Consider the following 271326-nt stretch of genomic DNA (forward strand, 5'->3'; position numbering starts at 1 on the left):
CTCGGGGTGAGAAGAGCTGGCACCTTCCCTGGGTGATGCCTCCTCCCCTGCCCAGCAGTCACGGGGTGCGTGTGACCCTGGCTGGATTTTGCATTGTTTGAACCCTGCACTGGCACTACAGAAAGCTAAATCTATGCCTTCCCTCATCCGAGAATCAGTTTCAACAGTGAAAATGCCCTGTTCAATGTGATTGGGTGGAATGGTTTTGGCACAAAGATTTTGGGGATCATCTGGAGCACTTTTGCTTTCCTTTTTAAAGTAATGCCTGCACCTATCCCATGGGTCTGAACTGTCACACGCTCTCCATGGAGCCACAAAGTGTGCTGCCTAGTTAAAACAGAGCTTTCCACAAGCTGCACTTGCCCTTCTGATCTGGTTGAGACTGCACCAAAGGGCAGGTTGTTTAAATACAGTTTCACCGGTTATTGAGTGGGTTGTCAGAATGGGATATGAAATCTCGAAGTCTTCCCATTATTCCAGGTCACACTTCCCTACAGGAGCTCCATGTTGACTCAAGGACACTTCCAGGCAGCAGAATATCAAAGGAGCAGCGATGGACAGGCCAGTTCATCCTACACATTTTAAATGGCTTAAAAAGACCCAGAAGCCTTTTTTGCAAAGAGAGGCTGTGGCAGGGACTGAAATCAGTGCTCAGCATGTGGCTTAGACAGAGTGGTCATTAGTGACTGCTGTCATTGTCACACTGGTGGAGACTGTTAATTCAGCACAGGAGTCATTAAAAACAAGCCTCGGTAGAGAGAGGGGGGTTTGTAAATGCTAGATGACTTGGCAAAAAATGAAGAAGACCCACAGCATCCTCCATTGCTCTGCTTGCAAATTCAGAACAAAAACTCCCAGGAATTTGCTGTGGACGGGATTAGGCACAAATTGTTTTCTTATGCTAAAAACCTTTCAAACCTAACCTGTCCCTTCCTCACCCCATAACCAAGCTAAGCTCGGTTATCCACCACGTCCCCCTCTTCCTAGAGGATGTCACTCACCACTTCCAAAGCTTTCACTGTGACATTGCTCCTGGGTGGCGAAGGGGATATCACCATCCCACCAGCTCATAGGAACACTTGGCTCCATCACACTAAGTAGCACTGCTCCCACATATCCAAGGAGGAAAGGCTCAGCCTGCACCCCCTCCTGCTCCAGCCTGAGCCCTGGAGCTTTAACTGCCTCTGAGCTTGCAATTAAAGAGCAGCATTTGCTATGCTGAATGGGTGTCCCTCTGTTAGAGTTCCTCCTACCAGGTACTTTTAATTTATTTGTATTTCCAGCAGTGATAATTGAGTTATCAATTTCAGGCTCTTTTGGGCCAGAAGCAAGGAGATCAGAGGCCTATTTTATACACCTAATTATAGATTGTTTCCCATAGCTATAAAACCACAGAGAGACAGATCCAGGAAATGTGACGTGAGGAGCTCTGGGTCCTCTTCATCTCCACTGGCTTCTCCCTATTGCTCCCTTTCACTCCAGGCTGAACATGCTCCAGACAAAACAGCTGTCAACAGCAAGGGATACCTATTTCTCACAGGGTAAAATCCTTCCCTACCCCAGCAGAGAGCTGCTTTAAAATCAAATTCAACTTACACTTAAACGATCTGTTTAAGCCTTTAGCACTTCATAGAGTCAGGCTGAGATTTATTCCGTTTCTGCGCAGTTTGGCTATAATCTGGCTCAAAATGGTGACCCCGGGTCCTGCTGAGGAGTGAAAACTTGATTTTCTATCCCACTTCTTCTTTTTTGGGGGGGTTACATTTTGTATGTCCCTGTTAGCTCCCCACTCCCCATGTCTGGCTGCAGTGCTGCAGAGCCACCCTCCATCTCACATGGGTCCGAGCTGCCTTCAGCATCCACAAACCAGTGCGAGCTGCCTGGAGCACTGCAGTGCAGAGCAAGTGCTGAAGTCCAGCAGATCCTATTTTTCTATTTGTGGAAAGAGACGGGAATCGTCTGTGTGTCAGTATTATGTTCCTGTCAGTGACACGAAGAGGCCATCCGAGACGTATGATCTAACAAATGTACAGTAATGCACACATCACATTTGCTCTTTGAGTAAATAGATATTGTCTACAAAGTATATTACAGTTGTGCTTTCATGTTTAATTTAATGTAAGTGAACTGCCTTAATTTCCCTAAATTGTAGTAATAAACATAATGCTAACAGTGATATTGCTAATAATTTATTTCGCAAGTGATTAATCAACAATGAACTATTTTAATTACCTGTTCTGAAATGCCAAACTCTAAATTAATTATGTGTCATTATATAAATTCATGTGTGTATATATATATACACTTATACATTAATTCCAAGGCTAATTGAAATGAGTAAATCACTGGATTTGGTGAATCCATACAGCTGAGGGGGGATCTGCTTTACTCCTGCTCTTCTACCTTTTTGCATTTCATCCTCAGTACAAAGAGAATCACAGTGCAGTGCTTTGGGCAAGTCATTTGTGCTCCTGAATGAAAAGGAGAAGTCACAATCTCCCTGGTCCCACACTGGAAACAGAAGTGCTGCTGCATGGCCAGTGGGTTGGGACGGGGACTGCATCTAGAGATGCTGCAAGGCACATAGCTGACAGCATTGGGGTGTTCAGCAGTGGCAGCATCCCCAGGAGCCCCAAGACAAGGCTGGACAGAAAGGGAAGACCATTCTCTTTGCATGAAGACTCAAGTCTAGAGCTCACAGCCAAAAGGTCCCCAGCCATCCACCACTTGCCCCACCATCAGCAGTGGTCCCAGTGGGTCAGTGCTCCCTGTGGCATGTGAAGCAGAGAGGGGAAAGGAATAGTAGGGGATGGAAGCTCTAATTTAGGGATGGGGAATGAGACAGTTCTAATGGGCTGTAGCACCAGCTTGAAGAACAGAATGATTAATGAGAGCAATGGCATGAAGGAACCAGAAACAAAGTAATGAGACCTTTATTTGATACATAATGCCACTGGGAGCTTCTATAAAGAGAATACCAGGAGTACGGCTAAGTTTCACTGGTTTGGGAATGTGTCAGGAAGGGGGGAAATTATTGCTGACTTTGCAGTCAAATGCCTGAGCTGTACACAACTGGGGCTGCAGCGTTGTTCAAAGTAAGCCTGGGACATGTTAATTTGGTCATATATTTTCAGATGGTAGAAAGACTTTTGATATAGTATGCTGCGTGGATCTATGCAATGTTGTGGGTTCAAAATGCAGTGTCCAGAGCCTGATTCAGTCACCTGATGGTTGAATTCCAGCTGGGAGAAGAAGCCTTTATATACATAACAAGAAGTTCCAGCCAAAAATTACTTGTGGTTTCAACTGAAGGAGAAGAAGTTGCTGATAGTTTAGGTATGGATGTCAGAAACACAGCAGTTAACAGCAGAGATGAATGAGAGATTGGGAGGTGATAACTTAGATAAATTGGCATCTCATCCATATTAAGGAGACAGCTCATCCTCAGTTGCTGCTGGATGACATGAACAGTGGAGCATACAGGGATACTAAAATACATTGGTCTTAAAGTTAAATCCCCAAAAACCATCAGAAATAAGTCTCAGAAGCCAAAGTGAGACTTGACGCACCCTGCAAAAATACGCAGCCTGTCAGAGCACACCACTCTCTCCATATAACTTACACCAATTGTGGGACAATTACAGAGAAAATGATACTGTGATCTGTAAAGCAGTTCCTGGAGTGGTTTTATTCACTAACTCAATGCTATGCATAACCGTTGCCAGCAACATCTCCAGAGGTGTGTGCATAATAGAGAGACATCAAGTCAATGAGTCAAAACATCAGAAAATAAAATTCAGATGAACATCACATTCAAAAATTGTATCATCTGTCATTTAACACTGTCTGAAGACCTGCCTATTGAAATAATACATCGAAACCAAAAGTTACCCCAGGCAGCAATGCGGTATTGTGCTGTGTTTAGGATCTACCACGAATTGGGGGTTTCTGCAGCTGGAGCTGGCTGCCGAAGAAGGCAAGCTGTGGTTACAAGCCCTATGGGGATCGTCAAACTGAAGCCCTCAAGAGACTTGTAGAGGGGAAACACAGAGCACCAAGAGGGTGTTTTCCCCTCACGTACCCACTTTAAAACCTGCCAAAGTCAGTAGGAACCCCGCCAATGTCACCCATTCCCTTTGCTGCGTGGATATGTGTAATAACTTCTCTTTTAAGACCCAAATTAGCCTTTAAAAAAGGCGTTATATCCAGCTGCAAAATTAATTTACCCTCTCTGACACCACACTTCACTGGATTAGAACCTTCATTCCTCCAGTTCCAAAACACCCATCGAGGTAAGATGCTTCCCTTTTTGAAAATGCAGGCCTGGAAGACCTTGAAATCCCCTAACTAAATTCTTATCATGCCGTCTTCCTAAAGCACCATGTACAGCATCATCTCTGCGCTACAGCTTGAAAGGCACAATTCCCTGCAGACTCACACATCTGAGGCCAGGAATATCTGCTTCCAGGTGTGTTAGCAGGGATATCACAGCAAGGGCCATAAGGTAAGTGTACATATACACATATAGATATGCATATATAATGTATATGTACATATATATGCATTTCTTAACAAGATATATTGGATGGTAATCTCACCATGCGTGCAGGCAGGTGCTGGTGGGAAGAGCAAGCACCGCATAATGCATCTAAGTTGCTCCATGATGTGAGAATGAGCAATGAACATCTCTGCTGGAAGCAAAATCAGGAACTTGGGTAAGCTTTGCCACTTCGACAACAAATCACGGGGTGTGCTTGAGGGTTCATTTTTCACTGGGAAACACCGGTGAGACGAGTACTTTGCTGCTTATCTCTTTATTGCTTATCACTGCTTCTTTGCCCTTCATTTCTTGGAAAAGGCATGGTGTTTAAATGGGTTGAAGGGTGGACACTGCGAAAGAACTTAATCCCAAAGGCATCATAAAGGGCTCATTTTGCTCACCCAGAAAATCTCTGTCTTCCTGGATCGCTCGCCTGCCTCTCTCTGCTATCCATCTAGGTTGCCTGGCCTGTATCTGCAGGCATGCTTGCCATCCTTTGAAGAGGTAGTCTCCTCTAAAAAATCAATAGTTAACATTGTCTTTAAATAGTCTGACATTTACCTTTACTGCAGTTTTCATTTCTTCCTGGGATTGCTCAGACATTTGTATTACCCACGTATTTCTCTGCCTGTAGCCACTGACCAGGAGCTTTGCACGGATGGCAATCCTGGTGTGGTGTCAGCTCACAGCCACAAATAAGCAAGATAATTGAGAGGCCTGGAGCTCACTAATAGAAGCATCTTTAATTGATGGAAGACATCGAGTGAGAATAATTACAAGCAAAAGGGTAGCATAAATCCCTGAAGAAAATATATCCTGAATGCACTTTTCCCAACAAGCAAATCTGAACGCTGGCCCAAAGGTCAAACATAAAAGACTGCGAACTTCAACCTCCCGAGCCATCCACCTTTCCTTTCCCCTCTTGTCAAGAGCTTGTCTGTGGGTTCATTGAGAAAGCTGCTTGTTCAGAGTAGGGCTGTTTGCAATCTGGGGAAGTTAAGCAAATTAGCAGAATTATTAGGTAAGAGGCAATTCTCCACAGCCTGCAAAGCAACCGCTTGTTAAATGAGCTCACACAAGAGAATTGCACTGATCGAATGACGGTTGCAGTGTTTGCAGAGAGAAGGCTGTGCAGGCGTTTTCTTTGCAATAACACTGCTCAGCTCCAGATGAAAAAGGGGAGTTAGTGCAGCTTCCCTGGCAGGCTGGGACAGGCTCCTTGCACTGGAAGATGCCTTTGCCTTTTACACACGTTCCTGCTACGTGGCTCCTTCTGCAATAATAATAAAGACGTGAATAAAGAAGAAAACCCCAGCAACTTCAGACTGGCTCCTTCTGAAGACAGGGAAGGCTGCAGGAAAGCTGAAGCCACGAAGACCCTGGAAGCATGTGGCTTGCTGCACCCGCTCCCTGCTCCAGGAGTTTTCCAGCTTCCCTGTCCCGAGGTGATTTTGGGAATGGGTCTTTCAACAGCTGAAACAGAGACTGGATTAATCCAAGAAGCCACATGGTTTCTGATCACTCAGTCTCATTTGTATATACTCCTTGGCTATTGATTTGATATTTTTATACCTTATGTAGTGCACTTAGTACAGAAAAAAAATGGATTAACCAAGTAAATGTGCTTTATTAGCGGGTCTCTGATGGAAAATAATGTCAGTTTTCCATTTAAAAGATGCATCAGATTAATCCATCTATGAATCAATTTGTCTGTGCTTGAGAACCTACTAACGCCCCACATAAAAATTCCTAGTGTCAAGCTGTATGCTGGATATAACAATCAAAGCTTTAAAATGAAGAAGAGGTATTACTGGGAAGTCTTCAGCCATTCCAACGCAGCTGAGAATGAAACGCTCATCCCCAAAGTGAAGTGAGGGTGTTACACCAGGCTTAACTCCAGCTTCACTTGCAGCAGGTGAAGCAGTCTTAGTAAAGTCATGGAATTGCATCTATTAACATCAGCGCAAGCAGCAAACGTCTGGGCTTTCCCAGCCTATTCAGAAATGCAAAAAGCACCCACAACTGCCAGCAGAAAGGATCTGGAGACCAACAGTGTATAAAACAAGGGCCAAGACACATGTCAGCTCCTTCCTAACTGCACCACATAGTCTGACAGCCTGTTACAAGCGCAAAGACCTGATAGTATTGTGGCTGGATCCTGCTGGCAGATAGATGGGGAGGCTTTGGTGAGAACCATCCTCCCTCCAGCCCTGCACAGAACAAGCCCTGTGGGCATCAAGGGGGGCATTTCCCCAGGGGAACCTGCAAAGTAAGGCTGGGCATGTTAACCATATAAACCCTCTGCAACTGACGGCATGGACCAGCGCCATGATGCAGAAGCTGAGGATCCAGATTCCACTTTTCCCCTAGGTTTAAGAGGTACAGGGTCTCCAGTTTGTCTCTGCCCAGCTGTTATTCAGCTCCTTGCAGCACACCTTCCATGCTCAACCCCAGCTCTGTTGTACAACCCCACCTTGCAGCCCTGGGCCTACTTGGAACATCACAGTGTTTATTTTTGGTGTCGTATAATGAAAGACAACTACCTATAGCCATCTAAGATGCCTGAGTGTGCATTAATATCACAGGCATGGGATAAATAAGAGCAGATGACCATTAAAACAGGGAGTGTGTCCAAACCAGGCAGAACAATCGCGTAAGAAAATAAATGGGACATTGACAAGCTGTTTTCTGTTGTAATTCTGTTTGCTGAGTACCCCAACGTGAAGGATTTTATTCTTTGGAAGAAAAAGGATGACTTATCCACACTGCAGGCTGGGGTGTTACTACAGCTCAGCACTGCCGCAGAAACTGAGGTAATGCATGAACCCGCCAAGCTGCTACGACCACGTCAAACACAAAGTAAAGGACGTTTGCTTAAACCTCAGCCAAAGACGCAAACATGGGCACGTTTTATCTCATGGTTGCAAATAGCTCAGTGCAGGCAGTCACCGTTGCACAGCTCACCAGGGTTGGGTGTCAAAGGAGCGTAGGAGCCGAGGCAGCCTTCTTCTGTTGTTGCTTGGATCTACAGAAGATACCATCATCCAGCCCTTTATTCCTCTGGAAAACATGTGCAGCACATCTTGCTGTTTACATGAATCCAAACTAATGTCCTATGGCTATCACATCCATGATTATGGCACTCATTTTTAATTAAAGGGTTGTGTCAACAGTATTGACATTTTCATTGCCCTGGGAGGAAGTAGAGGAATTTTCCTGCAGGTGAAGTCCCCTCCTTGGAGTTCTCTATCTCTCCAGCTGCACACCCTGTTTGTAAGGGCTGTTCAGCTTATTAGGGAAAAGCAAGAGTATTAAGCCCATTCTCTCTGCAAGTAAACTACTACAGCGATTTACGCAACACCAAACTCAAGGAATGCAGAAATCCAAATTCCCTTTTTCCTGTGGCAAGATTTGCAATCTTATTCTGAGTGCAGTATTTATCATTAACAGAAGCCCTGGCAGGATCTGGGAAACACTGGTGTCCCTGTGATGAAGAGGATGCATTCAATAGCCTGCTGGGAAGTGGAGTAAGACACGAATGGCTCAAGCCCGTCACTGCACTCAGTGATAAACACCCTGCAGGAGCTATCATTTACCTGGAAAGAAAGGGGAAGGCAGATCATTACATTTATTGGTCATAGTTTTTCAAGAGTCAATAAAGACCCACTAGAATGGCATGGTTAGTAGCAGGAATATATATATTTTTCACCTCTCTCAAAAATGTCTTTAGCTCAACAGCTACACAGAACACCAGCAGAAGGTCTGTCTTCTGCCCAATATGTCAGGATGAATCTTCCTCCTAGATGCTGGTCCTGGTGTAGATGGTGCTCACACTGTACAGTTTTTAATGTCTTTAACCATCTTTAGCTTTATATCCTGATAGCCCCTTCAGGCTATATGTCAATGCCATCTGGGAGGAAAAGAAGAGACTTCTGCTCAAGTGCCGCTGTAACGCTGATCTCTTAACTAAAATTGTGCTTCCTTCACTCGACAAACTGTCAGCACAGAACAATTACTGCCTGTTGGTTTTGCTTGTCCTTTCTTTTCTCTTCCATCAGAAGACCAAAAAAAAAGAAAAGAAAAACAGATGAAGGAAAAGGATTCACATCATAAAACTCCGTGGACAGAATCCAGCTGATCTGATTGCACCATGCAGAGACGTGCTTGCAGATGTACCAAAGGTGGGTCCCTTCTTTATCACCTTTCTCCTCCTACACTTGATTGTTGAGTGCTTTCAGGTCTGTAGGACAGATAATGTGCTTGGTTTTATGCCTTAAGTCCTGTATAAATACGGATATTAGAGTATTAGCGTATTTAGGCTGATGTATTTAACAGCTCTAGATTATGAATTGCTCCTCACAATAACGTTTGCATTTGCTGACAAAGGTCTTTATTACAGAAGAAGGTCAAGCAAAAAAGGATTATTCCTGCTAATTATTCACCGTTATTTAATATTTGCACAAAAGGTTTCCAGGACTGAGTCCTCAGGATTGCCTTGTTTGAGAAGCTAATAGGGTTTCCAGGAAACCAGCAATGTCTGGTGGGCCATCAGGGCAGCCTCTTAGTGGATATGGAGGACAATTAGATTTGATGTAGTTAAGGGTGGTTGGCTAAAGGCTTATAATGACTTTGTCAGGACCTGATCCTGGGGTTTTCAAAGTCAGTGGAAAAACTTCCACCCGGAGCTGTGCTTTATGGGAACTTGTCTGAAGCAGATCCGATTTTCAGACCATGAGCCTCATGGTCTGTGCCTTAGTTTGTCCTTATATATTAGCAGTCCTTTAGAAAGTTCCCCTGAAGCTTAGCTACTGCCTTCTGCTTGGGCATCGTATTTCCTTGACTAGACCATAATTGTACTGTTAAAGAAATTCCTTGCTAAGTGAAATGAATTTCTCATTCCATAAAGACAGAATTAGGCAATAAAAATACTGGCAGAGATCTTCAAGCATGGGCACCCGAAGGTGGGATCCACATTTAAGCATCTAAATATATGGTCCAACTTTGGAGATTCCTGTGTATTATCATAGAATCATCTCTACCTTCAAGAGAACTGGAAGCTTTCCTGCTATTCAAGGCTCAGGTCACTTTGGGGGTACCTAAATATGGATCACACTTCTTCAAGGAGAAAACATTTTCATTCACATTCCATGGTTTTGTTCACGTTGCAGCTCCTCCAGCTTCCCCATTTGACATTTTTTAGTAACTTAATTATCCTTACAAAGGAAGAATTTTAATAATGGTGTTGTTTACACTGGATGCAGCCCTGGGGAACAAGAGAGAATAACCCAGATTGCGGGAGCAGGAGGGAAGAGGGTGGTATTTTGGAAACCCAGGCCACAGCCTGCTGGAAGCATCTGTTTCTACTCAACCTTCTCCTCTAGAGTCCTGCTATCATTCAGAGCCCAGACCGCCAGCAATTAGGGACTTGTGCTGAGGATTCCCTTTCCCTTGCGCTTTCATTCCCATTCTTCTTTGTTTATGAACCTTGGAACTGATGGCAACAGCGTTAAGGTGAAGTTTGCTCAGTGGCTGCTGCTCCCAGTCATTCCTGCCGCAGCGGATACTTCACTTGAGGTTTCCAGGACGGAAATCAGAAGGTGAGATTGTGTAGCGCGTGGAAATCGGCACTGCTAATTGCAAAGCAAATCACTGGCTGAGAAAGACAATATGTCACGATGTGACTTGGAGCTTCAGAGGTGGTGGCCACCTGGCTATTTTGCTGAGGACAGAGCTGTGCTGTGTGGCATCCTTACTACCCATGCTGCAAATTTGCTCCATGCTGACACAGGGATTTGTTGGAGCTGCTCATTTTCCTCTGTTTGCAGGCACAAATGTCAGCTAATGCATGTTGCAAAGGCTTGTGTCTCTTGCTAGGCCAGGCCAAAGCCCTTTGTTGGATGTTTGTTTCATTTGTGAAAAATAAAGAAATTGAAATAATAGTAATTTCCAAGAAAACAGCTGGTGGCATGAAGGAAAACATCCTTCTCCAAGAGTTCATCCATTGCTTCCCACTTTTGCATCAAGTAAAAAAGGAAAAAAAAAGCAGGAAATATTTCTGGTCAGTTCTGATATAGCCCATTCTCGTTGCTGCTGTGTTTATACTTCAATACTGATCAACCACAGAAAGAGAAGAAAAGAGAACAACTTAGTACCTGCATCTTCCCTGCAGCAACCTGGAGATTTATCAGCCATCACTGTTGTACTGATCTGGGCTCTAGCAAAAGAGGGTCTCAGCACGGAAGATGGTCTCATTGCACGGCAGCAAGAGAGGCACTAGTGACGCTTACTGAAGTTTTGCCATCTTAGCAGTCTTTTCAGTATGAGAAGTGATCACTGCATCCCAAAAGAGAGAGCTCTCAGCTCCACAAGTACTGTTCAATCTGCACTTGTTCTCAGGCAGAAGTACCATGTACATGCCTGATCTAATTGAAAAATGTGGGGAGAAAAAAAACCATGTCGACTTCAGCAGGATTTTGGCAAGGGTGTTTAGGCACTGTTAAAGTGCAGAAAAATGAGCTAGCAGAATTGGGTAAGCACTGTTTTCCTTTTAGCTGAGGAAAGGTGCTCCTGCAGTAACACTGCTCCTCATGTCTTTGCCTTTTAAATACTCAGTAATACAAATATTAGATGCATGTTAAGCCTCAGATCCATCAAACACCTCCTTATCTTAAAGTACATGAATACTTCTGGCCCTAGTAAGCACATTGAAATGGTAGCTAAAGGACCAGAAATAAGGAATCAAGCAAACCAAATTTCTAGTGTGTGAAAAGAGACAAATCTCTGCACTTTCTCATGTCAGGGACTGACTTGGGCCAGGTGTCGTTAACAAGTAAGCCCATGAATAATTTTGCATCCGACTTTTGCATCCAATCGATCATTATACCGGCAATACTCATAGCTTGTGATAGTACTATAGATTTACAGTGGTTAGGAAAAGAAGGTGCCCAGCTTACTTTCCCACCAATCATTATTACATGGGAAAGTGAGCGATTTTCTTTAAATCCATTAGCATAACATCAGTGCTTATAAGGACCAGACTGGAGTAGACGCTTTACGAGTCTTTCAGGTTAACAAAGTCAAACTGAGGACCCTTTTTTAGGAGCACAGCTTTTACCTCCCAAACAAAAAAACCACTGTTGGCTAGTACAGGCTGTGGATATTTGCAATTTGGGGCAATAAAGCTGGTATTCCCAACTCATTCCCAGCTCTGGTGGCCTTGTAACAACCCATTTCTTCACTACAGCTTATTGAAAGAGCAGCTCGGCACGTGGTACAAAACACAAGGAGGGAGCTTCAGATCAAAACGTTTATTCTTCGTTGCAGCAGATGAAACACAGGGCTCCTGGGTGGGCATAAGCCAATACATATGAAAACGCACAGCATTTGCAGTTGAAATACACAGTCCTGAGTTACAGCTGAGATCAATAGAGGAGGACGATAGAGGTTATCAATCCTGAGTGGTCTCTGATAGGTAGAATTGACTGGCAACTACATAATGACTCAGGCTCAGCCCACCAGTTTAGAGCCCAGGTGATAGATCTGCAGATGCCAGTCATCATAATTTCCTTATCGGCAGCGTTCACATGGCCATTTGTCTTCTGCTACCTGAGTTGCCTTGGTCCGGTTCAAGTGTTTGATCCTCCAAGGTGCGTCTGAGAGATCAATGCACAGCTACAGCTGGTTGAAGGGGACCAAATCCATTGAACAGTTGATTTGGTTCCATTTTACCAGCTTTAGCAAAGCATTTGGCCTCATGGGCTGTGGCCAGCAAAGAGGGGAATTCCTTGGGGTCCTTTCTCTCCCGGCTGCCTGGACCTCTTCAGAACTTGCTGCCTGATGTTGCACTGGTTCAAATGGCTTCACTTTCAGGCAGTCAGGATTAATTTAAGCTTCTTAGAGGCTATGGCTGAAGAGCGGGTCTGAATTAAAGAGGCAAGTTTAATAACAGTGGAATAGTCTGCAGCAGTAACCACCAGCCTGGAGCATTTTTAAGCCTGATATTTGGCTCCATCTGTTCTGAGAGCCACATTGCTATTACAGTGTGACATAAGTAAAAGCTATTGTTTTAATCCAGATACTTTAATTGTCACCTCCTGCTTTCTTCTTTTTGGGGTTTTATGATCTGCTGTACTTCTCCATGCCCTTTGTCTTGGTATCTGAAGTGCCACCCAGCACGCAGCAAGCAGGCAAAGCAGAGGTGTCTTTTGCTACGACCAGCCCAGCCTGCAGCCGAGTAACTCAGGGCTGCAGAGCATTTTTCCCCTTGGGATTCCTCTTGGCAAACGGGAGGGAAAAGGCTGGAATACCTGAAATCCTTTCTAGAGGTTAGCAAACTCTGCCTTCCTGCCCTACAGCCTCCCTTGTTTTCTTCTCTGGCATTAAAATCGGTCGTTTCAGCAGTTTTAAGATCTGCTTGGGGCAAGCAATGGTTCTATTTGCCATAGCCAGAAGCCAACAGGAAAGAGGTAGAAAGGTAAAGAAAGAGAGGGGAGGGAAATGAAATGAATCCCCCCACTTTTCTTTCTTGCAATCTCATCAGCAGGCAATTTGCCCCCAGACACCGAAAGCTCCTGCCCCACTCCGCAATGGTTGGTGTTGCAGCGCTGGGGAGCTGGTTTCTCCCTGCAGCACCAACACCCCACTGCCAGAAGTAACTCAGTAAATCAGATTTACAAAATCACAGCCACTCCGACCATTGCTGCGGTGGGAGCCAATAAAGTCGGGCCTTTCCCTTTCAACCTAGAGCCATGCTCAGATACTGCACATTGCCATGTGCGTAACCTATTTAAAGAATTTACATGTGTCATAAGGCAAAGGTGACCTTTCCCCCCTTTTTCCTTGTAGCCCACCATGCTGGAAGATGATATTAGCAAAAAGCACCTGAGCTTGCAATCACTGCTCACAGAAATACTGCAAGTGGGCCAGCATTACTGCTCCCCAAGAAACACAGGCTTTGCATCGAAACACTAAGTACTGCAGATCACTCAACTGCCCGAACATGTTACTCTAAGCTGCCTATAAATAAATGGAGAGAGAGACAGAGGGGGAGAGAACAGCTTTTTAAAAAGAGCTCTACAATTAATTTAATCAAGTTATCTTTGGGTACCTTTACAAGAGAGAATCAAGCAAAGGAACTAAATGGAAATAAACCAGTGAAGACCTGGAAGCATTAAATTCATCCTTTGGCAAGTTACTGGAGGAAAAGGAAAGTAGTTATTTAGCAGTGATTGGGTGGAGGTGGAGATGGAAGTGCCATCGGTGACTGAGGCTGCACTGAACCTGGAAGCTAAACCCTGACAGGCACATGGATTTTGGGTTAGAGTGCACCAAGCTGCTTAAGCATCACCCCTGCGCACTTAAAACACATTCCGCTCCCAAGTATGCTTGCTCTGTCCCTGTCCTATTGATGTGGGGAGAGAGATTAGAAAGCAGCACCGTGGGAGAGCAGTGTGGGAGTTATACTGAGCATCTTCTGCCGAGGACGAGTGCTGTTCCTGCTCCTCTTTACTTCGGGGAGTGCCCAGGAACACATCTGAAATCAGTGCGAGTCGGCGTGGATGTTCTGTGCTATTTTCTTTAAATCCTGCAGTGAGCTATGGGTGAGGTTTTCCTTTTTAGAAAATTAGGTTTTCTCTTCTGGATGCCATTAATCAAAACTAATGATGTCTCGCTGGGGGTGAGGCCTCCTCAGCAGCTGAGAAAGAGCAGACCACGTTATGGGCTGGAGAGCGTTACAACCTACTTGTAGCCTCCCGGCAGGGAGATCAGAGCTCTCCACCAGCTGGGAAACACCAGTCTGGGCTCTGAGGCTGTACAAGCCACCCGAGCAAGATGAATTACAGAGGCTTTGCTCAGATGTGTTCAAAGGTCTGAGCTGTGATGAAGCTCCTGATCTAATCCCACGAGGCAGTGCTCATGCTCTGAATGCCTGTGGATCCCCAACACTGTGAAATGTGGGGGTACAGGGTTCAGTGCTGCCAGGTTCAGCAGGCAGGATCTGCCCTCCCCTAGCAGCCAGGCAGGGGTTGGTGTCACTCTCTCTTCCTGCCTATGCTGATGTTGTAGGAGCAACCTGCGACAGCACCGTGTCCTGGATTCAAAAACTCAACCATTGACACCACCAAGCATAGTTCTGCTTTCCAAAGGGAAGCCACATCTAGACATTTCCTCATGAAACTGGGTCTGACATTGGAAAGGTCCTTTCTGGACCCAGTGTCAGGATCAGGTGCTGGTGCCACCCTTTGCAGGACCCTGCTTGTACCCCTGCCTGCCTTTTGCACAGGCACATCCCCGAGTTGAGCGAAGTCCATGCACGCTGCAGGACGGCACTGAGAAGCCATGGGCACATTGAGCAAGCGATGTGCTAGAGGCAAATCAAAACCAGAACAACAAATCAAACCTGTGCATCACTTTTCCCTCTCTGTTGGCCATTGCCTAGTGCCTCCGGTTTGCTTTTGTCCCGAGGGTCAGCTACACTGTTAACAATAACAGGCATGAGAATGGGCAAAAGCCCCACATCACCAAACCACTACCATGGCAAGTAGAATCAGTAGTAGGCAATGTAAGAAGATTTGCTCTATTGAAGATGTTTCCACTTTAGCCTCAATATTCTAATAAAGATGTATTATGGACAGTCCAGAAAAGCCAAAGAATTTATCAGCATTTGTCGATATTCCTAATGAAGCAGAAGATTCAACATGCAATAGAATTAGCCTACAATGAACCCTTGCATAGGGCCCATCCTTCTGAGTCCAGAATCTCCTGCCTATTCCAGTCTGATACCCTTTTGAGAAATGAGCACCCCTTGAAGCCATTATCATTATAAGCTAAAAGGCCAAATGAGGCAAAGTACCGTTGCTCTTCATCTGAATAAACAAATCATTTTTAGATCAAATGCATTAACAATTTATCATTCTAAAATCCAATCAAAAGGAAAAAACAACAATACAGAAAATTGATTTCCTACAGCTTTATCTTAATGAAGTGTACATTCCCTTCGTAATTAGCTTTGGAAGGTTTTTTCCCTTTTCCTCAAGCTAATGTGTTATTTGATTTCCATCCAAACATGACTAAATCGGAGGAAATTTCCCCCAAATGAAGTGGCTTCTGATAATACAGGAAGATGTCTACTCACTCACATTGCTATTTTTTCTACCAAACAGCCATTCTTGTACTGCAGATGATTCAACTTTATTGCATGGTGCCTTTGCGTGGATGCTTAAATCAATGCCACAGTCGTTGTATTCTGCACAATGTGCCATTTGCAAACCAGAAAATACAACCTCGCCCCTTTTATGCTTTTCCTCACAGACATCAAATATTAATTTAACTTATATTATTGCAGGGGAAAAGTGGACTGTGTTTTATTAACATCTCTAAAATTACAGATATTCAACCCCAAAAAGTAGACTCCAGACAAGGCTCGAGAGCCTTCCGCTTGGATTTTATTTGACTTAATTAAAAAGCACTCAGTTCCTTTGTGCACTAAAGTAGTTGCTGACATTGCAGTAGCCACTCAGTCTTTCAAACCAGAACTATTACCTGAACTTAATAAAGTGTCTATTTAATTTATACACCCCCATGAACTCACCTGTCTCCCACAGACACAATGCGGTGCTTGCTAACGACCAGCAAAGGCAGCAAGTTAACAGCAAACTCCCCAGCACCTCGAGCGAACTTTGCTGCCCCATAACATAATTTCCATCACCTTTTATCTGCCTTCGCTGACATTAATACTGTTATCCATGATCCAGTGATCCACTGCGCACTGCTGGAAACACTTTTTGCCAGGCCACCTCTCTGTTCCTCCCCTAAATCTCTCTTTAAAGTCTTTTCTTCTTTAAATGATGCTGAACAGAGGACTATTGCTTTCATCCTGCTTCACTGAGTATTTGCTGAAATGCAATGGCTAATTTGATAGTCTGGTTTTATTTGGATGTATTGCCGAGGTACACAGCAATATCTATGACAGAGAATAAAGCCCCAAACCCTACAATTATCACCTTATTCCTTGGTTATACAGAACGCCAAAAGTCACATTATCAGAATCTTGCCTTTTAATATGAGAATCTCTGCCTTCATCCAAATTTTGGTCCTATGTAAAAGAACGGTCCTATTTCAAGCACAGACCTATCTATTCTAGCAGAGCAGAGCACTGATACCTGGAGGGAGCTGCAAATCCTCTGGCTCCATGCGGGATCTAGACGGACCCTCCATCTGCCTGAAACACAAGGCTCTGAGCAGGTCTTTGGGAGCAGCACCTCCTGAAACTGGTGGTGAAAGTTGCAGGATTGGGTATTTTGGGGTTTTAACTCACACTCTCCAAAGAGAACAAAGCCGTTCTCTAATGCAGTTTGTGCATTTTATGGACCGAACAATTAAAGAGGTTTTAAAACATGTGCTGACTGCATGATTCCATACAGGGCCTTGTACTCAGCGTTTTCAAACAGCAACTGATACGAGATACCACTTAATAGTACAAAACACCAGCAGTCCCGTTAAAATCAATAGAAAATTAGATGCTATGAAAATGCAATATGTGTCCAATTAGTTATAATTGGAGCAAATGGTGGTGCAGATAAACTCCTGGAAAAAGACGTATTTGGCCAGAGCACTACCTGCCTGCTTTCGGCACGGCACAGTAGCGGCAGTGGCTGGCTCGGCTGTGCCCTATAGCATGAAGAATGATCTATCTAATACACTTACGTTAACTGTTATCTAATTACAGAGTTGCTCAGAGCCTGCAGGACTGCCTTGGTGCACCACTGTGCATGGTGAAAAATGATCCTCTGTCACACGGAAACCTCCCTGTTGGACTTGACAAATTATGCCAACAAACCTGCTTAAGAACTAAAAAATCCTTGGACACGGTGACAGGCAGAGAAAGAAGCTGGTTTGGGACAGATATTTATTTAGGTATCTGGCACAGTTCAAGCACTGTGGCTCAGTCCTGCGGACACTCACTTTTCCCCTTCCTTGTCTGTTGTTATACCAATTTAAAACTCCTTCCCACCAATTATTTTTCAGGCTTCTTTCAACTCCTAAAAACTCAGCTGCATGGCAAAATGGGAACTAGGTTATGCAATTCTAACGCTTTATTTTTAACATCTTTGGTGCAACATATTGGCCTCCTCTTTGTTTCATCTTATGACTAAAGAAAAAGAGCCATATCGCAGCGGCACAAAAGGTACAGCCCCAACCAGGCGACACTCCAACCCCTTCCTGCCCTGGCAATGGATGGAAGCGCATCCCTTGTGGTACAGCAAATATTATTGATTTGGAGGGCATTTTTTCATATCAGCTCTATGAAATATCAGTTATTTTACCAAAACTATTGACTCAGAGCTAAGAAGCAATAACTTTCTCTGGGGTTTATATTCTAGTCCTGTTTTAAGTTAGTAATTCAGATTATTAAAGTCTTATAGCTACAATAAAAAACCCAACCGATTCCTGTTTACCCAGACCCGAAACCTTTTTGCATCATTGGACACTGTTAAGAGAACCGTCTCTCAAAAAGGGGCAAAGAAAAAGAAGTGGCAGCTTTTATTTGTTACGCTGACTCAGACGAACAGTGGAACAAGGAATATTAAGACCCAATCCATAACTTTTGTGGCCGCTCAAAGGACGTACTCCTCCTCGACACTGATAAAAGTTTAATATGTAGTTGCCCAGGTTTTTAATAAACTTGTCAACAAAAGAGCAAGGCAAATTGATGGGGACCTTCCCAGGAATAAATTCAACTTCAAATAGGCCAAATGAGTGTGGAGGACAGGGAGGGGACGGCGCACAGGCGACTTTTGCTGGGCTTTGCAAAAACAGCGCAATAGATTTTAGCGGGTGCATCTTATCGTCTCAAAGACAAGGCTTTAGGACAAAGCTGGCTTCATTTAAAGAGACAAAGAGGTGCAGCTCCCCATGCATCACAGCTTGACACCGGTGAGGAAGGGAAGGGGCAAAGCTTGAATAAATACCCCGCTGGTCCTGCCTGCCTCTGCATCCCGGTCCCCATCCCACAGCAGACCTGCTCAGGGTCAAGCTGCAGGGTTGCTCCCTGCTTTTGATCCCCAATCCACTGCTGCACCTATTTCAGGACATTCCCTCCAAGTATCTCCTGCACAGCCATCCCCTCTGCTCAGCCAAACCATCCCTGCTCCATGCTCCATCTTTACCCTTCACATACTCAAGGCTGAGCTTAATTCAAGCAAAACACAGTCCTTTTCCACCTCTGTTACAGGAGCTGGGTCACACTCCTGCAGTCTACACATACCCTTCGCATATAGGGACCAGCTATATTGCATCCACATGGATATTAACTACACACACTGTCCACCTTCTGCAAGGTTAGACGTGAAATCACTGCAGGAGATTCATTATTTTCTAATAGCCTCAGCCAAGTTGGTACCTTAAATTATTACGACTTGAGGGGCTTTTGTTAATTTGTTTACCCAAAGTAAACACAAATATTAAATCAGAGCTTCCAACAATCTCACTGCCAGCAAATTAACCCACAGATCCCCAGAAGGGAGCACTCCATCTCAGCAGCTCTTCCCAACACTTTGCTTCCTGCATCATCAGCTCCATCCTGACACCTTCCTTCACTCGCACCTAACAGCTTCAACAAGTGGTGCCTCCAACCCCAGGTCACTTTTCAGACTGGAAGCGGTGCCCCAGCCATCATGGTGAACTTTATTCTTGATTGCCCTTACGTCACCGGATTCCTGCTCCCATGGCTTTATCCGACCCCCCAAATGCCAGGGTTGACTTGCCTATGTAAGGGCTTTGCAGGGATGGCTGCCGTCCTTTACAGCTGCTGGGTGACTTCTGTGGTCGGTGGTCACGAGTCCCACACTTCTTGGCTGCCCAGATGCCACCTAATCCGGTCCCACCAGAAGGGCAGCTGAGAATGAGCACTATTTATAGCAGTTGTTACCCCCGTCCCCCTGGGCTCATCAGTCTGCCCAGGGCTTTTTTAGATAGCGGCACAGGTCCCAGCACAGGCCATATCTGGGCATGGGGAGGCATTTACATGCACAGCCCTGGGCTTCGTGGAAAAAAAAGAAGGGGAAAAGAAAAGGAAAACTCTGCATCTGTTGGAGATGTCAGTTGCTGAGCTTTCCCCGAGCACCAGCACTTGGCTTGCCTCCTGAGCACCACCAGTTCCAACTGCTGAAACCTTTGACTGTTAAATTCTGATTTATTCAAGATAGATCTGTGCCTGGAAGCCTTCCCCTTGTACATATCCACCAGCGGCCTCTGCTCCCCCAGACAGACCACTTGGCAAAAATAAACCTAAACCAGGGATACATGCTGATGCAAGTTAAATAATGCAAGGAAAAACACCTTCAGAGCACCACAGGGCACAGCAGTGGTGAGGAGGAGGCAGCCCATAGGACACTGCTCCTCCTGCATACACAGGTACCCACCGAGGTGCTCACGGGTATGGTGCTGGCATGGCACAACCTCACCTAGGAACACAGCACTGTGCAGTATTGCACCCAGGCTGCAGCCGCATGGTGCTGGAGCATCTCATGGACCCCATTGCTCAGCTCACTCCTGCTTGGATACCCCCAGATAGACATGGCCCTGCAGGGTCCTGGTTGAGCTCTAGCCTCAGCACCTCACACCCTGCCTGCACTCAGAGATGTCGGGGTGTCCAGACAAGTCTTTGCATTTCAACATGAGCACAGAGGCGGCACAGCCCAACCAGGCTGTGCCATCTCCCCAGAACACATGCCAGGCATCGCTGTGCAAGCCAACACCAAAGCAGGAAAGCCCTTACAAACCCAGAACAAGCTTGCCCTTCAAGCATCAACCCACTTTAGCCTCCTCCAGCTTTAGTCTTGCAACAGCTCCAAGAACTCCACAGCAAGCATCTACTCTGCTCTGGGGGAAACTGAGGCAGGGGAAGCTACACCATCCATCTGCAAGCCCAGCAAGCTGGCCGTGGAGCCCATGCTACGGCTCCCATCCTTGGAGCACTGGGCTGCTCTCATTGCAACCCCGTGCACCTCACAGCATCACTGCCCACTCAGCCAAGGTCAAGAGCAACTTCAGCATCAAGCAGCAAACATTTAACCTGGCATCTTCTCTGGGAGGCAATTGCAAGCGCGGTGCTTAAATCAGCCCTGGGCTTTCAGGGGAGGGATCCGAGCTGAGGAGCGAGGATATTTCTCTTGCAAGGAACACACCACCCCCTCGCCCACAGTCACTGCTAAGTGCAAGATGTGGTGAAAGTCTTTAAAAATAGATATATTCCCAAGCAATGCATGCCGCTCGCATCTGGCAGGGCAAGCCTAGCATGGAAGCTCTTTCTTACTGACTAAAAAGGATCATTAGCAGCGAGAGGCTCGTGCAACCTTGACTCTCTCCTTCTCTCTTCAGGGCCTTCTCTTGTTCTTGGCCTAAACCAGTCCTGGGAAACACAAGGGAAGCCCTGCCCAGCTAGGCTGGTGTCAAAGGCAGGGAAAGATACTGCAGTGCAGTGCTGATCTCTTCTGCAATCGGACGTGCAGACTAGCCCGAATGCTGAGTCAGCACAATTTCTTTTTTGATTGGTTGATCTGAGCAACATATTTTCAATGTATGCTAAAGGGGCAGCAATTAATACATTTCCCCCTTTTCCCCACCTCTCCAAACCAGTCCGAATCGAATGCACAAATGCCACCCCCAAAAACCACTCTCTGGTCCTAAATATTCCGAGGTTCTTTCATTTTTAATTTAGGGCATAAAAAAAAGAAAAAAAGAAAAGAAAAGAAATTTGCAATCTAAGCGATGCTCACTTTGATCGACTTGTGCTGCTGCAGCTAAAATATCTGTCCTGCAGGTCAATCTAATCATGCTTAATAGCAGTTTATTCTTCAACACAACATTTTTCACGTTGGGTCGACAGTTTTAAATGAGATTGCTGATGCACCCCTTTACTAATGCTTTTACCAGGGCCAGCACATCCCTTGAAATACTTGTGCAATAAAATGCTTTATTGCTCTTGATGAATGCACTATTAAACTTGAATTGCAAACATACACTCGCCCCCCCTTTTTTTGTGTGTTTTTTTTCCAAAAGAGGGTGCTGGAATTTATGGGACCACCTGTCTTCTAATATTAAGTAATAGTAACAACAGTAATAACAGATCATCAATACAACAAACACGGAAAACTAAGACAAAAGAAACCCGCTGGGGAAAACCGCATGGATGGCACAAATTTGTCCCTGTGCTCTCGTGTGCACGTGCAAAATATCCATCTTCTACCTGCCGGTGGTTCCGCTTACATGCGGAGAATCCATCTCGAGAACGGCTGGGTTTTGTGAGGCATAGAATAGAAAAATTTAACTAATTTGGTCCACTGGATTTATGGCTTTTACAATTCTCAAAGCTCCTGTTCCCGCGCCCAGCACTGCACAGCCCTCGGTTTGCAGGATGGATGGGAGCACCTGAGCATCCCGGTGCTCCCCGCAACAGCACTCAAGGCTGGGAGATGCTCACCAGTTTATAAAGAGCGAAAAGAGAAGTGGCATCACTTTAGCTATCAAATAGAGTGTACCGAGTGCAATGCAAAGGCACAGCTTTAACCTAAAGAGGCGAAAAAGGGAAGAGGAGCTGCCACAACGCTGAAGAACAGCGCAAACCAGTTTCTGAAGGCCTCTAGACATCATCTGCTTCCATTACTGCCAACAGCAAGGGGCTGCTGTGGCTCGGGGTGGGGGGGGCTCACATAGACACCCCATTTCCTTATTAACATCATCTAAGCCTGGGTTGCTGGGACACGTGCCACAGCAAAGCCTCCCCGCCACCTCCGCTCCCATGCTGCGAGACAGCGCTCAGAATTAGAGCTTTGAAAATATTTACATAAAAAGATAAATCTGAGCACTTAGTGACTTCCTAAAGTTAGCAATTCCATGTGATTAACAAGCGTATTAATTCAGAGAAGGGGGGGGGGGGGGGGTGGGGGAAGGAGATAAAAATTGCATCAGGAATGCAGGTATCTACCGTAAATCAGACCATGAGCACCTTCGCGAGAGCAACGCGCAGTGGCAAGAGAGTTTTAGTAAAACCTGTGCTAAGGAAAGAAAGAAAGGGAAGAAAAGAGAGAAAGAGAAATAAAGAAAAGAAAAAGAGAAAGAAAAAAGGGGGGAAAAAAGGGGAAAAAAGAAAAAATGAAATAAAAAAGAAGAAAGAATGAAACAGAAGGAACAAAGATGAAGACAAGGAAAGAAGATAGGAAAGGAAAGCAGGAAGGAGAAGAAAAAGGAGAAGAGGTAGGGCAAAGGGTCAGCAAGGAAAGGAGTGAAATTTCATATATAAATTATATATAACGTATAATTTTATGCTGTATCCAGAATGGTGAGATTTGTCCTCATTTTTCATCACAGATTCAAGCTAACATCGGCAATTTACAAAGGAGCAAAACTGCAACCCCGCTTGGGCCCCAGAGCTTCCCTCCTCAGGTTCAGCTCATTTCCCAGCATCCACCAGCTCCATATCTGAATCTGATAACCCACCAAAGTGGGGCTGGACACCCCAGGGCCTATCTTGTGGGGACCTGGCTGTTGAGGACCCTCCCCATGTAGGGTGACTGAGCTCAGGGGAATCTGCACCCCCGCAATGAGGTCCCAGGAGACCCCGCCATCGCCAGCCAGCAAAGCCCAGACTTCCCGAGGCCCAGCATAACCAGAGCATCACGAAATGCAAACAGGATGCTGTGCAAACCAGCCACTCTCCAGTGCAAACCAAAGCCACCTGGCAAACGAAATGCTCCTCCTCTGCTAGGAAGGACTCAGCACTTCCCACACCTCCATCAGCCACGGTATTTACATTAAACAAATAAACCTCTTAATAAATCCCTCCAAATCTCATACACAGGAAATCTTCCTGATACCCAGCTTGCCTTTTCAAACCCATATCCACAAACACCTGCTTACAGTTAAATCCCCTTTGGCATACCTGTAGCAAGCGATGACGGCGCTGAATAGAGCCGGATAAAGACTCCATAAAATCCAACCTTCGAGTCTCGCCCTCTCCCCACGCCTAGGAGAGGATGCTGTGATGGGCAAGGCTTGGTTAACCTTGGTGCAGGATGCAGGGGCATCACACCTATCAAACGATGCCTTAGGAGCCCGCTAGCCAAGTGAAGAGGGCTGTTGCAATTGCTGGGAAATCACCCAAAATCAAAACGCTGCTCTCAGCTGCCCCATGGAGACGGGAATGTGAGTTTGGGCAGCTGGGGGGCGGCTATCTGAGGAGTTTGGCTTTGCCTGGTGTTACAGGCATCGCAGAAGAGTGAGGATGTTTGGGGCTGGAAACTTTAAACCCTCGGATGCGACTCCCACCTGCGTGTTAAAACCCGGTTCCTTTCATCTTGCCTCATTATTGTAGGACCCTGAAAAAACACCCAACTATTTTACATTGCAAAAGGTTAACAAGGAAAAGCAAAAGCCAGTGAAGGCTTCCAGAGCTAAAGGAGCTAATTTTCTTATTTTCCTTTGGGAAATAAGACCCTTATATCCAAGAGCACTCCTCTGGCTTCAGCTGTGATCTGCAGACTCGCCACACCGATAGGGAAGATCTCCTTCTCTCCGGTTTCAAGCACAAAAAGTTTTCACGTGGGGAAGACTGGAGAAGCGGAATTTGCACGTTAATTTAAAGCTCTAACACTGCACACCCGAGTCACAACTGTTGGATCCTTTTTCTCTCTCTTCTCCCTCCACCTTCATCTCCTTTTGTTTCTCCTATATTTCACGATCAGCCAGCTCTGTTTGCTACCTATTGCCTTGGGTTTGAGGTGGGGGGAAAGGGTTGTTGGGGAAGCAGGAAAAAGAAGCGATTGGCCTGCATCCCTGTTAAAACCCAGGAGCGGCCAGCCAGCTTTCCTCTGGCATCGCCTTTCAAAGCCCATGCCGCAGTCAGCATATTGAATATTTAATGTCCTGATGAGCATTTCCACCTGCTGACACAGGCAAAGTGACAGAACAATACACGCGCTGGAACAAGACCATCAATTGACTCCCCAGTCGGGCTGCCAGGTCAGGCAGTTAAATAAGAAATAATAATATCAAATAATGTGTCTGTCTTTCTCCCCCGCTTTGCCCAGGGTCACACATCGCTCCTCTGAGAAGGGTTCCCACCTGAAATACATACTTCTTTACATTCCATAGCTTGCCAGGTTCATATGGGCATATAAAGAAGTATGTCTCTCAAGCAGGTAGTTTCAATATGCGCATTTATATGGTCACAGGAGGAAAAATAACGCTGATTTACAATCTACATCCCGAGAGCGAGTTACGGCTCAGTTTAAACCAGCAGACTTTCCTCCTGCCCAGCCCATGTGCAGACATACACACACACACATCCCCCCAGCTCCTGCTCCTCACTGGTAATTCCAGGCTTTGCCCTCGGCAGGTGATGGATTTTGGTCCCTGGGAAGAGGAACTGGATAATTCACCAGTCACAAAGCAGCAGCGCTCCGGTGGCTGCCCTGGCAGGGGCTCTTTGTCACATAAACGGCACAGAGTCAAAGCCAACCTCCCACTCCACCTCAAAAGTAGGTGTTTCATTCAAAATGGTAAACTTTCAGCAATTTAAAGGACCAAAATGTGGTTTAGTGGAAAAGATTTGCTTTATATGTATATAGAGATAACTGCAGACAAAGCCATGTGGGGGAAAGTTATATATCTAGTATTTCCCGATTGCTTCCAGTTGCAATTTGGAAACAAAAAGCCAATTTGTTTTCAGAAAGCTCAAAATCAAATGGCCAGCTACTGATTTACAGACCAACACCGGGAAGGACTGCTCCATTTGCCAGAGTAAGAAAACTCATCAGCCCCAGACAAGCAATTGCTTTCATCAGTAAGTAGAGATTAAAGCATAGGAAGAAGAAAGCATCTTACCTAGCGAATCCAATGATTTTTCCTCTGCTGGTCACTGTGAGTGAGACATTACCTCGCAGATAAGCAAACCCAAAAAGACAGCACATGCCTTTTGGGGAGTTCAGGGTATTGGAAAACAAGAAATATTAAGATGCTTCTAATAACTCCTCCGGTAGCTCCATGCTAAAGGGTTTTGGGGATACACCTGCAGACGCGCGACGGGAAAGGCAGCCAAAGCAAGGTGCTGGGAGCTCGGATCAAAGTCTCTTTGAGTTATTCCCACAGCCCTGTGGGGCTGCTCGTGCACCCATGGGGCTGGATCCTGCACGCAGCCATGAGCTCTCCCCCTGTCCCTCGCCTCCCCGCAGCAGCGCTGAGCTTTAAAGCTCCTGGAACAATGTGGGCCGAGTGGCAGGGCTGCAAACGCCGCCCGGGCTGAATGGGAGACTATTATAGGCAGGATTTAGGCAGGGAGCGACGGCAGAGGTCACGCCGGGCGCTGCCTGCTCGCTGCCTGCTCGCTGCCTGCTCGCTCAGCACGGCGGGCAGGGCGAGCTCACCTGCGCCTGCTGCCCCTCGCCACGATCGATGCCAATTTACAGGCAAATGCAGAATGGCTGCCTTGGTGTTAATGAATTTTACCGTTTCTCCCAGGCTTCTAATGAACCCTTTAAACAGGGTTTAAGTAAACTTAGCAAGTGGCAAACTAAGCACTTTGGAATACCTAATTGCATCGATGCTTTTCCACTGCTGTATAAAATATCACTGCCAGACAGGGAGTAAATATTTCCCTGATACCCACTGACTTCTAGCACCACCAAAAAGCAAAGGCCATGTGGAGCCGGGGTGTAAATCTACTGTGCTCAGCCCCCAAAATGGCTTTACACCACCCATACGACACCGGTGCATGATTTGGCCCTGGCTTGGTGCAGCTCTCCCCATTCCCTGAGTTTGTTGGCCTTTTTAACCATCATTATTTGCCTCATTCCAAGGCAAATTTCTACCTTTGGATTAACGGGAAGAGAGATGGAGCTGTGGCACCATTGTAATGCATGACTGCAGTGAAATTAAAGCAAAAGGAGAGCTGAGGAGTGTGAGGGAAAGTCTGAGTGCTTAAGATTCAAAACTAAAACCCAAACCCAACAAAACTGACTGCTGGTGGGGGGTTTTGTGCAGCCAATGCACTCCATGGTACTGAATTTCCTTCAGACTGACAACAGTAGGAGAGCTACTGGACTTCTTCAACCATTAAACATCTGCAACTCATACCCAGCTTGCTTTCATCTAATACATTTGACATAGGTTGTCATGATCAGTCCCCAACTTCTGCAACGAGCAGGACAGTAACTGCCGGCCACTAAAAGAGCACTATATAAGAGCTAAAGAAAAATGACCTTTTAAAACTGAAGACAATGCCACAAACCCGGCAGGAAAGTTCATCCTGGACATTTCAATTTGCCTTGAGGCTCCGTGTGGAAGCTGGTGCTTTCCAGGGTTTGGAAGGAGCAGATATATGGCGTAATGGTGCTTTTAATGGTGACGCCAGAGGCACCCTGTGGCTCTCATCCTGCAGCTAGCACCAGGAGCAAGTGGTGGCGGGTGAACGTCATCCAACGTCCTCGACCCACCTGGGTTCGCTCTGCTCCTATGCTTGCTCCCAGCAGAAAAACCTGGGAAGTAAAACTCTCTGGGGAGAAAAATGGATGGAGACATGGATAGTGCCAAGGCCAAGGGGCAGAGAAAAGGGAAGAGCCTGAGGTATTGCCTGGACGTGAAGGGGGAGGAGGATGGTGGGAGGAATGGAAAGCAAGGTGCTGTATATACCTGCTTTGCTTGAGGTGCTGCTCAGGTCCTGGTGGCAAAGTCGTGCACAAAACTTTGGGGACTTTGGAGAGAGCCTGTATTTAGGGCTGGGTGCTGGGGAAGGGAGAAGCAAGCGGGACCAAGGCAGAGGCATGTGCTTGCCCCAGCGCAGCCCAAGGCCAAAGGGCTGGGCTGGGCACAGGGCTCAGTCCTTGGGAGACAGTGACACAACCGTCAAGAGAAACCCAGCAATTAAACTGGCAGCACAAATCACAGATCTCTGCCTATACAATTACACACCACTGCTGAGTGTACGCTCTCCCCGGCACAGACATAAACCCATACCCATATTCTAAACACAGCCTGGAGATGCTCGTACTTGGATGATATGTTACACCTGCTAATAGACAGCACTTACATATTACTATGTATAAAATATCCATATGCATGCTATAGAACACACTTAAATCTGTGTGCATGTATGTATCACAGTATCCATCTCACAATACCGATGCCTGTATATTTATGTGACAAGGTATCACCACTATCATATAAAATATAATGACCACAGTCAACTCTGAGCTGCAGAAGCTGTAACAGTCAATTGATGTTACACTTCATGTAACCTGAATTCCAAACCCTTGCAGGGAAAACCTAACTTCTCCTCCTCCTATTCCCTTTCAGCTCATCCACAAAACCACGCACCTGTAATTAATGTCCATTTCTCAGCATTTTAACAGTTAATCCCAGCAGCATTGAGATCATTGCAAGTTTAGGCTAAGTTTAACCACATTTCACCCTTTTGCTCTGCCTGGTATTAGCTCATAGCACTAGTTTGTTGCAAATAAATAAATAAAGCCCCAATCCCCCCAGGTGTCATTAGCCAGCCTGTGTCTGAATTAGGCATTTAAAGGCCAGTTTAACCTTGCAGAACGGCTGCATGTCAAAGTTCTAACATTTCAGTTCAGATTATTCTAGTGCACTGCTTGCTCTGCAGTTTGTTCAGGTTTGGTTTTGTTGGGGTTTTTTTATATGCAGAGTATGCCACAGCAGAACAAAAAAGAAAGGGAAGGCAGGGGGGGGAAGGTCTCTTAACCCATCCCCACATGAAACACACACCCAGCACATCCCTGCACACACACACACAGGCAGCACACACACACACACACACATTTGCTGGATGCAAAAGCCCAGATTTAAGTCCCCGGGTAAGTTTGATGGGCGCTTAGTCCTGCATTGGCCAGGAAAAGTGTTCAAAAACAAGCTGAGCTGGGAGCGGTTAAAGGCAAGGCAAGGGAGCAGGAGGAGGAAAAAAAAAGACATACCAGTTAGGAGCTTCTGTTGCAGCAGAGGACTCACCAGAGCACTAGCTGAAAGCTGAATCAGCTTTCGAGAGTTAGGGATGCATAGAGGAGGGTCATGGAATCACAAGGTAATAATGCGCTTCATGCTGCAGCCGTCAGCCTTCTCCTTATAGCCAATCTCTAATGCAGGAAGGGAGAAAGAGAGCAGGCCCGGGGATGGGATTAGTCCTCACTTGGAGAAGAGAAAAAAGACCGAAATAATAAAGCCAAGAGTCCCCAGGCAAAGGCTCCCTCCCCATCCCCAGCCCCATCCCCAGCCCTCCACAACTCCGGCCCCGCGGTGCGGCGGAGGCAGCGCGGCGCGGCGGGGGCGAGCGGCGGGGCGGGGGGAGCGCGGCTCCGCGGGGCTCCGCGGGGCTCCGCGCAGCGCGGCACGGGTTAAGGAGAAACAACCTTGCCCGCCCGGATTGCAGCACACCTTGATGCGAAAAGGGCTGCGCCTGCAGAAGTGCCTGCGCGCACACACCCCCCCCCCCCCCCCATCCCCATCCTCCTCCTCCCCATCATCATCATCCTCCTCACACCCACCCCGCATCCAGCCCCCGGGTTGGGGGTCAGGATGCCAAAGGGGAGGTGCACACCCCGGGGTGTGGGGGGGAGAAGGTTGGTAGAGGGGAAGGGGGGGGCAGCGCCGGTCAGAAAGCGAGTCCACCTTTCCAGTGCTTATATACCCAGCGAAGCATCCGAAACACGCACTCCCGGGCGAGTGGCCCCTTCTCCTGCTCTTCCCTCCCTGACCATATTTAGTCAACCACGGCAAAAAATAGCCCGTCAGCTGGAGCCTGCGGAGCAGTATTTGGAGTTCAATCACTCCTCGCAGCCCATTGACTACTGGTCCTGCAGGGTCCTGACTCTGCCTTTTTTTTCCCCTCCAGCTATTTTTAGCTAGGCCAAATACAGCAGGAGCTCATCTTACTACTCTCCGCCAGCCCGAGGGTTCGTGGGGCCCTGGCTATGTTTGGTAAGCACCGGTGTTGGGAGACATGGAGCGAAGACCTTGTCAGTGCCGGAAGACCTTTGGGTCGCACCCGTATTCATTTGTTTCCTCTCCTTTACCTTCTTCCATTTGTAATTCTTCTTCTGTGGGAGAAAGGTGTCCAGGTGAGAAGGTGAGGAAGAAGCTTGAGGGATTCTGATTTTCACCTTACATAGGGAAGAGCCAGGATTCAAAGACCTCACTCTAGGGCCAAGTTCCTCACCGTAAGGTCTGGGGTACCTCGTTGTCCAGCCATGTCTCCAACACTGCTGAAGGCTGGGAAGGTGTTGGACTCTCCGCCCTACATGAGAGCACTGGGGAGCCCCATCGCCAGCTAAAGAACGTGCCTTGTTATGGTGGGTTAACGCAGGTCACCAACAGAGTGTGGTCTCCTGGGCCTTGGGGTCATGGGAGCTTTCCAGCCTCCAAGGCTTCACCCAGCAGTACACTGAGGAGGGCCAGTTCTGGCAGCACAGGCACTGCCCTTGGCTTGCACCCAGAAAAGCAGGTGGATGTGCCTAGAAACTTGAGTTAGGCCCAGCTTCAAAGCAAAGATGTCCAGGAGAGCAGAACCCTGAGGAGGTCACCTTGAGAGAGCACATAAATGGTGACAGAAGCGGCATTGGATGCATTCAGTGCTTATTTGCAGCAGCCCTCCATCCTGAAACCCCTCCTGGATCCAATGCCCCCTCCTGCCCTAACCACACCAGGTCTCTAATACCATGCCACCTCATCCAGAAGGTCCACGTCACCCCCTTGCATCCCAAGAGCACCTCATGTTGATGGACCACTGCCATGGGCAAGCTTTGAGGGATCGGGGCTGGAGGGACCAGTACCTGCCAACGCTTGCTTGGATGGTGGATGTGGGGTCAGGGTAGGAACCCCAATGAAGTGCCCAACACCCTCTGTTCCCGTCAGCAGTCAATGAATGTGGAGCGACACATAATAGAGACACCCAGCCACAGGGTCTGTGCACTGCCGCACAGAGACCCGGCAATGCTGATCCCGACGGATACCTCCACTTAGGACATCACGTGGGACTGTCAGGCAACACTCGCCTGAGGGTGTTGTACTTGTTGGGAGCTGACAGCAAGTCATCCAAGGATGGGAAATGCCTGCAGGAACCACCCCACAGTGCCACGAGGTGGGAAGGGCTCCCAGGAGGTCCCAGCAGTGCTTCCCCTTGCCCTGATGTCTGAACTCCCCAGCGCCGAGGGCACTGCCAGAAATAGCCACAGTGGCTGACGTGTCTGCTCCCTGTCCTGGGCTGCCTCGGCCCTTGCTCTGTCTGAGCCGGGAGCTCTCCTGAGCCCACACTGGGAACATGGATTTCCCTCTGCCCGCCCAGTCCCAAAGACAGGCTGTTCCACACCAGCGCTGTTCAGACAGCCCAGGACAGGGTGTGTGGCAGCAAACCCAAGAAGTCTGATGTCTCTGGGGTGCCAGAACCATCACTGCAGTGGCCATAACATAGAGCAGTGCTCAGGACACTCTGTATGACCCCAGGATACAAACTTGGAACCAGCAGTAAGGAGACACCATGCTTCTCCCCATTCCTCTGCCCCAACATGGTCCTCCTGACCACCCATGTCCCCTTTACACCTTCAGGTCATTTTGCCACAGAACAGCCAAGAATTTCCTGCAGTGGCACAAATCACATCCTTTGGGGTTTAATTCCTTCTCTTTCCCATCACTGCAGGGATGTCCAAGCCTCTCCCTTCAGGCATCATCCTGGAATTTCAGTGCTTTCCCAAACCATGCCCTTTCCCAACTGAAGCCACAAAAGCCCTTCTGCACGCTGGCTCACCCCAGGGCTACCCAATACATCCAGCGGGGCCTTTACCCAAAATACCAGCCAGCACAGGGGTAGTTCGCTGCCTGTTACCCTCTTGGGTGCATCTTGGGGGGTTTTGAGAACCCAAGTGCCAAAAGCGACAAGTTCTTACACTATTTTCAGCCCCATCCGAAATCACAGAGTCCGCTTGAGGAGCAGCTCCTCGTGCTCCAGCAGAACCCACCACCAGCAGCAGGGGAGCTGTTAAGAGCCGCTGCTATCGCAGGCACAATCGTGCCCTTCTTTGGATTGAGTGAGTTGTTATCACATCCCTGACAGGTTCCCTGGGGTTGAGAATCCATCCCGACACCAAGATATGTTGGGAACAGGAGCGAACTATAAACAGAGATGAACCAAAAGCAAATCTCAGAGATGTGAATGAAGAGATTGTTTAGAACACAAACCTGCTCTTTGCACACAGATTTCTTCCCTTCACTAATTGCTTTACACCACACTCACCCTTGGGCTCGCAGGGACTGAAATATCCATGTTCCTCTCCCAAATGCATTGCATCTTTTTATCAGGACTTGGTTTGGAGCCTGCACCATGCACTAATAACACTGGGAGTTTGGCATGCAGAATGCCAGGAGGGATGGGTCTGAATGTGCAGCCACTGCAGCCTGATAGACTTTGCGTATATATATATATGTGTATATATATTTATCTACACACATGCATATATGCACATATACCTATCTGCATATGCATATGTAATAATAATGCATGTGTGCGTGCACATCATCATTCTGCATTAAAGCTCCTTTAACCAAAGAAGCCTGAGGAAGATGCACGGCAGGCTGTAAAACTGAACCAGTTCGAAATGTTATGTGAGACATTGCAACACTCCAAACAAAACGCAAGATGTTACTTTAAAAGAAGCAGGCCTGGGCTTTTGAATTTATGTAACCTAAACTGATTTTGTCTGTTTGAAATTGTTGTTGCGTGTGGGGAATCTCAAAGAGGAGAGGAGCAAAGCTGCAGACGTTTCCTTTGGAGTCCAAGATTACAAGCCCCTTTACTTCTCCTTGCAGCTCCAAAGCTGTTAATGGTTTGCTTCATTTTATTAACAGCAGACAGGGAAAAAAAAGAGAGATTCCTCCTCGGAGCATGTGTGAGGTGACAAGTTGGATAATAACAGCTCCTTTGGAAGCTTTTATAGTACATTAGGCAAACATAGTGGATGTTTATAGACTTTTAAAAATGCTGATTATATAAAAATGCATTTTTAGCCTTCTAAAATACCAAGCTACTGTAATATAAATATTTCTAATAATATTAAAAAAACCCCTAAAAATGCAGATTATTGACCTAATTGTAGCGTTTTTTTGGTATTGATTTCTGGCTTGCTTTGGGCCAAAATCTGGTCTCAAACCAAAAGATTGGACAGTACCCTGTGACAAGAGCCAGGTCAACCAGGTTTTCTCCTCCTGCAGAAGATGCTTTGTTTCCCTGGGATGAAGCCAAACTGACCGAACCCTGCACCCCATTTACCCTCCCACCATCCTCAACCACCTCCAGCTCCAGGAGCTCCTGGAAAAGCCAAGCACCTCCCAGCATCCGGCTGCCCAGCCACCTTCCCACCTCGCTGGTGGTGAGGAAGCTCATGGTCACCCAGGGGCTGGTTTTTGTCTGTTCTCCATAAGAATTTGTATGAATAATTAATATTTTATTGGCACAGCAGCTTGACTGTGGCTCTCTCCTGTTTCTCACTGATAAGGATGCTGGGGATGCGCCTTCTCTCTTTTTGGTCTCTTTTTCTTACTTTGCCTCCGAATTCCATCAGTACATGGAATTAGCTTTTGCCAACAGCGGTTGTCTCAACACAGATAAATTCTTTCCATAAACGAAGGGCTTGACAAATTGGCACATCCCTACCAAAAAAAAAAAAAACAATACCCCAAACAACGAGTGAAATGATGAGTTGTTCTTTGGTTTATAAAAGCAAATGTTGGCTTTGTCTTTTACTAATGACTGGGAAAGACCAACTCTGAGCTTTGGAGCTGCCTGCGAAGTCCTCTAAGTCAGTGTGAGATCTGGCTTTTACATCACACGACTGTAACGCCTGTTTGACCCCAAAGAAGGGTGTTTATTTCATCTTCCTGCAGTTAATTTTCTTCCCTTTGGTAATTGAAGCTCAGTTTTTAAATAAACCACAATTTTTTCTGTGTGCAAGGTCCCATCTGTCCATTAACTGAGCCCATTCCACCTCACTTGGGAAAATCTCAGCCCCACCAGTGAAGACAGACCAAGGGAAGGAGCTGCCAGCAACTCTCCCCCCAGATGAATACAGCAATCGCAGCACCATTTTGCAACGTATTTGTGCTTCAAAACACATCTCCTAACCCAGATGCCAGCTCCAGCCTTATCCACCGTACATGGATATAACATGTCTGTGTGATATACAATTCATTCAGTATGATGCTAAAGGTGCTTTATCCCCGCTCGCCCCAACTTTTGTCCTTTTATTTGGCATTTCTGGCAACAGAAAGAAAGGAAATGAAATAGTTTTCAAAACTAATGTCAAACAAAAACAGTGTTCATTATAGCACAGTAGTAACATCCTTTCCTCTCAAGATCCTAATGTGGGAGACCACCTTATGATGCTCTCCCCTTTTTAATTGGGAAACTGAGGTAGAGATGGGATTGCTTTGCTGGGGAGCCAGGGTATGGCCGGTGGGTGCTGGGGCTGCTTCTCTGCATCCTTCCCGTGAGCTCAGCCACCTCTGGGGCTTATCAGCATCCCACTGTTGGTGGATGAAACAATGACATTAGTGATAACTTAGTCAATACCCACCGTCCAACTTGAGTTCATTCACATGTTGTGGGCTTTTTTTTTTGGTTCAGCAGCATGGAAGGGTTAGGTTTTTCTTTAACATTCCTGAAGTTGTGAAATACAGCTGTCAGATGCTATTGGAATGATGGAATACAGCTGTTTCACTGGCTGGCTGGGAGATTTCCAGTATCTTTGTATGCACATATACACAAAACCAGCATGTTGCTTCTGTAGTTTGCGTGCATAATATAGAGCTCTTTGTTTTGGAAGATACTCCTCTGAAAACACTCCCCACCGCACCTCCGAACACAAATGGTTTTCACTTCTTAGATGGGTTTTTTCCCTGCATTGTTGGAGCAAAAGTAACAATGGGCAAAAAGGCAGCAGAACAAAAGGTTTTCATAGCGGTCTATCTGTTTAAGTATTTATGAAGCACCAATCTCTCAGGTACCTGGCTCTTACTGTGGTTTTAAAAGATTATTATGCTATCATACTATAAAGCAAAGAACAAAGGCCCACTCATAAATTTAGACAAACCCCCCGTATTTTCCCATCTGTGTGATCTCTCTGAAACCTGGGATCTTCTTTTGTGTCAGGGACATTTATGTCTTCTCCGATGTCCTTCCAACAATAAGCGTTCCAGCAGCAGAGATCACGTTATATACTGTGGTTTTGTTTGTGGCAGAACAAAATTAAATGAGTACATAAATTACTCTGCTCTGGAATAAAGAAACAAGCAAAAGAGCATTTCTTTTTTAAGTGGCTTTTTTTTTTCCTTCCCTGATAGGATGAGTTAGATTTCCTGAAACCATGTGCAAATTAAAAAGTTCACAGTTCAGGCTTATTGTGAAAGCTAAATCTCAGCCTCATTTTGAGAGGCGGCATATTTAGGAAGACACATTTGGATTTATATAAGAACTTGTAATTGGTTTCCCACATCTTCCTCGAGTGAGCACGCCTCCCGCTCCCTCCCAGATTAACACTGGTGGTGCTTAACAGCAAAAAGGACACTCGTGGCTTGGTGCACGCTACAGAAATACCCCCTGATGCTAATGGAGCACTGCAGAGTTCCTCTCTGAAGACCTACTGCCTCTACTCACTCATACCTGAAGTACAGCTGTGCCCTTTGCACCCCCCAACGCAGCCTGTGCCACCCCCAGCGAGTTTTTGAGGAGCAAGAAGAGCATCCTTGAAGGGATGAGGGCTGTGGCAGGGACACCAGTGGAGATGGTCTGAGTCTCCTTGAGCACCTCCACACCACCCCATTGAGCACAGACCTGCTTTTAGGTTTCTTATCAGGCTCCTCCACTGCAAATCTCAGGCCAGGAGTGCCTGGAGTCACCACTGATGGCTGGCCAGAGCCACGGCTGTACCAGACTGGTTTGGGAGCAGAGGAACTGGGAGGATGGGAGATAAACTTGATCAGGAACTAACACAAGAGAGGCACAAGCTGGTGGGAAAACCAAAGAGCTGGAAGGGCTCCATGCTTTTTTGCTCAGACACATCTTTTCTGTGCGTACAGGGTAAGGTAACAAGATGCATGATTTATTTAGCACAGAGAAAGCAGCTGCTCAGAGGAAGTATGGGAGTTTTCAGGCAATCACGCTCAGTTCCAGAGGAGTCCCATTTACAAACGCTTACTGCTTCATTTTACCCCATCCCTGCCTCTTCCTTCCCTGCGCTTACCTCCCCCATCAGGCTTTGCCGTGCGGATACCTTCAGCTCTCAGTCTTTACTTCTGCCTTCACCTCAGTTCCATGCAGTTTCTGGTACTGCCTGGGTTTGAGGGTCACCCCACCACCTTTATCTAATATAAGAGGCTGTTTCTGAGTTTCTGACATTGTCTGAGCCAAGGAAATCCTGCTGCGCTCTGTCAAGGGTATTAAAAACAAGGAACCCACTGCAGCCAGGGGCATGAATGAGACTCCACTGCCTGACCAGGAGCAGGTGAGACATCCTCAGAGAGACCTGTACCACCAGCTTTGTGCCCGATGCTCTGCTGAGCCAAGCCCTTGCTCAGAACAACCTCTCTACAAGTTCACCTTTCATACAGGGTCTGTGCTCCCCCCTCCAAAACCATTACGCCGGCCTTGTGATGCTGGATGGGGTCAACCTCCTCCATGAGGTTAAAATTGCCTCTTTTTTTGTTCAGAGCTGGGAATGAAACTACATCACTTCTACACAGAGTGTGGATGGTGCAGAGATCACCAGCTCACCAGGCTTTGAGGCTCAGGAGCTGCCCTGGGAAGCATGGCACGTACCCTCAGCCCTTCTACAGAATACCTAAGCGGTCTGGAATTAACTGTTCTCCTGCAAGTAACTCACTAATAGACGTGATTAGCAATTAAGAAAAACATTATTATCTGTCACATGGGATTGGGGAAATATTCATTGCAAGCCTGTGCGTGACAGCAGTAAGAAATGTGTCCAGGAAGGCTAAGAAAATATCAGTAAGACAATGTCAAGGAGGTTATCATAGGGAAAGACGTAATGATGGGAGAGGAAGCCAACAAGGTGATCCATGAAAGATGGTAATGAGCAGCAGTGCCAGCCAGCAGTGTGCACAGTGTTGCACTTACAAGACAAGACAATTTATCACCAAATATAGGTAAAAGTTCTCCTGGAAGATCCAAGAATTCTTTGCTAAATCAGGAAAAAAAAAAACATCAGCAAAAAATCACAGGTGAAGCGGTGAGCAAAAATCATGGAGCAAAACAAGGTGCTCTGTACTCATCGTGATGGGCAGCTCAAAACTGCTGGTCTTCTTCATCTCTGCCTTGTGCAAAGACCTCCACACTGGTCTAAAATGTCTGAGGAGCTTTTAATGCAGTCCCTGCCTCTGCCAGACCTTCAACGGCAATTAGGCACCAACCCATGCAGACAGATAGGTGCTTGGTAACATTTCCAAAAGCACAAGCAGTGAATTAGATGCTTACTTATAGCAAAGCACTTCTGAAATTCAACTGAACTTCCTCCCACACTTAAAAGGCCCAAATATGCTTGGAAATCTGCTCCTTCCAGGCACACTGCTATGCCTCCAGCTAAGCACAAGGCACCCGAACTGGTGTGACCAGATAGTTCTAGAGGGGCCATGTAGTCAGATGACATCTGTACCGCACTTAGACCCTGGTCAGATATCTCCAACTAGAGCTTTCCCAGACTAGTAGTAGGACACAATAGCTTGATGGGAGCAATTTCATGCTTGCTACGTTTCAGACTTACAGCCATAGCTTTAGCTCCTTCTCCCTAAAAAATATGGAGCCAATATAAGGGAAAATAGATGTTATTTCTTCCTCAAGCTGCAAACGTTAGGTTAGTTTTTCATTCTCAGGCTGCATCAGGATGCAATATAGGCAAGAGTAACTTATTACCTCTTGGGATTGTTGGAATAATTGGAGCAAAGCCTGCTCTTTAGGAAGGACACAAGTAGCTTTTAGCTGTGGTCTGGCAGAAAAGGATCATTTCACCTAAAATTGTAAAGAAATTCCCTTCTGGAAATGAATGCAAAGCTTTAATGAAAATCTCCTTAAACCAACTGGTGTTGGAGCCAAACCTAAATAGGCTCGTTTTTGTTAGGACATACCCTTCATGAGTTGTGAGCTTACAGTGGCACTGGCAGGTTTTTGCCCATTCCTTTTGGTCATGTTTCTCTATTTATTTAACATTAGCAAATTCATTCAAGTGTAAGTTAAGAACCAGTGGATTATAATAAATATTTGTTGAAGTTTAACAAATCTGTAGGACCCGTATGTGTATTAATCCTCATTGTAAGTGCTGTCAGTTGCCACTTAACCTACAGTAGCTGTCTTCCAAATTTATTAGATTAAATACATATTTGAGATGACTAATTTACAGCATTAACAGAATACATTTATGTCACATCCCATATTCCCTGCCTTTGCAGGCTCCTTACAGGGAATGTCTCGGGAACCAGGCAACACACCCCAAAGCTGCAGTGAAATGAACACTGTGAAAAGTTCATTGACCACCTTGTAAATCAGGAGTCCCCAGAGGAGCAAACCCAAACCCTGTGGAGGAGCCAAAGCAAGAATACATGCCACAGTCACCTTCTTCATGGGGCCATCACAAGCCCATGTCTTCGCCTCAGCCGCACGTTTTGCTGCAGGCTGTTAGAAGTCAACGACCTTCTATCTGCTGTTCCTCCAATGAATGGGCTGAATTTACCTGTCAGGTTCAAAACTTACTGAAATGCCCACAGATCATGAATGCTTAATCTACCTTTCCTCACAAATCCACCTCGAGAAGCCTGAGGGTCCAGATCCAAAACCTGCTGCAGTCAATAAAAGGCTCAATTTGATGCCATTAACACTGACACAGCTTTTCTAACAAGTCCAACCACTAACAGCACATGTGGGCTTTGCACACATCTGACTTGGGGCTGCAATTTTCCAAGCAATCATTTCTCCTTGATTTTTGAGCTTGAATCAAGCGTGCACCACAGCTCGTGTGCAATGAGGTGTGTGCCCATTCGAAGGTAGAGCTGAGGTGTGTTGTTCTGCAGTAATGGCATGGTAACTCCATTAGAAATAATAGTAATTAGGTTGTGACTCACCTTAACACTACCACATTACATCCTAATAACTGCTCAGTTAATTCGTTTTTGTTGCCTGTGTCTTGGAATGGAGTTTTGGAGTGTGCTAGTAATGCACTGGAAATCAAGAGTGTGCATGGGCTCATGGGGTGGCCCAGTTGTGTATTGGTGCTCCTGCATCTATCAAAAAGATAATGAAATCAGAAGGAATTTGTGCGAGGAATAGGAAATGCTACCTTACCATGGGTCCATCAGTAACGTCACCCTTGTTGAGAGGCAGCGGGAAATCCAAACAGGGCTTCTGCTGCAAAGAGAAATTCAAGTAAGCTTGGAAAACTCAAGGAGGTGTCTTTGGACACGGGGAAAGTAGAGCAGCAAATGAATCATTGCCTGTTTTGTAGGGGAAGGTGTCTGGGGGATACACACTGGCACCTAGAGACACTGCCTGGGTCTACCCAAGCTGGAGCCCCAACCTGCCTGCTTCATTAGCCCTTGGGCTATAGAGGGATGATGACCAAGCTCTTTGCTGCTGAAGCCTTCCCTCCTGCTCCTTTGTTTACAAGGGCAGGGCTCCTTTTGTCTGTTGTCTTTGTGGCTCGTTAGGACCATTATTTGGGGACAGGGTTTTCAAGGTGCAAATTACCTTGTAAAGGTGCGAATTACCTTCCTCCAGGGAGGACCTGCCCTCGGAGCAGAGTCTCCACCTTTCTGCTCTGCAGCCATCCAGCCTGATCACCATAGGTATTTTCAGAAGGTCATTCCGAAGCAGTAATTTCATCCAGCTATTTTATCTTCTGCCTTTTAGCAAATATTGTTATTTCCCCCCTCACCCCCCGCTGTTTCAGATGGTGACAGGTTTTCATGTCAACATCAAATTACCCCATATTTCTAGCCCAGTTCCTGAGCCAGGACCTCTGCTGACACACGGAGTCACGCCGGTTGTCGTTCTCAGCAGAGGGACCAAGACCGTGCAAGCCTGGATGAATAAATGTCTTTCTTTCCTTCAGAGGTGGTCCCTCGAGGCCAGTTTTTCAAGCAGAGGGATTTTCCACTCTGCAGGACACACAGTGCCATTCATAGAAAAAATATGTTAATGGAAGGGAGCTTCATGCCAGCATCTCTCTGCGTGTGTATCAGCCTCAGCAGCAATGACTGTGCAGCTCCAGCAACAGGCTGCTTCAGCCAGCCAGGCTTGGAAGCTGCACAAGGAGAAATGCCTGTGCTTCTGTAAACCCTAGCAAAATAAAGAGCACTTTTCTTTCTCTTGTGATATATTTCTTTTGTTTTCACCTTTCTTTAACTGCAGGCATCAAATTTACAAGAGCAGAATGTAATTTTCCTCTTAAACAAAAAAGATATCTGGATTTTAAATAATTCTTCCAGCTATTTTAAGGGAGGTCAAACCTGAGGCCCCAAACCCCTTGACAGTGTCCCTCTGATATATTCCATTAGCCAACAAAGGGTTTGATGTAAGCTGACATACATCTTTTAAAAGAGCAACCTGGCTTGCGACAGCTGATTATCTCATTTTGTTGAAGGACTTCTATCACGTTACCTTCAGTTTGAGGCTGAGGTCTCCAGCAGGAGTTGGAGATAGCAGCAGGTTGGTGAGGAGCTCTGCTCCAGGCTGGGTTGGAGCATAGGGTCTGTGTCAACCCTGGTAGCCACATCTCACAAGGCAACCAATAGCGATGCTCTTGAAACCTCTGCAGAAACAGTGAGCCAGTCACCCAGCCAGAGCTCATTTAACCCAACACAGCTTTATCCACTTCTTATTCTTATATTGGTGAGAACAGCACCTGGAGGCAGTCACAGGCAGCTCAGGAAAGACTGGGTTTGTTTTTCCTTCAAGGTCAAAGAGAGATGGGCAGGTGAGACACAGTTTCCTTGCGCCATAGCTCCATCCAGGCAGCATGAGAGGTGAACCACGCATGATGGAGTGGTACAAGCACTGCAGGTGGTGATGAGCTTCTGATGGCGAGCTCAGCTCATGCTTGCCAACCTCGCCTAACCCTGGCACTCATCTCTCTTCCCAGTGCTGGTGTGTTGGTGTTGCTTTCCCCATGAGGGAGAGCGCCCTGGTCCATCAGGCAAGGAGAACTGGAGGACAGTGCTGTTCAACAGGTACCAGTGATAGGTCTTTACTCAGAGCAGAGCCTTGTACCACCCAGAAGTGATTTTCATGCCACTAATGAGACATGTACTTTGGTCCTGCAACCTTTTCCAGTCCTGTGAGCACTATTAACAAATAATTTTGTCCAATGTGTTCTAAAGGTATTAGTTACATTTACTGTTCTGCCAAAGAGCTGTTTCTTTCCGGTTTGGCAGGGAGCATCTCATTCAGGGGAGAAGATAATTGTCTGGCTCAATAGCTGATCTATTTTCTACCCAATGATGGTTTCCCCTTTTGAAAACTGATGATCGATCAGTTATATTCAGGATCACCAGGTGTAATATGTTTACCACATAGCATATTTTTTCCAGAGTGGAAGGAATGCATTAGGCTTCGTATCGTATCAGGGGATATTTCTGATGTAAAACTGTGCTGTATTAATGAGACTACCCATCAAAATGGATGGGTCAGATTAAAATAGGACAAATTGCAGGCTCCTGCTTAGAAGTCACACGGGAACCTCCAGCCTACATTATCTGTAAAATTCAAACCAAGCCCATTTTTGGCTCAGATATATTTACATTCTTATTGGAAAATATATTAAACTGTATTTAATGATATTCATGTAAAAGGTTGTCTCATGTTTCTACTTGATGCCACCCAGGTCAACTGAACCTAGAGCTCAGGACTTTCGGATACTATTATCATTCTAATACTGATATTATCTCTGCAAGATAGGTCTGGGCATGGAAGCAAAACCTTTCCTCTTTTCCAAAAGAATCACAGTGATTTAGGAATCATTTCACCTCTTTTTGTTGCGTTTCAAGTTTTACATTATGTTTTAATAAGTCTGTCATACTGTACAGACAAAAGGATGTTCAGCTGCTGCTGTAATTAGAGAAAATCACTGCAACAGATAACATCAACTCAGCAGATTTCAATGGTCTTGCTTTCCTTGCTCCAGACTCCGCTGCTCCTTGCATACTGAACTTCATCTCCCCTAACTTCAGCTTCTAAAGACAGGCACTAAGTCAGACCTATAGAGTCTCACTGTAGGATAACTTGTCCCATGTTAGCTCGGCCACCTGTGTTAAGCCTATTAATTTCTTCTGTACCAGCTCTGGGAGCAAACTGGGCAGGAGGCCGGCAATGTGTCTCCAAGCAATGGAAGAAATATCACTTTGCTATATCCCAAGAAAATCCCATGAGAGAAATATGCTTTTGGTGCTCCCATTAGCATCTCTGGCTGGTATCCAGAATTTCTCCTGGAGTTTCGAGCTGCATTCAGCTTCTTTGAGCAGACCCACCCTTGTCTTCAACCAGCATCACCTGGCCAGAGCATCCCCTGCAGACTGTGGAGGAAATCTTTCCAGTGCTACATTTCATAGGTTTAAATAGACAGCAGAGCTCCCCATTAAGATTTTATTTCTTCCTCTCCTCCTTTAGATGAGTTAAGTGTGGAAAAAATCACCTGTAGTTAAACTTAGTCCATTGGAAACTAGGAGTATTATATTGTCCTTTGTGCAAGAAGGGAATTAAAGAAATGCTTTTGGCCTTGATTTTTTCATTTGAACTTCTCTGCTTGAGCTGCACTTTTCTATTACCTCTGCGACTCTGCCTTCTTTATGTTATTAAAAGAAAAGTAATTTATGATTGCCAGTCTTGCAGTCTCTAATTATTTCTGGCTGTGCATCACAATTATTAACTTGAGAATCCATCCTTTTTCTAACAGGATGAAAGACACTTAACCTTTTTGGAGTGAGTTACTCGTAGGTAGCCATGTATCCATCACTGCAAGCCACTGTGTCCAGTCAATAATGACACTTTTCTGTTCTGCTGTGTTGTTTATACTTGGTTCAAGCCATGTGTTGCATTTACAAGGAAGATGAAACAGTCACAGGTTACTTGAGGATTGGGTTTAGTACCTGGGTGTTCTAAAGTATCTTGCACTGTTCTTAGTCTCATTCAAGATGAGGCAGTAAAGTAGCATTCAGCATGAACTAGAATATCATGGAATATCATCATATCACTGCTGTTCTCCTTTTATTTTTTTCTCTGGATTGCATTGGTTCTCCATTTACTTCTGGTGGGTAATGAAGGCATCTGTTCTCATCCCAACAGCTATTTGCAACTTGCTTTCTGAGAAACGGAATAGCACTATATCAGCAATTTTGATCAACTGAGAAAACCCTGCCCTGTGTTTATGAGGGCAGGACAGTTGTATGCAGGAAATTTCCATGAAAAGTCCGAAGGAATGGACAATGAATGGGAAAATTAGGTTTCTGAGATGAGTTCCGGTACCCCAGAGAGGTTTCGGAGGTGGATCTTGGGTGCGAACATCACAAGCGGAAATGCCCTGGCCAGGTATAGCGTTCATGAAAATTAAATCCAAAAAAGGCTGGGGAAGCCCCCACCTTTCACAGCAGAAACCCCAAAGGCACTGGGGAAACCCATTTTGTGTCAGTGAATGTGCTTTCCCCAGCCCCCATGGCCCTTACGCTGGCTCACATTGGAGTAAAAGCCTAGGCAGTGCTTTGCTGAATTCCAGATTTCATCTGTATCAATCATTTCCCCATGTACCAGCACTAAAATATGTTACCTGGCTCAAATACAGCAATCAAAGTGTTGCATGCCAAACAACACATCTCCATCAGTGAAGCCAGGCTGGCCTCCTTTTTGGGTCCAACCTCTCACTTTACTGTAACAAGACCATTTGTCTACAAAGCGCATCCTCTTTTGTATCATCTTGCAGATAGCCTTCATGGTAGGTGTAACTACATGCAAAGGAAGGAGTGGGGGGAAAACCTTTAAGTATTTTGCATTTATAGTTCTATGTAGCTTTATTGCATAGTCAGTAAAAATCCCTGCTGATTATGTCATTGCTGAGGCAATCAGGTGCCAAAAATACTGGTTTTTATTTCTTCTGAGCAATAATCATTTTCTGCCTGAACAGTAGACCTGGTTATTGTTTCTTTCCCTTATGTTTTCATTAATTAGAAGGAGGTGGAGAGGTAACAAACGACTCCCTGGATGCTGAAGTGTACATTTTTCACTGTCAGGTTATAAGAGGCAATGGGCAAAGACAATATATCCTGTCAGATGTGAGAGTACTTATTGTCAGCGTGGTTTGTAAAAATAGAAAGTGAGGTAGCGTTTCTGGATGGAGTTGAAGCTATCTATGGATGGAGTTTAATCTGACTAATTATAACTAAAGGCTTTGGCAAACAGCATCATATAGCTGCAAGAATACTGGATGGTGCTTTTTTTTTTCTTATCAAGTCCGTGTGAATGTTAATGTGTGTCAGTGTAAAATCGACTTCTATTAAATCTTCTAAATTGCCATGCACTTCTTCACCCGCAATGCCTCACTTCTTCATAACAGCGCCGCGGAGTTACTGGTAAAAGTATTAAAACTCTTTGAAACAGTCATATATCTTCTGGTTTACAGGAAGTGCTTCAAGGGAGGGGAAAAGAAGGAATAATTTCCGAGGAGCACTTGTCTCTTGCAGCAGAGCAGAGTGGAGAAGGGGGTTTCATCTGCAGCTGAATGGTTGGCCAGGCTCCATTTTATCGAGCAGCTCCCTAAATCCCACTGTGATGAAGGCAGCCCTTCTGGAGGAAGTGCTCTTTCCTACTCGAGAGGCACTAAGGAATAAACCCTGCAACCTGCATGGGAATTTTAGGGAACTCAAGGAGCTTCTTCTGACTCTGTCTTGCCAAGACGCAGCTCCTCACGTCAATACTGAGGGGTGCAGGAGACCAAGTCAACTGAGACCCCCTGATTAACTAGGGATTCATGGAGAGCCTTTGCTCCTGACAACAGATGGAGATGAGCACAGCCCTTTTTCACCCTGAGCGTTGTTCCAGCCCTGGCTGCATTGCCCTCCCCGTGACCACCGCACTGCCTCCCCAGGGTCCTCTCTAAGAGCTGCCAAGCTACTGCAGAATATGAAAACAGGCAAGAAAAAACCAAGATGAAGTTTTTCTGGCATGCAGATGATGAGTTGAGCTTTGCTTTTTTTCTGCACTGGCGAATCTTATCTTAATTGCATCAGGCTGTTTGAGATTCCCATATGCAGAGTGCTCTGTAGCCATAACCATTCCCACCTTCCTTAACCCAAGTACTTCGTTACAGCCACTACTCACCCTTTGCTTTGGCAAGGTCTAAGCAACCCGTAAAGCCCAGGACAGGCTCTTCTGCGTGCTGTCTCATGCGTTTCTCAGAGCATTGGGAGAAGAACCCTCTCCATCACCACCCCTGGGTCCAACACCCTGCAGTGCAGCCTGCTTTCACAGAGGACTTCTATTCATGTACAGGCAGAGTAGTGCAGACATCTAGAAATCTAACGAGCTGAGCATTAGCAATGCAAAGAGGGAAGCAAGAGAGGAAATTGGCTGTGTGAGGCAGATGTGGGGTGTACTGCTTGATGCATACCTGGTAAGGGGCATTTTCAAAGGCGGTGAATGGAATGGGATAGAACAGAATGGGATAGGATAGAACAGAATAGAACTCATTGTATGTAGTGATTGTGTATCCATCTGCGCTTTGCAAGCTAACAGCTTTACAGGTATGTCTCGCAGATACCCATCTTTAAGAAGTCGTATTTTCTGTTCTAAGAACAGCAGCCATGAAATCCACTCTGGATGTCCCAGGAAGAGGGTGATGTTTAGGAAACTGAAAAAAAACCCTATTTTATTCTGATGATTCACTTTGCCTGTGTGAGATGGATCTGAGACCTTTTCTTAGTTTCCTTATTAACAGATAGTTACTGACTTAGAAGCAATGTTAATATGCGGTTAGAGATTAACCCAGCCAAAATCTGTCCCAGCTCTCTTGGCAGTATCAGTCCATAAATGCTATGGTAATATTTCCAGTGTAAAGCTGTGGGTATTTCACAATTTCACATCCCAGAACAACTGTGATGACTGCTGAGAGCATTTGCTTGATGGCATTGCTGCTGCTTGGATGGCTCTTGCAGATATGTGTATCTCAGGAAAAAAAGGAAAAGAGAGAAAAGAGAGGATGTAGTAAAATGAAAATTAAAATTTATCTGAGCCGAATGAAGATTTTATCTTCCCTTCTGCCTAATCCTAAATGCGAAAGGTCAGTAATGACAGCGCGCTATGAAAAGGAAAAGGTTGTGGGGCTGGTATAAAGGAGGCTACCAGTAAATTGCAGCAGTTTTACATAAGATTGCAGCTCCAGCGTGGGGAAATAGATGATGCCAACCCAAGGGGCAGAGTCCTCACCCCTGATGGCAGGGGAATCCTGGGCTCTGGTCTTTGGAGTTGCCTTGGCACCATATGTGACGGGTTTTGAAATGAAAGATGAGGACTGAGCAAACCATGTGGCCATCAGGTTGTTCTTTGCCCAAGGACATCCCTCCTCAAACCCACACATGCCTCTGGCAGCTGCCAATCACTGCGAAGAAGCTATTTTATAGCAACAGAAATAGGAAGTCTCTCGGTGCAGTTTTGATTTCTCCTGCCTGGCTCTCGGCGGCTGTTAAACACGATGGACACTGAAGGCCTGTTCCCAGAGCACGCTCAGCATTACAGCTCCCAAAGCCAGCCCTGCCTGCAGTAATAAAAGGTGATTGTTTACAAAACTGAACATCCTCTTCCTTTGGGTCACTCTTTTAATTGACTTCATTAATAAAGCAAAGGCCCTGTTTAAACATAGCTTCATCTTCCTGGCAGAATATAAGCAGATGTCCTAAAGAAAACAACATGCACTGTTTTTAACTCAAAACTTTAATATTAAATTGCATTAACTAATAACATAAAATCCAACCATCTGGCTTTTTGGTGGGAGGACTCTAATTCCATTAGGACTTTAATAAATGTACTGCACTGTAGAGACATTTTACTTTGATAGCCTGGGCAAAAATGAGTAGCGTTTACAAGATTAGTATATGCAGCAGCCTCAGGATCTCTGCCTTGGAATGGCTTTAGATGTAGCCAAGGGGACATTGCTGAAGGACAGAGATGATGTAAAAAGTACCAGCAGCAGGGGATGTATCTGGGGCTTTCACATGCCCTTGGGTGCAATGCCCTGGCACGTGGATGTGCTGCTGCCCGGGGAAGGGGAGATGAGATAGCTGGTGGTTCTTGCACTAGTGGGCAGTTCAGGCTTTCATTGGGGCAGCAGAAATGATGCAGGAAAGGAGTGGGTTACTCCACACCCTGACATATTTGCCTCTTTGGTGTGACCATTGCTATCTCCAGCACAAATAGTGGCTTTCTTGTGCTTTGTTCTACCTCCTGCCAGCCTTGTGTGTCTGCCCTCCCAGTACGCAGGATCATAGAATGATTTGGGTTGGAAGGGACCTTAAAGCTCATCCAGTTCCAACCCCTGCCATGGGCAGGGACACCTGTCTGTAGAAGAGGTTGCTTTAAGCCCCGTCCAACCTGACCTTGAACACTGCCAGAGATGGGGCGGCCGCAGCTTCTCTGGGCACCCTGTGCCAGCGCCTCAGCACCCTCACAGGGAAGAACTTCTGCCTAACATTTAATCTAAATCTCTGTCAGTTTAAAGCCATTCCCCCTGGTCCTATCCCTACATTCACTTGTAAAAAGTCTCCCTCCAGCTTTCTTGTTGGTCCCTTTAGGCACTGGAAGCTGCTTCAAGGTCTCCTTGGAGCCTTCTCATCTCCAAAACATCCCCAGAACCCTCCTGCCATGAGCGGATCCCACTTCTTGTTTGAGGCAGCCCATGCCAGCTGTGAACCTGTCTGTCTATGCAAGCCCTTATGCTGCTTCTTCCCTTTTAGGAAAAGAAGCACAACATAAACATCTTGCTATTGACAGTGATGTCCATGCAAACGGCACAATGATTGCACAAGAGGTGGAACTTGCAACATACCCAGCCACCAGTAAGCTCAATTTCTGAACTGGTTAATCGCTGGTAGCATTAATTACTGGCAGGAAAAAGGATGCAGAGTCCTATTTTGCTTTTAGGATGTTGCTAAGGTGAATTAATCTGCATATGCTGTGAGACTAAGGGCAGTTCTGTGTCCTTCAATAGGGTTGATCAGCAAACCCTGACTAATGCAACCGGCTGATTTCTGGCACACCAAGCTGCCCGGGATGAGCAACAAATGGAAATCAGTGACAGCATTATCTTTCACTGGGAATTAACATGGGACACACAATTGTAGGTCCCTCTTTATGTCAGTTTTGTTTTCCCCGGCTCTATTTTCTTGCGGCACACTCCTAGCAAAGGGCATCCCTGCATCTTATTCTTAATATTTTAAATAGAATTTATTAATGACATGCCTGTTTGGGTTATTTTGGACAATATGTTTTCCAAATAGGTCTTCATGCCAAGTGACCCTTGTGATCACTTTGCCTCAGTAATTACTGGAGCTTCTTTAAAAGGCATCCTCTGCCCAGAAATGTCTGTGAGTGAAAGCACATTTCTGTGGAGGTATCTTTGGAACACAAAAGTCGATTTGCAAGGAGCTGCAGTGTCAGATGAAGCTTTTAAAAACTTGGACGTCTTCCAGATTTTAATTTACATGATCATTAATACTGACTTACTCCAAATATATCAATCAGTTTAAAAAACACCATGTCTCATTCCCAGTTCAGGAAAGAATCCTTAACCAGGTGAATGCTTAAGCACTTCACTTAGCTTTAAGTCTTTTTGAATGGCCCAGTGTTAAACACATTTTCCACTGAGAGAGGGTTGGAATTAAGCTTTCAAAATTCAACATCCAGACCTGGCTTGAGAGCAGATTCCCTGAGAAACCTTTGCATGGGGCACAGGTGATGCTCTGCACCTCACAACCCCCAAAATCTGAGCCTGAGCCACCCCGGAGCCAACACATGGATTTCCAACAGCCTGTTTGAGTTTGTGTTTTGACACACTGCTACAACAGAGTGGATTTAGATCCTTTCATTAATGCTCCTTATTATCAGCTGAAATAATATTTCCCTCTGCTGCCAGCGCTTGCACAGCACGGTATTACCGTCAGCTGGGAAACCCCTGCAATCCTTTTAACCTGGCAAAGGATGAACCTGGTTTATTTCAGACGTGGAAAGCTATAATAAAGCCATCCAGAAAATGACAGGTTACAGGGCTCTGTGATTTGGAAACCGTTTCTATTAAGTTGCCTTCTTGTCTCGTGGAGGGATGCTGATACTTACACTGGGACCCAGCCGAGCCCTCGAGCACACTGCTGCGAGAGCAGCTAATGCCCGTCTCTCATGATCCTTGTACTTCTGGCTGTTAATGTCATTTCTCTGTAACACATTGTAAAATAAACACCCTTTGGGTTTTCTACCTAAATCCACAATACAAAAGGGGAGTTGACTTGAACTGCCCGGCTGAATCATTAGAAAATGAATGCTTTGGAGGGGAAAAAAAGAGAAAAGTATTACATTAGTGATCCCCCAGCTTGTCTTTGTGTCTTTTCTCTTTCAGAAATCTCTCATGTTGCTGCTGTCTGCATTTTTCCTCACAGTATTGATACTTGAAATACAGCATAAATAACCTCCCTTTCTATTCTTAAGCCTTCGATCCTGGATCACTCCAAGCCTCTTGCCGATAAGACCATTTTCAGCGTCCGCTGGCCTGGAAGTAGCCAGCAATGGTCAATGAGCACAGGAAAAGGTCTGAATATTTGCCCTGTCACCATTCAGGATGTGCTGTCATCCCATCAGGCATTTCATCGGGCTTCATCCAGGTGGACAATGGGAATTTTTCTCTCCAGAGATGAGCAGTCATGGGATGTGCATTTTGGAGCTCTGATGTAAATCAGTGCATCCCAGAACTGCCCACGTATACAGCTAGTTTTACATTAATTGATCTTTCTTCTGCTCATACACATAAAGGTTTCCCAAAAGGGGAAAAGGGAGTTATGTGGTCCAAGCCCATCCCCATTTTACTGCTGCCTACCCTTTCTGGCGTTTATCTGGAGCTCCCACCGATGCTGTTAGCCCTTCCAATGAGGTGACTGCAGAATGATTGCTTTTCAAGGTCAACAATTTCAGTTTTACCACTCTTTCTCCAAAAGGACAAGAGAACAGCAGGTAGGGCAGGTAGGGAGAGATGCATAGATTAAGCAACATGATCGGTTGTTAATTAAAGTCCTCTAGGAGGAGGAAGAAATGACTTAACCCTTCCCATCATCACTGGCCAAAGCCACTTATTAGGGGCAGAGTGAATTGTACCTTTCCTTTCCTCTTGTTCTTGTGTGTCAAAGCCTCTTACTCCCTTGCAGTCCCCATCAAAGCATCTCATGTGTTCTGCTCCTCAGTTTTCATTAGAAGCTCTCAGATAGACACTTAATCCTTACTCAATATTTCCTGACCAGTTTGGTGTGCAACTGGGTCTCCTCTTCCCTTTGGCAAGGGAACAGCAGCATCACAGATTATGTATATATATACACAGGGTGCATATATATATATATGTGTGTATATACATATATATGTATATATTTATAAATAAAATAAGTACAACTGGAGGAGCAAAAAGACACGGGCCCATTCAGAGTCCTTCCAGCAACTCCCTGAACCAGCTATTATATTTCTGCCCTATGTTTTATCTCCCCACTGCTCCCAACCTGACACTGGAGACTGCTGAGGACTCCTCAGCTCCTTCAGCTCAGGAAGAAGAAATCCAGAGAGCTATAGCTGGCAGAAAACATTGCAGCTCTCTTGGGTAAAGTATTGCAGACTTACAGCAGGTGCCGTGACCTTCTTGCAGACTGAATTTACTCCCTTCTCTCTGGATGGACCGGTCACAGCTTCATTTCTGCATGGCTTTCAGGTTTTCCCTCTGTTTGCTGTGCTGCTTTCTTTGGATTGTTCTTTAACTGGAGAAACAAGGCAGATCTCTTGTCTGGGTGGTGTAGCGGCCCGGACAACCAAGAGGAATAGTCCATAACCAAAGAGAGAGGAAAGAGGAGGCTCAGGGTCTTGTTGGAACTAGGACAAGTGAGTTATGGAGCAGGGAAGGACAGGGAGAAGGATGAGCTGCTTTTCTCCCACTCAGAGGCAATGAGGGAGGTGCTGTAGCTGTTAGGAGGAGGTAGGTTTCCCTTCTTGCTTTTATTTTGCCTTTAATCCCCAACACCTGGGTTCCTTTCATGACACGTGCCTGTTCCTTTGCATAGGGGCAGCTTTTGTGTGATGAACTCATAGAATCAAGCAGTAGAACAGGATGCATTTTATTCTCTCTGTAAACCCCACAGGAAACTCATAGCATGGGCTGCGAACAGTGGTGCTGAGAAACCATTTCAAACCGCTGTGATTTATCTGCCTGAGAAGACCACTGTGCTTTGGTTCAACTAGCATCGGGGCAGTAAATTAATCTTGCGATGCTCCTGTCCAAACTTACATCGATTCAGATTTTGTTGAAAATCGTCCATTAGCCAAGAATTACTACCAGTGTTAGTGGCAATGCTGTAGTGTCATTAATTGGAATTAATGGATGGGTAGTTTTGATAAGAGATTTGAATGAAGGCAATATTCCTTTCAAAAGCCACTTTATTAGAAATTGGCTTGCCAGCTGTAAAAGGCAATGCCACAACAAGCCTTTCCCCAATGCTTTATCCATGGCTTGATGTGGTTTTAATTAAGGAAAAGCAAAGCACTTGGAAGTGTTTTTGTTCAAAATAAAAGCAGCCATAGGATGGATAGCTATTTATTTACTGCGAAATGGGGAGCTCGGACCCAGAAAGGCTGGGAAGGGTCGCAGCATCCCTGTCCCTGTTTATTTATCGGACCTTGAATAGTCTCTGTCTTCTGGGTATTTGCAAGTGCTGCAGGTAATTTTTGGTGCCTTATAAACTGTTATATTCCCACACCTCTCAGGTGTGGAACAGGTAATAACCCTGGAGGGTTAATACTGGAGCTGTTGGAATAGTCCCACTCCTGGCCGAACTGGTTTAGAGTGACCCATTTTCTGCCCTTTCCAAAGAGGAATAAACCAGAAGAAGAGACAAACTGATGATGCTCCTCTGAAGTCAGAGGGGCTCTCCTGATCCGTGATGTGTGAAGATCTTCTGTCCTGCCCTTCTCATCTCATGGGGATGCAAGCGCTGTTTTATATGCCTCTTCCATGACATTTGGAGTGTTTTACCAAGGCAGGATAAGACTGGTGTTCTCTCTTTATGCTTGAGGAGGCAGAGGTAGAGGAGGTTAAAGGTCTTCCTCAAGACCACAGAACAGGAGCTCACCAAGCTTATTGCAATAAAAATCACCCTCCCACCAAGAGAATAGGTGAAGGCTCCCTATAGCATTTACTTTAGCTCTTAACCAAAGCCAGATATTGGTTTTTTAACTGTTTCAATGCTACCGCAGCTACTTGCTGTCTGCCCTTGGCTCTCTTTTCATCTGGGGCTTATTGATCTGCTCACATCTCCCATGAAAAAACCTCCATTGGTGCAGCATCAGCATCCTGCACCTGACACTGGCAGTAGGAACGCACGTGTGCTTTGTATGACCCATGTGAAAGGATGCTTTTTCTGTGTTTGTTTTAAATGTTGGGGGGCTGTGTGTGTTTGAAATGGCAAAGACTGAAGTGAGTGCATCAGGGTCTCACAAAAGTCACAGTAGCAGGGTTAAGGCAGAGGCAAGGACAGCCTGTATTAAGCCGTGTGTAAATCGCACTTTAAAGCGGTTGAAGAAGGAGTTTGCTCATCATTTAGGCAGATGGCTCATACGAAGAGAGTGCTCACACCTCGGGTCCCTGACCTGTGGAGCTCACCTGGAGCAGCGGTCCCCAGGCTCCTGCCTGCAAGGGACGAGGAATGGCTGCTGCACATCAGCGTGCTGTCAGAAACCCTTTGCTGTCAGAAACCCATCGCAGTCATGGTCAAGGACACTCCATACAGCCGAGCCTACTTGGAAATGATCTCATTCCCTTTCTCTTCCTACATCCCTCTAATTTTCCTCTCCAAACAACCAATTTTTTTCCCTAAACCCATACACAAATGTACATTCTAGGAAACAGCAAGGAGCAAACCACAGCACACCCCTTCAGCTTGCGGAAACCTCAGCTCCTGTTGTTAGAAACGGGGGCTGGGGCCAGTTTCTGCAAGCACATTGTGGGCTTCCCGTGCAGAAGGGGCATGAAGGACACATTGACTGTCCTTGGATGATGTGGTGGATGCAGGGGATGCAGGGCTCAGGTACCCACAGGCAGGGCTGTCCCTGCCTGCTCCTCCCCTGTGCCACTGAACGTGACCCTTTGCTGGTCAGGTTTCAGAAAGCCAAGGGGAAGCACAACAGGAATGAAATGGGGTTGTATGATCAGAATCCTAATTAAGGAGAAAATATTGGAAATATGCCATATTAGAAACGCTATTACGATTAATAGTGACAATACCACTCTTGGGAAATAGGCAAATTTACACAGTAGCTATACATAAAATTTACTTTAGCATGTTCCCCTCTCTGCCTTGTTTGCACACTGTAATAACAAATTGCTTGTATACTGTATGATGGTATTCTTTTTATATTTAAATATTTGAGCCAGCTATTCATTTTGCGAGGAGAGAAAGGCATGAGGAGGTCTTGGAGCTACAGAGCAAAGTAAATGATGTGCTGTGATATATTTAGCAAAAGATATTGTGAAAACCGTTAAAAAACCCCAAGTATATGTGGACAGGAAGGTAAATGCAGTAAGGAAGAGCTTAGTTTGGGATTTCCCTGGCAAGAAATAAGAGATCATGCGTGTAAGATGTGCATCTGTCAGTCATGGTGCCACGTTCGCAAAGTGATTTTATCCTTCAATTATTCAGTTTCCTTATTAAGGGGGAAGGGTGTCAGTGAAGTCTTTAGATAGTATTTGCACAGGTAGCAATGAAAAGTACTTTTTGGTGGCAAAAAATGACAAAATTATTTGCTGTTGTTGGTTCTTTGTGCCGTTTAACTGGATCATTGCCCTATCAGACAAAGCAGCCAACACATTTTATATATGGTTACATTTATACATGGACATGTATGTTTCTATACCCATGCGGTATATGCTATGCGCATATTCCTCTCTCTCACTTTCTTTTCTCTCTCCTTATATACCCATATGTACATGCAGAGAGGAAGGTGGTGTGGACAATGATGCTCAGTCATCATTAGTACGGGATAGCTGTGGAGCTCTCTGCTTCCATGTGTAATTAAAAGCTGTTCCGTGCTTTGAGCTGTCAGAGCCAGGAAAGGTTTCATTGACCAGCAGTCCTGCAGCACCCAGTGAGCCAGAGGCAGTGGGGACCCCTGCTGCATCCATCCCATGTGGGGCTCCCAGGATGTGCCAGAAAGGATGTTCAGCCCCTCACCAGGATGAGATGCCGGATTGGATTCTGTTCTGTGCTGCACCAGCATGAGCAGGGATGTGCAGGAAGATCCTCCGGCGGTCCTGCTCCAGACCAGTGCTGGGGCAACTGAATTTCTTCCAAATAGTGATATTGGTTGAGAAAGAAAAGAGAAAGAAGGGTTTCTATGCACAGGGAAAGAAATTGGAGGAGAAAACAGCTGGAAAACAGCTGGAAGCTACACCATGGTGCAGGCACAAGCAAACGAACTGCCAGGGCATGTCCTCGGGATTAGCTTTATCCCATATAACTAGCTTCATGGATGCTGCTTTCACCTGGGATGGACTCTAGACCCTTTGAAAGGATAAAAGGATTACCTATCGCATCCAAAGATCCTGGGGCTCACTGCTGGCACTATTGAGCACAAACCCTTTCCCAGCCCCACATGAGGAGCAGCCCCAGCAGGGTCATGGTACTGCGTTCACATACCAAACTATTAGTCACGCGTAAACTGATCTTCCCTCTCTCTTGGGTTGTTAGGGGACATCCCCTTACCAAAATACAGCCAAGAATGCAGTGCTGCATTAATGCTCATTGGAAATGCAGGCCAGATCCCCAGTTGGTGTAAGCTGTCAGAGCTCCCTGAAGCCTACAAAGGTTTTATCATTTGGATCGACTATAGATTGCCCCAAAGGCTTTAAAAATCAGCAATTCGCAACACCGGTACAATGCCTATAACTGATCATTCTCAGGACACCCACCTTTTTATTTAATAAAGCTTTCAAGTCTCTTTGTGTTTTATTCATAGGAGCAGTAAAAAATCCAAGGACCCGGTATAAAGACTCATTTATTCTCTTGTACGTGGCACTATAAATTTACACTGCATTTGCAAACTAAGAGCCCATATCTTAGGGCAAACCAGAGCTCCAAAGTGAGAGCGAGAATGGTTTTCAAAAGGCCAATCTGTCCCAACTAGAGATTGTGTCGAGAGCTACAATTTACAGCCACAAACCCTGAAAATGAGAAATTAGATCTAGAGCTTAGTTTTATTGTTGGAGCTGGTCTGGTCTTTACTAGTTTGCAAACACAGAGCTGTTTCTGCATTCATCCCTCTAATGCATAAATATAATACATACTACAGTGAGGGGAAATGGGGCTAGAGGTGCATTTTATGGGGCACACTGCATGCCCTAGGCCATCAGCATGAAACCCATCACATGTTGGATGCACCCATTGCATCCCATGCGTAACAGTGACATGCTGGAGAAGTCATGCTCTTCATGCTGTAAATATACTGGGGTGGCTTAAAACCCTCTTCATGTCTGTTCCTTGTCTCCTTGTCTCCCTTCACTTTAAGTAACCAGAGAGCATGACCCAGGAGCCACGTGCACCAGCACTGGGATCTTCAAAGGGATCAGCACCCAGCTCTGCTCAACTCCCTCCTGTCTTCAGCTCCCTAATGGGTAATGAGGCTGTTTCCAGCTGACCTGACGGATGGAGCCACTGATTCCCCATTCTGGTCCTGGCTGCCCTTTCTGCCCATTGACAACTCCGCTGCATCCATGAAATTCCCCCAGTCCCTGCTGCTCCCAGCTCTCCCCTTCAGCTCCTTCAAGTAAGCCACAAAATGGCACAAATCCAATGTGATCAAATGCTTTCTTAGTGTCAGTCTTTTCTTTCAAAGGACAGAAAGGAAAGGGTACCGTGTGATATTTATGAGCTTGTCAAGCTCACTGCTCTCACCAGAAAGTGCTCTCAGGTTTCCTTCCTCACTGGGGAAGGGACAGAGCAAGCGCCGGGGAAGGGCAGCTGCGTTCATGGGGACTGCATTATCATCTGCAGGGCATCTCCCCGTTCATACTGGGCATGGTGTCATCATGCAGAGTTCTCCCCACTGCCAGCCTGGCCCCAGGTTGCAAATCAGGGGGTGTTTGTAAGCAGAAAGGGTCTGGGGATGCAGCAAGTACCATTCTTACCCTGAGTTCAACCAGGGCACTCAAGCATCTTCCTGCAGGGCAGGAGATGGGTCTGAATTTTGTCCTGGCAGCCTCTTTTCCCCAGTTCCTCCTAGGACAAATGAAATATCTCCTATTTGCTTTCTTTTTAAATGTAATGCATCACATACACTTGAGAAAACATGAGTGGGGGACGGTCCTTCATGCTTTGGTGGAAAGGTGGTAGAGTTTGTGTTGGGCTGTACTTCCTCATTTGGTGAGTATAGAAGCCTTTGCTATAAACCAGCATGCTTAAATCTGTTCAGAGCTGGGGAAAATACTGTTTGCTGCTTCTCATCTGTGTGCAAACAGTTTGCCATGTTGCTTCCCTGCAGGAAAATGATTGAAGCAAATTAGAAGTGGTACTTCTAACACACCGAAGGCCAGATCCTCATCAGCTGCACATCAGTGCAATTCCTTTGCCTTAAATACACATTTATAACTGCTGAGGAGCCTCCAAAATGAGAGGACTGTAATTACAGCTGTATTATAATGCCTCTTGTCACATCAAATGGAGGGCTATTGACAGCGAGCAAAGACCTGAGAAACACTGATAACAATGAACTGCAAGTCCAGTTCTCCGATGTGATTCCCCACAAGCCATGATTTATGAGTCCCAATTAGCTTCAGGAGGAGTTGGTCAAGGGTGGCTTTTCTTGGAGAGCCCTGCCAGGAAGGTGCCAATATCATAGGTGTTTCCGAGTGGTATCTGACCCGCCATTGATCTTTCAGGGTCACAGATGTCCTGCGAAAGATTTCCTTTAGGCTCAAGGAGAGTGGCATCATTTGCTATTGTGATGGTTGTCCTGCTTGCTCCTCACCTGAGGAAAACCAGCCACTCCTTTAGGGCCATTGCCAGGAGACATCAGAGCCTCCCCCTGACGGTTTTGATCCATCCTTTACTTTCCATGTCCTCCAGGAAGGTGGAAGGAGTAGGGTTTTGAGCAGTTCTGTTGGGATTTTTTCCTAAGAGCTTGTAAGTGTGCTGGATCTGTCGGCCAGCTGAGGCACATTGATCAGGCATTTCACAGGGAGATCAGGATATCACTCCTTTGGTCCGTGATGGGAGCTCACAGCTCCTCCTTTTAGGTTACCAGTAATGTTGAATCTCTTCAATTATAGAGGCAAATGAGATTTTCTGAGACAATTAAATTAACAGTTCTCTAGTTTGAATGAAGCGGATGATAGCAAGAAATGTGTGATAGTGGTGACCTTGGACATTGAAATTTTCCTCTCTTTTCATCCAAAACCATCTGAAATGTTTGGCCTTGGTTTACACCTCAAGGTTTTTCTTTTCTCCTCCATTTTTAAGAAAAAAGGCAGCCAAGCCTCAGTTCTTACAGGCCAGAGAAGTAATAACTTGTCATTTGAAATAGGTTTATGAGCTAAGATTAGTGACCCTTTCTGTATTGTACATGTGCTTAGGGGGAAAGGCAGGACTTTATGCAACATTCATTTCAACAGAGCTGGCACTGTACTGTTCGAGGGAAAAACCCAAAACAAGTAAAAGAGAGCTTAATCAGTTATTCAGCACGTGACCGTGCTGAGAAGACAGTTTCAGAAACACAAGGAGAAAAATTCCAGGATGTATTAATGCTACCGTGCTTTCCCTAAAAGGATAATCAATGTACCCAAAGACTCGGAATCAATATTTGTCCTTCTCAAGCAGGGTATGGTAAAGAAATATTCCCAAAAGCACGCACTTCTAAGGTTTTGTTTTGTTGCAGAACATAGCAGTCAACTGCAGAATGTCTCTGATAATGAGGAAAAATAAGTGTAAAGCCTACAGTGGGCTATCCTATAGAGGAAGTAAAATGTGCTTGGTAACGAAGTTCAGCCCCAAGTAGACCTGACCTCATGATCTTTTAAATGTATGGCAAAGACTTTATCCACTAGATTTAGGTTAACAGTTTTGGGAATTTGCAGGTGTTAAATTAACCACGAGAGACGTTTTCCAAAGTGCAGCAGAAACACTGAGCCTGATGAGGAATAATAATTAAAAATTGAATTAAAGGGCTATAGAGTTTAAGGAAAAGTATGTGGCTTTCTCATATGAAAGTGGCACATACTAAGGAAATAGGTCTGATGTTGTGTGATACATCAGGGCAGTAGATTAGGTAAAACTTGTTAAGCTCCAGCAGAGACCTGGCCATGGCCCATCTGCCAAGCAGAGACTGACTTCAACCAATAGGTATGAAATCTGGACAGCCCATAAATCCCAGCCGCTGCACTGGGCAGCTCCTGCAAGAGGACTGGGCTCTCCAAGCTCTCTGTGCTCCATCCCACAATACAATTTTAGAATCATAGAATAGTTAGGGTTGGAAAGGACCTCAAGGTAATCCAGTTCCAGCCCCCCTGCCATGGGCAGGGACACCTCACACTAAACCATCTCAACCAAGGCTCTGTCCAACTTGGCCTTGAGCACTGCCAGGGATGGAGCACTCACAACCTCCCTGGGCAACCCATTCCAGTGCCTCAGCACCCTCACAGGAAAGAATTTCCTCCTTAGATCCAATCTAAACTCCCCCTGTTTCAGTTTTAACCCGTTACCCCTTGTCCTGTCACTACAATCCCTGATGAAGAGTCCCTCCCCAGCATCCCTATAGGGAGGGATTTTGCTGCAGTTCAGGCAGGTCCAAAGCTTTAATTCCTGCCTCCTTTCTGAGAGTCTTCACAGAGAGCAGGGAATAAGCCCTGATGACTCTTAGCTAGTTACTTGTTGACCCATTGACCTGGTTTCTAGGTTCACTACACATACACGCAATCAAATGCTGGTTTAGTTCAAGCACAAAACCTAAAGTATATAAACCCCACAAAATCATTACCCATTTCTTTCTCTCATCCACACAGCCTTCTTGTTTTCCAGCTGTGCCACTTCCCACAAACATGCTCAGCATGAGAGATTACACATCTATGCAAGTCTGGCCAAGATTTAGGCTTACAGATAATGCCCAGTGCTATCAGCTGAGCTGTAGCTCTACATCTGTAATTAGTGATTTAGCAGGAGTAAGAATGGATGGAGTTTTTCTTGCTCTCAGCTCCCCACTTAGTTCCTTCAAAACCATCAGACTAAGGCAGTTCCAGGAGGGTAAAGCCAGTTGGGTTGTTAGTAACCCAGGCTGTTGAGGAGTACGGGGCACAAACACAGCCAGGGCTACAGGGGAGAAGTTCAGCATTTCTTCTCCCAGTGGGAAAAGCCATCTCCTTTTTGCTGCTTGAAACTATACTGGACAAAACTAGAAGACGAACTAGTGGGAATGGTGCTTGGAGCCACCAGGTCAGACTCCAATGTCCATGATTCACATAGCTCCAGTACATAACAGTGTCCTGTTCCTGGCAATCACTCAGTAAGGATATTGGAAGTAGCCTGGTTATTGAAGACATAATTACTACATAATTTGCAGCTGTAAATTCTCATGATAACCCTGTCCCTTACAGAGGGGAAAAAATAACCTGGTATTTTATTTACCCTGTCAACATGTGGAACTTGCCTTACAGTGTAATTACATGGTCAGTAGTTACATGGCTCTCTGGTTGATGGTGTCCTGTAAACAAATAAAGACCCACAAATTCCACCTGTGGGGATTCAGGCACTACATAAAACCGACATGATTTTTAAAGCCTCTTCAGTGTGTGCAATACTGCACCCATGAAACTATGTGCCCAATCTTGCCCTTTGCTCCTAGGTGTGCATGGAGCATTTGTGCCATGCAAATAGCTTTTCCTCGCAGCAGCACCTAATCTACGTGGTCTATACCTCAGGTATTCAGTCATCATTACAGCATCACCTTCAAGACCAAATTTAGCTCAGCATCACTCTCTCTTACACATCTATGCCTATATTATAGAATTATAGCTCCATTTAGGTTGGACAAGACCCTTAAGATCACCAAATCCAAAATTTTGTGTGTATTACACACACAATTCATTTGCAGCCTCTGCCCAGCAAGACAACAGCCTACCTAGTTTACCCACTTTACTGATGGAGAACAGTGTAGCTCCCTCATGGCTCCCAGTAGTACAGAAACTCGTAGTAGAATCAAGATCAGGAGCTGAGTTTCTAGAAGCCAAATCTAACACCCTGACCCCCAGATCCAATCTTTTTTCTCTGCTGGGATATTGCTTGTGGCCACTCCACTCCCTGCTTTTGAAATCTGCTTCGTTGCACACTCTGGGAATACGCAGTGGGGAGCAGGGGGAAAGCTGAGATGAATATGAAGAGCTTTCTTGCTTTGTTTATTTATATGACCTTAAAGATGATGTCCGTGCATAATGTTGAACATGACGGAGAGAAGCTGACAGGGCAGTAAGTCCTGGCTACCGCAGAGCAAAACCAAAATTGCATAAAAATACCAATTGTAAAATTACTAAAATCCATTAGCTTAATTAGCATCATTAATCAAGGCAGAACATTTGATACGTCATGTACTTTCACAAGAGATGAATGTGCCTTTGATGGAAACCCAGCAGGTTGCCTTGCTTTTGGATCTGCCTGGATGTGGAGGTGAGGCTCTGCAGGGCACAGGGCATGAACACAGCTTGGTGTGAATGCCATCCTCCAAGCAGGGATCCAGCTCAGTGAAGAGTTGGCACTGTATTTGACCAAATCTGGCCAGGTTTTAACAGTGTCAAGTCCACCTGCAGAAGTGTAAAACTGCCTAAAGAGCTACACTCATGCAATATCATCCTCTGGTTTTGACTGCTTTCAAGACAAGGTTAGCAAGGATATAGCAAGGATATTAATAATTCCTGTAGCAACTACAATAAGAAATTCCAAGACTGTGCTACATTTTCTTACTCCAGGTTCATTGAGCTCTTGCTTTTGTTTCCTAGGGGAATCGCTGGGGAGAGCAGTATTCCTCTATCCGTATCTCCTTCCAAGGAGAAACACTAGAGAGAGCTTGGTAGCACTCAGCAGCACATCTACAGGCAACTTCTTCCCAAGATCATGTCTGTCTTGGGGGGTACTCCAAGCTCTCATCTTTCTTCTTCTCTCTAGATTCATGTTTTTGCGGTCCATCAGGTCTCCAGTGTGCAGTTCAGGGCATCCGTGATTGCTGCAGGACTTTCTTCCCTTCGCATCAGGACTCAGTTGTTGCTCATTCCCTCTTCCCAAGCTGTGGCAATAATTGAATCTTCTCTTCGGTTCCATGTAACAAGACCCAGCTACAAAGGCTAAATGCTTTATTCCCAAGAAAAGCCTGAGAGATAAAATTCACCAGCAGTGGAAGCACAATACAGATCTTGGTAAGAGAAATTAATGTCCCTTCAGTCCACCACTATCTTTCCAGCACTTTATCTGCAATGAACCCAAACACAGTCCTCAGCTATTTGTATTGCTAAATATAATAAAAGAGAAGTCAGCAGTTTCTGAGGGATACACTTCCATAAAAAACAGTTCAATGGCATTTTCTGCATTAAAGACATTATTCAAGGGCTTTTCTCCTTTCCCATATCCAGTTTCTGCTTGGGTATACATGTGGCTGAAGCTTCCTTCAACACATAAGGCAGCCAGGCTGTCACTGAACTGCAGAAAACTTACTCCAGTGGACAAGCTGGAGTTGGATTTGTTAATATAATTCCAGACTACCCTGGACAGTAATTGTCTGCATAGTGACTGGAAAGGAGGAACTGACTGAGAGCAATTCTGGCTCATTGCTTGCTTGCCTTTTTATTTCCCTGACCAGTAGATGGTTCAAATGGATCCGCAAACCACTGCTGGCAGACAGCGGCACTCGGAGAGATAGGACAGTTTTGGCCTGTGCTTTGCAGCTTGATGTAACACTGCAATGAGAAAGTAATCAGAAATAAGGGTAGTTGATTGTAAGCCTTAATTAAGTATTCATTAAATTTTATTAACCCACAAGTGAAACTGACTGTACCAAGCAATGAAGAAAAGGGCTGCAGTCAAAGCAGTTCATGTATCACTCATTTTTATGTGGAAAGAAGGCTCATGATTTCCTTGAGATGACCAATACGTAACGACTCCTCCTTGCTAAATCAGTCTGGCCATTTTCCTACATGCCACTGATAAGGAAGTATTTACGAATTTATTCCTAAATTCAAAGTATACTTCAGGCCTTAATTTACTGTCGTAATTATATCACTGGCTCAATTAGTCCCCAATAAAAATGTTATGCTATTGTACCAAAGAAATGTAGTACCTTTGAAGTAAATGGATTCACTTGCAGAGTAAGAAATCTTCCTCTTTATTGTGTTTTCTTGTCTACTACTTACAGCCACCCTTGTCTCAAATTGCCCTTTTTATTCTATTCCTTGCAAGTGCAGTTTGTGCCTGAGCTCCGGATGCTCTCATAGAGTGAAATACTCCTCACTAGCCTTGGGGCTGCATTGGGAAGCTTGGTGGTAACTTTACCTTCTTAAAGCTTTGGCAGCCTCATTTGCATGATGATTTGCATGTGCTGCCGCCAATGTTTGCTCTGTCACACAAAGGCTAGTGGGTCTGTAGGTTGTATCTCCACCTGCCTGCTTTGTTTCCTTCTTGCCAGTGATGGGACCGTGCTATGAGCCTTAAGGAAAAATGGCTTTATCTTTTGTCCTATAGATTTTCTCCTATTGCATATGACAAACACTGGCCCCAGCCTCAATCTACCTCCCCCAGACCAGCTGAGACCACACAGAAAAACAGTCCCTGGGATCCCTGTAGAGAAATTGCTGCAGGACCTCAGGTTTACCCATCCACGGTGTTTGGGTTGGGGAAGGGGGCAACGCAGAGCTGCAATGGATGCAAAGTCCTTGTCTTGGAGCGTTCACCCTCCAGACAGGGCAGGAAAATGGTCAAATTGGACAAGCAGTGTGTCAGAGGGATGAGGTAATAGCACAGCAAGGAGAATTTGGCAGGAAATCTATGAGCTGGCCAGACAGCACAGGACAGAGATCCGTCTAAGAAATGGGAACGCGTTGCCGTGAGCAGGATTGTTGTGGGCTCGGAGCTCTTTCAGACGTCATTTGGCATCACTGCCTGTCCTCACTTCGGCAAGCCTCCGGGTTTCGTTTTCAGACTCAGGAACTAAAGAACAGTCCAACTATTCATCCAGAAAGTTGTTCAATGCATCTTCGATTGACTTGAGTATACACGATAGCAAGAGCCCCTCCAGACCAGAATCAGGCTGAAAATACAACGAGAGAATTTGCACTTCCTGAGAGCATCCTCCAAATCCAGAGCTCTGAGCATGGTGACCTTGGAAGGATGTCCCTGCAACAGCCACTAGCCTGAGATTTGCAATAAGCCCCCTAAAAGGTGATCATAAAAGGTGATCATAAAAGGTGATCCTAAAAGGATCTGAAAAGGATCCTAAAAGGTAAACCTGAAAGTTGATCCTTCCCCATAGAATCACAACTGTGACGAGTGCTGGCTGCGGAGCTGGCTGATTGCACAGCCACAGAATGTGACAGGTACCACACTGCATCTTATCTGCATCTTCTCTCTTGTAAACACATCTGCCTGCAGTACAACACATCTCAGGGTTGAATGACAACATCAGCATCACCAGTTTCCTCCAGGTTTTAGCAGGGAATGCCACAGAACACCAAGCCCACATTCCTTGTGCTCTCTGTATAGTCAATCCAGTCACATTCCCAGGCTTGCCTGGGTTTCTAGTTTATCTGTCCCTGGAGCTGGCATGCCAATGGGTATCTTGGGTCTGTTCTCAGAGAGAGCTTCAGCCAACTTCTGCTGTTCAACACAAAGTTACCCCTACAAAAAACAGGGCTGAAGTCCCTGCTTATCCCTAAGAAAGTCCATTAAAAATGGCCCACAGGTTTATCCACTGGCAGTGAAGCTCTCATGAGGGAAAAGCTCCATGTGCAAGCGCACAGTATGGGAGATGAATGCTTCCTCTATTCTATTTCTCAAAACCAACATATTTGACACTGAACATTAAAAACTCTAAATATTTTAAGCCCGGAGAATGTTCTTCATCTCCTTTTCATGTCTTTAAGGTAGATGAGATTATTGGAGCTTGCCATTTTCCCTCACCTCAAATGAAAAATGCTAAAAACCAAAGTCAGAAGAAAGTGAATTTTCTCTGCATATAGTGTTTTCTTAACGTGACTTATTTATTTTAGCTGACAGTCTCTGTGCCCGGGCCCGTGGCTGCTCATTCTGTGCAACCTGTATTTATCCAGGTGGTTTTGTGCCTATTAAAAAAGGGAATGTAGCAAAATTAATGTATCTTTTACAGCAGGAGAACTGAATTTATTGGTCTCCCCACAGAAATGAATTTAGCGCTCCCAGCTCTCCCGTGCTGGACAATAAAGACATGGAATGAAACTGCCACACAAAGCTTTGACAAAACTCACAGTTGTACGAAAAAGGAGTAAAAAGGGCCATGGGTAATTTATCACCAAAACTGAATCAGCTTTTTATGCCAGTGATGCACCAGTGATGCCATGAAAGGGATTTCCACCCAGTGACCAAAAAACCTACCTTGGGGGAGTTAATGGAAATGCAGAATGGAAAACAAACAAGATCCCAAACAGATTTATCTTACTTTTCTTCACTTTGGAAAATGAATCTGGGTAATAAAGCAGGCAATGGGGCTGGTGCAAGGTAGCATCCTTCAGCCTCACGCACTCATGTGCCAACAGTGTGCTGGTTGGAGCCGAAGGATGCTGCGCATGGAGGTTCAGCAATGGTGGAAACCACAGCACAGAGGAAGCAGAGGTTGTTCTGCCTTCGATCTGGTCCCACCCCAGGAAGAATTAAGCCAGCACATCCTCCAGATCAATATATAATTTACATGTTGGTCCCCACCTCTCTGCACCCTTCTTTTAATGTTTCCTAAATATCAAAAGAATCAAATATCTACTGTAAAAAAAACAAAACAACACCCAAACCAAAACCAACAAAATATTCTTTTCTGTTGGGGTTGATTGGGCAGCGGGTGCTGAAAGATTTATCTTGGCAGTAAAGCTGGAAAATGGCTATAAACCTGAGCAGAGTGCCTCTGCGCCTGGGTCTGAGGGAGGCTAATTGTTTGTTTGTTCTCCGTGTTTATGGGTTATCTGTGGCTCAGCTGACAGGAAACCTAAACCTGAAGGAAAAAGCACATCAATCGCCATTATCTGCCTTCCGTGCACGCACTAGAAGTGAAGCCAGGCATAGGGGTGGCTCGTACACCCAACCCATCGCGATACCTTGCTCTGTTATGCACCATGGATGCAGGGGAAGGAGATAAGGAAAAACATGGCCTCACCACCATTGAGCTTATCTCCTTCCTGAGCCCACCCCTGTGGTGAAGACATCGGTGCTGGTCAGACAAGGAAAACAGCAGTGGGTTTTTTTCCTATTGCCCTCAGAATAAAGAAGATTGACGTAAAATGATGTGCAAGTGCCACAAGCTTTGGAATTCCCTTGGGATTGCACTCCAGTGGTTTCTTTTACCCAAAATGTGCTTGGGTGGTGGAGTGAGATCCACAGATCAGTGTTTTTAGAGCGTGATAAGCATTAGTGCAGTCAGAGATGCGCCAACTGCTGTCCTAGGGACATTGCTGCCCGTGTCTCCTTTCTCTCCTGCCCGTCAATGGGATCTGTTGTCCATCTTTTGATATGTTTTGTACCAGTATGACACAGCAACCCCACCTGGATGAAACCAGCCCAAGCTTCCACTGTGGGGCTTCACCCCCTCCGAGGGACAGGCATCCTGTGAGAAGGACCATGAGGCCCCGCGCACTTTCCCCTGCCATGTGGGTACTAAGGATGGATGGAGGGCAGGAGCTCTTGGGGAGGAGAATGCTCTGGCAGGGCCTCCAGACTGAGTGGAACATAGCACAAAAGCCCTAAAACGGTTCAGGGCACAGTTGCATCAGCTGATTAGCTTTAAATCACTGCCAGAAACATTCCCCAAATCATCATTTGCAGTGACCTTGTGCCTCTTGCTGTGCAGTGGAGATGCTCCCATCAGGCTGGGACACACTCATTCCCTGCCAGGGCACCTGGGCAGTGGGGATAGAGATTTTTTTGCTCTGTCACAAGCTTTAGAAATAGTTCTCTGCCTCAGTTTCCCTGTGGCATCCTTTCCTTCCCACACCACATTGCTGGTAGCATGGCTGCAAATGCACTGAGCAGGGGCTTTACAGTGCCCCACACACCAGAGATCAGGAGAGACTGTAATAATAATTATTGATTTTCCAGCTTACTTTATGTTTTGCAGGGTGTTTTGTTGGAAATGATATAAACAGCTGTCTGTGTCCCTATCCCAGGGCACGATACAGCAATGCCATTTTTTCACGGTCCACGGGAATAAAATGCAAAGTTCATTTTGCAGTGATTTAAAAGTTATATTAAGGCCCAGCACTGCATGAAGCAGAAGCAACGTGCTTGTAACCAGATAACTCCAAAGCTGGGGTGACCATTTGGGTAAGTCACAGCTGTCACGTTGGATTTATCCCAACTCATGGGCTCCAACGCTGCGCCCCGGGTTTCAGCTTACGGTAACTATGCCCACCACGAGCATCCTGCAACCCCAGTAACGCACCCAGGGCCACCAAAGTGCTCTGCCCAACTGATGTTTGGGGAGAGTGGTTTCTATATAGGAATGCATTTACTGTTTGTGTGCTAAATATAGTAACAGAGCACATGGGGAGTGCGGTCCCTGCGAATTGCAGGGGAGATTATTCATCTTCCATTTGTTGCACCTTCACGCTGGCAGGAATTACTTTAGCCAAACAGGATTTAATAAATCATTTGTTCATAAACAGCTGGTCATTTATCCAGCTCACATTCTGGATTTCTAGAGGAAAAGAGGATGAGAGCCCACGTGCAGGAGGGACAAGAAGTGCCTCCAAACCCAGAGAGCCAGGCACCGGCACAACCTTGCTCATTAGACTTCCAGAGTATTCAAAAGTCCGGGTGTGATAAGGAAAAGGAAGGCTGTAAAACTTCATCCTTATCTTCCAGATAGTGCCCCTGATCTTGCTTTTATTTATGCTGGTGTAAAGCAAAAGTAATTCCATCAGTGCCGCTGGTGCAGAACCCGAGCGGGTGATCTCAGAAGCGTGCCTGGCCCCTCAGCTGGTGTTTTCTACTTTTCAATCTATTAATTTGACAAAGATTTTCTTGAGCGGCTGAAACTGCAGATCCAGCCTGCGGGGCTGAGAGGGAAGGGGGGTGAAAACGAAGCCATGTGTGCATCTTTTCTGCATCTTTTCTCATCTCCACCTGCATTGTTCTGCTTGGTAGGATTTTAAAGACAGCCAACCAGGTTTCCTGGGAGGGGGGGTAAATGCAGACAGAGTTGGCATGAACATCCCCGGCATCCTGTGTGGAAACCACAGTATGTGTTGGAGACAGATCTGCAGCGAGTCTGGGGGGGTCACTGCAGCCTCTGACTATCCCCAGTTAAATGCATTTCCCTTGGTTGTAGACTTATTTTCCTCTGAGGCTCTTTTACTCTGGTGACCAAAGGAAAACGAGCTCGGATTTGACTGTGCACAAAGGAAATCACATCTTTAACATAATGCAGGCAATTCTCATTATTAGTTATATTAATTACTATTACCATTGCACCAAAGGGTTGTAAATAGGTAGCAAAGAAACATCCCCTTCTCTTTTGCACTGTGTAGGGTTATTTTTTCCCCTCCAGCATTTCCTTGATGGCACCAATTAAGAAACACAAGACAAATGTTCGGGAATCAGATTGCGGGTGGTAATTGTCTTGACAATGAAGAAGGCAGAGCAGAGCCCGCAGCCTGCTGCTCTGCAGGTACCGCCACGCTGCAGTGCTGACAGCAGTAAAAACTTGTCTCTGACAGTAAACTAAGCATGTATGACCCGGAAGACATAGAGAGCAGATAAGGGCAGTAACAGGGACTCCATTTAGTGCTATTAAAATGGTTAAAGTAGACTTAGGATCAGAGATGCCAGCCTGAAACTTGAGAAGCTCTGAAAGTGAGGAGGGGCAGATGGATGGCCCGTGAGCCAGGCTGGTGCTCTGGTTCCCACAGCGCAGCCGACTCATCCCATCTTCCCAAGCTAGGAAATTCAAAAAAATAAGGATATTTCACTATAAAAATGGGGTTTTTTTGCAAAGCAGCTTCCCTGAGAATATTATGCTGAAAGGACAAGAGGTTTCATCATCACTTTGTGGGATTCTGCCAGTCGTTGCAGTAAGAGAAAAGGCTTTTTCTGATTAAAATACCAAGAGACACTCACAGGTACTGCCCTATTCCCTGCAAAGCTATTGCTCAGGATGGGACACATCAGCATCTTAAATATTTAGTTTGGATCTGGGTCGCTTGATGAGGTCTGCAGCGAGAGGCTGGCGCAGGCTCAGTCCTCAGGCCTGGTACCAGGACATGGCTGTGACCCTCGAGACACCAGTGATACTTGGGACAATCCTTGTCTCTTTCCCCTACACCCTCCAGTGCTGCCCTGCAAGGACCATCAGGGCAAGGACCACTGAGTCTGACATCCGAGCATGGATGTAACGATGCTGCAAAAGCCCCTTGGATGTGTCTAAGAGAACGAACACCTCATTTCATTACCGTCAATGTGACAAACGGATTTATGGCAGAGAGTGGCAGAAAGTGTCCGACACAAAAAATATGTTTTTTAATCAAGGCCTGATCACCATAAAAAAAATGCACTATTTCAGTCAAATGCATCCAGTTGCAAATACCCTATATGGTAGCATTAAGATGTAAACTCTCAGATCTATTATAAATGACTTTTTAAGGTAGCTGAGGCTTGGAAGATTTTGACACAGGGAAGGATGAGGGGTATCGTAATTCCATATGTGTCCAGGGATTATGGACTTCCTAATGAAATTTCCAGGTTTTGGGGGAGCTTTTGATATACATCTGTTACAGCTGCCATGACTAGTACAGGTCCTGAGGTAGTGTTGCTTATTTTTTGCCCATCTCCCTATAGCTTCCCTTGTGGTCCATAACACTGAGGTTCCCTGACACCTCATGCACAAACTGCTGTGTCCCATCTGATGTCCGTCTGATGTCTTCTGTCTTTTCTCCTGTTCTCAGCCTTCCTTTTCCCTGGGAAACTCCAAAGTACTTTAAGAACAAACCTCATCTCCCACAGCTCAGCAGCCTCTCCCTGCTCTTTGGGCCTTTAGTCCCATTTTCCCATCCATCCTTTCCCCCTCTGTTACTTTCTATCCCGCTCCATGGATGCCCAGAACCTCAGCTACTCCATCAGGACAGCAAACCAGATAGGTAAAAATGAAGGAATAATGTTCTCCAAAGCCTAACCCAATGGATGGATTTTCACATCCCCACCAGCATCTCACTCCTGCTCCTTCCAGCTGCGGGACCGTCTCTCCCTGCCTGCCATCCTTTACCCTCCATCCTATTACAAACGCAGCAGTGGATCATTTGTTTCTTGTCCTTGAGGCATTGCCAGTGTGCAACCTGCCGAGCTGGCTCCAATTCGTCATGCTATTCCTCGTGGCTGGTTGGTTCCCCATCTCTCTGTGCAATAGCAAACATATATCGTCCACAACTTCACTCCTTCTCTTTTATCTTCCACTCCATCTTCTGAAGGTGTGTTCATCTCTTACATTCCTGTTTATGCTGGGTTTGAAGATGGTCTGCAGAAAAAAAGCTGGGGCTGGTTTATGTCAGTAAAAGTATAGGAGTTGCTTAAGCCACTGGGTATCAGCAAGTATCAAGACTAAGGTAAGGAAAGAGAAGCAGGAAAACTTGGAAATTTTGATCCAAGTAGTTCTTTTCTTCCTTTCACCCATTCTAATCTGGGGGAATTTGGCTAAACCAAAAATACCCTAATTCATGGGAGCAATTTACATGCACAAAAGAAATGGAAAGGCTGCTACCTCCCCACTTACAATGACTTTTTGTTTCGTTTTTGCCCTCTCCTTGGTCTATATTGAAAACAGTGGGAGTGATAAATAAGCAAGACGAGACAGAAAGAAAACTGCCTTTACTCCTTTGTTTGCTCTTTTCTGGAGTTTTTAGAAGAGTTTTGCATCAGTGTGTTCCTATCGGTGCATTTTGCCTGTGCCCAGCTGAATTAGTGCTACCTCCCTGAAAAGCAAAGCACTCATGGCCCCAGGAGGGAGGAGAGGTGACTCTCCCCATTCTTTGGCAAAAACAATAGCTGTTTTGGGGATAAACAATGATGAATTGGCTCCAGCTTCTTGCCAAAGCATTAGGTAAGCAATATAGCACAGTGCAAGTCAGTCCTGCCTTTTCCTGGTTGCATTTGTGCCACTTCACCTCTTTAAATGCACTGGTGCCCAAAACGCCCTTTGCTGGCTGCCTGTTTATGGACGACATTGACTTGAAATGGGCACTGCCCAAGGGACACAAGATGGGATAAGTGAAAGCGGTGCCGTGCTGGGCTCTGATCCTCCCCTCCAGCCTCCAGCCCTGGTTCTGCAGTGTCTGTGTGTCCTTCGTTTTCTGCAACCTGCACTCAGCCCTGCATTGCAGCAGCACAGGAGTCCCCTCGCCTGCTTGGCTCCTGGAGCTCAGCGCAGGGCTGCACCAACCCACAGCTCACTCAGGGGTGGAGGGGAGAGGCTGGGGACAAGTCCTGGGGGACCCCATCCCTTGAGGGATCCGAGGTTTCCCCAACACAGCTCCAAAGTCTACCCAAGGGAAGCCCCTTTGTACCGGAGCAACCTCCTCAAGCAAAGCAACCCATATTTACTACTAGTCCTAGAGGGAAACAGCCAATGCTTCAGGATAGATCATCTCTATTCCTGTGTGCTGCAAAGCTCCACTGGACAGACAGACAGACACGCATTCAGGAGAGCCATGCCAGCAATGGATCCTGGGCTGATGTAATGAAAAACTGCCATCCAAAACTGGGGGGGTGGGGTGGGGGGGGGGTGGTGTTTCTTTCCTATGTCCTTCTTCCTCACATGCACCCCCCAAATGGAAGAGGGAAACGAGCACGGTCGAACTTTTGGCACAGCCTCTCCATTGTGGCTCGAAGGAGAAAATGTTGGGTGCCAGATTTTTTACTGCAGTGTCAATTAAAATGCTTGGACTAAGATGATGGACACATCGCGTGGAGCTCAGCGCAGCCTCCTGCCTGTTAAGAGACATATTAGAATAAAGAGCAAATGATTCCTGAGAGCAGGGGCTGCTCGAGAGAAAGACTTAAATAAAACCCAGCCAAGGGGGAACCAGCAGGTTCGTGCCAAGGTCTCTCAAAGCCTTTGGATGGTTCGAAGGGGCTGGAGGAGGCTGGCAGCTCTCAGGTATGAATCCTGCCCATGCAGACACGCTGCAGATATTTGTCTCTCCAAGTGTGATTACACTCAGAAAAGTGACTTGCCATTACTGCCCTTGTGGGATTCTGGGTTTATTGGCTCTAGATCATTTTCCAGGGTGAAAAAAGAAGCCATGACAGAAATTAAGGGGTTTCGTTTCTTTCTCTTTGTTTTTTCCTTTGCTTGCTTGCTTTCAGGCTGGCAGCTCAGCAAGCTCACCGTGGGTTTTGGAGGTGAAGAAGAGCCATAGCTCATCCCACTGGTGGGACATAGCGATGGGAAGGGAACCAGCTCCTAGCCTGAAGTCACTGCTGTTGTGGCTGTGCTAAAAGGGGCAAAATGTAATAAGAGACATATTTTATCCCTAAAGTCAGCAGATTTGAGGGTGAACATGCAGGTCTGCGGAGTAGGAAGCTGTTGGGTTTTGCAGACACATCTGATGTGTGACCATGCTTTAACCTGATGGGATTCAGTAACAGAATGCAGCGGGGACCAGCCCGCGCCGCGGTCCAGGGGATGGTGATGGCCCTCACCGGCAGCACAGGCTTCTGCTAAACCTGCATTAACATTTAACCAGAGCAAACATGGGCCTGCTCAGATGGGGAAGGACCTTTCCTTCAGACAGGGGAGGAATTAACGGGAGTCTCCAGGGTTTGTGCTTAAGTGTATTGTGGAGTTTGTGCCATTTGGGTCATTTCTTTGATTTGCTAATTAAGTTTTTCATGGATGGTGCTTAAGTCATCTAAGTGAAAAGGATGCTCTTTGCTCGCAGTATGTATGCATTTAGTAACTTACACCTGGGTTAGTCCCTGCTTTTTGCTGCCAGGTCCAGTCATGAGGGGTCAGCAACAGAGACAGTTTCCAGTATGATTTCCTCTGGCTGGGTGTGAGCATCACTTGCTATTGAGGCTGCAGCCTCACGCTCCCAGTGAACTGTAAAACCAATTTAAACACGACATTTCACAAATTAATGCAAAGCCCACTGCAATCACACATCGGGCTGCTGAGGAGGCATATTCCAGCCTGGAATTTGTTACCTGGCCAGGCCTATTCGTCACTGCATGAGAAGCAAAAACTTTGTCCCCTTTTAGCCCCTTGGTGCAAGGACAAGTGAGAAACATGGAGACACAAAGGGCAGCTCCTGCCATCCTCTGCTGGGATGTGTTTTTAACCCTGCTCCCAATTCTTTGGAGTCAGTGCCATGCTGTGCTTTAGGTAAAGGGGTATTTTAAGCATCAACTGCAATAATCAGCCCTTTGGTACCACCTTTCTCTCCAACATAGCTCATCAGCAGATCTCAAAGGACTTCCTGAAGGTGTGTGAATAATTACCTGCTGCGTGAGGAAACTGAGGCAGGGGGAAGCCTGCAGGACACAGGAATGAGGATGAGGGCTTTGTATCCTGTGGGAGCTGTGCTGTGCTGCGTTGCTGAGGTGCCACAGGCAGCAGCCGCCCCACTCCCAGGAGCTAGGTTTCAGAGGCAATTAGGTGCCTAATGATGCAGGCAGACACCTGGTGGCATTTGCACTGGGAATGAGGTGCTTTCCATGCCTAGGCACTTCTGAAAGCCTCACAAGGCATCTACCTGCAGCTGTAAGCACCTGCAAAAGCCAGAGTGCTTTCAAACTGCTGCCTGGAGGCTGCTCTTGCTGTACAAAAGGCAGGTTTGGGCCTTCAGCATGGGGGAGAGGGCTAGAGGGGCACCACTTACTCAACCAGTCCCTTACAAGGAACACCCATCACCACAGGCTTCCCCCAGCCACTATCCACAGGGTCCCAAAGCAAAATCACTGCACACAAGACCTGTCACCACATCTGACCCACTCTTCCAGTGCTACCTTTGGGTGAGTTTAACAGCTTTTAGAGAAGGGTTTAGCAGAGTCTTTATCCCTTTTGCACAACCACCCCATACCTGCACCCATATATGCTCATACCTCTTACATATCCAGGCATAAGATCCACTTCACTTAGCAGGGCAGAGGCAAGCCATAGTCCTTGCAGGTGCAAGGGTGAGTTTGCTGGATGCCACATCCGTACATCCCTCATGCTCATAACCATCTCATCGGGTTTATAAGCACTGCGGCCAGCAATTTTGCCATAAGCTCTCGGGAGACCTCAGCTGGAGTTCGGTTTGGACAGCAAACACTCATAGCTTGGGGCATCAAATGGCTCAGGAAGCTGATAGATGGGGATGCTTAGTAAATGCTCTGATGCTTCTCCACTTCCCAGCTCCTCCCATGTTCCAGCAACAAGCTACACCTGAACACCTCACCCAGGCTTTAAAAAGGCTCTCACAGCTTTGTACCCCCACTCTACCCATCAGACCTCAGCCAAAACCTGCCTTGCTAGAGCTTCCCCCCAGTCTTGGAGAGTGCTGCTTGCACCATCCAGCTGGAAAGCCAACAATCCATCAGTTTATTTAACCCAGTACTTCTAGGTGACTCCCTTAATTGGGAATTTATTCCAACGCTGTTTGGCAAAAAGCAGAGTTCACCCCTCCTCATATATGGTTTATTGTCCCTGTTTGTTGAAAGCAGGTAGAGAAAAAGAATGGCTTCAGTAAATGCAAAACAGTCTATAGGGCAGAATGGGTCTCCTCCTCTTCTTTCAGAAGGTTTTATTCAGCTCAGGTTTTCTGTATGATACAGTGATGAATGAAATAGCTGGGAACAGTACAAAGTAATGTTATTTATCGAGCATAGTAAAAGAGCATCCCCTCTCTTAGCGTGCAATTTTGGTAACAGCAGGGTTTTATGATTAAAATGAGATTTCCCTCAGACCATTTCAGTTCATCCCAAACTTAAAAAGAAAGGTCTTATGTAGAAGTGGTGTTGGCCTGGTCTTCCCAGTGCTCCTCATGTCTTTCAGACATCCATCCCTTGGTAAAGTCAAGGAATGGATGAACACCCCAGTCTTGCTCACCACTGCACCAATTTTGTCATCAGTGGGTCCTAACCATCCATCAAGTCAAACCCCACCATCACCTGGGACATTTCAAACTAAACTGAGCAAAGAACTGGCCCTTATCATAGCTCATCAGTTTGGTGAGCCCAAATCTTGATCTCTGCAAGTGACTTCCAGAGACCACTTAAGTGTCACTGCAAGGATGCTGTGCTCAGGATGGGTACCTGCTTTCTAAAACTGCTCCTTATGGCTCCAAATTCAATAAGCCCTTTGCAAACGTGCTGCAAACTTGGGCTGGGTGATACCAGCTGACTTGGGTGGCACATGCTTTGGTACCTCGATGACTCAGGGACCCCGCTTGGCAGGGCTTTGTTTAGAAAATGCCTTATGCTTGCTAAGCTTGGGATGAAAACCCCTTTCTTTTCATTTTGTTTGGGGGTTTTTATTGTTTTTTAAACGGTTTGTTTGCTAGTAAGTTCACAGCATGGCTGAGATAGCACATTTGTGTTGTTAGGTACAAAGATAATGGAGCTGACAAGTATGTAGAGAGGAAAATGATTTGGTTACCTCTTAGCGATGCAGCAGCAGCTGGAACGAGCCCCGCATCTGTGGCTGCTTCCAGGCAATTATTGCTTCCCTCCCAGCACTTCTGACAAATGCTTCTGCCCTCCTTCTCCTATTTGTCAGATGCAGAAGTTGCCATGAGGAGTGGGTTCCCTCCTTTGGCTTCTTTTAGCTTTTCTGTGATCAACCGGCAGTACTTCCATGGGGAAAAGTCCAGCCATTGTTGTGGTGTGAGATTCCCCGTGCGGGAGGGTGGGATGAGCCTCAGCACTGGCTGCATTTGTGCGCTTTACAGATACCCCGAATGACTTTACTAATATCTGTAATTGAAGAGTTTCCCACGTTTGGGGTCAGCTCTGGTTTAACGTGGGTTTACTGGTATTCCCCCTGGCTGTGCCAAGAGCCCATTACACAGGGTGAAGAGCTCCCCTTTGGGCCAACCATTGCCTTCCCTCTGCCACCTCCAGCTCTTATAAAAACAAACATGGGCTCCCTAAGTGCAATTAGCATCTGAGGAATGCCAAGAGAGGGAGATTAATCATTCATAAACTAAACAAATACGGTTCTGATCCCATTAGCCAACAGACAGCATCTCCCATTAATTTACTTCTGTTTGAGGTGCATCTATTAACCCCTTTTAATCAGCTATTATTCTACTTAAACTCTTAGCTGGGCTTGGTTATCAGAGGAAGGTACCCTTCTGACATGAGATCACATTAAGATTATGGAAAACTTGTCAGGAATGAAGAGCCTTGCATTCGTAATTGAGTTATAACCTAATTAAAAGAAATGAGGTATGCTGCTGAGGAAGGCCCTGCCAGCGCTGCTTCTCCTGAGCATCCTTTTCCCTCCTTCCAGAGGTCTCTCTGCTGAATTTTGTCAGCCTAAACTCAACCAGGCAGGTGTCATCATCATCTGCCTTAACATGCTCACCCCCAACATGTGGAGCTTTACTCCGTGTATTCCTTTGTACCTATGACAGAGTTGAAAATCTAATGTTTTTAAGAGTCAAAGAGGCACATGCAGTTCATATACTTAGAATCATAGAATAGTTTGGGTTGGAAAGGACCTTAAGATCATCCAGTTCCAATCCCCCTGCCATGGGCAGGGACACCTCACACTAAACCATCTCACCCAAGGCTTCGTCCAACCTGGCCTTGAACACTGCCAGGGATGGAGCACTCACAACCTCCCTGGGCAACCCATTCCAGTGCTTCACCACCCTCACAGTGAAGAACTTCCTCCTTATATCCAATCTAAACTTCCCCTGTTTAAGTTTTAATCCATTACCCCTTGTCCCGTCACTACAGTCACTAATGAAGAGGTTATACTGACCAGCTTGCAGCCCTCCACTTAAAGTTGATCACTGGTGGTGGACACATGCCTGCTGCAGGACGGGCTCACTCTGCCCCCTCAGTTAGGGAGCATTCTGTCTAGGGAAAATAGAATAGTTTAGGCTACTGGCAGCAGTGTCTTAGATCTCCAGCTTCCTGAGATCACCTTCAGTGAGCTGCTTGTTTCTGCCCACATCTAGGAGCAGGAAGCATGAGCTGGGAGAATTGTGTGCCCTGGAGATGCTGTCAGCATCCAGCATCATGGCATATGGTTGTAGCACTGATGCAGGTCGAATGGAGCAGCCAGGCTGAGCAGGGTAGGAGATGATCTCCTGCCTTGGGATCACTGCTTTGCATTTAATGCCTTAAGTGAACACCAACAGAGCAAGGGGCCCTGCCTGGGAGCAGGCAGCAACAGGGTGCTGAAAACACCACTGGGGTGCTGGCTTTGCTCCAGGGTTTGTATCACTCATTTGGCCCAAAAGTGAGAGACGAAATGAAAAGGCTGTCATAGAATCATAGAACGATTTGGATTGGAAGGGCCCTTAAAGCTCATCTAGTTCCAAAACCAGAACAGCTCAAATAGATTTCATTTTCCTTCAATTCAGACCAGAATTTTAAGAAGAGTTGGTGATTTAAGCCCGGAAATCTTGCTGCTAATTATATCCATTTTCATCTGGGTGTTTCCACACTGGGGATCACTCCCATGCCAGCTCCATGCAATAACTCAAATAAAGGAAAAGGAGTTAAGTCTCACCTGAGCTGCCCAGCTCCCTATTAGCCCAAGGTAAATAGCTCTTACTTTCTCTCTCTTGCTTCTTGGGCTGTAGTGGCTGACAAGACCAGTGAGATGAGAGCCCTCCCTTCTTGCTTCAGTGCATAAACACTGCATCTTTGGGGATTTGCTTTGGTTAATTTAGGAGCTGCTTGAACTTTGCTTAAAGGCGCCTGCATGTTGCTGTCCCATGGGGTCACCCAATGTGTTTGTCATAGCAGAACCTGCAGTTCGTTAGAGGTACTGAGTCAGCTAATTATTCCCAGAAAATGTAGTATAATTTAATGAATTATGCATAAAATATTAACTAATTGTGAAGTTCCCATATATATACGCGTAGGCTGCAGGGCAAATGCTTCCCCGCTTGAGGGCTGTATACAAACTTGAAACATATAATACATGTATTTAATCTAGGTTGCAAGGCAGGGTGGCTGTACACCGAGGACATGAGCATCTGGGGGAGACTCATGGAGATGTGGGGTCCCCTCCCAGCACTCACGGAGAGGAGCTGCAAAGCACAGCACTCTATAAGCTAGGGTTTACAGTGAAGTCTCCATTGATGGGACCTCAATCTCTAAACCAAGTAAATCTGGAAAAATTCATGCCTAATTTCGTGGATATTGGCCAAAATGCTGCTTTTTTCCAGCAAAGATGCTATGGTGCAGTATTTGCCACCGCATCCATAGGTAAGTACATCCTTCTCTCAGGTGTGCTGTAAGGACAAACCCCCATCAGAGCCTCAGCCCCTGCAGCCCCCTGAGGAGGCACTGGGGAAGCCCTCCCCTCCCCAAAACACAGCAGCCACAGAGCTTGATCCATGGATATCCACTTCAAAGATGCAGATCAGCAAAGCGGTCCCCCTCTGACAGATACTCATTTCAGCGCGCTTTGGAGACATAAAAATCAATAGAACAGAGGGAACAATAAAGTTTCATTGTTCAGTAATGAGGTAGATGGCATCTATCACAAACTCCCAAAGTGCTGCTCACTGCAGGATTCTTCTCCACTGTCTCCTCCTGGCTGGAGATAAAGAGCCTCTGGGGCTGAAGTTGGACCTCAGTTAAATCAGAGATGGGCTTAGCTGGGAGAAATCTGAATTCTGGAAGATGAGCATCCCTCCATGGCTGGACTTCATTGCTTCTTCCTCTTGCATGCACTACCATAGCAGCATCCTGATACTTTCAACTCAAGATCTTGGGATCATTGGTGAGTCCCAAATCTTGACCTCTAAGGGATCCAGGAATTCGTGCAGTCATTTAGTCTGCTCCCACCATGGGGATGTCCACATCATCGTTGCGGCGGGTGGCACGGCAGCATGGCAGTCAGCCTCTGTGCCAAGGGACTGGCACTGGTGGGAAGCTCTGGCTCTCCGGATAGAAGGAAGGACACCTGAGGACCCACCTCGAACCCTTCGGCTCCAAGGATGCCAATGCCAAAAGAGCAGTTCTAGAGGGATGGCTGGAGATGGGGAGGCTTGGAAAGGAAGGAAAGCCTGAGACAGGTCAGCATCGGAGCTGGACCAACTGCCAACAAGGGGATGGTGGAGGGAATGCAGAGGTAATGAACAGGCTGCGGCAGGAACCAAGTTTGTCCTGAGGTGCAGAACCCTGGGTGCTGATGCAGAGGACTCCACCAGCCATATCTGGGGGCTCATGAGATGCCTGGATGGTATTTTGGATACAGCAGGAGCTGGAGACCAGCTCTGCAGGTTCAGGCCCTCAGCTCCAACCCTGCTGGTGCCCAACTGCCCTCTTATCTTCACCAGAGGCATCACCTAGGAAAGCATTTCTTCCCTACACCCACATCTGCTTTAAAAACCTAATTTGTGCTTCATTTCCTATTATTTTAATATAACTTTATATCACCTGCTTTTTTCCTGGTTCTTTTCCCCCGTTTTTTCTGCTGAAGAAGAGGAAAGGAGATCCTGGCTGCTGGAATCATTTAAACCTTTCAAACCTGAGACAAGGCACATGCTGCAGCATCCAGGAGGGCACAGGCTTGTCTCTTCCTGGTGCTCAACTCCCTTGTACTGTCACGCTAACAGGAGGAAATATGCAGTCACCCTTGCTGCATATTCTGGCAGGGTTATTGTCAACTTATTATTTTTTGACTCAAAGCCAAAAATGAAGGGCATTTGCATCTTGCAATTTTGCTGTTTGCTTGTGTTGCTTATGTGGCTGGAAATGACCTACAAGGAGTCAACAGCAGGCAGCCAGGACGATACGGGAGTGGAAAAGAGATGAAGCTGGAAAGTTTGTATCTCATCCTAAAACATCCCACAATATTTAGTTAGTGGGAAGAGAGCACTTAAAAAGCATGTGGCAGTTTCAGCTATAGACTTATTCCTGTTTTGCAGGGGGTTGTGTCGTAAGAGAGCACAAATGGGATTTGGATTTCTCCCTGAAAAGAAGCAAAAAAACAAAAGCTACAATTACAATAAATAGAGCAGCCAGATGCTAGACCCGAACATGGAGATGACTCTCATTAACACCCATGCAGGCAGTGCAGAGAAAGGAACCACCTTGCTTGCCTTTCCTTTGTTTTATTCTCTCCCCTATCGCAACAACATCATCTTGCATCTTAAAGCCTGAGGATACCTTACTGGAGGGCAGCAGAATTTACATAGATGTGATAATGAAACTGCACAAATATAATTTACTGTAAGTGGTACTGAATTATCTGACAAAGGAAAGGTGAGGATCCCTGTGAAATACTGCCTCGCACCAAAAAAAGGGGAAATGTCCTGAGAATAATACCTTCTTAAAGACAGCTTTGCATAATTGCTCTGTACATCTGACAGGGCTGGGATATACTTTTTCTTCTAGGTGTCAAAGACTCAGCATTGACTGAAAGAGTGGTGCACTCTGCAGTCTTTGGTGCAATGCCTGGTGCATTACGCTCACGTTGTGAGACACCTCCTCTTGTGCTTATGAAATGGTTAATTCTCAAAGATAAGAAGAGTTGCTGTACAGCAATCAAATGGAAGCTAATGCACACCTAAGGCTGCAGGCAGCAGCAATCCGAGCTGCTGGCATCGCATGAAGAGTGATAAAAAGAAATAAAAGATACCTGAATTTTAGCTATATGAAGAAAATATTCCCCATGCACACACCTCTCTGCTGTGATGACAATGAAACTTTACACATGTCTGTGCTGGCCCAAACTCTTCCAGACTGACTGTCAGCATCAGAGCACATTTACAAAGGGAAAAGGAGGAAAAGAACTGGATTTGCAAGAGGGGGGTCCCATCGCTCCCGTTTCCTTCACAGGAATAATAGTATCCTAGTCCCAGGAGTTATTTCCCTGCATACAAGCAGTGGGACTTGATGGAGGAGGAGAGCAATAGGGACAGGCAGCCTGCAAAGGATGTGGGTGCAGGATGTACCAAGACCCAGCCCTGACTCAGTGCACTATTTAGATGCAATAAGCCACCGGTGCAGATGGGGAACACCTATAACTTAATTTACTCCATTGGCTTTAGATGCTGTGGTGGAAACAAAAGCAGAAATTTGTTGCAAACACCCAAACACCAGCAAATCTCCTCTTGAAATGTCTTAACTCATCAAAGGTCCATTTCCAAGCTGCTGTGGTTGTCCCCATGTGCCATTGTGCCACGACCCTAAGCCAGGGTTGTCTTGCTGGCCTATGTCTCAAGGTCACGGATTTATGAACTTGGCAAATGTGTTTCTTATTCCTCTTCTTTTGAACACTTTTCCAGGTAAAGCTGCTGAAGACAGCCTTGCACTGCAGCTGCCTTTTGGGCTTAATCTGGAGGAATTTTCAGGTTGGATGGCTTTTCTCAGCATACAGTGTTCTTTCTGGGTGACATCTTCCTGGGTCGCATCATTTCAAGGCAGGTCCCATCCTCAGTTTCAAGTTCAAAATCAACTGGGAGCAGTGCGGATTGAGAGGCTGCTAAAGGAGGCTCTCACACTTCATTATCTGCAGGCAAAACAAAGTAAAAGAGAAATGTTCACGTAGTTAGTAATTACTGAGCACGGTATTCAGATAGCTGCTTGGGCAGATCCCCCCAGCTGAGGTGGAGGAGACGCAGACACAGACAAAGTGCTCTTAGTTCCCTTCTTCTGTGAACAAGTCTCTGTATCCTCCACTTAGTGATTATTTGTTTCTGGAATGAGTAATTATCAGCTGTAGAGACAAAGCTGCTGCAGTGTGGAGCACAGTGGAGCTCCGACGGGTAGGAGGGATGCCTTTCACCGGCTGCATGCGTGGTTGTACCCTGCCAATGTCAACCAATGCCACCTGCAGTTAAAAGGGGTTCTTCTAAAGACAGGTAAGCCCCAAAGGGGACAAATGTGAGGGAACGCAGTGTACTCCTCTCTGTTAGAGCCAGTAGAAAGCTCAACTGTCTGCTCCCCCCAAGGGGCAGGGAAAGTCCTTTGGGATGCCGAAGCGTCCTGCTCCTTTCCCTGCCCTTTGAGTGGAGCAGGATGGCTGTAGCTGGTTTACACTCGGTGCATGCAGCCACAGCTACCCCCAAAGGTTGTCCCACCCCTGGCTGATGACAACATGGTCACACACGGGTCACTTTAAATCACAGCATCTGCGAGTGCCCCTTCCAGAAATAGTGAGGTGGAGGAACAGCAAGAGGTGCCTCATTTTGCCTTCAGTTCTGTACAGGACAGAAGTCCTATGTGGCTCCATGGGGAAGCAGGACCAGGACCAGGTTTGCAGGCAGTCCCCGGCTGCCCATCACTGACTCAGCAACTTCAGGCAGCAGAAATAATATGATTCCAGGAGGTTAAATTGATTGCCAAGGAGGTCCAACAAACCTGACAGCCCCTGAGCAGCGCAGCTTCATTTAAGTTATTTCAAGGCAATTCCAGGAGGGCAAAGAGGAGAGCAGCAGTGGGAGCCACCGGCTCTTAAAGAGCACAGTTGCATTTTCCCAAGTCATTTTCTCTTCTATTTCTTCCTCAAAGAAGAAAAATTCTAGCAAATAAAACCCTTTTTTCCCCCCTTTTTTATTGCGTGAGTGGACGCAGAGCAGAGCAGGAGCTGAGCCGCAGTCTGAGCTCTGCACTGGGGAAGCAGGAGGATCGCTGGGCGACTGCATTTCTGAAGGCTGCACACGCGATACCAGGAGCACTACAATTAACTATTGCACTGTTGGATACCAAACAAATTACCTGAGTGGCTGCTCTGCGGCACTTGGGCTATGGAGGAAGCAGATGATGTACTAGTTGCCAGGTATTTTCATAAGTAGGAGATAAGAGAGGCTGGAGGAGAGCGCATCGATGCCTTTTTTAGATCTATGGTGCTTGAGGCATCTGTCAATGCTGGAGAGTAAATATTTACTTTTCAACATAAAGTCCACATAATCACTTTTCTACCAGTCACTTACTGCTTCTGAGTGTTCCTTACTACACTGGTGATATTTGCATTAGCTACTTGCATTGGCTATAAGATTCACACAGTTGTCAACCGCATGTAGATTTCAGCTGGAAATCCCTGGGTCCTGGACCACAGCTGCTGCAATTGCTAATGGCAATTGAGAAGAGAAAGCCGAGATATTTCCACAGCAAATAGCAGGCAGAGATAAAGACGGAGCTACGGCATGAAGGTTATAATAACAGGCTCATTAAATTAAGAGTCCCATTGGATCCACAGCGTGCAGATGTGGACAAGAGATAGAGCTAGACAGAGTGAGGAAAACTTGGATTTTGAGGAAGGGAGTGTTATTAAACCCATTTCATTGATGGGGGAACTGAGGCACAGCGATAGAAAGTGACCTTGCTCAAGGTCAGATGCTGAATTTTCACAGAGGAAGAGGAGCTGAACCCAGATCTAGAAACTGAGGGCTCAGTGTGATGCTGTGGGACCATTTCTGCTCCTTGCACACTGGAAACTATCAGTAAATCACTTGTGCAAATGTGTTCAGGGAGATGAAGAGAAGCAGCAGCACTGTTTGACCTGAGCAATAGTGAGAGCTCAGCGCAGCTCTGGTGCGGATGGGGAGGAGGGACACACAGCCAACATTGAACATGTCTGATGGCTGGGAGCAAGACACCGCTTCAGCCACGTCTCCCTGCTCAAAGATACCAAATGAGACACATCAATAGCTTCAGAAATAACCCTATGAGGTTTGTTCTGAAGGGTGGGTGCTGGTGGGGAAGCCTCAGCACCCAGGGAGCAACCCCAGCATCACCCACTTGCTGATGGGCAAGATTAATTCTCCAACTCGTGCACGAACCAAAGTAAACCCCAGCCAAACAAGCAAACATGGTTTACAGCTCAAGGAGGCCCCAACAATAAGCTTTGCTGGGACATTAATCTCAGCTTGCCCCTCTTCAGGCCATGCTCCTATGTATGAAACGCTATGGGCCAGATCCTGGCAGGGTTTCTCCTGCTCACTCCCACCCTGTTTTACAAGCACTAATTCAAACTGATGGAGCTCTTCACACAAAAAAGCTGCTTCTCGGTGTGCAGGTGGCAGGATGTGCCCAGCACACCAGCCTTCCATGCCTGCCTGCTGCTTCCCCCCCTTCCCTTCCCTTCTCCCCCCATCCTTCCCACAGTGAGTGGTCAGCGTTCTCACCGCCCTGGCATGTTGACATGCCAGAAATATCTCTGCTTCGCTGCCTGTGCTCTTGGAAGTCTTTTGCTGCTCTCTCACCTCTCCATGAGAGAGACACATTCATCTGTCAGCTTATCGGAGGAATTTCCAACAATCTGTGGCAAAGCTACAAGTCTCAATCTTGCTGCAAGTACCTAAAGCCAATTAGCATACAAGATGTTTCCCTCTCACACAGTGCACCACTGGCCTAAGGGATTTTTTTTTCCTGTACATCATCTCTTCCTTCCTTCTTTCTCTCTCTCTTTTTCTTTCCCTCTTTCTTTCCCCCTTTTTTCTTTCTTTCTTTTCTCTTTCCATCTTTCTCTCTTTCTTTCTCTCTGTCCCTCTTCCTCTCTTTTCTGTCATTCTCTCTTTTTTTATCTCTTTCTCTCCTTCTCTCACTCCAGGACTGATAGTAAATAGCAGCACACAGCAGCATCTGCCCAGCATAGACGGGGCATAAGAGAAGATCCAACGCATCAGCCAGGATTCACCGTCTCTTCATTAACTCCTCAGCTGCTGCCAGCCCCGCTCAGTCGGTGGCAGAGGGATGTGGGGGGCCGAGGGGGTCCCAGGGCTGGAGGGATGCAGGAGGGATTCAGGGCAGCGGAGTTGGGGGGGGGATATCCCGCTCCCCGGGGCCGGAGCGGCCGGAGCTGCAGTTTACCGCGAGTGCCCTCTCCTGGAACCGGCTCCTCTCCACTCGGGTCCCCTTCGCCTCCCGCTTCCCGCAGGGAAGCTTCAGGAATCATCCCCCTCGTCCCCGTTCCCCTCTGGCCCGTGAGCGCCCAGCCCGGCGCCAGGACCCCTCCCGGTGCTCTTCTTCTCCAGCCAGACCTTCGCTTTTATTTTGGGGCATAATTAATCCTTTTGGCAAGCCAGCTTCCTCCTGCCAGCGGAGCCCGAACGCTGCTTCGGCAGAGTTATCCTTGTCCATGTGCTGTCAGCTGGGTGATGGCCAACCAGCTTTGCCCTTGCTCTCACACATCCAGCGTGCCCTATGTATCCTAAAGGAAAAGAAACACATACCTTCCACATTCCTGGGTATTTTATTTGGGGTATATCCATGCATTTTCCAAAGAGTGGATTTAAAGACTCAACGCTGCTGTAACATAGCTGGCCCATAGCACTACAGGGTGATTCTCATCCCCCAAGCATGTTTTTCATCCTCATCTGAGATGAGAGTCTGACACTGAGCCACTCCTGAAGTTGGGTTCCTATGGACAGGGATGGCTCTAACCCCAGATTTATATGGGCAGATTGGGATACACACCTGCATCTCTTCATTGCAGAGACCTCTCCCTTCCCACCTGTCAGAGCATTCCAGGCCAACGAATCCTTAAACCCACACACACACTTTTCTTTGGAACTGGGACATAAGCAGCTTTTCCATTGTTCCATCCATAGTTATTCTTACAAGCAATTAAAACAGCCAGCAAATCCGCAGCTGGTTAGAAGGCAAAGGTCCTTCCCACCACGAGATCCCAGCAGATGAACCAGTTAAGAGGAACTTAGGCCAATTTATTTCTTGATAGATAATGATGGGAGTTCTCACCAGGGATCTGTAATTTTCTGTTGATGAAAACCTGCCTTTCCTGATTTGCAGGGTTATCCGTCTTTCCCAACTCCAGGGCTCTTGCCAAATTCCCGGGCAGCCCTGTGAAAGTGCCGTGTCCCACAAGAGCCATGTATTTTAATATGAAGTAGTTTTCTTTGCCCTGGAACCAGGAGTGGTTCTCCATGCTGACAATCCATAAAAGACCTAATGACCCATCGGAGGACCGTTAACCAGCACCGTGGCTGTTCCAGGCAGAGTTGTTGTTTGCTTATTTGCCCTCCCCTGCTTGGGACTTTAATTTCTGGAGAGGATCCTTAGGGACCCGTTGGATCTTCAGAGATCTTCTAGTGCTGAACAATTAAGAGTCAGGCTGAAGGGTGGCTTAGCCTCTAAATCTAACCGCCTCATTCGTCAAGGCAAGCTGTGTTAAAGAGCTGTTCCAACAGCCCCTCTGTACCCCAAAGAGTGGACTTTTCAGGCAAAACCCCATTATTGCTTTCCCCAAATGCTTGCAAAAGCGACTGCTAATTTGAAGGAGTTTTTGTCTTCTAACTTAATTGGCTCTGCTTATAATTTAGAGCCATATAAAAGAAAACTATTTACGCCCCGCTGTATTTTCACGATCTACAGTTAACATTTGTGTGTAGCTGGGAATTATGAGCTGGCTTCATTCGGTCTCAGAAATGCTTGGAAATACTTAAATGAAAAAACTATCTTCTGAGGTCAGAGCTTTTCTGTGCTGCTGGGGATACAGGTGGGATGGGGAGATCTCCCCCATCAGCACCACATGCATGTGGAGGCCTGATCCTGGCCACCTTGCGCACAGCCAAGGCGGTTCCTTGATGCCAAAGGGATCTGCCATCAGAAGGATTTCCCACTGGCATCCGAAAGCAAACAGGTTGGTGCAATCAGGGTGCTGAAGCACTCGATGTCCCGGCTGAGAACTGAGGAGGTTGTCTCACGTGTGACCAGCATCCCTCAGCTCCCACATATCACATTTAGCACTAAGACAACTCTCCGACTCTGAAATGGACTTAAAACCTGTTTGTTCAGGGGCTTATGCATTCTCCAGCCTTCCAGATTCCTGTTATTCATTAAAGATCTTCCCTTAATTATTGTTTTTTCCCTTTTTTTCCCCCTTTTTATTTTTTACCCTTGGAGTGCCCTAATTATACAGAGCATTGATTTTACAATGCATTCATGGATTGATTGTACTGCCATGCTCCTCCCACAGGAAACAGCTTGCACATGAGCTCTTTTTGATCTCTCCAAAGTATTCCCTGAGGTGAATCAATGGCTCTTGCATCTTGTCTCTTGCTTTAGTCTAAGGAAAGCTGAAGATGTCTTGCTGCCGAAATAAGCTTCGAGAGAAAAAATATCGGAAGGGAGAAAAAGGGAAGGAGAATGATTCTGTTCTCCCCTCCAAAAAAAGATTGTCTCATGTTCAGCAAAGTATGTTCTTGTTAACATAATGTTCTCATCCAGCTCAGCCAATTGCAATCTAGGAGAAAGCACGGGAACTTCCATATAATTATCCTTAATAAACTGGCCAAGATTAAAGTAATGATATCTTAAGAAACAGAGTGCTTAATAAAACCTGTATCTATATAAAAGCATGAAATAACATGCTAAAAGGAGGCAATTTACATAGTTTATGGCTTTGGCACCTCTGTAACAGAAATCTCCAATACAGTGCTGTTAACCAGACCCAACTGTTTAAAACAGACCATCTCCTGCAGTCTAAATGGAGGGTGTTAACTCCTGTTCCTAGTGATGCCCTATGGAGAGGGTAATGGATTAGACTCAGATTCAGGCTGAAGGCTCTAATCCCTGTGTCTTAATGACTTCATGTGCTTCCAGCCCTGCTCCATGGGGGCTTGATCCAAGCCCCCGATACCATGGAGACTCCCAGGGATATCCAGCCCTTTTGGCATCCAGTGCAACCAGACCCCGCAAAAAAAGCCTTGACCTTGAGGAAATCATCCCAAATTCTGGATTAATTCAGAGCTAGTGCCGAGACCTTTGCTGGATATTAAGGGGGTGATTCCTGCTGCCAAAAGCTTTGTGTAAAGGGTTTGATTTCCTCTTAGGTTAATACTGGTGAGTGCACTTCTGCCCATTAGGTTGCTCAGTATTAATTTCGATCAGCACAGGGTTCGTTTTAGCATGCTCTGCTGAGAGCCCTGCTGATTGCAGCGGTTAATTACCAGCCGAGCATCATCTCTTTAGCATGTGGTAGCAGTGTGCCAGACTCCAAGGGGTCCTGAGCCCCAAAGATGGCAAGGAAATGTTGATCCAGCTCTATGGCCCCTGCCAATATTGAGCAGAAGTTTTGAGTTTCCCTTTACTCAGCAGTTTCTCAACCAAAATCTGGAAGGATGGAGAGGGAAAGGCAGATCCCTCTTGTTCAGCAGCTCACCAGGGTCCAGCCCAGGATGCCAAACAGCAGTTTTCAATCTGGATCTGCCCAAGGTTACGATGCTCTGCCCTCCCCTCCGTGCCACGCTGCCTCTAAACTCTGCATTGCAGCATGATGTTGGGTTTCTCCACCAGTGTTCAGGTGCTCGAACACCCACTCCTGGAGTGCTGCTGTGCAGGTGTGTAGGTGCATGCAGAACACGCTGTTAGTTGTAATATATATCTGCATATGCAATATAAAAGCAGGTTATTTCTCACCTGGTGAGCTGAAGGCTCTGATTGCTGGCTTACGTGAAATATTTAGATCATGCACAAGAGATAACTCATAAGATATAATGTCAGTCTATGACGAGAAGCTAGTCTTTATTATCACAGGTGTAAATTTTCACACCTCTGTTATCAATTTTGCAATTATAACTGGGTTTCCTGGTAATTTACTACTCACTACCATATAGGATGAAGAAAATGATCATTTATCCGCCTTCAACTCAATTAAATATTCATCGTTCCCCAAAAAAAAGGGGGAGAGAGGATTTAAATCACTTCCAAACTGTTCTCCAGTATCTTTTTTCTTAAAGAGGAAGAAGTTTGCCTTGTAAAAAGCATAGATCTGATGCAAAAAGAAAAAGACAATAAGAGCCTAATACATTCAGGGATGCAGCACAGATTTGGCTCATCAGTCATTTGTGTTGTGGGAGTCCAAAACAGTAATAAAATCAACACAAATCCAGCTTTAACATGAGAGGGATGAAAAAAGTCAGATGAAAGCAGCATCATTCCAGCTCTGATTAAAGCAAGCAGGTCGTGCTTGGAGAGAGGGGAGCACAACAAAGTTCATTCTGACTCGTGACTTTTAGCGTGGATGCAGCTGAGCAAACACTGACCTTTCCTTATTTTTGCCTCCTTTAGGAACTTAGTATTTCGTACAAGAAATCTGGGATTCCCTTGTTTGCAAGTCGGGAATTTTGGCGTTTGGGTTTGGGGGTGTTTCACTTACTTTGATTAATACGAGCCTGTGCTGTTCCTGGGGGAGAGCTGCTCCCTTCCCGAGGAGCTGGGTCTGTCCATGGGAGCTCAAAGCCAAGCTGCAAGCATGGTGGCATCTCATCTCTACTCCAGCTCTGGCAGACAACTCACTTTTAAGGCTAAAGATAAATATCAGATACTTTCCCAGCGCTGCTCCCAGGGCTAAAGCTGGATGCTATGGAAGGAGCCAAATTTGTGACTGCAAAAAAAACCCCTCCTCATCCCAACCAGCATTCATTACTCAGGAGGGTAACCCTCAGCACCTTTCTCCTGTGTCGTTCTCCTCCTGTCCTGCCTCCGCCCTGTCAAACCCCCTGCCATTAAATCTGTGATGTCTCATGGCTCCAAACGCGCTCCGGTTGTTGGCTAATTCTCAGTGAGACTTTTATTCCAAAGGCTTCTCCAACAGCCTGATTATATAATAACAGCTTGCTCATTACCCCGAATATAAATAGTTGAAGTATCCCTCGAGAATGGACACAGCTGGTGGAACTTCCCATATTAGCACCGCATTAATATTTATGGCAGCACTGCGTAAGTATGCAAAATATTGGCACCCTTCCACGCCAAAGTTTACACATCTGTCATTAAAGCCTCTGCCCCAACATCATGGGCAGGGCAGGGAGCGAGAGAGGGGACCCTGCATCCCAGCTGAACCGCGATGAGACAGCTCCAGCTCTCATCCGGCACCGTTTTCCCTTGTCTCTGAGTTAATATTCGGGAAGGATGGCACCCCCCTCATCCCGCTGTGCCCCCGTGCTCCATATGGCCACTGGCATCCACCTGATTTATGGGGGTTTGTTTTGGCTTATGAAGTGAAATATTAAAGGACATGATGAGAAGCAGCTAATTGTACATATAACCTTTAAGATGTCTCGGACAGGATTCCAGCCTTCACCTAGGGTTATAAAGAGAAAGTAATGGGGCTATAAAAACACATTTAAGTATGCCTTTAAAGTTTAAGGAGAGTTTAATTGCAGGCTCTGGGGTGCCTGGGAGGATGGCCTCTCACAGGTAGTGTTTCCCCAGGAGAGGCTCAGCAAGGGCCAAGCTCAGCACTGAGCTCCCAGGCTTTACCGGCCCTGAGGAGAATTGTTTTGTGCTAATAAATGTCCCAGCTGCAGGTCAGATTGTAAATGAAAGTGATATTTAATGGCCCAGATCCTCCCCTCCCTCCACTGCTTGTGTCAGGCTCTGGCTTGGTTTAAATCCAGGTGTTACTGACCTGTGTACATGACTTTGGGAAGGTTTTGTAGCCTGACGCTAGTTTATAAGGCTCCCAGGGATGGAGCAGTCGCAATGAGACAGGTTCACAGCAGCCTGAGCAGATGCATGAAGGTCTCTTGGTGTCAGCATGCTCCCATCAAGGCAGGACCTGCTGCCCAGCAGCATCCAGCACCCTGAACTGCAGGAAAAGGGGCATGGAAGAGGAGCATATCTATAATAACTTCCATTGAGGGCAAGTAGAGGAAGAGAAGGCAGAACAAAATCTGGAGCATTTCTAATGGCTACACATTCATGAGCACCCCGAGGCTCCAGTATAACTGTCACAGCCTGTGTTTGAGGGCTTGGGGGCAAGAAACTCCCACATACCAACAGCACAATGGACCTCAAGGAGCTGATAACTCTGAATGACATTTAAATGGGGGCACACAGACATTAATGACATGACTAATGGAGCTGCAGGAGGGGCTCCACTGCCTGAATTACCCTCTCAGAGACAATACTGGGGTTGGAGAAGGGCAATGCTCTGGCTGCGTTCCCAAGCAGGTGTCCCACTGAGCTGCTGCAACACCAGGGATGCAGCTTGGAGCTCAGCTCTGCTGTTCCGCTGTTGCTGAGGTCCTGCCAGGGGTTTGTTCTGCAGCTGGAAGCACCAAACTTTGTGCTATGAGGAATGTCAACAACAGGGTGTCAACTGCTCAGCAAGCGGAGGCCAGCTCGCAGGCAGCTCTGCTCAGGTCTGTCTGCCACCTTGGATCTGCAGAATGTCAAGGGAAGAGACATGCAATAGCTGCTTTGCTTCTCCATCAATCAGTCAGTTCCACATTCCCCTCGGAGCCAGCGTTGATGGAGCAATATACAATCTGCTGGCAATGGTATAGATAGAGCAGGGGGTTTCCACCTTGGGTACACGGTGAGACACCCACAGAACAGCAAGTATTTGGGGAGGATTGCTTGCAGGCTGGTGGAGGGTTGCTCAGTGCATGCACAAACTTTCCCAAGGCCCCCCAAAGCTGATGGTGATGCAGAAGAACAGGTAAAGGAGTGGAGATGAGACCTGCTGTCTGCTCCTAAGCAAAGGGGAAGGTCACAGGCACCCAGCTTTACAAGCCTCCATTCTCTCTGGTGCTCTGGGTAGAATTAATTGATAACACATAATCGCCCTATCAATGCCTTTTTAGAAAAGATAAAGTATATTTCAAAGCTAATTTTGGCCTGCAGACAAATAGCTTAAAGAAGAGCTACTGTACTGAAAAATGTCCGTGTCGTTTTTTCCCCCAAATCATAGTTTCAATGCACACAGCCTCAGCCTGACATCCTGAATTATGGCTTTTATTAAACATTAGTAATAGAGTGCACTTAAATCATGGTTTCCCTGTAAAAGAGAGATGTGTTCAACTCAGATCTGCACATTTTAATGCCATATTTCTTCCTTTTACTCTCCCTGCAAGATAAATTTACTTACTCCACAAAAATGTTTTGCTGAAAAGTATAATTCATCCTTCAGTGTCCATCTAATGTATCTTGTGAGTAATGTGAAACGATGCAAAAATTACAATGCACCGGCCATGCCTGGAATGCTTAGATGCCTCCGAGTTAGAGGTTATGCACACACAGTATTGAAATTAGATTTAACAACTATCATCTTTTACAATGTTGCCTTGATAATTCCCCCCCCCCCCCTTTTTATAGCTTTGATCAGATGCTTCCTGAATACATTGCAGTTACAAGCCTCAGAATCTGCTGCTCTGCAAGCCCTGCTCAGCTATGAGCCAGCTTGCCAATAGCTGCGGGTTTTTTTTAAGTGGGAATATTTGTAGCCACAATTTGCTCTAGCAGGCAAAATTCAGGGTTTATTTCTTTTTCTCTGTGAGTAGATCAAAAAATAGGGTTTGGAGTAACCAGACAGCTGGAAATATGCACGGAAATAGCATCCTCTAGGTACCGCTTTCACCCTGCTGAGCCCCCAGGCTCTTGCAGAGTGAGGGAATACCCATGTCCTATGCCTGGTTACCCAGGGAGAGCTCTGCATCCTCAACACAGGGTGAGCAGACCAAGGGCTCCATCCCACCCCGGCACTAACACAGGACACCACAGCTCGCTCTTACCCAAACTCCTGGTCCAGCCTTCCCTCCAGGTACACACACGAGCAGAGCCAGCCCCTGCAACGTGACCTTTATTTAAAGGACAGCAACGGTACCACTGAATCAATGTCCCTCTGCCAGGAGCTCTGCATCGGAGCTGCATTGCAGTGTCAGCACTGGGACCGATCCAGATACAGCTCCTACCTGAATCCACCAGGACCTACTGACACAGGGGTGAGCGTGGTGCCAGCACACCTGCCTTGGTACTTGAGAGGGACGATGGGTTTGAGATTATAAAGCACCAAAAGACATCGGGGCTGGTGGATTTGCTGAAATCCTGATGCTGTTAACACAGCATGGAGTTTGATTAACTGGGAAAAGACCGGTATTTAGTAAGCACTGCAAATCTTTCGCTTTATGTATTGGTAACATGCTACAGACATTAACTAATTGGTCCCCTGAGACTCCTCCAATGTTAATAAAAGAAGCAGCATCCTTCTCTTCTGCCAGGTCCAGGTCCCTGGGGGTAGGAGCAAACACCATTCCCAGCATCACTCCCCTGGGAATCCCCCGACCCTGGAACTCACACTAAGGCACTGCAGGAATATTTATGATTTATAGTGTGGGGTTTTTTTGCATTGGTACCTGGAAGTCCCAGCAGGGTTATGATCCCATTATACAAAGCCTATAGGAAAACCAGTCTTGTAGATTGTTTGCAAGAAAGCTATAAAAATGTGATTAAGAGAAGCAACTTCATATATACCACACAGCGGTTCAGCGACGTGAAGTTTCTAGCAGCATCTCTTATCAGCCTGGGTAACAATTCAGAGTCACAGAAAAGGGTTGTCTGAGTAAGCTGCTCTACAAAGAGTCCCCAAAGAGCGTATAAAAGGCTCCTCGATTTGACCTGCTGAACTGAAGGCTGGCGGGTTGTTATTGAGACCTAATGTTACTGCTGCGCTATTGCTGCTTGGTGGCTGACAACAGGAAAGTCACTGGACGACGGATGCTTGGCAATGACTTTATCGGTAGGTTGGTGGCTTTGGCTGTCTTCACTATGGTCCCTTCCAGTGAACTTCAGTTCCATTCAAATGTCCTCTTGAAGAGCATAAATGCTTCCAAAATGAGGTGGAAAAGCCTTCAGCACATTAGCTAATAGCACATCAGAGGAAATGCCTGGCTGTGACTGTAACCTCAGTAGGCATCTTTACATGGGAGGACGTAAACCGTCTCTGAATTATTTATTGAACCAAAGACACCAAATTGGACAATTAACCTTGAAAACTTAATTTAAGCACCATAAAAGAAACATCTGAAAAACGTGTCCTTAATAAAAGTCAGAAGAACAAACTGCAGCAGGTTCTGCAGCGGTCCACTGCAGGAACCAGGAACTTCTGTGGGTTTATCCCTGTGGAGAATTTAGTGCTGGAGGGGATTTGGCAGTAACTCAGCAATTCAGAGAGCAGGGCAGGAGCATCCCCAGAGTCCTCTGCGTGCTCCTTTGAAGGATGCTGCTCCTTTGCCCTGCCTGCAGAGGGAGCACATCAAATCCCACACAGCTTCAGAGTGCCTCAGTTTCCCCACAGGGATAGAGGGAGATAACACAGGCACACCACGAAGGTAATGGAGCTGGAGGCTGTGAGTTGTCTTCATGTTCTTCTCTACGAGCATCACAATAGTGAAGTTGTCCAGAAGGATTTTACCAGCCACAGGATTCCACACAGCCTGGAAGCTCCTTGTGTTTCAGTCTAGCAGCAAAAGGCAGTCATTCCCCTTGCTTCACTCTGCTGTGGATGAGCTCCTGCTCTCCCTTGGTGTCTGCTGCGCTCTTCCTACACCGCTAAATGATGGAAGCTGCAGAAGGCTTCAGCAATTTATTCTGTTTAATTTCCTCCACAAAGGTGTTTTATCCTCACTAATAAAAAGAGTGGAACTTGATCATTTCTAAAATATTGTCCCTTCTAAATCTTTATGGCTCAAAGTGGACTGAGATCATTAGAAGTTACTTTATGTGCAGCTCAATCAGCTCCAAAGGGCTATCTCAGTCACTGTGTGCTTGCTGAGAGCAGATCCCATTTCCCAGAGGCAAAAGGACAATACTTAATCACTTCCTCGCTTGTTAGGTGTTTTAACAAGTTGTATTAAGCTTCATCAGTTGGAGCTTTCATGCCAGATTAAAAATGATAGTTCATTTCTCCGTTATTACAGGACATCATTTGTTTTCTTTTATTTTGCTGGGCACTTGCATGACACTGTAATTTCACATGAAAATGTATGACTGATGTCACCCAGAAGTAATTAGGTTTTAAAGCCTTGATTGCAATAGACACAAATGTTATGGCTTTATGGTGCCAGTGCATTGCCATCCATTTTCTAGCTGTTGATTCTGCAAGTATTTCATAGATCTGTCAATAGGAATAATTTAGCTGATGTTGACTGGAACTATTAATCAGAAGGAAGGAGAATATGCAGTCTTATTTCTGTGCTTAGACTTGACAGCTCAGTGGAAGCCTCCCTACCCAACTTCGCAACACTCCAGGTTTCCTCCATCACTGAAATCAAAGCTGTTGGGAAATCCCAGGTTATAATCAAACTGCTTTAACACACCATGTCATAAACCTGCTCTTTGCCTCTCGTTTGAATACTTGTCATTTTATATGGATATTGTATTTTAATGCAAGAACGCATCTGAATGTTTTAGTCTTCGAATGTTTTAGCCTTCGAATGTTTTTATAGGGATTCATCAGTTGGAGGGATGTAGCTGTTGCCTTTCCTGTGTGCTCTTCGGGCAGAAAGCTGGTCAGAGCCAAGAGGTTATTCATCCTAAATGGGGTACATTTACGTCTCAAATCTCAACTCCGGTTGCATGGAACTAATGCCAAAAGGCATTTCTGTGGTCGTGACAAACATGGAAACCTTCTGGTGTGATGACAAACAAGGAACAGGGAGGTGGGATCCTGGTCCCAGTGCAGGTGAGTGCAAAGCATCCATTGGTCTCAGTGGGAGCAGGAATTTGCCCAGCCAGCTAAATGCTGAGTTAGGTCTCAGAAAGACTGCAGAGCTTGGGAAATAAGGTAGGATTATTTAGGAGAGTTTGCGTGCAGCCCAGCAGCCTGAACCATTCCACAGAGTGATCAAAACCCCTTTGCTTTTGTCATGAGAGCTGCAATAAAGAGCGGCTCAGCTGCTTGTTCCACTTGTGGCTTCAAGTTCTTCATTTTAAAGAAGTTGGTCCCTTGCCACTGAAGAAAAAATGTCCTATATTTGCTTTTAAAGAGCATTTATCCCACTTCATCCTTTCTTCTGTCACCTTGCTATTCAGGTGTTGTTGTAACCCCACTGAAGGTGCCCCTGGGTAAGGCAGACCCAGACTATTGCCATTGCTAGCTCTGCAAGCCATTCCCGTGAAATGGATGTGCTGGGACCTATCCCAGTGCATAAGAACCTCATTTCTTCCTGGTTACAACAAGCTTTTAATCAAACCTTGGGCGAATGTCCCAGGTAGGAAGAGCAGACTTTGCTGTGCCAAGAACAGCGAGTCCATTCCAGAGCTGGGTACCTTCACTCGCCCAGTTCATTCCAAAACACATCAGCTACAGCTACAAAAACCTTTGAGTCCAGCAAAGTGTGGAGAAGTGGAGCTTCCCGCTGGAGCCCTGTGCTGTCATTGCTTTCCCAAGGCAGATGCTGTACCAGAGGGCTCCCACTGCACCATCCTCAGGAGGCCCAGCCATCCAGGAGGCACCAGGTTTGCAGGTTCTGATGCCAACTTCTGTGCATTAAGTGGTGAGGACACTTCTGTCTCCTTGGTTTTCAGTGGGAAAAAGGACTTTTCCTGCACCATTGTTTCCATGAAGGCAGCTCTGACTTCCCTAACTTGTAATAATTTGGTGGTTCATCATGCAGGGAAGGCATCCCCTGGCTTTTCCACTCAAAGCGCTGTGTCTGCCTTTCATCTGCCTATAGCCCCCAGGGAATCTCTCCCTTGGCTCCTGATTAAGATAGAGGCTGGTTTACACTTTCCTTTTTCTTCTTCTATTTCTTTTTTCCTCCCCTAGAAGAAAATTCTAGGCAGCAAACACAGGAAGAAAAAAGGTTGAATTGCCAGCAGATAAGCACAATTTCACTTGACCCCTAAGCTCTGCGGGTCATTCCTAACAATGGGATGTACTCTTATCTCAGCACACCACTTAACACCCATTAATGCTTTGGGGAGTTAGTCCAGCTCTTTAAGATACCCATGTAAGGATTCATTTCAAACACTGAGATGAGGGGGATGACTGGCTTTAGCAGCTGCAATCTAAAGTGCTGGTCTCTTCTGGTCTGTACTCTGTTCACTGTAAAGCTTTAACCCAGTGGATTAAGGACCTGTAAAACAAAAATCACTTAGGGCAGATTTGCAGCTGAACTGGTGAAGCTCCTGCAGTCCACATTGGTTCCCATTGATACCAGTTCCCTTACTGGTGGGGATTGGGATTGTTCCACAAAGGCAGAGAAGTGAATCACAGAATCACAGAATCACAGAATCCCAAGGGTTGGAAGGGACCTAAAAAGATCATCTAGTCCAACCCCCCTGCAAGAGCAGGGTAACCTACAGTACATCACACAGGAACTTGTCCAGGCGGGCCTTGAATATCTCCAGTGTAGGAGACTCCACAACCCCCCTGGGCAGCCTGTTCCAGTGCTCTGTCACTCTTACAGTAAAGAAGTTCTTCCTGATGTTAACGTGGAACTTCCTATGCTCCAGTTTACACCCATTGCCCCTAGTGAAGGTTTAGGTTCTTCAGCAAGCATAAGTCATTCAGATTCACTGTCTCATGACCACGTTGACTTGCATGAGAGGAGGGTCTAGCTGCTCACTGGAGACAGATCCTGATTTGAGATGCACATTCTGGAAGTTTCTGTTGGGAATTTGGAGTTTCTCTGGTTGTCTCAGTTTGTTGGGATGGCATCAAAATTGAGGCTGTCCTAAAAAGAAGAACTTCTAAAATACAATTATCCTGGAATATCTTAAAACTGGATTCAATTAACTGTTGCTTCAAAATTCAGGGAAAAACTCTAGGATAGCTGAGACAGAAGCACAGATTTTTTTTCAACCCCTTAGCAATCTGTTACTGCCAGGCTCAGAGCTTCAGTGCAAGTTTGAAACGTTGACTTCATGATAGAAACAAAGCTTAAATAAAGAGATAAAATGGAGTAGCCTTTGCATATCCTTGGCTACAGTGATCCCCACCGCCATTTGGGCCAACACAACAGCCTTCAACATCATTCTCGGGGACGACTGGCATTGGCTGTGAGCTTCAGGGCTGTTAAAGGAGTGTTCCCAGACTGACAGCAAAATTTACTGCATTCTTGGGTACTTAAAGGAACGGCAGAAAAGTTGGCTCCTAGCACTGGAAAGGAAAAATTAAACAGGGACAGCAAAAAGAATCATTTTTCTTATGGATTCTGCTGAGGTGGAATAGGCTGAAGGCTGCAGAAACAAGCTCATCTCTGCTCTGTCTTCATCTGTCCCAGGTGAGCTGCTCCCAGTCACTGATCCCAGCCAAACCTTGGAACAACCAGCACTGTGAACACTAAACCCCCTTCCTATTTCCAACCTGTCTTAAGTTTGTCATGGATTTTGATTGACTGCAACTTCTGACTTCAGCAAAGAGTGTTTTCTTTCTAAAACGCTTTTAGCCCTGATTCATAACTGGTAGGAAAAAATAATGTATGGAATGAAATACGCTGAGGGTTTTAAGCAAATATTTATGCAAAAAGCAGCTGGTAAATCTCTAATGAATGGCTGTATGTAGAGCTAACACATAACTCACTGCATGCCAGCCAGAAGGGTCTAATTCACCTCCTTTGCTCCTAACTCCTTGTAACACCGCTGAGGCTGCATCATGTGCATTGGAGGTGGTGGCAGGAGAGGAGATGCATCCATCGGCCTTTCCCTGTTTGTCCTGGGCTCTGGAACAATAAGGTTGATGGCTGGGATAATTTTCTCTGATTCAGCTTCTCCTGCCCTGGTTTTAAGGACTGGCTGTTGTATGGGGGAACTCAGGTGATATAGATTTGAAAGGACAAACTGATCATCCTTAGCAGATGTCATCACTGCTGGATTCACCCGTGCACTCCCATTCCTTTCCACACATAAGAGCTTAATAAAATCCTACGTATCCTATAAAGGATCCCATTTTCCCCTTTACTTTAGTAACACTTTAAAATAATGGGACATTGATACTGCATTACAAAGCAATTCCCTTGGATGGATCCATGGCGTAGTCGTTATTAATATCAAGTGAGTTCACAGTGATTTATGTTATCATGGTGATTCTGCATCTTGTTTATTACCTTCCAGAGATCACTTTGCAGTGATTTTTAAGGTGGCACGGAAATTACCATGTGAATTGTGTCTTCTAAATCAATGCAGTCTTTTCCTGCCTGCTAATAAAGCTCTCTTATGGTTTTCAATGAGCAGATATTAGCTAATGCTTAATTACTGTGGAGGGCCATGTACTAAGCACAGGAGAGTCAACAGCATTAATAAAACTCTTATAGTAAAAATAAATCAGGAGGTACAATAAGGGGGATGTTAAAGAATGAAACATTCACCTCCAGCATTGCCTTGAGGGGATCTAGTGTCTCACTGTGAGATTTCAGGTGCTCTTGTGTGAGGCATCAAGAGCTCCAAACCCTCCATGTAGACAAGCCACCTTCTCTGCTTTACTGCCGACCAACAAATTACAGCCGCAATGCCCAGTATTAAACAAACCTGAAGCTGGTCCTTTCAGAAGACTCCCAACTGCTTTGAAAGCAAACCTGGCTGCTCTCATCTTTCTCCCCGCTTTCCTACCAGGAGGCTTTAAAAAAGCGTATTCCCCAAATTTTCCCTGCTAATGTGGTGGCTAAAAAATTCACTTTAATAAAACAGTGGGGACCTGGTAGCATCTTTTGTCAAGGAACTCTTGGAAATGATGTTTGGAAGTGGTTTGGGCGCACGTAAATGGCAGCAAAAAGATAGGTGTGGGATGGCAATAGTTACCCATGCCTGGGTTTATTCCAGTGTTTGAGCACAGGAGCGAAAGTACAGGCTGGTCACTGAGAACTCAGCAGCTGCCTTTGGTCAGCAGAGTGGAGCCCCTGTGCCACAGCCAGCCCGAGCATCCTTTTGGATATCGTGCTCTGCAGCAATGCTTAACCAAAGATGAATTACAGCAGGAGCTTTGAGGATGATTTACCAAAACATGCTGAACTCACAAAACCCCAGCACTAGCAATAAATACTCGGTGTAATCTTACAAACAGGATGTTTAAACGTGACCAATACTCAACAAAGAGCATGCTCTAACTCTTGTCTGACACCCACGTTACTTCCACTTCTGAGCAGGTTTATTCTCGTTCCCCAGAGGAGTTGCATATAAAATAGATCATTCCAGCGTCACTTCATAATGCATTCTTATAACTGATACATTGTGTAAATAAAATGAAACATTAATAAAAATGGTTGGTGTCTGTCTCCAGCTCTCATTTTAATACTTGCAAGGAAGGAAAAAAACCCAAACAAGTCTTAGAATTGATTGTAACGAATTCCACATATAAGGCACTAAGAAAATGTGAGCACTCCAAGAGAAGGTAGCCACACAGCCAATAAATCGCCTTACTTAAGCCAACTATTTATTGTCTATAATGCTCATAAAACTCTTCACACAGAAGACCCTTCCCTATGAAATAAACCATCAATCTCTGCTGCATTACTATTCATTTTCCATGTGCACTGAGAGCAAATGTCATTCAAGGCATTACAGTTCTCTCAAACTATATTAAAATACATAGTCTGATGTTATATCTTTTCAAGCCTCTCTGTTCATAAATTGTCGCTGCTGATTGGAACATAAAACATATTTTATAACACCATAAAGCCCCAGAAGATACAAGATCACTCATGTTTGTCTTTATGGCTCAATGCGTAGGACTTCAAGACATGAAAGCATTGTGTATTTCATAACAGAAATGGCCAGGGCCTATGGAAAGGACGTCTCAGATGTTTCCATAAAGCATTATTACCATATTCCTTGATGACTGAAACAGTGCTATGCACAGAACCCTGAGCCCTTAACTTATGGACTGTAAATGGATGAGTTTTCCTAATAAATCAGCTTTGTTTAAGAGCAGAGCTATCCTACCTAGTGCTTGGCTTTAAATGTTATCTCCAGGTGTCAGCATAATGATGACTTTTTTCCCTCCTCCATTCTTCTTTTCTTCCCGATATGGTTAAGAAAACTTCCTTTCCAGGGATAAGTCCCCTGAGAAGTCAATGAGATTTGACATATTAGGAAATTAGATCAGCTTCTCAGTGATGTTCCATGGCTCCATCAGACCTACTATTCCTGGCTCCTCTTTGGGGAGCCGTGGCTATCTCCTTCCAATGCTTCTCTGCAGCAGGAAAACTGCCACCAGCACCTGCAATCTCTGATCCTGCTCTACGCTTATCTACGCCCAAAGCTTCAGTGCAGAAGAGCTTTTACACGCTTCTTACCACACTGGAGCAGTGCCAGGATGCTCCAGTACTGAGATGGATCACAGATCACAGGAGCCCCAGGGTGGGGGTAAAGGCTGGGTTTGGAGACTTCAGTGCTGAGACAGCACAAAAAGCTCCCTAATTTGTTTCTGGCATCAACCAGCAAATGGCTCCATCATTACTGGGAGCAGGAGGGCAGCAAAAGTTTACTTCAAGGTGGAATAGTTCATGCACCATCCCACCACCCAAGCTTGGCCTTAGCGGAAACAGCAGCAGTAACACAGGGTCTCCCCATGCTGTAAATTGATGTGACTTCTAAAAGATCACTGCTAAGGCTCATGGCAGCACCAAACACCCTCAGGAGAGCCAGGTTAGACATAGTGGCTTTACAGCATGAGAGTTACAAGAGCTCTCTGCATTTCATTGCTGGTGCTCTGAGTACTGGGCTGCCTTGTCCTGCAGGAAGCCCAGTTTCCTTCCATACGGGCACTGGTTAGTGCTGTGCTTTCCATTAAGGAGAGAACTTCTCAGCTCCCAGGAATTGCTGACATAATCTGAAGCAGAATTGGCATAAAAAGTACTTTTTTCCTGGGGTCCCTTCATATTTCAAATAGTTAAATGTCGCCTGCATTTTCCTATACCTTCCCTGTTAGCAACACAGGCTGCCTGTGCCTGCTCATGGCCATGAGCCTCACTGGGATGCTGCGCTCCTAATGACAGCACTTGGTATTCACATGGGCAATGCATATGCTTTACACAGACTTTCTACTCCCATTTAGCTTTAATTATTGGACACTAAGACTAATACATTACTGGAAGTAGCTCCTGCTATATTTAGCCCTGCAATTTCATATTTTGCTGTCCCCAGGTCTCCAGATGAAGGAGGAGGGGGGAAACGCAGGGAAAATTGGAAATCTATAAGGTCTCTAGCTTGGTTAACCACCTGAGGAACCTGAGGTTTGCTCCAGCACCTGAGCAAACCAGAGAGGACACTGCAGGAAGATGGGTGTCACATCTCAGGGGGAATACCCATCCCCAGAGCATCTGAAGGGAGGCATTTTAGGTGGAAAGTAAAGAAAGAACAGTAAAAATAGGCTGCCCAAATAGGTGAATTTGTCAATCTCTGCAGAGAGCCAGCCTCTCAATATGAGACCAGGGGCACAACCACAAGCTCTCAGGAAAGGTCCATGAGGTGATACTGGCCCAAATACTCTGAAATATCCAAACCTGGGGGCTAGCAGGGGCAGCCACGACTTATCCTGGCTCCAGGCTCCCAGACACAGCTTCACAAAGGCCTCAGCATCCAGCAGCTCGAGCAGGACACCCTCATTCCATGTGCTGTGTAACTAATGCGTTGGTATTCCTGTGGTTTCCTCTCTGCAGAAAGCTGTGCAGAGTTTCCACCCATTTAAAGGTCTATAAGAGGTCTCATCAAAGCCAGGTATAGTTTATATTGCAGATGGCTGCTGACATGATATAATCCACACTAACAGGCGGGCTGTTAAAGGTCAGAGTCTCACTTCACTTCTGTTATTAGCTTTGATGTTAGAAAGATGCTGAATTCCCTCCATGTCTTTTTCTTTTAGAGGGAGAAGAGACACTGTTTACTGTCAGGCTCTTCATCAACATAATTGGTGGCTTCTCTGGAATCGCTCCTTTGCTTTAGAAAGCGCTGTAAATCAGCTGTAGGAAGCCTGGTCTTTGAAAAACCCTCCAGCGGAAGAGGAACGTGAGCAACAGTCTGCAGGATAGCTCCATGTCTGTGCCAGATGTGTGCAGGAGGCAGGCAAGGATGGAGCCTTTCTCATCCTGCATCCCTACACTGGCAAAGCTGGAGGTCAGAGCTCTGAGATACGAGCATGACAGAGCCCCATTGACTTTGGGGATCCCCCCAGAAGCTGCTGGGGTTCTGAGTCTGGATGGGATCTTCAGCTCCATTTGCTGCTTCCATCCACAGGGGAGATGTTGCTCCCAGCATGTGCATGACAGGTTGTAGTGCGGCTGCTTCCAGCCCTGAGCAGGCAGCACATGTAACCCCTGCCTGCTCCAGAGCCTCAGAGGTCCCCAAGACTGCAGGCATCACCCCAGCCTGGCCATCCAGGCTGTACAGCCAGATCTGCAGCTCTAATGCCCACCAGCAAACACTGCTAGGAGCAGTCTGAGCAAAAGGAGGTGCAATAAGCATTTCAGGGTTTGCGGAGCCAGAGCTGCTGTACTTGCAGTCCTCCCTGTCCCCCCCATCCTGTCGCCTGGATCCCGTTGTGCAGAATGGGGGAGCCAGCACAGTAGGAATCCCCAGCCCTTCCTGCTGCCTCCCTCCTAAAAAGGACCCAAAAAGGAGTTGTTCTAGATGAACACCTTATTCAGAAAAATGCTACTTATCCCAGCTTCCAGCTCTCTGGGCTGGAGTTTACCTGGTGGCTGCTCAAGCACCAGGAAAAGCTTCCTAGCACCTAATCTCAAGCTGTGCCCATCATTCCAGTCTTGGAAAGATACTGATCTTGACCAAATCACTGACCTGTATGGATCCCAGCGAGTGCCAAAGCTGTTTCCCAGGCCTGGGCATCCCAGGATGAAGAGCCTTGATGCTCAGCTCTTTGATCCCAGCAATATTTAAGCTTTGCCTGAAGATGGCACTAAAGAATGGCTGGGGCGAGCCTGCAGAGTCCTGGTTGTGCTGCACTTGCGGTGTGATTAATACAGCTCCGACCTGCCAATAATCACAGCTCATCCTCCCCATAAGAGATGTGTGTCCATCTGCCTTCACCTGCCGGGTTGGGGTTTGCTGGGGAGAAGACAGCAGAGGTCACTGTGTGCCCAGCAGACCACAAACCCCATATCTAAAGGATTTCCCTCTTCCCTGCAAAACTCGAGCTTCCCAGGGCAAAACTGGCTTTTTGTGTTCATGTGTTTTATCCATCTTGCTCCTCTCTTTGTGAAACTGTAGCAGCGGTTTTAGTTTATCCACGCAAATGACACCACACAGGCTCACAGGGTGCAGTTAAAGTGATGAAGTGATCATAAACCCGCTTGGTTTAGGGCAGCACAGTGCGGCCGTTATTCCCCTTCTCTTTCCCCATCCCACACTTGCAGCTCCATTAAAGACAACCCAAAACATGAAGGAGTTACCAAACTGCCCAGACTCCACAGCAAATCGGGTCTCCCTCCCACAGTACCAGACTATGAACAGTGGCTCCCCAGAAGTCTAAATCCCCAAATGCCCCCAGTCCCTGAGGCTGCCGGGCAGAGATGTTTCCAAAGCACTTCCCTGAGGGTTCACAGCGCACTCCAGGGGAAAATTCCTGGGCCCAGGGCCAGGCTGCACAGGGAGGGAATGGGGAAAGTCAAAGATTAATTGATCTACGGCTGCAAGGGGCCCAGGGCAGGCAGTGTGCCCGGCCATAGGGCAGTGCCCAGCGGGTGCACTTGGCTGATGGGAGTGAAAGCGGCTCTGCTTCATCACTTGCCATTGAGCGGGGTATTGGTACCATGTCGCACCCCACGCCTTTGTTTCCAGCCAAAGGGAGATAAAGAGCTTGATATGGGCAGCAAATGGGGGTTACGGGCAGGGAAAGACAAGCCCTGCTTACATCAACACTGGGAAGCAGGTCTGCTGGCGGTGGCCAGGAGAGGGATGCTTGCTCTGGTAGTCATTTCCCATTCCTCCTCCATCACCACCGATTCACTGCAGAGCATGAAGGATTGATCTGAATTGTCAGGTAAGTCATATGTTTGTACCTGAATATGAGCCTGAGAAGCCATCACACACAAAACCCACCTCATTTTCAGTTGCCAGCACTTTCCTGACCTCAGGAAGGGCTGAGGAGGATTTGGGTCCTAGGCCAGGACTGGCTGTGGCTGCAGTCAGCAGCAGCTATCACTTCAGTGCAGCAGGACAAGGATGGGCTCATGTTTGGAGACAGGGGTGTGTTGCCATTCCTCCCTGCTGCAGCCTGTGCAGAAACATCCCCAGACTTTAACCAGATATTTCTGATCCATTATATGAAAAAAGGCATTTTTATGACGAAAGTAATGGACCGTGAAGGGGTTTAATGTTGCTTCAAGCCTGTACACATAGTCTGTCCAGTGAAAAGAGAACATGAGGTATACCAGAGGACTTCCCAAAGAGGATAAGATATGAAAGGAGAGGATAAACTGCGGTGCCAAATATCCCTATGGCAGCACAGTGTTTGTGTTGGAAGCAGAGCCGAGTCACAAAGCTCAAAGCTCCAAGCAGAGCTCCTCCAGAGTTCAAGGTTCCTCCAACCCGATGGGATGATTTTGCCTGATACAGCTACAGATCATGACATAGCACGGGCATGTCCTCAGCAGCGCTGGTGATTGCTTTCCAGTGTGATCCACCACAATGCTATAAAGATCATATCATATTTGAACCGCTCCAGTGTTTGAGCTCATCACCTTGCCTAAGCCATTTCTGCATGAGACATGGTTGAATTAAAGGTGTTACGATGTGGACTGGGGCTGCCAGCCCGCGCGGGTCTGAATTCCTGCCTTTCCCTAAATCATGTCATCTGCCTGAGCATCCTTCACCAGCTTCCTAACACTTCCCATCCATCTTGGCCATTGGAAACCCTTTGGATCTCCCTTTTGTTTACAATGAGTAATGGGCAGGAGTTAACAGAGGTTCCAGAGGAAAAGGTCAGTGTAGTTCAAGCAGCATTAGGAAGACACTCTCAGACCCGCTTTGATCTGCAGAGGATTTAAGCGGTCAATAAGGCAGCGTGGGGAGCAGCAGCATCACCCAGATGCCCCCTCAGTGGAGCCGCTCCAAGGGTCCCAGTCCCAGCCCTGCCGGGATGCAATTCCTACCAGTCCCTTGGGGTTTATGACCGGGGAGGACGTGAGTCACCGGCCCCGTGGCTGGCGGTGCCATGCACGGCTCCTCGGGCGGCCGCCCGCTGCCGCAGCCTCCCCATGGGTCTGTAATTGCTGAGGCAGACTGTTTGTTTCTGCCACGTCCAAGGCAATCCAGTAAGAGTTTACAAAGGGTTAGAGCTCAGTCCTGAGCTTGTGAAAACACCGCTCTGGGCTCCCCTGCTCTGCGGTTCAAAGTCTGAAGTGTGCCCCGTGGCTTTACACATCTGTTTATTCTGGGGCTGCACCGTGGACTCGAGCCATTTCACAGGGATCGCCATTCCAGGAACACAAGGTGAAAGCCCCTGAGCCAGAGGGAGTGGGTAGGACTTTTGCTTTTTAACCTTCAAACACTCTGGGCTTATGGAGCCTGCCCATAATATGAGCCTGTGATGCACACCAGGGCTGCGGGAATCAGTGTCTGCTGGTAGGGGTAAGACACCCAGCGGCTCAGCTGGGTCCGGATTCTAAGAGCTATTTCCATCTCCCCAAGCTGGAAAGGCCACAGCCCACAGCCCAAGGAGGATCTCTTCTCTACCATCATACCAGCATAAACTCAGGGCTGAAATAACACCCTGTATGGACCCTCAGTTCACATTCATAATGGCTCTTTCCTGGCTTATCCTAATCCACTTTCGAAGTAAAATCAGCTAAATCTAGGAAAGGCGCCGTCACTGTAACATAGCTGTTTCTGTACAACTTCAGCAAAAAACCTGCATGAGCTCCCCCAGCAATAGCAGTCGTGTTCATTGTGGGCAGGACACCCAGCCCCATTTGTTGGAACTCCTCTACCTTGGGTAACATTTCACCCCGGAGTGCGTGCACCGGGATCGCAATGGAAAAACCTCCTATCGCCCAATGATTTCCTTTCCATTTACTTGTGTGTCCCTGCTTCTCGTTCACCTTCTTCTGCCCCCTGCCCACTCATAAGCCCTGTCCTCAGCCTCCAGTCCCTTTGCTGTGCTTTCTCCTCTATATCTATCATCTTCTTAGCCCATCACCTCTGATGAACATCTGCTCCCTGCCCAGCCTCTTCCCTTCTCTCTCCCTCCCTGCTCAGCTCTTGCCTTTAAAGCAGGATGCATTTGGAAGAATAAGCTGAATAAATGAAGCTGCTCAGTAGCATGTACGTGTCTATTGCCAATTCTCCAGCAGGTTTCCAGATTGGGCAGGGAAGAAAAGGAATCAAAAGGAACCAGATGCTTAGGGGATTGATTATTCCTGCATGATCCTAAGGATAAATAAAGTGTTTGGAAAGTTCTTAAAACACATTGAGGTACTGGGATCTAATTTATAAAAAGCAGAGGGCAGGAATAGATATGGGTTCAAGCTTCCCAGCTGCCAGGAAATGATGTTAGGTTGAGTTTTCTTGGGGCCATAGCAGTGAAGAAGATCTGATGGGTGCCCACCACCATTGGGCTGTGAGGTCTCCATGGGTGCCTCCAGGTGATTAATTTCTGGGATGGGTCCAGGACAGGAACAGAGAGCAGTTTTCTATAGGGTCCCATACGCAGGACATCTGCATTCTGCCCAGAGCCTTGCAGAAACAGCCTTTTTACATCCTCTCTTAATCCACTCACACCCTCTCAATCTGGTTTAAATAAGTAGGTGGGTTTCTCCCAAGGCCCAAGCAGGGACGCACATGCTGCTGGGTGAAGGAGAAGCTTTGGAAATGGGGTCATGAAAGGATATGGCTGGGAGAAGCCGCTCAGCAGCCAAACTCCAGGGCTGCACACCCGCCTGGGGCTCACGTGGGATGGCTCAGCAGGAGCAGAGAGGCTTCTGCTCCCTCCAAAGACAGCCCAGGGATGGAGGGGGTGAAGGGGTCCTACACAGGCTGTAGCCTTGGGGCCAGTGGGCAAAACCCACTGCTCACCCTGTGGGATGGGCCAGCATGGGGATGATGCTCCAAGCCAGCAGTGGGGACCGGGCCATGCACATCCCCATCTGGGTTCTCCTGCCCCAGCTACCCCCTTCATCCCACTATCAACAGCAACGACTGAGGGTCCCCAAGCAGGACACAGATGGAGTGGGCATGAATACGAAGCCAGGAGATGCAGGGCAGTCCCTTGCATACCTGCAGCAAGGGTGTGTGTACTGCAGGGGAGAAGGCAGTGGGTATAAAGGCAGAAGGATCAGAGATCCAAGGACGTGGGGCTGCTGGAGGAGATAAGAACTGGAAAAGGTTGTTAGCCAAAGAGGCTGATATTTATCTGGACGTAAGACAAAACTATAGGGAAAACACCGTGAATTGACATGGTAAATATTTCAGGTGGTGTTTCCATTAAGTACAAATTCCCTTTACAGGTTTTCCTTGGACTCGAAGCCGTTGTTGCCTTCGGTGACTTTTCACTTCTTATCTCAGTCCTAAATGCTAAACTCCTTGAGTCAACTGGTTCTAACATTTTAGAGCATTGTTTCAGTGATTTATTGGAGCAATACAAGCCAAAATGAGGTGTTATTTGTGAAAGTTTGTTGGAAGCACTTAAGGGATAAAAAAAAACGCGTTTCTGAAAACATAAATGGGATTAAAAGACAACAAACCCCACCTGTACGGTAAAGGAACTGAACTGAAAGTGTCTCATTTCTCTGAAGGAGTTTGATAATCAAAGCCTCTGAAATGAATAGCCCCAAAACAATATTCCTGCAAATCTTCCTGTGCTATTCATAAGCGTTAGTGTTTCTATTACATCCGCTGTTGTGCAAAATGCATTTCTGCCATCAGTGCTTTCATTTATATGAGCCTTTTTATTGTGCTTTCATCGTTGATACATTTTCAAGTTATTTATTACTTGTTTATTTAAAACCACTTCTCTGTTGCCTTTCTATTTCTTGGCTGCTTTAAAAATAGGCATTTAAACAGTCAGTGACTCTAAGCGGAACGATCTTAATGATAAAACAGTCTCTATTCACTCATCTCTCTTCTAGGGACTTCTGCTGCAGGTTTTATAATCTCTCTATGCTTCCTCGCCCTCTTTTGCAAAGGTGGTTTGGGGTTTTTTCCCCTGTTGTATTTAAGCAGGGTGTAAATACCACAGAGGAGATACTGATATTATTTATTTACAGGGCACCTACTACATTTACAGCTAGGGTCTGAGGTTCTCCCATAGTGCAACTAAGAGAAATGCCGGTTATTTTTAGTACAAAATTCCCATATGGCTTTATAACAGAGATATTCCTGGTGTGCAATATTTGCTTTTCATGATAACGATTCCAGCTCTGATGATAAACCCCTGAATCTTGCCACAAGTGTTGGTTCTTTTTTTCTTCTTTCCACTACTGGAGCAGTAATTGTGCAATTATCTCTGCTTTCATTTATTGTAGTTTTTAATACCTTATGGCTGCCAAGAAGAGCTTGAAATGGCAAACCCTGATATTTCAGACATTCAATGGTATCGAGAAGCGGGAGGTCCCAAAGCAGAGCCATGGCATGAGGCCCCTCTCCACGGTCCCAGGGAGACATTGTGAGGTCTACTTGACAGGGGGGACTCTTGCCTCCAAACCAGGCAGGAATCAAACATTGGAGCCCATCCTTGTGCCCCGCAGGCTGGCTCTCATCCAGCCATACCCTTGGAGTACAATGAGATGTTCACTCTTGCACCCAAGATCAGTGCGTTCTGACATGCTTTTGTGAAACAGAGGTACTTTTTTCTTATAATACCCCTCAGAGAGAGAGTGCGTGCCTGGGAGAGGTTGCAGGAGGCACATAGCACAATGCCCATGGGTGGGGAAGGTGCGCGCATTAGGAGCAGGCAGCTACGGCTTCCCAAAGCATCCCCACACATTGCACACCAAACCCATTCAACCCCCCCCCTCCAAGAAGCATCCCCGAGATGCCCCTGACATGCTCCTGTCACGCCGTCCCCCCAGTGCCAGCACAGGGACCTACAGGGACCCGGTGCCTTCACTGTGTGACCTGTCAAGAGCAGGGTCAGCCCCAGGTCAGCCCCTAAGAGAGAAAACAGCGATTGCTTCCCTGCTTATCAGCCCCTTCTGCGGGTGGGGAGACACCCGTGGGGTGGGTACAGGGCATGGGGCTGCAAGGACAGCCTGGGAGGGTCACCCCTGGGTTACCACCTAATAGCTGCTCCGATGGGGGAACAAGATTTCAAGGCAGATCAATCCCATTTGGTGCTCACCTCCTGCATTGTTACAGCTTCAATATAAAGCCAATAGACAGTCAGCAACGGCAAGTACGTACCCTACTCAAATAAGATGCTTTTCCAGCCGGAAATACGCACATTTCCATGCCTGACCCAGTGAAGCTTTGCTGATGACCCTAACCAAAGCTCTGAATCCTGCTGATATTTATTCTCATGCACCTTGCCGCCTGTGTCTATTTATATATTCAAGGCTTTAAAAGAATGAAGCATTTAATCATGCACTTAACATCAAGGCCGCCAGTAGTTTCCCTGACGTTGATGAAATTATTCCCACACGGAGCACCCAGCCCATCACAGCCTGCTGGGTTGGGACCCAGGCAGAGCCCTTCCCAAGCCCTGCTTAGAAACATTTTGGGGCAAATGGGCACAATTTAAGGAGAAACAACCCCATCTTTGGGGGTTTCCCACAGCCAGGGATATGCAGAAAATTCAGCACTTCCCAGGGCTGGGGTGAAGCAGTTGTCTAAAACAAACCCTGCAACACTCAGGTTTTGGGGGGATTCCTTATTTTTCCTGGTTTCTGGCATAATTCCCACATTTCAGACATGCTCCTGTTAACCCTCCAAGCCAAGCAGGGAGCTCTTTCTATTCCACTTGCTGCTGCAAAGAGGCAATGTGTTTCTGAGCCTCCCCAGTGTCCATGCCCCTCTTGCAGCAAGGGCTGCAGCGCTAGCGCTCCGGCTCTGTTTTCCTTTAGCCCGACTGATCCAATCTGGGAATGAAAACAGAGGGAAACAGATGGTCCATTGTACGTGCTGCTCCTGCCCACACCAGCACCGGCTTCCAAGAACCTGGTGCTGGGGCCAGCTCTTGCCGCTGATTTTCCATGTTTCAGGTTAAATGCATGTGCTAAGAGAAATGTGGGCAGGACAGCTTGTGTTCCTGAGGTCGGGGGCACCTCCGTCACCCCTGCGTTGGGATGGTTTTCCTGCTGTTCCTGAAGGCATTGGGTGGAGAAGAAGATTCCTGGGACAGGAGTGGGTGTCCTGGAGGAGCTCCAGGTGTGCCTGCAGGTGTCCTTTTTGGTACCCCTGTTAATTGCTGGGTGACATCTCGCATGCTGCATCAGTATGATCTATTATTGGGTATCAGTGGGTATGTATATCACAAAAAAGGGAGAGTTTTTACACCTGCAGAGAAAGGTATTCCATGAAGATGTTTCCAAGCCATGTATGACCATGTGCTACATCTTCCTTTAGCAATCTTTATTGTACCATATAATAATTTATTGACACAACACCAGCTTCAGTATCAAACTCTGTCCCCACTTAAACCAGCTCCAGGGAGGTTTCCATTTCCCTTCTGCAAAGCAAGTGATGGCCACATCCAGCACAGCAAGCACCAGACACATGCTGTTGGTAGCTCCTAACCCTGCTCCCACTTTCCAGGCTTTCTGCCTACCTAAGGAGACAAGAAAAATCAGAAGGCTGACCCCAAGTATGATGAATTCCTGCTGAGCTTTTTCCCATTAACTTCAGTAAGGGCTTAATCCAGTGGTTTTCAGAAGCTGGGTGGCTGGTGGGGATTTTTGATGGAGGCAGGGGAGAGAAGACAGGGTGTTAACATGTATTTCTGATTAATTATAGTGTTCTCGAGAGTAAGTGAATAATAGTACTGGTCAGAGCCAGGCATCACACGGGTCTCAGCCCTGCAGAGTAAATGGTGTCTGAATTGTGAGTAATGTTGACCTGGCAGGGGCCAGATAAGATATGGATTTTTCACATCCAGGACTGGACAGAATTCCACATATTGATAACTGAATGCACCAAAGCATAGCCAGTGCTTAGCATGCAACTATTCTTGCTCTCAGAAATCTTGTTCAGCAGGGCTAGAGAGCAGAAGTGCCCAGGAGGGCAGGTGATTGTGCGTGTGAACAGATAAGGGATTAAAAAGTTTCAGTAACTTCCAGCTTGGCTCCCTATCCGGAACAATGAGCATCTTTCCTTGTTAACCTGGGTGAAAGCCAGAGCCCAAATCCTGCAGCCTTCAGGAAGGATTTCTGCAGGGACGCTGAGAGCTATCCACCTATGCTATGCTCCAGTGCCACCAGATTAAATAGCTAAACAAGTGTTGGTGCTAAACTAATGGCAGAGACATGGAGAGGATGGTGGTGTCCCTTTTATAAATAGCTTCTCCATTAGATATAGGTGGTTGTCTCTTTTATATATAGGCTCCTCCTTTATATATAAATATGAATCTATTGATAGCACTCAAAGCCATCTCACTGTCCTACGTTAGAGCTGCCCAGAACAAATAAAAGTTCACATGATTGCTTTTCAAAGCATAATAAGCTGCCTAAAATCACCTGTGCTTGTTCTTTGGCATAGAGATACCCCTTCGCTCTGAAAACACACAGGAGGAATGTAACAAAATGAATGGTTTGACTTTCCTGGTTTTATTCCCATATATATTTCATCTACACATATATATTTTTTCTATTATTGACCTCAGATGTTTCTCAGTGGAAAATGTTCAAAATTTCCAGTTTATGAGCTGTTTTTGGAGGGGAAGTGGCTTTTTGACACTGATTCCGAATGAAAAATGGTTTGAATTCTTCAAGTTTCCTGCAGAATATAAACTCCACCTTCCAGCCAGGTCTATGAATAAGGTGTAATTTTCCTCCTACTCCAGGTTTTCTCACCTATTCAAAGAAAACTGATGTATGTCATGATACACACTTGAGCCTTTCGCATTTCTGCAGGGTTAAGTGAGGAAGAAATTGGTTCGTCCCTTCTGATGGCACTAATGGAGATGAGGAGAAATGAGACGTGTTTAACTACATCCTTATATTAGGAATCTGCTGAAATCAGTGCTGAATGCAAGCAAGCTTTTCCCTGGGAACAACTCTTAGTACCCACAACGTGGTGGGAACTGGGTCCTACGCTGCCTCCAGCAATTCTCCCTAATAAAGTTGTTCCCGTTTACAGAAAGATGCACTCGGGGTGGACAGAGTTAAACCAGCCTTCAGTATTTTAGCCAAGCACGTTCAGTTGCCTTCCGGCAAGATGCCAGAATGAGATCCTGCTTATAAAAAGGTGATCCAAATCCAAAACCAAACAGTTGCTTGGGACCAGCCCCGCCCCACTTCAGCATTGCTCTGTGCTGAGCTTTGCAGATCCAAGACACATTGATGGACACCGCAGTGTCCATCTGCCCAAAATCTGAGTGTTATAGAGTTTTCCTGTTGCATCAACAGCTTTTGCTGGTTGGCATTAGATGAATGGGCAGGTAACCTCTCCCAGTTTCTTTTCAGACTTTGCAAAGTCAGGAAGGTTGACTCTATTTTGTATTAAATATTATCTCATATAAGCATGGCTTACAAGCCTGTTTAAAAAACACATGGGCTTTCTAGCCCAGTGCAGCAGCAATACACAGACCCACATCAAATGCTTCTTTTATGAATCATGGAATAGATGCCATCTTGCTTATGAGTATATGTAAACTGGGAGTTATGACTAAAACCAGCATTTGACCTCCTTGCATTCCCCCTTGGATGCATCCTAGCATGCCTCATTGAAGATGCCCGTGTTCTGCGTTTTGCCTTGTCACTGGGAGATATGGCATACAGATGGAATGATCATATTGGCCTCTAAAGGAAAATATTTAACCCAGAGATGTCAATGGAATATAGAAATGATGGTTAAAATCCCAGAAGCCTGCCTTGTTTTTGTCTTCTTCCTTTCATCTAGCACTTTGGGTCATGCCATCACTTATACGCTTCAGCCCAAACAGGCAATTGCTGAGTTAAGAACCTGGAGTTCAAAGTGAACCATAAACCTTAGTCTATAAGATAAATCATACAAATTACTTTACAGAAATAAATAGAACATTTGGGAGAGAGGTTATCTTCTTGCCTTCAGTTTACATCTCTAATGACTGTAAGTTCACAAATGCATTCTGTCAAGAATATAAACATTGCTTTTATTATACCAAAGACAGATATTTATTACCAACTTTTACAGTACGGCCAGCCAGCTTAGGGGGAAACCCTGGAATCCGCGCAAGAATGTAGAAACTTTGAGTGATTGTTAGTAAATTTTTGGGCACTTTTTTAAGCACAATGAACGCTACTCGGGAAAATCTCAGCGCTTGAGTTAAACTGCGGAGATCAGGTTTTGAAACCAGTGGATGGGGCTGAGCTGTGCTGGTTTTTCCTTGTGTGAGCGGTGCTGACACACAGAAATAGGTGTTTCCACACAAACACGCCCAGCTGGGACTTCTCTAAAACTTTGAACTCATCTTTCCTGCAGTGCTCAATGATTATATTATTGTAACCTTGCACAGGCCTGTGTTTCAGGGCATGATCCTTACTCCTGCCGTCGCTGCCAGAGCAGTTTCATCCGGATCAGGCAGTCACTCATTCCTTTTGCTATGGCACAGTATAATAAGGAATAAAAAGGTTATTAGATTAATAAAAGGGGTTTTGCTGAAACTGAGTGTTAGAGAGGTCAGGGAGATATGGAGCCAACACCAAAGGCTGCTTGACCCCAAGATCCCAGCATGAAAACTGGTCCCAATTCCTTTCTTAAGGAGCTGCCTCATCCCGCTTTGCCCAGACCGGATTATAGTCCCCAGCAAAATGAAACCTTTTTCATTGCTCTTTGAAATGCTCCTGCGGAGCATGGGAACAGCTTGTGCAGGATGCAGCTCAGGTACCTTTTCTGAGGCTCCCAACATGCAGGAGATGGGCATAAATGACATTTTCCTTGCACAACTCCGAGAGCACCGCGGTGCTGTGATGCTGTCTGAGAATCTGACCTCTCTTCCTTGCTCTGGTTTTAGGACAAAGCTGGCTGGGAGGAGGTTGAGATGTCAGGGACAGGAGGTCCTGCTCGTGCCTGGGGAAGTCATGACATCAAGTGTTCTCACTGCTTGATGGACTCAGGGTGCTTCTGGGGGAATGAGAGACCTGATCTGGGTCCAAAAGGATAAGAGAAAAACTTCCCTGGGCCCCTGAAGCAGCTACACGGAGCAAGCAAGAGCCATTTGGGCTCTGGCCCATCACATCTCACTTCCCCCTCCTAAACAAGTCCCTCTGAGCCCAAGCTAAGGTTAATTAGCAAAGCAAATGTGGTCACGATTCCATTCTCGGTGCCTGGGCTGTTTTACATAAGCCCACGGGTATTTCCCAGCTCAGCCAAATCAGCACCTCTCAGGAGCCCTCTTTCCTCCCTATATGTGTGTTTCATGCCTATTTTGGAGCAAGAGAAGAGAAAAGACTCACACCAAAAGCTTTACACACATTGCTGGGCTACATGTGCTCTGCGAGCGCAAGTCATGAATAAGGTATGAGAAATTGGACATGATATTGCATTTCCTGCTCATGCATCTGTCAGATAAGCTGTTTGGAGCCCGCCGCTCCAGCCAGGGATTGTTTCTTTCCTACATCATGGTAGTCACGGTGTCTCTGGTCGGTTAGGCTACGTTATGTCTGGTAAGGGAAGGAAGGGAAAGAGAAGAAGGAGCATGTTGAAGACAAAAGTGTTTAAGCCTGGACACGTCTGTGAGCATGTGTGTGACACATTCAGGGGCAGGTTTGTCAGAAGCAGGGATGTAAAATCTGTGCCCCCAGTCGCGCTTAATGAGTCAAAGAGTGGAAGAACGAAGGAATTCCTCAGCTCTGGCTATGCCTGCAGATCTTGCCCAAATGTTGCTGGTGTGTTGCCTCCTGTCCTGGCAGTATGGCTTAGGGGAGCTGTGGGGAAATCAGGGGTGCAGGCTAGCTCTGGCTGTGGTTTTCATGTCTTCAGTGGCCCCCAGATCCAGGCTGCAGGGACCTGGGCTGGTGCTGAGCGGTGGGAGGAGGAGAGAGCTGCAGGAAAGTCCTCAGTGCTAGTAGGAGTGAATTCCTCACCCGTCAGGAGAGCGGCAGGCTTCTGCCCCAGTACAGCATGTGGCCAGGAAGAAAATGGCAGTAGAGGGAAGAGGAAAGAGCATCAGGATCTGGGCATGGATGAGTTTCGAGGTGGGTGGGGATGTGAAGGGGCAGAAGGAGGGAGCAGGGCTCCATCTCCAGCAGTGTCAGCAAGCAGCAGCAGCCCCTGTGTCCCCTGCGTCCCCAGTGGCATCGCACCAGGATCTCCTCCTGGTCCATCGGGGCATGTGGGGGGGGTGTGAGCTCCTCTCTGTCTCCCCTTCACCTTTTTGCTTTGCATCCAGGGGCTTCAATACAGACGGGAATCTCACCTCCGCCATATGAACCCAGGGGACCATTTAAACCCCTTTCCCGACGGAGGGACTCTGCTCTCTCACAGCGATGCACCAGAGGGTGTTTTGATAAACTGATTGTATATCCACAGCTCAAGTGGATGGGGTCTCTGGAGAAAGTCCAAGGATTTTCTGCTCCATCTGACATCTCCCACACGGACTCCTCCCTTTCTTTCCAAACAGAAGTGTTATTTTTCTTCTCCTTCCTTACCTTCTTTTTTTAATTTTTCCAGAGGGAATCAAAGTATGGGATAGGAAGGAACACAAATGAACAAACAAACAAAAAGCCAAGAGAAATTATTTTTGCATTGAATCATGCAGAACGAGTCTCACTCCTTTCAAACGGAACTGAACAGCCAAGAAAATTCTGAGAAAAACGGGATTTAATGGGAAAAGTACATGGAACAAAAGGGACTTTGCTTCACTGGTGATGTTCTGCAGGAACTCCTGACTCCTCCATCAGCCCTGCTCTTGTGTGTCCTGCCCTGAGTGTAGGGACCATGGGCATGGCCACAGCCCAGTCCTCATCTCCATCCTCAAGATTGTTCTTCATGGAGAACTAACCATTCTTTCACCATAAACAGGGCATTAACCTTGTATTAATACAGGGATTGATTCATACTTCAATTTAAATGGTGTCTCTGGTCTCTTCATTACTTCACAGCAGTTGAAAGGACCGATAAATACTTTGCATTTTAGCAAAGAACTGGGACCAGGAGCATGTTAGCTGCATCTCTGGTGCAGTGTCCATAGTTCAGCAATCCCTGTTCCTTGGAAGACCCAGCCATAACCAGCTATTTTCCCTACAGTCCTCTCTGTGCCACTTCTCTCTCAAGGGCTTTTCTGTCACTATGGACTTTCTAGAAGGATAGATTTATTATGACTTGCGTTAAAACCAGTGCATCTTAATACGAGGTCTGTCGTAATCACAGATGAATGAGGTATCTGAATGAACAGAGTGAAAACTTCTCTTCGTTGAAGCCATTTATAACACACAAGTATGCCAGGGTTAGACCAGTTGTAATAAACAGGCCAGGACAACAGTGATTAGGCATGAAACTGAATGATGGCAAATGTTTTAATACAATGGTTTATACAAGAAGTATATAAAAAATATCTCCTGAGCATGTTACCTGAATGATAAATGAAAATGGAGCCTCAAATAATAATAACAATGTAAAACAATTTGTGAAGCCTTTTCTAAGCAGCACCCTGGTTAGATTCCAAAGAAAATACATGCAAAAAACATTCAAAATCTCATGCATTACATTGACTTTGGCCAGCTCCCAGCTGTTGGGTATAAAGCTTTCTCCCCAGGTTTTGCAAGTAAAACAAGTTCTTTGAATGAGGGCCTGATCCTGCCAGCTGCCGAGCATCCTCTGTTCTTACTGAGGTCGTTGATGCCTATGGCTTGTAGGATAGATGAAATATATTGGTCGAAGATCCAGTAATGAAATCCACCATATTAAATACAAAGAAACTTTCAATGCCCACCCCTTGGTTGTGTAATGCTCTTATAAAAATGAATAATATTGGAGATCTGGATACTTAAGTCACTGCTGGAAACTCTTCCTGCATCTGAAAGACTGGCCATGAGGCCCACGTAACTGGACGGCTGCTCCCAAAGTTAGGGCCAAACCCTCCTTGCTCCACTCGTGGGAGCAGCCTGATGCTTGGAAGCCACTTCTGGAAATGCTCCTACATACAAGCATCCCTTTTGCCTCTGAGCACGGTGCAGGATTGGGCTCTGAGCCCTTAATCCCCACGGCAAGAAGTGGAACACTGCGCACGAGATGCAGCAACAGAATAGATTTAGTTCAAGGTTAGTCTCAAGAACCCTTATCTGATCACTGACAGTAATTTATCACGCAGAACCCATCATTAGTGTCAAGCTGTTTTATTACCCACTAACTTAACACTGTTTTACCAAGAGTCAAGTGTGATGTCACTCATGTTAAAGTAATTTACAGCTAATAGATATGAGGTAGGAGTCAGTGTTGGCTTGCTGAGTTCCTTTCATACTCGGTGCTAGCTCCTTTCATTTTGCCCAGTAAGCAAATAAGAGAGCAAGGAGAGGCAGTGATAACAGGGAAACCATGCACATGTGTGCCCATGCATGGACAGAGAAGCTTTAAAACCAGCATCTTTTCACTTCAAATACCAGAGTTCATCCAAATACATGAACTTTGATATTGCAGAGTTGAAATGGCCGGTAAGATTTAAGAGACACAAGCAAATAAGCTGGTTTGTGGGGCAAGAACTGTGCAATGCTTTGGTCATGAGGAAGCCCCAGCACATTAGCAGAGGGGGAATCCCTCCTGGAGTCACATCATGTACCCCAAAACCTACGAAATCTGTCTCACCCAGAAAGAATAAGCTGGGGCTGATTTGATACTCCCTTGTCATTGGTCTGTTTTCAGGGTGAGAGTTCCCTTCGTTTGGAACATCAAGTCACAGAAGCCTCGATAATGAGTTTTGTTACCAAAAAATGGAGACGGTTGCGTATGAACATTGTTTTCCTTCCCTGCCTTCCCTGTCTCTCCAGCCAATTCTGTTCAGCCCTAAGGTCAGCCCCAGTGCAGACTGTGTTTATAAGAGAATACATTTCCCATTTCCAAGCACTTGCCGTCTCCTCTAATGAATTCTCTTGCTGACGTCTCCAGGATCCATATTCTTAGCCCACTAGACACTCAGAGATAATCCTGACTAATGTGTATATATTCAAAGAGGTTTATTGTGGGGAACTGTACATTTGGGATAAGAGGAAGGGCATCCTATATCTGTTCACCTCTCCAATTTTATACCCATTAAAACCATTTTAAATCACTGTATCTGCTCATATTTCCCCTGGAAGTTCCTAAACTCTGGGCTATTTGCAGGGTGACTTCAAATGGTCCAGGAGGTGTGACCCTTCAAAACGCTGCAGGAAAGCCAGGGAAGGTCTCTAGAGCTTAAATTTTAACAGTTCTTGGGATCTCGGGTAAATATCTTGCTCTGACAACACACCTGGACTGTAAATCATTGGAGCATCACTTTTGTCAGCCCTGTCAATAACTGTCCTGCTCTGTAAATTCCATTTGGTCAAACAGCTCTTGGAAACACACGATTTCAATGGTGACCTCAGCTTCAACCCACAGCACCGATTGTATGCAGATTGGCCAACGTCCCCTGAAAGGAAGACCACAACATTTGGGCTGTGGGAAGGGGCCAGCTGACCAGATGTGGGGCTGTAGGTTTGGAAAAGCTGGACAATGGCTAAACTCTACCTAGAGATTGGCCTGGGTACAGTCAGATGGGATATACACGCTCGTAATTCTCTTCCCTTCCATGGGGAACTGAATTCAGGCTTGCCAGGACTTCTGCTTCTGCATATCTTTGCTCGCATAAAATCATTCCAGTGGTTTCTGTAACACATGGCTTTGCTCAGCCTGTTTCTGTGAAATCTCAAGCGGGAGCAGGAGATTGCAAGTGGCCCATTGCCATGTCCTCCCCCGGGTGCTGCTTTGACCATAGGCCTAGTAGGTTTCCACTGTGTTAGGCGGAAAGCAACCAGGTAGTACCAGCTACAGTGCTAAAACTTACATGGTGCAAAGCCCAGGTTCTGGCTTAACTTTGTATTTCCAAGCCTGGAGAAGTAGGAAAAAGCTCTCCTCTTCTCCCAGACTCCAGAGCATCCATCCATGAGAGCTACCACATCTCTTGGGGTGCCCAGAGAGAGAAAGGAGTGCTTCGTTCCCACTCTGGCCAAACCAGCTGCCTCTCCACCTCTCCCTCTCCATCCTGCCTTTCCAACTAATTGGAGCCATGTTTTCATGCCAAAGCAGATGAAAAATGCAGGCAGCGAGGGCTGAGAGGTTGCTGAGAAGGTGAAAAATGAGGCTAGGAGAGGTCAGAGATGCAGCCGATGAGACGGAGAGAAGTGGAAAGGGGAGGTCTGTGAGGTGGAGAAGATTTGCTGACCCAAACCAAGTCACTACAGATGTGGCTGAGAAGCTGTGAAAAGAAAACCCAGCCTGAGCAAAGGCAGGAAAAATATTGGGCATAAGGGTATTAAAATTAAGCGTAGCAAAGCAATGCGGGGAACATTAAATTTAGTTCAAGTAGATAGGAAAGGCTGCAGCATTCATTTGTCACATCCTTTCGGTACCTTTCTTATGAGAAGTCATAGAAGCGATTTCTCCCTTGTGGAAGATTATTTTTAGACACATAAAATACATGACGAGAGAGGTGCAAAATGAAAATTAGCCAATAATGCAGGTAGTGCCCCGAATTCATCCCTAGGGCATCTCTGTTAACTCCAATGGAAGACTTCCACCAGAGGGTAATTCAGACCTGTATTTAGAAGCGCGTATCTGTGTAATGCTGGAGTTTTGACTCAATAACTTCATACCAAGACTGCAATGGGGAAAAAAGAAGTGCTTCTGGTTATAGATACCAAAATTAAGCACACAAAGAGTATTAATATTGCAGCAGACTTCGGGCAGAAACTTTATAGAATGGAAAATGGAAAATCTGTCCCTGTAACTGTGGAGTTTATTAAAGCCCCAGTAAGTAAAATGGGGGACAGTCATGGTTTGGGACCATGCCGCCTTTTGGGCCTTCAGAAACAAATCCATGCAGCCTCCTGGTTAAAAAATGAACAGACTTCTGCAACTTCAAAGACCTTGGAAGAAGAAACCATCTTCCACGCAGCCAGATCCTCAAGTGGTTGGATTTACTCAGTGCTTAACATGTTACTACTTGTGTTTTAAACCCAGAATTTCTCGCCTCCATATACTCTGTACACACATGTAATGGTAAAAAACATGGGGATCTGGATTCAGAGCAGCTATAAAAACCCCAGCTGCTTTATCCCACTGTGATGCAGATTACTCCTGTCTTGAAGCTACATACATCCCTATTTAGATTATTTTGGAAGACATACCTCCAAAGAGACCCATGTTCAGGAGCCATAGACCATCCAAAAGCCCTAAACCAAACACTTGGGTGAGTGAGTGCTCTCTCATTTTCCAGGTATGGGTTTTAAAGTCTTTCCACCAAGAAGGCTGGTTGGAAGAGTATCCAACAGGAAAGCAGGGACAACAACTTCTTGGTTGGGCTTTTCTCTCAGGTAGATGAAGTCCGTAATGCTTCCTGAAACTGATGGAACCCCTAAAGAATAGTGAATCTGAGGGTCTCCATACTTGGGTTTTTCTTTTCTAATCTGTGAGATCTCCCCATTCGCAGTTTCTTCTCAGCAGCCCACATAGCGAGGCACTGTTTATGAGAACACTGCTGTTGATATTAGATCTCAAGACTCCACAGTCTGAAGCTTTAAGGAAAAACACCCAGTATCATGGGACTTGAAACGAAGAAATGAGCTCACACCCTAGAGATGTCCAGCTGGGAGATTCCACTTTATGGGAACACTCTACAAAGGTTTCCAAGTGACTCAGGCGCCAGCATCCCATCTCCCAACATTTAGCGGTAACATAATGGTCCCAGTTTCCTTCCCTGGCATGGGAAGGGCAAGATCCTTTGCACCAAGCAACAACCAGGTTACATCATGGCTTTGGTGGCCGAAGCTCCTCACTTTCCTCCCTCCCCCACCCCAGGAACAATGGCTAACTGTTCTTTTTCCATCTATAAATTTGTCTGAGTTAACAGTTCCCAAGATCTGGCAGCAAGCTGGAGCTGGGAGTGAGCTGAGAGATAGGAGAGTGACAGTCTGAAATGAAACACAGAGCTGCTGGGCCTGCAGCCGTCAGACAGGAGCCTGGCTCCCTCCCTTAAAGATTAGCGAGACTCCTTCGCTGGAGCCCTCCGCATTCCCCAAAATCCTAGCAACAAAGTGCTGTCTCTCAGCCGCCAATGAATCATGTGAATTTAACCTTTCACCTGGCCACAAGGAGGTTAATATACCAAAATAGCCTCTTTTTTTCCCTTCTTTCCCCATTTATTGCCTGGAATGGCAGTGGGAGCATGGTGGAAGCATACCTGGAAAGGGTCTCTAAGTGGTTTCATATCAGAGCTCTTTTCTCGCTGGCCTCTGCCAGGACCATGCTGGCATTGCCATCATCACCCCACCAGCTCAGCACACCCAGGCATGAGTTTATCCAGGGAAATAGTTTCCATTTCACACTGCAGAAGTTTTTTGCCTCTCACTGCAGCTCTTTGTACCCTCAGGCTTCAACCCCACAAGCATTTACACGCACAAGGAATTGTATACACAGTGCGTCCCTATTGTTCCGACATGGCTGGAACCTGAGTCACCCACTGCTCCTGCCCATGGCAAAACTCCTGGAGAACTTCCCAAGTGGGGTCAGATCTTCACCCCATGCAAGATGCTGAGCCCCTGCTGGGGCTGGATATCCTGCCTGGGCTGCACATCTGTGTCCTTTGGGCTTGGGGAAAACTTGGAGCCCCCAGAACCTCTGCATCAAACAAATCTGGAGACCACAGTTTGCCCATCTGCAAAGAGGTGGTTTGTCCCTTATGGGGTGCTCCCAGCACCCATTTTATGGGGGCACACACTGCACTCTGCATGTTGTACCCTGTAGATATTGAAGAAAGTGGGGTGATTTTTGTAGCTGTTGTTGGTTTGTGAGTGGCTGAAGGAATGTTTGAGACTGAAGCATCCCCATAAAACGAGTCTGTACAGCAGGCAACATCAGCTCTATGGGATCTCTTTTCTTTGCCATACCAGTGAAATCCTTATGGGCTAAGGAAGAAAACAGGGTAAGAGGGGGTAAATGTTTAAGTCCTTACACACACGCAGACCCCCACCCCTTTTCCTGAGAGCCACTGCCGCATGCATATAACAGGAGATGAACATTTTTTGGCAGAGCATGCTGTTTATTTAACCCTTCTGAAACACAGCCCTCTGGCATCCCCTCACTCCTCCAGCACAAACCCCTGCTGGCCTGGGGCAGCTCAGTCCTTGCCCACAGCCCCTGGCCAGTGTGGCCTCCACCACCCTCGGCTGTGGCCATCGCTCCTCTCTTCTCCTCAAGCTTCAGCCTGACCAGGGCCACAGGAGGAAGCAGAGCTCATTCCCAAGACAGGGGCCAGCTCATCCCTCGGACACTGGGTAGGAAGGGAATGGGGGGAGGATGAGGGGATGCAGACCTGGGGATGGGGATCATAGATGAGGACAGGACAATGGGGACCACAGATGTGGACCAGGTGATGCAGACCAGGGGATGCAGACCCTGCTGGTTCCCACCCGTCCATCCCCAACATTCACAGCCCACCAGGCAGGGGGAAGCAGCCCCTGGGGTGTTGCTGTATCCTCAGGCAGCTCATCCTTCGTTTGAGAACCGGGGATAAACGTCTCTAACGCCGGAGCTTGCTTTCCCCGCTAACCCCGAAGGCACCAAGCTGCGAGCCGCCCCCGAGCCCCTGGGATGGGAGGGATGCTGCAGCCCGTGCGAGGTAGAGGGAGGCAAGGGGCTGTATTTCGGCAACTGCCACCTCCCGATGCACCGACGGGGGAAGCCGACCGGCTGTTTCGGGGTGCGCCCGGTGCAGCAGAGCGGGTAGGATCCTGCCCTCCTCTGCACTTTCCTTTTCATTTTCCCCCTTGGTTTGCCATGCAGGGGGTACAAGCCCCCCTCATGGACCGCGCTGGACGCTCCCACGCACACGCCCCGGCGCAGAGCTCACAAATCAGCCGGGGTGGGATTAGGGCCGCGGGGCCGGGGCGCCGGGCAGTCTGTGCGGCCCGGGGAGCCTCACCTGGAGGGTCAGGGCTTCCTGCGGAGCCGTGCCGAGCCGTGCCGAGCAGCACCGAGCCCGCTGGGACCCGCCGGAGCCAAGCTCTGCCCGGACGCGGGGGAGCATGGAACAGGGACCCCTTCCTAACCCCCGCAAAACAGTGGCCTTACCCCTTTGGAAGAGCAGAGCCAGGTCCCAGCCAGCCCGTCTAACGAACCGTGAGCAGAGAAGGGATGAGCCGCGGCAGCAAAGCTCCCGTCGGGGTGACACCGAGCTCTCCCAGGCGGCCTCCCCGCCTTTCCCCGCTCCGGACGGGGCTGGAAGGGAGGTTCTGCGGTGTCCTCCGTGGGATCCGGGGATCACCTGCCCTGATGCTTGTGTTAGGGAGTTTGTGTCCGTCTGAGCCTCGCCGTGAGCTGGCTCCCGGGCAGAGGTGTCCGGCTGTGCCCCGGTGACGCTCAGGGGATGCCGTCGGAGAGGCAGGGAGCGCTTAGGGGTACCCCGCGGGACGATGCCCGCACCCCGGCGGGTCTTCCCGGGGCTCAATGCGGGGACTGCAGCGGGGGCATCGCTGCTGGCTCCGGTGCCACGCCGATACCTTCCCTCCTTCACCTGAAGCATCTCCACTCCGGGCCTTCCTCAGAGGAAGGACCCCGCACCCTCCGCCTTGTTCCAGGTCACCAAGCGCACCCCAAACTTCTATGAACCCCCCAAACCGCTGCACGTCGGCGGCTCCGCATCCAGTGGCCTCACCGTTGGGTGGCTCGGGCCCCTGGACACGGGGCCGGTCCCACGGTGACTGCCGCCGGTAGTGCGGGGATCCCGCGTTGCCAGAGCACCTGCCCGCAGCGCTGCTCCGCGCCTGCGGAACCCGCCGCCCCTCCCCGCGGCCTCGGGGCTGCGCTGCCCGGTGAGGCGAGAGCTGGGCAGCCGCCGCATCGCCGGTAGCTGAGTTAATGCCACCGCGGGAGGAAAGTGGGCTGGAAACCTGGTGAAAACAAATGAAAATAAAACAATTGGATGTGTCTGAACACGGGCACGCAGCACGACCACGGGCAGGTTTTAGCGCACGGCGGTTTCCTTGGGCAGGAACGGGCTCCCGGGGTAAATCCCTTCGGATTTCAGCAGCGCCTCGTTTCTTTCAACGTTTTCACATTTATTTGAACGCTTGAACGATCGGAGCGGGCAGTCCCAAGCATTTCAATAGTAAAAAATAGAATAAATCACAGTTAAAGAATATCCTGAAATTGCCAAACCTCTGCGGCCCCACGGCTTCACCCCGCTTTTAGCAACCGAAACGAAACGAAGGAAGCTCCGGCTGCGGCTCCGCTACAGCCACAGAAGGGTTGGGGCTGGTTTTCCTTGGGGACGGAAAACTCCCTGAGCAGGAGCCTTCCCGGGCTGTTATTTTCTTTTTGTACGTTGTTTTCCCCTTTATTTTTCCTCCTTTTTTTTTTTTCCCTACCCTTCCCGCTCCTTTTCTTTTTCTTTCCCTTTTTAATTTTTTGTGGGTTTTGGGTTTTTTTGTTGGTTTGGGGTTTGGGGTTTTTTTTTAATTATTATCATTGTTATTTTACTTTTTACTTTTTGTTTTTTCTTTTTCTGGGTTTGGGGTTTTCCCCCCTTCTGCTCGGCGGGCACAGGGATACCCTGCGAGCCGTAAACCAGCCGCTTTCCCTAGCAAATAAATACATCTCCAGCCAGTTGCGTTGCATTATTCCGAGGGAAATAGCTGGCATTCCTGCACCAGTTTATTTTGGAGCCGAAATTTCCCACCCTTCCCGAAGTGCTGGTCCCTGCGGAGCCGTGGCTGGACGGGCTCCCCGGGGCGCCGGGGCTGGACCGCACCTCCGGGCTACGGGAGGGCTCCTGGGGCCTGATCCCGACGGCAAATCCCTGTCCGCCCGTGGACGGTGACATTCGCTGAAAGGTGTTTTAATCCCTTTCTCCGAGGAGGAGAAAACCGGTTCCGTGAGGAAAAGGAGCAGAAATCCCCTCGCAAAACCCGATAGTGATGAAATTATTTCCTCGCTCCGGCAGCGGGTGGGGACCCCGGTACCGGAGGAGGGTTCTATCGGCCGGGTTACCCGGGCTGAGCGGCCACTCCCGGGGCTGCTTCCCCTCCCGTCGCCCATTCCCGCGGTCGCACCGACGGGGCAAAGCACGGAAAGGATTTGTGCCGCCGCAGCAAGGCCGGAGCCGCTCGACCGCGGTGCTGCTGCTGGCCCCCTCCCAGCGGGGAACAGCGAGCGGGGCAGCGCAGGGCCCGACGGCCCTGACGGGACGGTGAGGGGCTACAGCGCTGCTCTTCGAGGCGGCAGCTCCAAGCTCGGTGGGGCCGTGAGTGGCTTGATAAATGCAGGACGGGCTGGGGGACAGGATGGAGACCCCCGCTTCCCTGGTAGCGCAAAGCGGAGCCGGAGCAATGGCTCGGAGCAGAAAACCGCCCGGCCAAGTCCTGTGCTTCGAGACCCCCCGCCGGAAGGTGTTCGAAGGGTTCTACCGGCAGCCCGGGGGGGGGCATTGCCTCCCGCCGGGGTGTCGGAGCGACCCCCAGAAACAACGCAACGGGGCCCGCAAAGGAGGGAGGCACCCTCATCCCTCCCCGGGGGGGGGGCGGACACCTCCGGCCTTTCGAGGGGGGGTACTTGGGGCTGCGGGGCACCCTCTGGGTCGCATCCTGACCCCACGGCCCCGCGTCAAGGGGGAGCCGTCGGGCGCGTCCCCCCCCGCCGGGAGCGGAGCCGGCGGGACTTATCCCGTCCCGTCCTCCCCCTCTCCTGCCGGGAGGCGCCCAATCCTGGCCGGGACCGGGGCTATCCCGCCGGCCGTCACGTGGGTCGGGCCGTACCGGGGCCCGTCGTAAAGAGCCGCCGCCGAGGCCGCCGCCGCCACTTCCCCGGCGGGAGCAGTCAGGGACGCACCCACGGGAGACGGCGGCGGTGGAGGGGAGGGACCGAGGGAGGGCAGCCCCTGTCTGCCGGGGGCTCCTGCTTGGTTCGGGGTTTCTCCTCCCTCCCCCGTAATCTTTATTCTATTGTCATTATTATCGCTGTTATTTTCACTTTCCTGGGATTTCCCTGCACGGTCTGAGCGCAGCTTCATGCCCACCCGGCCATGCCCGGCTCCGCTCCCTGCCGGCTGCCATGTGAGTACCGGAGGGGGTGCCGGGGGCGGGATCCTCTTGCGGTGCTCCGCGGCTGGAGCCCTCCGCCCTGCCCCAGCGTTATTGCGCTTTTTAACAAGAAAGCGGCAGCGCTGGTGGATGTGGGACACACCGGGGATGCTCCCAGGCCGGAGCCGTTGCCTGGAGCTGCCGGTACCCTGCTCCCAACCGGGCCGGCTGCCTCACACTAGCAAGGCCCCGAGAGCGCTCCAGGCCCGGGGCTCGGAAAAATAACAGGAAAGGAAATACTTAAGGATAAAATACATCAAAAATATGGGGTTTGGGGTTTGTTTTCCGCCCCTTGGAAGCGCTCGGGAGGGCGGCTGGAAGGAGGCGCGGGGCTGCGGCCCGTTTGCGGAGGTTATTTCTCGCCGTGGCTCAGCCGCTGCTCTCGGCCTTGTGCGGCGAGTTCCCTCGGCGGGACGAGCTGAGCAGAGGAAAGTTTAAAGGGAAAATAATAACGATCACAATAACTACAGATCACAGCCCGTGCTTGAGGCAGGGAAGAGGCGCTTTCGCCACGGGAAGAGCCGGCTGGTGGGGAGGGCCCGGGCTGGGTGTCCCGGGCTCTTGCGGGGTCTCACTCTCAGCTTTTCCTCTTTCCAGGTTCCTCTGAGTGAGCCCCGCGGCAACGCCGGGGCGCAGCCGGCCGGGCCCTGAGCAGCCGCCGTCGCCGCCGAGGACGGAACATGTATCAGGGTCTGGCTCTCGCCCCCAACCATGGCCAGTCGGCTTACTCCCACGACTCCAGCAACTTCCTCCACTCGTCGGCCGGCTCGCCCGTCTACGTGCCCACCACCCGGGTGCCCTCCGTCCTCCAGACGCTGCCCTACCTGCAAGGCTGCGAGCCGCACCAGAGCCACCTCGGCAACCCCACGGGCTGGGGCCAGAGCAGCGGCGAAGCCGCCGCTTTCAACGCCGGCAGCCCTCACCCGCCGTCGGGTTTCTCCTACACGCACAGCCCGCCGGGCAGCAGCCCCCCGGGCCGCGACGGCGCCTACCAGGGGCCCCTGCTGCTGGGCGGCGGGGGCCGGGAGCAGTACGGCAACGCCTTGGTGCGCTCCGTTAACGGGTCCTACTCCAGCCCCTACCCCGCCTACGTGACCCCCGAGATACCGCCTTCCTGGACGGCCGGACACTTTGAGAGCAGCGTGCTGCACAGCCTGCAGACGAGGCAGGCGGCTTTACCCGGCCGCAGGTCCACTTTCGGTAGGTTTCCTTCGCCCCTCACCGTGGCCTCGGGGCGCCGTGTCGTTTCCTGGCTTTAGGCGCCGGGTCGGAGCCGTCCCTATCCCCATCCCCATGGCGTGTTGGTGGCCCGACCGGCGGGTACGCTGCCCCGTTGACATCCCGACGGGAAAGGAGGGCATGGCTTTATCCAGGGATGGAGAGGCAGAAGGGGCTGACTTTATCCAGGGATGGAGAGATGGTCCGGGCACGGGATGCGTGTGGCTGAGCTTGGACAGAGGTGGGGTGTTTGTGTGACACGAAGGGCAAAGACCACGTTTCAAAGGAGAGCAATTCCCCTGCAGGACAGAGGAACAGAGGCCGTTCAACATCCCCCCACCCCCGATATCTCCTTCCCACAATATCGACTTTGTGCCTGGGCTTCAATACTTACCCTTGTGTTTAAATTAGCGGGGCAGATTTATAGCTCCCTCCCTTTTAAGTAATTTATTGTGGTAAATTAGTTTATATTTGGACAGACTCTCGGTCTCCTAATTCGCCCTCGCCAAGCCGGGTCCGCAGCTGCAGCGCTCGGCGGCCTTTGCGGGGACACTGAAACGCGCTCAGGCGTTGAACAATAAACCTGCCTGCAATTCGTTTGCATCCACACCGGAGAGCCCTTTTAAAACAACCCCCAGGGCAAATAAAGTTTGGGGGCTTGATTTTAAAGGACTCTCCGTGCGCAGGGTTTATAACCCCGAAGCGGGGGGGGGGGGGGGGGGGGGTCCACCATCCTCGTCCGGCGGTGTTTTGCAAAGTCCTTTAAAAGCCACTTCAAAATCTCAGCCGCGTTATCATCGTGACTGCGGTGAACCGAATTCTCTTATCTTTACCCCAAGAACAAAGTTAAAGCAGGGAATGAGCCCTCCCACCCCCCACCACCCCCCCCCCAGCTGCCTCCGCTGCTCCGCTTCCCCCCCGCCTCATCCCAACGCTGGAGGTGTTTGGGAGCGGTTCCTTTCCAGGATTTTCTCTTTGTTTGGGAAAATCCGTTGAGCTGTGCGAGAAGGGATCGCTCCGGTCCTGCCGAGGGAGGTGATGGCGCAGAAATCCCTTGTGCGCTTTGGATTTGGTGGTTAGGGAGCCGAAATAGTGGCCGCCGTCCTCCCCGCCGTTTGTTTTTGCTCTTGAATAGTGTAAACGGCTCTTAAGTAGCATAAACTATTTTTTATTATTATTTATTTAATGAATTATTACAATTTTTTAATTATTTCTTAATTTTTAATTTTTCTTTTCAATTTTCCCGTCTTTATTTTTTCTTCATTTTCCTTTTTCTTTCTTTGGATCATCATTAATACAATCGAAGATTAAACAAAAAATAAGAGAATATTTTTCTTTGGAAGTAAATAACGTTTCAGGCAGAGGCAGTTATTTTTTAATGTAATAATGTTATTAGTTATCATTATTTCTATATTAAAATAAGAGGTAAAAGCAACAGGAGGGAAGAGACCGACTCGCAATTAAGGGGTCCCTCGGGTTTGCTCCCGCTTGCCGCGGAGCCACCTTCGGGGCAGAGCCGCCCCGGGGCCGGTGCTCGGAGCGGGCAGCTTCGCGGCATCTTCCCGAGGCTTTTGGGAAGGAAAGTCGGGAAGAGCCCCGGTCGCAGGAGGCTGCGGCGGCCGGGGATGCTCTCCCGAAGGGAGCGGAGCCGTAGCCACGCGTTGCTCCCTGGGCAGTCCCGAGCCCTTCCCAGCCCAGCCGTCCCCAGTGACCAATGCGCCTTCATGGAAATCAGGAAAATCGCCCTGTTTTGCTCCCCCTCCAATTTATTTTCGCAGCTCTGTTCGGGGATAGCACCACGGATAGGCTTCCTGCCCCTTCCCATCCCAAGGAGAGACCTCAGCCGCATTCAAACCTTTGGGATTGGGATGACTGAATATGCTGTCTTGGAGGAAAACACTGAAAGACATGGAGGGAATAAAGGGGTTTAGTGCAGAGCTTGGAGGGTTGAGATAAACTCACCCCCCTGGCAGGGGTTTTCACTTGCAGAGGGGCAGTGGGGCACAGTGGATTTGGGATCCTCACCCGCAGGGTCCCCATGGGCAACCAGTGACTGTGTCTGGTGGGGACTGCTTCTGACCTGCTCACCTTGGGTGTCCTTTCCAGAGTACCTGGAGGAGTTCCCTGGGGACGGCCGGGAGTGCGTAAACTGCGGAGCCATGTCCACACCGCTCTGGAGGAAGGACGGCACCGGGCACTATCTGTGCAACGCCTGCGGCCTCTACCACAAGATGAACGGCATCAACCGGCCACTCAAGCCACAGAAGAGACTGGTAAGAGGGGGAAACTCTGCAGGGATTCCCGGCTTCATCCAGAGGGTGCAGGAGCTATTGGGGTTTCTGTAATGGTGTTAGGGTCTGTTTGACCCTTGGTTGAACAAAACGCCATCAGCGCCAGCAGAAGCCCCTCACTGCGGCACAGCGGTGGCTTTGGGTTCTATAGGCTTCCCCCAGCTCTGATCCCACAGTGGGCACATTGCTTTTTATTTAATAATAATAATAATAGTAATAATAATAATAATAATTTCCTAGTTCTTTATGCAGACATACATGGTCTAGGGCAGGGTAGTGAACAGGAGACAGGGCTGATCCTGAGCTCACCCAGGCAGGTTGGTGGCTGTTCACAGAATGGGGCCCAGATCCCCGCTGCCCTTGCCCAGCTGCCTAAGGCAGAAATTTGGGCTTTAGTAGCTCCCAGTTTCCCTGCAGGTTAAAGCCTTAATCCCCCCTCTCCTCAATCTGATATTGAGCTTCCTCCAATTGGGATCCCATTGTGAGAGAGGAAAGGCGCCTCCTTTTTTTTTACATAGAGTCACTTTGCGATGTTTAAATTTGGTGGCAACAGTTTTGGTTTCGGAGCCTGTCATCAGAAGCCGTCATCACAAGCAGGATGTTTGTTGGAGCCGTGCTGGGGAATAGCTGGGAGCTTCTTTGGCTTTCGCTCGGGGTGTATTCCCGCGGTGGGTTTTGTGCATTGTAAAACGAAGTATTAGCAACAACCTGACAGTTGTTGGGTTTCTATGTAAGAAAACGAGGACAAAAAAACTTGGGATTGAGCAAAATGTTTTATTCTGATTTCGATCCTAGAAATGTGGCTCTGGATTTGCAAAACGAAAGGAGCGGCGGCTCCGTGGGAAATGGTCCTATTTTGTTCTTCAAATCCAAATCCAGGCATTTCTGTGAAATATTTAGCATTATCCAACAGGATTTGCCTCTCTCACCAAACTCTCCTGGTCTTCTTTAATGTAATGAAGTTAAATCTGCCCCGGGCAGTAGGCTCTGGTCGCTGCTGTGCTGCAGACCTGAGTTACGCTGTGCATTTCTTCAACGCAGATACGATCCCTGCGCAGAGAGATAGAGACAAACCGGTTTAAATCCAATTCCACATTTCAGACTGTGGAGATGGATTTAAAATCAAAATGGGGTGCTGGGTGAATTTCCAGGGGTTTTTAAAACAGTTTTTCCCCAAGGAATTGGAGAGGTTTCGCTGCTATTCAGTAGAGTTTTCTGGTGGAGAACGCAGCTTTGCAGGATTAAAACTGTTTCCCAAGGATCAGCAAATCTTGCTGGGAATTATCAAAGCACTTCCAACCTTTTTTATTATTATTTTACTATTATTTTAGCATTATTTTTACAATCAGTGTAATAATGATAAAGCCCAAAGGAAAGAGATGATTCTTATCCAGGGTAAACCTTTCAGTAAGATTTAAATACTTGCAGGGATTTTGTTCTATGGATTAGAAAAGGGGCTGCAATTTTGATTTTCCATCCTCATTTTGGAACAAAACGTTTCAAAATCTTGGATTTTCCCAAGGGTTTGAATTGTTGTGTTGCAAGTTCTGCCCCATCGGAAGAAGGGGAATCCATTGTTGGTGGACGTGTGTGCCAGACTTGCCCTGCAAAGGGAGCGACCTGCACCTCCATGGCTTGGGTTGTTTCTTCCCCTGGATGATTTCCATGGTGGGGAATGTGTTCCGAGCTCACAGCCTCAAGGTCCGAGGTCTGGGTGGGAACAAAGCAGTGTCTCCGTCGCTCTAGGAATGGTGAAGTTGGCTCTTTCACAGACTCGGGAAGGGGAAATGGTCACTTTTGTTCGTTAGGGGATGACCTTTGCTCTGTGGTAGATGCTGCACTAGGAGTTATTCCGAGCTCTGTTTTCGCAAAGCGAAGTCCCACTGAAAGCTGTGGAGAACACAGCGTAGCCCAAATAATGCTGCGGGAATGATGTCCTGCAGCTCAGTGCTGCTCGGCCTGCTTGTGCGTGGCAGAGGGCAAGCAATGGCAGTGTCCTTTCCAGTTGATTTCCTGCTTCTTATTTTGTGATAAAGGCAACATCCCCTGCACAACATCCCTTCTGCTCCGGTCTGTGTCTGGGTTCAGAGCACTATGGCTTTTCGGCAGAAAGGATTTATTGCAGGTGAGGATGGAAGCAGCACTTTATTTTAGGCGGTACCTTCTCTAGCCAGTTTCTTGGTGCATTTCACTTGTTGCCACCTCATGTGCAAGCCACGGACAAGGTGTTGTTTGAAATAGGAACAGTGTGCCCCTCCTTTCCAGGAACCTGCAGTGACCCAGAAACCTTGGGGCTTTCCAAAGGGCTTTGGTTGGCCTTCCTGCATCCACAGGTGATGACAGACCTCACCAGCCCACACCGGGCACAATTACCCCAGGGCTGAGTGCTTCCACCTTCCCCTCCTCATCCATGGCAGGAGCTGGACCTCAGAGCTCTTGCACCCCTCAGGTGCTTGGCATCTCTCTCTGCTCCCATAGGAGCTGAGGTCCTTCCTAGTTGCAGGGATGAAGGACACAGCTCCGGCAGCTGAAAGGCTTTAAGGAACATGGTTGTGACACCATGTCCCATACTAGGCACAAGGATTGCTGTCCCCTCCTGTGCCAGGCTTGTCAGCTCACACCTCGGTGTATTGTAATTTTTGCTCGGTTGTTTCTTGAAGGCTAAATAATTCCCAAAGCAGTATCATTATTAGCAAACAGCTGCTGAGACCTCTGCTGAGTGAATCAAAGCTTGGGCACGTCAGTTGTGTCTCTTGAACCTCAAAGCTGATCTTTATTTGGCTGCTAACCTTGTAAAAACATTTCGGTTTTATTCCCCCTCTTCCCACCTCATTCGTTCTATTGCTCAGTCCTGATGTCGAGCAATAATGGAAGAATAAACAAACAGGGAGTTCTTTAGTGCCTGCATCACCTAGCGTCTGCCTTCGAGTGGAATCAAAGTGATTTTTCTCAAGGCTGAAGAACATGTTCAAACACCTGAGCGTGGGGAGGCTGTGACACCACTCATGTCACTGGTACCTTATATTTAGTGAAGTCTTTTATTACATTAGTTTCAATACCTAGTGTTAAGAGTCTTTCAGATGAAATGCCTATCGAGCTGACACATCTGTCTAGGCACTTGTGAATTTTCCAGTGGCGTGGAGCACTGTTGTCAGAAAGGAGTTTGCTGCTTCTGCCAGAATGTTTTCCTTCTCCCTTTTGAAGCATTAACGTTCAGAGCCAGCAATCACTGCGCTCACAAAATAGATCATAAATTAATGGTTGCGCGGTAAGGGTGTTTGCAGCATGTAAAGGAACAGATTATCTGTGAGACGTGCAAAGCATAACCTCCCTGGTACCATCATGGGCCAGTTCAGTTTGGTTCTGCTCAGTGCAGCCAATTGATTCCAGTTGTCGTAAACCAGAGATTAATTGGGATGTTGCTAACTTACCGGTAGTTCTGAGTGCAGAAAACAAGAAGAGTTCCCTTAAAACATGAGTAGATTTCTTTGTGCACTTAAAGCCTGCTTGGCATTTTGCTTCTCTTTCCCCATCTGAGTGGATTTGCTGGAGGAAAGTTCTCTGTGCTCAGAGTCTTGAACACTTCCAGCAGATTTGTTGGAAGTTTGTGGAAAGAGTTGCAAGGATATTTGCCAGGTTTACCTAGCTCAATAGAAAAAAAAAGAACTTGCAAATTGGAGTGATCTCATTTGAATGTAATTTCTTTGATCTGGATTTCTCTATCGCGTGTGCTTCACATTTTCCAGGAAAGTGGTGCAATTGTAGGGTTTATATGAAAGGAAACTTCCCAATTAATCATTCCTATGTGTGCATTCATGTGTGTGTTTGCTTGTTTTTAAGTCTTCATCTAGACGTGCTGGCCTATGTTGCACTAACTGCCACACAACCAATACCACCCTCTGGAGAAGGAACGCCGAAGGGGAGCCCGTCTGCAACGCCTGCGGGTTGTACATGAAGCTCCATGGGGTGAGAAGAACGTCTGAAATGGGAGAAACCCTTTGGGTGCTGGGATCACTGCATAGTAGGACGAGGATATCAGGTCTGGAGGGACCAGCCTCTAGACTGGACCCAGAAGAGCCATAACCCAGTCTTGTCTCCTAGAGTGGTTAAAAGCTCAGTCTACTGAGGCTCTCCAGAATAAGGCTAAGGGGATATTGGAACTTTCTCAGGAGGTACCTCCATAGAGGAAAGATTTCTGGCACTGGGTGGCTCTTCGTTAGGTTGTTTGTCAAGTTACTCCCCAAAACATAATGAAAAGGCAGAAACTCTTCCCTGTGAGGGTGCTGAGGCGCTGGCACAGGGTGCCCAGAGAAGCTGTGGCTGCCCCATCCCTGGCAGTGTTCAAGGCCAGGTTGGACACAGGGGCTTGGAGCAAGCTGCTCCAGTGGAAGGGGTCCCTGCCCATGGCAGGGGTTGGAGCTGAAGGAGCTTTATGGTCCCTTCAGCCCAAACCAGTCTGGGATTCTAAAGCATCCCAAACCAGTCTGGGATTCTATGATGCTTTAGAAAGGCAACCTCACCAGGGCTCCATCTCTCCATACAGCCACCATCCCTCCCTACAGGCCTCTTCAAACTTCTGCCATAAAGGTTAAAGTCTCTTTATTCCATGACTGTTCCCTTTGAGCCAAGTAGGCTCTCAGTTTGTCAGTGTAATTTAATAGGGCTCTGTCATAAAGGTCACTAATAAATCAGAAAAAGGAAAATAGGAAATAAAGGAAAAACCAGAACTTGTGGGAAAGCCGTAGCTGTTAGCCTTATACATCTTCCAGCCAAGGCCTGTTGCAGAGAAAAATAGCAACTTAGTGAAGGACAAGGACTTTAGGTGCTTTGCATGAGCTATGGGACATAAATAGGGGAGCAACACGTGTGGGAAGGAGCTTAGTAAAATGCTATATTAATGATTCTAAACTTTATGCATGTCAAGGTACCACGACCTCTGGCCATGAAAAAGGAAAGCATCCAGACGAGGAAAAGGAAGCCTAAGAACATTACCAAAGGCAAAACCTCAACAGGTACAGTGCTGCTATGATCCATTGTGGGGGCTTGGAGCATAATTCACCTCAACATGTGTCCTGCAGGGAATTATGATAATTAGAAAATAACATTCTGATTTTTATTTAGATAGAGGGCCTGTATTTATGTATAGACCTCACGTGGAAGGAGGAAGCAGGGTGGTAAATATCACTGCTGTCTTATTCCTCTGAGGTTGCTCTGTGCTGTGGACGCCCAGCTCCAGTCCAGCAGTGTTTTGTTCACACAGATCTGGGCTAAATTGAGTAATGGGAAAAAACAGGGTTGGGAATGGTGTATTAAGGAGTTAAAAGGAAGGCGTCACAATGAATTCAACATTAGCCCATCTGGCCTGTGCCAGGATCAGCGCTGCCAGGCAGCGGAAGGATGCTGCTCCTCTTCCTCCATCGGCATCTTGGCAGCCAAATACAAAGCCTTACCCTGACAGAGATGCGGTGGGGAAGGAGAACAGAGCAGTCGTGCCATGAGATGTGATGGTAGCCATTAAAACACAAATTTCTTAAGAGCAGATTCGCACCTCTGTTGCTTCACTGTCCTGAACTGATTGTTTTCCAGGGTCTACAACTTCGGCCACTAACTCCCCTTCTTCCATTACGAACTCAGACAGCACGGTCACTTTAAAGTCAGAGCCCAGCGCATCCTCTCAGTATCCCGGACAAGCCATGGTGTCAGTGTCCCAGGTAAGGTACAAAGGCTTGCTGGGGTGGGTGCTTCACACACCTCAGTAGTCATTGACCTGGGGAGCCGTGATGAGGCTGAGCAATTAGTTCATTGCATTAGGGGCCACCAGCCTCATGGACTGCCTTACACTGAGGAAAGCAGGGAGTGTGAGCCAAGACTTTGCAGACCAGGAAGGGCTCCAGCCTGTTGGCTTCACATCAGCTCTTCCGTTTTGCAGTGGGGAACTGGGAGGTCCAAACCCTGCTGCTAGAGGCAATCAGTGATGAACCAGCTTTGGTGCAGAGCAGGATTTAATTCTAATCTCCTGCCATGAAATCCTGGAAGTTACAACTCTGTTGAGTTGGTGGGATCAGCCCAGGGTGGAAACGTCTGCAGCTCTCATGAAAAGGCTCCCTGGGCATACATTATCTGGAGTTTATAGCCCTGAAGTGCTCGGTGCTCACAGAGCTGTAATGCTGTCAGAGACCCCAGACTGCAAGGCTGTGCTTATGCCCCAAGGAATTCTTTGGGGTGGGTTGCTCTTTTGTCTTGGCAGAGTTAAAAATGGCTCTAAATCAACCCACACATCAAAATGTTGTGACCCAGCACTATCTTTATGCTGGGTCTAAGCCCTCCCCAAGCTGGACCTGGGTGCATGGAGAGGAAGCTCAGCCATTTCCACCATATGAGATAGGCATATTTTGGGCTGAAATTGATAAATCTGATTTGTGCTGCACTCTTAAAAAAATATACACGTGCCTAGAGATCCCCAAACTGGATGTATTTAGTCAATAACTAACTGTGGATGGGTCCTGCGATGCTTTATCCCTGTTTGGCCTTTGTGCTTGCTGGGGATGGAGAATCCTACCTGCCTGGCTCCTCCTACGGGAAGCAGTAGCATCAGGGATAACCTACCTTGTTCATAATCCATCCTCAGGAATGAACCACTCTGTTTGTAATCTATCCTCAGGGATAATCCACCCTGTTCATAATCTATCTTCAAGGATAACCCACCTTGTTCATAATCCATCCTCGGGGATAACTCAATCTGTTCATAATCCATCCTCAGGAATAAACCACTCTGTTTGTAATCCATCCTCAGGGATAATCCACCCTGTTCATAATCTATCTTCAAGGATAATCCACCTTGCTCATAATCCATCCTCAGGGATAACTCAATCTGTTCATAATCCTTCCTCAGGAATAAACCACTCTGTTTGTAATCCATCCTCAGGGATAACCCACCTTGTTCATAATCTATCCTCAGGGATAACCCACCTTGTTCATAATCCATCCTCAGGGATAACCCACGCTGCTCATAATCCATCCTCAGGGATAACCCACGCTGCTCATAATCCATCCTAGTCCTACCACCACGTTACAACAAGGGAGAGGGTGACCCTTTGGCTAATAACAGGATCCCTAATGACTCTTCGCTTCCCTCCCGGGCAGGCGCAGAGCCAGTCAGACGAGGCACTGGCCGGCAGCCACGGCGAGTTCAAGTTTGAGCCCGAGGACTACACCTTCTCCCCCAGCAGCATGGCCCCGCAGCCCGGGCTGAGCGTGCCGCTCCGGCAGGACTCCTGGTGCGCCCTGGCGCTTGCCTAAAAACCCCCAGGCTCCAGCAGAAACCGTCAGGACCAACATTTTTGGCTGGCCCTGCAGATGGATGATGGGCAGGATGGGCTGCCCCAGCGCTTCGGGACTGCGGGGTGCCCAGCCACGGCTGCAGGACGAGTTTCTCTTGGAGGATGCGCATGGAAAACATTGGCTGGATGGGGCCGGGATGGCCCCGCTGTGGCACCAACTCCCTAAAAGTCTCATCCTCAGCTGGAGCAGCCCAGGGTTGCCTCTCTGAGGCCGGAGCCCCGGGGCTGCCTCCGTTTTCCTGGGGCAAAGGCTTTCCTCCTTTGAGATGAAACCAGCAAATAAATGCATCCCAGAATCTATGTTTATTCGCAGTGATTTCTCCCTCCTATGACTCCTCTGTGTGCAATTTATTCAACTTTCCAATAAAGACTGTAATAATGTGGCACCAAATAACTTAATTTTATTAAGATGTAAACTGTGTGGCCTCCCTTATGTTTCATTGGCCACAACAGGAAGAGAGGAAAAAAAGCAGCAACGGTTGTTTTAAACATTTACTGGTTTATATTAAAAAGGATCATCTCTATAGAGTGTTAGCTTCTGAAGCATTCAACATCTCAACACTGAGCTCATGAGTCCCATGTGAAATAAACACACTGCTCTTCCCTTTCCAGCTCCAAAGAAAGAGGTTTTTGATCATTATTTTAGGCAAACCACGTGACAAAGATGGTCAAAACCTCCCAATAATAAAAGAATACCGAAATGCTCTTTTTCTTTTGTGTTTCCGGATTGGTTTTCATACTGCCAACTCTGAGCAGTAGGAAAACAGAAGTTTGGCTTCCAAAAGTTAAAAGTTTGAGGGATTGAAAAATAAAGGATGTATTGGAGGCTTATTTGTTTGCATCCAGTTTTGGAGAGGTTTTAAACCAAGATTTCCATGCAAGGGAGAGATTCCTTAGGAATTATTTTAATAAAAGCCCAGTACAAAATAATTTCTTGGATCTATTCTGTAGCAAAAGATCATCAGTGATGCAAACCCCACATCAAACCTCCAAAAGCTGGCAACAGGGTGTTGCTACAGCTTCTTGGAGCTGCCCTGGTGAGCTGGGCAATGGGGGGATATGCTCTGCTGGGGGTATGCAAGGGGGCCCTGAAGCACCAGAGGAGCTTGGGGACCCTAGGCCGTATCGAGGAGGGGAGATCGGTGGGAAATGAAGGGGGAGCAAGGTCATGAAGTTACTTCTATGGCCTGCTTTGTTATTTCTAAATCAAATCCCCAGCCTGGCTCGATGGCTATTTATGGCCAGGAAGCTGTCAAGTAATAGTTCCTTAATATAGAAGTTGACCTGTCCAGGGCTTCCTGGAGCAACTCTTCCTCTTGTCAGAAGAGATGGATCGCTTGATTTTCATTATAAACAACAGGCTAAAGATGAACAGGGAGAGTGAATATGACACCAAGTCACAACTCAGCTGAGACGGAGGGCGATGCTTTCCAGCATGCAACCCTTGCTGGAGAAAGACTTGTTCCAGGTACTGGGTAACATTAGTTCCTTTCAGTGCTGACACAGCTCATAGGTTGATTATAGAATTGTCAAATCACTAGGGTTGGAAAGGACCTTAAGATCATCTAGTTCCAGCCCCCCTGGTCCTCCAAAATACCCCTATGTGAGCATGGGGGGGGATTAAGCCACCCTTTTATCAAAGCTCATAGATGAAAACTGCGAAGAGTATTTCTTGTGCCTCCAAAGCTTCATTAGCACCTTTCATCACACCAACCTCCAGTGCCAGGCTGTTAAGGAGGGGCATCCCTCCAGTACTGGGCACACCATGTTTGCATGGCCGGACTTTCACCATGGATCCACGTCTCCATCATTTGTTTTTCCACTCTCTGGCCTGCCAACATCCAAACAGAGCCGGGCACAGCGGTGCAGCAGATAAGCCAGCAGCACCGGGCTACCACGGTGCCACCACCCCCAAATCCAGCCCAAACGGTGCCTCTGGGAGTCAGGGAAATGGGTGATGTGGCCCGGGCTCAGGCGGCCTGTAGGCGCCTGGGATGACGTGTCAGGACAGGGGCGGGCAGGAGGGAGCAGGAGCCCTGGATGCAGCATGAGCAACACTCCCGGGCAGCTCCCCAAACCCCAGGCTTTGCAGGCAATGTAAAGGCAGCACAACACAAGTCATGGCAAGATGATTTCTATGGACGATGGCAGGGGGGTCCTCGCTTTTTCATCTGCATGACCCTGCGGGGGAGAGTTATTTTAAAGGCAAACAAGAAGACCCAAACAATGCCAAGATGTTGACACCAGTGGCTCCAGAGGTTTTATTTATTGCCTGTTGGTAACCGTCGACCGGGCGTCGGGATGCTCCGAGGGTTGGTGGCTGATGAAACCAGGCAGAGGGACAAGGAGTGAAACAACCGGGATGTGTGCAGTTTTTCCTTCCTGCCCGCTCCCTGCACTCACTGGATGGCATCAGTCACAACGCTGGGTTTTCATTTCATGCTCTGCTCCCCAAGGCAGAAGTCATCCCTGCGGACTTCTGTCTCCTGGTCAGCCCTAATGGGAGACCTTCTATGATCAGGCTCACCCCTCCCTGCCCCATCCCCAAGCAAGACTCACTTCAGAGGTCTAATTCTACTTCTCTTTCCCAAACCTTTCTCAGTCTCCTTGGTATTCTCTCCCCTTCCCAGGCACGGTGTGTGCTTCTCTCCCAGAGGTCTGGTGGTTTGTGGACACCTATTATCTTGACTGTTGTTGTACATCTGCCTCGGAGCTATCAATTGCCTTTGTTCAAAGGTCACCTGCCCGGAGGATTTTACAACGTGACTACGATGATCTGTTCCATTTTGCACTTTATACTGATGCCACGGTGATTTTTACCAAGTCAGCGAGTGAGTAATGAAGCACTTGAGCCTATAAACACATGTTGTTCTTGTTTATGATCATATTCATAGCGCAATAAAATCATTGCACACCCAAGCAGTTGCTTTCAAAAGGAAAAAGTTTGTTTCCTTTTGATTTCTGCGTGGAAAAGGGAAAGTTCTGGTTTCATTTCTGCTGGGAGCCCTGCAGCCCCAGACTCTCTAATGGGGTGCCACTTTGAAGCGGGAGCACAGAGGGCCATCATTTTTAATGCATTGCACACAGAAGGCTGCAGCACAACTTGTGTGGCAGCTCCGCTGCCAACACCACCCAGCTCACAATGGGTTTGACTCTTCCTTTACACAAGCTTTCGAGACACACAAGCCCCAGGTGAAGTTAAGCACCAGAGTCAGCAGTTAAGCTGATCTATGCCAGCTGAGGAGCATGCCCATCATGGTTATAAGAGGACAGGGAAGGCTGTTTCTCTTTCTTGTTCTTTGTGGTTGGTAGGTCTGTGAAGGTTCATATGGATCCAAGAGGTTTTTCTTGGGAAGAAGGCGTAAACAAGGCTATGAGCCAGGTACAACAGTGCTCTAGTGCGTATAGGGACCCTGTTGCTGTTTTTAATGCCTCTGGAAGTGCTTCATAGTGCAGAGAAACAAATTCACTGTTACTTCCCAGTCCTTGTCCACTGCTTCTCTGCTCCCCTCCAGTGCTTTTTATTGCTGAGTTGGTTGTGTGCTATTAAGGAAAACATCTCATGCTGCTTTCCAGGTCAATGTGCAGCAGTAATTAAATGTCCAGGCTGTTTACTTGAGCAGCAGCTAAATGAGAGCTGAATATTCAATCTCACCATTGTATTCATAGAAGGAGAAAACAAACAGCACTGCTCCTTTCATCACATCAGGTGGTGGTTCTTGGAGACAGCTTTGTGGCCAAGGGTTGGTGGGAGGTGGTGTCTCCAGGAACCTTTCCTTTTCAACATCAAATTTACATTGAATAACCCAGAAGACACTTAATGAGGAGCAGTAGCACCTTTTGCATAGTGTTTTTATTTCAAAGCAGCTCCTCCTCAAGGGGAAGCTTGGTGAGAAGCAGAACATTCCAAAAAGGCTCTTGTTAAGGGGAGTTTATCCCCATCCTGCTGCCTTGTCTGAAAACCTCAGATCCCATGTTTCAGTAGAAATCCTACCCAAGAATACAGCGTGTCATGGATACAGTAGGTGAATAGAGGAAAGAAAGGGAGAGGGTTTGGACTGTCTTTATGAGTATACGTGGCAAAAAACGGCTTTATCTATGGTGCTTTAATGTCACTGGGATTGCGCCTTTCCCATCCTTCCTGCTGTTCTGCCAGGCTACTTTTAATGTCCCTGGGAAATGCATTGGTATTGGAATTTAAAGTAAGGTTTTCGAACAACCGTTTCCACAGCAATGTTAAATGTGGCCATGAGTGGACCTTGCCTACTGTGGTGTCTGAAAATGTTGGAGTCTGAGCTGCCCCCAGGACCAGTTCCTCAGCTGGCACAGGGTAACTGTGCTGAATTGGTCTTCTGTATCATAGCCCTGTACTGTAGGACACAATTGGCTGTCTGGGCTGCAAGTGCACATTACCCAATCATGCTGAGCTTCTCTTAAACCAGCATATAAAGGTTTAACCTCATTAGCAGGATGCTCTTTATGTTTCCTGATGATCCAGAAGAAAACAGGAGAAAGAGGGACAATTTTATCCAAGTAGAAGACTGTTTTCTCTCAGATGCAAAACTACCTGCTTAATGCCTGTGAAACCTTCAGGAGCCTTCATCTCAGGGATGAGTGCAGATAAGAGCACACATGAGGGAAAGGATGGATAGAGAACAGTAAAGTAAGAGTGGATCTTACTATTGCTTTCCTCCAAAACAAGCTAGTGGCTTAAAGCAAACACTGGTGGGAACTTCCAGCCCTTGTCCCAATCTCACCTGTACTCCCATTTCCCATAGCTCCAGGGCAAGGCATGGGACTGACCCTCCTGTGGGACCACTGAAAGGCTGAATGTGGGAGGAAAGGAGCGGTGGGTGCAGACGGGATGTGGAGCAGGGCCCTGATGTCACTGTTATTTCAGGTGTCAGTATCGTTCTTCCCATCTGTTCACTCCTTCCTTGCAATAAAAAAGAATAGTTCCAGCTCATGAAATGAATGGAAATGACGGGCATTTAGCTGCAGGAGCCTGCTATAACAGCTGACTGGAAGAGTGTTTAAGTTGCTTTTAGTGATATGGCCTTAGTGCATGGGGTAGGAAAATGATGCTGGGGACATTGCCCCTCCATGTGGGAGCAGCAGGACTAAGGGGAGAGGCAAGGTGGAATGGGCAATGTTAATCATTTACCCCAAGTGTGATGGAGGCTATAATAGACACTCTGTGTGTGTAGGGATCTATAAGCATAAATGTCAAACGGGGAAGCTGCTGCTCAAAGGGCACCATAAAGCGGCCTTTTGGGGAGGCAGTTTATTCAGATCCACCTTTGTTTGCTTTGTGGGAGCACATTCCTGTGCTGTGGAGCTGTCACAGGGCTGTCACTGTGAGACAGCACTGGTGGGGACTGCAGGGTGATTGCCACTCCTGAGCCTGACCTTGACATCATTCCTCCCTGACTGGTAATGTCTCAGCACCAGAGAGGGGCAGAGGACTTCCATGGAAGGTGATGGCTAATGGTGAGGTGCCAGAAAGATCTCACAGTTCCACAAGAGTCTATAGAAGGCCCATGATAAAAGGATGCTCTTCCTGGGTATATTTCTCTTGGTACATTGCAGAGCTCGCTGCTACATCCAGCCTTGCATCCACTGAAGAGAGCCTATGAGCCTTGTGTGCCATCTCCGCCCTGTGCTCTGCCTTCAGGGTAAATGTACCTTCAGTTTCTGGCTTCCAGAAAAGTCCCAAAGCATGAAAGGCCACACAGCATCTCTTGGAGGAGGCTGAGGACCCAGCAAACCTGCTCTTAAAGTCCCCTGCAGGGAAATTGGTCTCATCAGTATTCCTGCAGCAGGCTTTGCCACATGCCCAGGAGTGATTGGCAGTGGCTTGAGCTTTGCTTTTAAATCATGCAGCATTGCCTAATATTAAAACATGATTAGAAAGGATTTAGCAATTTAAAATATTAATAATGGATAACTCATTTCTGAGCAGCAAGTTTTAGTGACAGTGCTCCTTCCCGGACAGGCTGCTCTGAACTTACTGACTTTGACATTGCTGCTTGCTCTTATCTTTAGACAAAGATACAGAATTGGTCCTTATGTTGCTTACTTTCCCCTACTGCATAGGGTGCTGTGGGCACCTCTGTTTCAGAATTGGTGATACCTTTGTAGTGTTAATGGCAATAAAGCTGGGGAGAGAGGAGCCACATCTGCCCCATCACCTTGAAGGCTCATAGTTGGGAGAGGATGAGCAGCACCCTGGGGTGCTCATGGGGAGGGAGTACTTGGTCTTCCCTTGTCTCCTACCCCTGGGAGCTTGCACCTATGTCTAAAAGCTGCAGACACTGCCTTGTACAGTTTGGGTCATTAAAGCCAGAGCAGATTGGAAACATCATTAGCTGGTTTGGGATGTTGGCACTTTTCCTCCTCGGGAGCTTCAGGTTTCAGAGTGGTTTTCCTGGAGCATTTTGAAGCCTGTGGTTGCTCTGAAATGAAGATATTCTTCACTTTCCATTTTCTGGCTTGGTTTGTGCATCACCAATCATTTTGGTTACAGTGATGTCAACAGGGCTTGTAACATAACCACGAAATCAGTTACACCAGCAATGCGCTGAGCAAGGTCACTGGGGATGGAGCTCCTTCTGTAAAGGCAGCCTGAATAAACAGCAACCAAACCCTCTTGTGTTCACAGGAGGCAAAAGCCAAACTAAAACCACAACAGTATCCATGTTTTCCAGTTAAAATAGCTGGTTTCTACTCTTGTAATTACATTCAGCTTTGATTTCTTTCAAAGAAAACCAGGCTGGGGATCAGTCTGTAATTAGGAGGAAACTGGCTTGGATACAATAGGAATCTACTTATGTCTCCATCAGAACCTGAATCTAAACAAAACCAGAATCTGATTTGAGGTTGATAAGCTTTGTTGACTTGATATTTGAGTGCTGCTTCATTTCCCACTGAGGTCCAAAGGGAGGAGTAAAAGAAATCCCCATCGTCTTTCAGTCCTACTCGGAACCAGGAAATTTGGGGACTTCCTCGGGAGGTTTCTTGGGTGACCAACAAGCTTTTTGTTATCACCAATGCCTTTCTTTGAGGTGTACAATTAGGCTGCAGAAAACACTGTGAAAACTGAGGTTATTTTTTCCACACTGAGTCAGGCTGCCCAAATGTCTTAATTCATTAAGCACGCTGCGCTGCTGCTCATTGCCAGCTCGGGTGTAGGCTTCAGCCAGCTCGGAATGTATCCTCGGAGTGGAGGCTTATCTCATGAGCTTCCTGAGTCTGCAGAATTGAATGAAAGTCTCACCAGGAAAAGTGGTTTGTTTTGCTCTGAGTTTGTTTTGTAAGAAAGCTGGGAATTTCCCTTCCCAGCCAAGTCTGAATCGACTACAGAGAAGCTCATAAGCTGCGGTGCAGCAGCTCCTCAGGCTCTCCAGGCTCCAGAAGTGCTAAATTCCTTTTTAAAGATTAAATAAATCCAGCTGTTGATTTTTGGTCCTCCACTGAAATTGAGTATTAGCTCAGTTCTTCTTTGGAAAGAGGCTGTGAGTATGCTCTCAGTTGATTTCCTTCCCTTCCCCAGAGATGTTTTTGGTGAAGCACTGGTTAAAATGTTTAATCTCTATCAGACTTTCAAGCGTGGTTCCCCACCTTTAACTCTGTGGTGATAAGGGAGCATTCTGGTGTCATCTTGTCCAGCCCCTGGTAGTGTTCAAGGCCAGGTTGGACAGGGCTTGAAGCAACCTGGTCTAGTGGAAGATGTCAGGGGGTTGGAAATAGATCTTTAAGGTCCGTTCCAACCATACCCATTCCATGATGTTAAATGCAGGAGGTCATCTGTTGCATCCACGCTTCATCAGTGATGGAGCTGAGATGCAATGAGGCAAAGTGACTTGCCGAAGGTCCAACAGGAGGTCAGTGGCAGGAATGTTTTCTTGAGGCTGGATTTAGTTATGGAATGGGAATAAAAACAATCTATATAGCAAAGTTTAGGCTGTGGCTACTGCCAGGCTTCTGTGCTCCCAAACCAAAAGGGGCCTTGTTCACTGTGTAAAGGTCAGTAGGGTACTTATACCACTGAAGTGATGCCCAAACCAAAACCTCATCCATCTACATAAGAATCCTGTGAAGGCAGGTGTGTAGTTAATAAAACAATTCCCTAGTAGGTGGATTTCCAATTCTCTGTACAGTAGTTTTCCTTAAAAGGATCATTTCAGGCCGAAAGGCAACAAAGTTCTTCCATTTCAGAACAAAAAGGGATTTTGTTGGGGAGGGGAAAACAGACTAAATTTGGAAAACACTTAATAACAAAGTTGCCTTAATTTAACAACAGCTTTTATTAGATTGCACTTGTCCAAAGAGATTAATGGACGTTTTCCTTTGAAACTCTGGGAGTCTTTCCTAGACACTGGGAATAAGTAAGCTCCTTCAAATGTTCTGCTTCCTACAGGATTTACTGGTGAAAGATTTAATACAATTCAGCACAAACATTTTAACCTTTCCATCTAAAATGCTGAATTCAACCATTTCCTGAATGTGTATAATTTAGAGGCTTGTGTTTTCCTGTGTCATGCTCTCGGGAGCATTTTATGTCGCCTTGCTCCTATTGACTCTTTTAAGAAAACACTGCGTAAGTATACAGTCGCTTTCAGATAACTCAGATGTTTACTTTATGAATGAAGGAGGAAATTGAATACTCAAATAAAGTTATGCATCTAAGTGCCAGAAGCTAACTGCCCTCTTCAATTTGCTTGTCGTCTTGAAAGAGCCTTTAAATGCAATTTATGACGTAAAGAGCCTTTCCGTAGTGCTGAGTAGGATCTCCGCTGTCTCTGTTATAAATGGATGCTCCCAGCAGCCACAAGTGGCTCGTGATGAAGGCTGGATGCTTGTAGGGCAGGGACAAATATTGTGCTTCCAGAAGCTCATGTGCATCCCATTGATCTGGTGTGGGTGCTGTTTTGATGTCGTTACATTATGCAGGCAGAGTTGCAAGTGGATGTAAAGCAAAAGGAAGGCTTGTAGCATCATCTAAGCACTGTCATGATAAACTTGAAACTAGGATTAGATCTTACAACTGGGAGAGATGATACATGGCTGCCTGGGTGAGCAGTGCCATTTGCTGTCCTCTTTCCCCAGCTCCTGTAAATCTGGATTGTGTTTAGGGGTGTAACTCAGGTCAGTCCCTAGTTATGCTTGTCTCTGCAGTGCGTTAGCACCCGAGGTAATTGTGTTTTCCTTAAAGTAGTTGGCAAGCATGATTGAGTTTGCTTTGAATTGAAAAGTAAAGCAATCCCTCAGTGAATTAACCTTGCAGACTCCCCAGCCTGTTTCTCCTCCCCTTTCCTTCAAGAGGGTTTCTCCCAGGATCTTATTCCGACGCATTAATGAATCACTACAGTAATGAGAATATGATTGCCATGTTAAATGTTCTTCCTTGAGCCAGAGAGATCATAGGATGATAAATACGAAAAGGCACATGTGGCTGGTTTGGCACTGCCAGCTGCAGGCAGGGCTTTACAGGAGGCTTGGTGGGTGCTGGGGTGCCAGATGGACTTGTCGGTGCCCTCCCTGCAAAGCGTATGGCTTTGAGGCTCCTAAACCATCACTTGGCACAAAGCTTCTCAGGTTCACATTCAGGTATAACACTTTGACCTATATCACTGTATTATGAGAATAGGGAAGGTTCTGGGGTCTCTTTGGGTCCTGTTGGCTGGGATTTGATTGCAGAATGAGACAAGGCTTATTCCTGTGGGTCCCAGTTGGATGTGGAAACTTGCTGGCCTTCAGCTCCATACTCCTCAGCAAAACCACACAGTGCTCAGAGGAGAGAGTGATTGGTTTGTCCAGCATCCCTGTCCAGAAGCAGGGCTATGGGCCGAACTCTGCTTCACGCAATAACCTTTGAGTCAAGTACTGCTGTCACTTGCACCCTGGAGCCTGGACAGTGGCTGCAGGTATTATCCCTGAATGGGTTATACAGGGGGCAAAAAGCTCCTGCCAGCACAAATCTGGTTTGTTCCAGTTCTTATGATTTCTTATTAGTTTTGGAATATTTGATGGTTTTTCGTCCTTAAAGATTCAGCTTCTGGCTTCATGCTATTACACCTCAGCTTGGCTTTATAAAGCAGTCTGTTATCCCTGTGGGTGAGGAGGGCAGTTGGATCACGCAGGTCCAGTGGCTTGAGATGGAGCCTCAGATGACTGCAGTGCTGGAGACAAAGTTGCCTGGCTCCCTACACCTCCTACTGCACCCTAAAAGGGGAGCAGTGGGGCTGACCTGTCCCCCTAGAGCCATTGCCCTGTGCTTTTGGGCAAGCGGGTGCTAACAGAATGAAGGACAAATAATGGTACTTCCATACCTCCTGTGATTGCTGCATTAAAAAGGTGAGGTCCTTGAAAACTGGGGTAATTGAGCAAGTTTAAGATAAAGAGCTGGAACTCAAATGAACTTGTGGCCTCCAGGGTGGAGGAGAGGGCCAGAACTAGAAGGCAGACTGATGGGAAAAGGCCCTGATTTGCACCCAGCCTCCTCCCCTTCTGCCCTGCTGCATCTCCCCAGCACAGAGCCCTCCCTGCTTCCCATGGTCCTTCCTTCTGTAAGCTTGAGAAGCTTTGGGGGCATAAAGGAGACCCAGAGAGATCTGGCTTTTCCTGATGGCTTTTCCCTCTCACAGAGCCCCTTGCACAAGGGCAGTGCCTGAGGAGGAAAGGTCCCATTCCTTTCTCTCCATTCCTAAAGTAAAAAGCAGCCGTGTCTGAGCAGGGACACGCTGGGTATGCAGCAGGTGAAGGTGGACCTGTGAACAAGCCAGAGGTCACTCACAAGGTCCAATCTCTCCCCCAGCACGGTCTGCACCAGCAGCAGGATCCCTGCTGCACACTAATATTGGATTATGATCCCGAGACTCCACAATGTCACACTGATAAGGGTGAGGTTTTTCCCTGTACAAGCCTGTTTCGTTTTAACACGTAGGTATGTCAAGTGAAGGGAATATTTTCCCTTCTGCATCAGGCTCTAACTTTGCCAAGGCTGCTCACAGGAGCCTGTGTGTAAATGTCAGGGCTGGCAGGGCAGTTGTGGGGTTCAGAGGCTGTGGGGAAGGGAAGGTGCTGGGTGGGCAGCTGCTGATGGGAATGGGGATGATGTGGGTCAAGGAGTGGTGAAGGCAAGTCTGATGTTCATGAGTTGCACTGGCAGAGCTGCCTGGCTCTGCATTTCAGAGGTTACTGCAATGTTACAAGGACAGCAGCCTTCATAGCAGCCTTCCAGGATCTGAAGGGGGCCTGTGGGGATGCTGGGGAGGGACTCTTCATTAGGGACTGCAGTGACAGGACAAGGGGTAACGGGTTCAAACTTAAACAGGGGAAGTTTAGATTGGATCTAAGGAGGAAATTCTTTACTGTGAGGGTGGTGAGGCACTGGAATGGGTTGCCCAGGGAGGCTGTGAGTGCTCCATCTCTGGCAGTGTTCAAGGCCAGGTTGGACGAAGCCTTGGGTGTCAGGGTTTAGTGTGAGGCGTCCCTGCCCATGGCAGGGGGGTTGGAACTGGATGATCTTGAGGTCCTTTCCAACCCTGACTATTCTGTGATTCTATGACAGGTAAATCATGAATAGTTACCAGTTTTCCCAAGCTTATCCAAGTAGTATTTCTACTGTAGGCTATAAGAACACCTTCTTTCTTGCTCAGATCTTTCTGACACAAGCAGGAGCCTGGCACAGCCTCTGAGGGTAAATCACATCTTCATTTACAATGTCTATCAGCAGCCTGAGGTGCTTCAAAGGCAGAGTTGGACCAAGAGGTCATGATGGCAACAGCTTATTTTGCTGAAAGAATGAGAAAGCCTTTTTGCAATCCTGGATAAAGATTTCCACTAGAAACTGTTGTTGCTGAGGCAGAAATACCCTGGGGACTGACAAACTGACTGCTGCTTCCACCTGAACACGGCCTGCCTGCAAAATGCACCTCCCAGACCAAGTCACCTGTGAGGAAAGAGATGTAGGAGTCATTTGAAGGAGAAAAATATGGTGGCACAAAGTAAATACGCATTGGGAAACTCCATTGCCTGGGGCTGGTTCCCATGCAGGCGGTGCAATCGCCTTCTCCCTCTAAACCCAAGGGTCCCTGGGGGAGAAGATAAAGGAGTGCTTGAGGAAGTGCATCAGCTTCCCTTGGGCTGAGCTCTACTTAGTGAATTAAAATGCAGAAATGCATCATAGCTTGTGTTCCCTGGTCACTTCCTACTGAAAAAAACCCCTTCCAAAGCCTCTCCCAGATCCATGAGCATCCAAGTCAATACAGCACCAACCGAAATGCCACAGTGGACAATAGCAACTAAAAATAGGAAAAGACAGGAATTTGCCTATAATATTTTTAAACTTGGAGGAGGACAAACCTATATATAGGCAATACATAAAAATGGGGTTCGTTGCTTAAATGAGGAAATCAAAGTGTGCAACTCTTTGGCTGGATAACTGGTTTGATGTGGATTTGATTTTGAAACCAATAATGCTTTTTGGGTGCTACCTTTCTGCACTTACCCCAGGGCTGTCGCACAGTGTGTGGGCTTCCCAAGGGAACACGTATGGATTCTTCCATAAAGAAACTGGGTGTTAGCAGAGGATTTCCCCTTTTCTGGTTGCTATTTAGCTGAAGGCTGGAGGACAGGGCTCTAGCTGCAGAGGAGCTTGGAAGCAGGCTGGTGCCTGGCTTTCTGTGCCATGGAGCAGTGTGTAAGGTGGCTCCTGGTATCACCTTGTGTTTTCGAGCTTGGAAGCCTGCTGTCCGCACTGCACCTCCGAGGGACAAGGAGCAAGTCAAGGCTCCTACTCCCTCTGCTGACTCTATGAGCCCTGGCTGGTACCTGCGCCTGAGCATTGCTGAGAGTGGAAGCGCTGCTACCAGAAGGGCTGCTTTGGTAAATACTCCATAGGGCAGTTTTGCATTACATCAGAAGCAGATGAACAAACAGGAAGCGGGTTTGAGCAACACTTTCTTATGTATCTCTATGACAAACTAAATAATCTTCCCCAAAGAATATCTTGATGATAAAACATTCAGGACCCGACCTTGAATCAAGGAAAACTTTGCCACTGAATTTAATGGGAACGTGTTTAAGTCTGTAACCTACGAGAGCTTTCTGGGTTTGTATTTTTCCCCTGCAGATCCCCTTTAAACCATTAGCAACTATATGTATTTTCTAAAAGGGTTTTCTGTCTGTCCTGGGGGGATAAAATCACAATGGGAAAGAAGTGCTGCTTATAAACTGTGAGCAACTGCAATCTGTTTCCAGCTCTGTTGGTAACACCCTGTGGATATTTGCCTCTCAGAGATTAGAGGAACAAAGCAAGAAGAGAGCAGCGTTCCATTATGGTAGAGCATATAATATTGTGATTATTACTCATGCCCTCTGTCTAATTAATCATTTTGTGTGTTATTTGAAGGCAAACAGGGCCTTTGGTTCATTATCGCTTATACATACACAGAACTGGAGTCACTTCAGTGCTGTCAGACTTCGTTAATCCCTGCCTGGGTTTTGTACATGTCTGGGTATCTGAATCATGTACATGGCAAATGATCTACTAATATGTTTGCTCCACCAGTTTGTTCATATGGAGCCAAATATATGAAAGCATTCAAACTCCGGAAAGGGCAGATATGGTCCTAATGGACTTGACAAAGGCACCTAATGTTAAAGGCTGTGAAAAAAGGGGTTGCTGATGAAATGCTTTTCTTCTCTTTTTTTCTTCTAAAGTATTTTGTTTGTGTTTCTTATTTATATTTTAGCCTGCTCAGTGTTTTGAACAGGGAGGCAGAAAGGGGGTCAGAAAAACTCTGACCTCTATGAAAACAGGATTAGGGGAAAAAATGTCTATTTAATCTAAAGCAGAGGAAAAGAGTGGTTGCTGAAGATGGGTGTTTTGTGGTACCCAGGAACAAGAGCCAGACTATGAGCTCAGCCAGTGACCAGAGTTACAGTGATGCTGCAGTGGTGGAATAAGTCACAGCACACACATGATTATCTGGGTAGCTACAACATGCATTATCCTGCCTGCATTCTCTGCAGCTGCCTGTATCCTGCCTTGTTGCATGGCAGCTTCTTTCATCCTGTCACTGAAAAACTGGGCCATGAATTTTAAAGAAGCTCCATATCCTTTCCTTCTCTGCTCCTCTGTACAAGAGCAGGATGCACTTTCAGGCTCTGCACTTGGAAGACTTCACGTTAAGACTGTAACATTTTGATTACAAGTGATATAAAACGCAGTTTGCTTTATTTCCTAATTAATGACAGTACATAAGGCAACAATAAACTCAATTGCTTCCCACAGCTTTTTATATTCACTTGGAGGTGTTTTCAGAAATATGACTCGTGTACCCAGCAAAATCTTTCCTTGACCAGATGTAGAAGGAAAGCGCTTTTATTGGCTCCATGATAATATCACTAAAGAGGAAACAAGCTATAAAACTAAACCCCCACACTGAATTTGAGAGTTGCTAAACCGAAGGATATAGAAACAAATACAGAGAAGATAATAAGGCTTTTTACTGATAGTGCTGTCCTGTGTAAATAATGCAGACGCGCTGAATAAGTCCCTCTGCAGCAAGACTCATTAGAAACACGTACGTTGGCCCCGAGCAATTACTTTGATTGTTCCCCAGCTGCTTTTCACAATAAATGTCTGCAGACCCACCAAGGTTGCAGCCATTTTGCTCACCCCATGTCCTTGCAGATCTACGGCCATACTGAAAATAGGGAAGTGCGATGTATTTCCCACCCAGGATCTTGGCTCGTTGCTTTATAGACCGGTATTCAGGAGAAGCACTAGCCCAGGACAGTAGATTAAACAGGTGGAGAATGAAGCACCCACTCCCATATGGAATGAGCATGGCCAAGGAATATATTGACCCATGGTTGTCTGGCGCACAGATCCTGAGCCTGCATCTGCAGAATACTGAGGTGCTCCTAAACTGCAATGCAATCCATGCAGACGTTGCCTCCATGATGCCCTCCATGGGCATCAGGAGATCAGCACCAAAGTGGGAAGTACCCAGTATTGGAGTCACACCTCATCCCACCCAGACACAACAGGAAGGGGAAAGAAAGAGCCAGGGGCAATCCAAAGGGTTTAGATGAAAACATGCCGGTGGGTGGCTCAGCTCCATCAGTGGTTTATTGCTTAGCATCAAGTCATAGCCTGGGTGGTAAAGAGCTAATAAAGAGCCGGCATTGTTTTGAGAGGTTGCAGCAGTGACAGTCGTTAGCTGTGGGATCACCTTCAACAGCCTCTTTGACTGGCATAGTGCCCCAAGAGAAAAGTTGCCATGGGCTAATTGGAAACACCAACAGTCCTCTCCTCAAGTGATCTTACTGGAAAAGAAGAGCTACACTCTGTTGTTCTATGTGGAACAACAGCAGGGGCTGCATGCCATTTATTTAAATAAGAGGAGCATAAACTTCAGGTGTTGCTCACGCAAACAGCTTTATTAAAGGAAAAATGATGTATTTTCAATTGTCATCCTTGGACAAATCCCCATCACTTTGCCTTGCAGAGGTATAGCACAAGTACTCGCGCTGCAAACCACATTGGTCCTGTGGGAGCCGCAAGAAGCCTGGAGAAGCGTTTGGCTGAAAGTCAGGAACACAGGCTAAATTTTCTAAATTAAATTTCCTCTTTTTCCCCTCGGTCTTAAGGATTTTGACCAGGGAAGATCCAATGAAAGGACAAAATAAATGAATACGGAGGACTGCAGCCCTTGGCGACATGATAGAAGTGTAATGTAGTAATAAAAGCAAGTTGAAAGGCAGTCACAGTGAAAATAGATATATCAGACACTTTTGCCTTTGTATCTGTATGATACATTGGCACTCTGAAGGTAAAGGTGTGGGTGAATGATACCCAACAAGCAGAAAGACTAAAGCTGATTTGGAGCCATACAATTTCATCGTGGCATGGGGAAAGATGGGCAGTGAGAGTCAAGACTCAGGAAGTTATTAAATAGATCTGTACATCACTGTTCCTAAGTTACAATAACCCCCATTTCCCCTCTCTTGATGTCACAAGATTCCTCTTCTCCATGTAAGTTTTACAGGTGGATTGGGCAAAGCCAGCCCAAAACCTTTTTCTAGAAGAAGAGCAGTTGCTAAGTGTCCAGCTTCTGAAGGCAACTCTTACTCTGTCACGACCTGCAGTGGCAATGGAAAGAAGGGCATCTCCTTTGGCAAGGCTGGGAAATGGGACCTCAGGAACAGAAAAGCATAGAAAATATAGAAGCGGAAAACTGAAGGGAAAGCAAAGAGACATCTGATGTATCCTGGGATCCCCTTCCTTTGCAACAGTGCAATCCTCATAGATTAATCAGGACATGTATTTGCCTAAAAAGAGTTAATCTTTATTAAGAGCCCCAGAATGCCCTTCAGCTGGTGTACAGCCTGGTTCAAAGGTTTTCAAGAAAAACAACATACCATAAACCAAAGGGCAACACTAATTGGAAGCAAAGCAATTCCTCTGAAAACAGCAATACCTTCCTGCGGGTTAATAACCGGAAATTAAATTTCATGTATGTTAGCATAACCCACCATAAAGTACCAGGTGAATAAGGAGCACAGGCAATAAGGGCAAGGGTTCGGAGCACACACCGTCATTGCCCGACAGCAACCCCTATTCCTTGGTTGAAGTCAGTATTCCCAAAGGATTAGTCTTCAACCTCCCAGTTGAAGGAAATGGTTTGTACAATGTGGCTCCTATTTCTGTTTTGGTGGTGGAATAAGCTGTTCCCAGAAGCAGCATTGTTCTGCCATGTCCTGGCACATGGAGCCAGAGCAGCAGCAAATGGTTGCTGTGACTTGTCCCTCTGAATTGATGTTCCCCCAGTCCAGTGCTATGGGTCATGATACTTTGGATGACCCTGCCTTCTGTGCTGGATATAGAAATGAAATACTGGTCTTAAACACCAAAGAGTTTCAATGTTAAAATGTCATGAAACAGAGTTGGGTACAAACACATACTGGGATTGACTTTGCTGCTGATGGCATTGCCCAAAATGGAAACTCAGCCAATATTTGGACTGCAGGGTGTGTGTCTCTTATAAGGAAATGGCTTAATCTGGAAAAAAGAGGCAGAAACACAAGGTTAGATCTTTTCTCTTCTGCCCTTATTTCCTCTCCTGTCTGCACTGACACTGCAGAGGAGTCAAGAGGATGATGTATCCAAGACCAGTCTCTAGGATGCCTCTCACCAGAGATTCCTGCAGTGTGAACCATCACCCCAATCCACACTATTTGTAGTGGGAAATAGGTCATCTTTAAGGTCCCTTCCAACCCAAACTGTTCTGCGATTCAATGTTTCTATGATTTGCTTTATTTCAGCTGGCGGTGCTTAAGCTGAAGAGCAGGAAATCCTGAAAGCCAACATACACCTGGGCAAGAGAAAAAGCTCTCATTTACAACACAGGCTGCAGAAAGGATGATGACAACTAAGCAGCCCCAAGAAGGGCCAGCTCTTTACAGCAGTGAACCATGAGCTCTGCTCACAATAAGCTGCTGCTGCTGCTCAGAGTCTATTTTATTTTTGCCTGTCACTGTGTTCGAGAGACTTTTCGTCTGTAGTCCTCCCTCCCAATGAACCCATCCATCACCAGCACTGACAGAGGTTCCTGCTGCCCAAAACCGCCAGGAAGACTCAATGGAGCCAGAACCTCAGGGGTCAAGTCCAGGTTGTCATGTCTGAGCGAACGCTGCTCAGGATACACGAGGCTCAGCGTCGTATTTGGAAGGCAGCGGAGGACCAAGAGGGAGGAGAAGGAAGGATAGGATGTAATCTTTCATCCTGAGAGGGAGCATGTGGGATGGGAGTATTTCTTATTGCTGCTGCCGGTGGTCTGGCCCCGAGTAGATGGAGGAAAGGAGTCCCCAGCCTGGTCAGACCACAGCCACTGTGTCCTCAGCCCTGGCACAGCTCTCCTGAGACTTGGATCTCTGTTTCTGACTGCAGGAAAAACACAAAATGCAGGACGTGATGGGGACACTGTGCTGAAGTCACGGGTGCTTCGTGAGTGGAAAATAAAGACGAGATTTAAAGGTACCACTGGTCAGGGTCCAGAGTGGGTGTGCGAGCTGAGGAAGAAGGCTGCAAAGCACCAAGTAGATGGGTGCAGAAGGGTTTAGATGAAAACATCCTGGTGGGTGGCTCAGATCCACCAGGACATAGAAATGAGCTCAGGCTGCCTCTCAGCTTATCTGAGAGAGCAGGCAATGGATGCACTGGGCTTTCTTCCTCTCTAGGGTACCACTACCATCCTCTTCACTCTGACTAGCAACTCCAGCAGCATCAGTGTTATAACTAAATAATACATGTAGCCTGTTTTACCCAGAGCTATCACCCAAAGGTCCCTGCAACACATCCCCTCAGTACTCCCAGTGCCGATGCTCAACTCATCCAGGCTGGCAGCCCTTATTAACCTGCATCCACACTTTCTATCAAGCAAATCCCATAAGGGGACCCTTACTTCAAGCAACAGAATGATGCCCCAGAGATGAGCACCCACTGCACTTCCCTCAAGCAGGCACTGCAGATCCCCTATTGAGCAGTTACAAGGGGTCTCCTGGCCATAACCCACTCCCACATTGCCCATTATTCAGTCTCATCTCCCTGGAAGAAAGCTTTACCCCCTTTGTGCCCTCCTCAGCAGCCTCAGGGCTGCCTCCTGCCCTGGGAGCAGCCCCCGACAGTGCGGGCAGAGGAGCCAGCACCCAGTCACATTCACATCGTTTCAACACATTTACTCAATTAGTTTATCAAGAAACGTGTTTGGCCTCGTCTGATACTGGGGAAATGCTGTTTGTCATTTGCAGGCACCCTGCAGGGCCCCGGGGAGCTGACAGACCCTGGCTCCTTCCTATCTCTCCTTAACTCCATTTGCTGGGCCTATTTCCCACTGGTTTTTTCTTTGTTTCCATGTAGCATTCCCTCCCCATTTTGGGGATTAAAATAATAGATAACAAAACGACGCCTGAAAGAAGACCATGACAGGTAGAGGAACAAGCTGAGAAGAGTATCCAAAGGAATGTTAAAGCAATTAAAGTGTAGGAACTTGAAGTGGTTTTGTATTAAGGAAAAGGGTATAAAAAGTTCCTACTTTTCCAACTAATTCTCTGCAGATTGGAGCCACCTCATAGAAGTGACAGTGAATGAAAGATGACTAACTATGTATAAAATACTCATTCTGCCCTTCCCTATGTGGAGCAGAGGATGTTTCATGAACGCTGTGTAGCCCAAATGAGTGGGGGGCACTACCCACATCCACTCCTGCCTGCAGCACATCCATCAGTAGCTGCCCAAAGCTTTCCTTTGCAGTTGTCTCCCTCTAACACAGCCTGTTTCAATGAGGATGGGCTGGATCTGGATAGTACTTCTTTAAGAGTGAGCAGGATGTCCCCCAGAGGGGCTGGGCTATATAAGGGAGGTTATTTGGGTGCTTGAGTGCTGGTGGAGAGGGAAGGTGAAGGCACTGCTGGGCTCAGGTAAGCAGCACCCACCTTTGAGGATGCAGCATTTACCCCCATGTGGGTACTTGCTGCTCTAATGGTGTGCAGAAGATGAGGTTCAAAGTCCAAGCAAGGACAGTGAGAGTCGTGGCCCTGCTCCTGGCTGGGGCCTCTGCAGATGCTATCTCTGCTATGTATTGTCTCAGGATGGGACTTTAAGGTCAGAAATAACTTGGCTTCTGCCAGGAGTGTTTCATTCATCAGCAAAGGAGCTTGAAATCTCCATTCCTTTGGAGGGCTTCGGTCTGAGACCCCCCTGTTCCTGCTCCCAGATTACTGAGGAGGACATGACACCTACAGGGTTTCTGTGCTCAAGTTTGGCAGGACGTGGTCCAGGGAAGCTCACCTATTCAGCTCCACCTGCGGCTATTTATATGTATAGGGGATTACTGTGGTAATCCTGGCTGCTTTATTAACCAAACCCCAGCTTTGCTGAGCATTTTTAAGAGGTTATTTCTATTCTAACCTTTCCCAAGACTCCCTATGACAATCCTGGGTGTATCTCATGTTGTTTCCTATTGTTTCATAACTGTCTTCTTGTTACCCAACACTGCTACCACCAGAGTAATTTACTGCTCTGGGCAAAGCTGGGGTAACAGGGATCTGAAGAAAGTGACTCAAAGCACAGTTCTTGTCTTGGTGGGACTGATGCAGAAATGAAAGCCTGAAGATGAGATTTATACAGGGGCGTTTTCCTCCTGATGGTCATGCTTCTCTGCTGAATTAAACAAATATCTCTCAGATGGGGAGAAAAAGACCCAACTTATTCTGTTCAATGCCCCAAATCAAGGAGGCATTTTCGGACTAGTCCTCTGTTCCTAAAAAATATAGCCCCTAAAGGAGGCAAAGCTTACCTGTGGGGGCACCCCATGCTATAGCAGTCAGCTATCACATAATCAGTGATGTCCTGGTGTCTCTGCAGGCAGTTTGCTGCTCCTGCACAACAGACTCCAAGGAAAGGTGGGAGAGCTCGATATAGATGTGCGGCTTCGTCATGCATACCCCAAGAATCCTGTGAGTACTTTTGATGATCCCAAAGGGGTTTCTTTATCTTTGATGCTATTACATGGAGTTCGGGGCTGTGGCTGAATCCTGTCACCTCAGCAGCAGGCGATATCACCTGAACAGCAGCAATGGTCTGGGTGTGCTGTCAGCCCAATGCCAATGCTGAATGTTTGTCCGTAACTGGTAGGGTGGAGAAAAACATCTTTAACTGCTGCTGTTAAACTCTTACTTGCACTAATGGGACTATTGTGAGATAACTCAATGTGTAATGGCAGCTGTACTGCCTTCAGTGCTCCTAATCTCCTGTGCTCACGTTGAAGCTTGGTGCATCATGGTTGTGCTTGTGTTGGTGAGCTAGAACAGTGGTCTGTCCCCTCTGTCCTCAGTTAGACAGCAGATCCCATAACCCATCCATCTGAAAGTGATGTCTTTCTCTTCCCTAAAGATAAATGCAATTCCAAGTTTACTTGCTGGGATTAGGAGCTTGCAGGCTCCTATTATCATAGTGGAGGCAATGTGGGATGGAGCGAGGGCAGGCAGTGTTGAGTGATCCTTGCCAGGTACCCAGCTGGCATTGCCAAAGCATGCGGGGCTTTCCTCTGAACGCTTCCACCACTGGAGAAACATGACTGGTGCTGCCAAGGGTACGGGAATGTCACTTAGCTTGGGGAGAGCTCGCCATTGCAGTGTGACAGCCACTTCAGCAGTCAGTCCAGCAACGCTCCGTGCAAACAAAAGGTTGCGTGCCCTGTGCCAGAAGGATTATCTTCACTGGCAGTGGAACACATCAGATGTCTGGCAATTTCAGGGAGCTTTTCTCAGTAAAAACATAAGGAAATGAGATTCATGAGTTACGCAGCAGTGTCCTCTATAGTTCAAGGCATGTTGGCTAAATATATGTCACATTCCAATAGTTCTACTTAGGATTAATGTTGTACAAGCCACATCCAAAGTCTGCGTTCCTTCGCCATCAAAAGCCCCTTCTAGATCCAAAGTTATCTGAGCCTCTTATATGCTGGATTTCTTTGGGGTTTTGTTTGCTTGTTTGGGGTTATTTTAGCAAACAAATCAACAGGGGTATTTGTTTCTCCCATGTCACTTCAAATATAACACAGTTTCTTTGACCTGCTTCTATGTGCCTCGCTCCCTATCACAACATCCTTTAAAGACCATGGCATAAGACAAGGAAATCTTGTCTTCATTTATCAGTAGAAAGCTGTGTGTTCGTTGCCCAAAATTGCAGAATAAGCATATGGGGGTGGAAATAGAGAGGCAATGAAGAAACACTAGCTCTTGGTCACAGGTCTTTGGGAAAATACTCCCTCCAAATGGCTCAGGAAGACTGCCTGCCTGGCATTACTTGCTGGAGTACTAAGAAACACATAAGCACATATCAACCTCATTCCCAGCTCTGCTAAGCAAGTACATGAAGGATAGTTAATTAAAACAGCTTCAGAGAAGCTGGTAAACTGGACTGGGATTAAGAAAGGAGCATCAGTCTGCCACCACCGCTGTGCTGGAAGGGCTGTTTGTTGCTAACTATATCCCAGATTTCCCAGGGCTGTCATACCGTCAAACACTGCCGTGATCTGTGAGTCTTTATTCCTAGATAAAGATGTGAACTCCCGGCTCTTGTCACAGATAACAGCACAAAGCATTACAACAGCAATACAAAGACTTAAAACGGGGTTTCAAATACACAGCCATTTGTTACTGTCCTCAGTGCAGCTGCTGAGCTAGTGAGGTTGTTCACAACTGGGAGAACTGAGCTCATCCCTATGTCCTCTGGTTCATTATGGGGTTTTATCCTTCTGTGTTGTTAAGCCAGTGCCTCTGTACCTGCCACCAGCTGCTGCAGGGCTGATAAAGGCTTGTTATGGGGTAAGCATGCGCAGCCTTGAGGATCTTCATGCCAAAAGTGGCCCCATGGGCATCCTTCCTGTCATCAGGTTCCTCGTCAGTGCTGCTTAACTCTGTAAGTGGTGGCACAGCAGGAGCAGGTACACATCAGAGGTGATGGGACCAGGGTCTGGCCTGTGGGTTTCTCTTCTGTTGCATTGAAGGTCAAGAACTGAGATCTCATTTTCCTGTTGCAAGTGTCCCACCCATCTCCACTGGGAACGTGTAACTCTGATTCACTTGCTGCATCATAGGAAAGTTCTTTAAAAAGCCAGTTTTTATAAGAAAAGCTGGTCTGAAATAAGTTGTTCGATGAAGATGCATCTGGAATCTTCTACGCGCAATGGCAATGAGTGCAGGGTAAATTTAAGTCGTCATTAGAGCAGTGCACAGCAAGAGCTACATCTTCTGAAGGTGGTATCATTCCTTCAAGTAGAGTTGCACTAACTCTAGGCTCATAAAGCTGATTTTGGGGGTCTGTATGAATTACTCATGATGTATTTCACTGGTTTCTTAGAGTTAGAAAAGCTCCCTGTACATCTGTCCCTGGTAGAAAATGCTTTAAAAAATAAATCACTGCTCCACCGTGTTACAAGTGACCTTTTCCATGGAGGTGGAGGCTGGAACTAGGATGGTCTCCAGCATCCTCCTTTTGCTCAGCCCACTGCCAGTGCCAGCAGCCAGGCAAGGACCAGCAGAGCTAGAATTGGGATCCCCAGTATGGGGCCGTGGCCGGGCTCCCATTGTTCCCGGCCTGCCAGACAAAGGGTTAAGTAAATGTTTGGAGAAGATAAGGTGCCCTGTTGACAAGCAGCAGGCTCCAGCGGTCTCAGCAGGATCTCTCCCAGCAGTGATAAATGGGGAGGTTTTCAAAGTGGGATCAGCAGACGCCACGGAGAGGGCGGTTGCTGATGCCGTGATTGGCAGCGGGGAAGGAATCTGAAGGTGTTTAATGATCCCACACTCTGCCACAGCTTTTCTAAAGACTGTGTCTAGCCAGAGGAAAATCCTCTATCAGCCACAGAGGCTCCTGCTCCGGGTTGGTTTTGTTGTCGTTGCTTGTTTTTTTTATTCCATTAAAACATGGGAACATCCACTGAGAGGGATCCTGATAAGGACCCTCTGGGATTCTTCATCCTCTCATATCGGTTTTGTCCCTTTTAATTTTCTCTTTGAAGTGTCCTGCATACAAGTAGGTGGACTGTTTTGTTTGGCTGACTTTAGTCAGGAGCTGTGTGTTGGGGGAAATGGTGTGATTAAACTAATAAGGCAGTTTTTAGCTCTCTGCATAGCCGCATTATTCCTATCACTGTCTTGCCATTCTTTTTCTATAGCGGTATTATTCAGTCACTGACTTGCCACTCCTTTGCTATAGTAAATACATCATCAAATGATATCAAGGGTAGAACCCTTAGAAGGATTTGAGCCCCCAGTGTGACATTATTTGGTATATGGATCATTAAAGGGTTTTCTTCCTCTAACAGAGCCCAAAAACTGTTTGAAGGGCTGAACACTAAATACTATCTTTCCAGATGGGTGAAATGTTTTCTGTCCTCATCTCTAGCTGAAAGCTGCCCTGGGCACTAGGAAAAGCTGTGGCGGTGGTGTGCGGAATTAGGGTAGAGCAGCTGGGTATGGAAGGATGGAACTTTACCATGCGCATTTGTGGGCTGCCTCTCAAATCAGGGTTTTAATTGTATTCTCTGTGGAGTGAGAAATGGGTATAAAAATGGGTATAAAACACTGCTTGGTCCAATCTAGACCTGATTTACACAAAGAGGAATGAGCTGGCTGGGAAAGCTGCTGGATAACAGGGATCTAGGCACAGGGAGCAAGCTCATCCTTTGGCTAAAGCTTATCCTGGAAGGACTGGGATGGGTGGATGAGTCTTCTGGGGAGAAGAAAGCAGCCTGGCTGGTGCTGCCACTGCCGGAGGGAGCAGGGGATGGGAGGCTGCTCCACCAGGAAAAGATGAAAGGAGCTGGGTATAACCCAGCAAAGGGCCGAATGAGTCGGGACATGAAAAGCAGCGGAAAGTATCTGAAGAATGTAAACACCAAGGTGGAAGAGGAATTATTTAGCATGTTACGGGCTTGGAACTAGGTGCGAGGGGATGAAACAACAAGGAAAACTCACCCTGGAGAATGCGGAAGCTTTGCAAGCAGCTAAGTCTGAGGGTGAAAAGGAAAGAAACGGTTTCAGCAGAGCAACTCGAGAAGTCTCCTTGTCTGGAGGTGGGAGGTTGATGGGGCAGGGGGGCAACCAGAGCTGCTTGCTTGCAGTGTGCATCCACGCTCTCTGCCTCCTTCAGGCTACGAGCCAAGGGGGGGTTCACGCTAAGAACAAATAGGATTTAGTGCTTGTAAGAGGGGAATGTGGAATTCCCAAAGGAATTCCCATTGAAATTTTATAAGTTCAAGGAAAATCTTTTGCAGATAAATCAGGAGGTGGTTTAATAAACAGTTTGAGAGATTAGTGTTGAAACAAATCCCAGTTAAGTCTCCGCAGAGGAGCGAACAAGGGGAGATCACTGCGGCTAAAGGACGTCAGGGGTATTACAGGCACTAAACAGAAGGCTTTCCAAAAATATAAACAATGTGGGGAGGGGGCAGATTGGGAAATCCATAAAAATAAGCAGAACCACATTAAAAGGCCAAACAGTGGAGCAAAATCAAGTCTTGAACATGAGGTTGTGAGGGAGCTTTCAGCTCATGGTGTTTGCCAGACCTGTCCTACCCAGGCAGGAGCCAAGGCCAGATCCCTGGGGGTGCACGGGGCTTGGGGTGCACAGGCTGTGCTATGGTGGGCCCTGGCAAGGCCAGCACCCTCCGCAGAGATCAGGCATGAGATAACAGGGGAATATCCCTTTAATGAACATCCTAAATGCGTTAGACACTAAGCAGATGTCTTCCGCCCAAGATTTCCCAATATCTGAAGAAATAAAAGGGACCTGTAGCTAAAAGACCATGTAGCAAAGCCCTGAAGATTTGCAGGACATGGGAATTCGAGAAGAGATGAAGGATCTGGCAGAGAGTGCGCGCAGGTGAGTTACACAGAGAAAAGCTGGGCCAGTGAAGTCTCATTGTAAGCAATGGGGCCACAAGACCGGGAAAGGGGTCTGCAGTGGTCTTACCCACTGGGAGGAAAATCAAACCCATTTCCACTACAGAAATCTGTACATTGGTCAATAATGTCACTAAGAAAAGGAGAGGGGGTGAATGCAGAGGTCTTTCATTTGGGAGAATATTTGAAGCCGGAGTGTTCAATGGTCATCTAACCCGTCTTCAGCCTTGCATCTCACTTGCTCCATGGCACCTATGGAAGAGCAGGCGCACTGCTCCCTGCCCAGGCTCCAGCTCTCTCACCTGCCTCGAATAAAGCTTCAGTGATGCCCAGGTCCTCTCCTAGGTGGACACACCAGGAGCTACAGTCCATAGCTATCCATGGGGCACATTTGACTCCCCAGATACCTGTCACCAGCATCTCCGCACCGCATCAGTGTGGGCAGCCCCTGTAATGAGAACTGCCATGCCAGAGGGTCCATAAGGAGCAGGAGCTCCCCAGCCAGGTTGGTGAAGGGAGCTGGGTACTGATGCTGAAGGCACAGGCAGCTTTCCATTGGTGATGACTGGCAGAGGAGCACAGTGTCCAGCTGGCACTGGTGGCATCTTCAGGTATCACTGCGAGATCTGCCAAGACCCATCCAGATGAAGCACTGTCAGTCTGTCCAGTTCAATCAGCTTTGCAACCATGCCACTTGGACTCGAGCAACCAGCCCTAGCCCAAAACAGCCCGGAAGGATGATCTGGGTGATCCATGGTCCTTTCAAGGCAAGATGTACTTCAGCCTCCAGCGCAAGTAGAGATTTCCTGCCCTTGGGCAATGCGGCCCATGCTGAGGGGAAACTGAGGCAGGGGGCAGGCGGGCTGATGGAGCTGAACCAAGAGGAAGTGGTGCCTCCATCCTGGTCCTCTGGCTGATGCTCCCCATCGGTGGTGCAGTGACAGACCCTGTAGGTGTTAATTGAGGGCCTATTTTTAATCACCTTTGCACTGGCTTTTCCCTGCGCCCCGTACGCACTTGCTCTGTGAAAAAGGATGTCAGAGCAGATTAACAGCTGGTTCCTGCCTGCTCCGACAGCTCTGACAATGCGCCCCTTCTTCTCAAGGTGACAGGAACACGCAGCTGCCTAATGGGTACAGAAGTGTCTATTCTTTCCCAGTGACATTTATTGTGAAATATCTGAGTGGGACTGAGAGACATGCAAGGCTTTCCCTCCCTTATCAGGCGACCCTGGTCAGTGTCCTGCTGTCAAGGACTAAAGTAATTTATGTCAGTGCTGCAAGTGTTTACTTATCTGCCCCAGCGCCCAGCTCGGCCGAAAGCAGCCAGACTGGCTCCAGTGGGGCTCACCAGCCTTTTCCTGCCAGTGGGAAAAGCTGGGTGCCGGCCCCGGCACAGGAAAGCAGAGCAGCCGAAAACCTTTCCGCAGCCCCGGTGCCACAGCAGCAGTGCGGATGCGAGAGGCAGGGCTGTGCCAGCAAGAAGCGACATCCCAGGATGGAATGGGCTAAAGCAAAGCCCAAGAAGCAGCACAGGGCATCTGCGAGGGCAGAGGTGTGGATTTAGAGAGGGGTTTCCTGACTGGAGTGGAGCAGAATCCAGCCATGGGACCTGCCATGATTTCCACTGGGATCACACCTGGGAGCCTGCAGAAAGCAATAGGGAAGGGCAGGATAGCCGCTTGATGGCTTCATACCCTCCTTGTTTCTCATCTTATGGACCCCTCGGGTTTTACTGAGTAATAAGGGCAGTAAGTAGTAATAGTAGTAAGGTTTGTAAGAGCAGAGGGGCTCCAGGGAGGCAGAGCTACTCGGGGCACAGAGGCAGCCCAATACTGAGGGTCCCACCTCCGTAACGGCTTGGTAAGAGCATCCCAAAACCCCACAAGTCTTTTAAAGGACTTCTCAAGTGGTTCTGCCTTGTGTCATGACAAAACCCGGAGCTTTTAGTGCATCTGGCCCTGAGACTCTGCAACATTCCCTTAGATTCAGTTCCAAAACTCTGTAGTTCTATAAAGCAGCACAATTATCCTGGCGATCCTCCCCCAGCACCAGCCACCATCCGTCATCACCCCAAACAGGGAAACAACTTTCATCTTGTCTGGAACCGCACACCCCTCGTGGCACAGGAGAGATGAACACAGGCCTGATAGCTCCGCTCCCGTGGGTGCCTCCTTCCTGATGTATGTGCCCAGAGATAAATATTAAGCAGTGGCAGTTTCCTCCCTGAAGCTCCCAAGCTCTTGTTGTTGGGCTGGGAAGCCTTTAACCAGTTGGGATGTCACGAACAATAGATTAAAGGAGGCAGACTATCTCCTGCTAAAGGGGCTGTTATTCTAAATGAGCTTTTTTTTCCCCAACCCAGGGCATTCCTCAGAAAAAAATATTCCATTGACGTTGTGTTTCTCTCGACAAATATTTTCCTGAGCTGTCTCCTTTTCCCACCCAGTGGGGCATGATCAAAAGGCTGGTCCTGCACTGGGGAGGAGCTACGAGTGTTTGGGGTGGCTGTGGGGCGCTGGTCCTGTGCTCCCATCCCTGCCTGGATGGGAATGTTGGGGGACCCCATGTGTGCTCTGATACTGCAGCAAAAATCCTCCAGGGTTGCTCTATGGGGAGGGAGTTGTGTGGCCATTATGATGCTTTTGGTTCCCTTCCCTGCTCCCGCTTGCAGACGTGTAGCAGTGGGGAAGCTGGTGCAGGAAGGAGGTTGAACTTTGAGCCACCACTAAGTGTGTAAGTCAGACCAGCATCACTGCACAGCTCCCCAGTGACCCATCTCCTAAAGGCAGCTTCTCAGCCCCAGGCTGCCTGATTTTGTGCTGGTGTGGGGACACACTCACCCTAGGAGTGATGCTGGAGGGATGGCACAATAAGGGATGCTGCAAACAGCTCCACAAGGTGCCTTTGACCTGGGAGATAGAAGCACATCTGCAGCAGGCAGAGCAGGAGCCTGACGTCTGCTTGGCTTTTATTATTCTTTATCCCAAATACCAAGAGATTACAGTGCAATCTGATCCCATGAAGTGTAACACCTCCTCTTCCTCACTCAAACCCCAATGCACAGCAGGCAATAGAGCACAGCCCCAGCGCTCATCTCTCTGTGCTCTGACAGGGGCTCGTATGCAGAAGTACAAAAGCCTCGCTTAGAAAAAAGAAATCAGATATTTATTGTGCCTTTGATGTTCCATAAGAGCAGTTGTGGCTTCTGCTTAGTCTCCACCGTCCGATTGACAATTGTTTATTAGTTTTAAAATAGCTGAAATTCATGTCAAACATTCCGCATGTTAGAAAAATGTTTATGAAGTGTTATCATGGTTTATTTAACTGTGAATGTTTAGGAAACCGGCATAAAATATAATGGACCACACAAGGCTCCGAGCAGCCTGACAATGGTAGGCACGTTTCATGGACCACGGGAGAAAGAGATGCCACCTTCAGCCTCCTGGAGAGCCCAGTTGCATGTGATGGTTTCTGGGTATGTTGGTGCAGCACTAGGGGACCAAGAGAACAGGGTTTTGCTTCATTTTAAGGAGATTCCTCCTATAATTCTGCTACTGCAGTGCTTGCAGTGGCAATTTTTGCACTCTGGATTGAGCACAGGTTTTAAATCCAGGGAGGAAAGGATCTCTTCTTGTGATCCACAGAGGTTTGCTTATGGGCACTGTGTGCCCTGAGAGATTTCAGATGTAGGGTGTTAATACTCATGCATCATGAACAGCTACACTACACCAGTGTAATGTACTCGGCGTTAAGATTTATGGTGTCCAAATTTGTCTTTATATCTGGGGAGAAGGTGCCTTTCTAACAGCATTGGATAAGTTTTAATCCTCCTTTCCCCAGAGCTGTGGTTTCCAGACTGGGGATGTGCTGGCAGCTGACTGTGCACCCAAACTCTGTGTATATGGTCCTTTGTGTTAGGTTGGAGCTGTGAGCAGCATCCTCTGAAAAGGAGAAACCAAATACAGTCTCTGCAAGCAATGCCCATCCTTTTTGGACCCTACTGCTCAGCAGAATATCTCTTCACCTTTAAGGAATCAGAAGAGGTGCAGACAAATATCCTTATGCAGATAAAAGCATCATCCCTCCAAGCAGTGACCGTCAGCAGCTGCTTCCCATTGATGACTAAATACAGGAGATCATATTTTAGAAATTCCCTATTTGTGAGGTTTAATGGCAGGACAGGAAGGAAATGCCAGGTTATTCTTCCCAGTGGCTGACAGAGAAGTGGAACAATAGGAAGGGATATTTTAGTCATTGGACTCAAATGCTATTTTCCCCTGATAAAAATGAACTCATGGGTGTCTGTTATTCCAGAGCCCAGATGAACTCAGGAAGATTGGCCACAGAGGTCTTTATTCTGTGGCTTTAAGCCATCAGTTCTGAGAAGATGCTCTGATGCAGCAAGCTCTTCCTAGGACATTTCTCCAAGTCCAGCAAGAAAAAGGAATGATCCACACCCAGATTAATTACTTTTGTCTCTAACATTTGGATTTGACAGCAATGCATTGTTTCTGTCATTGATTTTTATCGTTGACCACTGGCACACAAGTGGATCATAGGATCAACTAAGTTGGAAAAGACCTTTAAGACTATCAGTTCCGTGATCTGGTTTAAGTAGCTTTGCTTGCCTGTTGTTTTACGATACAACATTTCTCTGTGTCTCTGTCTCCAACCTCTGAGGCCTGACTCTGTTCCCATTCAATGAAAATTCCACTGCTTTCCATGGAAGCCGAGTGTGTAGAGGGAAGAGTTGGTGGGAACCCTACTCAGCGCAGCAGAGTCACTGCCTTAGGTTGCTGCCAGCACTACTAAAGGCAGCAGAACTTTACTTCTGTGCTCTTTCTGTTCCCGTCACCTTCATCTGAACGTTCCCCCCCACCATAAAATTTCCATTTTTAATATTTTAAACTCTTATTTCTCATAAAACTCCCAAGTATGAAAATTTCTTTTAAAGAAATATGCCATTAATGTATCTTTATGATGTGCAGCTGATGCTCACTGCATGGGCTATGACTTTTTTATGTTCCCTACTTGTCCTTGAGACATTTTATTTTGACACCATATCCTTACATTCTAAATTAAGCCATATTTTTATTATCTGTTATATGCCAGTAGACAGCAGTGCCTTAAAGCTGTTGTACAGCTCCTCGTGTGTATCTCGGGGCACCTTCCCCTCTTCCTGCCCACTCCCCCCCACCCCTCCACCTCTCCAAAAAAGCATGGATTGAGTTCTCCCTTGCTGACAGCAATTTACAGTCCCCATTAACAGTCATATAAATTCCAGTGGATCAAGGAAGCTTGGAGTATATGATATTCAGGCACAGCTAATAGCTCTGGGCTAATTGCCATCTCGTGTTTCTGCTCTCTGAGCCCCACTGTTTATATCTTTGGGACAAGCAAACAGTAAAACAAGTTTCCAGGTTCCTCCAGTCACCCAAGGCGGGTTGGGAGCTGCTGGCTCCAGTAGCAGGCAGAGGGCTGGAGGTGGCAGTCATTTCCCATATTTAATGTGAGCGGTTCCTGCAGGGCATTCCCGATCTCAGGAAATGAGGTCGGTCCGACAGCCCTTCTGGAATAGTTGTATAGGGAAAAAATTGGTGTTGTTATGGTTATCATCATGGCTTGAGGGAGCAGTGGGTGGTTCGTGCCTTTGGTTCACACTGGGGACGTCTATTAAATAATCTACATGTAATCTATAGTTTTCTTTTTGGAAGTCAGTAGCTTGAGAGGTTGATTAAAGGGATATTTATTGTACAGTCTTTGTTGGAAAGCTGGATTAATAGGGGTATTTCCCATGAAATCCTTGCTGAGAAATAAGCACTCACAGGTTAATGGTCAAAGGAGTCTGGAAATCAGGGCGTTGCTCCCATTGTGGTAGATTGGCGTAGTGGTGGCAGCAAGGAAAGTTGTCCCCCTTCTCCCATCAGCTTACAGCAGAGGGGCTGTTTGTGTAGGACCTGGAATATGTGTGCTCTGAGCACTGCAGAGCAAAAGGAGCATGTCTGTGTGTTTCCCATTGCAGCAATAGTGCTGGTGCTGGAGCCGGAACTCGAGCTCCTGCCTAGGGAACCTGCAGCAGCATCCTCCAGAGAATCACCCAAATGATGCTGAATCAAGACCAGCATCACCTCTTTGACTGTATCAGCCATTTACAAAGAGGGGAGTTGTCAAACAGGAGTGTCAGGGTTTGGATTTGTAGAGGCAAATGCTCACTGGGGGCATCCTGAACCTCTCCAGGGAAAACAGCCTGAGTCTGGGTGAACATTCAGGTTAATATTCACATGTGCTTTTTCTCTTCCCTGTGATGCCAACCAAAGTTATTCCAGCGATGCAAAACTCGGCACCTTTATGACTTAAATCCTGCTCATGTGTGTCACTTCCAGATTTGTATGGGGAAGGGAATCTATTGGAAAACAAATCCAGCACGGAGGAAAATCCAAGTGGTTTGGGATTTTCCTTAGCGAGACAAATACAGCTCTAACAACTGACTTTCAATTGAGTCCTTTTCATCCTGCTCACACAGAGAGCATCCCAGCAAAGTGTTTGGAGCAGGACACAACCCCTGGGAAGTCACACAGTGACGATTAGAGCCACCCCACAGTCCCCCTGCCCTGTGTGCCTGCCCAGGAGTGGATCCACAGGGGGACTCACCCCTTGGTGTGATGGGTTTGTGATGGCTCTATGGGTGGTTTGTGCTCTGAGTTGGGGCACATAGTTGTGTGCCCAAGGGAAGGGTGGTGGGGTGTAGCTACAGGTTTCCATCACTGATCTGTCACCGGGTGCGTTGCGGGTGACAGGGACAGCTCCTCTTGCAGAAATAGGAATCAGCCAAGTAGGCTGGCGCTGAACTCTGTGCCAAGTTGCTACTTGGTGTATTAAAGACAGGTAGCAGCTAACTCCTGAATAGCACAGGCAGAGCTCTGTGCTGGGCAGAGTGGGGAGGACTCCAAAACCCAGTGCTGTCAGGTGAGGAGGGGGGAAACACAGCTGAAGAAAAGCCCTTCCTCCGTGATTCATTGCAGTTTAATGCCTCTTCCTCCACCTCTTGTTTGCTCCCTTGCGAGCCAAGAGCACTTTCTTTTTTGTTTTCCCTTTTTCTGCCAGAAAATGAATCCTGCCCAACGCTCCCATTTTTAACAGATGATTTGTGAGCTCATGCCTTTCATGTCGGTGGGGTGTCAGCCGTGTTTGCTCGTGACTGATTCATCCCGCCCCGTGCCGGGGTGGAGGGAAGGGGTTTGATTATGGCACAATTAAGCCTGACAGGGTTATCAGATGACCTCTGGAAAAATGGTAAAGCACTTTCCATCTTCTGCAAGATGGATAGATAACGTGTGAGGGGCTGCTTTGGTGCAGGAGCTGCAAAATCCAGCTGGGGAGGGAGCTGCGGGAGGGATGCTGAGGTGGAAGGGAAAGGGTAAATGTCCCATCTCATCTGGAGTGGGTCGTGTTTATGCTGCCATGGATAGCATCCCCTTTGCAGCCATCCAGGCTTAGCAAGGGTGGAAGCAAACTGTGGTAAGCTTTAGAAAGTGCAAAGCAAAGCCTGTGCTGCATTGCCCTAAGGAGCTGAGAGATGCTGTTGGCCATGGGATGGGGGTGTTACTGCAAAATGGGGCTTAAGAAAATTAGCCCATTATCCAAACCTGCCCCGTGCCCTTCCCTTCCCACCAGTGTGGAACGGATGGACCCAGTGGTCCCTGGATCATGCTGTTATTCCAAGGATGCCAAACAGCCCTCAGGCCAGCCAGCAGGGATGGATGCTGCACACGGAGCTGTGGCTGTTTGCGTAGCCTCATCCACAGCCCCCCCATCACCAGCCTGTGGTCCTGGCAGTGCTGCTGCCTCTCTGCACGGAGATGTTGAGGCTCACTCCAGAGCCCCCTCATTTATACAAAAGAACCCCAAATGCAGATCCCAGGACCAAACTTAGCGGCCGCCTCAGACAGACAACCCCACGCACCCCAAAACTTGGGCACTGCACTCTCTTTCGAAGGGTGAAAGAGGAAACGTGTGTGTGCCAGCTCCCAGGAAGAACCTTCCCCATGCAAACTCTGGGGTGGTCAGTGGTGGTCCCAAACCCCATTCTCAGGGGATGCAGGCACCCATCCTGGCTGGCACACCAGGCTTTGCAGCCCTTACATCTCACTCACTTTGTTTTCATGCCTTTCTGACCATGTTTCAGCACAGAGAATGAGCCAAACCTATTAATATCGGGCAGGAGTTTCACCCTCCCACCCCAAACACACTATCCTGAGCTGCGCCTCTCCTTCCCGGAATTCTCTGTTATCCCCAGCTATTTGCTGACTGACTCGGTTCGGCGGCTTTCATCCTCATCCCCTTTGCTTTGACTATTTGTAAAGCCGACCTAACCTTATTCCAATATTTTTCCTATTTTATTTGGGGAAGAAAAATGAGGTTTCTGCTACAATTTTTCCAAAAATTATCCACAGGGATGAAATTCTCTTTATATGAAATATTTGCATTTACTGAAAACTGGGAATGTGACGGATTTGCTAAGTCCTACCGCCATGGCAACCTGCCCATGGGTCTCTCTTCCGTCACTGTTAATGGACAGATGCTTGAAGCTCTTTGGCCAAAATCTTTGCACTGCTTTTTACTAGCTCTGGTAATACATGCATTGATTCTAGCCTTAAAAACTCCAGAACTGAAGTAGAGGGGTGGCTATGTGGGATTTGTTGGTGGGTTGGATTGCACTGAGTGATGCCCAGCCACACTGAGTGATGCCCAACCACACTGAAGTGACTTCTATGCATCTACTTTTCCTTTTTTACTATTATTGTGACCATTGGAGTCACTATTACAACATCCTAAAGTTATCTGGAACATGTAGGTTTGCACTTCCCTGCAAATAATGCACTGCTACTACGATGAAGTTCCCAGGAGGGTTTTCACACTCAGGCTGCTTTTAGCAACCCCTTTTCTCAGCTATATCCTGCATCCCCATCCCACACGCGGCTCATGACAAGATCATAAACACAACCAAAAATCCTGGTGGAGGAAATGGGACATTTCCTCTTTTCTTCAGTTTGTTTTTTCAGGTTGGACCCTTGTTCACCTAGAGTCATAGAATGGGCTGCAAGGGACCTTAAAGCTCACCCAGCTCCAACCCCTGCCACGGGCAGGGACCCCTTCCACTGGAGCAGCTTGCCCCAAGCCCCTGTGTCCAACCTGGCCTTGAGCACTGCCAGGGATGGGGCAGCCACAGCTTCTCTGGGCGCCCTGTGCCAGCGCCACAGCACCCTCATAATGAGGAATTCCTTCCCAATTGCAAAACTAAATCTCCTTTCTTTCAGTTTAAAGCCATTCCCCTTTGTCTTGTCTCTACAGGCCCTTGTATAAAGTTACTGTCTAACTGTCTTGTAGCCCCTCAAAGAGACTGCGCAGAGGGAGGCTTGGCTGCCATCAGGAGAGGAGCTGTGGTGGGCAGGAGGCAGAGATCGGGGCCATATGGGACACATCTTTCCTTGGGCACAGGAAAGGAGAAGCAGCAAAGCTGCAGATGCCGGCTAAACCCAGGTTTTCACTCCTGTGATTCTGCAGTAAACCCCAGTTCAGTAAATTGATTTTCATAGTAATAAAAGCCGAACACTCACAACCCCCAAAGCGATAAATGTTTTACTGCTGTTTAGGATTTATCTTTTATTTCCAGTCTTTCCCGTGGCTGTGCCCTGGGGGGAGCAGTTTATGTGAGCTCCAGAAAAGAACGGAGTGCAAATAGTTTCATTTTCTGCTAAGCATCAAGATTTTGATGCATCCTCATGAGGCCAAATGCACTTCTTCAAGGCGCAGTTTGCCAGCGGGGCAATTTGGCTGGGGTTTTTTCCTGAAGGAAAAGCAAGATCAGGAAAAAGGCAGGGCAAACCAGGCTGGATATAGTAAGTACCGGTCTCTGACCTTGCCCCCCTCATTTCTTGATGTTCAGGTAGAATTAATCAGGTTACTTCTGTGTTTATAAGTCCCTGTAATTCCTACTCTAAAAGCCAAAGGAGAAGGTATTGAAGTGTCTCAAGAAGAATTATTCACGTCCCTTTGGTTCTTGGATCAGTATTTCCTAGCCTAGAGCTTAGGGCCAGGTCTTCTATTGGTGTACAATAGCAAGGCTTGGTGGCTTGGGCTGATTTCCACCCATGGAGAAGCTTGTCCACCTTCTTAATTATAGTTACTAATTTCTAGGAGGCTTGGAGAGAGGACATCAGTGCTCACTTGGAGGCTTGGGAAGTCCCAGGATGTTGAAGCTTAAAATAATAGTACAGTGATGGATGAGGAAACTATTGCAGGTGCATTTTAGAGATACCTGAAATGTCTGAGCTGTAACTCTTCTCTTTTTAAAGTCCCAAGTAACTGGATTCAGAGCAAAAAACTACATCTGGCTTTTTATGCAAAGGGATGAGAGAAGCAATACATATAAATGTTATTAATGCTCTCTAAACCATCCTGGAAATATTCCTTATGTAAAATATATATGACAAGTACAGATGGCATCTCATAAAGTGACCCAGATGATTCAGCACTTGGCTGCACATAACTAATGTGGCCATCTCTATCTCTGTAGCAGTAACCTCTTTACGCCATGTAATGCCATCCAGGAGATGATGTACAGTGTTTTCTATACATAAGTGAAGGCTGGGGGATCCAGATGCTGGATTTCATCAACCTCTCTTAACGGTTTCAATGCCCCACAGAACTTGACATGGGCACGGAGCACATGGGCATGTGTTATGGCCTGTCAATTGGCTGCCAGGGCAAGTGCCTGTGCCCCTTCAGGCATGCTCTGCTTAAACTCTCTTTTTATTTGCATTTAAGAGCCATTTCTATCCCACACCAGCACAATGAGGGCAGGATGGGACCTGCTTGGCACCAGCTCTGAAATCAGCTCCTCATCAATGAATCCTTCCAAGAATCCATGCTTAATGAATCTAAATGTTAATTAACACATGCATAAATACAGCAACCCTGCCTGGATGATGGCTGGTCCCCTCTGCTCCTCTGAATTCCTCCCTTTCACATCTTCTGGCTCTCTCCTTCATTACTCTCTACTTGATGATTTAATGCCATCATTAGCCAAAAAAATGATCCGTGTTGCTTTGGTAGAAACTGCTCACAGCCATGGGCTGAAGAGCTCAGGGCTGAAAGCAAAGGCCCACGTTGACATGTACCCTCCTGGGGTACCTCTCAACCTCCTTATGGTGCCTTCTGCCCACCAGCATTCACTTACCACGCTCCTATCAGTTTGAATTTTGGGGACCCAGCATCAATCACCACAGGGAGAAGTGTTTGACACCGGAGCCTCTGGGTGGGCTCAGGGTAGTTGCTTTTCTTTGGTAATTAGGAAAGATTACTCGAGTGATTAAGCCTTTATTTACCTTTAGTGACTTGAGTTTACCAAGCCGGTGCCCTGCCCTGTCACCCCCACATGCTGGGGACTCACCCTGAGCACAAGGAGCCAGAGATGGTCTTGGATAAGCGCAGAATTGGGCTTCAAAAGGGACTTTCGGAGAAGGATGGGTGCTTACCACCCTGGTTCCCTAAAAGCTCTTGAGCTGCTGATGGTGCTGCTGCGGCTGCTGCCTTTGCTGGGTTCGCCCTCGGATGCTGAGCAGAAGGGAATATGTGAAGTGTTCCAGGCACTGACAGCAAACATACACACATCCCAGATAGCTTGTGCTCTAGATAAAGGAGAGAAAACATCTCCTTGAGAGAAAACACAGGGTTTCTGCCTCTGCTATTCTTCATCCTTGTTGACTCCTGATTTCAATCTCCCAGCCCACCAGGCAGGAGGCTCCAGCCGCCATCCATGGCTTTGAGAGCCACTTTCTGCAGGGTAGAGTCACCTTCCCTACAAACCCTGTCGTCATCGAGGTTCCCTATAGACCGTGCAGGTTATAGTGGGTGGAAACTGGCTCCCTGGGATCTTTTCTGGGGTTGCGGGGTGCCAGCAGTGGCTGCAATAGGACATAGCACACCCTGGACCACCCCTTAACCCTTTCTCAAAGCATCTCTCTGCACTACACAGGACAAAAGAATTACAAACGCCTTTTCTTTGGCTTAGAGACAGGGAAGCATTTCTGGATCTAAATCAAGTATTCAAACTCTTGTTTTCTGGCATCCAAAGACATCCAGAGGGGGTTGTTTTGGGGGAGGAAGAAAGTTCTAGAGATTGATAAGCGCTCTACACAGGTTAAATACAGAGAAGGGTGCATGTGGGGGTTTAGAGAAAAAAGCACCTTAATACTAATGTTAATTATTTAAGACTAAGTGCACTGAATGATATGCTGGGAACTTTTTGTCCATCAGACAAGAGTTTGGATCAATTTGTGCTGCCTTTGCACCGCCATCGATTTCCATTCCAGGACCATTAGTGCTGCCAGGGGGACCTGCCCAAGGCTGGGAGCTGCGAGCTCTGCTGGAAAACTTCTGGCCTCATCTCCACTCGTCACATAGGATAAAAAACCTCGGAGGCTGTGCAGTGCCACAGAGAAAGGTCCCTTTGCTGGCTCGTATGTGCCACCACTTAATGGTGGTGGTCGCTGGGATGCCCAGCCAGATCCCCCCATATTGAGCTTCAGGAAAGATGCTGTGAGTTAAAGAACCAGAACGGTTTGGAAACTCATCCAGCTCCAACCCCTGCCACGGGCAGGGACCCCTTCCACTGGAGCAGCTTGCTCCAAGCCCCTGTGTCCAACCTGGCCTTGAGCACTGCCAGGGATGGGGCAGCCACAGCTTCTCTGGGCACCCTGTGCCAGCGCCTCAGCACCCTCACAGGGAAGAATTTCTTCCTATTATCTCATCTCAATCTCACCTCTCTGTCAGGTTAAAGCCATTCCCATTTGTCTTCTTATTACATGCCCTTCCCAAAAACCCCTCTCTACATCTTGTGTTAGGGCCCCCAGAGCTGGATGCAGGATGATGAGAGGGGTCTTATGAGAGCAGAGTAAAGGGTGAGAATGCCCTCGCTCAGCGTGCTGGCCATGCTCCTTTTGATGCAGCCTGGGACACGGTTGGCTTTCAAGCCAAGGACAGATTGGGTGAATAGGCACAAAATCTTCCACTAATGGCCAAATCCTGCTGCCAGCCCAAACTGTTGGAGGGCTGCATGTGTGCCAGTGTGGGCAGAACCGCTGCCTAAAATAGGTTGGTGCTTGCAGGGCTCAACATTTCCAAAGGTGTCAGCATGATGCTTTGTTATGTTTGCTGGTGCAGCAAAGCAGCCAGCACTCAGAGATGGGGGGGAAAGATTACTGAGAAAGGAAAGGGCTCTTCTGTATCCAGATATAGATTAATAAGTGAACCATTCATCTGATAGGGACACGAGGGGAGTTTGCAGGTATTCGGCCCCACTACAATTCAGTAATACCACTTGGCTTTATCTCTTGCCCGAGTAACACAAACATTTATGGAATTACATTTTAAGGCTTTTAAAAGTGTATTTAGAACGTGTTTTCTTTGAAGTGTTATCTTTGCAAGCTCTCATAGGCTGATAAAACCCATGTTTAGCTCGCAAGGAGCGCTCGAAAACTGTCGGTTCGGAGATATTTCGCTCTCTTTGGCCGTGATTTGCCCTGGTGTTTGCCACAGCCCTTTCCCAGCAGAGCCATAGTGCTTGCAGGAAAGCAGCGGTGGGAGGTCTATTGTGGTGGGTTGATCTTTGGAGGTGGGTAACATCTTCAAGGACTGTGATGCTTTAACACAATGAAGTAAGAGCCCTGGATTTTCATAGACATCGCAGCCTGCAAGCTCTGCTTCCCTCCTTGGGAGCCTGAAGGAGAAGGGAAACAGCGCGGTGAAACAAATGACTTCAGGCTGGTTCCAGTTAGCATCCCCATCCCTCCTCCCAGCCCTGCCCAGAGATGAAGACGTTGTTCAACAGCTCATCACTCACCGGCAGGCTCCGAGCAAGCAGCCAACGTGCATACCCTGAGCCTCATTCCGCAGGCAGGAGGCTTGACCCAAAGCTCCTTGAGATCCATGGAAAGGCTCCAGTGGATTTCTGTGGGTCTTGGATCTCAGCAGATGTTGGCAAACTCCGCCGAAGCTAATGGGAACGTTGCTGGCAGCACAGGCTGAAGGGTCAAGCAAAGGGAGAAAATTAATTCGTCAACCAGGAGGATTTGTCTTCCCTTGATGTTTCCAAGGAGTTTCTTAGCGGGGTGCTCAATAACATACCTTAGAGAGAGGAGAGACCATTTGCCATTTCAAATACCAACAGCTCCAGATTGGCAGCAGCCCTATTGCAAACAGCTCGAGGAGGTGTAAATATCTCTCCCCATCCCTTTTGCCCCTTTTCTACTCCTCCCCAGCTCCACGCAGGCTGTCTCCCTCCTGACCTCCACCCTTGCCTGGAGCTGAAATCTCAGCGCTGGACCCCGGCCACACTCGCTCCAGCCCTTTTGGAGTTGCTTTCATTCATTTTCTTCTCCCCCCACCTCCCCCCCCCCCCCCCCCCCCAAATACCCCCCATCCAAAACCACCAGGCACGACTTGTCTGAACATATGCCGAACTTGATAAGACTTTGGCAACCAGAGGAATAAATTGCTTTAATAAAAATGAAACCCACTTTAAGGGGCGGGGGGGGTGCAGGGAGGGAAGGAAAGCAAAAGCAAATGCAAAACTAATGTGTAGGCCCATGTGATCACCTGGCAGGAAGAGGCAAAAGCAAATCAAAGCATAAATCATGGGGCTGGGAGCAGCCAGGCCAGGCATGGAGGCAGGCAGCGAAGCCCTTCACCTTCAGCTTTTATTTGCACATTCATCTCTGCAAGGAGCATGGTGCGGGCATTGCTTTTAGAGGGTGATGGAGAGGAGCATGCTAAAATACTTCCCAAAAGGAGTATTGCATAAGGTTCTGGGCGGGGAGACCCGGCATGGGGTGGATGTGCTTGGAACCCTCCCAGCAATGCAGGCAAATGTAGGGGAGGGTTTGGAAGAGCTTTTCCCCCCCTGCCCACCCTCATACGCTGAGCACACTCTCTCAGCATCTTCCCACACCAAGGCAAGGAGCAAGCTGGGCACAGGGACCCTGCAAAGACCACGACTGGGAAGTCGTGATTTGGACACAGCGCTTGGCATGGGTCAAGGGAGAAGCCGGTCCAAATAAACCACGTTCTCCAAAGGCAATTCTGCAGTTGGAGAAGGGAATTTCACAGAGATCCTTGCAAATACATCTGATGGCGTTGCCTTTTATTTGTGCTCAGGAGGAAAGGCCATCAATCACGGGTTCACACGGCCGGAGCTGCGGCACTGCGCAACACCACTCTTGAGTGTTACCCCATGGAACGGCCCCTCAGCAATGAGGCACTAGGCAAGTCGTGTGTTTCCAAAGCTTTTGGCCTCATAAGTCAAATAGAACTTCGCTAGCACTAGCTTAGCAATTTGTCTGTGTAAGTGCAGTGCTCATTTCAGGCCTCCTATTCCCCTGCTGGTTTTGGAGGCTATGGGAATCATCTTCCAGGGGCTTCTGCAGCCTAATTTGGCAGAGAGCTACTTTTGCTTGCCTAAGAGTTGATCAGTGACCACTGCAAACTGAAGAATTAGGTTTTTCCCTGTTTTTTCTGAAGAAACTCATTAGATAGCAGGAGACTGGTGAGAAACCAGTGATGGGTTAGTGGCACTGGATGCTCCACAGCTGGTTTGACATTCACTCTTTCCACTTCAACTGGACTCAGGCAAATCATCTCTTCCTGCCTTTTCATTATGATGTGATCGCTTTGGTGCTGGTTTCCCATCATGGGGGAGAGAAACTGAGTGAGAAAAACCCAGCTTTGGCACTTTCGTGGTTTGCATATTGGGTATTCAGGTGCTGCCCCACTGGAGATAACACATCAAGGACAACTGAGGAGAGAAATGCAGCATCTTTCTTTCCAAGAAGCTGTGCCAGAAATGAAGTTCAAGATAAGTTTTCTTGTCTTTAAGACTGAGATATTATTGATGAATTAATTACAAAGGGATAAACGACATAGTTGTGTGTTATGGGTAAACCATTTAAAGCTTACCAAGAATATACAGAGCTGTCATCCTTGCCCAGCTCTCGAGAGCAGGAGCCTTTCCGCCAGAGTTGCTTCAATTCACATTCGCATCTTCTGTCATTTGCCAAACTCTGTGCAACCGGAGCCACTTTGATGGGACTATAATTTACAGGAGGGGTTTTTCTTTCACTTCAGTGGCTGCTTAGAAAACCCCAACCCCAAAAGCATTTTTGGCTCTGAAATTCACACTTAATTTTTTATTGCTTTTTGGCCAGGGGTAGAGGGAGGGGTGAGGAAAAATGGATATTGCAGAAGACAGAGCAGAGATGGAGGAGTAAGAGATAGGAAGGGCTTTTAAGTGCAGAGTTTCTCAAACTATGGGTCGTGACCGTTTAAAAGAAAGCCAAGAGGTGTCAGAGGACAGTGGGGTCCTCTCTGGTTCAGCTGAGAGGAAGCGAAATGAATACGGACTTGGCTCCCTTTTCCCTGCAAGCTCAGCATCCTGGTCCAGGCTTGGAGAGGGGCTGCCCGGCCATCCCCATCCCTTGGAGGCTGTGAGGAAATGGTTCATGTTAGTCAGGAAATGGTTAATAAAGCCCTAATTGTATTAATCTTCTCACTGCAGAAGGGAAAAGCAGAGGTGAAAATGACCCCCAGGACATGCAGCCTGGGCTGAGCCACTGCCAGCCAAGGGGTGGCATGCAGATGGATGAGCTAAAAAAGGGGCATTTTCCCAGTGTTCAAGAAATGCTCATTCCAACAGGCTGATTCACGAGGATAGAGTGGGATTCGCAACCCACCTGGTTCTCAGCATCCTCAGTATGGAGCCAGGCACCATGTGCTCTGCAAAGCACACCATCCACAGAGCCAGGCTGGTTTATTTTAGGGTATAATATAAGCATACATTGGGCTGTTGGGAAAATCTGAGCAGCAGCAATAGGAACAGGTGAATTGAGGTGGGATCATGGAAACTTACAATGTGTTTCCTGACCAGATGAGTCGTGCCAGAGCCTGACATGGACAGCTACATTTCCATCATCCTTTTGCACTTCATTGAGATCAACTGTCACCCAGTCTGCTGATGCCTTGGTACTCTTCTGCACCTTGGAAGGCAAGAGCCACATGCTTGGGGTGTTTGCAACCCAGATGGTGCAGGTTCAAGAAGGTGAAGGAAAACTGAGCCAGAGTGGGAAGGACTCATCTGCTTCTCCTTCCGATAGAGAGGATAATGACAGCTAAAGGGCAAAGCAGCACCAGTGGGAGGAGGTCTGGGGTGCAGGCACGTCTCCCCAGTGTGTGTCCAGGATGGAGCTGGCAGCGCTGGTCAAAAGAGAAGGCAAAAAGTGGTGTTTGCAGGAAATATCCCCATTTTCTGCGTGATTCTGGACAATATATTGTCATTTTGAGAGGTGAAAGGATAAAAATCTGGCTCCTTGATCTCCGAATGACCAGTGCTGCTGGTTTTGCATGGCATGCTCATGCAGGTGGGTTCTTTGATTCAGTAAAGACCTGCCCCAAAAGCACTGATATCCTTACATCAAGCATCCCTTCTAGAAGCAGCTTAGCCCTGCTGCAGTACTGCTGTATTAGAGTGAAACTCTCAGGTCTGGGAAGTGATACCCTTTGTTGCGGATCTAAATGTTTAGAGGTTTCCCAAAGTTCATCCTCCTCCTTGGTGATTTTGCTCCCATTCACTGATTATGACAGGAGGCTCACAAGCAGGGAGCTCCTGGCTTCAAAATGAGTGAGGTGACTTGGAGAAGCTGAGTTACACTCTCCAGGAGCAGATAGAAGGAGGAAAACACGCATAAAACCTGCATTTACTCTGCGCCATCAGTACCCTTGCACTGCTGTGTACACTTGCACTACACTTGCATAGCTGCCCTTCTCCCAGCTCATCTGGTTTGATATCTTTTAGTAGTGGACATTAAAGGTCGGTAATGCCTTTAAACAAGGCTTTTCCAAGCAGATTTCTGAGATCTATAGGAATCCTCTAGGGTTGAAGCGGCTGCCTCTCACCTGCATCCTTTGTCACCCAGTGCTACCCCGTACAAATCCGGGGTGAAATGATGCATCCACAGTGCACGAAGGCAGGATGCCTTTGTTATTTAGCGTTATTTAAATGTTCGTAACACCAGCTATAACTGCCTTAGCTTGACCTCTCTTTATCCCACTTTTACAGGGCTTTTCCATTATTGCAAGGCGGTAAAAGCAGCCTCCTCGCCCTGGTCTCACAGATGATGCTTCCATCCCTCGGGTCCAGCATCCAGCGCTGTCCGTTCAGCCGGGAACCCCTCCAGGCCCGCGGACAGACGGATGCTGCCCCAGGCAAGACCCGGAGCCGTGTCCTGCGCAGGCAGCTGCCGGCAACGGCGGCGTTTCAGAAGCCATCGAGCAGCCTCTGGTGGATGCTGTCTGCTATATGTGCTGCGGTAGCCTGGAGCCTGCCCGCTGAGGGATGGGGTGGTTTGGACCGGGGAAAACTTCGTTATCTCATTGCAACCCTGCCTGGTTGCATTTATTAACTCCTCTTTATGGTTTTGCCTTTGTTTCTGCAGAGCAGCGTCCTGCCGAAGTGATTCATCTGCTTGTTCTTGCTGCAGGGATCTCCGGGCATCAGCAAGGAGGATTGCAAGCCTGGAAGAACGTTTCTGCACTGAGATGATGGTCAGCAAGAGTGAAACAGAAGTGGTAGGAAACTGTACATGAACACTTTTTAGGCTTTGTCTCCAATCTGAGATCACCAACGGCATCTGGAACTCTGGTCCCTATTTGCAGTGCCTGCCCCACGGAAGCTGCACTGGTAGGTCACGACTTCAGCCTATTTCCAGTCTGTAACAGGGATAAGAACTTGGCAAGGCAGGTGGAGGATAGAGACTGTGACCTTGCCTTGTATCTAAACGGAATTAAGGATGGGCAAGAAAGCTTTGTGCTGGGGCATCCTTTGTGCAGGGCGATGCAACCAAGAGCAACAGCAGGTTCTCCTTCTGCTCATCCTGCCCTGGAGCTGGCAGAGACTTCTGGCTCCTGGTGTCAGCCCGGGTTTCTATTTCACTTTGGCCTCAAAACACTCATCAGAACGGCAACAGGACCCTGCGGATCTATATTAACTGGCAGAGAGCTGCATGCTGCAGGGCCACCAGCTCCCAGGCTGTTGCAGGTGATGTTGGCTCCGGCATCACTGACATGTGCGGCAGCTGGCACCAGGAATGTACCCTAAAACTAGGCATCGGGCTCTGTTCCCTGCTTGCCTGATTCCTGTGTCTGTAAGTGGCTGCTAATGATGTAGTGATGCTTTTGTCAGGGCCCCAAAGGTGCTAATGGGCTTTAACAGCCCTGAGCAGCCTCCACCCACATTGATTGCCCTGGAGCCTATTTCAGCCCAGCATGGATGGGGCTGCCCCTCCCTGTCCCAGCGATGCTGCAGGATGCTGGTCTCCAACTCTACCCATGTCACCGTGAACTCACCTGGCAACCTGCTTGTGATCCCTATCTCTGCTCTGCTCATTGATCAGGTACTACAGCCCAGCCCATGGCAAGGATCCTTCCTGGGTTCCTCTAATCCCCTTCGGTGCGGAAAAATAATGTGCTTTCTTCTATGAAATAGCATTCCCACCACCACCCTTCACCCCCCCCCCCCATTGAAAGCTGTGGGGTAGAAGATAACCTGTACCCATAATGGGTGCTATTTTTGGTGACCAGCTTTCCTTGGAAGCCTAACTCACTCTTATCCTCTGATTCTGGGTGGGACCAGTGAGCATCAACTCAGGGATGTGTTTTCTCACCATCAAAACAGTTCCCTCATGCATTGAGCTGCTGGTCTCAGCCCAATAGATTTGCTTTTCTTCAATGTATTATCAAGTCCTCTGGTACAAAAAGGTGGTGGGAAAACTGTGAAGGTTGCTTCCTTGCAGGAGAGGGAGAGGTTTCCCCCCTTTGCATCCTATTTAGACTTCCAAGCTATGGGCAAAGAGCAACCGGCTTTTGGACTGGTGGCTTTTGAGCATTGGCTGGGTGGGTTGTGGTGGAGGATGGAGATGGCTCCCGTGGAGCAGGAAGCGCAGCTCAGACCTCCCAGACCTATCTTGGGAGTGCAGGGCTCCCTTTGTGATTTCAGTCATGTCCTTCGCATCCAGCCCATAGGTTGAGGCCTGGGGAAGGCGCTTCTTGCCTTGTGCAGTAAAGGCAGCAGCTGGAATTGGGCAGGGTGGGAAGTGAAAATGTGCCTGAACTTACAGAATCAGCTCGGCGAGGAGCTATTTTTATAGACACCAATGCCTGGGGTCAGCTCTGGACACCCACCCTGGCAAACGCCCGCCTCCAGGTATCCAACAAGCCCAGAGCACTTTCCCAGCAGGTCATGCCCATAGTGATTCAGGAGAGGGTTCTGCCCTACGTCCACGCAGCGATCATCCTCTTCAGAGGCTGATGTGTTTTGGCAGCAGCCTCTGACAAGTGAACTGGATTGCTTTTCTCCCGAATGCAGTTCTCCCATGGCCCCTTCTCCCATGCTGCCCGTCACAGCCCCAGCGCTGCAGAGCCCGTGCAGTGATGCTCTGATGTCTTGCTGGTTTTCCAGTTGCAGACATCTGTCTCAGTCTTCATCAAACACCTCCAGGTTGCATTAGTGAGTTTGTGTTTCTTTCCTTTGAAGATTTTTCTTTTTCTTCTAGAAAAGGGGATTTTATTTTATTTTATTTTATTTTATTTTATTTTATTTTATTTTATTTTATTTTATTTTATTTTATTTTATTTTCATTTCCAGTGGTAAAGAAACTGGTGTAAAGAAAGATATTCTGGCTTTTCAGCCCGGAAGCAGAGCAGGTTTTGATGTAATCCTGGTTCCTGTGAGCAGTCTGTGTGACCTCCAATACATAAGATAGAGAATATTTCAACGTGCATCACTTCCTGCTCCCCAGAAATGCCCATTCTGCCTTCCTGCACACCAGCACAGCACTTCCAAGCAGTTGCTCCTGCCTTGGGTCTCCTCGCTCCCCACAAGCAGCCACTACCATTAAGCTCTCCTTTTAGTGCTTCCCTTCCCGAAGCCCCTGTGGGAGATGCTGCAGATAGAGCAGTTGCTGCTCCATTGGAGGCAGCCTTGGTGGTGGTACCCCAATGGGTCGTGCCACGCGTCCCACTGCTGCTGCTCGGAGGCCTGGCTGCTGTGGGTTATCTCCTCAAGCTCTGCACCTCCCTGTTACCCCACTGCCACTCCCATGATATCACCGGGCTGGTCTGAGCAAGGTTCTTCCATGTGGTTGCCATTAATTCCACCACCGCAAGCATCTGCCTGAGGTACCGGATCATATCGAGCAACCCATCTGTAATTGCCATATCCCTCAGTAAAGCTAAAACCCCAAAAGGAAAGAGAAAATTAATAAAGAGGCCAAGAGCTTCCCTTTACCTATTGCACATGGCTCGTGAGAAGCCTCGGATGGAAATTACTCCTCCTTAGCCCCATGCTGTGTCCCTCTTGCAGAGGAAGGAGCCAGGAATTCCATGCATGTAGAGCAATCACCAAACAGTCCCTACAGGTCTGCCGAGGACCACTGCTCACCAAGCGCTGCTTGTTTACCTGCCGCCCATTTCCATAGCAAGGGCGTGCAGCCGCATTCCTGGGAGCCCCGGCTGCTCCCTGCCTGCCCGACCTGTCCATGTGTGGGGAGCAAAGCTCAAAGCCGCTGTTTAGCAGCATTGCTGCAGATGGATGATGCGATTGCTGCAGGGGAACGCTGCCAAGGATGCTCAGAGCTGTGCTGGGCTTTCCTAAGGAGCCAGCTCAGCAGCTGGGGTGTAAATCAGTGTGGTGATATTGCTGCTGGTGGATGGATGTGACTTTACACCAGCCGAGGGGCTGAGCTGTTGGTTGGGGACCAAAGTCCAGGGATGTGCAGCACAGGAGGACTCAGAAGGGGAGCTCAGCCTCTGTGCTCCAAATCCCCTTCCACAGGAGCTCTCCCTATCCACTGGCCCTGGAAATATCACATGGAAACCACCCTCCCAACTTACGTGTCCTATTAAGCAACACGGACGCGTCCTTCCCAAGTACAGAGCTGTGCTCAGAGGCGGCTGTGCCAGCACAGCAGGGCCCCGTGCTCACCGGGCAGCTCCTGGCCGAGCAGGATGTGCTGTCTGGGTCTCAGATATGTAGGCAACAACCATTTATTGCTTTCTATTGGTGCTCTGCTGATGGTGAGCGAATGCATCTCTTGCTTTCACGGCCCCTGCATGCGGGGGAAGGCTGTTCCTGCCCAGCCTGCGCAGGGGAATCCATGCCAGCAGTTTCCCGGGGGATGCTGAAAGAGCTGCACTTCAAAGGCTCAGGACGTGTCCATGTTGCCTTCAGCTCCACCAGCCCACGGTTCCGGGTGGAAGCTGCTTGTGTCAGCAGCTGGAGCTGGGAGGCAATCCCGGGCTAAGCCAGGGCTGCTGGCCAGGATCAGCACAAGTCACCCAGCTTTTCCCCACTGGTCCCCAAAGCATCTCCCACCACTGCAAAGTGCTCCCAAGAGACATTCCAGGACCACAGGCTTCCATCCTGCACTTGCAAGTAGCTGTTTGTGTCAGCTTGGGCATGTTCATTCCCCTCTCCCAAGCTCTTGTGTGCCCTGGGCCGTGCTGCTGTGATTTAGTAGGATGCTGCTGCTGTCACATTTGATTTTTGTCTTCCTCTCTGAAAGAACCAAGTTACATAAAACATAAAAATTCTCATCTTAATGGTGAATGAATGATTTAAAAGGGTCTGTTTGCTGATGTGATTGACTTCAACCAAGAGCACAGGTTGAGCTGTAATTATGGGAAAACAATCAAATCTCTATCTGGGTTCACACCATACTGGTCTTGCCACTTTGTTGTATTATAGCAGAACCTGTTGGGCAGCTTTAGTTAAGCTGAGCCTCCTTTCTGCTGCTGGGGCAAAGAAAAGCAAACCAGTAGAGCCAGTCAGACTGCAAAGAAAAATTATGGCTTATTGTCTGTGCGAGTTCACCCACACTGCTCACTCCTGTCTCCCGTGTCCCAGATGACCGTCTCTTGATCACCACTTAACTGAGCCAGAGGAGCCGAGGGAGAGACACAGACACAGTCCCCCAATGTGAGTATTGTGCCTGCACTGATTGCTATCTGTCCCCTGGCATCCCGGGCAGTGTTACAGAGCTGGGAAGGGAGCTGGCGGGAGCCTTGCATGGAGAATTGGCCAAAACCCACACAGCAGCGCGCTGGGGCGAGCTGTCACTTAGCGCTGGCAGCCGGAGCCCGGTCCAGCTCCCATCCGATGGGCTGAGGCTGCTGTGTCACTGGTTTCTTCCCTGCTTTTCCATCCCCTCTCGGAGTCTGAGGAGGAAATCTGTACCTTCCCAGCAGTTGCGGGGTTGACGGCTTGTTGCAAAGCAGCAGCTCTGCTGCTATGGGTGTGCGGGGTTGCGTGGCAGAGGAGCTGAGCTGCGTGGCTGCTGCCCCGGCGGGACCCTGTGGCTCTCCTATCCTCTTTTCCTCTGGCATTCTCCACTTGAGCATGAAAGGTAATGGGAGATCACCTGAGTCCGAAATGCAAACAAACAGCATCCAGTTCTAGCTCAGGCAACGTGCAATAGCTACGCGAGGGTCAGAGCAGCTTGTGGGTGTCAGGGGCTATGTGAGTACCGGGGAGTCCGGCTGTATTTGCATGTAGAGAGCAGGGACCAGAGGCAGCAAGCATCAAAGCTTGCTCAGAGCAAGCATCTGTGCTGTGACAGCAGTGGTGCGAGCAGAGCCGGGTCTGTGGATGCTTTGGGATGCACGGTGGGAGCGCAGCGGCTGGCGCAGTGCCTGTCCCAGGCAGGCAGCACTGCTCACCTCGAGGCTGGCTGTGTTGACCACATCCCTGTTGCCAGGGATGAGAAATTTGCTCCCTTTTTCCCTCTGTGGCAGCTGGGAGCTGGGTTGCAATGACCCCTGATAGCTGGGTGAGGTGGCTGTCTGTCCCCATTGCATTCCCCATGGGACATCCTGCTGATGCCCTCCTGGACATGAGGATGTGCCCCTGCAGGCAGTGCAGATATTCAGCAATGCTGGACCTTTCTGGGGTTCCGACATGCAGCAGAGGTGTGATGCTACTGGGACCTGGGATCCCTCTTCCTTACTTTAAATCCAGGTCGAAGGAGGTGATGGTGGGATTGCTGCAAGGGGAAGCTGTGTCCACAAAGGGATTTTGTTACTGTTGGTTGAACCATGCCCATCACCTGCTCCTTGTCCCTTCTGCTAGGGAATGTCCATTCTGATAGGGAATGCCCTGAAAGCACTGTCAGGGGAGATGACCACAGATCCTTCCATAGCTTTAGCGGAGGACATGGGACACTGATGCGTGGTATTGATTCAAAATCCATCTTGGGCAGCTAAGTGTCCTCAACACCAGTGTGTCACCAAGCATCTGGGACAAGCACAGATGCCTCATCCCATAAAAATGCCTGACCGTGACCATCCCACTTGTCAGACAGCACAATGGGAGCTGATTTGGTAAGAGAGGACCCCTCCATGATACTGCAGCAGGGCTGAAGCCAGGGCAGAGCAGGGTCAAATCACTGCTTGGACTGGATGAGATGCAGGATGAAGCCGGCAGCACTCTGTGCAGTGAGGTTTGGAAGCATGGTCCTGTGCAAGCCTGTGGAAGAAGCAGATATTTCCCAAATATGGCCTCTCCCGCTGAGCTTTGCCCTGGATCCGCTTGGGAACGTTGAGAGGGTGCACATGTCCTGGCTAGCCTGCAAGTATGCGGTGTGTTAGGGGATGTGCTCAGCAGTGGACTCGCTCTGCTTGGCAGATGTGCCTGCAGCTGGCTGGAAGGATGTGTGGCTGTGAGGAAGGCAAAGCCACACTGGGGAAGTTTTGCTTCCAAATTAGAGGCTTTGGGCATGTTCCCTCTCCAGAAGTGGGAGGTAAGCGAGAGCTCCCCCCTGTTTCAACATAAGCTGCAAGGATTCCCAAAGGACAAAGATTTGATGGAATTAGTCCTTGGCATCTTCAGCCAAAGCTTCTCCAGGGCTTTTGGAGGCAGCTCATTTATTCCAGCTGCTCAGCATCATGAGCACATCCCTGTACCACCTCAGCAATGGGAACCTGGCTCCCAAACCTCACCAGGAGCAGATGCTGAAGCTGGGAAGAGAAAGCATCCACACCTCCTGCCCTGCTTGTTCTTGACCTGTGGAGGCCCCACCTGTGTGACACCTGAAACCCTGTCATTGCTCAAATTGCCCAAAACAAAGCTTGAAAGCAGAGAAGCAGCACCCGAAGATGTGCTCCATCCCTGCTGTAGAAGAGCTATGTGGGATGTAGGGGAAAACCCAGAGCAGGAATACTTGCCCGAGACTGGAGCAATGAGCACAGCACATGTGGAGCAGATCCTTGTGAATGAAAGGGCCCTTTGCAGACCCCAACCTCCTCTCACCACAGACCCTCCACCATCATGGTCCCAGCAGCTTGCAGCTACCAATGCCAAGGGGACCATGGCCCATGCAGGTGTCCTGTGTGTGCTGAGGTTTGTTTTGCACAATAATAGCAAACACAACGGTGTTATCCCACATCTTCCAAGTATATTGAGCCTTTCCTGCACCTGCTGCTGTTACAAAAGAGAAGTATTTACTGACCACCAAGACTTCAGCCTTACATCAGTGGATAAAAGCCTGATGTGGTTTTGCAGCCACCTGAAAGCTGGGGCATCCCCACTGGGGCATCCCTTTAGCAGGGTGTCCCAGCCACCCAGTTCAGCTTTTGATCCTGCACCACCAGAGGCTTTAAAGTGCCCTGGTCATGAGGATAGGGCCAGATCCAGCACCCCAAGGTCGTGTGAGCTCCCATGGAGAAGTGCTACAGGTTGTCCCACCCCCATCCTGCTGACCTGGTTCAACCAGTGCAGCCCAAGCACTCAGGATGGCTTTGCAGGACTTCCTGGCACATTGCCCCTTTATAAAATGGTGCTGAAGAGAAAAGCTGATTCAGTTGAAAGACTTCATCACCTGCACCGTATCCAGGGGAGAGAGGTGTATTCGTGTCATTTGCATGGCCATTAGCTTCGCTCAGGATGCCCACACACACCTTACCACAGGAGCAGAGGGACCAGCTCATGTGAGCCTAGTTATGACGTATCTTCATGCCCCTTAGCCCGCACAAGACTTGCTTGTCCATGCAGGACCAGGAATGATGGATTCTCCATTTGTCAGGAGCAGCATGGGCTCCAGGGTGTGCTGCTGTTGAGGTCTTCTGCCATGGAGGGGAAGATGGTGAGATTGAGATGCTCTCTAGGTACCATGTATGAAGACAGGCTGAGAACATTAGGGCTGTTCAGCCTGGAGAAGAAAAGGCTGTGAGGTGGCCTCAAAGCAGCTTCCAGTGTCTACAAGGATGCTGGAGAGGCACTCTTCATCAGGGACAGGAGAAGGGGTGGTGGGTTCAGACTGAGACAGTGGAAGTTCAGGTTGGATATAAGGAAGTTCTTTATTGTGAGGGTGGTGAGATGCTGGAACCCAAAGAAGCAGTAAATGCTCCATCCCTGGCAGTGTTCAAGGCCAGGTTGGACAGAGCCTTGGGTAACATGGTTTAGTGTGAGGCATCCCAGCCCATGGCAGGAGGTTGGAACTGGATGAGCTTAAGGTCCTTTCCACCCCAAACCGTTCTATGACTCTATGTGCAGCGTAACGGGATCCCAAGGGAAGCGTGGGGCGATATCTCCATCGCTCAGAGCTTCCCAGGGCATTTACCACCTGCTCTCCCCAGCTGAGGGCTCTGGGGACAAGGGGAGGTGGTGGGACCGGGCTGGGTGGAGGCAGCAGCCACGCGCCTCCGCTGCCGATGGGGCCTTGAGCTATTCCCTGAGCCTCACCGCTTCCCAATTAAAACACCTGAAAAACGCGATAGTGCTTCATTACCCGCTTCCCAGAGCGTTTTGAAGTGTTAATGAAGTGATGTTTGTAGGAGCTGTGGTTACCCCGAGATGCACAGGCAGATAGGTGGCTACTTTTAATCATCTCCCAGATCCTCATGCGGGCACACAGATCTGCTCACAGATGCAGCCAAAGCCCCACCACGCTCCGGGGAGCATCAGGGCATGGCTGGTGGGTCCAAATGGCATTCCTTCTTGAGTAGGGAGCAGGACAAGTATTTACTGCTAAACCTGATCTGGGAGCAGGACAAAGCCTTCCTCCTGGCTGGGGAGAGTGCAAGAAGAGATCCTTTAACTGCTCACCCCGCTATACAAAAGCCAAAGTCCCATTCCTGGGAATATTCAGGTATTACAGAGGACCATCTTCTCCTTTAGTGATCCTGTAAGCTCAGAGCAGCAAAGACTCTCTGGCAGGAGAATGGATGTCCCTGTCCCCATGGCACATTGGGAAACCTCCCCAGCTAAGGGCTCTCAAGCAGAAATATGGCAACGGAAGACGATCTCCATTGTTTCGTGACTGTGGTTACAGAGGCAGAAGCTGTCTTTAACAGGCTGGGGTGGCAGAGAAATGGAGCTGCTGGCTTTGTGATAGCCGGGGTTGTGCTGTATTATGGCAACACAGACTTTATAGGGTTGCAGTAAATAGGTGTGCAGGTTGGGACTTGAGGCAGGAGCTTCGTCTTGGAGGATTCACTCTTGCTCTCCTTTCCCTACACTGGGGCATGTCTGCACACACGTGAGCAGGGGCAGCATCTCCCTGGTGCTGCCGGTCCCGTTTGGCTTGTTCAGGGGCTGTGACGGGCACTGGTCACCAGCAAAGCCCCAGAGCATCAGGATGAGGATGCCCCATCCCAAGGCCAGCAAAGGCGACCCTGGGGCAGGGGTGTCTGCATCAAGGGCTTACTGCAAACCTGCCCTAAGCTGGCAGAGCAGCACGGAGCGGCTGCCCTGCTTTGGGGAGGCTTTTCGGGTTGTGCGAGGTGGAGGAAGGCACCAAATCCTTCTCCCTGGCAAGGCAAGAGCCAAAGCTGCTCCTCCTGTCTCACCCGTTGGGGGGGGAGTTTTGCAACCTGTCAGCCCCTATCCAACACCCGCACACAAAACCTGTGTGGTGGAGAGCAGAGCAAGGGCTGGGCCCCACTGTAGCACAGCCCGTGCCATGTAAAGCTATATAGATAAATGAATGCCCAGCCAAAGCGAAAGGCTCCAGCGCACGAATAAGCCCCTCTCCAGCCTGCCGAGCACATGGTACATCAGCAAAGCGGATCAGCCTCATGCTGCCCTGTGCAATACTCCTGGCACCGCAGATTTTCCACAAGTGATCAGGCAGCTTTTCCAAGTATAAATTCAATTTATAACTAAAATTAGAGCAGGAACATCGCAGGGGAGCCAAGAAAAGAAACTTTGGCTCTTCAAAGCAGCCCTGCTTGGCAGTCTCCCAGTGAAAGGTATATTACATAAATCCAGCCTGGAGCTGAACAGCTCCGGCGCTGCTGATGGGGAAATATCTGGTTGTAAATCCATTAAAGCTCCTCTGATCCGACAGTGTCAGAACTTCAGAGTCCTGCCATTTTTAACTTCTTTTTTATGATTATATTTAACAAGTTAAGCTCATTTGGCTAATGAGCTGCTTTATTCTTCTGAAAGGAAACAGCGCTGAGTGTGGGGATGCGCTGTGGCTTGCTCCAACAGCTCTGGGGATGGTAAGGAGAGGCTGCAAATCCCCTGGGACCAGGAGATGGGGCATGGCTGTGCTGTCCTGTCCAGCCTTTCCCAAACTCCCTCATATGGGACAGCAACATCTTTGCTTGTTTTCCTTTCCCCAGCTGCAGTCAGGAGCATCCCACCCTGAGGAGCGATGCCATTGGTACCCAGGTGATTCTGACGGCTGCCCCAGCCCTGTGTGTGAGAGCCAGTGTGCCAGGGACCTGCACCCTGACCTGGATCCCTTGTCCTACCCTGAGCTGAGCATCAGGGGATGCTGAGAGCAGGTAAGCAAAGCCACAGCCATCAGCAATCGCGCTGTCCCCTGGGGCTTGGGCTTTCCAACCCCATCAGATCTAGGGGCTGGATGAAGAGTTTGCCTTTGGTCCCCGACACTGGGACTCTGTTTGCAGAGGGCACCCATCACTTTGAATTACAGCCTGTCCCACTGCAGGGCCGCATCTGGCACCGCAGGGTGTATATTACAGTGACAGCTCTGGAAAGGGCTCAGGGCTGTAAATGAAATCCCTGTCTGGGGGAGTGAGCTCCACACTAAGGGACTCTGTGGTCTGGTCTTCATCAATAATGTCCCTCAATGCATCCGCTCAAGCAGGGTGGGGGAGTGGGGGGGCTGTGGCTTCACATCTTGGCCAGTCTGGGTGAGAAGGGAGCAAAGCTGCACCCCTTGGGTTGCCCGGGCTCTCTATGGGGTTGCTCTGTGCTGCAAAAGGCTGAATCCTGGGAACGGATGCATTGAGAGTGATGCTCATGCAGCATCTCATAACCATGTGTGCGCGCAGACTGGAGGCCCAAAGTGCTCGCCAGGTTGGTTGCAGAGTAGTAATCCCAGCAGGCAGGGATGGATGCTGGCATCTCCAAAAGCACCGAACACAGCAAAAGCTTTTCTCCTCTGGTCAGATCCCAGCAGGTCACAGATCCCACTGATCTGGGGGCTCTGAGCAGAAGAGTGAGCCCCAACCTTGGCAGCACCGCAGCCATGCACAGGAGGCAAAGCTGCTGCTCACACCCCGGCCCCAAATCCTGATGCGCCGGGCTCTGCCCGCAGCACTGAGTCACAGCAGCAGGGATCCAGATCCAGCACTGAGATCCTGCGCTGCTCCCTCGCCCTCCGCTCCCACCACATCCAAGCCCAGTCCTGCCTCCATGAACCACAGGCTGGCACAGGCCCCAGCACGGATGTCAGCTTCCTGGGATGTCCCAGCCAGAGCCCTGTGTCCCAGAATCCCGGCTGCTGTTCAGTCCTCCGAGCCAGCAGCCTTGAGGAGAGGGAAGAACCAAGGTGGGCAGGGCTGATCCGGCACCACCGAGCATCATAGGGAGTCCAAGTGGCTGCTGCCGGCTCTGCTCCCAGTTGCAGTCCTTTCCCAGTTTACAGCACTGAGGAATGCAATGGGAATTCATGCCTGAGCACTTCAAAGCCTTCCCAGGGGGGCTGCAGACCCGTGACCGCAGTGGTGGCTCTCACAACCTCCCATCTGCCAAGGGCAGAGCTAGATCTGGGATTCAGCCACCCCATGAAGTGCTTCCTATTAACATCAAGGCTTTGGATTTCTGTTTGGAATAGAACTGGGTATCACTTCCCTTGCTCTGCTGTGGATCTTAGAGCTGAGCAGCAGAGATCCCAATCCCATTTCACGGTCCTGAGCCGCACAAGCCACAACAAGCCTCACCGTGCCTCGGGTGGCTTTTACTTACTGGAAGAGACCCCCCCAACGCTGGGGAAGGGGAGTTATGCCCAGGGAAGTGGGAGCAGTGAATGTTCCTTATCTTTTTCTCCATAGACTGAGATTTCTGCTCCTTTCGCACCGGATTTGCTCAGAAGGCAAAGGAAACGCCTCGGAGATGCTTTGTGCTGTGCCGGTCCCCGCGTGCTGGGAGCGCACAAGCCCGGCTCCTGCTGCTGCTCGCTGGCGCGTGCCTCATTTCGTTTGAAAATCAGATGCTTTAGGGGAAAGTTTCTTCTTCCAGCCCTGCGTGCCCACATCTTGCATATGCAGGTGATCCGGCACACCTCTGCTCTGCAGGCAGATAAAGGCACAGGCAGGGAGCAGGGCTGGAGCACAGCAGAAACCTCCCCGTGCTGCCGTGGGGCTGTAAAACCCAGGTCCCAGCTTGGCCTTTCACCCCCAAACAGCAGAGGGGATGTTTTCTTCCTGGTCATCTCTGCGTGGTTGAAGGCTGAGTGTTCCGGGCTCAGGGCTGTGGGCTATGAGTCAGATACCCAGCGTGACTTCTAGGGGAGAAGCTCCCATGTGGCAATGCTGAATGTCCCCATGTGGAAGTCCCGCTTCTGCCAACGTGGGTTCGGGTTTGGGCAGGGCTTTTCTGAGCTGCTCGGGGAGTGCAGGGGATGATGCACCCTCTCCTGCCCAAACCCCAGGGGACCCTCCATGATGCTCTGCAGGGATGCTCGGCCACACGCCCCTCCCCAGTGCCACAGTGGTCCAGGAAAGACCTGGACCCATGGCTGTTTCAGGGTATCTGAGACCTCCCAAGGTTTTGGCTGATGGAAAGGAAAGAGTTTATCCCAATATCAGCATCCCGGTGAGGGATGAGGTCATCAGTGATGTAATGAGCTTTCTCAGCTCCAAAGTTTCCGCTTGCCATCCCTGATAGTAATTTCAAAATTTCTGAGATTAGGGGGAAAAAAAATCTTAAAATCAGGGCAAAAATTCTTAAAAAATCTTAAAATTTTAAAATCCTTTTAAAACCTTAAAATTCTTAAAATCATTCTTAAAAAAACAGCTACTTCCATGCTGTTTGTTCACTTCCTGCCTTTCCCAGCCTGCTGACCTGGGGCTGTTGTGGGTTTCTTTCCACCTCTCCTCATTTTGAGGGTTGTTTTTGACCAAAAAAGGAAAAATCCAGGGGTTTTCAGGAAAAGGGAGGAAAAGCTCAACTGGAAAAGCTGGTCTTTTGGTTCTCCCATTTTTTCCAAGCCATCGCCTTCTGTTTTCCCTGGGCTGAGGCAGGGTGGACAAAAATGTGTCCCCTGGATGAGCCTTCTGCTTTGTCTGTGGTTTAGCAAATGATTTCACTTTCTATATGTGGGCTTTGTCCTGTTCCTAAGACTTTCCAGAACACCACAAGCACAAGATACTTCTCTTTTATTGGGCTTTTTCTTTCTGTTTTAGGCCAAAACCTGACTGATTTGGGACAAAAGGACATCCTCTCCCTGGAAGCAGCCCAGTGTGCGGCACAGCCCTGAACATGACCACGGAGAGTTTTGCAGAGTTCCTGAATAAGCTCAAGGAAATCCATGAGAAAGAGGTCCAAGGTACGGAGACACAGGAAGTCTTCCTAAAACCAGCCAAGGTCCATTTCTTTGTAAGGCCACCTTGATCTGGTTGGTTTCATGCAACTTGAAGGGAGGAGGAGAGGGTGTGGGTTAGGGAGCTTTGGGAATTAGGGCTCAGCAAGCATACCCCGGAGAGAGGGAAGGAAAAAGGGATGGATGGATGGATGGATGGATGGATGGATGGATGGATGGATGGATGGATGGATGGATGGATGGATGCATACACAGGGTTACAGCCTGGCTCTCAAAGGAGCACACCCTCCATAACACGGTACCTTCAATGAGGTTTACTGAGAAAATCAGTACCTTTTTGGATGAGGAGGAGCAGAAGAGAGAGGCCATTCCTTTATCCAGCTCTCCTGGAGAGCAAGCCATGGAGGTGATCCGTCCCTGCAGGGATCCCACTTGCTCCAAGCGTTAAGCACAAGGGATTTGGCTCCTTTCCTGCTCTTGCTGCCAACCATGGTCTGTGATAAAGGTGACTTGGGAGGTTTGCAGACGTGACATGCCCATCTGCCACGTATCTTTTGCAAGCAGTGTGGATTGCAGTATATTTGGATACTGAGGGATCAAGGGGAAAGTGGAAAATGCAGAAAAGACAGAAGAAGCAGAATTATAAGGCTCTGTTAAAGAAAACCTTAGAGTCAGCTTGGATAGTTTATTCCTCTAGGGAATAATTTATTCCTTAGGCTATACATTATTTAAATAAGAACCATTAAGTTAAGCAACCAAATGCCAAATCCAATTGTTTTCCTATTAGAATAATTCCCACTATCGATATTATGAACAAAACAAGAGCGCTTTTGGAGGATTCTGCTTTATGAATTCATTCTTCTCTTGTGTAATTTTGAGCCGTGTGAGAGTTAGAGGAAACTGTTGAGCAATTTCAACCACATGTTTACATCCACTTTGCATAAAATGGGTTTGACAAGATGTAATGTCTGCAGCTCCATCGGTGAAAGATGAGCTTGTTCAGCTGTAAATATCCTTCAAGATGCTTTGCAGCCCCGAGAGGTATAAGGTATCATCCACCTGGGAAGTGTGTGCTGTAATGAGAAATGAGGAGAAACAACACAGAAACAGACTTTTTTGGGGATGGGAAGGTAATGCAGACTCTTTAAATAGTGGAAATAGAAAATGTGCTCACATTTCGCACCACTTTGCCTGCTGCGCTAAGCTGTGATGCGGTTTAACACACGCAATGTGCTGTTCCTTCTCAGAAATAAGGTTTGTGCATTGGTGAGGTTTCTGCAAAGCTGGCCTGCTCCTGATGTTCCGACATCACGTTTTGCTCCTGAGTGCTGGGGAATTGGCAATAAATACCCACATCTCCATCTCTGTTCTTTATCCCAGGTCTGCAGAGCAAGCTGACGGAGCTGATGACCGAGAAGTGCCGGTGAGCAATGCTGTGTGTGCTCTACCCACCATAGGACAGTGGCGGAGGGGGGGTTCTGCTGCTTCCTTTTCAGACCTCTGGGCGCTCCTCTGAGGCTGCCTGGTTCATCGAGCACGTTTTGCCTTTCTGGATTTGCCAAATCTAAATGGTTTTGGTGATTTTCATATAGAAGTCCTCTGCACAGCAGGGCTTGGGGTAATCCCAGCCCACCTACAGTTCGCCTTCCCACCGGCAAGTGATGCTTGTGCCAATGGGTGCTTGCTGTCTTGGGAAGCAATAAGCTGGAATGAAACAAGCTTCCAGGGTGTCCCAGGGTGGCATCTGGGCTGCAATGCATTTGTTTCTCCTCCTGACACACAAGCAAAAGCAACGCAGCTACACCAGAATGAGCAGCACAGTGGGCTGGGAACAGAAATCCTTCCCCTCGATAGGGGGATAAAGGCCCAGATTTGGGGGAGAAATCCAATAACCCTCTTTTCTTTGCTCTGTTTCTTCAATCAGTGATGCTCAGAGAATTGAAGAGCTGTTTGCTAAAAATCACCAGTTAAGGGAACAACAGAAGGTCCTTAAAGAAAACGTGAAGGTGTTAGAAAACAGGTAAGATTGCTTTCTCAATAGGGTGCTGTTTGGTGGCAGTGAGGGCACCCTCCTAAGGGAAGAGTTTGGGTTTCCTGTCTATCCAGAAGCAGATAGCACCTGAACCCCTTTTTTGCTCATACTCAGCTGCTGGGAGAGCTGGAAGAGCGCATAGAGAGGAGCTTTTCTAAGCTGAAGGTGGTGGGACTGGATCTGTCGGGGGGGAAAAGCCAGGGCTGGGCTGCACAGATGAAACCCCTCTCACCAATGCTGGGTGCTGGGCTGCGTGTTCATACTTCTCCAAGGGAAGGGCAGGAGCTTATTTTCCTCATGGGAACCATGTGGTAACAAGCTGCTGCCCACGGGCTCTCCTCCAGGCTGCGAGCGGGTCTCTGCGACAGATGCATGGTCACTCAGGAGCTGGCCAAAAAGAAGCAGAATGAGTACGAGACCTCCCATTTCCAGAGCCTGCAGCACATCTTCATCCTCAGTACGTACCATCCCCTGCCCTGAGCTCGGCTTGGGCTGAGTTTTGCCCCGTTAATGCCTTTCCCAGATATTTGCATGTGAACCTTCCCAGTGTCTGGGCACCCAAGGAGGGGTTTGGGGATGGGGAGAAGGAACATGGAGCCAATGGAAGTGTTGAGGCCTTGGAAAATCAGATCTGAGCAGGACTGCAGATGCAGCCCATGTCCCCCCCAAGCAGATGAAGCCACTCACATGAAGTGGTAGAGCTGGGGGGTTGCAGCCCTCTGCACCCCCAGGAAAATGAGAGATGCTGATGCCAAGAGCAGCCCCAGGCTGGCCAGGCCGTGTCAGCCACATGGATAAAAAGTGCGTTTGATACTGGAGGAGCAACACTGGCGCAGACAGGGAAGTCACAGCAGCAGCTCAGTGTGGATAAATGGGAACCAAGCGTGAGGGATCTTCTCCCCAGCCTTTGGCAGAGCTCCCAGCACCTCTCAGGCTCTGTGTGTTTTTCCCTGGGGATCTCGCTGGCCCCGTGAGGGTCATGGGGGTAAAGGAGATAAGGCAGTTACGAGGCACGCAGAGGTGCCAGCAGCCCTTGGGTTATCTCCCTGTTATGCCATTGCTCCCCAAGTGATGCTTTCAAGCAGAGCAACCCAAGGTAGCAGCTCACTCTGCTCATCGATGCAGCACCCAGTTGCTGGGTGTTCACAGCTCGCTCTGACCCTCATCTGATCCCCTCCATGGCCCCTAAAGCAACACTCGCTCATGGGAGGCAGCAGTGATGCTCACAAGCAAGGTGCTGGCTGTGTCCATCCCACTGTCCCACAGGCACCATCCCACCTGAGTCATGCTCTCCTCTGAGCTGCAAGCACCCCCCAATCCTGACCAAACCCTGCTCGGGAAGGTGCTCCCTTTTATCCCTTGGCCCCTGGGGTATTTTCAGAGCAGGAAGAAAATCTGGGATCCCTTCAAACCCTGGTGCCTTTTCCTCCCCCTCGTCCCTGTGCATCCACGGAGCTGTGGGGAGCACCAACTCCTTCCGTGCAGTGCCTGAATGCAGGCACAACTTGTGTCCCTGCAGCTAACGAGACGAACCGGCTGCGGGAAGAGAACAAAATGCTCAAGGAAGAAGTGAAGCAGCTCCGGAGCCTGGAGTAAGTGTTCAGCCGGGTTTCATTCACTGCGAGGGCTGTTGGTAAGGACAAAGGCCCCGCAGCTGAGAAGGGCTACATCCAAACCGTGGCATCCTCAGGGGTATTTTAGCATCTAAGTCCTATGATGCCCTGTAGATGTTAGATACCAAAACACCCGTGATGGTCTTTACTTGCTCTCCTGTTTACTTGCATCCAAGGATGCAGTTTTTGGGGAACAAGGGATTGGGCACCCCTCCATGGGTGTCTCATGGGAAGCAAAGCTCTGGGTTGCTCACCTTGGCCATGGATCCCAGCCGGGGTTTCCATGGCTTTCCTATGGCACCAGCTCTGCTCCTGCAGCAGGCAGAGAGGGTCTGCAGGAAACAGGTTGTGTTTGGGGAAGAAGAGTGAAGTGCAAGAGACTGAGATGGGGTTAAGAGGGAGAAGTGATCTGCTCCGACAGGTTCATATCCCAGCAGAGCACCGTGCTGAAAGGCAAGTAACCTGCCAGGCTGGCCAGTACAGACAAATCAGCTCTTCCCGCCAGGGCTTAAAGTCCAAAGGAATTAGCACTGAGGGATTAGTTTAGAAATGTGTTTTCTTTGGAGACCAGAAGCACCATCCACTTAAAGAGGAATTCTCACTTTTACTCCCCAATACTTCCCAAGACCTGAGCACTTCCAGAGCTGTTGGTTGGGCTGGGTTTGCTGAGCATTGAGCATTCCTGCTCTATTCCCTGGGCTGCTGGATAGGAAGATTTCCAGCCAAACACCCATGTGTCAGCACCAGGGTACAGCCAGGACCTGGTCCATGGCATAAGCGAGGGTCTCCAAGACTCAATGACTCCCTTATAGTGACCGAGAGCATCAGCCCCACCAGCTGGATATGGTGAAGGGGGGCAGCCACCGCATCCCAGTGCTGAACCCAGGCTGAAAGCCCAGCCAGGGACGTACAGGTTCTCACAGAGCTTTTGCAACAGCCACAGTTGGGTTTTGGCTTTCCCAACGTCACAGCTTCCTGAGACGTTACCCATGGCCATGTGGGGAAATCAGACTTGAGCTGTCATGTTGGCTCTGTCCCATGCTCCAGACTGCAGCTGAGCTGGCAATAACCTGCAGTGGAAGGAGGTGAGTCTGAGGATCCGGTATATCCACATACGTATCTATATGTATAGTTGTATATTGGGCTTTATAACTCAGAGGTCCCAGTACAGTGGCTCTCAAACCTTCCTTCTCCTGCCCCTTCTCCTTCATTCATTTCCTCCTTTTAACAGGGACAGGGCAAAGCCCTCAGGAGTCTCCTCCAGGGAAAGCAGCTCCGCTCCCAGCTCCCCACTGGCATTGCTGTCCCCAGTGAGCAGGAATGCCAGCACCGAGAAAGCAGCTCACAGGGAAGCAGAAGAAGCCCACCACGATGAGCCAGGCCTCGAGCTGGTAGAAGGTGAGTGCTGCTGGCTCCTGCCACCCTTGAGGGACCTGGGGATGGGAGGAGTAACTGAGCCACGGTGCAAAGCTGCTCTGGGAAAGGGTCTGGAAAGCAAAGACCAAGCTGTTGGCAGCTCAGATGGACAGAATGGCAGCTGGGGATGGGGGGAATGCAGGTCAAGGGAGAAACGCTGCTGTGTTAGAGTGCTCGGGTGCCCTCACTGTGTGTGCTGTGCAGGTGTGCACCCACCACCCATTTCCTGCAGAGACCCTGCTGCTCCATTGCCACACACACACAATGGAGGGTACATTCAGGCAGGGGCTGGCTTGAGCCAGATGGAGATTTCGGCATGAAATCCTCGACAGCGGATGGCTGGTACCACCCAGTGGCATCCTTGGGAAGCCAGGGCACGCCAGCGCCCTGCAGCGCACGCAGCAGCTCTGCGGGACCATCACCGTGGTTGTGTCTTTCTTGCAGAGAAGCCTGCGGGGCAGAGAAGCCAGAGAAGCTCTCCAAGCAGCAGGACTTCCCCAGGCACCGTCCTGCAGGAAGCCAGCCTCGCAGAAGTGGTGAGTGTTGGAGGCAGCCGGATGTCCACGGGCCTTTTCCCTGCCCCTGTGGTCATCAGGACTGGATGAAGAGGCTGGGATAGGGAAAGAGCAGGAGGCGTTTAGGGGGTGAAACACTCAGCCAGTCTGCTGTGGCCAGAGCCAAGGAGGACACCTACCAAAATACAACCTCTCTGCAGATGCTGCCACTCACAAGGAAAGCATTTGGTGTTTGGCAACAGGCTCCTGTCCCTGCTGTGAGTGTGCACATCTTAATCCTCCATGGCAACACATCTAGCATCCTTGAATCCTCTCCCTATCGCTCTGGTTCCTCTCTTGGATGTCTCGCTGAGGAAAGCTCCCAGTGAAGGAGCTGCGGAGGTTGCGTTGAGCCACATTTCAGTGTAGTTCATCCTGAGTTATAGAGTCAGCTCCCTATCAACCGGGAGAGCAAGAAGCTGGAGCGTTGTGAGCGCTGGAAAAGCCTGGAGAACATGTAAACTGTGGGAGGTGTGGGTACCGAGAACAAACACACCACAGCAGCCCTGCCCAGGAGCTGCGCAGATGTCTCCGCACCTGCAGCATCATGAATATTGGTATATTCAGAGGGCCTGGCATGCAGTGGTTGTCACTCTATGCATTGATGCAAGCCTGCCATGCCTTTAAAACACAAAGTATGTGTCAGCGGAGGGATGCTGAGCGATACGGTGATATTGGGCACTGGGAGATGAGGCTGCAGGACCTGGAGCCCTGTTCCTGGGAACTCAAGCTTACATACACACCCACATAGATGCTTCTGTTTTGGCACAGGCTGTGATTACCTGAAGGCCACAGAGCACTTGAAAGAGCAGGTGGAAAGGGGTTTTGGTAAGGCTGCAGGCTGGCTCTGAGGATAATTAATAGGGGTGGCAGGAAGGGTTGGTGACATCTCCAGGTGGGCAGGGGAAAGTCAAGTCCGAACTTGTGCTGAGCCTTTCATGACAGCAGATGGAGAAGGTGATGTCCTGGCCTCACAGCCAGCTACATCACTGGAAATACACTCATCAAATCGGTGCAAGCTGGCAGCTTGCATGGATGAAGCCTGGTGGAATGACTGGAGTCAGGGAATTTGCAGGGTCTTATCTTGGTTAAGCCCCTGAATCATGGCTTGACTTGAGAGGAGGCACAAGACCTACAGGTCAGTGTAGCCAGGATATACAGAATACTGTGTATCCCGATAGAAAACACAAAGGGGAAACTTCCTGGGAAAACCAATATAAATACAGTTGAGCTGTTGAGCAGGACCGTATCAAACAGAGCTCTTAGGAGCTGATCGTCTTGGTCACACCAGTGAGCTTGGTGGGGCTCCCCTTAACCATGTGCACAGCAGAACAGCTCACCCAGCCTCTTCCCTCTGCCACAGGCATCCCAGAGGATCGCCAACCAATTGCATGGAACCATCGCCCTGGTGAGACCCGGCTCCAGATCCTGCCTCCTGGAAAGAAGTCCTTCGAGGGCAGCTGTGTCCCCACCGGCCAGGAAGACTCCTCTCCCTCCGGAATGCGAGCACAGCCCCAGCCTTGAGGCGTGAGTTGCCTGCTCATGGGTCGTGGTGTGGGTCTGATCATGGCCCGTCGCAGCAGTACCACTGGGAAGACTGTGTTGGATGGAGTCTTGAGGACATGCTCTAGTGGAAAGCATCCCTGCCCATGGCAGGGGGTTGGAACTGGATGATCTTAAGGTCCTTTCCAAACAGAACCATTCTATGTTTCTATCATAAGGTGGCCGGTGTTCACTGTATCTGCCCACCTTCTTCTCCACACTTCTTCTACAGCCTTAGGGAAGGCAGGGGGGGTCTCCCAGTTTACACCAGCAGAAAATGACTGGAATCCAGCCCAGCGAGATCAGCCTCTCGTTACTCCGGCTTGGTCAGAGAGACCCATAAGGGGAACCAGGTGCCCTCGCTTCCAGGGGGAGGAGAGGGCTTGCTTCACTGGAGGCAGCAATCCTTCCTTATCTATTCTAATGGGCTTTCCTGCAGGGCTCAGCACTTCCCCAGGCTTATCCACTCCATTGATTTCAGAGGCACAGAGGGCTGAGCAAAGCCAGGGAGTTCACCTGCAGACAGCGAATTTCCCAGAGTGGGATTAGATCTGCCCAGCATTCCCAGGAAAAGCTCACACACACGGAAGCTGCCAAATAAGCAGCAACAGCAGGGACTGGGTTTGCAGGGCAGGCTCATGCATGATAATGACCTTCTTGGCATGGCTGTAAAACCTCGCATTGAGTGAGTTAGGGCAGGGTGGGCTGTTCCTCTGTCCTAGAGGTCTTCAGGTCCACCAAGGCACTGAGAAAGCCCAGTGGAGGGTTCTTAGGATGCTTCTGGCTGTAAGGGATGGATTGAGAAGTGACCTCGCAGCAGCAGTGCTGATGTGAGTGGTCACTGTATCCTCCACTCACTCAGTTCCCTGCCTGGAGCTGCTGTGCTCCAGAGGCAGGAGAGCACTGTTGGATGTTGGGATGGTGATGCCTTCCTGCTGCCAACTGCCCAAGCCCAGCGGTCACCCTCCTCCCTAGCACAGCACCCAAAGGCAAGCATGATGCCTGCTGCTGTAACAGGCAGCAGGGCACAGAAAGAGCAGGAGAGACCACGCACATCACCTGCGGGAGCTGGGAAATTGCATGGAAATTTTCTGATTAATGTGATTATTTTCTTCCTGCTTCTCGCAGTTATTTGTCAGCAACGAAACCGGACTCCCCCAAGGCTGTTCCATCCTATGAAAACCTCAAGCTGATCACCCGGAGAGAGCAGCTCTGCCTGCTCCACAAGCACCTTTCCCTGCACCAGTTGGGGCTAGCAAGCGACTATGCCCCTGCCGACCGGGATGGCTGCAGCTTCTCCAGCCACTTGCTCAGAGCCAAAGATGCCGACGGCAGGACACGGCCACGCGATGGCTGGGAGGACCATGCAGCCTTGCTGAAGCTCCCGGCCACCATGGTGTATGTGAGGGACCAGCACTTGGAGGAGAAGCTGCAGCTCCTCAGGCACAGGGACCGGCTGCAGCATCTCCTCATGCAGCAGTGCCAGCCAGGCCCGCGAGCAGATGAAGACACAAAGCTCCCACCGGAGGAGCGGCCCCTCTCCCCATGGCCGAGCATCGCAGCAGGGTGCAAGGAGGAGAGGTCCTTCCTGGAGGATGCTGCAGATGGGAAGGAAGAGAAGGAGCTTTGGCTGAGCCGGGACAGCTCTGAGCTAAGAGGAAAGGCAAAGGCAGCAAGGGATGATGGTGCAGACGCGCCGCTGGACCTGTCAGACTCTGGCCGAGGCAGGGGAAGGGGCTGGCACCACCGCCGGGAGCCACGGAGCCCCGGGGACAGCCCCACAGTGCCAGCAGCCCATGGTCCCCATGGGAGACATGGGGCAGAGCGGGATGTCTTGTGCTTCCCCCCCTACCGCTGGCCCAGTGCCACCCAGGCACTGCCTGGTGCTGGTGAGGAGGAGGAGGAGGATGCAGCTGTGGTGAGTACAGCTCATGCTGGCATCAACCGTGGCCCCTTCCCCTCCCCAGGATGCCCAGCATTGGTTCTGGCGCTGTTATGACCATTAATGTCCCATGGGAGGATGGCTTTGCTGCATGTGTGAAGCTACAAGGATGTATTTGCACATGGCAAAGCCTCAGCTGCCCAGCCCTGGCTCCCATTCCCACCTCCCCTCTCATGCCGGTGGGGTTTCCATCCGGATCCAAGGACAGGCATTGCCTGTGCCCTGTCCCACAGGCTGGTGCAGGAGGTGTGCTGGGCACCACCAGTGCATAGAAACACCTCTGCCATGCTCATCCCCACGGCTGTCGCTGTCATCACATAGGGGCTGGGGATGGCCCTTTGCTCCTGTCCGGTGAAGGCAGCGTTTGTGCTCCCTGTATCCTACAGCTCACGGTCTCCCGGGCACATCCGACAAACAACTCCCCACCGAGCGACCCAGAGGCCCCTGCAGAGGCCGGGGTGAGGCTGGATGTCCGTGCACAGAAGGGAGAAGCAGGTAAAAAGCCCCAGGCAAACATGACATTTGAGAAAGCAGGAGCATTTGGGTGACGGTATCTCACAGCCCCGAGCTCTGCGCTGGGCTCTGCACGCACCCACAACCCCCATGGACCAAAGCAGTGGCTGACCAGCACGGGACACCCGTCCATGGAACTCGGTGCTCCTGGTTCCCAGTGCTTTTGGGCCATCAGGGGAACTTCATGTTTCACATCTTCATCTTTAAGGGCTCAGTTTTCAACCCTGGGGATGCCCAAAATTCAGGCTCAGCATCTATAGGGAGAGTTCTGGAGAGAGCCCAATGTCTCTGCCTAGCACAGACCAGGAACCGCCCATAGGGTGCCCTTGCACACCCTGCAGACCATCCTGCACTCAGCTGCTGGGAGGCACGGAGTTCTTCAGTGGCTAAAGACATCAGATTAACATCATTCCATTGGCAAAACCCACTCCACAGTGATCCATGGCAGGACGACATTGCTGCCCCAGCATTACCCACCCCTCTCAGGGAAGCAGAAGCTCAGAAGTCACCCCAGAGATGGGGAAAATGAAGAGGTTTGCAGGACTAGTGCTGGACAAACCATCCCTGTCTGTTCCAACATGCTTCAAAGTATGCCCTGTGCTGGCACAGGATGCAGGGTTGAGCACCGAGCGAGGGATGCTGATACCTGCAGCAGGAAGGACAGGATGCTTTCCTCCTTTTCCCAGCTCCATCCTCCATAAGGGCCCTTTCCATTCCCCAAACCAGCGGTGCCCTCAGTCTGGGCTTTCTCCCTGCCTGACCACTGCAGGATGTGGGTGCCAGGTTTGCCCAGGGTGGGTGGGAGGCAGGCAGCAGCCATGGGGAGCGGAGCAGGAAGCACGTCTGCCCGGAGCTGCTCCATTCCAGCCTTACTGGCTGGGCCAGAAAGTTGAGCTCGCCTGGATTAGTCGGTCTGGGCGTGTCAGGGTGGTTTGGGAACACTGGAGCAGGGAGTCCTCTGTGATTTACATGCTCAGGAGATAGCATCATAGCAGAAGAATCTCAGCTGATTACATTCTGGGTGTGGGAATACAGGGTTTTCTTCAGGTCTCACCTTAAGGCTGACACAATGCCCAGGAAACCACACACAAACTCTTCTGCACTTTCTAGTGAACCTTAACCCTCCCAAGGATAAAGGGAGGATGGGATCAGGGGCTCTATGAGGGCTTGAAAGCAGCAGGGTCTGCTCTCCCTCCTGGGCAGGGGCAACAAGGGAGGATGCTCTCCCAACAACCCCACCCCAGCTAGACCTGGGTGTAAGGAGCAACAAGTATTGAGGTCCTGGAATGCCCCTGGGAAGGGGGCACAGCTCCGTCCCCAGCCCTTCCTGCCCTCCATGGCCAGTGCAGTTGTGCTGCTGCGGGTGCAGGCAGGGTGATGCCAGCAGCAAGGCTCTGTCTCCGCTCTGTGCTAAGGTCGGGTGCGTGTCTGGTGCATGCAGGTGCGTGTCTGGGGTTGAGCAGCCTGCGGCAAAACCCTTCTGCTGGGCAGGGAAGCAGCTCCCCTGCCTTTCCTCCCTCTGCTCCTCCGCACACGTTCCCTGCTGACAGCCACAGACCAGCACTGGGTTGTCCATTTGGCCTCTTTACCCAGACACGCTTCTCCCCACCCTGTTCTCCAATGGGAAGGTGCAGTCTGGGGTTCTCAATACTCTTCAGCTTTCCAGCCTGCACATAGCCATGGGCTTTGGGGCAGCACTGATGGCCTTAAGGTAGCAAAGTCCTATGGATAGGGCTTTACTGGGAGCTGGTTCCCCAGCAGAGTCCTGTTGGATCTGCTGTAAATACTCATTTCAAGCCATGCAGCTTGTGGTGCCTCTGCTTTGCCACAGTTTATTGCTGAATCTGCTGCCTCAATGGGTCTGCATCTGTTCCTGAGCTTGTGGGGCCTCCTGCCAGCCAAAAACCCCTTCCTGTTGTGTTTCCTTAGATGACAATGATGCCGAGTCTGGGAAGCAGGAATCCGATGAGCCAGACACGACGGACAGCGAGGTTTGTTTGCCCTCCTCAGCCATTAGCTTAGGCTGTTGGGTCCAAGAGGTGTAAGACCGGTTATCCCTGCCCGAGCTCACTCCAGAGGGTGATGGCTCTTCCTACACAAGATTCCAAGCCCCATTCCCACACAGTTACCCAACTTGTTGCTGAGGGATAGAGATACCACCCTTTCCAGCTAGCCAAGAAGGTTTATGAACAACAGCATTCATCACCACTCCATAGCAATGGTCACAAAAGTCCCCAGCAGTGCAGCCAGGCCATCAGCTCCCTATGAAAGCCAGGGTAGTTTATAGACTGACTGCTCTTCTCACTGATGTAGGTGGCTGCCCCGTATGAAGATGATGTCCTACAAGAAGCCCAGGCTGACGGGAAGTATTTTTGCACCAAAGACAAAGCTTATGCACTGCAGAAGAAGAGAAAAAGAGGACACGATCCCCGGACAAAAGGTGGGCAGGAGGAGTTCCTTATGGCAGCAACTCGGGGCTACAACGCCTGAGGGCACCAACTTCCCTGCAGTAGTGATGTGCTTTGGCCACGGTTGTGTCTCCATCCAGCGGAGCCCCTGCTAATGGTTAGCCAAGGAAACCTGGTCAGGGAGGCCAGGAGAGCCCCCTGAGCACCTAAGCTAACAGGGCTAAGTCCATCGTGTTTGCTCAGCCGGTCAGGGAGGTGGTGACTGGAGAAGGCCACATCCCCAGGGTGAGATATTGACATTCAGAGAAAGGTTTCTGCCAGCGCTGTTGATCTTCCAGCGCAGGCAGGGGGGTTTCCCTGCTGTCAGAGGAATGTGTTGTACCCGTCTTTCCTACAGGTGAATAAGCAGAGCGCTGCTCCTGATAAGGGCAAGGATAAGACAATGTGAGTGTCGAGGCTTGAGAAGTGCTCTGTCAGAAACACCCCACCATAACCCCCTTTGGACCGTGGGTAAAGACAGGGAAGTGTAGACCCAGTTATAAATGCAGAGGGGGCTGTTGTTTAAGCACGAAGAGAGCTTGTTTAACAGGCAAGTGCTGCCCCTTGCTCTGTGCCTGGCCTTTGGAGGTGCCTGTTTGCTCAGGGAGCATCACCACTGGGTGAGAGCTGGGTGAGAAGAGGATTTGCACTACAAAGCCAGCCACTGAGAGCACGGGGGAGGAAGCTGTCCTGTGCTCCCCAGGACAGCACCGTCCGACTCCCGGGACTGTGTCCAAGGATGTCCCGAGTGAGGGCTGGATGCAGTTGTGGCAGGAATGGGGTAATGGAGAGGCATAATCCCTCTTTCAGCATGTGGTATCTGCCATATACCACACTGGGAGGGGGAGAAAGCCAAGGAATGCATCCCACTGGTCCAGGTACCCTCTCAGATACCCCCTTGCACCAGGTCAGTTCTCCTCCTATTTCGGCTTCCCACGTTGTTTCTGCTTCCAGGCTCACAGCGGCCTCCCCCAGGCATCTCACGTGCGAGAGGGGTTTCTCTTCACCTTTCCTTTGCCGAGCTTTGCTTCCTCCTGTGCAGCCCCTATTTTGGGCTGAGGCCACGCTGTGCCCATACATGTAAATGCATCTCTCTGTGGGTAACTCCTGCAGTCGTCTTGCTTTTACAGGAGCTAAGAAGTCAATGAGGGGAAGAAAGAAAGTCAAAGTGGAGCAGTGCTCAGCGGGGAGCACGAAGGAATCAGAGAACAGCTCCGCTTCCCACAACGCTGCCTCCGAGGAGACCTAACAGCGGGGCAGGATGAGAAGCGACACGGACACTGCAGAGCAACGGAGAGGGCTTGGGGACCTCAGCATCCCACCCATGCTGGGAGAGCGGCTCCTCCTGCCCTGCTGGCCAGGCAGCGGGGAACCCATAAGGACTCACTGAGTAGAACACCCTGGGAATCCTCACTTGGTGCTCCAGGAGAAGCCAGGCAAGGAAGAGCCGTGCGGGTGATGCCTGGAGCAGCCAGGTCCCTGCTGGTGGAGCAGCACATTCAGTGACACACACCCCACACCCCCCCCCCCAGCCCTGCACTGGGGCAGACTGGTGCTGGGAAGGAGATGCCCTCCTTGCAGCACTCGCCCTGGTCAGGACCATGTTCTCCCCTGGGATTTCATGCAGGGAGAATGGACCCCCAGATCCCGCTCCCCATGTACTGGTGCCAGTGGCTGGCCAAAGGGTGGTGACCAAGGGGGACCGCATGCACAAACCTGCATTGATTAAACCCCTACCCAGGTTTCATCCATGTCTGGATCTTGTTTGACCTGGAGAAAGCCCATGGTTTTCTTTGTTAAATGAGGAGCACCAGCTCAGCAGCTCGCACCGGCCTTGGCAGCATTGCTGGGAGCTGGTTTTCACGTGGATAAACTGTTCTTAAACACTGCTTTTCTGATGCATTAAGCATGGGCAAGTTTTCCTTCAGCAGTCAGTGACATAGGATGGGAGGAGAAGGGCTGCAGTGAGCATCCCTGCACACGTCATTGCACCAGGAGCTGGGCTGGGTTCTTCCTACTGGGAAAAGCTGAAACATCACTTAGGCAGCTCCCATCTTCCTTGCAGAGCTCACTGGAAGATATGGGGTACCTTCATTAGCAGCAGGCTGGCTGTGGAAGCACAGCCTCCAAATAACCCCTGCAGAGCCCTGTGCTGAACATGTGTGTTAACACACTTCAGCCTTCACCGATCCCTTTGCCAGAGATCCTGCTCCTGGCTAATGGGTTTCTCTTCCTCATATTCAATCCATCTTTCAGCCGCTTCTGCTTAACACAGGGCCAGACCTTGAAAACAAGGCAATGGGTGACAGGTTGGAGTTGCAGAAGGGGTTTGTATCTCACAACTGCTTCCCCCTGAAAGCCCCATGCAATAGAGTCCAGAGAAGCTCCTCCGGGCTCAGCCCTTTAGTCATGCTTTGCACCAGGAGCAAAGTCCAAGCTCGTAAGTTACCTCCTGGCAATGCATCATCTGGGAGTCAATGCCCTGGAGGTCTGTGCTCAGGAATGCTTGAGACATCCAGGTTAAGAAGCAGTAACTGGTCTGATGGAGAAACCAGCACCTCCATCCCCATCACAGCTGCACTGGTGATGCCCCATGTCCACAGGCTCCAGGCAGGGCAGGAAGGAGCTCTCCTGGCACAACCGCCATGGGCAGACCCCAGCCTACACAGCGCCTGGGGGACCAGCTCAGCCCAGGTAACCTCCACCTCATTCTGCGTCCCGTTGCTGTGATGCACGCACAGGAGCTGGCACAGGGGGTGCAGGTTGCAGGGCTGCTTTATCCCAGCTTAGTGTCCATCAGATCACGGCCATGGAAGGTGGATCAGGGCCACAAGTGATGCTTTCCCCTCCTGGGCAGCCAGCACTGTGTCTGTCCCTTGCTCGGGCTGACTTGCAGGGGTCAGCAGTACCCAGAGCAGCACTGACCACACGCGGTGAACTGGGTAAACGTCTGCTAAAAATACCCCATCCAGGGAAAAAAAGACATAAATAAGAAGCTGAAAAGCAGTTCCATAAGGAGGGCCCTCAGGCTGCAGGGCGGCAGCCTGGCACCGGGAGAACTGGAGGAGGGAGGAACTTCAATGTGACTGTAAAGTCATCCCCTCCCTATGACGACAAGCAAAATGTGCTCAAGTCCTGCCAGAAACAATGAGTGACCGAGCTTCTTTTCTTTCCTCAGAGATTCTTTTCCCCTCCCATTGCACGAGGCCACCATGGAACCCACCTTCGTTTATCGGACTTCTTTGATGTTGCTTCTTTGCCTTTTCCCAGCAGGGATTTTCAGCTGATGCCCTGTATCTCCGTGCAGGATGTTTGAGGCCTGGCAGGGACACGTATTTCATAGTTAGGGCAATCCTATGACTATAAAAGCAAACAAGAGCTCTGTCAGCTCTGAGCAAAGTGCTCATTGCTGAAGGCGGAATAAAACACAGACCCTGCACTTGATCCAGGCCTGGAAACTCTGCCCCGACCAGCCCCTGGCTTGCTGTTTCCCATCACCACGCTGCAGGAACAAGGGTAATTGCTGAAGGCCATTAATTCTCAGAATTATGCCTGTCAGGCTTTTGTTGAAGTCAGCCTTGTCAGAGAGATGTATGTATCGATGGGGTGACACGCAGAGCAGCCTCAGACTTGAGCTATTCTGCTGTAAGGAAGGAATTGGAGACACGCAAGGAAGCCTGGAGCGTTGCAGAGGTTTTCCGTATGGAGGTTTGGTTCTGCTGGAGGTAAGGATGAGCCCAACGGGCTGATCCTGCCTTCCCTGGGAGCACACAGCCTCTTCATAACGTCACTGGAGGTTGGCTCTTGACCCCAAGGGACATCTGTGACCAGCGCCAGCAATCTGTGCTTCCTGCGGAGTCAAATCCTTTCTGTTGCCACATTTCTGCCCAGCACAAGGGCGTTTTACACAACGATCTCCACTGAAATTACCCTTGGAGCGCACGGGTTACAACGCACAGAGCAGTGAGGCAGAGGAGAGGCTGTCCCATGAGCAGGTCAGGCCCTCGGGGAGGCTGGCAGCTCACGTTTGTGTTGTTCTGACAAATCAGAGCTCCGATGTCACCGGTGACGGGATGTAGGTAGGACATCCGGGCTGATGAACCAGATTCCCAGAGGAACGGGTTGGGAGCACGGCTCGGATCAGGAGCTGGGCTGGAAACTGCAGACCAGACAGAGCAAGGGTGTAAGTATCCCCGTCTGCTTCAGTCCATCCAAACCAGCAAGGGTTAGCTCCTTTATTGCCCGTCATGCAAAACAGTTCCAGTAACAAACCATCCACAACTCTTTTACTTCCTGATCCTGAAGCATCTACGTGCTGAATCATTCTCACAGCTGAGACTGCTGCTCTCAGCAGACCCCCTGGTCCTCCCCGCATCAGCCTCCCACCAAACCCAGCGGCAAACTTGACATTTTTGACTGCTCTCTAGCCCTGATTTCTAACATTTCATAAGCAGTAAGTTTGTGCAGTGAATATAAACCTCTCTCTTGGAAAGAAACCAGATTGCCACCACACAAAGGTTCCTCTGTTGTGTGTGTAATGCAAACGGTGCTGTGCAGGGAAGTAAGAAGTCCAATGAGCAAAAGGGAACTGTGCCGGGGAGGCAGCTGGCTGCAATGCAAGAACCAAAAGCACCCAAAATAGAGTCATGCACATCAGTCCCTTCCCCTTTACAAACTCCTGCAGTGGTATTGCCCCCATGGCAATGGATGGTTTTGAAGGTGACTTCATTCATGCTCCTTTCATGAGGCTGAGCACCACCTTCTCTGCAGTGAAATGCTTTTAGCCAGTTCTGATCTGTAAGTAATGCCCATTTATAGTGCTGGCTCTGGAAACACAGCTTCACTCCTCAGTTCGCCACAGGAAAACTCATTCCAGGCATTACTGAAGTCTTGCTTAAGTCCTGTTTAGGGATTTAAGCTGGGTTTTTGGTGTAGGTCCTTCCCAAGGTCAGATGCATCCTGCGTGGGTGTAAAAGGGAACAGGGGCAGCTCAGCAGTTCAGAACAGAGCACAAGGATGATCCTTTGCACTTGGAAAAGAGGCTTTGGAGTCCTGGACAGGTTTGGCAATCCCAGCACACAGTGGTTGTTTCTGGAAGGGAGAGATTTGGGGAGCCCCTTTGCTTCTTTATCTCGAGCAAAGTTTATTGTAGGAGCTACTTTAGTCTCAGGGAGACCTTAGAGCAGCTCCCAGTGCCTAAAGGGTCCCTCTGGAGAGGGGCTTTGGACAAGGGTCTGTAGGGACAGGACAAGGGGAATGGCTTTAACCTGACAGAGGGGAGACTGAGATGAGCTCGTAGGCAGAAGCTCTTCACTGGGACTAGGGGAGCTTTAAGGTCCCTTCCAGCACAAACCAGCCTGGGATTCCATGATCTTCCCAGGCTTCCAGAGACCACCCTTGTCCCCTGTCAGGCCTCTTGGATCCCTATCTACACCCTACTTATGTTGGGAAGAATGTGCTCAGAAATTTCTGGAGCCTTATCTTAATCCTAGCAGTTCCTCCAGCTGGAAGGCTGTTCTTCTGCTTCCCAGCCTAAATATATTTATGACCTGTTTATTTTTGCTCGATTTTGGGCCATGGTTTCAAAAAAAAACCCAACACCCAGCCCACATATGTACTTCAAAATGCTGTTTCATATCAGATGCTTAGACGAAATCCTGCAGCTCTTGCATGCAGGGAAATCTGGTGACTTTGGTGACTCTACTGCCCATATACTATTGGAGAAAGGATTTGGAGGCTTGGCCTTCCCATCACCAGCTCCTTATTCCAGCAACCCACGACTGCTCAGGCAGTACCCACACAGCCCAGGGCTTCCTTTAAGGTAGAGGAGGAGCTCCAGGAACAAAACAAGCCTGAACTGAGTGAGATTCAGAGGAAAGCCTTACATTTGTGCAGTGATGCTGTTGTGAATGTAAAGCTTGTCCTGGGTTTGTCCTGGGGCTTTGCAGTCGTTAGGAGTGGAGCGTGCTTCCACTGCCATGCAGCGGCACAGTGATGAGTCCGTCCTTCCTCCAAAACAGCATCCCTGGGGGTGCATTAGGAGCATCTCCAGCTGAAACGGAGCTCGGGTTCCCTCCGTCTCCCTGCTGTGGGGATTCCCTCATTGCAGGAAACAAGGAGAGAAGTTGCTCAGGGTTGCACCCACTCTCTGCCAATTGTGGAAATGCTGCTGCTCTGCCACCCATCTGTTTGAGCAGCAGATTCCCTGCAACACAGCAGCATGCCCACGGAACTCACACACTGTGAGCTACTTGGCTTGTCAGACGCAGATGAAAGCTCCCCGGCATTAACAGCAGCAACATTCGACGCGCTGAATTCAGCTTTGAAGTTCACAACCCACTAAGCTACGGAGGCTGGCTCCTTCCTGCTCCATCCGGCGCTGACTCAGTGGGACGATGACATCCTACAGCTGTTTCTACAAGGAAAGATTGGGAAAAACACCCTATTTCTCTTTAAAAAGCCAATCTTGGGTTCTCGGGAGCTGTTTGCTCTCATGGGTTCCATGCCTATTTACCCCTCGGCTTAATTGATGAGCTTGCCAGCGGGAAGGATTTGAATTCCATTTTATCCCAATTATATTTTCCGCAGCTGTGATATGAGATGATGCTGCCAAAAGATTTAGGCTCCAAATGTGACCTATATTGAATAGTACACAATTCTGGAGATGCTCTTGGGGTTTTAAGGGTAGACTTTCCATTTCTATGTAGACATTTAATGGAAGCCTACAGGAAAATTTTATGTTTCCTTTATTATTATTATTACTTACTATTAATGCTCCAAGACCAGTGTTGATGCCCCACTTACAGCAGTATACCCAAAAAGGACCTTACGAAACAGCCGTATGAAAAGGCATAGAACCTGTAGGTGTTTTATAAATCTATCTTCTATTCAGTGCCCATATTTCAGGTCCTATCATCAGGCATTGGTTTGATTGCTGGTGTATTAAGAGTTGTCATGTAGCTTCTTTAAATGTATTTGGCAAGAGCATTTACCAGTCTAAGGGTCCTGTGTTGCAGACAAATGAATGGCTGCTTAATTGGACATCTCGGTAGTGCTTCGTTAATGGCAAATCTGGTCTGGTAAGTCCGAGTCTATGGGCAAAGTCCTGCTTGGGAGTGCAAGCCGCTTTGGCGCATGTGAGGTGGAAAGCACAGGGGTCTGCAAGGACCATTTCAGTTTGGGAGGCCACCAGCACCCAACCCTGCTGCTCACAGCACCCAGCAAAGCTCCCATAGCCCCTTCACCAAGCCCAGTGCCATGGGCAGTGTTGATGCACATCAAAGTCCCCCGGGGATGGAGGAAAGAACAGAGTTTTCCTGCTTGGAAAGCGGTCAGAGCATCATCCCGGGATGGCACACATGGGGTCAAGTGCCTCGGGGTATGTTTATTCCATGCAGTATAAACAGAGCAGTCCGGGAAGCAGCATGCTGTGCAGAAATGCCTTGATGTCACTCTGTGGAGATAAATACCAAGTTTATGTTCTCCCAGATCCGGGTCTGCTCTGCCCATATACGTCCTGTGATCAGCGCTGCCTCAGCTTAGCTTCAGAGGCATCGGGATTCATTCTCTGCATGGATGTGGGGGCTTCTGGTGAGTACCAGGGCAGTGCATGGGGATCCAAACTCTCAGGGATGGTGGGATGGGATCTACCCCAGCCCTGCAAGCTGGTGAGCTGGGTCCCAGGCTGAGCTGCTTTTTATAGGTCTGTTGCGCACAGCCGGCTGCTGATGGCTTTAGCAGATGCATCCTCCCTGCCTGCAGGAAGGCCAGGAGACCTTGGGAACCAGAGCCACTGGGGGGTTAGTGAGGGGATGGCGGGGGGAGTAGGAGCTTTAAATAAGTCATCCAAAGGGACACGGTGGGCGCTCGTGAGCAGATGCAGTGGGCTTGTGGCTGTGCTGGGGGAGCACTCGAGGGATGAAGGCGCTGCCTGCCTGACAGCCCCGGGGAGGCCGTGTCGGGGCCGCAGCCACGGCGTTCAGCGGGACAGCCCCTGCCCGCCTGGCGGGGGCACCACCGAGCCGCCTGGGCAGCCGGAGCCGTTGCGCGCCGGCGCTAGGACCCGGTCGAGCCCTACCGGCCGGTGAGGGGGGGCCCGGAGCTACCCGTGATGGCCCCCGGAGCCAATGAACGCGGAGCCGCTGCCGGTTTCATTTACATTCGGTCGCGCCGCAGCCAATGAGCGTGCGAGCTGGCGGCCGCGCTGCGCCGGCAGGCACCCCGCCCGGCGGCCGCGGCTCATTCGGAGGATGGCCTCCGCCGCGGCGTGCGGCTCCGCGCCCGCCCGTCCGCCCCGCCAGCAGCCGCGGCCGCGGGGCGACTCTCGCCGGCGCCAGGCCGCGCTCTTCTTCCTCAACAACATCTCCCTGGACGGCCGCCCGCCCTGCCCGCCCTCCGAGCAGCAGCCGCCGCCCGCCGGCTCGGCCGAAGGGGAGGAGGCGGCGGCGGCGGCGGAACCGGCCGGAGCTCCCCCGCGCCTGCAGTCCCCGCCGCCCCCCTGCCCGCCGCCGCCCGCGCTGCTGCTGCCCGGCGTCCCCCCGCTGCTCGCCGCCGCTGGAGCCAAAGGGGAGGCGGACCCCTCCCGCGGGGGCATCTTCCTGCCGCAGCTGCTGCTGGGCGGCCCGCTGTGCCCGCCGGTGCCGCCCGCCCCGCCGGGGATGCTGGCGGCCGCTAAGCCGGGCGCAACGGGGCTGCTGAGCCCTACGCAGAGCGCGGCGGGCGGCGGCTTCGTGCTGGAGGCGCAGCGGCAGAGGTGAGTGAGGGGCCGGGGCACGCCGGGCCAGCCCGCAGCAACCCCCCTCCCGCAGCGGCCGCGCTGAGCCGCGGGGCGTGGGAAGCGGGGGGACCCCCCCCACCCGGGGCCATGGGAAGAGCTGGAGTTTCCCAGGGCCCGCGGCTCCGGGGGGTGAGGAGCAGAGCATGGGAAGCGGGCGGCCCTGGCCCCGCTATCGCCGGGGGGCACCTGCCCCGTACCGGGGGTGAGCGGCCCCCGGGGCTGGCTGCTGGGGGTGGGGAGGGGGGGGGGCGTTGCGGAGTCGCTCGCTGGGTCTCCGGCTGCAGCCTTGCGGTATCCCGAGCGCTGCCTCCTGCTTGTCCCTTCGCTCTGGTTCTGCATCTTTCTGCTTCCAGCTGAAGCCGATGGAGTCATTGCTAGGTAGGACTGTTCGGGTGTACGCTGCCGATGTCCTCATCTCTGCTGCTTCTCTGCGCAGTAACTCTGTGTATTAATAAATGCCCGGGCGCTGGGAACTTTGAGTCAGCCCCAGGGGAGGAGGTTCTGGCCTTTAGGGCAGGATTACCGGTGTGTTTCCAAGGGGCTTCTATCAGCCTGAGAGTGTTGGTTTTCCAGTAGGTTGGAAGGTGGGCTCTTGGGCATTTGAGCTCTGAAGTAACTCCTTTCAGGCTGTTTCTGGCATAAATAGCTTTGTAAAGCGAGCTGGCCCTCTGAGCCTGCAGATAGGCAAAGCAGTATCAAAGGCTTTAAGTCTCCACGGTCTTTAGAGCGGCTTCAGAGCTTTGTTAGCGAGCTGAAACAGAGATGTCTGTGCTTTAAATCTGGGGAGCTTTGCTAATGCAGTTGGTGGGTGATCCCTTTCAGTGTACATCTCTGGAGTGTCCTGGATCCCCAGGAAACTACTTGGAGCTTAAAGTGAGCTTAAAGAGAAGTAGCTATTCATCAGTACAGTGTGGAGATCCTTTTGCCTGTTGTCCCTCCTGGGTTTTTTTCCTCCTTAAACTGTCATTTACCACCCTTTGCTTTACTTGTAATGGAAGAGACCTTTCTTTCCTTACTTCATGGAGAAACTGAAGCTGGGGCTGCTAGACGGATGCTTGGTACTCATAGTTTGCACTATGGGTACCAAGTACAAGCGGTTGGGTACCGCTTGTTGAGCAGGAAAGCCTGAAGCGAAGGTGTTGCTGTGGTACAGCTGCTTCCCAGCGCTCCACAAAAGCCAGAGCACTCAGTGCTGTGTGACTTCATTTCATTGCTTTATTACTGTAGTTAAAGCTCTTGAGGGCAAGTTTTACATTAAGAGCTTTACAAGCACAGTTACCTCTGCGGGTGTGACTCTCTGTGTGCATGCGCATGCTGAGTTCTGGACGGATGGAGTTCATGTAAGTGATTCAGTCCTTTCCCTTCCCACGCCGAGTCGATAGCATAGTAAGAAAATATTCCTGGGATCTTCTCATGTGATGTCCTTCCTGCCTCTTCCCTTGGCACCTGATTTTAGGTGGTGTGTTCTGCTACAGCTGTTCTAATCAGTCCACCTCAAAAGAATGATAAGTCAGAACTAAAAGGTAGAGAGAAGCACAAGGAGGTAATTGAGGGAATGAAAGGGCTTCTGTCCGAGTAGTGACAAAACAGACCATGATTTTTCAGCTTGGGAGAGGTGGCTGAAAGGCTGTATTGTACCGCATTAATCATCCTGTGTACTGCTTACAAGGGTGATTTGGAGTGAGAGTTCATCTATTTTTGTACTTCTAAAAACAGTGAGTGGAGAACGCAGCTGAAACCCTCAGGTTTCAGAAGGTCCACATCTTTACATGGTGATACACACGTCTTTGGACAAGAGGATGGTTTTATGCTGCCTGTGGGGATGTGTTGGACCCAATCTATCTCCTCCCAGTCCCACTGGATGGGGTGAGCTGGACCATCCCTCTGTAATCACTATTTATTTTGTTGCTGGATGGCTCCATGGTTTGCTCTGACCGAGCATCCCTTCATCCCCATGGAGCAGCGGCATCTCTTGCTGCAAATACATGAGGAGTGATTCAGGGACCAACTTTCCTGCAGCACAGTGATGGTTATGCTGCTTCCCCTTCTGGGTTTTCAAAATAGGATTCAGAAATCAGCAAACCATCAAAAAATGGGTTTCCTTTTACTAGGACATGGGAATCTGGGTGTTGTTTTGCTACTCTGTATGGGTGAACTGTGGGATCATGCAAATATACAAGTGTATGAAGTCAGCGGAGGGAAGGGGGAGGCAGAATCTGCACTGTGACTCTGGACATCTAATCTTTGGTGCCCACTTAAGGCAGCTGCTCTCCTCAGAATCCTTTTATAGTCACTGCCAAAGCTGCTTTGAGTTGCCCTTGGTGGAGCCTCCCTTAAACACACCAGGAGCACAGGCCAAAGGGTCTCCAGATTCCCTCCATCCATGTTCAATGACCACTTCCCAGGGGTCTCATCTTGCTGGGGTTTGCCCTAATCCATGGGGATTGTTTTATCTAAACCTGATGGTTTTATTGGGCAGAGATTTATCACAAAACTTGACCTTGTTTGACTTGAGAAGTTAGGAGAAGCTGATGGGACCAGTCAGCATAGCTTGGGGCAGGTTGTGATGGCACCTCTGCTAGAGTTGGTGGTGATTTATCAGTAACAGGCAGGAGCTAGAGTATCGTGGAATCCCAGACTGGTTTGGGATGAAAGAACCTTAAAGCTCCTCCAGCTCCAACCCCTGCCACGGGCAGGGACCCCTTCCACTGGAGCAGCTTGCTCCAAGCCCCTGTGTCCAACCTGGCCTTGAGCACTGCCAGGGATGGGGCAGCCACAGCTTCTCTGGGCACCCTGTGCCAGCGCCTTAGCACCCTCACAGGGAAGAGCTTCTGCCTAAGAGTTCATCTCAGTCTCCCCTGGGGCAGGTTAAAGCCATTCCCTTGTACAGGCCCTTGTAAAAAGCACAGCCTAAGGGGTAAGTGACCTGTTCAGCTGGTGGAACACGGAGTTTCTCGTTGTTGCTCAGTAGCTGTCAGGTCCTTGAAGATGGAAACTTCAGCAGTGCACACCCTTGGAGGCACCGTTCAACCTGGATGCTTTGTTTCATTGCACTGCTGAGCATTATCAACTTAATGGCTTGAACCTTCCACTCTTGTTTTCCTGAAGAATCTTCTGTTTACAGGATCTTCCATTACAACACTTCTACCAGCCTGCTTAATCTGCTCCCCATCCCTCCTCCCTTCTCCTTTTCCATCTTGCTCTGTTCTTTTGTTCTTTCACAGAACCAGCCTCCCAAGGAGCAGTGGAGGGAGGCAGCAAACAGCGAACAAATCCGCATTCACAGCTCTTTAATGAATTTCTGCAGCTGGGTCTGAGCTTTCTGTGGAAACACAGATAACAGGGCCCTGAAAATAGCCAGGTTATGAAAGCATGAGGAATGGGAACCACAGCCCTTATGTCAATGCTTGTTGTGCTGCTGAGGGTACAGTATAGCGTCATGTAAAGCAGCTGGGTTTGTCATCTATTCACTCTTTTGCTGGGCTTAAGAACAAATACAGAGACTGAACGATTTGCGACTGATGCTTCAATGTCCTTGGTCAGGGAGCTGACGGAATGCTCAGGATTGCTGAGAAATCAGAAATGAGTGAGCTAATTTAGGTCATTTTAAGGGTGTGAGTTTAAACAGGAGTTGATAACAGCAAGGCTTTGGACCAACTCTGCTTTTGAGTGTTAATTGGGTGCTGGGATTGCTGACATAGGTGTGATCCCATTGGTTCCTTGGCTGGAAGAGCAGAAATGCTTGGTCAGGCTTTTATGCTTATGATGGTCACGGTGTTGTTTTGTGCTACTGTCAGTTTAGCTGCTGGGTTCACTTCAAGAGATGTAAATATTATAACAATACCCCCCTCTGTTAATTAACAGACTTTGTTGAGAAGGAGGAAATGGAATGTTTCAAAGGCTGAGTTTTCATTTCAAGCCTTATTTGGAATAACCTGAGCACACATGGTGCTTTTCAGGAAGCAGCAAGATCTGTTGGGCTGGCAAGCTTTGACCTTTCAGAGGCGAACAGCAGATCGGGGTGTGCTGCTTGGGGCTGAAAATGAACATAACCTGAACTTGAACTTTATTTAAATGATAAGGCTGCAGCTTTCTCTCGTATTTGCAACTGGAGGTGAATTGTATGTGTTTAATATTAAATGCTTATAGTTTAGAGCTGCCTGTGGTACTTATGTGGCATTCCCAGCCAGGTATATTACTCAGAAGTAAGTTGGAACATGGAGATAAGAAAATCCATGTCCTTGTATCCTGTGCATCTCTGCAAGTGGGTCTGAGTCAAACAATCCCAGAGTTAACACCAAGGTAATGCAACCTCTTCATTTAAAAGAATACAGAGAGGCTTTTAAAGTAGCTTTGATCTCGAGGCAGGACCTGTCTGTACAGGATTAAATGTACTTGCAGCTGATTTTGCCTGTTGGATGGATTAGAGCTGTGGCAGTGGGTTTTGGGATGCTGTGGGAAAGCGGATGCTCTGGAAGCGCAGTTTGCACCTTTCCCTTGCTGCCCAGCTCATGGGTCCTGTGCAATAAGGATGTTTGGGATAATGTTGCCTTGCTTCAAGGCAATGAGCCATCAGCTGAGAGGGAAAATGCTGCCAAATTACATGTAAGAAGGGGAGGAATTGGTGGGGCCTGTAGGAGTGTTATGACTGGAACTTCCTTATCCTGGTGCTCTTTGGCTGTGGACTTGAATGCACTGCCCAAACCAAACCTTTTGTAGCAGCTCAGTATTTGTGGCTGTTTCCTAATGTTTTACTTGTAAGATTTACTTTACAAGCTTCCTTCAAGTTAGGACAAATAACACCAGCTTTATTGGACTATTATTTTCCAGTGTAACTCTTGACTGAAGTCTGCAGGATCTCAGTGTACTCACTTAAAACATCATTTCTTTGATTCACAGTCTAGAACAGTTATCTCTGCCCCTTGCCTTCCTGTCTCTGATCTCAGCTGGTGAACACATGCCTCCTCAGGCTGAGCACTCAGAGCTCATGTTGAAGAGCAGCTGTACACTGAGCACTGTAGTGTCAGTGAGAAGGATGGGTTTAGGTTATCAGTGCTCCTTACCACAACTTTGCTTAGCCCCAGAGTCCTCCTTGATAGTTGCAGAGATGCAGACTGCCCTGACTTGCATCCGCTTTGCCAACTGACCAGAGTGCTGTGGGTGAAGCTTCTTCACTGGGGCTATGGTTACTAGCAGTGGTTCTCAGTTTTTTGGCAATTTACTATGAGCTGGGATGAGGCAGGGGGGAAGGATCTTTGCTTTCCATTTTAAGTGTAGTTCTGAGCTACAGATGAGCTTTTCTGCTCTGGGTTTGGGTATGGAGTGTTTGGTTTAGAAGAGAGGGGGAGAAAACTGGAAAGAGGGGAAGTGATTCTAACAGAAGTCTCGATTTCTAGTTTCCTACATTATGTATGTTTTAGTTATATTAAATCTTGAAGACTTAACTTCATCTGTCCTGTATTCCTCCTATCAGCTGGTTAGAGCTGTGAGCCTGTCAGGCTGAGCTGAAGATGCTTTTTTGAGCCTTCTTTTGAAGATTGCTCCAAAGTCTTCCAGCTCTGCAGATTGAGTTTAAAAATGTAGGACCTGATATGCACACGAGCGTAATGAAACTTGGATGCTGTAACGAGCACGAGGTATTGTTGCTAAAGCAGGTGACTGCAGATGGAGGGTACTCAGCTACAGCCACTCTGTCATGCTGGCTCAAGTGCAGAGTTTTAAACACCTAACCTTTGGTTTATAGCAGTTGTGTGCATAACTTATGTAAGCTGTTACAGCTCATTCTCTGGGAAAGCTGTTAAATGAAGAACCTTTAACTGGTCCCATAAGTGCAACAAGTGAAGTGATTCACAACATGGCTCTTGGATTCACAAGACATTCATAGAATCAGAATGGTTTGGGTTGGAAGGGACCTTCAAGCTCATCCATTTCCGTTGCCCACTGCCTGAGGCTGTGATCCCTGGGCATTCAAAACACTCTGACCCTGTGCAGCACCTTCCCCAGGGGATGCTCCTCCTGCATCAGCTCTTGCTCAGGATGGTGGTACCCAACCTCAATGTACATGGAGCTGGGTGCCTGTGTCGTTTGCTAGCCAGCCACAGCACAGGCTGAACTGCTGCTGGTTAAAGCTGCTGCTCAGCGCCATGGGCAGATTTGCACTTGCTCTGCTGTGGTCACTGCAATTTAAGGATAACATTTTGCCCTAGTGAGGCTACAACCTCTTGACTGTGGGTTGGAGGGACTGATGTTGCAGTGGAAAGAACCAAGTGTCCATAAAAACACCAGGAGACCTCTCCAAACTTCCTTTGACTGGGTTTCCTCCAGTCTGTTTTGAATTGTCGTCTTCCCACTTAAAAGCTTCTTTCTTTTTCTTCTATTTTTTTCACTTGGGTTTATTGTGCTGATGGCTTTTGTTTTAACAAGGCACATGATGAAGTGACAGCATCATCTCTCAGAGAACTGCACGAGTATTTCTAGCATAATGCCCACAGTGTTATCAAGGACACACTCTGCATTTCACTTGCCTAAAAGGTCAGCAGTTCAGGGCTTGGTGAGCTGAGCACAAAGCACAGAGGGACCAGGCTTGTGAGCTAGAAACACCACCAGAAACAGGTAAAGACTGAGGAACAGTGGTTGTGTCCTGGCCAGCACATGTGGTTTGCTTTGTGAGAAGCAGCAGGGATCTTAGGAGTGGGCTTTAGATGCGGGCTCTGGGCAGAGTAAACCTTACATCTGGTTTGGAGGTTCTGTTGCAACAGATGGCTTTCATAATACTTACTGGAAGGCATTATTTTATCCTTGGATTGTCTAAACACTCTGAGCACCAAAACAATGTGATTTATGAAAGGCAATGAATACAAAGCTCGTTTCCTAGTGGCATTAGGTCTTAATCATGTGTGGTTGTGAATCACAGCAGCTGCTGTGAACAGTATCTAATTTCTTTCCTTGTTAGTATTTAAACATCTCCAGGCTTAGTGAGCTTCCCACTTACTCTGCCTCCACCTTTATTCAGATTATGCTTCATGTGTGCTGCTCCTCGTCTGTCCCGTAGGCTGCATGACACACTCTTCTCCTTGCACGTGGCTTTACTGGTGCCTGAGGAGTGCAGGATCTTTTCTTGGCTGCTTGGGACCAGCGGGAAAGCTCCTGGTGCCCATTCCAGTTTGCAGGCAAACCTCAAATAAGAACACAAAAGGTGAAGGAATTGGGCCTCCCCTCTCATTCTGAGGTCTTACAGAGGACCCTGCTCTGAAGCATAAAAGCACTTTTCCATGCTCATGCGGCTCATCTGGCTTTACTCTTTAAAGTGAAGATTAGCAGAGGAATAAGTTAAACCAGCCCTGCTGTGAGACTTGTATTTATTCTCTGGCAGGCAGACGCTTAAACAAATGTCAGGATGAGCTCCTGGGATGGTGACCTGTGATCCAAACAGCACCTTTGTGGTGCCATGAAGCAGTGAGTAGCTGCCTTTGTAAAGAAGGAGAATTTAGCTGTGTGCTTACTATTGGTTATGCAGGGTGTCTTTGCCTCTCATTGAACATCAGAGCTTGAAACCATCTAGCCATGAAAATGGCTTGCTCAGTGCTGGGCACTTCATGGTGTAGGTGCTTTGTTAAAGTAATTTGTTTCACTGAGTATGTGGGTTTGGTGATTCAGAATAAACGTGGTCTCTGCCTGCTTTGGGCTTTAATTACTGAGAACTTGTTGCTCCCGGTGAGCTGTACTCAATCTGCTTTAGAGCAGGAAACTCATTACTGTAAGCACTGAGGGCGGTAAGGCACAGGGCACTGCTAGAACAGGGATGCTCACACTCGTATGCTCTGAGGCACAAACCTGAGAACAGCGTATGCCTCCTGGGCTGCATAAGTGATGGCAGATGCAAAGAAGTAAGCTTAAAAGCTGGAACTTGTTTTCTTAATCCCTTGATGGCAGTATTTTAGCTCGTCAAAGCAAAGCAGGGTTCATGTCTGGCTGTTGGCTCACCTGTAAGGAAGGAAAATGATACAGCTTAATCTTGAAAATAATGTCTTGGCAAAACAAATGTGACAGGTAATGTCTTCCTATTGTAAACAGGATTTGGGAGCTGGGTTCCTTGTGCACATTACCGTTGACAGTTGTTACTAAGCTAATGCTTCCAAAAACCAATACATGAGTTTTTGCCCTTGTTATATTAATAACTCAGTCCCGTGATGGCTGTGATTACACTGAGGCTTGTAAAGGACCTTACAAAGGGACATCCGTATTAAAATAAAACTCTTTCAAGTGGGAAATAGGAAACCAAATTCTATGAGCCCCTGATTTTACACGCTAATTAAAAATCCTTGACCTCCCCCATGCCCCCATCTGTCAGCAGCACGCATGGCTAAAGAGGAACAGAGATATGAGCCTTGCTGCTAATTTTAGCCTTGTGCCTCAGGGTGTGTGTCTGCATGGGTGCATGCAGTGTGGATGCATGCAGGGTAGCATCCTTCCCACAGCAGAAGGGTGATGGATGCGACCCTGCAGGCCCCTTTGGCTGGAGGAGGTCTCAAGTCATGTTACTGCCTTTAGAACATCCATGTCACAGGGCTTGGCAGTTCTGGAAGTGATGAGGGTAAGAAGTCATGGCAGAAGATGCTGTGTTGCTGGAAATAGCTGAATGCCCATTGAACTCTGGCTATGTGGTTGGCTGAGTGCCAACTTATCCACATGAGAGTCGGGGGTTAACTAGGATGGGAGGAGAATCCCAGTATGATTCTAGAAGCTTCTGATTTAACCCTTCAGGAAGGAGCAAAACCAGCTATGGCAGAAATGCTGGAACCAAGAGGGCAAAACAGAGAGAAGCTTCAAAATGGCCAAATGGCAGCAGCACACAAGGGGCTTAAGGAAGATCACGGCCACTATAAAGGCCAATATTAGGAGTTAAAAAGTGGTTTGTGATGGTTATTTGTTTCCAAACCTGGAATCAGAGCTTGGGAGTGCTGAGCAGGACTGTGAGTGCCCACAGGGCTGCCTCACCATCCCTTAGAGGACATGGTGACCCAGGAGCAGGCATGGGAGAGACCTGCCTGTACCTGAAGCCAAGTCTGATAGCACAGGGTTGGTGTCTCTCCTGCATTCTACTGGAATATCTGCTAAAGAACTATCAACTTAGACACTTCCGACTACAGCAGCATCCTGAAACTGTACCTGTGTCCTCTTGGGTGTCTGCAGGTAGCCCAGCCCATGGATGGGAAGGGAGAAAATGCTCCTGGTGAGCCATTGGCAAGGTGACTGTTCTTCAACCTGGAGCTGTGACTTAACCAGCTTTTTCCTTTCAATTCCTAAGACGGAACATGGAGGGATTACCAGCGCTATACATAGACCGCTCCAAGCTGTGTCCTCTTTGCTGGCAACACTTAAGAGCTCTGTCAACCTCAGGGCTGGGGATCCCGCATGCTGCTTGTCTGTTGTTTGCTCTCTGCACTGAGTTTCTCTGCCAGTGCGCAGTGGGACTCTGGCAGGACCAGCAGAGGACAACACCAAGACTGGAAGTGCTGAGAAACTGGGTTTCCTCAGTGGGAAATCCATCAGGATAAACCTAAGGGTTGGCTGCTGCTTCCCAGGGTGAGAGTCAAAATGCATCATGGAGTTAATTTGTTGGGGTTTTTATCGGAACACAAGATTTTTTTTGTGGCCTTTTTGTTAAGTGCATATTTAGCTCATCAGGGATTTGGCAGGGTGTTGGCTTGTGTGTCCATGTGTGCACATGGAGATAAGAAGACATGGCGTAATCCATAATTCCTCTGCTTGATAGCCCCTTATCTCGGAGCATGGGCTGCGTGTGTTTTCTTTCTTGGTGGGTCCCCTCAGGGGTGCTGGCTGTGTAAACCCGGGTGCTGGTTTGAATGTTGAAGTTCTGGGAGGTTCCTGCTATGTTGACTACTGATGTAGTGGAGAGGAAGCACCCAAAAGTGACCTCCTGCCCAAGGATGTACCAATAAGCAATGTCTCTCTAGCTTGTCAAGGAAGTAGCTGGTACTTCCAACAGGCTACTTTCAGGTTCAGGCTTCAAATAGAAAGTTCTTTAGGATGTTGCTGAAATGACAGCCTGCTCCACAAGCATTTTAATATCAGATACTTTGATTTCCAATTGTCAGGTAGCATGTCAGTAAAGGTGTGCATAAGGTAACTTGCAGCGCACATACAGGCATTGGTATTCAGTTGTAGTGTTTAGTTGCATTTGGCATCAACCATTCTGTGTAAACTACTTAAAATCCTTTGAATTCCAGTGAATTAGGCCAAAAGCAAGAAGTGTTATCCTAGGTGAAGCTGCTTAGCACACGACATGTGACTCGATGGTTTTCTCATCAAAGCTAGCAGCTACTGAAGTGATCTTGTGCAGGCTGTTGTTGAAGTTTGGGTTGGATGTGTGAGAAGAGCACTCAAACCAAAGCAAATATATATATATATATAAAAATATATATAAATCAGTGCAGACTGCTCAAAAAGTGTTAAATTCTGCAGCATGCTCTAAGTACTGCACTATTTAATAAAGAAGTTCTTTCCATTAAGGATATTGAGGAATCTAGCAAGTCTGACTGCAGTGAAGGAGCTGTGTTGCTGTAAAACACTGGCTTGAGCATAGAAACTGTTTCAGGTACTCTTAAGTGGATTAATGAGACCTCTTTACAGGCACCCTGCAGGGTGAGTGTCTTGCTCATCTGGGATTCCTCCAAGGTGACAGCTTCGCTTGAGGACTGAAGATATTTACAAGCATGGCTAAAACTGAAGTTTCCTGTTGGCAGAGTGGGGATGAGTCATTGTGGTTTTGAGTGCAGGGGCAGGATCCTCCCTTCACTGCAGCAGGGTTTTACTTACAGATCAGCTCTTGAAGCAGCAGGTTCGGGTGTTTGTCACTCTTGTGTCAATGAGAAAAGGAGGTGGTGTTTGGAAGGTGTAATGCTCGGGATGGGGCTCCACCATGGAGGTATTGCATTGACACTGTTCAAGGCCAGGCTGGACTGAGCTTGGAGCAAGCTGCTCTAGTGGAAGGTGTCCCTGCCCGTGGCAGGGAATTGGAACTGGATGAGCTTTAAGGTCCCTTCCAACACAAACCAGTCTGTGGTTCTATGACACTGCAGAGTTTCTAGTGAGGGTCTGGCCATGGCACTCTCAATCCATCCACTCACAGCAGGATCCTTTCACAGAACTATGTGCTTTTTTTGTACCAGTGCCTATTGTCATTGGCATTAGCTGTGTGTTCCCTTTGCTCACCACACATGGCGTCTTTCTGTCTGCATCCAGGGGAGGAGGAAGGCTCTGGATGTTACCAGCTTCATTCCTGCCAGGAGGTTTGACATTGGCCTCCGCATTGCATGGAGGGTGTTTTTATTGCAGGTCAGGTGCCAAAGTAGACTGGAGAACCATGTGTATGTGAAAGCATTAAATGTTCTTGGGCAATTCTCATTGAAAAGCAAAAAATAGCAATGATTTTAAAGCTGAAGTGCTGGTGAAGGGCACTGAAGCTGTGCCAGGAATGTTCTTCAGTAGGACCTGAATAGCTGTGCATATGTAGGAGGCAGTCTATAGCAATGCTGAATGTGGTAGCCCTGTGGGAGGATTTACCTCTCCTCTGTTCACAGAAAGGGACACTAGTTTTTCTTAGAACCATAGAATCATGGAATACTTTAGGTTGGAAGGGACCTTAAAGATCATTTAGTTCCAACCTGTTTGTGTTCTCATTTTCTTTTAAGAATAACTGAACAGTGCTGCTGAGAATCTGGTAAGTTTCCTTCTAGGGGCAAAAATACAGGTTTTATATGGGAGTAGAAGTTATTACAAATTCACAGAGAAAGGGCAGTAGTTATTTTAATGACACCATAAGCAGACTTTGGGAAGGAGAAAAATGTTCGTTAGTTTGGTGTTCATTCTCTTTATATACTTGAGAACACAGAGAAAAGGGGGAGTTGTTTCTCGGGAAGTTGCAGTGGGAAATGAGGAGCTAACCTGGTTTCAGGAATACTCAGATTGAAGTGTCACTTTACAGAACCTCCAGATAATCAGGATGATCAGGGGACTGGAGCACCTCCCGTATGAAGACAGGCTGAGAAAGTTGGGGCTGTTCAGCCTGGAGAAGAGAAGGCTGCGTGGGGACCTCATAGCAGCCTTCCAGTATCTGAAGGGGGCCTATAGGGATGCTGGGGAGGGACTCTTTGTCAGGGACTGTAGTGACAGGACAAGGGGTAACGGGTTAAAACTTAAATAGGGAAGTTTAGATTGGATATAAGGAAGAAGCTCTTCACTGTGAGGGTGGTGAGGCACTGGAATGGGTTGCCCAGGGAGGTTGTGAATGCTCCATCCCTGGCAGTGTTCAAGGCCAGGTTGGACAGAGCCTTGGGTGGCATGGTTTAGTGTGAGGTGTGCCTACCCATGGCAGGGGGGTTGGAACTGGAGGATCTTAAGGTCCTTTCCAACCCTAACTATTCTATGATTCTATCACTTGTATGTACAACCACAGGAATAACTTCTTGCCTCAGACAAGCAGTTTTAAGTAATGTTTATGTCAATGTATAAGGAAGAACACCACAACATCATCTCTTCTGAAGCACTGGATTTCTGGACACCATGCTCAAGAAAAAGCAGATGGATTTTGTTCATGTCCAGAACTCTGGTTTATCTCTTCTGTAGCAACAAACCAGTGTGGTTTGGTTTCTTATCCAGCTCAGGCTGGAGAGGTGGAGTCACCAGGAATAGCACATTGTCCGGCTGTTTAAAATGATGCACTGGGCTTCAAGACCAGACTTAATCCCAAGTAGGTTTCTTTGATCTTTAACTGGAATCAACCGATGCTACAAATGGCTTTGCTGTGTAAAAACCCTCCCATAGCTGCTAACAATTCATAAATCCCATTTTTCTGGACCTTTCTGCCCCTGCTCCTTGCTCCCATCCAAGGTGTCATTCTTTTGCTTTGGTCCTGGATGTTGACTTCCAGGCATCAGAGCCTGGTCTTGGTCTGTCTGGGTGGTGCCAGAGCTCTGATACAGTTTAAAGTTGGATTTTTTTTTCTTCCAAAAGTAGGTCTTGTCAAGCCAGATTCATACAATTTTTGTCTTACATGCTGCTTCTGCATTGACTTCCATGGCAGTAGCGTCCATTAGTTGAGTTGTTATGTCTCTTGGGAAGAAAACCTTGGACTTGAATGCACGTGGCTTGTGCTAAAGCTATAGCACAATATGCTCAAACAAAAGCAGAAAATACGGAATCTGATAGCTGTAGTGTCAGTGTTTTGCTGGGGGTAGATGAATGTGAGTGCATTGTTCCTCTGGAAATTGCAGTTGTAGTTTCATAATTCGTTTGTAAATCTCTCTCCCGACAAAGGATGACTTTGACAATAGTCATGTATCTTACTTTGGCAAAGTCTATTTTTTTTTTTTGCTTAACTGTAATATCTTATTACAGTCAGGCTAACTCACATGATTCCTACTATTATTCTCCTCCTGTCTTCCATTCTGGGATTTCAGATGAGTACTGAATACTCTTTGCTTCCCCTAATAACCCTCTCTATTGTTTTCTGGAGAGATCTGTCAATTTTATTGAGCTACAGCCATAGACTCTGTCTGCTGACTCCTGCAGCTGGAGATAGCTGTGTTCTGAACGTAGAATACACACTGATTCAGTCATCCTGCATCTGTCCATAGATTGACATAAAATAACTTATTCCTTTGCATTGATGGGAAGGAGCTTTTTGTGGCATATTTTGTAAGATTATTTAAATGAGGATTTGGAAGTGGTTTAGGTTTGATTTCTAGGTAGGTGGTGTTATGTGTTGAAGGTAGTGTTCTTGATAATGAAGTCGGTATAAATGTATTTCCAGGGTCCTGGAGGGGGAGACAAGTTCTTGGCCTTTTTAGGAGCTTCAAACTCTTAGTTAAGCCCTCTTCCAACACAAAAAGAACCCAAAGAACCTGCCATGTGTCCTAAGAGCTCATAGATCTGTTGCAGTTCATAAACTCCGAGGCCATGAACTAATACTGTTCACTCTTCATGGTGTTGTACATTTTACAGAAGGCGTTTTATCTCCCAGCGCTGCTCTCTAGACTTTTTAGAAGACATAGTGGAATATGCCAGTGTACGAAGGTACTTGTTTCAAAAGCAGCATTAATCTCAACTCGTTGCATGCAGTCCTCTCCTCCCTCCACCCTCTTCCACGCCAATATCTGAGGTCCTGCATGCACGTGCTGCCATCTGATCATACAACCGGCATGACTTCTTTGTCAGAGCCCTGACCAGGTCTTGGGTTTTTGTTTGTAATTGCAGGAACAAGCCTATATCTGGGTCTCCAAGACACAAAAGTTTGAAGAAGATGCACTTCATCAAGAACATGAGGCAGTATGACACCAAGAACAGCAGGTAACTTCTGGAGGGCAAAGTGCCTCCTGTACTCGGCTGAAATAGGATGTGCTCAGTAGACTCTAGTTCAATGCAGTTAGCCATTTAATATCAGTGGCAATAAGGTGATGTCCTTGTTAGTTTTGTATCTTCTGTTGAAGGCAGTAGGTGCTCATATCTACCACCTCTGCAGCAATATTATAATGGCTCTGCCATCCTACTTTGAGCAGGTTAAATCATTCTCTTCTAACACCCTCCTTATCTCTAGCACACAAAGAGGTTAATGCTAAGGAGGATTCAAGGAGAATGGCTTGGTTTAGCCAAATTCTTGGCTCAGTTGCTGGGCAGAAGAGAAAGGCTGAGGCTGCATTTGCATTTATTAATAGAGGTGCGAGGCTTCATCTAAATGTACAATATTATCTACATCTTCATAAGGCTTATGCAAAAATTACATAAATATAGATACATATATTTAAAGGCTAGGATCTCCTGTGAGGAGCTCCAAGATGATGACAGTTACAGAACACTGGATTCTGATGCAGAGCTTGGTTCTAAGCACTTACAGGCATTAAGTGCTTGCATCTAAGCACTTTCAGAATGAAACCTCTGCTCTTGTGCTGCTTTCTGAACACATCAGATCCATAGCAGTGTCTGTAACTTGCAGAGTGATACAAGAAGAGTCTTTGTGTTCCATAAAAAGCTGCTTTTCATGCATCTTAATTCATATCCTGATTATTTTTTTTTCCCCATCTGCTTACAGGATAGTGTTAATCTGTGCTAAACGAACACTGTGTGTGGCTTTTTCTATCCTACCTTACGGGGAGAGTTTACGGATCAGGTGAGTTGGCTTTAACTGCTGTGGGAAATGGCTGGTTTGTGGGTTGCAAAAGATCTTTAGAGTATGGTTGGTGTAGGGCTGCTGTTTTGAAGCGGGTGAACTTATTTATACTACTATTTATGTGTAAGGACAAAAGCTTGCTATCAGAGCAGTAAAGTCAGACATTGTCACAGTGTCAAAGGGTTCATTCAAACTCCAAGAGGAAAATAGTGGGAAAGGGAGACTTGTCTTCAGGTGTCGATTCATGATTTTAAGCACTCCAGTCCTATGAAATCCCTGAAAGCCACTTTGAACAGATAATGGGATTTGTTGCTGGACATCTAAAGCGGTCAGAAATCAACTGCCTTTAGTGCAATCAACTGAAAAACATGGAGCATCAGGGAAGGATGTTGCTGCCTTTACTGGCAACTTCCATGGCTTTGTAGTGGAGTTACATCTAAGTAAGTTAGGGATGCTCTTCCATTTTTCAGCTCTAAGCCATGAATGGCACTATTTGCAGGCTAAGAAAACCAGAAACAGTTTAAACTGAAACTGCTTTTGGTGTTTGTACTACATAGAACTGTACGATCACTTATGAGAAACCAAAGCTGGTAACTGGGCTTCCCTGCAACCTTGCTCAGTCCCTTGTGCAGTCTCAATTGATTCTGTGAAGGTTTGTGATCCACAAATAGACCATAGAAAATCTAATTTTATTCAAATCCATTTCTGGCAAAATAATTGCATTGTCACTCCTGTCCTGTGCATAACACGAAGGAAACAGATGTTTAGTGGTGGGAATTGCATTGTATGCAAATGCTTGCCACAAAAACAGTTGATGGGAAAATATTTTCTCACTCAATAGGAAAGCAGGGAGGTCCGTGGAGCTGGTTTAGAGCAGTTCTGAGCACTCTTGTCATTCTGCTTATAAGCTGGCAATGCAGTTCTTCAACTGAAAGCTGCTTTTTGGCATTGGAATATAGGTGACAAAACTGCGCGGTGCCATTGCTGAAGCTGAGTTCTGCTTCATTCTTAGTTTGAGCTTGTGTGCACAGTGGTTGGAAAATCAGCTTTCTGAAAGCTGGAAACCTAGTAGTATAAATCATGTTTGCTGTTAAGTGAGCATTTGGGTGTTGGGAATGTCATGGTCTTATGCAGAAATATAATATTGGGGGAAAAAAGTTTACTTTTGATAGGTGTATTGGTATGATTTGAGTTAAAATGAGATGAAATTTGGTTTTCAAACATGAGTATCTTCATGTTTTGAAGAGAGTCATTAAAAATTAATGTTTTCTTGGAGGTGGTGGGATTGAGGGATTGCCCTGTTCTCAGATAGGAGAACTGAGTGTTGGATTTGGCTGTAGGTAGTGAACAGACCTGGTGTTTCCCAGACAGGAATGTGGACTTGTGCATGTTGTAAGGGCACATGTTCTTATCTGCATTTAGTGATCTAAGAATGGAAGGACAGAAGCAGCGACATCCTTCTGGGGGAGTTTCAGTCTCCACGGAGATGGTGCTTGGACTGGAAGGAGTAGAGCTGGGTGCTGATGGCAAGGTAAGGAAATATGTTCTTATCTTCCTGACTCTTCATTTGTAATGCCAGTACCCAAACCATTGACCAGGGCAGGGCACAGCAGGTGGGTTGAACTGGCTGCTGTCACCCTGGTGTTGTTTCATGCAGGGGCAAATCACTTAATCTGTGCAGTGCTTTGCCATCCCTAAAGTGAGAGCTGTGACTTTCCACAGCAGCAGAAGTTTGCTTAGATCCTTAGTTTGAAATATTTGGCTTGTGATAATGCTGCTTCTAAAGAGGCTGTTGAAGCCTGTGACCACTTCTGCCTCTGCTTCTGGAGAATTGATTCTGGTATCTCGGGCAACATGAGTGATGTTTTGATAGAAATATGGGCAAAATAAAAACCCTTTAGTTTATATACTGTCAAAATTATACTGATATGTTCTTCCCTTTTTGTTTGCTAGCCCACCAGATTTCCTACAACACTTCCATACTGACAGTGTGGAAGCAAGAGATTCCTCATCGAACCTTTCCCTTTCTTCCAGTCCCACAATTTCAAGGTCTCCACTCCCAACTACTATATTCTAGTAGCATACATTCTAATCCCCAAATTCTCTATTCTATGAAATTCCAGCTCAGAGTTCCTGGAGTCTGTAAATCCTAGATCTCTGGAAATAAGCTTTGCAGTAAACTTCCCCCTCTAACTACTACAACACTCCTCTTTAAGGTTGTGTCCTATGCAAAATTCCTGTATCCGACCAATGCCCTCGTGGTTCGCAAAGCCGACAGCCACGGTGCTGTTCCCTCGTGTCGAGCTGGTGCTTCTCGGAGTCTTCCTGGATCGAGATACAAACCTGTGACAGCAAAATCAATACCAGCAGGAACGGACCTTGGTAAGGACCAGTCGCCAGCTTTGTCATCACTCTGCACATGGAAGAAAAGCTGAAAAGGACCATATTTGTCTGAAACAAGTGCAAGGAGTAAAGTGCGTTATTGGGAAGGATGTGCCGAAGGGAGGCTGGTTTAGCACAGCCTAGTAAAGAAGGCATGTTAATGAAGTATAAATGCTGAGCCTTAGGACTGAGACTTGCACCACATTTCTCTGCCCATCTGGCCAAGTTCTGTTTATGTAGTTCAGGGAGCACAAAGCTTTTCCTGGGAAGTGTGAACTCTTACATTACTCAACAAGAAACATGTGGTGTAGAGGTGGTCCTGCTTGCCTTCTAGTGCAGCCAAAGAGTTTGTGACCAGAATCCCTTCTTTCATGTAAAAAAGCAAACCTGACAGCTCTGCTGTCTGTTAGATCAGCGTATAGGCAAAGCAATTCAGTCTTGAGCAGTTGTTTTCTGTGCATATTTATGGATGACAAGCTTAGTTTCCATTAAGTTAAAAATGATGCATCAGGCACATGCAGGAGAAAGAGCTTTGTGGGTTTTAATCACTCCGGTACCCAACTGGTGTATTTCTGAAATGCAAACATGCAGAGTGCCTGTATTGTACCTTAGTAAGGTACAGGGACCTGCCAACACTCAAGTTTGCTGTTTGAAAACTTTTTAAAGAGGAAAGAGGGAATTTAAAGCTCTGTACCTTGTGCTTTCCTCTTTCCCTTAGGAAGTGAAGCTGGGGAAGCCGCAGAGTATGATCCAAATATTCTGGATGATCCTCAATGGCCCTGTGGAAAACACAAACGTGTTCTCATCTTTGCCTCTTACATGGTGAGTGACTGGCATACCTGAACAGAGGAGTGAGTGCCTGCAAGATCCTCCTGTAAAGAACTTTCTTGAGGATGAAAACTTCCTCTGGGAAGAAAAAGTCCTGAGTTTTTGAGAATTGATTAAGAAAATACAAATATCTGGGTCCGTACACTCAGTTTATTGAGGACCAACCTGACACATATCTCCATGGTGTTATTTGCTTCTTGTAACCATTTGCTTACTAGTTTTTTGTAAGACTTTATAGCTGAGATTCAGCATTACAGAGATGTTAAACTGTGGATAACAAAACTCAGGCTTGCCTTTGCGTTAGCATCTTTGGAAGACTTGTTTGGCTATGAGTACTGCTCACCAGAGAAATGGTAAATTTTGCCTCGTGTGTTTCAGACTACAGTCATTGAGTATGTGAAACCCTCAGACCTTAAAAAAGATATGAATGAAACCTTCAGAGAGAAGTTTCCTCATATCAAGCTGACGCTGAGCAAAATTAGGAGGTAAGAAACAAGCACTGAATAATGAGAACATCATCTACGCTGTGTAAGGCTGCTTTATCTTCCACTTGCATGGAGCAAATACTAGATCTATTAATAGTATATATGATTAAACACTAATCTCTTGTTGATAGTTGAGCTGACTGTAGGATGACAGCTCTGTACAGGAATGTTAAGGATGCTGTGAAAGGGTAACTTGGTTTTCATAGTTCCACCTAAAAGGGTTTTATTCCACCAACTGTGGTGTGACAACACTAATAGCCAATTAACAGTGAAGCATTAGCCTTGAAATAAATCCTTGTAACCTGATTGTGTGGCTGTAGTGCAGCCCCACTCTAACTGGATTGTCTTTCAGGACCCTCCAGCTATTTTCACCTTTCAATTACCAGTTGGCTGATGATGGACTCTAACAAGATTCTAGGATGAAGACTGTTAGGTTTGGAGGGTCTTGGTAAAGAAAAGCTTTTTGTGAAGGCAGGATTATGCCACTCAATTCTTCATCTTCCAGGAAATGCATCTGGCCACTCATCAATGAGACGCAGTGTTGTGCCTTTAGAGAGAAGTAATCTCGCTGGCATTACACATCACTTAATGCAGCCAGGGCCTCTGAAATAGCCAGCTTAAACAGCTCTGCTGAATCACCAGGGCTGTGTGTAACTCTGCTCCAAGGCTTGCTCAGGCAGAGTCTGTGTTCTGCTAGTGTTCTGCATGCTCCTCTTTGTAGCTGAGTAGTGTGTCTGCACAGAGGTCTTTTTGCAGGAGTAATGTGAATGGCAGCCAGGAGAGGTAGCATCCACCATGAAGTCTGCCTTAATGCTGAAGCACAGGGCTAGCTGTTGTGGAAAGTGTATAAACCAGTCTGCCTTCCCCCTCAGACCTGATTCTTCTACAAGGTGTGTAGTAGACAGGTCTCTCTGCAGCAGCTGCACGACTTTGATGTGGTATTCTGTAAGTCAGGGTTGTTCAGGCGTATGATATGAATCACAAACCAGTTTGGGAGCCCAGAGGGAATTGTGCAGCAATAGCCTGTGTCAGTGAAGCAGCTAAGTCTCTAGTGTTTATGAGCATATGAGGAACTGTTCTTCCACAGTCAGCTATGTTAAATGTTTGTGCATCAGCTCCAGCTTTCTGCCAGCTGGACTTCTCCAGTCTAAGATTATACTCATCGTGGTTATACAGTAGATTTGCCCATGTGCTCTTCTGCGTTCCCCAGCTGCAGTGTTTCCAGAGCATTTCATAAAAGCTGCCGTGTTTGAGGGGGTGTTTCTTTTCCTATTCCCAGCTTAAAGAGGGAGATGCGGAACCTGAGTGAAGAGTGCAATCTGGAGCCAGTTACTGTCTCCATGGCTTATGTTTACTTTGAGAAGCTCGTCCTCCAAGGCAAACTCAACAAACAGAACCGCAAACTGTGTGCTGGTGCTTGCGTTCTGCTTGCAGCCAAGATCAGCAGTGATCTCAGGAAACACGAAGTTAAACACCTTATAGATGTAAGTACTTTGGGACTTGCTTCAGGTGTTGTCAAAACCTTCTCTCTAGTTCACAGAACAAGACAAAGATCAAAGCTAAGATTTCCATCAGTGCATGCTTGCTTTCAATTTAAGACCAGCTCTCTCAGTCAATTTTATGTCTCGTTAGGGCTCTTCCTTGATTAATTTCTGTGATTCATTAAAATTACCTAACTGGTGCAGTCTAAGGTCCTGCTTATCCTACAGTGAGGTTATTTTTGCACTCACTCAAGCAATTGTGACTGTTGTGTGGGTGTCACAGCTGAGCTGATAAGCTGGTTTACTTGTCTGATCCCTGGCAACACTTTCTGGTCCTGTAGGTACAGCTGAGGCCAGGCATCACTGACTCCTGTTCCATGCTAATAATCAAACAGTACGTTGGTGTCTTGTGGATTAACTGATTCTTTCTCCCCCTCCTTTTCTTTTTTTATTCCTATCATAGAAACTAGAAGAGAGATTCAGATTCAACAGAAGAGATCTCATTGGTTTTGAATTCACCGTCCTCGTAGCTTTGGAACTGGCTCTCTATCTTCCTGAAAACCAAGTTTTACCTCATTACAGACGGCTCACACAACAGTCTTAACCAAAGCTAAGTTCAGCTGACAGCCAGTGGCGCTGGGGATGGCATCACTGAACGCTGCTGGTGGAGTTGCCACCAGCCCTTCCACACCCCTGCGTGCATCCTGCCCTGGCTATAGCCACTTTTGGAGCTTGCAGTGTGTCACTGAACTGCTGAGGTGTGCATTGTGGCCACGTATGGCAGGTCTGGGGGATGGTACGAGAAGAGTTAATGAACTTTAATTTTCTTTTGGACATTTAAAGCACAGATATTCACCAGTCAGCTGTCATGGCTGCTTATTATTCCTTATTTATCCTTTTGGTTTTACTAAAACTGTTCTTCCCTATGAAGAATACTATGGTATTGTTTCTTTTTGTTTATTTTTAAAGCCTTTATTATATTCCTTGGAGCTAAAGGAAGCGTCACTTCCATTCCAGTGCACCATAAAATTCAGAGGTTTCTAAGAATCTTCTTGCATTTTTATGTTAACAAAATGCATACTTTATTTTTTTAATGATGTGCCTAAAACTGGCTGGTCTGGTACCAGTGTTTTTTAAGTTAGTTATTTTATTTCATGGGGAATCCCGAATCCGTGTAGCCATTTATTCTTTACCTGCATTGGCCTTGCATAGAAGGAAGACAATTCCAGTATATCTGCACTAATGATACACAGGGCATCTATTCTCTACTATACTACAGATCTGTAGTAGTAAGACTTAAATTACTTCATTCCAATTTAGTTGTATATTCTTAAGGTGTTAATAGTAATTTTATTTAAAAGGTTGAAAATCTCTCATGAAGTACCACATGTTGAACAAGGTTGCTGCAGCAAAGCCATTGCTATCCAAATTCACCCTTTAGTGCAAGATGAGTGCTTGACTAAGAGCATTTTTGCTGTCAAATGTTTCATTTCCAGGTTTTGTGTTCCATGGTCTGAAATAAGCACCTTTTTAGTATGACTGTATTATATATGGTCTTACGTGTTCTGAACAAATGAGTCAGTAGAGCTACTGCTGCCAAATGAAGCCAATGAAACAAAGCATGCTCAATATTTAAATGCTACCTTTTTACTCCGTTCTTCCAGCGTTGGTCACTGTGATGGTCCTCATAGAACTGGCGTTTGTTGCACATCTGAATAGCCCAGCAGTGCTCTAATGCTTACTCAGAGGTTAAATAACTTTTCTGACCATTGCCTATTCCTTCATTTACTTTAAATATCCAGGTTGGGAATGAACTCTTGATTATTGTTTGGAACATTCTGTGATACTGGCTCTTGGGTTGATTTTCTAAAGCAATATTATTATACAAACAACTGCGGCCGTTTGCAAGGAACAAAACTGATGCTTGGCTATTACAACTGAGAAACGTGTCATTTAAGTTGGACTCCTAAATGAAATAGTAGACTTCGTACTGAGGCAAGGGACTTGCTCTCTAATATGTACAGTAATGTAAATTCCTGTTCCTTGTATTAAATGTTGGTTGTAGCCAAAACCAAAGCTGAATCTTTCCTTTTCAGCTGCGTTTTGTCTGAAGCTAATTTGGCTTCATTAGAATTGCATCAAACTTTACTGGAGCCCCTTCCGCTTTAAGAAGGGCTCGAAAGTGTATTTTTCGTATATAGTGACTATCAGATCTTTTGTAACTGTGTTCAGCTGTACGTAGCTTCAAGTTATTGTGTACAATTTAAAATGCTTGTGATTTCTAACCCAGAAGGACTTTCCAGTCTCCGTGAGTGAGATGGTAATGAAGTTAGACAATAAGCTTGCCAGTTATCTTCCAAAAGGTTTAAAAACTTGCCTACTAGTTAAACTTTCTACTGAATATAACTGTCCTTGCATGCAAGTAGTGATGTACTGAACATCTAGTGTATAATTAGCCTTCAAATTAGCTAACAGTGAAGGCAACAATGTGGTCCACCACTCCTTAAAGTTATTAGAGGAGGGGACTGAGGCAGAACTGAGCGTAGGAACTTCTGGCAGTTATCTCCAGAGCTAGCAAACCATTTTGGTATAAGTGAAATCAGAAAATGCCTTTCTCTGGTAACTTTACCGTATAAAGAGTTTTCTGTAACAAAATTAACTTTCCTTTCTCGCCATGTAAGGAAAACAATGCACTTTGGTTTGCCACCCACTCTATTCAGTGGAAGTTTGTCTAGTTGCAGTGGGCATTTGGGCTGCAGGGACACACGCAGAACCCACAGTTTCACATCATAACCCGGCAAGCTTCTGTTTTCCCTTTCAGAAGAACATATTAGGTTAAGGAGTATTAAGTTCAGAATGGTTCATTTTGTCTAAAGGTTACTGAAACGTTGGCTTGGGCACATGGGGGTATTTGGTGAGCTCAGAAGCTGGAGCAGAGGCCGGAAACCCTGCAGTGGAACTGCATTGGTGTCTGTGGTAGAGCGTGGTTTGGGGATGATGCCGTCCAGGGGTGCAGCTCATGCATTAGTGCCTCCGTTGTGGCGCCTGTGCAGAACCAACCCTTCCGCACAGATAGGGTAACGTGTGCGTGCCTGTGTTGGGTTTTGTTCCTAGAGCGGAGCCTGCAGCCCTGTGCGGGAACACTTTCCACCTAAAAGCTGCCACCATGTGGCAAAGGCCTATTACTGCGTTTATCCGTTAATAAACTGAAGCGGGACCCAAACTCACCCGTGCATTTGCCGCCTTGGCATTTTCAGAGCCCGGCTCCTCTTGCTGTGAAGGGAAGCGCTGGCTTACATCGAGGCGAGGGGGGGTTCTTGTGCTGTGGAGCGTGTAAAGATGCTGCTGGCTTGGCTCAGCGTGAACTCTCTTGATGAGAGCTGTACATTTTGTATGTGTTACGGGTTTGTCTTGCTGCGTTATTTAAAAGCCTGAGTTGTAGCCTGTTCCGTGTTTTATTTTTTGTGAGATTAAGACGCTGTGAAATAAACACTGTTTTGGTACGTGGTTCGTAATTAAACGCCTTATTTCGAAGCACGGGTTGGCTCCAGGTCGGTTCCCCTCGGGTTCTTGGTGCCATGAGGAAGGGTGGTCCCCGACGGGGGTGTGGGGAAGGACACAGGACACGACCCCTCGGCGCTGACACCCGCGCCCCACATCCCCTCAGCGCTCCGGTTCCTCCATGGCCCCCTCAGCGGGCGCTACCCCATCGAGGCCGCCTCACAGCGCTCCCGCCCAGTGACGCCATACCCCCGCGCCGGAAGCGCGCTGCTCCCTTTAGGCTATTTCCGCTTCCGCCGCCCGCTCGCCTTCCCTTTCCGCCGCGGGACACGCGAGGTAGGAGCGCGATGGCGGCGCCGCTCCGCGGGGAGCGGCCGGGCCGGGGCTCCGGGGGGGCTGGAGGCGGCGCGGGGTGCGCGTCCCGCGGTGGCCGCGCTGCTGTGAGGCCGTGGCAGGGGCAGCTCCGGGGTGGAGCCCGCTGTAGGGAGCGCGGTTTGCAGCCCGGGCCTTGCCCCTTGTAGGTGTTACCGCTTGGTGCCTGTGCTGCCTCCGCCGCCACCCCAGCGAGATGCAGAACGACGCCGGGGAGTTTGTGGACCTCTACGTCCCTCGGAAGTGGTGAGCGGTTCCCCTCAGCGTGTGCCCTGAGGAAATGGGCCCTTAGCGAGAACAGGAACAGAGGCCGAAAGCAGGGCTTTGTGAATATCTCTGAAACAAATATATATGTGTTTTCTGTTTACTTCTGTATTTTTAAATGCTGTACGTAAAATATACAAAGGAAAAACTGAATGTAAAGTGATCACTGTGCATCTTCTGTTTGTAACTGCCAGCTTTACAGCGGCAGTGTGTATGGTGGCAGTACAGCTCTTGTATGGCTCATTCCAGGAGGAAATATGCAGGTTTGTAGCTACAAGCACAGTGAAGTGAGCCCTTGTTGCCTCTATAGCACACCTTAAGTACAGTTTTGAGATCATAGTAGGTGTAACAGTGGGAAAAGTTTTACATGGGTGTTAAAACAGCAACAACAGGCTAAAAATAAACTGTGTGCATTTTATTAGGTGTAAGTCAAATGGATTTACAGACTGTAGTTTCTGGGGGGTTGCAGCCTGAGTGCCTTTTGGCAGCTGTCATGGCTCCCCATGAAGAAGGTATAGAAACCGTTTTCTCATCAGTTATCTTGATTGCTGTATTTCATGTACTTTAGAAAAGCTTGATATTCTGTGTGATTTGAAGGCCTGTGCTGATGTGTGTCCACTATAGGGGTGAAATGGGTATATAGAAACCAAAATGAAGGCATAGTTGGTAACTTAGCATGACCCTGTCAAGTGAAATTCTCCATTAAATGCATTTAAAAGTGCATTTTAATTTTCTGAGCCCCAAGAGCTTAAACTTTATTATCTGAACTTCCTGTGAAGCTTTAATTTGCATGTAGATTTGGTGTTAATAGTGGGTTTTTCATTGTTACTATTTCCTTTTGTTTAAATGCATCATGTTTTATTCCTTAGCTCTGCTAGCAACCGAATAATCGGCGCTAAGGATCATGCTTCTATTCAGATAAATATTTCGGAGGTAAGTTTTATACCAAATATGTGTGGAGAGCTGCACCTTTAAACTTTGGATAGAAGTTAAGAGATAGAACAGCTTGTGATGCATCTCCAAATAAACTAGAGACCATGTAAGTATAGAGCTTGAGGGCTTACACACAGATGGGTGTATTACTGTGTCACCCCTGGTTATTTTTCAGCCTACTGGAAGATATTCATTAGAGGAAAAGCTCTGCACAGTCTGTTCCAGGGCTTAACAGTTTGACTGAATACAGCTTCCTAACTGTAGATATTTAGTGTTACTAGGGAATTCCTTGCCCTGAAGGAAGGGAGAAGAAATGCTTGCTCAGGGGGATTCTTACCCCTTCTACCTTCACCTGGCTGTAAGTCAGTACCATTATTCAGGGTGCACAAGGGCAGCCTGTTTTTTAACTTTTTTATTCTTGTTGATCTTCTCTATGTTTTTTCTTGTTTGTCCAAAGTCAGAGATAGAGTTTCCAGAGCAGAACTTCCATGTTTTGCTTGAATCATTTGCGTTAATTCTTGTCACTGCTGCTCCTGATAGAGAGCAAATGAGTCTGTGTGCTTTGTGTATTATCATTTCACTAACTCAGTGCTTGGGGTACTGATGCTTAGGATTCTTCCTGAGACACCCTGGTTGTATGTGTTGACCTGGTGTTGTCCATTTAGTTTTCTTTCTGTAACAAGGAATTTGTTCCTGTCTTAAGTTTAATTTAATCTTCAGTGTTATTGCAAAACCCTCCAAACTTAAGATATATGCCAGGAAAACCACAGTAGACCTTGACTCCGGCAGGATCCCAGTTAATGCACGTGGACTCCAGTTAATTAGCATGCTTTGGTTTTCCCATTTATTAGTACTTACCTTGCAGGAATTCTGGGGACACATCTTCCTGTAGTTCCTTGATATATAGCTTGATTGATTTCTTTTTCAATGAGAGACCACAAGATTATTCCCATACTTTTAAACAACTGAATCTCTTGTATTATCTGTCTGACTAAAGAATTAACTTTTTGAGAGGCTCTGCTTCTGATTTCCTGTAAATACTTTCCTTCTTCACCCCGTTTCATTCCTTCAGTGATCCTTATTTCTTGTTTGCAAAGACTCTGCTAATCAGTAGAACTCAAAAACAAACCCTCATGGTTATTACAGGTTTCATTGCACTGTTTAATTTCTCAGTTTATATTGTTTAGTCTTTTCTTCCTGTTTTTCAGCAACTGCAGGAAATGAGACAATTTTGTGTCTCTCAACTTGGATGCTTTTCTACCTGTGTAACAAAACTGTCCCCTTCCCCCTTCACTTAAGTTTTCTGTAATACTGACCTTAATTAAACATGAAAGAATAGCAAAGGCAGTAAAACCCACAAGTGAACTTTACGCTGAACTTTCCAGTTTTTTCAGAACTCAAGTATTTTCTTCTCTCAGCTCCATTTTGTGTTGTGTTCTTGTTACAGTGCGTGGTCCATTTTATAGCTGCACCATGTCATTAACTATCAGTTCACTGTGAGAAGATACTCTATAGGTGTCTTTCGAACTTCAGTATTTGCCTTATTGTTTTGTAATTTACAGAAAAAGATTTGCAGTGTAAGAATCTGGATGGAGTAACTTGCTTGTAATTCCAGGTTGACAAGGTAACGGGCAGAGTAAATGGCCAGTTCAAAACATACGCCATCTGTGGACCAATTCGTCGAATGGTGAGTGCTTTCCTGACCTCCAGGATGCTTGTGCTTCCTTTTATATTGATGAGGAATTGTTTAGATTTTGATTTGACCCTGAAAACACAATGTGCCTTTAACTCATTTGAGAGAGAGCTTTTGTGGGGATAAGGAAGGCAGAGTGAAGACGTGACCAAATTCACTTGCAGGAGTCAAGTTTCTTCTGGTTATTTCTTAAATCCTTTGGTTTGCAGAATTATGTATGTTTAGATTTTTAAAATCACTGAAGGATGCAAGAGGTTTTTTTCCTTTTCATGTACCAAGTTACTAATATCTGGCTTTTATCTGTTGTTTAGAATTATTAGAGATACTACCATGACTTGAATTTATTAAACACGGTGTGAAGCTTCTGGAGTTCATCAGAACTCTGCTTACTCAGAAATATATCTCACTAATTCAAGTGTATATTTTATCAAGTGAAAACTATTTCTTATCCTAAAGGATGTCAAAGAATTTAACAGTTTGTTTTGAAAACAGTAATCTGTGCATATAAAATGTAATGATCTGTGGAAGGCGTTGGGCAGTTCACTGCCAGCATTAATGCTGCAGCTGCTCTTTTTAGTGTGTATTTGGCAATTATTTGGTCACTTCAGAATCATCTCTCTTTGTTTTTTTAAAGGGTGAATCAGATGATTCCATCCTGCGTCTGGCAAAAAATGACGGAATTGTTTCCAAGTACGTATGTTTATCTTCTCCTCTAACACTTGTGGGGGTAATTTCCATACCCAAATCCAGCTTTTAAGAGGAAAGTGTATACTGTAGTTATAGGATGATTACACAGTTGGACAAAAATATTTACCTGAGCTGCTGAAGCAAACTGGCTTGTAACAGTGTTTGTTTCATTTTCTTCTAGGAACTTCTAACTGAAGAAACTCTGGTATGGAACATCTGATGTAAAATAAACACTTCAGACCTATATCGTGCTGTGTCTTTTGTTCAAGTCATAAACATCAGTAGATTTATTATAGTTAGTCTTAAAAGACTTAGGAATGTGTGTCGTCAAAAGATACACAGATTCCGATTATGAATTCTTAAAACAAATCAGCTTGTAAAGCAGTGCCAGAGTTGAAAGTGAAGAATTTCCATTTCACTCTTTGCTTTACTATCCTCTTTCTTCTCCAGATTTAGTAAGTTTCTAGCAACCTAAATGCTGCTTGCTGCTTTTTCACTCAAAAAACCAAGGGGCTTCTTTTGGTTATGATATCAGTGTTTAGTGAGGTTTCTGCTGATGAAGGCTCACAATATTTATTCTGCCCATGATACATGCTTTAAGCAAGTTCTTTTTAGCTATCGTACTAGCAGAACCAAGAGAGGATGCAAGTGGTTTGCTACTACATCTTCACATTGTCTCTCTTACCTATCAGTTCCCTTTCTCTGGCTAATTTCCACCACTGGGATTTTGAGCTCACACACAAGTTTTTATCACATGGTTTGAAAGAGTTGCTTCGAGGTTTTACCTGTGGTACTTCTAGTGCTCAGTTTTAATTTGAACTGGTTGGTTTTCTGATAATGGAAAGCTGCTGTAGTTACTGTGAAAGGAAAATATGTACTGGCTCAGATTATGCTGATACTCAAACCACAGGCTTTGCTGAGGTATCAGCAGGCATTAACTTTGGATCCACCCAGTATCTTGGAAGTAAGGTTGGTTATCTGCAGGGCTCAGGTCAGAGATAAACTGTCAAACTGAAGGGTTTAAAAAATCTACAATCACCCTGACCTTGCAGCACTGTATCCTGACACCTCTGAGCTTCCTCCTTCTTTCTGTGCCAGAATACCAGAAATAACGTTGTTTCATGACCTTTTGTCTTTGATCAGCTCTTCACATTGGGCTTAATAGCATTTGGAAGTGGGATGCTCAAGGTGCTAGAGCTGTACTGATGAACCTTTGGGGTCCCACCATTCATTCTGGGTGCTTCCAGCAGCGTTATGACCTTTTATGTCTTAACAGCATTAAGCACTGTATTAAATTGCAAAAGCTCTCCACAGTCTTCTTTCCTGTACTGTGCAGAAATAGAGAATTGCAGTAAGTGCTAAGCTAGAAATAACTGCTGGCACCAAGATAGGTCTGAGAGAAGGAAGGGTGTCTGGAGCGACACTTAATACTTTTGTGTCTTAAAATGTCTAGTTAAAATCACTGGCACCTCTACTGGGAAAAGAGATTTCTGAGTTACTGTGGCTGTAATTCCACGGGGACTTAGAAGTATGGTGTGGCTGTAATTCTACAAGGACTTAAAAGCCTACTGTCCTTTCTACTGGTACAATGTTTTGCAGGAGGGATACAAGAACAGGCAATAACCCTTTCTTCCAGGTGCTGCCTTTGTGTTGGTGGATTTTGTTAACGCACATCAGGTTTATTTATCAGCTGGTGCTTTATCAATTAGAATGCCATACATGGTTTTAGTAGTTTTAAAATATGCTGGTGTGATACACCTAGCGTTGATCATTTCTGTTGTTAGCCACATTTTACCTATTTCATGATACAGCTACACACAGGCTGTCCTTCAGGTTACATGTGCTGATTGCACGTTGTCAGGAATTACTGAGAGGTTATGTCCAGATTACACCATGTTTGCTCCCGTGTGATCATCTCTAGGACAGTGTTTGCAGTCACTTAAATCTCTCGTCGGCCCTCTCTGAAAGTTTTCTCAAGTGATAGCAAGTGTTCTGGTGATGCTTTCCTGTTTATGCTGTAAGCTGTCGCCATGTAGAGCTGGTTACCATGTGTCTTGTTTCTGGCTTGTTTGCAAGTTACTGTGGGTGTGGGAAACCAGCCTATGACTTCTCTCAGGAAAACCTGAAGCACGGATGCTATCGCCTCTGAACTGTGGAGGGTGGCTGAACTACCCATGTGTAGCATCTTTCTCCTTATCTGTGTTTTTCTTTCTTAGACACGTCAGGGTATTTCTCTGACACCATGGCAATCTGTTGAATCCAGGCATAGCAAATCAGGCTGTGTTAATGTGTACTTGCACTGTGGTGTGGGGTTTTAATTTGAGTTAGGGAGGTTTTATCCAAATCATAAATTAGGATCTCATGTGTAAGCCACTGTTTAGATATAAAGCACAAAACTAAAGCTTTGTTTCAGGAGAGAAGACTGAAATCAGCAAGCTGTTCACCCTTTTTAGCATAGCTATAAATTAAACATCTTTGGCTGCACAGGCTGTCTTCCCACTGATAAGACTTGAATTTAGTCCTCCTCCTCCAAGCTGATAGAGCTTCTAATAGATAGATAAACTCCTGGATGTTCCAAGTGAGAGGGAGCTCAGTAAAAAATACCAAAGAAAGATTTAATGTTGAATTAATTTTGAGCTTGGTAATACAGAAATCATGCGCGTGTGTTACCTGTTAAATACCACGAGCAGAAAAAAAACCACTTTATTTGTGAGCTGTTTTCTTCTGTATAAATCAACCGTGAAAGATGCATTAATAAAATGGGAGGGAGACAGGACTGTTGGTTGTGATTCTTCTGGAAATAATTCATTTTTCCAGCAGATAAATCTCTGAAAACACTCTCTGGAAAGACAAATACAGTCTCCAAACTGGAGAGATTTCAGCTTGGCTCATGGCCAATGCTCATTACTTTCCTTTGTGCACAGCAAAAGGAGGTAAGTTTTAATTGGACTTCATGTTTCTTTCTGGCATATCTTAAATTAGCTACTTTTGCCTTGGCGTTAGGGTAGAACTTTAAATAAACCCAGTAACTGTTTACTGCTGATAACCGCCTATTTACTAAAGAGTTTAAATACTGTTGACTTGCTTCTAATCCCCTGGGACTCTGGTCATCCGTGTGGATTTCAGTGGAATTCCTCCATAAGGCAAAGTGAACTGACAGCTTAAAAGTTCAAGATGAGCTTGAGGTCTCTCAGATGTCTTCTTAAGCCACTAAACTCCATTAGCACACAGCTATACTGAATTCACACTGCTCTATTGATTCAGCATTGAAGTTGCGATTTAAAACTGTAGCACTGATTGTTGCCTTCTGGTTTTCAGGCTTTTCAAAATTTGAAATTAATTACTTTTTGATTCATTTCCCGTCAAAATAAAGCTTCTGAAATCTCACAGTGCCGTATCCTAAACCCCAGTTCATCTGGAAAAGGATTAGTGCTGTGCTAAAGGCTTCCTGAAGTTCACACTGTCTTCACCAGCGAGACTGCAGAGCACATGAGGACTAAAAATTCCTGTAGAATCCTGACAAGGGAGCACCCGTGTCCCAAAACTCCATTTTGAGTTGCATTTTCCAGTATTGTGATGTAAAATGCTCTTTGTTTTCCTGGGACAGGAATAGTTCAGACCTTGTAGAGCCATGAAAGGGAATGAACTGTACTTGTACTGTACAAGATGGGCAGAGTTGCCCTTACATGGTTACATTGCACCAAGTCGTGAGATTCTTTCCTGTTACTTATGAGGACTTGGCAGTGGCATCCTAAAGACATCTGATTTAACTGGGGCTATTTTAAGTGTCTTTGGCCAAAATCTTGCTGTGCAGACAAGAGCCTCTCTGCTCCTTAAAACACCTGCTTTCCCGGTAGGAGCTTGTGGATGTCTCCTAACACTGATTTTTCCTTTAAGCCTTGACATTCTTTTCATGAACTACACAGCACTGAAGAGCTGCTGAAGTCCATCTCAGCCATAAGTGTGCTGTGATCAGAGATCCAGGTTTGGGAGGCCGCTGCATCTTCTGTGGCTGGGAGCTCAGAATTAGCAGCTTTGATAACATCACCCTTGCTTGCAAGGTGCCAAATAGGCACAACGCTGCCAAGGCTGAGGGCAGGGAAGAGGCAACGTGCTTCCCTGGCAGCACTTGTGTGCATGGCACAAAGGAGCAATGTGGCTTAGGATAGGAGTAAGAATGCCAAGAGCATCTTTTGCCTTCATGTGCATCCATTACTGCAGCTCTCTGCTTCCTGGCTCAAGCTCCCAAGTTGTGTATGGAGCAGAGGCTGGCTCTCCAGTGCTCCCTACAGAAAGGAAACTGGGACAGCTTGCCAGGAATATCATGTACTTTCCTAAGGCGTGCGGCGATGCCGGAGGCTGCTGACAGCCTACCTATAGGACTGAGCTAAGCTCAGTGGGATGTTCAGATCTGCCTATTCCCATCTCCTGTTTCATTCACCCTTGGTGATACACAGAGATAAAACCCCTCTGCTGCAAACAGTCCTTTGAACGGGTCAAGGGAGGCTTTGATTTTAGTTAATTCGTTGGCCATTTGCATTGAGGCATCCCAGGGGAAGCAGCTTCCCCATATGTACGTTGGACTAATCAGCCACGGAAAGAAACCAGAGAAAACTAATTAGGCATTTTTTCCTGCTGGGAAATACCCTATTGTTTCATATCAGACAGGGGTTCTCCATGAAATAGTTCCTTCCTCAATAGGAACAGCAGGTACTGAAGTTCTAAGAGTTAGGAGCAATTAATAAGGTCAATGTGATGACAGATATGAAGACAGGCTGAGGAACTTGGGGCTGTTGAGCCTGGAGAAGAGAAGGCTGCGTGGGGACCTAATAGCAGCCTTCCAGTACCTGAAGGGGGCCTATAGGGATGCTGGAGAGGGACTCTTCATCAGGGACTGTAGTGACAGGACAAGGGGTAACGGGTTCAAACTTAAACAGGGGAAGTTTAGATTGGATATAGGGAGGAAATTCTTTCCTGTGAGGGTGGTGAGGCACTGGAATGGGTTGCCCAGGGAGGCTGTGAATGCTCCATCCCTGGCAGTGTTCAAGGCCAGGTTGGATGAAGCCTTGGGTGAGATGGTTTAGTGTGAGGTGTCCCTGCCCATGGCAGGGGGGTTGGAACTGGATGATCTTAAGGTCCTTTGCAACCCCAGCTATTCTGTGATTCTATGATTCCGTTAACATTATGGTTAGGACAGAAAATAAGATGGAAAATCTTGTAGGTGAAGGGGAAAGAACTGGGGATATCAATGTATTGGTTACTAAACCAGAGTTGAATGGCAGGAAACCTTCACCAGCCCCTGTTTGGAGGCTCAGCCTCAGGGTGACCCCCGGAGCTCCCCATCCCCTTGCAGGGTTCTCTCTCACAGTTATTTCTTTACCTGACCCGTGTTTCCCATTCCTGAAGCCATTCCCAGCCGTGTCCCACCATGGTGGAGGGGGCTTGGCCATGGCCGTGGCTGTGGTGGGGCTCCTGGAGCCGGCCGGAACCGGTTGTGTCCAATGTGAGGCAGCCCCGTGCCTGCCCTCAGAGGCGCCCGTGCCTGGCACTGCTCTGCTCCTGGTCAAAAGGTGGGTGCAGTTAAAAGCTTTGGTGCTAACAGAGCTGGGCTGGTTCGTCCCGGAGAGGAGAATACTCCCGGGAGACCTTAGAGCAGCTCCAGTGCCTAAAGGAGCTATGGAAAACCTGGAGAGGGGCTTGGGACAAGGGCCTGTAGGGACAGGCCAAGGGGAATGGCTTGAACCTGCCCGAGGGGAGACTGAGCTGAGCTCTTAGGCAGAAGCTCTTCCCTGTGAGGGTGCTGAGGCGCTGGCACAGGGTGCCCAGAGAAGCTGTGGCTGCCCCATCCCTGGCAGTGCTCAAGGCCAGGTTGGACACAGGGGCTTGGAGCAAGCTGCTCCAGTGGAAGGGGTCCCTGCCCGTGGCAGGGGTTGGAGCTGGAGGAGCTTTAAGGTCCCTTCAGCCCAAACCAGGCTGTGGTTCTATGGTACAGCTGGCGATGGGCTTCAGCAATGCCTTGGTTTTGCATTGTGCTTCTCCTGCAGCAGATCTGCACAAGATTTATGGTGAAATGTGTGTATTTATCCATATTTCACACCTGGGAAAACAGTGGTGCTCTGAAAGTGAGGTGTGCCCGTCTATCAGACATCTGACAGCACCGGGATTAAATGTGCTTTATGTGTTATCTGTTAACCCACGGCAGATGCTCTCCTGAGAGGATGGAGGATGAGCCTTGGGCAGGAGGCCAGGCTTGCTGGGTATTGATTGTGGGTTATTGCAGGGATAGAAGTAAATGTCACACTTATTCCGATGAGCCAATTGCAAGCTGTGCACGAGGACACAACACCGACATCAAAATTAAGCTGCTGCTTATCTGGCTCTAGGTGCAATCATCTTTTCACTGCTCTCCTATAGCAACAGATTCCCAAGGAGCAGCTTGATCCATCTACCAATGCATACCAAAAGGCAGCGCACTGATGTCCTGACGTGAAGTTTCTCAGGCTGTTTCACCCCCCCTCATGAGTTGCAGTGCCTGTCAGGTAAGTAACATTGAGCGAGAATACTAAGATATTGCCTGCTTTATCTCACAAAGCAGCGTTTTCATAAAGCATTTAGCACAACTCTATATGGGTTCCTCATTGAGCTGGGAAACGTGATAGTTCATGCTCTAGGCAAAGCGTTCCAAATGTCTGAGGCTGAAGGAAAATAGCACTTCAAAATAAATTGGGTAGTGCACGGGGAGGTGGCAGAGATCATCACTTGCAGCTTGTCCCTGGTTCATTCAGTTCTTCCCTCTACAAGGGTTGGGGATTTAATTCTCCCTTTGACTGGTTTGAGGCTAAAAGAAAGGGATTTACACGCCTGATTTCAGCTCTGGCCAATGGAGCTGTGCTCGCAGCAAACTCCCTCTGCATTCCTGGGAAAACGGGGTCATGTGTGCTGGATTGCTCAGCCGAGCACACGAGTGGATCTGTGGCTGTGCAGCCCATAAGCCAGCTGTGCTGAGGAAATAATGCCCTTAAGAAGTCGGTTCTGCAGGGAAGATCAGAGCCTGCTGATGGGTCACTTTTGCTGCTGTCTTATCTCTGCTCTCAAGTGCCTGGAACCACCATCCCAGAGTTCAGTACGTTAGCTGGTAACCTCAAACCTGGAAGAGTTTCCAGGCAGGCTGACCAAAATCTGAGGATCTAAGGCTGCCTGTACCCAAAACTAACTAAATAAAAGGAAGCTAATCCCAGATGGTGCTGATTAAAGCATGAACTACAAAAGGCAGATTAAGGAAGCAGCCTTCAGTCTGCAAATATATTAACTGAGAGGGAGCTTGATCTGTAGCACAGAGCTCCTGTTTCTGGAAACCCAGCACATCTTGACACAGCCTTTGGAAAGCCTGCATCCTCCTGCAGAAGGTAATGGTGCTGAGCTTTGGGTCTTTTGAACACAGAGGGAATTGGTGTCTCAGTAGTCACCTTCTTGCTGAGTTATACAAGTGTGACCATGTTTGGCATGAGTCTTTAAGTCTTAATTCCCTCTAAATGTTCAGGAAAGCCTCATACACATACATGTATAACAGCTTTCTGTGTGGTTATACAAAAATCTCAACCTGTGTCAATTCGTCAGGTGTGTTGTGGCTCATGTCTATTCTGTTACTCAACCTTCATTGACTTCAGTGCCTTTTAAAAAGATAATGAAAAGGTGCTGGTTGGTTTTACTGAGCAGAGAGCTGCTCCTGGTGTGCTTGCCATGAAGTGTGCTTCACAGGCAGGCAGCAAAACTAGAGCACTGGGACCAGGCTCAGGAGACCTAGATTCTACTGCTGACAGCAGTCTTTCTTTTGAGGAAGACATGTTGACTGCTACATCCCACACTAGAATTTATGCATCTCTACAGTGAATGTGATGGAAAAAGTAGGAAGCTTTGAATGGATTTGAGGAATGCTCAGAAAATGTAGTATGACGTGGCAAAAAGAGTGTATACTTTAAAGAAGAGCTGGAGGAAACTTAGTAGAGTTGAGCGAGAGGCAGGTGTCCTGTCTTACTGGTTTTATCCTCTATTCAGCAGGGAAATTTTACAGCACCAAATAAAATAATCCAGGTACCTTTTTTCTCTTTGTGAATCCAGTGACATTTATAGGGGTAGGATTCTTTGAGGGGGTTTTCCTTTAAAGATTGGTTAATGAGAGGGAGGGTCCTATCACAGTTGATTGCTGGAAAGAGTGACTGATTTACAACGCTCTGCAGCTTGAGATAGTGCATCTGGTATTTGGAGACTCTAAAATGCAAAAAGCCATGCTCCTGGGGAGCCTGTTCTCAGTCACCCATTTCTTGGTCAATAGCTGGGACCCAGGAGTCACAAGATCCGCAGGTCGTTGTAGGCTCCACCACTACTCCAGGGCACACGGTTGTAGCTGCCATGCTTGCTCATACTGCTCTGGCTCAGCCTAAAGACTTCTTGGATCTCTGAGATCGATGGAGCCTTTAATGCAAATTCACAGGATACCATTAGACTTAGATCCCTATCTTCATGACTTTGCTAAAGCTGCACCAAACACTCTCCAGAAGTGCTCGGAGCTGGGAACAGAACAAGCCAAGAGAAATTCCAGCAAAAGGGGGCGGAACTGATTCCTGCTCCAGATAACAGTTGTTATCAGAGAAGCTCATAAATCCACCCAGTTTAAACAGCGTGTCAGGCAGCATCCCATTCTGCATTGTGCATTGCCTCGAGGGATCTACAGCTGCTTGTTCTGATCAATGACTTCCATTCTGTCTTTCTGTTCCCAAAAGTCACTACTTCCTGGAAAATCTTTGGGGGGGTGCTAGTTCTGTCTGTGTGGGCTTAGGGAGAAGGAGCAGAACATGTTACTGTTCCCATAAACAGCCCCAAACTACTATCTGGCTCTCATTCAGGTGGCTAGAAAACTCACCAGTGAGTAAAACTACATATATTGGCAAAAACAACACGCCAGAAGTATGGAGGTTGTTTAAATGTTGACTCTGGGATCTGATTTTCTAATCCAAAGTGTCTGTTGGAATACACAAGGTCTTCATTAAGACACAGAATTAGTGTCTCTCCTGGGACTCGCAATTAGACACCACATGCTTGAAGCATGAACACACGGATAGCATAGCATTTGCTGCGTCACTGCCTCCTTTCTGGTGTCATCACTGCAGTTGCAGAGCTACCCTGCATCCTGGCAGGTGAAGATGACTTGAGGAGGACACAAAACCACAGCATGGTAATCTGTGTAGCTTAACCTTGCTTTTTGCTTCAAGCATTGGTTTTGAGGTTCTATGGCTTAATAAAAACAAGGGAGAAAACTTACTGTTTGGAAAAATAACCCACAGCTTTGGGATGGAAAACTATGGATTTGTTGTTGAAGAATGATGCAGAGCAAAGTCTTGCAGAACAAAGACTAGATGCTGAAGTAACCTCATAAAATACTCTTTAAGGAAAACGTCACATCATACACTGCTGGGATGAATTGTCCAGAACAGGATGCTGGGAATAACTGGTATTTTGGGTGAACCTATAAAAAAGACTCTGGACTCACCCCACACCGCAGAGAGGGATGTATGAACCTGTGGGACTTGGTGTCAATCAGGCAAATGCATGATGTCTCTATAGCAGGCTGTGGTGTATAGCAGGAGTATAAGAGGGGAAGATTGTTTCTTCTGCCATATGAAAATGCTCAACACCTTGGCTACCTTCACAGGTGTGTAATATCACCTCCCTGGAAACTTGAGTCACAAAAGCTGTGTCCTTGAGGGCAGACCTGACCCTCTGATTCCCATCATAGTGAAATTCCAGAAGCAATTGTTCTGGTTGCCTTTAATTGAACATCTGGGGTAATAAAAGCGAGATTCCTAAGGTTGGCAACAGAGTCAGGAAGGAAAAGGAGTCACTTTGGAGTCCTTCCTTAATCCCAGGTTCTTTGTTAGAAACATTGGTGCTATTTAATTGACTGTTAAATCCTAATCACATGAGGACCCTCCCCGAGCATAATCTCCTGTGATAAATTGCCCAGTACTCCTGGCAGAGGCACATTTTGATCTCCAGCCTTTATGAGCCTGAGTGCTCTGTGATTACAGCTGATTTTTGGAGAGGGAACAAGGGAGGAATGGATCTTATTTCATTTTAAATTGATGTAAAAAGACAACTGACTCCAGATTTGGATGAAGATACCATTCTTGAGGCCTTTGCTGATGTAACTATTTTTGTCAAGCTTTTCAGCAGATGCTTACAGGGTCCAGGTCTTATCAGCCAGCCCTTAGGGGGGGAGCAACCAGAAATTGCACACAGTCTCATCACACAGGCAGGAGTGAAGGAAATGGGTTAGGTTAGGGTTAGGGTTAGGTAGGAGCTGTTTATCTGTTGGAAGCAGCCTGTACACAGTCAGATCTCTAGGATCAGGAAAGAGAACTTGAAGGTGGAAATGGTAACTAGATATGAAGAAGGAATGAGCAGATAAGAGGAGGATGGGAAGGAAGATCTGCAAGTCATTGAGAAAACCTTTCTTGTCCTGCAATCCTCTAATATTCCCCCATTTGACGCTGGTTGTTTTCCTCCTCAGAGATTTCACCCTATGTCTTGGGGTTTCTGAGAGCAACCAGAGCCACAAGGTGCTGGCACCCCTGAGGAGCACAGATGTTTGCCTGGGGTGAGCATGCAGGGGACAGTGAGGACTTCTGGGATGCTTGTGACTCCATGGCACTGTGTTCCCCAAACCTTGGGAATTGGGAAAAAGGCAACATCTGAGAGCTGTGCACCAGAAAGGTCTCTGATCTCAGACCTCCACACTTGGAAGAGGGACAGAATGCATTTGCTCTCAGATGCAGATTTCCAACCCACTGTGAAGCCGCTTACATTTATACCCAGCTGAGAGGGCACAGGTTTAGTTTTGCTCAAACAGTCTCCATTTAGAGATTCCTCACCTGATGTTTTCTTAACTCTCAGGACAGCAGCAAAACCAGCAAAGGACTCCATGCCTGCCCCCGGGAAGGCGGTGATGTGCAGCAGCCTAAAGGTTTGCTGGGACAAAGCCAAGAAACCAACGTCCTGTAGTAGGAGAGAAGCAGCCCCGTGGGATGCAGCTTGCAGCATGGACATGTCTAGGTATGACAAGTCTGGCAGTCTGGCTGCATGTGTGTGCCAGATGCTGACAACTACATCTGGCAGAGGCATGGTCTGGAGTGAGTGTCCCTGGTGTCAGGCATCTGTCTCCCTTCAATGCAAGGCTTGCACTGGGACCAGCTTGCTGGGGGTGATTTTCCCTGTAACTGTAAAGCTCTGACACTAAGGGACATGGCAGTGCGTGTTGTGGTGGGCTCAGGAAACAGCCCTGCCAGAGTCACTGCACTGGGATACACCCTACCTCAGATGCCTGTTCCCAAGCATGCTGCCTGTGTCCAGTGCAGCAGCAGCTGTGACAGGGCCCCATGTCCCACCACACACAGCACGTCCTTTGGCATAGCTCTGTTGATAACAGCGTGTTCCCTCAGCCCATTGCAGGCACATCACAGACCATCTCATTTTATCCGAATACCATTTCCCTCCCCAGTCCTGCATCATCACCAGGCTAATATCAGTGCTGTGTGACAGTACCAAAGGAATGCTCGATAATATACCTTCTTCTCCTCAGCTTTCTCCCAGCTCCCCTTAAACCCAAAATAATTTGTACTTCCTTATGACCCCAAAGGCAGCACAAACCAAATGTATCAGCATGAAAGTAAGCACTTTAATCAGGAAAATCCAGGATTTTTTTATTTGCTTTAATAATAATAACAGGACCCTGAAGGGATTGAGACTGAGAAAGGAAGAGCAAATAAGAAGAAATGCTATGTATGTTGTGGCTAAGAGCCAAAGGGCCTCCGGGCCAGGTTTGGATAAAATAGGGCTTAATTTCTGGTGTGAGAAACCGCTAGAGTGAATCTGTAGCAAACAAAGGGCAATTCACAAAGGAGCATAGGCCACAGATGGAGGAGGAGAGGGCAGCCTGCCAGCTCTGCCAGCTCCTGTGATTTTATCATGTCTTGCCATATCAGATGGTTTTCTTCCAGCTTCCTTTTCTGCTTGCATTTTTAAAAACCAGCTCTTCTACTCCTGAAGCCTGTAGGGCAAAACTCAAAGTATACCCCAAGGATGGTCAAGAAACCAAAAGGCAGATGAAAACCACCAGATTTTATTAACTTCAGGGAAATTAAATTGACATTCTTAAACAAGACCCAGGGAGAGGAGGGTTTCTTAAACGTTTGGGCTGGGCTGTGTGAAATGCTTGCTTGGCCCATGAGCAGCTGTTTACATTTGAAAAGAACTGCTGTGTCAGCAGTGCTGGTGGGCTCATCACTCAGTGACTGCATTATCTCCCTGGAGAGCTTCCAGTGCTGAGGAGTGTGAGATCCCCCAGAAACTGCCCTCTTCCAGACCACCAAAACCTCTCCTCTGTGGATCAGGGGGGTCAGAGAGATGACATAATGCCAGCTATGGGAACAGGGTAATACAAACCTACCAAGGGAATTCTCTCCATAATGGGAATCTTGCCCAATTCTTAAAAGTCTACTTTTTTTCCCTTGGGAGCCTACCAAAGAGCATGTACCAGACCGGTGGCATTTCCATCACAGTCCACAGTACGGGTGGTACCAATGGGAATGAACTGCACTCACAGCCTCTTACGTACCCTGATTCCTTCCAATAAATGAAGCAGAGAGAATAGCTTGTTCTGAGAATCTAAAGCTTTGCTACTAGTTGCACACTGTGCTCAATGCCCTTGAGAATTAAACAGTTGGCTGGTGGAATATACGTTGTTTTAATTGCTCAGTTCTGGGCAGTGAGTTTGGTCTTTGGTTTGGTCTTAACCAGCTGAGCATTTACTGCAGTTACAGAAACTAATGGCATTATGGACAGTGGAGACAGCTTTACAGTTGTTCTCATAAAGCTGTTTGAGATACAGGATTGCTTCTCCCAGAGGTCACCCCTCTGTTTTCCCATGGTATTATCTGATTTTTGAGGCCAGTTGTGGACTTGGGAATTCTGCCCCCACACATTTCTTCCAGCTGTTGTAGGTCCTGGGATGACACATGTTGGTCCACACAGGGCAGCCTGTGGCCATTTACCAGCCCAAGACCACATAAATTCATTCCTAATTTTAAAAACACCATTATGGGAGTGTAGGGAGCACAACTTTTGGGTCACCACGTCCACTTTGGGCTTACTTTGGGCAATGATGACTTGAGCTTTCCCCACAAGCTTTGTGGTTGAACACAAGTGGCCATGAGGTGCATCTGTGAAGCAGTTTTGGCTGGTTTGAGGTTCAGTCCCAATAGAGACACTTACAGAAACTGCTGCTTGAGTTGCTGCCGCTCCAGCAGACCAAATCCATCAAGTTTTCAAGCAGAGATTGAGCTAAGGAACTGAGATGTCACAATGTAGTTGGTGGAGAGGAGGTTGGTGGAGTTTACATCAAACCCCAGTTTACGTTAGTGAAGCATTCAAGCCCCATCCCAAAAGCAGGGAGGCTATATATACCATGGGAAGGGAAGGGATGAAATAACACTGCGGTTTGCATTATGTCTTGTGGTAGGAATCCAAACAGCTCCGTCTCCTCCATGCTGGAGGAACACTGCTGGCCGCAGGTAAAAACAGAATGCACCCAAGGCACCAGCTTCAGGGGCAGCAGTCTCATAGCACTGGTGAAATATACATTAAGATACCTTCCAAGACAGATGTACTGGGAGTGACATCCCTGGCATCATCAAACCCTCTGTGAGCACTGCCCTGCTCAATGCCTGCAGATGCAGATTTTCCCCTGTGTTACACAGTCTCAGTGTGACTAATGGAAGGGAAACAAGGAGTGTTTGACCCTCATTGGTGTCATAATATCAAGTGATGCCCACCCATTGCTTGAATAGTCTTTTACCCTTGCAGGGCTCTGACAAAGAGGGCTGTGTTCTTGCTGTATATGATTAACTAAATCCTGTGTTAGATGTAAGAGGCTGAATGGGGAGCTGAGGACACTGTTTGCAAAGATAAAGGATGTGCAACTGTGCTGGCACAGGCAGTGCCCCTGCAGCGGTGGTTTGTAAGTGCATAGAGAGGCTGGCTCCTGGTTTGATCCTGTTTGGAGCTGTGCTACTTACATGAAATTTGAAAAATCCCTTTGTCTGGCCTCCCTCAGACTTCCCACATGGAAAAAGGGTGTGTGGGGATGGGAGTGCTGTGAACACAGTGTGCTCTCTGCTGCTTGCATCACCCAGGCCCATCCACACCATGGGGAGGGAAGGAAAAGTCAGTAGTTGTTCGGCTACAGCCATCGTGGAGCAGAGGCTGTCATTGTCACCCATCAGGGAAACCTCCTGGCGATCAGGTTCTCCTGTACGAAAGCCATGCTCTTCCCTACCTGCACCCCAGTGTTTCCATCGTGTACACACAGACTTGCTCAGACACCACTTTTTTCCTACTTGCGTTTGTTCTCCTGATCCAAGACCACATCTGTAACTCTGTATTAGGGACTATAGCAATATCACAAGGAGTAATGGGTTAAAACCTAAATAGGGCAAGTTCAGGTGAGATATACGGAAGTTCTTCCCTGTGAGGGTGCTGAGGCGCTGGCACAGGGTGCCCAGAGAAGCTGTGGCTGCCCCATCCCTGGCAGGGCTCAAGGCCAGTTTGGACAGAGCCTTGGGCGACATGGCAGGGAGTTGGAACTGGATGAGCTTAAGGTCCTTTCCAACACAAACCATTCTATGATTCTGTATCAATGTATTACAAGGATCAGCTTCTTGCAGGATGAGATCCAATTCAGTCCCCAAGACTTTACACGCTAATTCATTTCAGCATCACCTTCTCCTCTGCTCATCATCTAACACTATTTTTATTACTCACAAGTTTTGAAATGGAGTGAAGTAGTTTGGGCAGCTCAATCTGACTGCAAATGCTTTTGAAGATTGACAGAAACACTTGAACTGTTGCAATCCAGCATAGGCATACCTTTCACTTCAGATGTTGGGATAAAAATGATATCTTGTGGTGGTGTTCTAGGTCCAATTTCACCTACATCATCTGTACATTATATGGCAGCAGCCATTAGAAATGAATGATGCCAAAACCAGACAGAGCCTGCGCTCTTAACTGCAGGGGCCATTTGCTCTGCTGATGACAGACAGTGGCTGCCTGTGTGCACTGACTTCACCCTCTTCATGTGTTTCTGAGTTTTTGCTGCAGTGTTTGCTATGGAGGCAAGTGGGAATATCCCTTTTATACCATCTGTGGTGGGGATTTTCCCCCCAGGTGTTCTGAAAGGCACTCAGACAAGTGTGCTGTCTTTGAACTGAATGCCCACAGGAATTCATGCCAGCTTCAGGAACCCGTCTTGGGGACACCATTCAGAAATGCTGAAGCCCAAAATCTTCACCTCTCCCTGGTATTGCTGTGTCTTAGCTGAGAGCACTGCCCAAGGACAGCCCTTTCCAAGCACATCTGCTAAGGGGAGGAGCAAGCATGGAGGCAAACGTGGTACAACTGCCTCTTCAGTCTATCGCTCAAATCTGAGACCTTTACAGGTAGAAGTACCTCACCATGTCCTAGTGAGGTGCTCATTAACACACAGCGCATCATTTTTAATGGGTTTGTGTTGGTGTAAGTATTCAGTGTGAGTTGGGGTAGCCAGTGGGGCTGGGGTGAGTGAGAGATCTGTACTAGATGCTTTCTGAATGTGTCGTTAGAATGGTGTATTTTGTATATTCGTTCTCCTGTTTGCGACTATCTGCATGTCTATTTAAACACATGGTGAGTTTCATTTGCAAAGAGTCCTCCTCTGTTTGGTAATTGCTGCATTTAGCATCTCCTTTCCTGTGAACACCTTCATGTCTGGATCTTGCCTTTGTGACCCTAACAAAAGCCACCCTGACAGATCTGTCTGCTTATTCCTGCTTATAAAAATGCATTTTAGTCCCTAATCTGAGTCCCTCCACTGCCAGCCAGGCAGTGTCACTCTTAAAAAGATTGAACTATTATCCCATCCAGATAACCCCTCTTCCAGTGATGGAAAATACCAGGATGCACGGGACACTGTGTTCTCTGGAGTCCTGTGGCCAATGTGTTTAAAACTCTGGGAAATAAAGCCCACTCATTAATTCTGTAGGCGAATTAGTGTGTGTGTCCCAGTCCAAGCTCAGCTCTTTGTAACTCAGAAATGAAAGTGAAGCATCTTTTGTTTTGTTTTAAAACATTTTTTTACATGCTGCTTGAGTCACAGGCTAAGATTATAGTTGATTTTGGCCTATTTACAGCACAAGGATTTTAATAGTAGACATTCAGTGAACACTCAAAGAACAGTCCCCAGGCATGGACAATTTAAACTCTTTGCTACTGTGCCTTGTACTAATACCAACTTTTTCCCATGGATCTGTATCAGACAGAGACATGATCTCAGAGGAGCAGCCTGCTTGGCTTACTTATTCAGGAGGCTTTCACGAGAAGCCGTTTGTCCTGCACTGAGGTTTCCAGCACCTTTGGGTTTTATCCAGTCTGCTTTGAAAGGTGTGGTTACACCCCAAGGTCCGGTTGGAATTAAGCCATTTGGGCTGACAGGAGTCTAATGTAGAACCGATTTGAGTTACAATCAAAGATCCCCACGAGGCTGAGCTCGGCCAGCTGAACAGGATGACTCATGTAATCTTTGTCAGCATGGTAGATGGTGCATGCTAAACCGCACAGGCGGACGTCTTTAACAGTAAACCTTTGTCCAGGCCAGCTCCTGGTGTGGGCACTGCTGTGAAACAGCTCTCCTGAAGCTCACAGGGTGGTTGCAGATGCCTCTCCTGGTATGTGAGCAAAAGCAGCAGCAGCCCAAGCGGTGGGGGTGGTATATGGGGCCGGGACATTCATTCCTGTCACTTGCTGGAACTGCTGAGCTATTGCATGTGAGATGTGGAAAGTCAGCATGGTCTAGAGAAAGTGATTAAACAAAGATACGGGGGCCTAAGAAAGTGCCCTGGTTAGCTGAGATTTATGAGCCATGGTTGGATATGTCACTTGAAACTGCCAAAACACAGGGGGATGGGCCTTAGCCCTTCCTGGATGTGGCAGGAGCTGCAGGCTGTGCTTTCCCATCCGTCTGGTGTCCATGCTGCAATACAGCTGCCTGAGTGATGCCTGTAGCTTCAGGTGTCTGGGCTCTTCCTTGGTGTTTCTTGCCTTGTCTACTTTCCTTTAGCAAAAAGGGTTCTGCAGTCTCTCTCATTTTATGTCTGGCGTTTAAAAACAAACAAACAAATCTATTTTCCTACAGGGACTCTGTTTTTTCTGCATGTTTTCTATGGAGCAGGGGAGCTGAGGTGAATAACTGTGAGGCTGTATGTGCGGTGCTTGCGGTGTCACTGCATTGCACTGCACTCTGGGCAGGGTCTGACACTGATAGAGCCGCTGATGTGGTTTAGGAGTCTCCTGCTGACATTAAAGCATCTCTGTTCATAGCAGAAAGGGACTGTATTTCAATCAAGTAGCATCTCTCTGTTCTGCCTGAAGTAAGAGAATGACTGGAGTTAATGGCTTGTGCTTTGGTGATAACTGCTTCTGGAAATGAAGAGTAGAATGAAGAGTAGTCACCAGCCTCCAGAACAGCTCCTGAGGCTTCTTTTCAGAGCTAAAAAGATCCAGTGTCCAATCTGGGAAGAAGACAAAGCAGATACCAGCTAACTACAGTGCTCTGAAGAGCCAGGAGTGACCTGTGGCATGAGCATCTGTCCTATCCAGCTGTGACAGAGGTGAGAAGATGTCGCCTGGTCCCCAGTGGCAGTCTTCACCTTTGCCACATCCACCTTGTTGTGCCAGGAGATGACTGGGAAAGCCACCATCCACAAAGCATGGAGATCCCTGGAGTGCTGACTTCATCTTGAGGAGGGGATCCTCTCCTGGTACGTTTTATCTTTAAACTAGGGGAAAAAAAGAGCTACAGGGGCTAGAAATGACAGCCAGGCAGGGGGATGATTTCAGAGGAGAAGAATGCTCTTGAACCTCCCTGCTCCTCCCAGGCAAAGAAGCTGCCAGCCTTAATGTGGCATGTCATTCATCACGCTGTCACCCCAGGGCCTGGAGATCATTCTGCTGCCAGGAGGGAGCGTGGGGCACACCTGTAACCTTTGCCTCCAGGAGCTGTCTGTGGTTGTCCCCAAGGCTTGCTTTTGACTGCAAAGGCAACAATGGGCTGTGGGGGACATGGGGAGGGGCTGTGGGTTTCAGTGGGTGCTCCTACCTGCAGGGATGGGAGCGAGTGGGGAGTGCCCTGGAAAGCATCAGCTCTGCTGTTGCAGGGTGTGTTGTAGCCAAAGGGGCACTTCCCACTACAGGGAGCAGGAGCACAGCTCATCTCTGCCCCAGGATTCTTGGCATGAACTCAACCCAAACCCACAGAAAACTCATTTTAGGGGAGGGATGGACTCCTAGTGCTCGATTTGCTCATGCTGAGGGTGGTTAAGAGCTACTTCAGAAGATTGCTGGTCATCTTTCTGGGTTGCACAGCACCTCCAGACCTAACTTAGTGAAAGCAGACAGCTGCTGTGTAAAGGTTGGAGCTGTCAGGTTTTGTTTTGAAGCAACTCTTCCTCACCCCATCAGCTAAAGATCTGGGCATGTATGTTCACATCTTCTTTCTAATGCTGGTTTTCAGATGCTGCAGCAGTTTAGTCTGTGTGGTTCATCTCACAGCAAAGCACAAATTCCCCAGCAGAACTGCTTCTATCCAACCCATTGGAGCAATGGTGCACTGCCCAGGCTTTGTGTCTGCTGAGGACAGGAGCTGTAATATGCCAGCAGAGACAATAAGTAGGCAGGAGATGAAAAACACACCTGGTAGGAAAAATTAGTGGATGCAGCTTCTTTCGAAGTAACATGCAAGTCTCTGCATAGAAGGAGTGGTCGTTAAAGCGGAGTAAAGGCCTGTCAGGCCAGTAAATCCCACTCTTCTTGGTTATCGTGTAATTTATAGAGTACTTCAAAGGTGTCAGGGTGCTCTGCAAGCAAATACTAGGGGAGTATCCACTCCCCAGAAAGTCTGCCCTATGACCTTACAAGCATTAAATCCCTCCTGACTCTCCCTTTTTGCCATAACCTGGAAACCCTTCCTGCTCCAAAAAGTGTTCCAAGGTCCCTTTCCCTTACCTTCATCACTTGATTTGTTCTTATATGTAAAAACATACTTTTTTTTCTTATTTATAGTAACATACAAGTTTCTAGAGCAGACACTGTTCTCCCTGGTATTTAAGAAGATGTTTTTGTGCATCAAGAAATCAATTCCATTTCTTTGCCACTGTATATTTATAGAGACTTTATTGCTTATTTTTTTAAGTTCTTGCTCGTTTATTTCCTTTTAATTATTTTCTTTTAAGCTCTGGCTGAAAGGGAAGCGATACACTTATTGCTTCAGAACAAAAGCTACAGTATTTCTGATATCAGGGCTGTAATGTTTGCTGAGGATCAAAGGAACCTTTTCAAACATCAGTGTTTGTTACCGTTAAGAGGTGGCAGCCGCATCTTAAACACCCAGCCTTGTCATGCAAGGGAGTGGGCACTGGTGATTGAGACACACTAAATCCACCAGCATGGGCTGCACTTCAGCTTCTTGCTGGTGAATTTGAGCTTTGGCCCCAGCAAGCCCCCAGGGGATGGTTTGACCTTTGGTATGAGTTTAGATCTGCGCTGTGACTCCTCTAAATCATGCCTGCTAGAAGTCTTCAGGTCACAGTGCTCCACCATCAGAGCACTTCCAGCTCCCAGCACCCCCCAGCAGTGTGGGAGAAAGGGACGTCATTATTAATGCTGGCTTCAAAACGAGCTGGGTGTAAACTGGGTGTAAAAATGGCAATCTGCATGGCTTGTGCTTGCTGTCTGTGTATTGAGAGATGCTTCCATCTCTAAATGGCACCATCTAAATTACTGGTGTAGGGCAGCAGATGAGCTTTGCCATGTGCCACACAGCAACCTTCCTGTCACCATACAAATGGTTAAAGTAGAAGAGCTCCTCTCTTTGCTTAGATAAACAGGGTCCCTGTGTGAATAGCTTTCAGCCCCTACTCGTAATCTCTTTCTGATCTCTGGTTATGAAAATTATAGGTGGAATGTAAACTCCATAAAGGTTAGTAATCACCAAGAGAGTAGAACAAATAGTGGGAAGAGTTGTGAGGTTTTTCTGCATTCCTGAGGAATTCTGCAGGGATTCCTTTTCTATGGCGGAGCTTCTGCTGTTCCTCGGCCCTTCTCCTTTCAAACTTGCATTGGGGACAGCGGAGATGTTCGTGGAGGATTTTCAACTGTTGAAGAACTCTGGCATGGATTCACTGTGACCTTGTGTAAATGACATGAGCCTTGTTTGCCTTAAGTTCTGCACTTGTAAAGCAGAGGAACAGGATGTATGTACTTGTCAAAGAATTTGTCAAAGATTTACTGCTGGCTCGGATGGTGCTGGGGTGTTCTTAGCAAAGCAGCTCTGACTGTGAAGCATTGCTGTTCTGCGGCAGGACAGCAACTCTCTGTCAGTCTGTACATTTCAATGTACTCCTGTGGGATATCTTCTGCACACAGGACAGCAGTTCTGACCACAGCTATTGCTCTTGAGTGTCTCGTGTGGCATTTCTGCTTTTCAGACGTTCATGGTTCGCCTTAATGTAACCATTTTACAGTGTTCAAATTTGGATTGCAAACCACATCTCTCAACCCCTGCCTCCCCAGCTCAGTCCTTTAGTACCTTGTGGAATACTCTGGAGTTAAAGAGTGTGAACGTGGAGCTTCTCAAAAGTTTAATGGTTGGGAACTGGGTCCTGAAAAATCCAGCCCATAGCACATATGGGGGATGTGCTGTATTTGAACTGAGTTTCTACTAACTTATGATAGTAATGTCCTTTGGGGAGGGGGAATATTCAGGTCTCTTCCAACCCAAACCATTTTCTGAAATGCATTCAAATTAGTCTTCACCCACACCTGCGAGTTAGGATATTGTTGTTCTTGAGATCCATCTGTAATAGTCTATTTGGAGGCTCATGACAGATTGGAGGAGGTTAATGATCAATTGCTAATTGTAAAGCAGAAGAGCTGAACCTCTGGCTGGCTCCTGCTTCCTGTTCCCTGTGTGTAAAGCACTGAGATCCATGGGGGTCCTGGGCCAGCCGCCAGCAGCAGCTCACCAAGCCTGTCATTCCATAGAGCTCTGCTATGGGGAGGCTCTGGATGCAGCTCAACAAGAGACGTGTTCCCATCCTTAGGGATGGGATGGGGCAGGGGGGTGAAGGTCCCAAGTCCAGCTGGTGCAGGCGGTTCAGGCAGGCAGGCAGGGAAGAAGTGCTGGAGACAAACCCATAGAGCTGCTGTGGTATGGTTAAACTACCAATGCAGAGGCCATGCCTGGGCTATAGGCTGAGGGATTTGGGGGAAATAAGGAGGTTGTTTCACCTACACTTGTGCAGGGTTTTCCCATGTACCTCCCATTCTCTGCAGGGCCTTTGGATGCTGTTCAGAGCAGCTGTGTCAGGTTGAACAGTACGCTCCAGGGACAAAGTTGGGCTTTCATTTCGTAGGAAGGTGTTTGTGGTATGCTGCCAAGATGGTGTTTCATTGCAAATTACCAGTCAAGCTGCATCAGAGACCACCCAGATCTCTCCCTGAGAACACGGCTGTGCTTCAAATCTCCCATCAGGTGATCTCATTGTCCCTACAGTGGGCACAAGCTCCCTGTCCTCTGCTGGTGCTATGTGCTGTTGTATGAGTTATCCTAAGGAGAGTGTTTTACCTCAGTGTCTAGCATCTCATCTGCTGTGGGTACAGTGCTATTGTACCTGTCTTACAGCTGGGAAACCAGGGTGCAGGCAAGCAATTCCTCCAAGCCCCGGTAGGAAATCCAGGAAAATCAAGGGCTCAACCCAGTACCCAGATAAGCACTTACAATATTTTTGGCTTTTTCTCTTTTGCTGCTGATTGCTGCAGCTGTTTTATCTTTCCTGACTAACTCTGCTATCCCTATTGAAAATCCGGATTTGGTTGGAGACTCCTTCATCTAAACATCTGGGATTTTGCCCTGCCAGGATCTGTAAGGATAGCTGAAACAGCACAGCTTATGCATGCTCCAAGAACTAAAAACTCTGCCAAAAGTGCATTGACCTGCCTTCCTCTCCTGCAAATGGACGGATCGCTTTCAGTTCTGGCCTGGTGACACTCCACTTTGCTATACATCTTTGCTCTTAATATTAGGAACTGCTGCCTTAAATCAGCAAGAGCTGGATTTCAACCACTTGTAGTGCTTACCTGTGTTAACAGCCTCAGACAGAAAGAGTTGTGCAGTCCCACAGAGAGGGCTGTTCCTTAAATGGCTTAAGATAGCTTAAGAAAAATAAACTGTAAAAAAATTGTTTTCACCCCTTTTTATAGCTGGGTCAGTTCCCTGTTCTGCTTCACAGCCTGATTCCACAACTGATTCTGTTGGCACAACCAGAAGGGGAAGGAGGACAGAAAGAGATTACATTGACACTGCTGCCAAAGACAACATGTTGTCAAGCCACAGCCTCGGTCCCTCCTGTGTGGGCAGCAGGTCTCCTCCATTCTCTCTAGCTCTAAACACCATCAGCAAACAGCAAAAGAGAATCTGATGCTTCCTCTCCCAAAGCCATCAAGTGCCTGTAATAATAATGATTTGATAAACACCCCAAAGCATTTAATCTGCTTTTTCAGTGAGCTGCAGGCCAGGGAATGCCAGAGAGACATGAAACAGCAAATGCAGAATAGATTGTAATTAACTTTAAACGCTGTGGAACCCACACTGCTGTGTGTGGCAGGCTCGCTTTGGAACAAAGTTGGGTTTAGTGCAAGTTCTAATCTTGGTATCAAGTCAAGGCTTGTCCAGACAAAGTGTATGTGCCTTTATTAGCATGCAAATCACATACTCTCTTTATTGCACTGTCTCTGCATCCCTCTCTCCAGAGCAGTTTAATAGATGCAGGCAAGAACTAATTAAATTCCTTTATCCATACCTCATGCTTGAAGTGCGGAGCTGAAGGCAGGAATGCCAACAGGCACACGCCCATACCCTCTCCGTTTCCAGAGAGCGTGGCATGCCTGACCTTCACCTCATTAGCAAAGGAATAAATCCCCCAGCATGAAGATGAGGATGTCAGGCACTGTATGTGTAAATCACATAAGGAGTTTCCAAATGACTTTCATCTTGGGAGTCCTTCAAAGTTCAGAGCTGTGGATCAGCCCAGAGTGGATACCTTTCAGCAGTAATTCCACATCTGAAGCTCTTTAATAATATGGTTCCTTTAAATAACATTCTAAAAGCCCAAAGCAGCTGGAATGGCAGCACACAATCAAGTGAATTACTTTAATTGCTATAAAATTACCAGACAGTGCATTTGTAATTTTAATCTCCTAATCCACAAAGTACCTTTTCCCCTTTACTCTCCCTGCAGAAAGTAAAATAGTTTCTGGTTTCCTTGCCAGTTTTCCAGGGATCTTTGAAAACTGAGGAAAAACCTCCCTCAGTTTGGAGGTTTCAGCTGCGGTTCTGAGGTTTCTCTTTTCTCCATTTAAAAGATTTTCCTTGATATTAATACAAAGTATTTCAAGCAGTGGCAGGATCTATCCTAGCAAAGCAGCCAGTCCAAGCTTAGGGAGATTTCTTTGCTTCCCTGGATGACTGTACAGAGGCTATGCACAGTACAAACCTTCCTCAGAGTGCTGAGGAAACTGGAGGTTATTGCGGATCTCCAGCTGAAAACCAGCACCCAAAGGACAAACCCAGCAGTGCTCTGTTTCCAGTCACCTTATTTGAAGTGTTATGGCTGGAAAACCACACTCAAGATCTTACACTGAAGATTCCCAAACGGCTTCCCCATGTGTATAAACAAGGGTTTCTGATCTCACAGCCATTCTGCACGCCAGCTCATCCTGGGATAAGCTGAAACACTCCAGCTTAGCAGGGCAGCCTGCAGAGAGGCTGCTGTAAGCATCCTGTTGCATCCCTCTGAGCTGGAAGCCTTAGAGAATCTCTCAAGCTTCCTGTGTGTGTGTGAGAGCTGGTGATGGTTTTTCCATTCACCAGCCCTTGAGCTGAGTTTAGAGACTGTTGTGTTTCTGAATTGTGTAAATCCTGACCAACCCATCAGGCTTTGTGCTTGCTGTTCGGTCTCCTGCAAGATGAACTGGAGAAGCTGTGCAGAACGTGTGGTGTTTTTGCTGTAATTTATCTAACCCACAAAATCAAGCAGGGCTTAGCTGTTCAATCCACTTTTGACAGACTTAAAGTTGTGCCTACACTTGATGCTTGAGCATCTCACAGCTTTTATTCTCATCATACCCATGACTGCTGCTACTCTTCATTTTGAGTTGATGAAGAGAGCAAAGAGCAAGTTAACTGATGTGTGCTAGGTCATGCAGGAAACTAGTAGAGAAGGGATTTGAACCTCAGCCATAGCCTGGGTTCTTGGCTGCAGCACCATCTTCCTCTGTGATGTTAGAAACAGGGTAATAGCTCTTCTATTTTGGAGAAAGCAGCTATTTTCCTATTTGGGGGGAATTATTTTATCTGTTCCTATTAATTAAGCTACTGTAGGAATAATCCACATGGAAAAACTCAGATGCTTTCCCAAATAGGAAGTAATTTAGATTTCAGATTAATGGCTGTGACAATGGAAATATGTAAAGTCTTTTCCCGATACAGAGCCCAAACCATGGCTAATGCTTATCTACGGGGACACAGGTGTGAAAATTCACTTGTGCTGCATGCAAGGGACAAATACTAATGAAAGGCATAAATATCCCCATTACCACAGTGACCCCATAATGTGCAGTTAGAGCTGGCACTGGGGAATGGCTTAACAATGGGCAATGTTCTTCTGTATCCCCTATAAAATGATTCTCAAAAGCAAGTTTGTGTGCAACTTAGTGCAGCACCAACCCAAAGTGGGTCCCTAGTGGCAGGAAAGATTGTGCTGCTGTGTTTTTCTCTTGCTAAAGAATCCTTTTTTCAGGAATAACCCATGCTGAAAGGAGCTCTGCCCTGCAGTAGTTCTGATTGATAGCAAATCTGGTGCTGGTTGTGTTACAGCTAAGCCAGCTACATCTGCAGGAATCACATCTGCAGACTTCAGCAGCTGCCAGTTGTGTACCCTGAGCTGTAGAAAGGGATCCAAAACTTCTGTGACTTTTTGCTTTCATAGGAGAGCAAGGTCTTAGCTGGATGAGGCTAATTCCTGCGGAGATGGGATATGGCTCATGTCTCACTCAGAGGCGAAAGCCCACAGGCAAGTGTGGAGAACTAAGTGGTCATGTAGCTGCATGAAGATGTAGCTCAGTAGTTACCTTGTAGGAGCTACACAGTGCTCATCGAGCTGTGCTCAGTCATTCAGCTCAAAAGCTTGGACAGCTACTAGCATCCCCCCTCATTTAAGAGGAGAGAAAACACCACAGAGCACATTGTCACCCCTGCCTTCTCTGTCTTTGACACTGCAATTGCCTTCTCTCATGTCTAAAGCAGGAGACTTGGGAGCTTGATGTGCCAGACAGAAACAGTGGTGTCTGAATGCTGTGATTATCTCGTCAAAGGAAACGATTTTGTGCATTTCCAAGGGTTAAATAGCTGACAACTCTCACTCTTGCAAGCCTCCTGCTCCTGAAGGTGCTCTGCTCCTGATCCCACTCAGGGAAATGAATCCTACTCCTAGAAATCAGAGCGAGAATGAGAAGCAGGGAGGATCAGGGCATGGAGTCGTTCTCTCTGGGACCTATAAATCCGCAGTTTTGGCAGTGAAAGGAGCTTCGCGAAGCAAAAGTAAGGGTTGGGTGGACAGCTGGGATGCAGGGAGCCAGCACCAGGAGCGAGCCCAAGTTTGGGGTAATGATAATACTCGGCTGCTGTCAGCTGCAGCTTACAAAGGAGCTACTTCAGTTTCCACTGCTGTCACAGCCCTGGGGGTGGGATGGTGCCAGCCTCCCTGGGAACAGCAGGACTGCAGCCCAGGGCTTTCTTTGCAGGCCCTCAAGTAGAAGAAAATCTCTCTTCAGTGCAAGCCTGGAGCTGTAAATGGCCAAGGGCACGTACCTGAGCACTTCAGATTCCAACCAGCAGAAAGGGAACTGTGTGTATGAGCTTGTGGGGAGGGAAGCGTGAGGAGAGAAGGCTTGTTCAGGTCAGGTGAGGATCTCTGTCTGTGCCTTTCCCTGTGTCCCGTGGTTCTGCTGAGTTTATTTCACACCAATGGCTTTAAGTGACTGAAAACTGTGCTCTGGATTTTGGGGCAGAGGGGCTGCAAGTGCTTTGCACGGCGTAAAGGCCCTTCGCATTCCCCATGTGTTACGCTCACTGATAAGGTTAATGGGATAAAGAAAACGCTACCAAATGCATTCTACCAGATGAGTGCAATTTGCACTCAGCTGTTAGGCTGTGCTGGGTTTTGTTGCCTTAGGAGATGCAGAATGGGAAATCCTCGCTCGCATTCATGAGAGGGGCAAGATGAAAGTGAGGACCTAATGACTGCAGAGGGAAGCACCACAAATTTCTCTTGCACTCGGTCAAGCTCTGAAATAATCAGATTAAGCCATAACTGTATAAATGGGGCTTGAGTGTGTTTGCTCTGCTGACTTGGTCATGCATTCAGGACGTTGAGAGCGGTGTAACTACAGCCCAGGAGGTATTAGTCACGCTGAGAGAACTTCAGTGAATATAAGAGGGCTTCATCTGGGCAGTTACCAAGGCAACTCTTGCTAATATTTCATTACAATGCAAGTCCCACGAATTAGGACTGGGAATCTCCAAAAGAAGAGCTTATTGTCGATATTGTGCTTGGATTGGGTGTATCCCAGAGAAAAAGAAAGGGGAAAAAAGCATTTGCCATTGGCAGAGCCCACAATGTGTGGCTGGAGCTAAAGGCTGTCATCCAGCACTGCCTTATGCCAAGTGGGGAAGTTTTGGGTAGTAACTAATCTATTTCTAGCTGGGAAATAAGTGGAAAATACAGATATGAACATATCCGTGTTGAGATGATGCCAAGACACCTGCAAGCAATGCTGGGCCAGTGGCTGCAGCACAGTCTGTCCCAGTACAAGCTGGTGCCCTCACACAGAGGGGTCTTCACCCCGAAGTGCTGTGGCTGCCATCAGTGTGTTTGCTGGAACTGGGTCCCCTGTGCCAGAATGTGGGGACCCAGCACACAGAGGCTGTTTGACCTTCCCCAGTCATGGGGAAGAGGCACTGCACACCAACTGTTTGCATTGCAGCTTCTGCCCTGGTAAAGGATGGGGACTATTGGGCAGAATTAGTGGTACCGCATTTATGTCTTCTAATGTGCTTAAATCAAATAATGCAAACATGAAGGGTTTAATGTTGGTGGAGCAGACCTAAGATACCAGCTCCTTCTGTTTGTCCACATGGATCGTTGTTATTCCAGAACAGTTATCTTCTTTCTCACTTCTTGTTGCCCTTGTCCTGTCTGAAGCGAGAAGAAAACACAAAACCTGTGCATTGAGACTGGTTTTTGCCTTAACAGCTACACAGAAGGTTCCAGTAATGGTCTTAGTCTGTAATTCTGACAAGCAGCACAGGTAAAGGCTGGTGGATGCCTGGTCTTTGCTTCCCACCTTGAAGCCCCATGGCTGCTTGGTGACCCCAGCACAACCTGCCTGTGTGGCAGAGGCTTCTAGCAGAGGCCCCAAGTACTCATTGTACCACACTGGTTGGTATAATGCTTCAGCCTCATGGCTTTGGGGAATGAGGTTATTTCCCATGTTCAAAAAGTGCATTTGAAAGAGAGGAAACCCTTCATTTCTAACATTGTTTTTTCCAGACTTTTTAGCCTCTTTCCCAGCTGCCATTCTTTGCAAGACCCAGATCTCATTTCATCAGGAAAAACATGTGCACAAGTAGAAAATCTGAGGAGCAGAAAAAACTGGAGCATGTTCTCCTGGACCTACTGTTTCCAGAGTGATTTGTAACTTTAGCACCAGCTCTCAAGAATGGCAAGAAGAAAAGAAACCTCTTGAATGGAAACACAGTGGATGATTTAAACCAAGCAATTCTTATTGATGGGAATCATTCCTTCCTCTACTTCAA

The 271326-nt window shown here is 47.8% G+C and overlaps 4 protein-coding genes and 6 long non-coding RNA genes across 19 annotated transcripts; 6 read left to right on the forward strand and 4 right to left on the reverse strand.

Moving 5' to 3' along the window:
• Positions 1 to 33377: 33377 nt before the first annotated feature.
• Positions 33378 to 40377, reverse strand: LOC136020475 (uncharacterized). Of its 3 annotated transcripts, XR_010615343.1 has the most exons (4): positions 40260 to 40377; positions 39584 to 39757; positions 38946 to 39008; positions 33378 to 34123 (listed from the first exon to the last, which is right to left on the reverse strand). It is a non-coding gene; the product is annotated as an uncharacterized LOC136020475 (long non-coding RNA). The 3 variants fall into 3 exon arrangements; XR_010615342.1 differs by lacking the exon at positions 40260 to 40377 and having other exon boundaries at positions 39584 to 40144; XR_010615341.1 differs by lacking the exons at positions 39584 to 39757; positions 40260 to 40377 and adding an exon at positions 39368 to 39495.
• A 27368-nt stretch (positions 40378 to 67745) lies between these two features.
• On the reverse strand, positions 67746 to 73415 carry LOC136020460 (uncharacterized). The gene is made up of 3 exons (XR_010615338.1): positions 73220 to 73415; positions 72081 to 72218; positions 67746 to 69635 (listed from the first exon to the last, which is right to left on the reverse strand). It is a non-coding gene; the product is annotated as an uncharacterized LOC136020460 (long non-coding RNA).
• A 3432-nt stretch (positions 73416 to 76847) lies between these two features.
• On the reverse strand, positions 76848 to 84647 carry LOC136020244 (uncharacterized). Its single transcript, XR_010615256.1, has 2 exons — positions 84469 to 84647; positions 76848 to 80804 (listed from the first exon to the last, which is right to left on the reverse strand). It is a non-coding gene; the product is annotated as an uncharacterized LOC136020244 (long non-coding RNA).
• On the forward strand, positions 81954 to 243492 carry RPS21 (ribosomal protein S21). Of its 2 annotated transcripts, none has more exons than XM_065691129.1 (6): positions 81954 to 81959; positions 239819 to 239917; positions 240805 to 240868; positions 242484 to 242555; positions 243196 to 243251; positions 243430 to 243492. In XM_065691129.1, the coding sequence occupies exons 2-6, from the start codon at positions 239868 to 239870 to the stop codon at positions 243437 to 243439; spliced, it is 252 nt and encodes an 83-aa protein (XP_065547201.1). In that variant the 5' UTR covers positions 81954 to 81959; positions 239819 to 239867; the 3' UTR covers positions 243440 to 243492. The 2 variants fall into 2 exon arrangements, with proteins under 2 accessions (XP_065547201.1, XP_065547202.1); XM_065691130.1 differs by lacking the exon at positions 81954 to 81959 and adding an exon at positions 239615 to 239635 and having other exon boundaries at positions 239821 to 239917.
• Positions 103678 to 116132, forward strand: LOC136020567 (uncharacterized). Its single transcript, XR_010615415.1, has 2 exons — positions 103678 to 103973; positions 115733 to 116132. It is a non-coding gene; the product is annotated as an uncharacterized LOC136020567 (long non-coding RNA).
• On the forward strand, positions 126053 to 137518 carry GATA5 (GATA binding protein 5). The gene is made up of 7 exons (XM_065691583.1): positions 126053 to 126342; positions 126967 to 127569; positions 129694 to 129860; positions 133719 to 133844; positions 134803 to 134890; positions 135465 to 135589; positions 137022 to 137518. Exons 2-7 carry the CDS (start codon positions 127050 to 127052, stop codon positions 137175 to 137177), a joined length of 1182 nt encoding a protein of 393 aa, XP_065547655.1. The 5' UTR covers positions 126053 to 126342; positions 126967 to 127049; the 3' UTR covers positions 137178 to 137518.
• On the reverse strand, positions 176168 to 176961 carry LOC136020695 (uncharacterized). Its single transcript, XR_010615455.1, has 3 exons — positions 176890 to 176961; positions 176606 to 176786; positions 176168 to 176482 (listed from the first exon to the last, which is right to left on the reverse strand). It is a non-coding gene; the product is annotated as an uncharacterized LOC136020695 (long non-coding RNA).
• On the forward strand, positions 181356 to 208548 carry RBBP8NL (RBBP8 N-terminal like). Of its 6 annotated transcripts, none has more exons than XM_065691120.1 (16): positions 181356 to 181492; positions 185714 to 185785; positions 191431 to 191595; positions 194464 to 194606; positions 195981 to 196023; positions 196525 to 196620; positions 196977 to 197089; positions 198152 to 198224; positions 199477 to 199643; positions 200106 to 200197; positions 201579 to 201742; positions 202886 to 203675; positions 204086 to 204194; positions 206142 to 206203; positions 206526 to 206652; positions 207790 to 208548. In XM_065691120.1, the coding sequence occupies exons 4-16, from the start codon at positions 194540 to 194542 to the stop codon at positions 207906 to 207908; spliced, it is 2022 nt and encodes a 673-aa protein (XP_065547192.1). In that variant the 5' UTR covers positions 181356 to 181492; positions 185714 to 185785; positions 191431 to 191595; positions 194464 to 194539; the 3' UTR covers positions 207909 to 208548. The 6 variants fall into 6 exon arrangements, with proteins under 6 accessions (XP_065547192.1, XP_065547193.1, XP_065547194.1 ...); XM_065691121.1 differs by lacking the exon at positions 181356 to 181492 and adding an exon at positions 182111 to 182204; XM_065691122.1 differs by lacking the exon at positions 181356 to 181492 and adding an exon at positions 183300 to 183316.
• Positions 214903 to 239305, forward strand: CABLES2 (Cdk5 and Abl enzyme substrate 2). Of its 2 annotated transcripts, XM_065691126.1 has the most exons (10): positions 214903 to 215411; positions 229461 to 229532; positions 229713 to 229805; positions 230545 to 230622; positions 232045 to 232153; positions 232839 to 233004; positions 233723 to 233826; positions 234211 to 234317; positions 235597 to 235801; positions 236262 to 239305. In XM_065691126.1, the coding sequence occupies exons 1-10, from the start codon at positions 214909 to 214911 to the stop codon at positions 236400 to 236402; spliced, it is 1578 nt and encodes a 525-aa protein (XP_065547198.1). In that variant the 5' UTR covers positions 214903 to 214908; the 3' UTR covers positions 236403 to 239305. The 2 variants fall into 2 exon arrangements, with proteins under 2 accessions (XP_065547198.1, XP_065547199.1); XM_065691127.1 differs by lacking the exon at positions 229461 to 229532.
• Positions 243493 to 250410: 6918 nt separating the features above from the next.
• On the forward strand, positions 250411 to 257028 carry LOC136020663 (uncharacterized). The gene is made up of 3 exons (XR_010615437.1): positions 250411 to 250654; positions 254199 to 254357; positions 256822 to 257028. It is a non-coding gene; the product is annotated as an uncharacterized LOC136020663 (long non-coding RNA).
• Positions 257029 to 271326: the final 14298 nt, after the last annotated feature.

Source organism: Lathamus discolor, chromosome 11 (assembly GCF_037157495.1).
Source record: "Lathamus discolor isolate bLatDis1 chromosome 11, bLatDis1.hap1, whole genome shotgun sequence".
Lineage (NCBI taxonomy): Eukaryota > Metazoa > Chordata > Aves > Psittaciformes > Psittacidae > Lathamus > Lathamus discolor.

Excerpts from the sequence above, each read along its gene's own strand:
- RBBP8NL (XM_065691120.1), top strand. The coding sequence starts at position 194,540 with ATGACCACGGAGAGTTTTGCAGAGTTCCTGAATAAGCTCAAGGAAATC. Across the intron at positions 194,607-195,980 it reads CCATGAGAAAGAGGTCCAAG|GTCTGCAGAGCAAGCTGACG; the intron begins GTACGGAGACAC and ends TCTTTATCCCAG. Across the intron at positions 197,090-198,151 it reads GCAGCACATCTTCATCCTCA|CTAACGAGACGAACCGGCTG; the intron begins GTACGTACCATC and ends GTGTCCCTGCAG.
- GATA5 (XM_065691583.1), top strand. The coding sequence starts at position 127,050 with ATGTATCAGGGTCTGGCTCTCGCCCCCAACCATGGCCAGTCGGCTTAC. Across the intron at positions 129,861-133,718 it reads TCAAGCCACAGAAGAGACTG|TCTTCATCTAGACGTGCTGG; the intron begins GTAAGAGGGGGA and ends CTTGTTTTTAAG. Across the intron at positions 135,590-137,021 it reads CCATGGTGTCAGTGTCCCAG|GCGCAGAGCCAGTCAGACGA; the intron begins GTAAGGTACAAA and ends CCTCCCGGGCAG.
- RPS21 (XM_065691129.1), top strand. The coding sequence starts at position 239,868 with ATGCAGAACGACGCCGGGGAGTTTGTGGACCTCTACGTCCCTCGGAAG. Across the intron at positions 239,918-240,804 it reads CTCTACGTCCCTCGGAAGTG|CTCTGCTAGCAACCGAATAA; the intron begins GTGAGCGGTTCC and ends TTTATTCCTTAG. Across the intron at positions 240,869-242,483 it reads TTCAGATAAATATTTCGGAG|GTTGACAAGGTAACGGGCAG; the intron begins GTAAGTTTTATA and ends TTGTAATTCCAG.
- CABLES2 (XM_065691126.1), top strand. The coding sequence starts at position 214,909 with ATGGCCTCCGCCGCGGCGTGCGGCTCCGCGCCCGCCCGTCCGCCCCGC. Across the intron at positions 229,533-229,712 it reads GAATATGCCAGTGTACGAAG|GAACAAGCCTATATCTGGGT; the intron begins GTACTTGTTTCA and ends TTGTAATTGCAG. Across the intron at positions 234,318-235,596 it reads ACGCTGAGCAAAATTAGGAG|CTTAAAGAGGGAGATGCGGA; the intron begins GTAAGAAACAAG and ends TCCTATTCCCAG.